The following is a 225,464-nucleotide window of genomic DNA, read 5'->3' on the forward strand; positions in this document are numbered from 1 at the left end:
GAGATTACAGTTAAAGGAGGAGGGGCAGCAAACAGGTTAGTCAACAGGTGGGCTGGAGGAGACAACTGTTTTTAAAAGGCTTCCACACAAAAAAATACAAAAAAACTGCTGAAAGTCAGGGTGGGATGAAATAAGAAATAAACTTCTAGGTATTGCACAAAGCATAAAGACCCTAAATAATGATGATTTATGGCTCCTGTGTTTGGAAGCTGCAGCCAGAAGCTCCACCTCCTCCACCGCCACCTTTTATGTGAATTGCAGCGGGATGCGTGCGCGAATAGGAGGCGGCCGCTGCCCGCTGTGGATGAGGCTTCGAACGGTCACAACGTGCAACCGAGGAACCAACACGCTCTGCCACCGTGCCGGGACTTTCCTCTCAGTGTGTCTGTGCGTGTGCGAGTGTGCGTCAGCGGCGTCGTGTCCGTCTAGCATGTCTCCGCCGAGGACGCGCGGCTCAATGTGAATAAACCGGGGATCCGGCCGGATACTCGCAGAGGAGGTGAACGCACCTTGCGTCCCGCAGCCATGGGAGGTCAGATCACCAGACACACCATCTACGGTAAGTGTGTGTGTGTGTGTGTGTGTGTGTGTGTGTGTGTGAGACTTCAGTGGGTCTGTGTCGTGAATGAAATGAGTGGTTTTATTTTATAAGAGGCGCGCTCCTGCAGCCTCAAGCCTGCATGTGTGCATTGGATCTGTATAGGATGCTTAAAATAAATTTTAAAAAGCTGCTGTAGCCAAGTTTGAACACCTCCTGTAAGTCACGACTGTTTCAGAATAAAAGAGGATATGATCTTTATGTTATTTCAGAATGTGATAATAACCATTCCACAGGCTGATGGATGCAAGTTTCTCTCAGTCCTGTTGGAGGCTCCTTTCGGCCTGAAGCCTGTTTACAGTGTTGTCATTAAAAACAAAGTGAATCAAGCTGGTGGCTCACACCTTCACTTACTTCCCACCATCTGGCTCGTTATGTGTTGTTAGTGATCACACTGAACATGTTGGCAAACACTGTCACATCTTCTTCACATCAGCTGATCATGTATACAGGGATGGTAACAGGTGCATGTGACACTTTTATTCGTCCATTTTCACATTTCAGTATTTATTTGCCAACTAAATAATGAAACATTTGCTGTTTTCATTGTAAATACAAAGAATTGTTACAAAGCAAAACACTTAAGAAGTATTCATTCGCTTTCATTTGACAGTGTTACATAATCACTTGTCCTTTAGTTACATTCACTGTATTGTAAATAGAATTAGCAGAATACAGATTCACTTTAAGATTATCACATGTGTGTTGACTAAGTGTGTTTAACTCATAAATTCTGTATATTTATAAAAAAAAATCTTTAGTTTCATATAAGATTAAAAGTTTCCATTGCAAAAGCTTATTTATTTAACATTATCGTAAAGCTGCAGCACTTGATTTAAAACAGTTTTGATAATAATTGAATTGTTTCATTTTTCTGGTTCCAACAGGTCAATTGTAAATATATTTTGATCTATATTGGTTTATATTACTATAACTGTTTGGCTGTTGGTTGAACAAAACAAGCAACATTAAGACATCACATTTCCTCTGACGTTTTACGGACAGAAGATTAATCGATTAATGAAGTATAATAAACACAGAATGAATCAATAATGGCAGTATTCATTAGTTCCAGTCCTGATTCACAATAAACTCGCCCATTTCATTTTGGCCTTCAGTGACTTTGAAAGACGTTCACTGATTATGATCATATCGTTTGGCTTTAAACAGACACATATGTTACTGTACTGTAAGTTAATTGCTATTCAGAACATGACCAGGCAACAGTAAACATTCCTCATTTCCCAGATGGACACATGGACACTGGCCAATCCACATAGTCCAATTCTTTTTCCAATTTCACTGTAAAGGACCACAGGTGCTGGCAGGGCCGCTGCTAGAAATTCTTGGCCTTGTGACAAGAGTCCAATCAGGGCCCCGAAAAATGTAAATATCTATAATCCCTGTCATGTGTCAGGGACCCTGTCCAGCTCAAGGGCTCATGAATCATTCAGCGCTCACCTCTCCACATTTGGCAAACCTGCCTGATTGTACTATTGACGTTTAGTGCTTGACCTCAGCCAAGAGGCTGGACCATTTTCTTCTTTAAATGGTGATTAGTTTAACGTGTTGAGTGTTTTAAAGGGTTTTAATGATTATCCCAGCGTTGAGATTAACAGGGACCACTAGCTCTTGTTTACTCGCTCATCAAAATGAGTATTTTAGTTTTGGTTTCTGTTATGACCCCAGTAAGAAATAAAAAAACACCTCCGAAACAAATGGATGACTTATTATTAAAGATCACTAGAGCTGCAACAGTTACTTAATTGATCAGCTAATCTGGAACAAATTTTACAAATTATGTGGTTCCAGCTCCACAAGTGGGGTTTTATCTTTTGAGAGTGAATTGAATATCATCAGACAACACAAAAAACACATTTACACATTAAGACGTCACTTTGGGCTTTAGGAAACCATGACTAGCATTTAAAACTGTTTCCTACGAAAAAACAACCAAATGATTGATGAATTGAAAATGATTGTTAGTTGCAGCCTTAAATTTTAAACAGTACAAACACTGTACTGTACTGTAAATGCACAACAGGCTTTTGTGGCTAATATGTGTTAGATAAGGAAGTCTGTGTTTCAAGTCAATTTAATACTGTCACCTGAATTCAAACATCAAGTTGATTTTGAAACAGTTTTTCTATAAAAAAGACTGGTACATGATAATATTTATGGATAATTGGTTTGAATGTTTGTTTGTTTGTAAGAAACATTATACAGAAACTACTGGACAGATTTGTTCATCACTGAGTGGAAGGATGCAGTGTAAGTTAGGGAAGACCCCATTAAATGTTGGTGTGGATCTGGCGTCCTTTAACATTGTGAGATAAGGCGTTTTCAACACTTTCGCTATTTTCCCAAAGAATAATTCATGGATCTTGATAGAAACAATCTGGTACAATTCAGTGCAGGTTGATTGGATATAAGGGGACTTTTACAAGACTTTTGTATTGGTTTTAGATTAGGTATTAGGTATAGATATAGGAGAATCACTTTTGCTTACCTCATTTTTAAACCAGACATGCTATGACATAGTTGCAATAGATTAAAACAAACACCCGCCCTCTGCCTCCTTTAGGCTGCTGCCTGCGTCACCTTGATAGTAATGTCACAGCACATTAGGGCCTCTGTTCAGGGGATTACAATCAAAGGAGTCCAGGAGGCCAGGTGACGCTGGCCAGGGCCTCTCTGGCTCCGCTCTGTTTGTCCTCTCAAGTTAGTGACAGCGAAGTCCCATTGTGTGCGGTGGCGCATTAAGCAACATTATCCTTCCTTAAATTGCTCATCTGACGTTTGTCAAGGCACCCCTCTTTTATCATGACAGGGCTCTGGTCACTGTTTACCAGTCTCCTCCGCCAGGTTGCACGACTTTTTAAACACTTCTCAACAGCCACTGCATCATCGGCACTTTTGGCTCTCACCAACCTGTCGCTTCCAGTAAATCAAACGTGGTATTTTTATTTATCCATTTATTTACTTATTTGACTTTAATTCATGGTTTGTACAGTCCAGCTCCTCTGCGTGCTCTTAACACTTTTAAACCAAACTCTCCTGGGATGTGAAATTGAAGCTGCCCCTGAAAAAAAGACCAGAGAATCTAAATTCACAGCAGCCGAAGTTAGATTAGTTTTGTCAGAATAGGAGAAAATATCTGAAACTCCAGTTGGACTGAGAAGCGGGGGTGTTGCTGCAGTTGCCCTCAGAGGCCTGCGAGGTGTTTCTTCTGTTCTAAGACCTCACAGGAAATACTCTGTTCAGTCTCTCGTTGAGCACAATACAGTCCTATTCTGTTTTCCTGAAGACATCATGTCTGACATGACATCATGGATGCAGTATGGTCGAAGGATTTGTTATGACTTCATTTAAGACCACTGTTTTGCGCCGAGCACAATTCAGCATTGTTCTGCAGCGACAAGAGCATGAGAAGATCCGAACAATTACACTGTGCTGAGCCCAGAACACTTGGCAGGGCCGCTCTGATTGTGATTAAACGGAGAGACTGTGCAGGAATACGTGATGCACGGTGGAGAGTATTTCTAGTTTAAAGCAATTCTACAATTTGTATGTCTTCAACCACAGCTCACAAAAACAAACAATGATGACATATAACAGACCTAGTGTCAGAGGTCATGTGATCAGTCATCGCCAATCCAGTCCTAATTGATTTGTCTCCAGGGTACTTTACCCCTCCAAGGTCAGTCAGTGGCCAGCGGGAGAAGCTTTCTCTCAGCGAAGGCTCCTGCAGTCGACATTTCTCACAGGCGAACACAAGCAGCTCCCACACAGTTTTCCAAATTTAGGTGTGAAAATACAAGCAGTTCTCAAGGAGAAGAAGGAAGTGTTGATTAGGCCTCGATGATTTATTTAGCACTGAGTTTTGGCTCGATTTTATTTTACTTTAGATATCATTGTGGAGAGGACTAAAGCAGTGTAACAGAAAAATCAGCTATATTTCATAAGAACATGATGTCTGTGAGAAAGTGCCTCCCTCGCTTCAACAAAGTGACCTTGGCTTTGCGCTGAAGAGAAACAAAGAGTGGGAGAGTTGGTCATAATGAGAGGGAGGGATTATGACATCAGGCTCATGATGACTTGACTGGATGTCTTCATGAGTTTATAACCCAACATGAGAGATTTGATGCAAAAAAGAAAACATGTTTGACCTTATTACTTATTATCGTGAGTAACGATTCACGTGGTCGCAAATGTAAATACTCATAAAGATGGATGCGCCTCCACCTCCTCCATTTATATACAAATTAAGCTAAAATATCCTGGATATGGATATTGTCATCTAGTGTTGATGTCATCATTTGTACTCTGTGCTGTAGCGATCGGGGGATGGAGCTATTGTATCGAGGTCCTGGCGATAAACCTGCTTGACCAATCGCGAGTCAGTCTCATCTGTCAATCATGATATTTTCCGATTTTACAGCATCAAATAACTAATAGAAACCAAACTTACCAGAAATATTACATCACATCAGTGTGACAAGAACTAGATATTTGACTTGTACTTTGAGTCTTTAGTTTGATCCATGTCCCATCCACTAACGTGGAGCAGCCAGGGTTTATGACCTATACTGCAGCCAGCCACCAGGGGGCAATCAAGATAGTGTGGCTTCACTTTGGGGGAGCTGTCTTGTCGTCCATCTTTATAGACAGTCCATGAGTCAGATGTCGGTCTGCTCTTATTTTGGCACATCCTCATACCGACAAAGTAATTATGAATCTAATTAAATCTAATTTACGTGCAATGACTTTGTATATATGGCAGGTGGTGGGTATCATACAGATACAAAATATGATTGACATGTCCTCATTACAGCCAAGCAACATGTAGCAGCCTCAGTATAATAGTTGCTTTGTTTGCACCTTTCATGAATCTTTTCCTTCCTTTGTTCGCCTCCTGCTTACTTTCCTTCCTTCTACACACTACGTGTTCCAGGACAGAAAGAAAGAAACCTCACAAGAAGCACACACCAGTCGAAAATTGGCCAGATGTAGAATAACAAAAAGCAATGGGTGTTACTGGAAATGGTCCTTTTCTGAAATTAGAGCATTTTGTAAGAACTTTTCACAGCTGTATTGTTCACTGTATTTACACAACCAAGGGAGCAATTCTGTCCTCATGGGCTTTTTTTCCATCCAAGGACATTTTTGCATGTAATTTACCTTTATGTTGTCACAGTAGGTGTGTGATTGTAACTGTCTTACCTAATACGCAAACATGAATTAATTATAATGCATTTTTGCCTAATTAGATGTTACGTGAGCAGATAAGATATGTGAGGGAAGATGAGAATGTGACATAATATTGGACTGTTATGTAAAACAATGCCTATGGCCGTGCAGACCATCTAATCTTTTAATCTAAATCATAAAGTATTTTTTGCTCCCCACTGTGTAGACCAAACTAAGCAGCCACTTGTCCTTCCCTACACAGATTCTCTGAACGCACCGTTTCCCGCAACATCCCACCGGTGCCACTACAAGCCGAAGCGCTGCCTGCCTATACAGCCATGTGGAGGCTTGTCCTCCACCCCTCTGCTCTTTCACCCCAGCACCAAGGGCTCGCAGATCATCATGGACATGTCCCAGAGGACGGTCAAGAGACAGGCCAGCTTCTGTAACGCCATTACGTTCAGCAACAGGCCCATCGCTGTGTACGAGCAAGTACGACTGAAGGTAAACACGACCCTGCTGTGTGTTTACGAGTGTTTTGACAGAGACCTTTTTATTTCTTCAATAATGTGTTTTTTTCCCAAAGTTAAACACCACCAGTTTGAGTTTTACTTTAAGACTGTCACGGACAATGCACTTTTCTAGTCTTGATGACCACTCAAAGCGCTTTATAGTACATTTACTTTATAGTTTATTGCCCTTCACACACACATTCATACAGTGCATCTATGGGCAGCACTTTTTCTATGAGGGGCAATTCAGGGTTCAGTATCTTGACCAAGGACACTTCGGTATGCAGATGGGGAAGACTGGGATCGAACCACCGACCTTCTGGTTAGAGGACAACCGCTCTATCCCCTCAGAAAAACCTGCAATGGATACACATATTATTATTATTGCAGCCATATATTATTGGCTGGTTTGACTAAAGTACCAAATAGCCAAACTAGAATTTACTCAGTAGAGCGCAGACCTCCGCTAAGGCCCAACAGTCCCCAAATGAAACCACATTTAAATTCACTAGATCCAGATTTTTATTTGCTTTTTTTTATTCACTTCAGAAAATGAAAAATGAACAATTTAACCTTGTTTTATTTTTTACATAAATCAGGGACGTGTCTCATAAGTCAAAATTGGCAACAGGTAACCCCCCACCCCCCACCCTCAAAGGATACGTGGTATTGAGGAGGGATGGATGGATGGATGGATGAACTAATCTAAGCAAACTTCATACTTTATACAAGTACTATATCTGCAAGTAATAGTTTGTAAACTATTACTTGCACATATAGTACTATGCTGCCACCAGTTTTGCTCCATGACCAACATCAGTCATCCTGTTGGCTTCCACTTCTTCATTAAAAACAATACAGTGCAAAGATGTCTTCTATACTAATAAGATACTGCAGCATCAACATTAGTCCATGCTGCACTTTGCATTATCAGCACAGTAGAGTGGTGAGACACAAGCTGTGACACTCTCTCTTTCATTTTTCTCTGTGTGTTTTAGTTTTTCTTCTCATTCCCTCCGTCTCTCTCTTCATCCCCCGTCTTTGCTCCCCTGTTTTCATTTTCTCTCTTTTCTCTCTCTCGCTGCTCTTGTGTGGGCCAAAGCGGCAGCAGCTTAGAACAAGTTTCCACTTCACTTATCTGCCCATCTATGTCTTGAAAGTGAGAGAGCAGGGCAAGCATTGCCATGTGAGGAATACTGTTATCTTGCAAAGTAAGTACAGGGGCGAAATAAGACAAAAATCGTTTGCAGGTGAAAAACATACCGAGGTATCTGGTTTTAGTTTGCTTAGCACAAATGTTGTTTTTAGCCAAGTTAGCGGCTTGCTGGTAGTGTGGATGTGCATATCTCAGCAACTATTGGATTGCACTGAAATCATTTCTCCTTCAGGATTCTTTCATAACTTTGGTGAATCCTCAATGTATCATCAGGTCAAACATTTTAGACCAAATACATCTTCACGAATTGGTGACATTTCAGTCAGCCTCAGTTGGAAATGAGGTTTAGTGAATTAGCAAATGTTATCATACTAACACACTAATTCCCAAAACATCACAGAGCTGTTATAACGTGGCTGTAATCTCGAAACTTGTACTTATAGTTCACACAATAAAAAGAAAATACAGACTGATCATCATCACTGATTAGAAATATGTTCTCTCCAGATCACCAAAAAGCAGTGCTGCTGGAGCGGCGCCCTGCGTCTTGGCTTTACGTGCAAAGACCCGTCGCGGATCAACCCAGACACCTTGCCCAAGTACGCTTGCCCCGACCTGGTCTCCCAGAGCGGCTTCTGGGCCAAGGCTCTGCCCGAGGAGCTCTCCAATGAGGGACACGTCATCTCCTTCTGGGTGGACAAGAAGGGCCGTGTGTTTTACCGGATCAACGACTCCAGCCCCATGCTGTTCTTCAGCGGCGTGCACGTCTCCGAACCCCTGTGGGCTCTCATAGACATCTACGGTCTCACGAGAGGGGTCCAGCTGCTAGGTGAGTAATATGTTCAGAACTAGAATGTCACTCAGGAAAGCGCATTCCTCTGCCAAGGCACCACAGCCCCCTCAAATTCAATCAAGCCACACCAGGTTCTGGTTAGGTTTAGCTTGTTAAATAACTATTTTTCTGAAGGTGACTTGGAAGAAATATGTATCCAGGTTTTTGGGGGTCAACCTTTCTAAAGGCACTATCCCCGATGTGCAGAAACTCAAAAATATAAGACCCCTAAATATGTCCGATTTCTTAATCAAGATCTCTGAGAAATTAACCAAAGAAAATCTGGAAGATTTTTAGATCACTTGTCATCCCTGGAAATCATGTGCATCTGATGTTCTCTCCACTGTGAGCAGTTACAGGGCATGTTTGAACAGCGGCCCTGCTTTTTCCCACACCCACCAAATAGCTCAGTGGAAAAAGATGGTGGGAGATTAAGTAGATTGAACAGTTACCACGGTCGTCTGTATCAGAGAAATCTCCCAAAAGGGTGGAAATTTTCAGAATGTCTGAAATCCATTCAAAGAAGTTCTCCGCGCTGTTGAAAGGGCCATTACATGAAAGAAATTAGGAGCAAACAGGTCCTCCACAATCGCTAACAGCAGTTTTTCACCACGATGAAAAATCTGGAGAACGTTTGGGTTGCAAATCGAGATGCATTTATGAAACGCATCATGTGTTGCAAACGGCTGTCTCCAATTTCTGAAAACAATACCAAAATATGCAAAAGAGATAAATAGGGATCCTTGTGGATGCCTCAGGACCTATTTATAACCATTTCCAAGAACTGCGCTGCCTCTCTCCAAAAGAATAGAGGCTGTCAGCGCCGTTAATAAAAATAGAAGAGGCCACCATATTGTGTAGATAGTGCCATTTAACCTCATTTATTGTGGTGTGTTTGACAACGAGAGGCGCGCTATCTCGTGCTGGGCTGTTTGGTATCTAGCGCCAGAGTGCGACTATCTGGGGTTCGCTGGCCTCGTGGTGCCGAGCAGCACACAGCTCATGTCGAAGAACAAGAGGAGTGTGTTGGACATCCCAAGGGGGGCAGGGGGGGTGCAGACAAGAAAAGGGATGATGTCAGGTAATGACATGTCCTGGGTGTTTTTTTTCCAGGACAATCAATCCAGTGGAATGTCTCACTCTTTGAATCCAAGTCTGAATATGTGACATGTGTGCAATGAGAACGAGAGTCCTGCTCACCAAAACTATATTGTGCAATTTTCTTTTTCAACTTTAGAACTAAAAACAACTTTCTCTGCTATTTGTAGTTCTTCTTCTTCGTAATCTTTGCCTGTGAATGAGGCCGGCAGCCCCTAAATCCCAGCGTTTCCACTCTGGTTTTCCCACATCGATCACCTTCATCCCCACATTGATGGTTTAAACCGAAAAGCCTCGGCCCCTCAGTCGGCTGAAGGATCACTTGGCTATCAGCTTTCCTCTATAGCCCAAGAGCGTCCTTACTCAAGAGCATGGTATATATCAAAGGGCCGGTATTGTCTCAGAAGTTGGCTGCAGTTCAGCAGACACTTAGTCTTTGAAATATGGGCGGACACATCAAAGTGTGGTTTTGCAGACTGGCACATGTGCCTGTTTTCCTTTAGCAGAAGGGCAGATTTTGATTCTTAATGATGCTTACACAAGGCTCGGAAAATTAATGCTACACCAGCTGATAAATTGAGCCAAATTTCACCTGTTGTGGGCTTGTTATCACACAATCTGTCCAGGTGGGAATTACAGATCTGCTGCAGTGGTTGTTTTTTTTTCACAAGACAAATGGAGCATGGAGCCGTGAATGAGCTCTCCGGAGTGGAGAGAATGGCTTGTTTTGGTGACTTTGATTTGGCCTTTGTGATAAATGTGCGCACGTGTACGCCAAAAATACAAGAGAAAATTGGTTGTGATGACTGATGGCTGATTGTGAAGCCTGTTGACTTAAGTAATATGCATTGCAGAGGCTGCGAGATAATGTTTTTCTCCATTGGTTTTTACAGAAGAAGATCACTTTACCTGTCACCAAGGACACAAATCAGCTTGTATAACAGATGTAAACGTCTTCTGTGGGCCGGAAGAAAGATTTTTAAGACTGTTCTATCGACTCTTGTGAGAAAGTAAAGTAGAAGTTGACGTTCACTTTATTTCAACACACTTTTATTCCCTGGTAACATCGTCGGGGTTGGACCGACTGCAGTAAAGGCTTCCTAACAAACTTGATATATGAGGTTTAAATTTGTGACCATTTACTGGGATGGGAGGGTGTAATGAAAGATTGAGGTTGTGTCCGCAATGACTTATTCACTTTTCCCTACTCACTGTTTTAGAAGTTCTATGTAGAGGACTATATAGTAATGAGTTTTATTGAGTTGAATTTGGGAAGTATAGGATCCAGCATTTCTACAGTCTGACAGATTCTACATGTGAATCTGCAGAATTGGTGACAAGGGACAAGATTTGGGGGGAAGGAAGCTTGACCAACCATGTTTGAGGAGGCTTTGGTGGCCCACATGTGAATAGTGGAGTCCAAAGGAGGCGGAGCACATCAAGTGAAATGCATCGTCTATCTATCATCAGACAATAGCAAATGCTGTCTGAGGTTGGACCAATACGGGAATAACAGTCAGGATATCATAACTTCTGTGGCTCGATTTATAATTTTTTGTTTTTGTCTCTTGTCTCCCAACTTAATGAAAGTCGAGTAATTCCCTTCCCCTGTCTCTTATTGTTAGACTCATATAATGAGTACAATCTTTCTCTGCACAGCTTCCTTGCTTTTAATATTTCATAGATTAGTTATAAGAGTGTTCAAGCTCACATGACAGCACATCAGCGTAACTGTCAAAGTGTGTCTGCGAAACGCTAAAAGATATTTTGTTGTTAAAAAGGTAACTTTACTGAATCAAAGGAAGCCATCGTGATGCTTCCCTGTGTCCTTCTTGCTCTACCTTTTACACAGATGTCGATCTGGTGCTGTAACCACCTACGCTGCCATCTCAAAGGCAGAACATTGTTTCCCCCCTATTCCCTGTTCATAATTTTTAGATGGACTAAAGGCACAAAATTGGTGCCTTGAACAGTATAAAAGAAACTAGTGTTACAGGCACAGTGCGTCATTGCCATTCTGATAAAAATCTTTTTTGATTGCTTTGCGTGAACAATTTTTCTGTGGTCTCATTTTCTCGGGTGAATGTTTCTTTATGAACTCAAAGCCTCTTAAAATTCATTGATGTTTCATTACCTAAACAAGTTTTTTTCCCCAAACTGTAGAGTTTTTGAAGAGTTTTATTTCTTTCTTCATTCATTTCAATGACCTACCATGAAAGCCATCCATTTTAGTAGTGCCACAGTCCAGTTTGTTGTTGTTGTTTTTTTTAGCCTGTGGATAATCCTCATCAAACGCATGCTCCACAGGATTCTCATACCTTTGTGTGTCTGTTTTATCTTTTACTACCTTGCATACTGCATTGAGGAATCATTATAGACACTATCCATCATCAGCATTTCACTTGTGCTGTCTCTCGCTGCAGCCTCCTGCAAACTGTTTTCCTGCTAACAGGTCTTATGCTGATGTTTAAGGATCTTTTCATGAGCGATGTTGTTTCCTCTCTTAGCTTCTGTCAGGGTAGCGCAGTTCAGTAGCTCGCCGCCCATGCAAGGAGTCAAAGGTGAGCCTGAGATCAGTGAGACTGCTTGAAAGCTGAGATGGTGTTGCGTAAGCGAGGAAGCTAAATTAATCTTCTAAAATCAAACTGAGCCTCAGGGGTTGTCCAGAACCAACAAGGCTGCCTATGCAATTTAAGAAAGATCTGTTACATCACCACACTTGTCCTACCCGCGTGGCTATCAATAAAGACTGAAGTACCCTGCTTGGGTTTTGTACAGAACGGACTGTGCTGCCCCACGCTGAGACGCATTAGCCCTTATAGGGACTGACAAAAGGTTTCCTCAAGTGTATAATATGTCTCAAGCAGCGTAACCGTGTTCAAAGCTCAATTCGTCTGCTGTATTTTCAAAAATGTCTCTATTTACTTTCTTATTTTTCTCCGAGCAGTATGATTAGAAATTTTGCTTCAGATACAATTTGCAGCAAAAACACAATTTCCCAAAAGCTTTATTTTAAAAATGGAAAGTTTGAAAGATACGGTCTTTTTTGTTGCTGTTAACTTTTTGAGTTTTATCAAGTTGTTTGTCGTACAAGTCCCAGAAATCAGGTCACAAATAATAAATAATAAAAAAGCAAATGTTTCCAGTTATGCTGTATCTCCCAGGAGCGATACATACACATGTGGGAATGGTATACCTTTCTGCAGTCAAAAAAACAACAACAAGTAATCGTGCTCCCTCTACACATGTATGGCTGCAGTCTTAACAGAATGTGTTTGTTTATGGGACAAATCCAGAGGGACCACACAGCCTCCACCGTTTTGTGCAGGTATGATGGATTCCTTCCAAGTTAGATAAGCGGAGCGAGTCAAAGGCATCCTTTGATGGATACAAGATGCTCTACTGGGGGTTTGTCTACTTGAGGTAGATGAGTCACTTAATCACTGACAGGACGCCAGTGATCCGTGAGACCGGCGTCAGCTAACATCATCTGCAACCTGTCTCTCTAGTCATTAGAGAAGAATCCAAAATGGCTCCCAGACCGCCAAGAGGCTGCATGCCTCTCAGGTGATTAAGAGGAGGGTGTTGACATCAATCATCTCCGCACACGGCATTGCGATGCATTAGGCCTGTGGAGCATCATGGTGGGGAAAACATCCCGCTGTACGCCTTTCATGCTCTGTAACGTTCTGAGAGACACATCGCTAACGTTTCCACCTCAGGGGACAGAGGGGACAGTTTTGAAAGACGCGGTGGGAGCTGATGTTTTTGAAAACTGTTTACATTGATGTGGCTTTTATATATTGACGTGGCTCTGTAGATAGCACTGTCACTTCTGGAGATCTACCTCAACACATGTGGGATGGATTTCAGTGAAAGTTGCAGACAGTCATGGTCTCGAGGGGGATGAAGTCTGATGACTTAAAGGGATCTCCTGGTTTTTCCTGTAGCGCCATCATGAGGTGGATACTTTTCTTTGTTTTTTAAAGGTCTTGTGGTTTTGTATGAAAAGTATTGTTGTCTATTTACATGAAAAACATTTACTAACCCTAATGCTTTGGTTTTTGACCATATCTTGTAAAACTAATATTATTCCCATCAGCCCCATTTGTTCTTTGTGTTTAGCGCTAATTAACAAATGATAGCATGCTAGCATAAAGTGAGATGGAAATCATAGCTCAAATATTCCAAAAAATAAACATTTGGGCTTGCAACTAGTGAATATTTCCATTATTATTTATTCTGACAATTAATTTGTCAATTAATGCATCATTATTATTTGTGAAATAGCTTGTTTCCCTGAATAGCTCTGCAAAACATTAAATATTAAGTTTACGGTGCTTAACTATGATGAAACTGGTGAAGATTTGGCAAATTGCAAATTGATTGAAATTATTAGCCTTATCTATCAAAATACATGTCCATTGTCTTGTGGTAAAGCTACTAATTATTCAATGATCTTACTGTTACTGTTCCTGTTCCCAACAACAGCCGAAAGAAAATCAGAGATGCAGCTTTTGTAAACTACGTTGTGGAACAGACATCAGATAAATATCAGAGAAGCTAGTTCAGTAAACGTCTTTAAAAGAAAATTTAAAACATTTCTTTTTACTTTACCCTATAACCTTTACCTTACTTATACTTACACTTTTATAATTGTTATCACTTCTTTTCTCTCTGTTTTTATGCATTTTCTTATCATTTTAGTTTTTATTTTCTTATAATCAGCATATTAGCATGCTGGCATTAGCTTTTAGCTTCAACCACTGCTGTCTCTTAGCACGGCTTCACAGAAAATGAATACCGACTTATTTCAGATTCAATGGTGTATATCTGCTATATTTTTTTAACTGTATTTCATAATCTGACTCTATTATACGCTCCTGTTCACACGTGAACTTCTTGTTACTTGAACTGAAACTCAAACTGTCAGCTATCAGTGTAAGATCACCGTACCTCTGACTCATACCTGTTTTGTCAGCAGATGAAGAGATAGCGTGGAAGTGCTGAAAAGCTTTGTACTGCACAAACATGCGGATTGTCTCAACCTAGCCGTGCAGTACTTTCCTTTCTTTGTGTCTATTTTGGTCCGCGTTCACCCAGCGCACCTCACGCTCGCTTGCCACAGATCTCACTTATTGTTTCACTTGTCAACATAGATTATGTGGAGTTTCACAGGGTTTTGATTTGTGGATAAAAAAGGTTTTAAATATAGAGAGGTCAGAGAGGTGCAGTGTGACACAAGTGGCCAGATATACAGCGAGGGGTCAGCCTGGTCACCGTGCAGGGGAAAACGTGTCAGTACCACACAGGGACGGACAGAATGTAGACTATGAACTGTTAAAAACAAGTTAATTCAGTTTTACACCATATATTTATTTGTATGTGCCGTCCCTCCCTAAATCCACAAAGCTCCACAACCAAACTCTTCTGGTAATTTAGATTGATGAAGACATGCGATAGGCCTGAAGGGTCTGATTACCCTGAAGTACTGCAAATGGATGTTGTACTAATATGTTAAACTTCTGGTCTTCCGCTTACAGCCAAATCTTCCAATAAGAATAAAGCATGGTAATAACAATATGGAAAGTCATCTGTCAAAAGTCAGTTTCCAGCCAAGAGCAGTGAGGGAGAATGGCAGAGAGAGATGCTAAACGTTTCACATATTATAAACATTCTGCGATTTCTCTCAGCAGAATTAACAGAAAATCGTGAATCTACAGCCTCAATCTCTTTCCTTCAACGTTCCCTCTCTGTGCTCTGGTCACAACAATAAATCAAATGAAAGGTTTTCCAAGAGGCTGAAGTTTTAAACCTGATTATAGTCACATTAAGATTTTGCTTTGGCCCCTGACCCAAGTTCTCCTCTTTTGGAAATTACTGAAGTCTGCAGCAAATTGTCAAGTTAAGAAGACCAGGGTGGAACATGTTGATACCTTTTTTGGGTAAAAAACCATCAGGCCTTACATGACTGTGGCCTAAGGCTGTCATAACCTTGTCCACTTCCTCTGAGCTTCATGCTCGTGAGTCTTTTCAGGACAATGTTGGCTGCTGTAGCTGTAACTGTGCTCCTCAGTATTCAGCCACAGTTCACAGGTCCTCTGTTGACATTTTAGTGCTAAGCTTAAACTTTGTTGTGTCTGTGTAGTACAGTCACATTAATTTAGTAAAAACGACACACTTAAGGAAACTTAAGGATCATTATGCATCATCAAACCTGATTTTTTTTAGGCTGGCTTTAGTGAAGCTACTCTACCATAATGCATTATGTAATATAAATGAATGATTTTACTGTACTGCTGCTGTACTGATCGAGGAAGGCAGTTAACACTGGTGATAACTCAGTACGATTGAAAGCTGTAATCAAGTAAAAACCTCATCTTTTCAGAAAGTCCTACTGTTTCATTTACTTTTCTCAAAGCTCTCTCCTCATTTGTTTTGTAGGAACTCGTATTGACCACAATAAGTTTGTTCTCCATTTCTAGTCTCTAAATCTCTATTTCTAAAGGCTTTTGAGCGATTTATCCAGACCTGTAAGACTTTATCTAAATTCCTCTCATATCTAAACTCCACCCACAGATTCTGTCTCCCACAGAAATATGTCAGATAACAGAAGATAAAGTGTTTTATTTTCTCTTTCACTTTGACTTTAAATCTGAAATGACGAGCTGTAAACACCAGGTCCGATATCCACTCTCCTTTTAGCTCCGGTTTTGGTTTCTACCAACTCCTGAAGGCCCTTCAGCTGCTAAATGCTCTGTTATGATCACAGGATTGAATAACTGTGTTTCTCGGCTGTTTGCTGCCGAGCAAGTAGCTCATACTACGTCTTTGGAGCTTTTTCACTGTAAACAGCTGCCTGCTGCGGCTGAAAATGACACTGATGAAAAGTGACTGGAAGCCATGAGTTAGAAGATGTTATAAAGCTCTGTAAGCTGAGGCAGAACTGCGGATGGGTGATAATTGTCTGTGGATTTGTCTCTACGAGCAACCCGTACACACATTCATTTGATCCATTGGTCATTTAAAAAAAAAGATTGTTGTCGTTTTAAGCAGCACACTCACTTTGCACAGAACAATTGGTTTTACTGCCATAACTAAACCAAAAACTAACCAGAATCCCCGTCCCTGCTGCCAAAGATAATTTGTCAAGCGCTAATCTGACTGTTAGAGTGTCTTGATTTTCCCTCGGATGCTAATTATAAGTGAAGTTCGGTCATTCTGCCAGACAGTTGGTTACAATGAAATGAGAGGCCTGGTATAAACTAAAAAATGTTGGAGGACTGTCCTTTGACCCATCCTCTGCCAGCATGTACACATCGGGATTAAGGTCTATTATATTTACGAGAGCTCTGTTTCAAGTGATCTCAGTGCTTGGAATTTATTTGATTTGTTGAACCAAAATAAATGCCGACCGGACCGACTGTAGTGCCTCAGCTGGGATTTAATCGGCCCAAATGGAATTGAACAGATTTGCGGAGAAATCAAAATAGAAGTCGTAATGGAGCCTGTCAGGCCTGGGCTGTGCAGGGGGGAAGCCTTCAGAGAGGCTAATCACTTTCAGATGAGCGGAGTCTCTTCCCAGTGAGGACGTGACTGTGTACTCCGTCCATTGCATGTGTGTTAGTGTGTAGTTTACACAGAGCCTCTCTTTGACCAAAACAACGAGCTGAATCCATAATTGCTGAAATGTGTTTGAGATCAGTATTACCGGCAAAACAGATGAGCAAGGCATTAAAACCCAAAATACTAATTTCACAGTATAACGTCCGCTATATGACTGCTAATATGACTTTATGGGAATGTTACTGATACCTTAATGTGTAAGCGGTATTGTAACATTTATTACAGTTACGTAGTGTAGCCGGTTCGTACAGTCAGGCCCCATCACAAGATAAATCTGAGGGGTCATGAGATGATTAATGGCAGAAGCAAACAAAGGTCTGATACATAAATCTGTTTTCTGTTTTTAGGCTTTTCTCAAATATCTGCTGTTATTTGTGAAATTTACCTCTTCCACTTAATTAGATGAAACCAGCCGTGCCGGCGAGTTCAGACAGAGACTCTCTTTGGTGGAAGTGCGAACAGCTCAGTCGTCAGACACTGTCTTGTGAGGGGTAAAAACACTTGAAAGGTTTTAACGATGGTTTTTTTAATCAACTTATCTAATGTTTTGAGTACAAAAATTAAAAGTCAAGCGTAACGATGAGTGTCATAGCTGTCCAAAAAGTCCAAGTGAATGAATAGACTGAAGCAAGATACACTTATGTAAACGTACTTAGTTACTTCTCAACCCTTTCGTCTTACGTTCATATTTTATTTATCTGTTTCCCCAATTACATTTTTCTGGGAACATAATCACCACCAGCTTTTACGGTCTTTTTTTTTCTAAATGAATGAAGCTTTACATTTATTAACGGCGACATAACCACCAGGAGGTGGTTGGCGTGGACTTTGTTTAAAGTTTTGGGTTGAATATTGTGGTTTTGGTTAAATGTAAACATGTTTTGAATGAAGTTCACTGTGAAAATTTTCTTTAGTAAACCAGACCACCATCATCCTATAACTTTAACCAGGCCCTGCCAACATAACCACAGAGAAGTTTAATAAAGCTGTAGTCACTACAAATGGATATTGTACCGTGAGGTTGGATATTTCAGTGGGAAAAATACGATGTTATTGAAGATTTTTCTGATGCGTTTAGTATCAACATATCAGTGACTTGCTGAATAAGTCATTTTCTCATTATATTAATAGAAAACATAGCCTGGCAGCAATTGCCTTTCTTTTAAAACATAATTGCTTTCCCTATTCAAACATGCACTTACACATACTTTTCTTTTACTGTTGATTTGTTTTGTATTTTTTAGTATTATCGTTGTTATTGTTGTTGCTTTTATTGTCCTAATTCAATGCTGTTATAGCTCATTGTAATATCATAAGAACTTGCCTTTCATTGGGACCCAGCACATGACTGCAGGATCATCATTAACAAAAGTACTTTATGTGACAGGTGACAAACATCCCTGTTTGTGCCAGTTATTTTATTTTTGCTTTGTTTTATTTTGCTGTTGTGGTTGTTTTTCTTTTTTCTCTTTTTTTAACCTCTGAACAGGAACAGGAAAGAGGGAGGGGCGATAGAAGAGGATTTATACGCACATGTGATTTTTTTGTTGTTTGTCATATGTTAATAATAATTAATTGAACATAATTGCAGTTGTAAATAACCTGAATTCCTAGAAGACAGAGTCACACCACTGCACTATGATCGTTTTAGCGTTAGGGTTTCTCTCCGGAGCGGGGGTGTGTGAACGTGTGTGCTGTTTTAATAGAAAAACTTTGAGGCTCAGAGGTTTTTTTTAACTGCGGTCGTAGACACACTGTGCCCTTGCGGCATCCCTGGTGCCTGGCGTCATCTTCACTGCAGCCATTTGTCACCTCAGCGTGTCCCACTTTATTTCTTTCCACGATCACGGTCCAAAACTCAGAAACATCCGGCACCGAACCAGAGACTCAACGTGATCTTTCAAATACTCCACCTATGTGTCTCCTGTTGCACATGCCATCTCAGACACTCACACTGTTGAGCTCCTCCTGTGTAATGATATCACAGCACACTCTCACCTTTTGGCCCCGGCAGCTTCACACTCATATACTGGTGCCATTATCTTGACCGGGATACCACTCCTTAAAAGCTCATCAATGCAGATTTCCCCTGGAGCCTTTTTTCTTCTTATGATAAGTGAAGGCTTATCCTTCTCCTTTTTGGGACACACACGCACACACACACACACACACACACACACGCACACACAGCCTACTTTCTCATGACAGATGACTTCACTCATTCTCGACAGAGCCCAGGATAGGCCTCCTATGCATATTTATGGAAAATCCCCAAACACACACATACACACACAGACACAATTGGTGCAGCTGACCTTGTATAGAGGTTGTAGCCTCGGTAAACCCCCAAAAGCTTCCTAATCCTGTTCCACCAGGCCCAGGGACAAACTGAACCCTCCCTGCCTATTCAGTACCATTGTCTGAGTGAGAGGTGTTCAAGACTAAAAAAGGTATTGGAGTCACAACTCTGAATTAAATTGAACAGCTTGGATCAAAATCTTAGTACATGCCGTCCTCTCTAAAAATGCAAGTGAAGACGAGGTGGAGCCCGGCTCCTTCTTTTTCACACGGCTTTTTAACCACAATACAACAGTTGTCAACATTAGTCACTCTGGCATCTGTCCATAGTGAAACAGGATGCCAGTTTTCAGTTGTATCCTGTACGTCCTCGTTTGCTCATATCTGGAACTGGTTTTTCAGGCTTACGAGCAGAACTTATCTCGGTTGCAACTTGTTTGAGAAGGTCAACCTCTAACAGCTCCACATGGATGTGTATGTTTTGGAAAGGGTGTGTTCATACTTCCACGAAGCCAAGAAATTCCTCCCTAATGTTCAGCCAGCTTGATTTCTGATTTTTTTTTTTATCCTCACAGCTACAGTGCTAACACTAACAAGCCAACGTGAAGCCATAGGAGGTCAGCCACTGACCCCGCTAAACAGTGTCAGTCTGGTATGTGTTCCTCTATTTAAATGGAGCTTTTCCCTCGAGATTGAATAGCTGGAACTGTTCAAAGACCACTTAATTTTACTAGGGCAGTCTCAGCCATGCAGTTAATCACATCTATATTGTTTACATGCCTGGGAAAAGGGATTCAGACTCTTTCCTTGGTATTTAAAAGCCTCAAGGACTTGAAGTTTGACATTTGAAAAGAGAACATAATCACTGCTATGTTCAGCGCTTGTGATTGAAAAACCACTGGAGCGCCGCCAAATGTTAAAACTATTAAAAAAATTCAATGGGTATTATACTTAATTTTCTAACATGATGTGGGACAAAAGACAAAGCTGCACATTGACATTGTCTCTGTGTGTGTGAGGGACATTTTAATGAGTGAAGAGGTTGGAAGGTTTAGCTTCTAAACAAAGAGTGTTTACACCCCTGCTCCGAAAAGAGAACAAGCTGATTATTATTTGCTGGTATGTGCAAGATCGTGTAACGTCAGGTCAGTGGCTTAAAACCTGCACAGTGACTTAGTTAAGTGGATATGATTAAATTATTTACAATATTGAAGTGCATCTTACTGCATTCTGTCACTGTTGGTTTAGGTTTGTATTCGTACAACTTAGAGTAACAGAATTTAACCCATCAACCACTTTTAGCGACTTCAACCACAGATCCTTGAAGTTTAAATACTGTTCAAACCAAAGACTGTTTAAAAACATGGACGCAGAAACTCCACTTCCGCCCACCGTCCAGAAATGAAGCCAAAATATCTTGGATACGAACAAGCACAATCGGAGCCAGAGTCTGCACAGTAGGAGTTGGGCAATGGAGCCGAGATATCGAGGTCCCACTGACAGACCAACCATGAGTCAGTCTCAGCTGTCAATCACATGTCATCTTGTTTCTATACCAGCAAATAACTAATTAAAACCAAACTTTGCAGGAAAATGAACAATTTGATCAGTGCGACTTCTTAAATGAGAAAAACATGACGAGTACTTTGACAATTTCATTTGGCTCATGTCCCATTTATTAAACTCAGATAGATGGGACGGGGTTTACAACCTATACTGCAGCCAGCCACCAGGGGGCGATTGAGATGCTTTGGCTTCACTTTTAGAGCGTTGTCTTGTCATCCATCTTTGGTTTAAACTTGAAATAGTTTTTCATATAGTCTTAATTGTTACCTGTGGTGTTGTGTAATAGCAGACTATATCTTTTAATCAAACTGTAATTTCCTTTTTTTTAATAAGCAGAACTAATACAGAAATACAGACGCACCTGTTGGTGCACCAGCCCCCTGTTTTCAGTGATATACAAACAGGTTGAATGGGACATGTCTCTGCTACGTGTGTGTGTGTTTGTTGTGTGAACAGTTCTTTACCCTTGTGCATGGAACCATGCCATGAATGCTGCAGACATGTCGTGAATGTTGGTGTGTTCACATAAACACGTAGTGAATTGTGTATTTCAAGCTGTGTTATCTCGGTGACTTGATGCTTTTCATTTTTGTCAGATGTTTTATGTGTGAAATTCTTCCCCAGACTCCTGCGAGACCAAACCCAGGAAGAGGTCATACATATTTATTCGGCTCGCTTCTTTGTCTTTCGTGGTTTTGTCTTCTTTATTTCATTTTTTCCCCCTTCACAATAAATAGAAATTTACTTGTAAAGTTGCAATTCTCCTCACAGCTTGTTTTGACTGCCGCGCCGCTCAGAAAACAGAAACTGTGAACCGCAGGAAGCCGTAATGGCAGCAAGGATAGAAATTATCTCCTGCATCCCAAAGTCGGCTAACTTTGCCTTGAAGATGATAAGGGTGCTAATAATAAGAGCCCTATACTTGGTTCTGAACACTCTTGACTGAGGAAGTAATTAAGTTCAAGCAGTTTATCAGCGGCTGGCCGGAGATGTGCTGTCTTTGTGTGATAAAGAGGAGCTCGTGAGGTATGCCCTTTCCCTCAAGTGTCCACACCACCCTATTTTTCATCCTTCCCTCCTCTGTCACACTCTCCAGCCACTTCCCATAGGGGAAGCCCAGAGCCCACGGAGGCTGAGAGCCACACAGCTCAGCCATGGTGTCACTCATCCCTCGGCCTGTCTCTCCTCGCTCTCTTCAAATGTCCAATTAGGCTAATTTTAGCCCCGCGTTAGAGAGCTGTGTTAAATTTGGCCGCGTGTCCCTAAGCGTGCCGCGATGCAGATCCATCTGTACCGACTGGGTGCATGGACACACGCTCTCTTACTGTTTTCCTTTTTTTTTTCACGATGATGTTCAGCCATGTGCTTTCTATTTTACAGTGGGCAGAATTAGCCTATAGGAAGAGCTATTTTTGAGGAGGGAGGGGGGGGGGGCGCTATCCAGCATGAGCCGACATTTGATCCACTTTTCAGAATGCCTTTCCTCTTCAACGATCGGAAAAAAAGCTGCATTTAGCATCCAGACACGTAACCGAAAATGTTGACAGCGCACGGAGGTAGAATACACAACATGAAGTCACTGCTGCTGAAACACTGTGTTATGTAAACACCTACGACTCGTGGCGGCTCATTACGGCTCTACACGGCACAAACACTGCACGCTGTGACTGGAGACTGGAGACTGGCTTCATGAAAGAGCCTTTTTATCGAATTTAATAGCCTGGATATGCCTCAATTTCCACACCTTATAGGTTCTTGACTTTAAAACTGAAAATGATAACGAGAAAAGAGAAAATACACAGCTGAGCTTTATCATCTCACAGCGGCTGCGTATGCATCTCTTACTTCCTCAGCGTTACACAAAGCTGTCACGTCCCTTTCCCCGTGACGTAGCCTCTGGCCTGCAGCTACACTATAGCCCCCACTTAAAGTCATGGTATGTCTCTTAACATATAAACTCTGACGTATTTCTTCGTATTGTTCAACTTCAGCCCTTAGTGAAGAGAGAGAGAGAGAGAGAGAGAGATAGAAATAGCATGAGAATGAGTATGTTATAAAACTGAGCCAGAGGCCTCCATTTGTTTACAGTGACAGGTATGATGAATGAACAGCGTACAGGCAGGGAATATAAAACAAACCAGTGTTGTACATGGGAATACACGGAATGATAACTGAGTACATGGTTTAAATTGGGTTCTCTGGACTTTCAAGAGGTATACTGCATTGGCCATTTTCCATCTAAAGATATTTTATTCAAATAATAATCATAAGTGGACAAGAAAAAAAGACGTTGTTTGCTCAGTCAGAGTGAGATATTTATTTAAGAGGACAACAAACAGGCGGTTACATAACGTTCCTGTGTTTATTTTTTCCCGCAGACAGTGAGATGGTCCCTGTGGACTGCCTGCGTCCTCGCTCTTTTGCAGCCACCCACCAGGCCTCTATTCAGCGAAGCGGCGACGACCCTCACCTCTCCATCAGCCTGTGCGACCTGAGCCTGCAGCACCAGGAGATGCATCTGGAGGAAGACGATGAGGAAGACGACCGGCTGCAGCCCTTGAGCTCCGCCTCGTGCCACGTGCCCCAAAACTCTCAAAACTCACAGCAGTGCTCGCTGCTGCCCAGCCATTTGGACACTGATCTGCACTTCCACTCGGTGCACGGCATCCATGCTACCATGCTGGATAAGCACACTGTCGGGCGGCTGGATCACCGTGGCGATGAGAGGACCCTGGTGTTCACCAGCCGGCCGATGCGATGCTCAGAGACTGTGTTCGTGAAGGTTAAGGCGGGCGTCACGCGGTCGGCTTCTCTGTCTTATGGTGTGACGTCCTGCGACCCGGCCATCCTGAGGCCCAGCGACCTCCCATCAAACCCAGAATCCCTGGTGGACCGCAAGGAATTCTGGGCCGTGTGTCGGGTGGTGGTGCCCCTCCACAGTGGAGATATCCTGGGCTTTGTGGTGAACTCAGACGGGGAGGTCGTGATGAGCCACAACGGCGTCAGCGCCGGGATGCAGTTGTGTGTAGATAACTCCAGGCCCCTCTGGATGTTTTACGGCCTGCACGGCACCGTCACACAACTCAGGGTTTTAGGTACGTTCTTTTTTTTAAAACAGATTTTACGATGTTGTGTGTCAAACTAAAACCAGTTTTATAATCTCCAATAAAATGTGGAATGCAAAACAAAGTACAAAAGTACAAAGTTCTTAAATGTCCGAATTCAGAAATAAGGAGGCTTTTCACAAAAAGGGGCTGTGATCCTTTTCCTGTTATCCCCTCAGGCCAAACATTATCCTCACAAATGAGTGCTAACTTTCATTCATGTCCGGCACCTTTTCATTCGTCTTCAGATCAATGTGTGATCCTCCCCTTGTTCTTGGAAACAGGGACACAAAGTTGAAGGAAACCCACAACCAAGCCCGAGAAAAATAAGTCTTTAATCTGAGATGCCCTTGTAGTCAGGTGACACTGAGTTGCAATCCTTTTTTGAAATACTCAATACACTCAATACAAATTAGAAATTAAAGTTGTTTTATTATATTTTAGATTTAATTAGGTTGTTAATAAAATGTACCAACACAAACCTATAGTTTCGGATAAGCATCAGTATTCAGCGACACTTTTAATAGTAAGTGAAACATGTTGCACGGATCTCTACAGGATGTCTTTGGTAACTTTCCTTCCAGAGGGTAATGCAGTCCCTTATCCTTGAACGACCTTTGGAGGATTAATTCCCACTCAGCCGACTCATGAATTGGCTGCCTGCGCCGCTCTCTGACTTTTTATCAACTCATATATCTCATTCTTCCCCCACAGTTTGCAAATGAATGTTAACTTTGTGCCTCCGGTTGAACAGAGTTTCTGTCCGCGCGGTTTTCGATCCCGGCGGATTTCCAACCCTGCAACATTAACTGAAGGCACCCTGACGTTGATCACGTGCGGCGGTGAGGGTTCTTGCTCCTGCACGCACAGTCTATGTCTCAAAATTTAGCAGAAGAAGAGGATGAGATGGCGAACAGGTTCTGGAGCTGCTGGAAATGAAGGTTTAATGACGAGCAGTGGTTGTAGGCTGTTTATTTAGAAGGTGAAAATCAAAGCATGTTGCGTACTATGCAAGTGCTGCGGTGATGATCACAGGCTGAAATACAAACATGCTGAAAATATGCCTTTTTGCGATGTGTAGAGAAAACATTGGTTCTCTGGTTTTGTCCTGCAGCAAAGATCCTCAGATAATTTGATTGTTTAACTGTTGCGGACGTGTTATAAACACTCTCGAGTCTCTGATATCGCTCAGAGTCTTTAAACATTCGAGGTACATGCAGACATCTTCAGTGAAGAGGTGAATAAGCTCACCACATCACCGCATTTGGAGGTTTAAAATATTTAGCGTAACTCGATGGGTCTTAAGAGTCCTGCAATTGAAGGTTTTTTTTTTAATTCTCTATTTTTCAGAAGACAGAGCTGAAGCGTCACTTGACTGTGAGCAAGCAAACGCGAGTGCTTTTGATTTGTTTAACAGACACAGTTCATCCAAATGATGAGATATTTTTCTGACTCTGGTTAATACGATAATGATCCTGTCAGAGCAGGTTGTGGTTATTTCTCTTGTAAAATTCATAATGTGAGATGACATTTTCTAAAAAGGCTCCACAGATGATAAAAAATGTGTTTGTTTGTATTTTTTTTTTTTTCCTTGCAGTGCTCTCCTCCAATTCATTTCTTGATTGCGGTTCCTCCTCTCCTCTCTTTCATGTAGTCAGTCAGGGCTGAGGAGGTTATTTCTGTCTTGCGTGGGCTCCCAGCAGCCAGCATTATGTATCAGGAGGGGGCCCGTGATTGCTCCTCATGATGCCCTCCATATGCATTATTAAAATGTAATTGCATGGAGGTTTGAGATGCCCCGTTTTTTTTCCACCCACAGTCTGTTCCCTTTTACCCGTGGTCCCTCTCTTTCGTACATGCACCCCACCCCCCCCACCCACCCACACTTGATTCTTTGGGGTACGGCCGTTCTTTGAGTCATTACCCTCTCCAGCTGTGGGGAATGCATTTGTGACGTCTCTGCTCACCCACTCGCTGCAGCCTGTACACCATGAGTTGCCATGGAAACATTTAGCCACTGAGGCAAGTGACAGTTTGTCATGGCTGGGTGCTGTCGAGCCTGTGAAGTGGAGCAGATGGGAGTCTGCTACTCTCACATGGTCATTCTGTCTGTGTGATCTTAGAAGCACTGATTTTATAATTACATCTATAAGAGACTGAGAATCAATACTGGCAGACAGTAGTCATGTATGTCCACATTTCATCTGGGTTTACAATGTTTCTATAGTAACAATTCATTGTATGAATATGTGACAGGGATCGATTTTAGTGATAAACCCTCAGAGAATTATCCCCCAAATCTGCAGCTCCACAGCTCTATGGAGCATTAAAGCATCTTTCAGCTCTTGTTTTATGGTCTGAATCTTATGGTTAAATCATCCTGAACCAACAAAAGTGAAAGGGACTACAATAGGATTAATTAAATCATACCCTTGAACCCTGCACCAATCAGTCTGACAAAGTTTTGGATTAGCTAACCAAGTGGATAGAGTGATTGCTGATTGCTAAAGAGCAGAGACTTAAGCAGGACTCGCATGGAGGTTGGAGGGTTTAACAGAAGCGCTGCTCGTTCACTTTTAATGGAGTGGTGTCATGTGTGGCAGAACTGGATTGTGGTTCTGTTGCATCGCTCACATTTTAAAGCAACAGCGAAGGCAGCGGCCATGTGTAAACCAGACTGTAGATAAAGATGGACGACACGTCTCCACTTCTTCTCACCATCCAGAAATAAAATTGCCAACCCCACCAATAACGAGTCAGTCTCAGCTGTCAATCAAAACCAGTTTTTTATAGCATAAAATAACTAATTCAAACCCAAAATGCCAGAAATCAGCTTTGAGAAAACCTTTTTTGATGTACTGTGACTTTTTAGTTTTACACATGGCTCATCCACCAACAAGGAGGAGGTAGGGGTTATGACCTTTACAGCAGCAAACCACCAGGGGGCAATCAAGACCCTGTGGCTTCACTTGAGAACAGCACTCGTGTCGTCCATCTTCTATGATGGAGACAAAAAACAAATCTAATGGAGAGTTGATATCAGCCTTATCTTCACTAAGAGGACACAAACATGGTTTCAAATAACTGCTAATGTAGATCAGTAACATGTGCAAATAAGCAGTTAATAAGTCTGCCGTATCAACATAGAAGGTTGATGTCATTGTCCAGACGTGGATCAGCTGATGAAGGTTTTAAGTGACACAAACAGAAAATAAATCCGCCTGATGGGCGGTTGAGCCGAATTCTCTAGATTCTCTTTGATAAGCAAGTGTTGAAAGCTCCCACTCTACCACAAATAAGTCTCCTGTGCGGCCTGCATAGCTGAAGACGTTCACATGCTCACTCCTGGCAGCACAGGCAGCGGCAAATTCATAATACATGGGAAGATGAGAGGTACGCTTAATGAAAGGGAAACATGAATAGACATGAAGGTTATCCATTGTGCCTTATTAGAGGTGACCGAGACATTTGCTAACAGCCGGGCTGCCACATAGGTCACGTTAAGTAGGTAAAATAGGAATAAATTAATAGATGCCTCTGGCTCAGCAAAGTGGAACAATAATTAATCCCAGTACTAAACTTACATGGGAACAAATAATGGAAAGAATTTGATATGGATGACCAGACGTCCTGCGAGCATGCAGACGTCTGTTGACTACATCTGTTGATTCGTCAAACTGACTGGATAAAACGCTTCTATAGTTTGTTTATGTTCGCTGAAAGTGAGACTGCAGTGGTTGAGGTGGTCCAGAGAGAAGCCATCAGACTTTAGTGCAGTGGATCAGAGGAGTTATGCAACTTAACTGTAGACATCTTTGTTCCAACAACAGACGACACGAATGTCCATGTCAGTATTTCATTTTCTCACCATCTGTGGTCTACTCCACGCTCATCGCAGGGACGGTTTGGATAAGTCAATTGCGGGGTAGGACGTAACCTACCAATATAAGATAGTTTAACACATGGTAGGATGTTGCTGCCAAGTAAACGGACCAGCCTGACAGTGTGGAAGTATTTCTGTCATGGTCAGCTGAAGGACAATGTGTAAACAACAATGCGGTGGTGTGCCTGCCAGGCCGGGCTAGATCAGAATTTGTTTGTGGAATCAGGGTCAGTATTCTCGTCTGTGAGGAGAGAGACGAGCTGCCAATATTAGAACTGATGCCAGAGCCCGGTGGTTACGGGGTGCGGCTCGGGACGGATCAAACGGGACAGACGACAGATTCATCCATAGAAGCGTGTCGTACCCTACCCACAGGGATCGTGGGCTCATGAAGGAGGAAGGAGGCTGTTTGGTGTCCCTACGCCAACTCACAGGCTCCAATGCATAAGCCACAATACAACAGGGAAATCAACAACATAACTGTAAAATCAACAACATAACCGCAAAATCAACATAACTGCAAAAGCAACAACACAACTGTAAAATCCACACAACTGCAAAATCAATAACATAACTGCAAGAGCCACAACACAACTGCAAAATCAACAACACAACTGCAAAATCAACAACATACGCGCAAAAGCCATAACACAACTGCAATATCAACAACACAAATGCTACAGCGACAACACAACTGCAAAAACGTCAACACAACGTCAAAAGCCACAACACAAATGCAAAATCCTTTCGTTTGATCGTCAACGTCCACTGTCCCTCACTTCAGTTGCGATTGTGTTTCCGTTGTGTGGCCTTAACATTCGTGTTTTTGCGTTCATGTGTTCTGTTAATGCGCTTGTGGGAGACGTCTTGGCCGCCCTAGCCAAACACCCACACATACACAGAGGTCTCACAGCATTTGTTTGTTATTAGAACAGATGTTTATGTCTGTGTGATAGAGAGAAAAATATGCAAGAACATCCACTCTCTTCCATATTTTAATTTCTCGCTCTGACCAACCTCGCTGAATAATGGAAATGCTTTTTCGGTATGTTGATGAAACTTTGGTTTGAACCACAACGTCTCTTTCTGCACCTTCAGGCTCGTCTCTGCACCCAGACCTCCGAGGCATGTCCGTTCCCAGCTCCCCCTCCTGTACACCCAACACCCCCACAATGCTTTGCAGCGGCAACTCGGAGCCCAACCTCGACACGCCCTTCAACAACAACCTCAACGCAAGCCTCAACTCCAACTACCACGCACTCTTCTCTTCGTCCACAGGTTTGTTTATGTGGTTGAATTTGTTCCTTCCTCTTTTCAGCCTTTACCCGCAGGAGGATATCTACACCACAGTGGTGGGAGATTCACCAAATATTAATTTGGAAAGGATCTGGATCTATAAAATCCATGTCACGCTCTGTGAATTCAAGTATTTACAAATGCTCTGTCCCCGTCAGGATTTGTTTTGATTTTTTTTCTTCTGTTTGCCAATTTTTTTGTTTATGAAATTGATGGAAATGCAGACATGCAGGAGAGCAATAAAACAGCCAGCAGCACACAAACACTGGCTAAACAGCACAGAGACATCGACTGTCAATATGCAAGTCAGCACACGGAGCAAATATTTACCTTGGTGATATGAAGCAGTGATCACCGACATCGCCGCAGACAGTATGACAGGAAAAACTCCTGGAAGATAATGGCGGCAGAGTGAGCGAGGATCACAGCGGAGACTCAATTATTCCTCCGTAAAGTTTTCCTGACACTTGATTAGCAGAGAATAACAGTTGGCAGCGAATTGACAGCCTAAATAAAAGGTGCGTTGACGTGTTGCAGCGATCAGAAGGTGTCAGAGTGTGTTGTCCGCCTGAACTCCCTGGAAGCTTTCCTCCCATTTCTGTTTTGGCAGTTTTTTTATTTTGTTTTTCTCCCTCACACTCATTCACACCTCCCTGATGACTTTCTCTCTCCCGTCACCTCAGGTACAAGCCCGAGCTCTCCGTTCTCCAGCCACCCCGAGTCCCCGACCTTCCCACCCTGCCCGGGCTCGTGGAGCGACGAGTGCACCATCTGCTACGAGAACGTGGTGGACACGGTGCTCTACGCCTGCGGACACATGTGTCTCTGCTACGCCTGCGGCCTCAAACTCAAGAAGATGGCCAACGCGTGCTGCCCCATCTGTAGGAGGACGATCAAAGACATCATCAAGACCTACAGGAGCACGTAGGCGCGTGTGGCGTCTCCAGGTCCAGCTCACAGAGATTGTCAAAGCCATGTAAGACTTTGTAAAGACGGACACAGCACAAGTGAAAACCACGGTTATTTGTATGTGCAATCTGGCTCAGGTACTTTACAGCAGGACTTTAAACTCCATCATTTGGACTTTGTGTGTATGTTTTGTTTAACTCACATCATCAGGAAGCTCAGAGCGGCGGCTTCCTGTGAAGACACGCTCACGAGATTCCCCCCGAAACCGCCAAAAACTCAGCAGATCGGACAACGACCCACTATTGTCCAGCGACTCTGGGATTAGTGCGTCTGTAGAGGGAGAAAGCGCAATCTGGAGAGGCATCTGTCCTACTTACAGGCACGATAACCCTTCATTCTCTTGGCTACGGCATGGCTTCACTGCCGGCCAGTTTTCGAAGAAATAAAATTGTCCAGAGCTGCGGAAGAAAACGAGGAGAGTAAATCTGTGGCTCCTCCAGCTGCTCCTGCTCTGCTTGTCAGAAAGCATCGGGTCGAAAAGTGTTGTTTTACAGTGAGAATCAATTCTAAATGTGAGAGGAAATCAAGACAAGGTTGTTTTATCTGATTTCCAGAGTGATTCCAGTTACCAGTGACGAAGGGGCGGAAAGAAACAGAGAGATTTTGTCGGTGGCAATTTTTGAATGAGTAGAAAACGCTCTCCCGTCTGCAATAAAACACGATAGAGTGGCTCAACCTAAAGGGTTCAGAAGTCCTTAACTCTGTTCGGTAATAAGTGTTTTTTTTACAACCGCCCTTGCTTCTGTGGACTTGAGGAAGGGGGCCATTGTGCGAAGGGTAAAAAAAAAAGAAAAGTGTGAACGTTGTCACCATAGAAGGTCACACTTGCGGTGAGATGAGGACGTAAATCAGCGGGGGAGCGAGGTGGGAGAGAGGAGGTTGTAAGTTTGGGATGTGGACAGTGGACGGTGGAGGAAGAGGCACCTTCAGCTTCGTCTGCGTATCGTCTCGGTGCGAAGAAAGCTGCTCTCAGGCAAACCAGACGCATCCCAGGTTTTGAATGACGGCCTGTAAAACGTGGGACTTCCACCATCTCCGGCTGGATTCAAAAGATTCATTCATTATCACGAGATAAAGAAAAATACACTCAGTTTGCCGAATGTCTTTTTCTGTCTTCAGGCGACACTCTCCCCTTTCATTATGTACATTACGGCGTGAATATTTGCTTTCTGATGATGTGTCTCGGCGGCGACGAGGATGTAGCTTGTTATTGTGAGGATGTAATTTGCATATCAGTTCCTGAGTGCTGCTCTCCGACGACGAAAACAAAACTCCAAGGACGTTTTCACTCGACTAATCTCGTGCATTACGTCCTGCTTGAAACTGTCGAGAAATACAAGCCGTCTCCAGATGTTGCCCCGGCCTCGCTGAACCGTAACTCTGTTAAGTAGTGAGTGCTAATTGTTCTCGTTTTTTAATGACTTCAAGGGGTTTAAGCTTTGTCAAACTCGCCTCTTTAGTGGTGTTGTGCTCGCATTCGTGTCACGTGACGCTTTCTCGTTGTGCCTTGAGAAAGACGTTGGTCAGGAGGTTCCTCGTCGTCGTTCGTCTCACGGCCGCTCTGACGTGGTCGTGATGTCGCTGACGCGGAACCACAGAACTAATCGATACAAAGCTGTCGTGTTTTGACATTTAGGAAAACATTTCAGAGTGCGTAATATCAGCGTGTGAATTTATCCGCCGCTCAAGATGAAACGCTTAATTACCGCCTCGTCCCTGATGTCACCGCGTTGCATAATACTGGAATTTTGTTGTGCTTGAGACCCCCCCCCCCCCCTTCCACCAGCTTTTACATTTGCACCTGTTTTTGTTTGTTTCTTTCTGACCAAATATGACCTACCAGAAATACAATGTTGTGAAAGACTTTTGATAGACAAATGCTATTGATGAGTGTAATATTATAGCTGTACATTATGAGGTTTATTTATTTTGTCCATGCTACTATAAAGAACTGTCACTGTTTTGTTTTATATGTATGGCTATAGTGTCCGGAAATGTATGAATATTACATTGTTTGCATAGTCAAAGATTATAGAAAAACTTTATTCTCCTAAAAGACTCTGTGCTTGTGTCGGCTGATTTTCACTTGAAGGAACCGTTTTGAGAATAATTTGGGAAATTTGCTCATTTACTTTGTGGCGAGAGGGTTAAACGAGAAGATTAATACCAGATACATACTTGAGTACTTTACTTTATACTTATACTTACTGGAACACATATACTTCACTACATTTCAGAAGAAAACATTCATTTTTTCTCCATTATAGTTATCGGAGTTACTTTAAGTTAGACTTTACACACAAAATACAGCAAATGATTATATAATTCATTTAATTGATAAAATAATAATAAGGTTTCCATTAGAAATGTGTTAATCTGTGTTACAGCACTGAAATGCTGCTGACACATGAATGCAGTAGTTATCAGAGTACTTCCAGTTATGATACTTCAAGTAAAGTCATTTTATCGATAATACTTTTTACCTTACTAGGTAAATTGGTTGGTGTAGAACTTTTCCTTGTAATTGGGTATTTGGACATTGTGTGTAAGCTTTTCCTTAAAGAAGCTGTTATAGCCTAGTTGTATCAATAGCATTATATCAAATGAAAATTTGACATATGAAAGGTTATAGTACAACCTCAAAATACATTTTCTAGCCCTCTGTGTTATTGTTTTGTTTCCTCTCACCGCTCTGGTGTCGTTTTCTGGAAAATATCCCTGAAAATCCCTAAATATATTCCTCCAGCATCAAACGGGAGACAGACATGACAGGCTGGTACAGTGGAGCCTTCAGCAGCTAAACAGTATTGTATAAACCAGGTATTTCCCTCTGGGGTAAGTGGAGACCAAAGAAACCTTAAAGCAAGGTTATATTTAGACTGGAGAGGTGATGACGAAACTCCAAATCAATGATAATGTTGCTTCTTTCACTAATCAAGTTAAAGGTGATGAATTGTCAGTGTTGTGCTCACAAGCTTTGGCCAAAACCTCAGACCCTTTTTCATAGCAGCCATTTTGACCTGAGATAGTAGATGAACACGTTAATGAAGGTTCTGATCTATTTGGGTTCGTCATCACAAGCATGATTGGCTGAGAAGACGTCATATGTGAAAAGATGCACAAACACAGACGTGATCCATATTTTACCATCCAGATTACAACTGATAATACTAAGTGTCACAGAATGATCAAATTATCGTACATCGTGTATTATTGATCGCACAGAGGGCAAAATTATGGTTTAAGTAAGATTATTATCATACATCTGGCAACACTGAGGAGTTAACAACCAGCATGACTGTCCAACATAACACAACCCACCTACAAGAACCTCCAACTTTTACTGAAGTGAACTACAGTGAAGGTTTAAAACGAATGAGCTACTGCAATGTGTTTCCTGTGTGAATGCTACGCTGAGCTAACCACCCGCTAGTTAAAGCCACTTAGCAGATAGAACACAAGAGTGGTATTAATCCTCTAATCTAACTCTGCCAGAGAGAGAGTTCATTTCCCAAAGTGTGACACATTTGAATGATTATAATTCGCTGAAATATGGAATATTAGGAAGGAATAAAGTGTTTTAAATTGACATTTCTATCAGTTCGTCCATCTTGAGCATATTAACTTTCTATCTTGACTCTGTGTTGTGGTAAAGAAGCGTGACTCGTTACCCTATGGTCGTAATTCTTGTTTCAAATGTGACCAGTTATTTACAATCTAAACAAAACCCAAGCAGAAAGTGAGTGGTTGTGGGCATTGTGCACTTTGGACAAGAGAATCAGCTCAGTACCTTTGAATACCTGGACATGGGACTTCTATACTATGTTGAAAAATCATTCTTAAAGTTGTTTTTGAATGTATTAATTATGTTCAGTTTGGTTAATAAAGTTTAAGTCTGATTCCCTGGCTTTGAGGCTGTTATTATTTCTCATGAAAAAAAGAAATTCACACTTCATACACCTATCTCCTGTTCGCTCTGGCATTTGACTCGGATTGCAATAAAAAAATGAAGACTGACCATTTCCATTTTGCAGCTACAATCTTTATTATGGACTCTGGAGTCAATCCTGCCCATGAGATGGTAAATGGTCTGTATCTATATGGAGCTTTTCTAGTCTTGATGACCTCTCAAAGTGCTTCAGAGTACAGTTTTGTGCCATTCATCCATTCACACACAGATACATCTACGTGCAGCACTTTCTCTATCACATATCAATCATACACTGCCAGCACAGCCGTCAGGGGCAAATTGGGCTCATATTGCCCAAGGATACTTCGGCATGCGGAATAGGGGAGACAAGGCTGGAACCACGGACCCTCTGGTTAGTGGACGAGCCGCTTTACCCCCTAAGCCACAGAGCATTAAGTCCCAAAACGTACATTATGCAAAAGCCGGATGATGGATAAACCTCTTATCCAAGACAATTCAAATTGGACAACAGTTAAAGAAGAAAGAGGCAGTCATCGCTCTCGTGCTTTAGAACCCAACACCATCACTCTTCTCCGTAGTATACTTGACTAACATCCTGCCATATACTATATGAATAGCAAAGGCAAGGGCTTTTAGTAAACAGCTATAACTCAGAGAGAAACTGTTTACAGTAGTGGTATGTAGACCTGGCCTGAGTGAACATCATCTGTTATTTACTACCCCGCGGGCCTGGCTCTAATGCAGCTCTGTTTTATGCTGCTCTCCAATAGGCACGAATACAGCCCGCGACGTCCGGACATGAAACAGACAGCGGTGGATGCCGTTCATGGCCAAGTGTTCTCAGAGGTGTTGGAGAAACACACGTCCAGGGTCGGTGAAAGTGACATGAATACAGTACATCTCGCTGGTGCCTGTGTACGCGCAGACTTTCCACTCAGACCTCTCAGTGAACCTGGCTGCCGGCCTTCCCAGGGCCTCGGAGGCTCGGCAGACTTCGTGGGAGCCGCGCTGTGGTATCTCTTCTCAGGGGCCGTTTGGTCAAACACACGCATCTTCTATTAACGCATCGAATTTGTATTCCACAAAAGCGTGACGCTATCGATTCTGAATTTCAACCAGACATCAGACCGTCTGTGTTGGGATTCCTTCCTTCTGTTGTTGTTAAGGCTTTAAGCTCTTGTTGTTCAGAGTGAAGTCAAATCTTTTTTCCTCAGAGTCGAGGGAAAGACTGAGCGGAGACGTATGATAAAAGGTGCAACTTTTGCTCTAAGATGTCAATTGAGCGACTTCATGTCCAAACTATTTAATTGCAGTGTTGATGAAGACAGAGGTGAAGGCTGCCATCTGCATTGAGGTGCTTAGTGCTGCTGCCCTCCAGTGGCCGAGAGCTGCAACAACAACACCTCACACAACACAGAAAAACCAGACGAAACCACATCCACATTTCACTGTACTATACTATACTAGACTATAATATGATATACTATACTATAATGTACTATACTATAGTATAATATCTTTAAACAATGCACATAAAACATTCAAACTTTAAATCACAAACTAAAGTTTCTAAGGTCGAGAATGAACACTGCATTTTTGACTTTTGATAAAAAAACCTCAATATCTAGACCTCTAACACTCTTAAGTGTCTTTATCTCACCTGCACTCCTTGCATCTCTTTTCCCTTCTTTCTAACATCTATGATTTGTCAACTGCAAGCTCAAATAAACACGACATAAACACAGCTCACTCTACATTTAGGAACAACAGGCGAGCAAGTGAAGACACAATCACACCCAGTCAGCAGCATAACAAGCCAGATGAGCTACAGGAACTCAAAGCTTAGTTTCAAACCAGTGAGTCTAGTATGAGTGTGGAGATCCTGAGGAAACAAATCAGGCAGTGAGACGGAGGTATTTCAGCCATAAACAGCGTTTCAGATTAAATTTACATTGGCTGAAAATCGTATTATATTTCCGGCACCAAATCCGATATATTATCCATCTTCACTGTCTGACAGAGGGAAACGGCCTCAGTGTTTTGACTTGGTGTTTTTCTGGTTAAAGCGGATGGTGACAATATTATATTACAACTCCACGCTGGAAACTCAAAGTTTTGCTTTGCCACTTGATGCTAAATGAAGCAGCTCAGCAGCCGCAGACTGAAAGCCATCGAAACCAAAGTCAAATGTCCAGGTTCTCCTGAAGCAGAAGCTGCCAGGTTTCACTTGCACCACTAACTGGCTCAGTGCTACGGGTAAGAAATGAAGAAATGAAGATATAAAAGGGATGTCGGGGAACCAAGTGTAATCTAAGTTATTTACATAACAGCATCCAGCTGCTCTTACACTCCAGTTGAATTGTAGATGCCCAGCTGTGTGTTCATATCGAATATAATAGAAATTATTGTGGATTTGTGTAAAGAACGCAGAATGCAGCAGTATTAAGAGTTCACATTGTATAAAGGGACAAGATAATGTAACCTGTATTTTACAGAGTCAAACAATATTGACCAATAATTCCATACTTACCTTTTGTGTGCATGTAAATAAATTGCATTCACATATTTAAATGTGTTAATTTGTAAAGGGGAAAAAAATTCTCACAAATTCAACTTAGTGAATGTGTAATAAAGTTTTGCAGTTGTATAATTTGCACATGCGTAACTTTATCTGTAATTAAAATGTTTGCAGGAATATTTTAATTTTCAAATCTGAGAAACCTTCCAATCATATCTGGAACATGAGAATACTGTAAACAAAATGGTCCAAATCATGTACTTGATTACTTGTATTCCAGTACTTTTACAATAGTCTGGGGACGAGCTAAACTAAACTATATCAAACAAAAACCATACATAGTGTAATTTAAATTGAAAACATAGAATAAATACATATAATGTGGGTAAACAGTAATCACAAGAAAGACATTTTAAAGAAGAAAGTACTAATAATTGTTCAAAAGTGCATTTATTAAATTCTTTCTTTTGGCACTTCAGTTATCACTGGTCACACAGTTAACATAAAACAAAAGTGAGCACCGCCAGAGTTATGTCAAATTTACTGCCCAGCAGAAATTCAAAATGTTATTTCAGATTAATAGAGCAGTTCTGAGAAATGTTTAAACTGTTGTGATTTTTTTTAAATCAGTAAAAATACAATAAAATAGAATAAGTAATAATACAATATTTAGGTAATGAATAAATATGATTTTCAAGGGTGTGAGGGGAAAGTTCAATTTTGGATAAAAATGTGTATAAAAAAGACATTTTAAGGATACAAAGTTTCAAGGGAGATTTGAGGGATTTTTTTCCAATTTAAGAAAAAAGGCTGTGAAAATCGGAGATGCTCACGAAATGTTTCATTAGGACAATATTAAACAATTAAATGGATAAAATATTTCACATAAAGGTGACATACAGTATAAAGCGATATAAAAAAAACATGCAAACAGACAGCACCAAAATGAGACTAAGCAGCTTTGGCAACAACTGAGATTTTCTGTAAAGGAAGGAGGAGAAAAACGTTTTATCTCAACAGCTCAAGGCATCGTCAGTATAATGAATCATTTCAAACATGCAATAAGCTTTAAATGCTTAAAAGGTTTTTAAAAAATACATTATAAACGTACAGAGAAAGAGCTTCAAGGAGTGGACACAAAATGGCATCTTATTTCAAGTTAAAGTTAAACCGCTGAAGAATAGCACGTAATCGCTCTTCGGTTTTCTGTTGTTCTCTTCGTCTGTGTCGCCAAGTCCCATTATACTGCCGCTGATGCAACGTCTCAGGCATCTGTATCACGTCGACTCATTTTAAGTCACAATTTGATCTGGCTGCTCATTTTGGCAAAAGTACCGGGTAAGATCTCCATCCTTACTTAACGCCCTTTTCACAAAATAAATGCATCTCTCTGAGTAGTCTTTACATGAATGTTAAGAGTTCAGCCAGCTCCACAATGAGCGCTAGCGCTTTTTCTCGAGGTAATTTGAGGGAACCCATCCTTTCCTTGGTCGGCCATTGTCCAGAATCTTGCAGTACCACCATCCATTGGGGTTCCTATCCAGGACCTCCAGACTCGTCCCCTCGGGAAAGCCCATGGTCTCCTCGTCGCCATGGTAATCTGCTATGGAGACATACACCTCTCTGAGGTTATTGTGGATGATGTGGGGCTTGGGCCTCACCGTGGATACAGGGAGGGCATTCTTCGGAGCGCTAAGGCCGAGGGATTCAGAGCTACCGGTAGCAGATCTGTTCCTGATGGGTAATGCTATGTTGTTTGGCCCCAAGCTGCGTGGGACAGTGCCAAAGGAGGCGTTGCGTCGCACCGTGGGGCTGGCACGAGGGTGGTCCGTGGAGTTGAGGGACTCGTTTCTCCTGAGGGAGCCAGAAGGGCTGGGCCCATCCCTGATCGGGGCCGATATGAAGACAGACTGAGGTCTGACAACCTGCTGCTGTTTGGTGTTGTTCTGCTTTCGTGAACCAAACAGGCCGGTGGGTTTGGAGAGGCCACCCGGCGGCTTGGAGGGGATGGGAGGGGTGACCTTCTTCAGGTTCTGGTTGATGTTGTTCAACGCCTGCACCCTCTGTTCATTCTTCTCCAGGCTGTTGGACTTGCTGAGGCTTCCAGGTTTAGTCGGGGTGCCATCAGATTCAGACCCCACAGTGTCATCTTGCTGCCTGACGGGCTCCAGGAAGTAAGTTGGAGCCCAGCCCTCTGCATCTCCCCAGCGGATATACCACCAGCCACTCTCCTGCTTCTCCACCACTTCCACCTCGACTCCAGCGGGGAAACTGACCTCAGTCTCCTGGAGTTTCTCGTAGGGATCTGTGGTGCGGTACAGGCTGCAGCCTTCCAGGTCTGAGTCTCCGCGGCTGCCTTTAGAGTAGATGGAGGAGAGATCGGATGTGCTCTGAGAAGAGAAGGAGTCCTCAGAAGAGATGACCGAAGCCGTCTCAGAGTCCTCCCCCTTAGTTTTGGTGCCGTTCTTCAGCTGCCCTGTTGGCCGCAGCTGTCTTCTCAAGGTGCTGATGTCCATCTTTTCAGCACTGGAGGCCTTGGTTAGATGTGGTTTAGGCCTCACCACTGGCTTCAGTTTAGTGGAGGATTTGGTGGGAGAGGATGGCTTGCTGTCCTCTTGGTCTTTCTTAGGTCTGGACAGATCTGGGGTGGATTCAGTGGAGGCAGATTTTGGACTGGATGCCTCCTCAGCCTTGGTCGAAAATGGACTCCCATTCAAGTCGATCTTGAGCCTGTTCTTTGCAAGTCTCCATCCACCTGAAATCGGGTTTGCCGTCTTGCCAGTTTCTGAAAAGACACTTGTCTTGGAGGAATTTGAGTCTTTGCTGCACTGGCGCTCCGGGGTGTCTCTGAAAGCTCGGAAGCCTTCGTTCTCGTAGATGCACTCCTCCTCTCCGTCTGCCTCTGCCTCGCGGCCGTCTTCAAATGACTCCCCCATCTTGAAGGAGGCGCTGTGCAGCGATGAAGCAGGAGAAGGTTTGGAGGAGAGATGGGATCCCTTATCAGAGGAAGTGTCCTCATTCTTTGCATCCACCAAGGAACCCTCTCCTCTCAAAAACTCAAACTCAGACTCCAGGTCCAGATCACCGATGGCGGGAACATCATACTCTGGCTCTTCATACACGGGCCTCCCAGGAGACGAGGGCGACTCTGGAGCTTCAGACCCGGGGCTGCTGGGAGGTGCGGTCTCTGCTGAGTCTTGTTTTTTGACAGGCGGAGCTGGGGGTGGTACTTTAGGGCGGCACAGGGTGCTCGTCCTGCGATTCAGATTGGGCTTCTTGCGTTTATCAATGTAGGAGCAGGGAGCCCAGCCCTCCTTCTCTCCTATCTGGACGTACCACCAGCCACCAGAGTTCTTCTCAATGACCTAAAATGCAAGTTCAAGAAGGAGTTCAGTCTTTTTATGAAGAGGTTTTCAAACATTGTCATGATTGTTTTAGATTTTATCTTGAAGAAGGCAGAGTTGTTACTCAGCTATGATGAATACTACATGTGCTGCAGCAACAGATATATGTCTGGTACCTCAGTTTAAGATTGTCTTGTTACTAAAGTTTACATTTACATAAGAGCGCTTACATCTGCTTTCTGTCCTCCGTTGAAAGTGATACCATCAGATATACAGGACTGAAAATCTGCAATGGTGTAATACTCTGCTTCAACTGTAGGAGGCTCTGGTGGGGAGGGCAACTGAAATCCCTGGGAAGAAATGAAATGGACAACGTTAGAATTACTGTTAAATAGTTAGTTGTTGGTTTTGAGGTGGTCAAACTTTGCTAATTTAAATTCCTATAAATTACTGCTCACTTTCAAATATAACGAAATTCATAATTATACTAGAATGGCACGAAGAAGGGTTAGAGAATACAACCACCAAGGCCCAACAGTCCCCTTGTAAAACTACATTTAAATTCACAAAATTATGGATTATGCTTTTATTGGATGTAGTCCAAATATTACACACTTATAAATATAACTTTCATAAAAATACCTGTTTTTTTATCATCAAGATCCATGAATTATTCTCTGAGAAATCAACAAAAATGTTAAAGAAAGTGAAGATAAAACCCTGCATCTGACCCCTGACCACCAACATTTATGGGTTAATCCTTGGGTCACACCCCACCCCTCCACAAAAAATATCATGGAAATCAGTTGAGTAGTTTTTGGCCTCCTTGGCTCAGGTAATAAATGGTAAAATATTAAACTCTCTCACCAGGGTTGCATCTCTTCGAGGAGGAGGTTTTTGCCGGAGAACTGGGGAACCTGTGAAACAAACACAGAAAGGAATAAGAATAGACATTTATTAGGTGATTTCATTTCCTCAGTTTAGAAATGAGATTTAAAAATTTGAATTGTGATTTACAGTTACAGATTGACAAAGTTATGACAGAAACTGAAATATTGACGGTGGCACGACTGACCGATTTCCACCCGCTGAGGGGCAATGCGAGCTATCGCTGGTGAAGCAGGCTCTGCTTTACTTGTTCCTTCCTGGAGGGAACTAACTGGGCTGGATTCAGCACAAGGCATTGGCAAGCTGATCTCCTTCCTGGCCACCTGGGGGCTCTCTGGGACACCTTCAGTCTGCACGTCCTTCTCTCCGGGGGGTTTCTTGTTAAGCAGGTTACTGATCTCCATGATGTTTCCAATTATCTCCACCGGGCCTGTGACGGTCTTCTTGCGGGGAGAGAAGTCATCCTTCGCCTTCTTCAGGTAAGAAGCCGGAGCCCAGCCCTCTTTGTCCTTGTACCTGAGGATGAAGAGAAACAAGACAACTGATCAAAAATACAGTTTTTGTAATGAAATGAGTAAATACAACATTATCTGGAGCAAAGTGTTCAGAGTCTTACCTGATAAACCACCAGCCTTCCAGGTTCTTCTGAATCACCTCCACAATCACTCCTTTCTCAAAAGCTATTTCATCCTTGCCTTCGCTGGAATAGGGCTGCACTGTTAAGTACTTCTCTTCTGCCAAAGCCAGAGCAGAGAATGACAACACATCTTAGAACATGAAGGCTGTAAAGTCTCTTCAAACAAGACAATCACTGGAAGGAAAAAGAAAAGGAGAAGGAAATGTATATCCTATAAATCTTTGCTACGTTTATATGACCACACTGCAGCAAAGAGAGATAAAGGTTAACAGAGCAGAGGTGTATCTTTTCTCTAATACAAACTGGAACTGTTCTGCTGTCTGGCAGTTCGCTCAGCTGCCAGATGTGCGAGTAGATGTGCTCAGCGTGTGAAACTGCTCTTTGGCTCCGGACATTTGTCTGTAATTTTATTTTGTGAAACTGAGAGAACGCAGCAAATAATAACAGTTATTTAGAAACTAAATATTTGGCCGTCTTACCAGATCGCATTTTGGCACAGTGATACAGTGGTTAGCATTGTCCCCTCGGTGGTGATCTGTCCAGGGTGAATATTTTTGGCAATAAAATAATCACTTGTAATTTTAGCATCATTATCATGGGACCACTGTGAGACTTGTGTGCTATTAATAAGGTAGGAGAAATTACCCTACACAAATACTGCAAACAGGATAGGTTCACATTTCTGTCTTTCTTAAAATAATACTCTCATGACCACATGTGTCCTTTCCATACTGGCCACAAAGAGATCCCCTCCTTAAGCACTGGAGGACAAAACTAATTCCCCATGTCCGACTTCTAAGCAAAAATATATTTCAATTTTCAGCCAAAGCTTGTACAGAGTTTCAGTGATGCGAGCTGAACAAATCAAACGGGCGTCTTCTAACATTATAGTATTTTTAGTATGAAATTCCCTCCACCACAGCTCAGGAAACAGTCTGTGGAAACACAAAGAGGAAATTTGGACCGGGAGAAGGAGAGAGGGAGAGAGGGAGAGAGGAAGAGAGAGAGAGAGAGAGAGAGAGAGAGAGAGAGAGAGAGAGAGAGAGAGAGAGAGACTAAGTTTTGAGGAGACCCACTTGACTCGTCTGCCTCAGACTCCTTTAAACTGCAGAATGAAACTCGTGAAATGTGGATTTTGTCCCCCAACACTAACAATGAAAACAGGATCTATTTTGTGGCCACAACAACCAAGAGGAACAAGTAAAAAAAAAACATAATGCTTTAATTTGGCATGTGAGTTTTGTTTTGACAGACACAATGTTATTCTTTACAGGTTGGGACAATCTTCAGAGGGAGTAGAAGTCTGGACAAACCAAACAAAGAGTTTCCATCAACTTCTTTTTGTTTTTGACTGTCGGGGAGGAGCATAAAACTGATGACTGAGTAAATACACTGAACAAGTGGAGTTCTGGTCGACAACTCCACAAATCCTGCAAGCACATCAGTTTGCACATTCTTGTACCAAAATAAACATGAACTGCAACCAGCAGCTTGCAATTTCTATGTGCATTGTATTTTGTGTTGAGCTTAAAAGGCCAAAAAGGTGGCAAAACTTTCAGAGTTAAGTTGAGAACCTGGATGGAGCAGAGTGAGCAACGTGAGCCTCACAGCCTAGAGCGGGAGCGTGAGGGGACTGAACTTTGGGAACAACCATGACTCCTTTCGGTCGTCACTCATCAGTGTCATTTGCAAATGTCTCACGTGTTCAGAATATAACAAACCAGGTTCACCACAGTCTAATCCGTCATCACTCAAATGTCATATTTATAATCAGCTCTGATCGTCCTGGTTTGCATTGCTCACCTTTCTTCAGGTTTTCTGTATGGTCTTAAAAAATAATTTAATCTAAATTTTAGGCCTTAAATACGTTAAAATATTAGTATGAAACTAAAAACAACTTTCAGAATCCAGTATTCTCTGCTGTGTCTCTGCCTGTAGTTTGAAAGATAATGTCATGTTTCGAGGGTCATTCTCATTCTCGGCTACTAATTCTGGGACTCATATCTGCCTTCATATCTGTCGCACTTGACACGCGTCTTTAATTTCATTCATTATGGTCTGAAAAAGTGTTACATTTAACACATCTCTACGATGCACTACTGATTAGTGCCATTATATCAAACACTCTGTCATCATTGAATTACTTGTATTCACAAAAGGCTCTTCACCGAGGCGAGCTCCAGCACACGGTGCGAGCAAGTGTCCTAAAAACGTCCTTGGCCTTGTGACAGCCAGCAGCTAACTCAGCACATAATGGAGAGCAGAGGCTCCATGCTGATTTATTCAATCCCATGAGGCCAAGAGGCTGAGCAAAGACCCCATTTCCTGTCATTATGGCAATTCCTGTCTAAACACAGACGGCACAAGTAAAAGAGGAGTGTTCAAAAAGTAGAGGACGTAGAAGGACAAACATGAAAAGGCGCTGCACTGTGCGCTGCCCTCTGAGCTGCCGCACCGGAATCAACATTCTGGTGACACATTATTCCATTTTCCTTTTCTCCACCCACTTCCCAGCTTGTGCGGGAGCTGAATGGGTGGGGGGTAGTGATTCACTTTACTTGCAGGAACTACAGTAGGTTTCACGGGTAGAAAGAATATTTCTGTGCTCTTTATTTTCCTTCTGCCCGCTTCTTCCGGCCTCTTTGTGTCGAGGCTGGTCGAATGTTTTCCTCTCACCAACCTCCTTCAAACAACATCCAGCGGTGCGACAAAAGGGAAACTCTGAATCAGATGTTATGTTAACCACAACATGCATCGCCTGCATCGGTGTTATAAATTATTTCTGTGGAGTCAGCAAAACTCTCTCTCCTTCTTTTTTTTTTCTTTTTTTAAACGCAAAGCAGAATTTCTGTCCTGGGGTGGAAACAACTCTCGCTCCACTCCAGAGAGCAGCATCCACTGCCAAGCGCAAAGTTTGGGCTGAACTCAATAGCCTATCCTCACTCCTCTGTCAGCCATCCAAATGCATCTCCAGTGAAAATAACATTGGCCTTAGTGGGAAGAACATGTGCAGGTCTGTGATAGAGAACGTGATTCTCTCGCTAACTGCGTGATTAATACCACTCTTTGTTTATCTCGATGATGTTTGCGATCCACACGACAGCAGGATAAATCTGTGTTTTTGCCACACTTTGTTAAAGCATACACTCATTAGCAAATTACGTACACACTTCATTTGCTCATAAAAAAGTAAAACATGGCTCTGAAATGCAGCATCAGGCATTCCACAGTCTATTACGCAACTACTTTCAGATGAGCTGGTAGTATATTCCTGAGAAGATTGGTTTTGGCACACGGTCCTTAATTATAATGAAAACACTTATTCTGTTATTCTGTGGTATAATTTGAGTTTAGCATCGATGATTGCTGCATATAAAGCTGATTTCACCTTTGCTTTCAAAGCTCATTTCATATTAACATCAGTGGGTTAGTTGTGGAAGGCTGTGGCTCATGATGAATGCATTTAATGGAAGACAACACAGGACACAAGGCTGAGCAAATATGTGCACGTGGAGCGGGACGAGGGGAGCGATGACAAAAAAGGGGGAAGAGGGAGGTGCAGACGCAGCGTTTGTCTCAGTTCACCTCGGCTCTGCTGCCTGCTGATGACACCCCCCAGCGTCCATCTCCGGTCCAGCCTCTTCAGATGAGCCTTATGTCGCTTAGTAACTGACAGACACACACACATGGCGACCAGACACCGACAGACAAACAAACAAACACGGGAGACATGAGCAGCGAGCACAAATGTTACACAAAAAACACACAGCACACAAATGACATGGGCTCTGACCATTATTAGCTACATGGAGAGACATAAAAACAAGACCACAAAGCAAAACATGGTGGACAGTTAGAGTGCATGGATGAATGGATGGGGAGGGGTTGTTACAGAGGAAGTGTTAAACCAAGACATCTTCTCTGTGGCTTGTAATTAGGATGCTGTTAGCGTGGCTTTCTCATCCTGTCGTGTTAGAGCATCTGGGACACACATTGCTGCAGGAATGCCAGCCAATTAATGGAGCAGCTGAGGGTGCCGCTGGTTGGTTGGAGTCGTGCGCCTTAAGAAGGTCTGCATGTGGCTGCTCACATATTTAGATGTATAAGGGTTATTAGGGATCTGTTTCCAAACAGTCACATCTGAAGCCATCTGAGCTTTCACCCGAATCTTGTTTTTTGGTGTTGCGAAAGAAAACTAACATGAATTTCGACTCTAGTTTTCCAGCAACTTTCTTTGTTTCTGTGACAATGTGGTGGCACAGGCTGCAGAAGACCACAGGACTGACAAAGAGATCTTTTACGAGATTCATGCCATTCCCATGACTGGCTAGTCACATAAACACTAATTACACTGACAGATTGTCCTCCGAAAACCCCCTGGCAGCAAACTGCAGCCACCTCTGACTGAGCAGAGAGGAGTGCTCCGTGCAGACGTTTGCATTTACTATAGGTATGTGTGCCTATTTGTGTTCGTGGGTACCCATTGAAATGTTTTGTTAAACGTGTATTCTGTTGATCCAAACTCGGAGTAGAAGTCATTTTAGCATACTGCACATATTGCAAAAAACAGTTTGGTCTCTCTCCCTCCATAGAACACATACAACACCGAGGGGATCCATGTTCCCATTGTTATAGCGTACAACAACTGTGCAGCAAAAATATGTTTTGGCCCGGGTGCCGGAAAATCTTGATGTTTGTTTGGAAGTGTGATACACAACTTAATTATTCCCGGGCCTCCAGTTTTGTTGGATTTTCTCTAACAAAATGCTGCATATAAATAAAACAGCGTAGCTGCAGTGGCTGCTCTCCCCGTCAAAATCGGAGTATCTGACACTAATTGAGCTTTATTGCCCGGAGATTAAAATGCTTTCTCCAGCGATATTACGGAATCAGACGGCTTGAGTTGCTCTTAAATGGTTTGATAACGACGTCTGACAGCACTGTCGAGGTGATTGTGAGATTTGGACGCGGATTTCAGCTTCACATGTCGGCATTTATAATCTGGCAAAGCAAACTCTACATGGGTGTGTTTCTTATCAGGGTTTTGGATCCGTCTCTGACTCCAGTAAGTTAACAAAACGTTTACGCTACAGTCCGCTGTTCTCAGGTTTTCTGCAGGTTCTTACATAATCCAACAATCTGAATTTTAGGATTAGAAATTATGATAAATTTACGTTGATGTTACCTTAAATTTTCTTTTAAACTTGATTTTGGGAAACATTGCTGCATTGATATTGCAAAACCAACCTGGAACCAACAACCACTATAACACCCAGCTAATGTGTTGCAATGTGGTGCTTGGACCAACATGGTGTCTCCTCTCCTTTTGTTAACATTACTTTCATCTAATAGAGAAGTTCTAACTTGGGTAAATTAAAGTGCAATGAGATCTGACTTGAGAACAAATTTGAAGCGTCACAAAAGTCCGGCCCCGGCGTGACCCACTCTCCACTAACAATGTCAGCTTCTGCAACTCCAGAAGTGTAACAGAACTTAAATTGAAATAATAATGCTGTTAAAAAGGTCTTAAAAAGTCTTAAATTTAACTTGTTGAAACCTGCAGAAACCGTAGAACTGAAATATTTCAGCAATTAATGCTGAAAAGCAAAATATACAACATAATTCGTTAACGCTAACTATAATATAAAGAGTACAACTCCTGAATTATTCTCGTGATTCATTCCTTAATGCCGATGGGAACACACGTCTCTTTCATGAGCTCACTCCACGGAGGTCATTTCACTTCATGTTGCTCTGGATCTGTACTGCACAGTGCATTACTGTACAGCTCATCACTCTGGCTGTGGTCTGGTCGCTCCTCCTTGCTGTTTGACCAGCCCTGAATCTCCACTCTGTTCGGCCATGCTTATGATGGCAGGCAGACAGAGAGAGGTGTTCACGCCGGCCTGGCGTCAGACGTTAGCGTAGGCCGGCCGCGGTGGAGCAGGGGGGGGGGCGAGTTTGCTCCATTTTGACACAGATCAGAGACGAGAGGATTGAGGGCAAAGGTGGCGTCTGTGTGTGGACATTTGACAGTTTGTTTGCTTGTGTTTCTGTGTGTGGTTGTGTTTGAGAGTGTGGGCGGGGCTGGTGGTCACAGGGACTTAGCAGTGACTTACCTTCTCCAGCTTTAGAGGCGCCGAGCTCCAAGTCATCCCGTGTGCCACTGTGGGAGTTGAGATAGGTGGCAGGGACCCAACCCTGCTCCTCTGCGGTGCTGACAAACCACCAACCTGTGGGAACATGGAGAGGATGAAGACTACCGGCAATAATATGTAGATAAAATAAAATACATTCAGGTGCTTCATATACAGGATGTTTAACAAACACATCATACAATAAGAGTTGTTTTTGAATAAATAAGAAAAAAATACAACGCAAACACAAGGACATGTAAAAGATCGATATATGTACAATGTAAACAAAATAGTAAAACAGTATTGCACATACATGATAATTATATTTGCACAGATGCATTACCAAGATACTGTAGGTATGGCTTAAAGTGTGTATGTGAAGAGTATTCATAATACTATTAAAACTACTACTACCACTATCACTACTTATACTAATAAACTTTATTTATATAGCACCTTTTAAAACGCAATTAAAGATCTGAAGTCTAGAATATTTGCTTAAGAATTTTAATCTGTGACAAATTTCCTGCAACAAAAAACAAATGCACAAAATAAAACTCTTAAAAACCACATCTGATCTGCATCTTTGTTTTAATCATTAAGTCTTGATTTGATAAAAGATCTCAAACCACAGGGGATGAGATAAACGTCAGGAACTTGACTGTGTTGTCAAGAGAATCTATAACCACAGTGAGATCTAAGAACTTGGGAGGGAAACACTGCCTGGCTGCAGCTCCACTCATGAGAGGGTCTTGATCAACCTGCGTTTTATCAGGGTCAGTGATGAGTTCAGTGGGCAGGACAGTGCTGAACTCCTGTTAAGAGCCAGAGCAGTGATTTTGCAGCCAATTTGAGTGCATTCCTGTGGGAATGACAACATTTCTTTCACATCTGCTTTATGATAAATGCCTCTGCTGGAGAGAAGCACCGACTCAGCAATGTTTTACTTGAAATTCTGATCCAGCTTCATGACAAATGGAACGACCATGACATTTTAAATGTGCAGGGAAAAAAGTCCCCCCCCAAGTTTGTGAGGCCGTGTCAGCTCTCGGCAGGAGACCTAAATGACAAAGCTGGCACAGACACGGTGCTATGGTGCACGTGTGGCCACACTTAGGCTATTTGTTGTGGTAACGGGGATTAAATATGGCTGACAGCTGTCTGAGTAGCCCATAAAGAGGAGTGTTCCATCACAGCTGGTCCAAACCTCAAGTGTACATTTTCCTACAGAAATACTGTGTTATGAGGTAGTTTATTTGAACACAATTAATAAAAAGAAGCAGAATATGAAATGTTAGACGGGAACAGAAAAAGAAAATTGTGTTTCTTAAGTAATGATGTGGTAAAGCATGAGGTAAATTTATAGGATGATAATATGGAAATTACAACTTATTACTACTTACATATATTTGGCAAGTGCGATTCATCTGCATGTAGTATATAAATAATACATATATAAATATACGTATTTATGTATGTATGTGTTGGAAATGCCTTGATATATATATAACAGATAACGAATAACAGCACAGTCATAGGCTGGAAAATTCATGGATAAGAATATGGTAAAAGTTCTTCCCATGCATAAACTCGAAATATGTGTATTAATTTATAAAGTACTGAAAATAAATATATATCTGACTATATATGTTTACATATATGTTTCTGGAAAGAATTTACATAATACTTTTGTTTGACCCCAGGAGGAGGAGCTGATGCCTGATATTAACTAATAAGGATTTTGCAATTAAAAGGCCTTTACAGAATATAAGAAGACAAAGATGACTGTTTAATCTGTCTTAATGACTTCTTTCTTTCTGTTAAACTGAATCTGTTTCATGTAGAGAGATTATTTTGTTAAGTCAGAGACCATTTGAAATTTCACCCAGGCTGGATCGTGACATCTTCCCAGCTAAACAGAGCGGAGATCCTTGTTGTGCCAAAACTGAACAATGCTTTAACCTGCCGTTATATTTAAAGAGGTCCTGATTTCACTATAATTTATTGACGTCTGCGAGCACGCCCGTAGGATTTGGTATCAGAACACTTTTCTCAGCCTGTTTCACGCTGTAATTAAGGTTACAAAAAAATGTTGTAATGTTGGCAGCCCCCAAAAACGTTCCTGAATCAAATTGATACCCGGTCTTTCCATGAAATTTAGCTGGAATCTCGAAGAACCAGAGACATGATGAGAGCCAAAATGCTCGACTCAGAGAAAGAGAAAACATTTCCAGGACTTTTTACTTACAAGTGCTATATCTGTGATTCATGTAGGGGATGCTATATTTAATTGATAAAGCTGCTAAGCCAAAATAAAGTCATCAGCTGAACAGCGGGGTTATTTTTCACAGTGAGGGCGTGTGCAGGCTGTTAGTGTCTGGCTCTGAGCATCTTGTTGGCTCAGACTCAGAGATGAAACAAACCATGTAATGTGCTCAGTCTTTGCACCGACGCCGCGGCTTGAACAAAAGCCTGTGTAAATCAGACAGAGCTCCGAAACACAAAAAATGTAGCCTTGTGCTTGTTAATTACACCGACATCCTGATTCTAAACAACCAAATTCTACAAAAACTTGCCATACTTCATTTGGTCGTTTGAATCTGATGTGTTATGTCACATGACCATCAATCTCCGTCAACGGTACCTGAATTTAAATTGAACATTACAGAGAGAGGTCAGCTGGGCAGGAGTTAAAAGACCTGTGTCAACTCACTGACGGGAAAAAAAAAACCTTACATCTGCAAACTGACATTTTCACACATGCTAGCTGAGTGGGGAGAAATGTCATTTTCACCTCGGTAAACTGACACTTGTAGAAGTGTAAGCAAATATAAGAATAAGGTGTAGGAATGTGATTTAATTGAGTGCACTTGGCTGCGAGTCTACATATACATACGCAGCAAAGACGAGCTGTCCCTCCAACAGGCCTGAGTAAATATATGCTGTTAGTAGTGGCTGGGCCTGACCCGCCTGGATTTTTCAACCATCGTCCCATATGGCAGGTGCTTAGGCTGAGTTCACTGAACCTCAGAAGAAGCAATAAAAAACATAACGCACACATTTGTAAGTGTTGATTTCCTGGTCACTGCAGGTTTCTAACAGAACGGTTGTAATTACCTCGTGTGAAGTATACTGGAGAAAAATAACACGTCTGAATGAGAGCCTGCTTCATGTATTTCATCTCATGCATTAACTCAGCGTGATTAAATATTGCACAAAACCAGCTCCTTAGTCCATATGAAAAAAAGGGTGTCAAAAAATACAAAAATCACAAAACCTCTGGAGGTTAAGTTAATAAAATGTGTGAACTTGTATCAATACAAGCTTTCACATCAGTGACAGAATTTCCCTGAGCGACATGGCGGCTTTTACTTTTCCAGAGCTAGAAACATTTTTTCCACGGTTTCGCTTCTGACACCCATCTACCCAATCACAATCGAATCAGTTGGCGAGAGGGTCACATCTTGAAGCAGTAGAAGAAGAACATCTTCCTCTTCAATACAGTCTGATATAAAATGTATATTTGTTGATTTATTTCATATATTTGTTTAAAACCATTGTTCACAGTTATGTTAGTCTTGCAAACAATAAGCTACGATGAAGCAAACGGTGACCCAACTCCTATCGAAGAAAATGTATGAACCGAGCTGGGACTGTTTACAAACACCTTGACCTTAGTCAAATGAAAAACTATGATCTTGGTGCCAGATGCTTCAGCTTTTCTTCGAACTATCCGGCAGACATCCTGAAATACTGTACGTCCTGAAACGGCTGTGAAACAGTTTAAGCTCCTGAACCAGTGAAAATCAACAAGTTCACCAAGTAAAAGCACAAGATCAGTCACTTGATGTCAATTTAAACCTTCTTTTCCAGAGGGATGAATATTTTATCATTATAATTTGTTCGCTATACTGAATCGCGCTTAATGTGAAGTCAGGTATGTTGAAATTTGATATTTTGTGCCGTTTATTTGAGTCGCTGTTTAAGTGCAAAGGCCTTAAGACTTGAGATTTCCACCCATTACTGTCAGATATGGTAATTTGTTCTGTATAATATTTCTCAACTTAATTTTTACAGGATTATCAATTGTACATTCATCATGATGACACAGACCTTCAGCTTAAGTGATTACAAAAGTAACAGCTGTTTCGTGAGTCTCCTCACATAATGCCTAACATTTCTCTGAAATCCTGTTGATAAGTCTGCATTGTCTTCTGAAATTTAGTAAAACTTCATTTTACCACTGTGTGACCCCGAGGGCTTCACCCCTGTGGTGTTGGGTTTTAAAATCTCTAGTCAGACATAATGAAATTCAACAGTGATGCTCCTGCGGCGCGAGTGAATCAAGTTGTGGATTCAGCCGCATAATGGAAATAAGATTAGAGCAGGAACATGTTCTCTCCTCCTTCGTTTCCGGAAGGCAGGAATTATCTGTGCAGATGTGGGAGGAACAAAGGTGAAGGGAAATAGACTTTATGTCTTGAAATATTTGTACCAGTACACGTGTGTCTGTGCATTTGATTCATTTTGTTCCACCGGCTTGTCTTGGTTCCCACAGCGGCGATCATAGACATACATTACAAAGCTGCACCTGTACATTACCAGCACCTGTGTGTCATCTGTCATTGTTTTTTTTTTATCTTGGAAAGCTGCTGTTGACTTTAACCACAAAGAGGCAAAGGACAACTAAACATTAAGAAAGAAAATAATCATAGCTAGTTACTGGATTTGAGCAAAGTCAAGCTTTGTGTCTCCTTAGCAGTGATTGCATAAGGCAAGAACCAAACCCCCGACCCTCTATAGTGGACATCTCAACCTCATGCCTTGGAAAGCAAGAAGCAAAACACTCCGTCTTTAAAACACTGTTGTAATGTGCTACAATAATCATGAAAAACTGGAGGTTTTAAGCTGAGCAGAGGGCAAGTAAATGTATGTCTCTGTGGCCCGACTCGGTCAAATCAGGTCAAATGTCTGTTTTCTTTCAATTCCATAATTTGAAATGGGAAGACAATGACGTCAGCTTAATTTAGATGACAGAAAACATACAGATCCAGATTTAAGCAAAAGTTTGACATGGAAAATGCACTTATTCACTTTCTGTCCATTACATTTAAGGCTACGGCCAACAGCCAGTTAACTTAGCTTAAAACGAAGACTGGAAACAGGAGGAAGCAGCGGGTCTGCTCCGTCAAACGGTCATAAAATATGCCAAAAAAACCTCAAGACCACTTTTTGAGCAATGCATTTAGAAAACCAAGATCTTGCTTGGTTAATGAAGAAAAATCAATGTGGGTAATGCAACCTGAGCGCTTTGCAGCCGCGTGGAAATGCGAGATGGAAACAAAGCTACTGTGATAGATATTCCTGCACAGAGACGATGAGATATGTAAACAGATTCCCACTCCAGACTTTTATGGAGCTCCACTCAAAATGTACATTTGCAAATACAGTGGATGCACATAAGATGAGAGCGAGCAGCATTTCTGAGCTGTTTGTCTCTCATACAGTTTCTACCATCTGGAAACTCTATCAGCTTTAAGAGCCGCTCTTCACTTTACTGTAATCAACAGCAGATTCTCAGCTGCAACAAGAAACTAGATTTATGCCTTTTCGGGTCGCTCAAATAGTGACTGTATAACCTATGAAATAAAACCTCAATCTATACATACAGTCAACCAGGTCTGATTCCCAGGCAAAGGCAATGTTGACAGTGTAACGTTAATTTTATCGTTCATTTATCATCCAGACAAACTCTTAAACTGTGCTGAAATTCAAAAGCAACTTTGTTTTGGGGCTGTGGAGTCACTATGTAACACTCACACAAGATTTCTACATATCCAGCGTAAATATGAGAACCACAGATTCAGCAGCACGAGGAGGCTTTTTTTTCCCGGGCCTGAATTGACGAGGAATGCGGTGGCTCAGCACTACTTCAGACATTTGACACCACTGTTGAGCAGAGCTGGAGAGAACCCCATTCATTTCTAGCTCCTGTATTTATTAACTGTAGATCGGGAATCAAAGCACAAAGGGGGAACGTATCCAGCCCAATACACACTCTTCCAGTTTTCCCCAAAAAAAAAAAAAAAAATGGAGGTTTCAATTTACCTGGGTGGCTCTGGTACGAGGGGGGAGGAGGCGTAAAAACGACACAAAACGACTTTCAAGAGCGAATGTTGACCTAAGGATCGACCTTGACTCCCTCCCAGCCTCTGAAAGGATCCCCTCATGGGCTGAACGCAGCTACAGCCCACAGCTTGTGCGCTCTCTATAGGCTCCACTGATTTGGAGACACAGCAGTCCTTGAGTGTCTGAAAAGCCCACACCTTAAAACCCTGCTTTGACTCAATGGTCAATTCTTGAGCGAGGGTGGGGGGGGGGGCACCTTTTTGGCTCCACAGGCTGATCTCTGTTCACTATTATTACAACTGTTTGTGCCGGTTAATACTGTTCCTGATCACATTCTTCATTTTCTCTGCCTGTATCAGCAAGATGGAGGAATATAAAGAAGGTTGAGAGGTCGGAGAAGTAGCACCATCCGAGTTTCCATCTCTAAAAATACAGGATAAGGTTGATTTCTCGAGACGGTCATTAGTACTTCCTATCTTAAGCTGAAAAACTGTGGAGGACGGGGCTGTGAATGGATAATGTGTCCTCCATCTGTTCCGAGACATTTAACACTTGGCAACTTTTCTGTATCATGGCGTTAGTGGTTCATCGACAAGAATTTTAGGGTTTTTCCTCTTTTACATAAGGAAACGTGTTCTTGCTGAAACTGCACTAATCAGAACTGTAGCTTTGAGAACTAGAAGCTCAACCCTGACCTTGTCTTCAAACCTATTTATTGCATATCAGAGGAACACAAATTGCATCAGCCAATATGTGTCATGTTGTCACATTTGAAGGAACTGCTGATGCTAAAATATGCAAAGAAACTGCAGTTTTCTCATCAACTAATCGAGTATTATGGCCACACACCTTTCAGTCAGGGTGCTTTTATTTAGGTACAGATGAACGTCAGCTGTCATTATAACACACTAGTGCCTGTTTGGAATGGGCTGTTTGCTTGGTCTGTGGTAATACTGGTTGCAGCTTTTTTTCTGAAACTGTAAAAGTGACTTGCGGTGATTGAGCAGCAGAGAGTTAAGACCTGCAGCTGGACTCAGTCTGCAGAAGCCCACACCACAGCTGCCGCACAAAGAGCTGTTCACCTGTTCCTTCAAAGTTTGGTGAAGCACGACTCAGTGTGCAGAACCCCCGGGCTGGAGAATTAACTGCCATTGCTGTTGCATCATAACAACGTCACTTACTTTGATGGGTTTTAGCCGCCTCCAGCTGTTCTTTTAGCAAAGGATTCATCCTGCAGAGAAACCAGATTTCATGGAAATCCAGGGCTAAAACAAAAATAGACCAATACTGCCATCCTAAGAGCTATGCGTCTAACATAGATTAAAACTACTGAAATAAGTACAAGACATAAACTGACTCTAGTAGTTATCTTGATATTTTCCATTTCAGAAATATGTCCTTGTATAATTTTGGAGTTTGATAGAGTATCAGTAAGTCTGTGCTCTTGAGCTAAGCTCCTCTCTCTGAACAGTGGGCTCCTGCTGAGACCCTGAGATCATCTTGATTCCAGCTTGAAGATGGAGAGCAGAGACATTATTGTATTGGTGCAGTTTATTTCCACGTTAAGGTAAAGCAGACATCCTGTACATCCATCATGCCATGCTGAGGGCCAGACCTGCTTATTCTGCCAGGATTTTACTCCAGCAGCGTGCACGGGCTCTCAGCCAGGAAGTCGAAACATCACCTGCAGGATGCCCCTGTTAGCCTCCAGCTTCTCTTTGGCTCAGATTTGTCTAATTTAAATCATTCGCGTTCGTGTGACAAAAAGGGTAGCTTTATACAGATTAGATTACCGTCTTGGAAGGTGACCATTAGGTCTCTTCCCTGCTTAAATAAGCTGTTTGGAGCAGTAGAGATGCTGGACACCGGTGGTGCCAGGGGGTCTTGGGGTATCCGGAGGGACTGAAGGATGTGAGCTGGCGTCTCCAAAACAAGACAGAACCCGGTGTTCATTTGGCACATTGTAAGTCACAGAGCCTGATCTGGACTTGGAATTGAGACAAGTTAGACCCTGACTGGTCCATAGAGAGATCTTCTACACAGGACTGGGCACATGTCTAACGTTGCCCTTGAGGTGCAGACAAAGCGGCTACAGGAAGGCTGCAAAATATTTTTTCCCTTTCTTTTACACGACTCCGTGAAAGGGCAAAGTTTAAACCACTGAATACAAAGCATTTGAACTGACCATCACTGCTGCTAGCTTAGCTTTGGCTAACATCTCAGTGATATAGTGTAAACTGAGGAGGCATCCTGGAGGATCCATTAAGCCATTATAATGAACCAACCTCTCTGAACCACTAACTTTGGCAGGAAATGGCTTTTTCCATTTTCTGCCTGCGTTTCTTTCTGCTCTACTCTCTGCTCCTGAGCCAGCGTCCCCCCCTGGCAAACTCTAATAAAATAGACAAATAAAATAGCTAAAGAGGGAGTAAGGACAGAATTATTAATTAGAAAACTAATTCTGATAACGGCATCATTTGGGACAATACTAAATTTTAACGACTATTTTCATATTGCTCCTTCACATGAATGCCTTTCATTTGCTTCCATGGCTCTTGGCAAATAGTAACTTGGGAAACTGCTGCAGCAAAACATCAGGCAGTCACTGGTCTGCCCTGGTGATTTCCAACATATTACACCCACCAAACCAGCAATCAATTTAAACTACTGCACCAACGGAAACAAAGGACATAACACAAACTGTATCGTCAAGCCGGGATAACGGAAAATACTGCCTTGGCTCAGGGCAGCAGGCTGGAAAAGTGGAGAAAGCTGAGCTCACTTATAGGGTCTGACCTAGATTCACTGCTCTGTCAAAAGCAGTGAATATATCTATCAATTATCTAATACAAGGAAAGGAAACGTCGATAACTGTACTGGGCACCACACAGTCTATGGCACAGTAGCTGTAACAGCAGGAATTCTGCTGAAGGTCAAAGGTGAATGGTAAAAATAATAATTATCCAAATCTGCAGTTTTCCCATTTCTCTATGTTAACTCATATTCGCACCTTATGCAAAAAAAACCCTCCTAAACATATACAATCCTGATACAAAAATAGACGTCAATATGATTTTCCACTCAAAGCATCCAAAAACTCTGCAGGGGGACACACGCTGGTTTAATTGGCCATGGCTTTAAAGGAAAATGTCTAAATACAGTTTGAGGCTAAATAAAATCCATAAAACTTTTTCTTGTTTTTAAATCATAACAAAGGTAACAGACGGTTTATAGCACTGCTAACTCTGTGTGTTCACCACTTAGCTCCATAATGCACACATCAATCTGTCAGAGACCGTTAAAGAGTTTGCACTTATTCTGCAAGGGAATGGATGCTGAATCAAGTGAACTCTGAAAATCTTCCCAGCACACACCTGGTCCTGTTAGTGTTGGCAAAGGAATGTGGTGTGATGTCGACCGGCCAAATGGAGCAGCTTTCGCCGACTTCCATTGCAGGAGGTGTTAAGATTTCAGTTAACTGCGAGCTGCGCTGCTGGAAACAGTTTCCACAGCAAGATGTAGGGGCGGTGGTATTTACTTCAGATCTCTGAGAACTTGTCCGTTGGTGTATAATAAAACTGTCAAATCGTCTCAGGGTGTGTTTTAAGACGCCCAGAGTCGACTGTTCTGCTTTCTAGAAATTCATTTCAAATCGTCTGACTGAATGAACTGAGAACAACAAAACAGCTAGAGAAAAAGATGAAACATAATAACTTGGGAATCAAGCTGCAGTTATACCACGGAAGCCTGGAAATCATAAATCTCATTCTGCATGGGTCATCAACATGCGGACCAACCATTAGAACTTTGCACAGTGGTGAGCTGAGATGCAAAAGGGAAGGGGGACTCTACTTGAAAGCACAGGACCATGCAGCTTTGAGTTCATGGAGGAAAGCTCTCATATAAGAGCCCCGGTAAAAGGACTTCAAGGTGTTGGGATATCCGCCTCGCTGCGGCTCCCCATTGGGTTGAAATCCTACCAGTGCAGGGAGTGAAAACAAATACATGAACCCAAAGGCAGGACACGAGACACTTCAAAGCGATCCGGGTCTACGCATGGACCCTCTTCCTTGAGGCCAGTGTGGCGTGGCGTTTCACTCACGCCCATCGTGAAACCCAAGTCCACTTGCCTTCCTGGTCTCAGTTTCCCTGTCCTCCCTCTGAAGAAACACATGAGTCCCATTACTGTTTTACTGTCTCAGCACACCATTAAAGGTGAAAGTCAGGCCCTTTAAACCAGGCCTACACCTCTGCAGTCGCTGTTGTGCCATGATAAATTCCCTTTGAAATAGAAGTCATACAGGCAGGTGCTCAGACCCATGGGAGTCTGTGATAGTAGATGGTCTTTGTATATTTAACACAGACACATGATTTAATACTAGTGATAATAATGACCAAGCTACAGCACTATCAGCTTTTCTGGGGTTCTTGTATCATAAAATCAACAAAACTATCAAACCACTTCATTTTACTGCATTAAAAAGTTATGCATTTGATTTTTTAGTTGTTTTCTATACACTTGTTTCCATTTACAGTAGATTAAAGAAGCTTTACAGCACATTCCTAGAAAGTCATTAAGTTATGCTTGATGTCATCCTCCCACTGACTCATTACATATTCAGTATTGTCAAACTGAATCACATATACCTTACCACGCGCTCTAGGCCCTATCGGCTCAGCCTTTCCAGAGGTTAAACAGCTGACTAAGGCTGCCATTTTTAAATCTGGCATGTCTTGCCGGCTTTCCATTAAATTGAGGTGGAATAATTAATACGAGTCTGGAAGACATTCCTCCTGCTAGAGGCAACATTCTGGCCTCTAGCCTAAACCAACACTGGGAAAAAACAGGGCTGACTGCAGGCCAAAGCGAGCCTCCAGATGGGGATAAGCAGCCGCTAGCAAGCTGCGGACAAAGAAGGTGGGAGGGTTGAGATAGGGAGCAGGGCAGAATGTTTGAGGAAGTGTGGACTGGATCGTGAAAGTGTATCTGCTTGTGTCTGACGTACACACACACAAAACGCATGCCGCGTGTCCCTGCTTAACATGTCATTGTCGTGCATGTGTTTTTATTACTCACCGCTCTCACTCTTTTCAATGACATCGACCACCTCCCCCGCTTGAAGGCCGATTTCTGCCGGCTCTTGTTTCTCGTAATTGGCCACCACCACGTACTGTTCCAGGAGCATGGGGTCCGAAGCATCCAGACCTGGGGTTGATGGGAAAAAACATGCCGTCAGCCAGCTGCCAGCCATAGGCGCACGAGAACGGCTGCTGGGCACACGTTGTGCCATAGGCCACTTTGTCTGTAGAGCTCAGCCAATCACAATATTCACAGGGTTCAGTGCATCTTCCTGAGAGTCTAGCCATAGAGCTGCATCCCCCTCCAGCCCAACATCCAGGGCAATGGAGACACTGAAAGTGTAGAAAAAGAATCCCCCTCCAAAATGTGAACGATCAAACAGTCAGCTGCAGAGAATCCATTCTGTATCACTGAAGGGGCCTCATCCTGAATGTCCAACAAAGCTGAGACCGGGTCAGTAGATGCACGTAGACACATTCACAAAGTAGTAAGACAAGCAGCGAAGAGAAAGTAGAAGGAACAGTAGAAGTGATAGAAAAGTGAGCTAAAGCCAGCTGAGGACAGGACATTAGAGTAGGAGAAAGAAATGGTTTCCCTTGGAAAATAAACCATCTGCTAAAAAGCCTCCTTCTCCTCAGTTGGGGCTGGAGGAAGAGTAGGGGGTTGTGTACACCAATCATAGGAGTTGGGACTAGAGGCCTTAAATAGAACCAGATGAAGGGGCTGGAGCTTTGCTCAGAGGGATGGCCCTCTGTCTCCATGAAACACTAGAGCCCTGACTACAGCGTGTGGCCCAGCCAATGGAAACCTTCCTTTCTCTACTCCACTCAGTTAACCATATAAGCACCGGCAGTGACTTAGTTTTTCACAGTTTGTGCCTGTATCAGAAAATTGATCATATCCAATTAAGTTTGGATCAAAAACTTACGAGAATGACTTCTTAAAGAAGAAAAACGTGTTTTCATTTGTGACAATATAAAAAGAACATTTCACTGCCTGATACGATACAAACACCCACAACATGTTTCCCCTCCACATGAGCATATGATGAAGCCTTAATCATTGAAAATCCTGAACACAAGCATAGCTGTGTCAACTAAAGCAGATCTAACAAGCGTCATATGGAATGCAGACTCCTCCCCGGCTGACATCCAGCTCACAGATTAGCAAGAGCTTCTGATGACCGCTGAGGTCAAAGCTCCGTACACAAAGTACAAGGTACGTTCACGCACCAAGATTACATCTGTAAACCTTGTTTCATTGAATCCATCATACCCTTTAACAACGACTTGGTTCAAGTCCCTCAATAACATCAACAGTTAAACACTGTTATAAGAATGAGCAGCAAAATAGTTGAACTGGAGCAGGAACCATTAATCAGCATTTACAACAGAGTAACGCAAATAGCCTCCAACACCAAACACTCACATTCAGGACTAAGAGAGCCAAGTCAAGCTTTGTGCCCACATCCATCTGATGTATTAATGGTTGATCTATTTATTTTAACACCATTAATTGTTTATTCAGTAATTTTAAAGTTATAAGCTGCATTTAACACTGTTGATTTCTCTCTGTACGTTGTATGTGGAATGCTGTATGTTGTTGCAATATAAGCGTATACTACACACGGATACTTTTACACAAATGAAGTTTCTAAAGGATAAATAAAGTTCCTTTAATTTGAAATGAATTAATTGTGTTGCTGATGTACAAAGGACTTTCATCATGTTTTTGAAAAAGAGAAATATCCCCAAACAACAGCAATCACATCCTCTGTTCTTGTCTGTTTTTAATAACTGCCATCACTTACTGGAAAGAGGAAATCTGTTTTATACTGACTTTGGAAAATAAGAACAATTCAGTCCAGCGGATGGAAGGTTTGGGACTTAGATAAGGAATGATTAAGACAACTTGGATTAAGCTGCAGACCTGGCGTCATGGCTCCAGACTTGGAGATTAACGGGTCTATAAATCAGGATAATATTTTTTCATTTTAATTCGGGGACTAAAGCTTGAAACGTCATTGAGATAATAACTTATGAATTAAGAACCATTGGTATCTGAAATGCTATGACTGGCAGAGGGACTGACACTGGATTACTGTGGTCGGGTCGTGGTTTATGATGCTTTACGTTATTTGTGCAATATGTTTGGGGGAAACCACAAAGTTGGGTGCAGAGACACTGGTAAGAGCATATCTGAATTCTGGGTATATTCTGGGCCTTCTTGTTCTTTAATATGACAGCAATTAACTGCACTAACAGCAGACAGAGATATATTTCTCTTGACACTGCTTTGAAAATGTGTGGTTGAGTGGTTTGTTTTAACTTACAGATCAATTAACTTTGATTAATAATAATTTGGCATCAAAAAGGACAAGAAGAAAAACTAAAATATAGATTAGCTCTTACAGTACTATCACAGATAGGGACCAATAACCATAATATAGTTAACCAATAATAAAATAGTATCTAAAATGTGTTTTTAAGTCCGTACTTTTACTTTTATTACAGTTTGAAAGTTTTTATGTCGGTTTTACACCATACTCTGTTTTAAAAGTCACCAGATATCACACATTTAAAAGGCAGCACAGATTACTAAGGTGTAGGACAAAGTCAGTGAATCAGAATGGGTGTAAATTAAGTACCCAGTCATCACCTATGGTCTTGGCTTGTCCAGACTTACAGATTAATAGTATTTTGTGCATTACCTAAGCACAACTTAAATGAGATACTCATAAGATTTTCATGATCAATAAATTGTCCTCTATTCAACAAATCATCCTGCATAATAAACCACAACCAACATAAACCCAGTGGATATATGTTGTACCTTTGTTTACTTAATGCTGAATTTGAACCTGCAATAAAATAATGACCTGACAGGAGCCAAATTACAAATAAATACTATATCTTGGACGTTGTGTAACCCCCACAAGAAAACTTAAGAAAACCACAAACTTGCCAGCAATACAATTTCAACACAGATGAACATAAAACTAAAGTCAGGTCATGATCTCATAAAACCAGAATCTATGTCAAATGATGTTTCTGAAACACACGGTTAACTACACTACAGCAAGCGAACAGTAAATCCGAGACCCGAGGTGAGTGAGTAAAGACTTTGTCAGCAAAGTCAATAGGCCTGAAAAACTGAAGCTAATATTTCAGCCTCGTTCAGGAAATGAAATGTTTTGCAACAGCAGGAGGAGCGAGCCAGAACAAGGGGAACGTGTGAGAAAAATGAGGTGAAGCAGCCTGGGACGGGATAGGTCTAATTTCAGATATGATATGTGTAAAGACAGCTGAGTATAAAACGAGCTGTATAAATCAGTGTGGTCAAATCAAGGTTCAAATGAATCAATCCTGAGAAGTTACGTACTTCGATCAATTACACATACACACACACCATCTGTTAGGGCTGTGGAGTGTATCTGACAAACCTGGTTAAGAGTGTGTGTTTATATATGTATTAGAGCATGTCTGTGTGTGTGCCACATAGATCTGATGTATTTCTGAGCTTTAAAATTACATATCTTTTTTGGGCTGCGATCAAATAGCCCTATCAGCCAGTCTCTGTGTTTACATCTGTCCTTGCTCAGATTTATACATGTGCTTCCTGCTCCCACCCTTTCAGTCCCAGGCGTCCAAACTTCATCCAGCCCCCACCCCCATCCTGACTCAGTCGTCATCAGCTCCTTCCAAAGATGACAGTTGGGAACTTTGCAATAATTCATCCCTGAGAGGAGGAAACTATAGGGAGTGCATCGTCTACCCGTTTCTACCGAGGAATTTCTCTTCACGAGAGACTTTTCAGGATCAGCCGTTTTGGTTGATAGCATAGTTGGCACGGGCCTCTGCATCTTGGTGCCATATTCCGAACCCTTGGGTGACTTTACGAGCGCAGAACTGGGTTGAGAAGAGTAAAATTTGGCAAAGTGCATCGCCTTTGTATGTCTCATCAGCAGCAGATGTGAAGTTGGATAAGAAAGGGACACAGGACTGCTGTTCAATGTAGTACAGATGTACTCATGTCATTGAATCAGTATGTAGCCCTGAGGGACAATGGGCAGACCACAAACAAATCGTGCAAAAACGATCCCCCGAATCAACTTACAAGTGAGCGACAGCCTTCACAAAGCTGTTAAAAACTGTTGGATGTCTTCATCATCTTCACTTGATCATTATCTTCACTTAATCATCATCTTCACTTGATCTGTTCCTTTCAGGATTCCAGGTCCAGATAAAAGTGGGAATATCACAGACATTGAGAGACAAGGTACAACAAAGCTCATCTTATATAGATTTTCAAAGTTTCTTTGCAAACAAAGTTGAGTTTACTCCAGGTCACTGTTTCTAACTGAAAAGAATTGTGGGCCTCCTTCCTCGTAAAACATTTGCAGAGCCAAAGTTTGGAGGATTTCTTAATCTTCATTGTTTACATCTATGTTTGCTTTCAAGAAGTCTTCCCTCGCTGCAGTACTTGAAATATCACCACCAACAACTGTCAATCAATGGAATTCATTAACCTATTAGTGGACTTTTTAATCATCTATTCTGCGTTTGAGAAGGAAAGAAACTCCACAGGGAAACTCAGGAGCTCCCGTTGTACTGGATGTTGAAGTTACGAGGGGATTAAAGTCACAAAATCAAATAAAATCCATTATCTTTACAGCTTATCCTTTGAGGGTCGGTTGCCTGGAGCCAATCCCGGCTGATATTGGGCAAGAGGCGGAGAACACCCTGGACAGGTCGCCAGCATATCGCAGGATACAGAGACAAACAACCATTCACACTCACAATCCCACCTACAGGTAATTTAGAGTCTCTAATGGGAGGAAGCCGGAGTAACTGGAGACATGGGGAGAACACTAACTCCACACAGACAGGCCTTGAACGGTGGGCAGGTTTGAACCTAGAACCTGCAGAGCCACTGAATCACCAATATCAAAAAACTCAATCAAACCAATCCTGCATTTCATCAAGATTTCCAGTAGAAACTACGATTTCTAGATCAGATTCTGACCTGGTTATGTAACAGTGGAGCATTGCTTTACTCATGCAAGGCTACTTTAGGGATTGCAGAAGTTCAAAGTTAGAGATGTGGTGTCAAAATATGACAAATTACATTAACTGCTGACAAACTGAAGAGGTGCCTTTGTAATCATGGATGAACAGCGGGTGAATCTTAAATGAAAGTTGTTTATCACATTAGTAGCAAAAAACAACCGTCTTCGGAGTTAAGACTCAGGTAACGTAGCTGATGTTCTATGCTACATGTTAAAGCTGTACCCATGACATGAGGAAGAATGATCACTTTTACCAATGTCCTTTAAAAATAGGAACATACAACATTTGAAATAAACCTGGTGTAACCCACATAATGAATCTTTCAGGTCCTGTGAGGCTCATTGTGCACGAGTCTAGAAGGATTCTGAGCTGTTCATTGAGAAATAAGCTACTGCCACAGTGTCTCCTTGTGATTTGGATGTGCTCAGTTGCCCTAATGATTTCCAGTTTAAAATCTTATCCATCTGCAAACACAAACAAACACACAAACCTCTTGACCCGCCCACCGTCTAAACCCGTGAGCAAATTAACCCTTATTCCTCCTGACCAGCATGCACAGCACACACATGCACATACCCACATACAGTGTGTAAACACTCACACAGGCACAGCTTCAGGCACACATGTACACCCTACAGGCCCCCAGAGACCTGCCGCTGAAACGAAGACAGCAAGTCTGCACATATAAACACTGCACTCCCTCGGTCCGTGTGCAACATTGAAATGGTTTCCACTTGCCACGTAAACCTCCTCTCCTCTCCAGCTGCTTTTCACATGCACTACACCCCCGAGTGCTCCCTTTCTTTTCCTCTCCTACTCCATTTCTAACTGTCCTCTGCTCATCTCACTCTCTGTTTGAGTTCAGATAATCACAAACGCTTGGAAGTCGATCTGAAGCTCCCAAACCTCAACATCCAAAGAATTTAATCATCATAGTGTCCTGTCAAAAGATGATTCCAGTTCCACTCACCTGACTGTGATTCAGCAGACTTCATTATATGTTCAAGTGAAGATAGTATGTTGTTCTTTGAACCTTATATTGACAATAGCTTTGCTATGATGCAGAGTCAATTATGTAGAATGCTTCAATCTCACACTGCAGCTCTCGACAAGTGGGACCATAAAAGAAATATGGGGCAGAATCTTACTAGAAACATATGAGAGATGAAATTTCCAAGTAAAAAACTGACTTTTCACTGGTTTTCATCATCTAATATAAGTCCCACAAAAAAGACAAATCACCAATGAAGTGCACTACAGACAAGTTAGAAAGAGACAAATAAGGAAAAACAATCATGAAAGAGATAGCGAGGAAGAAACGATCACCATGAAGACAAAGAGCAACAGTGAGCAATCATCTCTGAGTGCCTAGAAGATGTTCCTCTGATTTATTCTGCCTGCCAGGTAAGAGTTCCTACTCGAACCTCTAATCACTCGCAGTTTTGTGGTGGAGGGCCACATTCTCCTGTTTAGAGCAGGGGCTCAGTAAACTCATATGTGAGACCCACACCATGTAATTATGGAAACCATGAGCTGCAGCTACAGCACAAATTCACCACAGACTCGCTGCACTTTATCTGCTGTCCTGCTTTAAAGGAGAGAGATCAATCTTTCTGCTGCTGACCACTAACGTCCAGCATGAGTAGGAAATCACGTATGGAGGGATTTTACAGTGTGTGACTCTGATTAGTAAATTATCACAAGCACCAGTTGTTAAGTGTGTTATTAACGTTTCCACTGGTAGACTTGAGGGATTTATTGTAAGTAAAATTACGACATAACTGATATATTTTATATCAAACTAAACCATTGAAACTATGCAAACAACAGACACTATATGACAAACTTTCCAGGCAGCCAATAGGAATATAACTGAAGGCCAATCTAATATCTTGCACAGACTGAATGTAGGTTACTCGCTACACACACACACACACACACACATACACATACACACACACAGCTGAAATAAGACAATTTTTCCATTTCACTATGCAGCTGGAATCCCCTGTTACGTAAAGCCTCGATACCATGGAACACATAATGAAATTAGGTTGGGGTCTTATTTCGTTTTGGTGACAACTGTGCCGCAGCTTTTCCTCTGAGTGGATCGCCCGCAGAAAATTAACTCACAGGTCACCGACTAAGACTTTCATTGCCCCGCTATGTCATACGCAACTATAGCAGAGTGCAAGACGGATGGCCACAGCGAGTTTGCATCTGATTGCAGGACTAATGTGTAATTAAGAAAAGGGTATTCTGAGACTGCATGCATTCAAGTGCACACACACACACACATACAATACACAACACTTGAACAGCTGTTCACTAATCCCCTCTCATACTCTTCCTGCTGCCTCCTACGCCTGTATCCCCATGCTCAGCTGAGTCACCCAGTCTTTTTTGACTTCAATACTCTCCCTCACACACACAAAAAACATAAATCCAACAGCCAACCCTGGAAGTGTAAATACAGAACCAATAGAGGCGAACAGCAGGTGCCCTCTCCCACCCAGCACTGTATTTTTCACCATTTCCTCAGAATGCAGAAGTGTAAGGTCGCCATTTTTATTTGAAGAACACTAGAGCAGCGCCCGTCATGCTGGAGCTTCGCAGTCGAAACTGCATTTCCTCGAGTCCGCAGCAACACACCTGCCAAGTCTGAAGTCCACCGGACGCAGTTGTCGACAAAATCAAAGACAAACTGACAAACAGACTGAGATTCTTCGATTTCTGGATGGATGTGTTCTTACAGAAATGCACCACCCATTTAGCATCACGCTCCTTCAACATTGGCAGGCTCAGAATGGACAGTTTTAAAAGAAGAGTAGAAATCAATGCAGCAGAATAGCATAACTAAAAACTGTCTTCATTATTGATAAATCTGGCAATTACTTTCTCATTTAATCAATTAATTGCTTAGTTCCGGGTGACTTATTCAAATTGCTTGTTTTGTCTGACCATTCAATTCAAAACTCGAGTACAACAAAGACACAATACAGATGGATGGAGCGCAGAATACTGGACACAGATTCCACTGGCTATAGGATAAAAAGATTTCAGATTCTTACCTGATTTACGTTTCCCAGAACTTCCACAGTCTCTGCAAAAGAAGCAACACCAGAGAAGCATGGTCAGTGTGAGTGGACCCGAGGTCAGAGCATTTATATGACTTGATCAATCTGTGGTTACAGCTGAATCTGTGTCTGGGACTCTCCAAATGCTGCTGGCACACAAGTACCAGCCAAACCCTCGCTGAGAATGCACGCAGAACTTGACCCACTACCAGAGGGAGGGAGACAGGGTGGGATACATACTGCACGGGTGTGTGGAGGACCACAGTAACTGTGTCAAGGACAGAAACAGCAAATCATCAGATGTTTTAGCAAATACACAGCCATGGTAGACGTGGTGTATATGAGGGTGATGATGCAGCTGCCTCTGGTTAACAGAACAGCATTTATGTACTTTACAACAGTATCATATCCCATTCATGACCCCATTCATGTTTAGATGTGAAAGCGTCTTTCAAAGCCCAGACTGTAACAAAACACCGAGCGGACGAGCGTCAGTGTCAATGAACGCGCTCTGTGCACGTGTACTGTCCATGTCTGTGTGCTCTGTGCTGCAGCTGAACACACAGACGTGTATGTGTAATAAGAGGAAATATAGGTTTAGTCATTAAAAATATACACAATTTATAGAAAGCAAATTGAATGGCACAGAAAATTAGCACTGGTGCTGGGTCTATTCAGCCAGAGGAAATACACTGCAATCAGTTTGAAAGAAATTAGTAACAAAGAAGGAAACATAACAAATGACATATGTAGGATTATTACATTTAAATCCATAATTCAGTGTTGTCAGATCAATTTTTGTTCTCGTGCTTCATTTTGCTGTAATGCAGTTACATAAATGATGATTACTTTATCCAGTTGAAATTAGTTTTACCTCCGCCAAGGAAGTTATGTTATGCGGGCCGATCCGCACAAATGGGCAGAGCTAGAGGATTTGTTTTTTAACATTGTGAGAGTGTTTGTTTTCATCATTTTCACTGGTTTCTCTGAGAGTAATTCGTGGATCTTGATGAACAAGATCAGAGTGTATGAAATTTGGTGAAGCTTGACTGGATTTAAGGGGACTGTTGGGCCTTGGCAGAGTTAAACGCTCTACTGAACGCCATTCTAGCTTGTTTACTTGCTAGGAGCATTACGCAAAAAATATTAAAGTGATGTCCACAAAACTTAGTGGGAGGATGGGACATGGACCAAGAAAGAACTTGTTAAATGTTGGTGCAGATATGGCTAAAGGGACGGATCCAGGAACTGTTTAATCGTTTTTTTAATATTATGAGATGCATGAATCTTAATAGGTATATTCAGATTATTGATATGAATGTCTGGTGTTTGATTGAACCTATCAAAGAGTCATGCACTCTATAGTGCTATAATAGTTATACATTGGAAACATTTCCCAACAAGGCAAAACATCTAAGTCTCTGTATTTGTACATCTAGTTTTTAACTTGGTGCACATTTGAAGAAGCTCTGGCTGAATACTTGTGATGGAGCACACTGAGGATAAACTAAGGATTGATGAAGATGAGATCAGACACCTGGCTCTCTGGAGAGGTCGGCCTGCAGGACTGAAGCAGTGGCCAGTTATGGATATGAGTAGATGTTTGGATAAACCCCCTCCAACATTTGCGTCCTGTTCAATGACTCTCTGTGCTTCATTGATTCCAGCTAAACAAGAAAAGTTTAATTTTGTATATTTCGCAATTTCAGTCTCTGGAGTTGATTATTTGACTCTGTGCTACAGAGAAGCCATCTCGGGTTTTGCTTTTAGAGGACAATAACAAATCAAACAAATAAAGTCAGAGTATAGTACTTTAGTTTCTGCTGAGTGCAATGAAAAGATTACTCGTGTTCAAGCTAAGCAACAGTTTTTGCTTAATAAAAACATTTTTCCCATAACTGTATCCCTCTGTTACTTAAGATAAAGTCATTTTTGGCTCAAGGCTTCCACGTTTCCAGATGCATGAACAGATCAGTTATGAGACATTTCCAATCAATCGCATAATAGCTTACAGCTCAGTTCAGCTTCATTAAAAACATAAATTACATACATATTTAACTTTGAACAAATCCAACCATGAAAACACTATTAAGCTGGATTGTGTCAAAGCAGATGCAATGTTTATATTGGATCTTCAGCGTTCATACTGTGGGAAAATCATTTCAAGCCCGCTGCAATATGAATTTTATAATTTTCTATATAATGGGCTGAAAACACAAAAATGTTAAACATTCATGCCAAGCCAACATAAACATGGTTATGGTTTAATAAAAGCGAAGCAAATGATGCTCATCACTTGAGACAACTTTAAACTCACAACAGAGGGATGTCGTGGATATTAAAAATCAAAACAACACACACATCATTGCACAAGTGGATATAGTTGAGGATAAGGATAGAAAAGTGAGCAAGATGAGTGGTGGAAGCATCGTTTCCCCCAGGTAATGTCAAATCTAGTGGGGCAGAGATGAAACTGAGGGAAGCTCTCTGCAGAGTTGGGGAGAAATGATGGGGATAAAATAGATGCTTGACCTGCCCTGTTCGCTTATGACCCATAGCACAGAGCTGGAATAAAAATTCCTCCCGGGAGGAGACACAACTCTGGCTCTGTGCACTTTGTGATTGAAGAGAAGAGGGGGAAGTAAGAGGAGCAGAAACCCAGCTGAATGTTTAATAATTTGCATCTTTGTTTTCAGGGGTAAATTGTAACAGGAGTGAGTCACATAAGTTATGAGATTTATTATCAACACTGTTCTGGTATTCTGATGTAGCTAAACCTACACATGTGCGCACACTGGGCTGAACACATCATTGAAAGTCAGAGTCCATCTTAACCTCTAGTTGAGAATAACCATCTGTTAACACATAACTGCAGCTTACTCTTTGTAGGTGGGCCTATTAGAGGAGGAATTTGTGAGATATTAGTTCTTTGCTCACATTTCTTTTTCAGTCAGGATGGGAGTGTCTGCCCTGCCCCACGTATACATTACACAGACGCTCCAGCCTGACCTCAGATTAACCTCCGCAGGAGTAACCTCCAGCTCAGGGGTCAATGGGTCGACGTCATTGAGCAGGAAATCATTATGATAGAGCAGAGGGCAGCTGGCTTGCACTCAGAGAAGCTGCAGTGTTTGTGGGGATATTCTTCAGAAAAGTAATGATTCAGATCTTTCTCACGAATATTGGTACAAATAAGCTTTTAAGTTTACTCAGTCACTATTTTCTGACGACAGCCTTTTAGTGTAAAATTCTTCTTTTTACTCTTTGGAAGCATTTTAGTGAATGAAAGTTGCCCAGAAACAGATCAGAACTACAAAGCTGCCTTAAATGGTCAGTTATGCAAATAAATAAACCACACAAACATGTACCCCTCCATGAACAGGTCGTATTCATCAAGCAATTCACAATAAATTTTAGCATAAGAATACAAAAATGTTCTAGTTGCAAGATGCCAAATGGCCTTGAATTGATTTCTTGATTGCACAGGAAGTGCAGTCACTTCACTGATACGTTCAGGTAGATTTTCCTCTGTGGATAAAGGTCTTGATTATTGATTTTTGCGTATCTAAGTCAGTATACAGAATACTTCCTGCTAGGACTCTCAAGTGTAATTTAGAGCTTATGTCTGTTATATTACAGCATGTGAATCAACCCTCCAGCCAACCTTCAGAGAGATGACACATTAAAGTACAAATGCATCAAAGAGATGAACCATATGAGAAGAGGCCCATCAACTTGTCAACAAGATATGACGTGAATAAATAAAAAACGAGCTGGTTTGGTTCAACCTGGGATTCAGCAGCAGTAAAATAGTGTTTAGAATGCAGATGATGGATGCAAAGGACAAATTTCCCCACGGGCATTAATAAAGAGCGTATTTATTAGCGCTCTAAAAATGGAGTACAAACCAAAGTCACATCGTAGTTGGGGCAGTAAAAGACACATTTCAGTGGACAAGCAAATTTAGTGGCATCTCACCATGAAGTTTTAGATTGAAAAACACTGAATACCGCTCCCCTAACCCCTTCCTTTGCAAGCGTGTGGAGATCCTATCATTACCTATAATGCACTTGTCTCTATAGCCAATAGTTTCTCTGCTGAAACCTTGAAAAGAGGAAATCTTTAGTTGAATTCATTGTTCCACAGCGAAAAAGATTTAAAACAACTCATTGCAGCATGGTAATGAAATTGAATATTTGTACAATTTCAGTTCATAACAAAAAGATCAGGGATGTGACATTACTCAATTTTGCTATAGATGAGATCGACAATTGAGTGATCACAAGAAAATATATTTCCTATCCTTTACTAAAGAGCTTCCCACACAGCAACATAGCACATTATCTGTCTGCACCTCCTTCATTGATGTAACATGAAACTATACGGCCAGAGCTATTGCATGACTCCCTCTTGTGATGGAGCAAAATCACATGCATTTTTTAGTCGGTGCAGTGACACCTCTGGACCATTAGATGGCAGTAACAGATGAGGGCTTGGCAAACACATTGCTGATGTTAACAGTGACTGAAACTAAATATGAACTATTCTTCATCTAAGAGAAAATGTTGTTTTTCATGTGATTTGTCTCATAACGTATCACTGTAACAGAGATATGTTGGAGTAATAGCGACAAGTTTAACAGTTTTTACAGCCTGTATTCAACAGAACATTTTTAATATCATCAGAGCAGGAAAAACAGGCTCTTATTCTCAATGCTCTTTTTGAATTATCCTTCCTAATTGCGCTCTAAATCTGATTACATTTTGTTTTAGTTGTTTTCCCAGTCCATTTTAAACACTTGACATTTAAATGATGAATGTTTCTTCACCATACCTCACACAGTGTCATCTCATGGCATCACGGGATTACCTCCTCTGTCTTCTTGCGAGCTTGTGACACACAATAACACCATAAAAGTCATTTTTGAAATGGTCCAGATCACCCAGTAGTGAGCTGAGCACTTGGGTGGCACAGCTCTCAGACATCAACGTCTCAATTTAAGCTGTGCTGGACTGTCTGCGAGGCCCGGAGGAGGATCACACTTGAAGTGGATTAGCATGTGTGGGGTTTGGGGGGGTTAGAGGTGGTGGTCGTGGTGGTTGTGGGGAGACCACTCAAGAGGTTTACTTCACCACATTTGTCTCCTCGAGTTGGGAAGTGCACAAAACAACATGCGACAAGGTCAAATTTATATCTTAGCTCGAAAAATACGATCCGAGACATATTTCAGTGAACGTGAGGCAAAGGAGAGAACGGCATTTAAAACAAAAAGTAATTTAGCAGCCGCTCTGTAATTACTCCCACACTGACTTTGAACTGAGTATGACAGATGACTAGCCTGAGAGCCTCATCTGCTCCGAGACTTGAACCCAGCCGCACTCATGACACGATCATGACACCACTGATCCTCAGGCATTTGTTCTGGGATCAGGTGTCACCCCCTTGAAAACATTATTAATAAAACTCAGTCCCCCTCTCAGCCAGGACCAATCAATCATCTCTGAGACACAGCAAAGCCTGCGGATCAAGATGGGTCAACCCGGGTTGAGAGGGGTCTGTCCCGATTGCTGAATCACACAAACAGTCTGCTGCTGTATTCACTACCCACCAGAGGGCAATGTTTGGTATCTAACAGCTCATGTAGATACTATTGTGCTATTGCTCAGCTTATGATTTACTAAAGATAATAGCTACTCACTCTGGTGGAGGGTTGAGGTCGTCAGATGTGGTCTCAAAGAACGTCAGGACCTCCTCACTTTGGGAAAGGTTGGAGGGAAGCTTCATCAGAGCCTGTGGTAGAGGAGGCGGTATAGTGTTGAAACAAAAAACAGGTGTTTAAAAGCTTAAATGGCATGGAGTGTTCAGTTTATAACACTTATAACTATACTGTCATTGTACAGTCAGTAAACAGGAGAAGCACACAGGCGGAGATATCGAGGGCGTGGAAGGGAAGGAAGAGGGCTCTGAGCTGAGAGAGAGGGTTTAAACAAAGGAAAACACACCGAGGTGATGAATTGGAACAACCTGCACAGATATTTAAGAAATGAGATACTTCAGCCCACTTAAATACACCGTTATAGGAACAATATTGAAAATAAATCTACTTTTGTTGTCTTTAAGCTTCTTGCCTTCACGGCAAATCTCGTTCAGTTCCTCTAAATGAAAACTGCTGCCACACTTGGCAACGCACCTGACCCACATTCCCGTCTCTGACCTCGTGAACGTAAGAGGGCCAGCGAGCCGCCTGCCTTCACTGCTAACACGTTAACTCAGCTGATTCATTCTTCTTGATTCTGTCCTACTCCTCTGTGCCCCCATTTCCCTCGTTTCCTTTATAGGCTGCCTATTTACATTGGTGACAGGAAATGACCAGCACAGATAGAGCAGTTGCTTTCCTGTCGAGGCTGGTGGAGGAGATAAATGCTGAGGCTTGCCTTGAAAATACAGCAGCCAATGTTCAGGGAGTAGAGCATGAGGTGTTGGAGCTTGGACACAAAAGGAGATGATGAGACAGAGTCTTACTTTGCAGTAATTATCCAGGTGCTTCAGTCTTTTGACGGCCACATCTCTGATGTGACTTCGGCGAAACAAGACTTTACCTGAAGGAAAACAGGGCACTGTCACACATACAGTACACATCCAAAAAATATTATATAATAAAATGTCAGATCATCAAACAGAAGAAAAGATGTCTGATATTTATGAATAAACTTTATTAATATTCATGCATTAACAAAGACACCAGCATGTCCGGCACAATCCTCACTATTCCCATCAGACAGTACTGATGGTGGGACATAAATGTCAATGTGTGAATAACTCAGTTTGGATGAATGGTAGCATCAATGTGTCACTGATAAAGAGAGATCATGATTAACATGTTAAAAGGCAAACGTGTAAATTATTCATTAGTGTATTAGTAGCTGGTCATGGTTCTGTAGAAAGAACATGTTTTCCCTTCTTTTGACATCATGATGTCAGATACAAAAAAAGAAAGTAGAATAAAATAAATGATAAATGAATAAATGCTTCAAAGATTAATTTCTTAATGATACAAGATTGATTGTAAAAACGTCCTATAAATTAATGAGCATGATTCCTCACTTTCCATCTCTGACCGTCAATATCAGTGTCTAAAGGCACGAAAGCCACACTGCCAGTAAAATGGTGCAGATATTAAAGCAGCACAGCTTATCTAACAAAGGCTCTGTTCACTGCCCTCCTCTGCTCTGGCTCACACAGACTTTACCAGAATAGGCAAGTCCTTCTCTGCTTCCCTCCTACCTACATGGCAAACCACAAATTGATTCGGCCTGGATGGAGTCCAGTCTAATACAAGAATGCAAAGCAGTAGGTTTCCTAACAATCATCTGTTGTCCTCTTATGAATAAATCTAAAATTGATGTGACACTATGTCAAAGTTGCTGTGTGTGTATCACCTGGCAAAAAGGGAATAATCCTCTTTTTGGGGTCCTTCTGTCCTCCCTCGATCGGGAACTTGTCGAGGATTCGCATCTGCAAGAGTGAGGGAGAAAGTAAAGAGAGACGGAAGCATGAATCGTGCAGCAAAAGTATAAAACATAAACGTATAAACAATCTCTGTCTTCTCACTGCTTCTCTCTGCCACATTTTAGCTACCACAAGTTTATCAATCAAAAGTTGAAAGTGGGGGAATCATAGATGAGAATAGAAACAAAAGGAAAAGGTCGCAAACTCTCCAGGAACAGTTGACCTCCTTGTTACAGTACATGATCTCAACACAGGGTGTAATTACATCTCGCCTGAAAAGCTTCTGTGTCGTGACACTGCCAACGGTTTCACTTTGATCGCTGAGGAGAGGAGACGAGGTTACATCACCCGCACTTATCTGAGTTCCACTTGAGGATCTTAGGAGGCCATCAGAGGAGATAATGAAGACTTTGATGTTAACATGTGATACGTGCCCATTAACAGGAATGATCCATTCAGAGATACAGAGCAGATAACTGGACAGAGATCATGGAAATAAAGTGTGCTCTGTCAAGTCTTTAATGATGACAGCAGAATTTCCTGTAAAAACCTGTATTGCAAATGTGTTAAATATGTGTCTGTATTAAATCATGGACGAGAGATTCTAGTTTCCTCTTTGAATAAATCATGGCAATAGCATAATTGCACGCGCACACACACACACACACACACACACACACACACACACACACACACACACACACACACACACACACACACACACACACACACACACACACACACACACACACACACACACACACACACACACACACACACACACACGATTCAGTCCTGCCTCGTTCCAGATGTGCTCCACTAACAGTGCAAGTTAAAGCGCACTCGACTGGGAGGAGGCCCGGGAAACTAGTCTTGGTCTCGCCTGAGCCAAAAAGAACCAGGTGGACAAACAGAAAGGAGCTCGGAGGGTAATGTTGGATCCACACTGTCTGGGCCTTTAGGAGTTGTTTGTAGAAACTCTCCAGTAAGAGGCGGTTGGGTTTCTCTTCTTGTGGTTTCTTTCTTTTCGGCACTCATTTTGCTGCCTTTGCGAAACCTCTATGTTTGCCTCGGGGCACGGCGTTCCCCCTCCTCCGAAATACAGACAGCAAACGGGAAAACATGTCTTTTTAAGGGAACAGCCGTCTTTGTTGTGTTTTAGGGTCAGAGTAAAAGGGCTGAGTGTTAAGAAAAGCACTGGTTAACCCACACCTGCACATTAACATGTCATGGTAAGATCTGATCTAAGAGTTTAACGCTGCTAAAACTCAATATAAACCAGACAGTTTTTTCTTTAGAACCCGACGGCAATGATACAATTTCACAACAAAGACTGTAATTTCCAAACATCTCAGTTGTTGCAACATCATGTTTGCGACTTCAGCCTTTGTCTGACACACTAATTGCCCACTAATCATGTTATCAGGCTCCCAGTTGAACGAGCTACTCCCTGTAAGACGTGAGCGTTCACTCATCGCCTTCAGAAACCGCCGCGGCTGAAGATGGTGACATCACCACCAGGGACCTGCCTGGATACTCTCACGGCTTCCGCGGGACAGGTGTGGAGGCCGTTACTATAGCAACAGCACAAAACTTGGGCCAAACATCGCTCATATTTCATACACCTTAAAATTCGGATGGCTTCAGGGACCAGAGATGCTGTGTTTTCTCTGTGCTGCTCGCTTTAATTCTGCACAGGATACTTCAGCGTATTGAGCTGCAGCGTCAGCCAACTGTTCCCACTGGGAAAATGAACATGTCGGCGTGGCAACAGGTGCTATGATGTCATCACATTTCCCATGCCTCTTTCCACACACTCTTGATAATGAGTGTAGTGAAATAAATGCCAGAGAAAGAGAGAACACTCAGCCCTCGGTCACCAAACACATCTTTATTTAGCATTGTGACATTGTGGACATGAATTATGGTGACGGGCGAACCCAAACAGCTCCTGAAAAACTGTAATGACAATAATCTGGAGCATTTAAACTTGATTGCACTCGCAGGAGTGTGGAGGGAGGAACAGACAATGAGGACACTGCACTGTGCAACGGACAAAGAAACTGCTTGCAGAAGAATCTCATGCCGGGGGGAGTTTTGGAGGAATGTTTGAGTGGGAAAACAATCTGACTCCATCTCTGGGTTGTGTTTCACATCGACTTGACAGTTGTTTACTGCAGAGAGATTATGGTGAAACAGACCATTTTGTTTTGAGTAACAGGCAGAGAATCACATTTTATTGTACAAGTCGTTTTCAAAAGGTTCATGTCATCATTTTACAGAAAACATGTATAAGAACTCACATGTGTGTCACATTAAGTCTTCATATCTGCAGCCCATGGGCTAATTTGATCTTAGTCTCCTGATTCAGTGTCAGTTAGGGATGAAAACAATGAGAACTGAGACTTTGGGGTTTGAATTTAGAAGAAACAAGATTAGCAGACTTCTGTAGCCTGCTCCTCATCTCAAAAAGGACGTAGGCATCTTGGGCCTGCATTAGCCTCTTGCTACCACAACCCACTCGAAGAAATTTCAGTGGTTGAGTTGCATCATATATTATGTAGGCTAGGCATCATGCTTTTACAAGTGAAGACAAGTCAGATTTAGAGTGTTAAAATATGTATGGTATTGATAAAAAGACAAGGAGTACAATTACAAGAGAAAAGACTGTGTGGAAAATAAAAACATGTTAAAAGACATATAGAAGATAAGTAAATATGACATAGATTAAGTAAAACAATGACAGGCATCACAGATTCATAAAACAGACTCCAGCTGGATTTAAAAAGATTAAAAGGCAGCACTTTAAATCATATTAAAGATTATTGATGGTGAGACCTGATGCAGAAAGTGAGACTGTCAGAGCTCAGGGGAGAAGAATGCTTGGAATTAAATAGATGATATTTCTGGTTCTGTATTAGTTTAAATCAGACAACTATTAGTCAATTCATCAATGAAACTATCCCCAAAAAATATATATGATAGTAAATTAAATATTGGGGTTTAGAGTGTTAAAAAATTTAATGTCACACTGTGCAAGATATGTGATTGGCATTGTTTTTACTGTGTTCTCATGTTTGATGGAGAAAATAATTATCACATTAATAAATATCGAAACTAATCGTTTGCTGCTGTGTTCATACATGTTTTGAGAACAGTGAAAATATTGTTGCAGTGGTGTAATTCATAAATCGATTACTCTTTATTGTAATTAAAACCTTCAGTGTATTCTCATCCAGTTGGTTTGTCTTCCTTAATACGCCAGCAGAGCAGCCCTTGATCAACAACAGTTTTTTTGAGAAACATAACCTAGTTAAAGTTCCATGTTATATTAGGAATGTAGGCCAGACAAATTATAATGTGGACAGGGTAGAGCTGAACTTACTCCGACTCCCCGATCCAAACATAATGACAGCTACAGATTTTTAGGCAACTTTGTGTCCAGAAGGAAACCAGCCAGATTGCGCACTCCACAATCTCCTGAGGAATGCTCTGGCCCATGTGCTCTGGTCCGCTGTGGCTAAAGGGTGCAGAGGGGGGGGTTGCTGACTTCCATCTGTCTGTCGGTAAACTCCGTATGAGACAGTGACCAATTCTGCTCACGTCGATTGTGTGCGGGTCAGAAACATTTCCCTTCGACACCAGAAACAGCGTTTGGTGGATTTCAGGCTCAGCAGTTGTCAACATGAAAACAATTGTCTCTGAACCAAGGAATCAATGTACTTAACTCTGCACATGCATTACAAAGAGCACACCTTCACTTCAAGTCAGCAGGAGAGACTAAGAGAGAAAGGAAACAGATAAAGAGGAGAAGGGAATCCCGATAATTTATGATAATGGCTTCCCAGTGGAGCTGTTAAGAGTTTTGTTTCGTGCACTGGAGAGGTTTAAATCATTACTGATGAGTGCCCTCCTCGACGTCCATTTGGCAACGAATATGGCTGCTTCACCTTAAAAAGACAAGACCAGACAAAGCTGCCAGTTTTTGACGAGGAGTTTTTATATGACCAGTTGTACGGCGCCGTCTGACGCTCGACATAACCCGAGCGACTGGCCACTGCTTAGAAGGCGTTTCTTGTTCTGCGACCTTACTTAACTTTCCATTCTGAATTAATTTTTATCAGATGAGATCATGGTCACATTTGTCAGGCCAAGGGTGTAAAATGCTTCTCTTTTTCTTTCCTCCGCCAGTGCCGAGTGAACATAAAACACGCAATTGTGCTGCGAAGACATTGAGCTATGCTGAGTGTGGAAAAAGATTGTAGGTGTCAGTTCGCAGACACACAAACACAAGCTCAGTTTGCGCCTGATGAAAAGTCAAATGTTTTCATTTTCATTTTACTCCACATTATTGAAAGCATAAGGAGATCTGTAGTCCCAATGGAAAGCATCCTCCTGTCATTCTTTAAATTCAAGGGCCCAAAAGTGTTCATTATCCCAACCCCCCCAACCCTTTCCTGACCACAACTTTCTCTTTATTTCCATTAGTGCATTCTGGGATTGGTGCTAACGTTACGGAAACTACATCCTCCTTCTACGTATATTGATTTCCACAAAAAATATTTTTAAGCACCTGATCACATCATCTAGAAGCGAGACAATACGTTTGTGTTTTTTTTTAACCAGATCTCATCTATATGGCTACGTTCACCTATATGTTCATATAAGGAGAAATAACACGCCCATTCTGTATAGACAGCTGTGGGCTGTTGTTCTCTGTGGATTAGCATGGCCAGACAAACACACCCCGGCAGTGGGGATCTGTGGACAAGACTAATGTTTACAGAGACAGGAGAGGAGCTCTGTTTCCATCAAATAGACCAGGGCAGACTTTTCCTGGCTATTAGCAAGAGACCAGAGAACAAAGGGTTTCCTCTACTGCCTTCAACAGGGCCGGCCCACCACAGCCGCGGCACTGTAAAGTGCAGTCTGGCAGGGAGCGCAATCAGAGCAGAGTTGAAGACAGTACAAGGGAATGCTTGATAAGGTATGCACTGATTTAAGTTTAAACCCTCACACTGGTGTTCAGGTTGTTTAGTTTGACTAGGTTTGTTATCTTCCTTAAAAATAACCTGTGTTATGGACAATTCAGCTCTGTGAGATTGAATTTTAATCTTGAGTCACTGACATAAATGCTAAACTTTCACTAAAGGCTACAGGATCCCTCACAAAACCCTGTGGCATATCCATGCGGCATTCTGCATGCTCGCTGAGGTCATGTTTTTTTCCTGCGTCCCTGACTGGATTTCCCCCGCTTCCCTTTTTCCGAGCGAGCTCCTGGAGGCTTAAATGAGACCTTTCACTAAGCCGCCTTCCAGCAGACGAGCAAAAGGTCAAACTGACCTTTCAGATTAACAGTTTAATATGAAGATTCATGTTAAGCCCATTCTTAACACACTATTTAAAGCTTTACTGCCTTTTGAGCAACTTCTAATAAATCAAAGCGATAAGAGCACGTGTGGTTGTGTTGCTTGTGCACTGTACCTGTAGTTCAAAGAATTTGCTGTATCTCCTGTAGATGACATGGGAAGTGGTGTCGGAGTAAGTGACATTGATGAGGTACACCTAGGAAGAGAAGCACAAACAAGAGAGGCTCATTAGGAACAATGTCACTTTGTCAAAAGATAACACCGCTTTAGGTCGACCTGTCCTAATGACACAAAGTGCATTCCCTCCTGACTTAACTTCAACAGGTCACCGAGGGTCAAATAAACTCATTAAGATCTTGAGTCTACGTCACACATTGGAAAACAATCAGATGGTCAATAGGAGGTTCAATAGATTTCAAGTATGTGGTCATTTATTAAAAGTATACATAATGGATTGTATTTGTTTTGAGTGCAGCTGATACAATGTGGGTGGTTCAAATATATAATTTAATTCTACAGGTTTAATAACAAGAAGCTGTGGTGCTGTCATTTGACATGATGCATTTCACACCTTTGCATTTTTCTTTTACAACGTCCACCGGAGTCGGTGGAAACAAATGACGCTCCCGTTCCAGCACTTCTATCTATCACCATGAATAATGACAGGGAAGAAGTGTTTACCCATACAGGAGCTGAGATGGGAATATCTTTACCTTGGCAGACATCAGTCATTTATAGAACAAAACGCTGCTGCCAGATGTTTTCCCAAAATAAATCCTTTATTCACCACGGCAATAAAGGGCCCACACAACAATCGTGAACGCCCCGAGGTTCAGAAACAGATGGCTGCACCTCATGCATTTCCATCTCGGTGCATGGCACAAGAGTGTTTACAAAAGCCGTATTTACACATATGGTGGCAATCTGCAAGGACATCAGTTACTTGTTTGAAATGCAGTCCTCATTCAGCGCACAGTTCATTACGAGAGTGTGCACCGAGGCAGAACCAGTCCTACGGCAGCTTGCTAATTAGGTGCAGGCAGCACGACCAAATTCTGTGGATTCAGGCAACAGCATGGCTTAAAGCGAGGGTGTGTGAGGTCAAGAGACATCCCAGACGAACCATGAGCCACGTTTATATGTTCTAATGTGACAGTACAACCTATGCTGCAACAACCAACTTCAAATGAAGCTAATATTTCAGTAACACTTATGGCAACAGCATACATTTATTGTGATGGTTGGAACCAGTTGGAAACTCATGAACTCACTGCAATAAAAGCTAAATAATTACACTTTTTACGACGGATTAAAAAAAAAAAGTAAACATCACAGATGAGTGAACATATATGAGAGTGTGTGGGGCCCATCTGTGTGAAATTACCATTTGTGATCATATACAGCTGACGGGCACATTTTTACTCTAAATGCTAAACTTTGTATTTGACAGCGAGTAAACTGCACAAACCCTCTCTTTTGAAACTATCCCCCCTTATAATGTATGTAAACAGGGACTAGTTGCCATGCACTCTTTGCCTCCAGTGCCAGGAGTCCCCGGGAGGAAGTCACACTTTGACATTGGGTACAAAAGACAAAGGGCTGCTTCTTTCCTCTCTGAAACCGGATAAGCATTTTCAGTTGCTTAGCTCATAGATAATGAGATTTTATTTTTTTCCTTCTCGTCCTTCTTCTTCTTCCCTTGAGGGGACTTCCCAGTCAACCGTCACCTCCGGCTTCCGTCCCGAGGGAAAGTCTGAGCCCTGCGTTTACTGGCCTCTGGGAGCCTCCCCTCTAGCAGGAGATGGATGATGCAATTGATCCCAACTCTCAGGTTAATTAATCCAATTGTACCTGATGGACTGATTGATTTTTTGCAGTTCCGCTGAGGCATGTCTCGTGGCTCATGGGGTCTGATTAGTCAGGTCACTAAGATAATGCCAAGACCAGACTGTGCAGTCACACGCCTACAGCCATGTTAGCAGCTGGACTCTGTGAGGCTGTACTCACTGGCACAGCGATGCTTTGTGCTAATGGCTAACATAAGAATGACAACATGCTCACAATGGCAATCCTCAAATGTGGATGGCTCGTCAAAAATGACATATCCAGCTTTAAACTGTCATGGTCCCCAGATGAATCCTGTTGACTGAATTGATCCCCTGATTTTCCAGTTTTCCATGATATATCTAAACAACATTTTAATGTACACATGTACAGGCTTTGAAAGCAATAGTATAATAATCCTATTACCTAAAATGTTAAACTATTGCTTTAACTATATTCACAATCTTTCAGTTAGAGTGGCTGAGATCATAAAGGAAATAGTGTGAATGTCAGCAACTCACAATCCAAGAAAAAAGGATCTGACAATCTTGTTTGAATTCAGTGAACATTTCACATACTTGCTGTCAGTTACACAATGGACACTGGTTGATTATACTACTACAGTGAACCAATATTAATTACATTATGACAGAGGTATTTTTTGCAAATGCTTTTTTGTTTTAGCTCTGTTTTATTCTTGGCAAGTTTAAGAATTTCTGACCAAGGCCTCATGTGGTCAGGGAAATGAGGTCTGTCATCAGCAAGCAGGACAAGGGAAGTGAGACATTGTTATCAGAACACTGCAAAACCCAGCAGGCCTGACACCTACCAATGGTCCGTGTTTGTATCTGTTAAACATGACAACAATCTTACCATTTCGATTTTTAATCTTTTTTTTTTTTTTTAATTAGATTTTTGAGCAATGTTAATTGCGGAGTTATCATCCAGATCATTAAAAATACCAAGCTCCCTCACAACTCGTCTGACTATGACGTGTTGATGAGAGAATTGTTTTGTTTCTTTCACGACAGAGAAAAATCTTCAACTGTCTTGCTGTTGGGAGCGTTTTTTGTGGTTGTTTATCTCTGTCAGGATTTTATTGACCACAAAAACATGCGCCTCCGAAAAGATGTGAGAAAGCCAAACAAAGCCACTCGCATGTATGTCGACAACATCTGCCAGCTGCCAACATCTCAGGCAACACTTTTTCTACTTCAGTCACTGTTGTCATTTCCCCATGCTACTGGACCTCCCTGACGAAATGTGTCTGGGCAGACAAATCTACAGACATCTTCCATCTGCTTGTCATTTAAAGTTCCCCCTGTGCCTCCACAGAGAGAGGTCGTAAAAAATGCAAACTAAAGTGAGATGGATTTAAACTACCTTCATCTTTGGATGCTGGTTTAGAGAAAGAAAGTCAAAACAAACTCCCTAAAACTAGAGCAACAAGATGATGACATTATCCAACGGGAGAACGTCATCATCTTCAAAGAATTATTTTTCAACCCCACCTTGAAATAGATAGTCTTCCTCCAATGGATGATAATAAACTGTGTGCATGCTTGTTTCCTGAATCAAGCCCCTCTTTACTGGCCACCTGATCACATATGCTACACCCAACTGATGGTCTGGGAGCAAGTATTATATTGAGTTCCTGGGGCCTCCTACTGTCTGTCTATACAGCTTTGTTCATATATAACATATCCCAGCCCATTGCTATTGTTCCCATTGATGATGTTTGCATGTGTCCACTCTGGTCAAAGCAAAACTCGTGCCTGGTTCTCATATGGGTGTAAAGAAACCAGGATGGTACATTCCCTGCAGCAAATTAGATAAGTATGACCCATGCTATTTTAAAAGAACTGCTACAGAGTTTCCTTCCAGCTAATATCTCCGAACTGTAACTAACAGGTGATAAAAAAAGGTTTTGACCAATTGAGACTATGACCTTCTTTGTGCAAGAAAAAGTTGTTTTATGCAACTCTTCAATTTCAATTTCTTTTTTACTTTCATGTACTTGTGTGTGTGTGTGTGTGTGTGGGGGGGGGGGGGTGACCATACTCGGTTACCTACAACATGTTAGTTTCTGAACAGGATTGATGATCACAGATAGCATCAGTGTAAGGAGGAGACTTTTTCCATAATGCTGACACGTGGATTGTGGGATAGTACATGTTGCGTTCTACATTTTTACATAACTGTTTTAAGGCTTGGTGTTGTGCCCGGGGCTAAATACTGATCTGCAGAACTTTCTGACCACAGACTGAAGCACATAGTCTCAACAAAAATTTTAAGTCAAACTGAAATTATTTTTTTCCCCTGGTACAGCATACACATCTCCTGGGTTGTCCTGTAACCGCGTTTTAACGTTTACCTGCAATTATCACTTTGGTCTGTTTAGATGAGGTTATGCCACATACTCCTTTACGTCACTGGATTGTAAGCTACAGCCTGAGTTTGTTTACTTCTTCTCTCTTTCCCCTGACAGGGCTCTAGCTGCTGAGACATTTCTGAGATTTCCCCAAACACACTTCCTTCCTTTTTCTTAATTAGAAAAAAACTGTTTCTAAACAATAACAATATTTGTGACTGCAAGGGGGGGGGGGGGGGGGGGGGGGGGGGGGGGGGGGGGGGGGGGGGGGGGGGGGGGGGGGGGGGGGGGGGGGGGGGGGGGGGGGGGGGGGGGGGGGGGGGGGGGGGGGGGGGGGGGGGGGGGGATGATTAAATATGAATTTAGGTGCAGCTGTCAGTGATCTGTGGAGCTTGTGCTTATGCTTAGTGCGAACACGATATGCTGAGCTAACGATGGTGAGGCGTGGTAAACACAATTGGTAAACACATTGGTAAACATCAAACTGCTAAACATTAGCATGTTAGCATTGTCATTATTAGCAATGTTAGCATTTAGCAACAACAAAAACAGCCTCTTTAAAGCAGAAGCTCAAACAAGTAGAGCTGTAGACTCCACTGAACATGCTAACTTGCTGATGTTCAGCAGGTGTGATATTTACCTGTGTGTTTACCATAATTGTTATCTTAGCTTAGCATTTGAGCATGCTAACATGTGCCAATGCGCACAAATCACAGCAGAGCATGGTGGATAAGTTTTTGGCTCTCCTGTAGTAGCCTATTAGGGGAAATCTAACACAAATTTAACTTTTGAACTTCAGATGTCTAGTTACATATACAATGTCATCAATCTATCCACAATTTACTCAAAGACATGAACTTGTGGTGCACCTATAGTTATTGCAAATAAAAATAAAAGCTTCAGGTGGTATATTATGATGCATTCAGAGTTTTGTTCAAGCTTCCATTGACAGACAAGTTCAAGCCATGTTTGTGATGAGCCATGTACACAACTTTCATGCTCTGCTGAAGAATATCATGCATAAACTCATGTTTCGATTAATTGACTGTGATCATCGGCCTGAGACGACACTACTCATCTTATTTTAGGAAACAATGGACCTATGAGTGTGAAATAAAGCCAAACTGTGGTATATATTTTGTATAAATTACATTTTAACATGTTTTTATTTTAATAAACATGATTTTATCTATTGTATTTAAAGGACGCATTTCTTGTATGAAAGCTGCTATACAAATAAAGTTTATTATTATTATTAACTGTAATGTTTAGCTCAATCTTAAATCCCTGGAGTCAACAGGGGTTCATCCTCTGGGCACCAAGACTTTCATGGCAAACACATGCAACAGTGTACACACACTTCCATAGAGCTGTTAGCATGGCAGCAATTTCAGTGTAGGTGGTAAATATACAATGTGGAGCCTACATTTGTAAGTAAGTAAGTAAGTAAGTAAGAAAGTGAGTAAGAAAGTAAAAAGTAAGTGAGTAAGAAAGTAAAAAGTAGATCGAAAATCGTAGATAAGTGAGTAAATAAAGAAAAGAAAAGTTCCACAGCCATGATCTGAGAGAGACAGAATAAAAAAAAGGACAACTTACATAATGTTTGGACGGGTTCCTTCTCTTCTGCACATCCACAACATTAACGTCAAGGACCGTGCGGAGCTGCATCTTGACCGAACACGATTTGCACCGAGAAAAACTACAACAAACGAAGAAGTTCACCCATGAAAACGACGCGAGGAGTCAGAAACCATGAGGGAGCAGTTCCCCGTGAGGACATCCAGGAGAGAGGCGAGGCCGGTGGAAGTGGAGGCTCCTCGGACTGTCGGTGTCAGGCGGTGTGGGCGCTTCTGAGCTCCTGATGGAACATGGCAACGCAGTCACCCTGGCGCTGAGTGGCACCTCCCCTCCCTCTGGGCTGGACCCTCAGCCCCGGTGCAGTACGGAAACGGAGCCGGGGCATGTGGGCGCGTACACGGGGCGGTCCCGCCTCAGCTGGCCGGACACCACAGCCCAGGAGCCCCCTGAAGAAGTGAAGTCACACCGGGAGTCTCTCACGTGTGGGAACTGAACCAAAGTCACACAATAAAAGCTCAGAGGGTTGAGAACACATTTTAGACAGAAGACATGTTGACTGCTCGGTTTGTTTCTTCATAGAAAGCAGATGGAAAAGAGAGTGGTGTTGCGTTCAAGTGTTCCCCCTGCTGCCCACAATGGGCTGTACCAAACTAAATAGATTTATTTATTAATCAACACTTAGCTATTTTCATGAAAACTGTTTGTATGAATATTGGCAAGTATATCTATAAAAAAAAATAACAGCTGCATATAAAGATAAAGTTTGTCTATGTAGTTAAAACTTTAAAGGAGCTTTAGAATTTCCCACAGCACCTAAACTCGCATGGAGCTGATTTCAACATGTGGTGAATGGCTTTGCCCCCTCCTAGTGGGCGAGCATGGAATAACATTTAATTTATCTTCCCACACGGGGGCGCTGATAACAAAATTCGTTTAAAAAATATGGCTTAATAGTGAATATTATGATTTGTTATGTGCTCTAGAGCAGAGTGGAGCAAAGTAACTTTAGTAGTAGTTTTGGCCACTTTATACTACTTTACTAGACTACTAATATTGTACTATATATGACAGCTATAGTTTCTAGTTTAAAAAAAAAGAAAAAGTAGTCCATTACAAGTAAAAATCATGCATTGAAAATGTGGATCATACAATGAGGAAGTTGTATTTTTACAGAAAAACATGTGTAATTACACTTGTCTTAGTGCATTAGTGCACTGTTACAACCGATATTACAGCATAACATTAGTGTTGTTATGTTTCAGCTCTACTTGTATATACTGTTGGGCAGTTTAAATCTATAACAAAGAATCATATTTTACAAGCTCTTCATGCTCTTTATCCAAACTCTTTATCCACAATGTAAAAATAAAAATGGTTTTTAAGTAGAAGTATTTATTTGTGAAAGTATTTATTCACAATAGGAGGAAGTTGTTCATCGAGAGAATTTTCAATCATAGGAGTGATTCCACCACTGATGACTGCTGGATTACTGTGAATCATCTTATTGGGCACCACCTGACGTCTTCTCACACAGTGTGGGTCTACATGGGGTTAAAATGTGAAACTTGTATAATTTTTTCCTCCTCATGACGACAAGTAGCATGCGTACTAGAGGCAAGGGGCTGAGCCAGAGAGCAGAGCCCATCATGAGGCGGCGAGAGGAGATCCAGGAAACAGATCCGTTAAACAACCCAGTCAAGCTCGCCACTGACAGACCAGCCCGAAGAGGAAATAGAAACATTAAGTGACCAAAGTAAAAGCATCCCATATCTCTTACTTAAAATAGCATTTGAATCATATAATGATAATATATATTAATAACAATATCAATAATAATAATCATACATTTTATGATAATTGGCTCAGCCCTAGTTGTGACATTTACGACTGTGTTGTCATCGTCGCGTTCGTGATGATGTGGCTTTGCAGTTGGCTATTTTTTTGTTGTGTTGTCACTTTTATAGTCGTATTGTGGCGTTTGTGCTTGTGTAAGACGTCTCGGCACTTCAGGTTTCAATTATATTTCAGCTATAACTTATTCAGCAGTAACTTATTCACACACACTCCATACATACACAAAGTTGTTACCACATTTGCAACGAATGTCACACTGTACTTTTGAATGTATATAGTTTTAGTATTGTGTTGTATTTGACTTTTTTTTAAATAGTAAGCTCTTTCTACCTTACTTTTATTTTAATTTAATTGTTTCTTCTGGTTTCTTCTAGTCCAACACTTTTCATTGTACTGTTGACCCTGTGTTAACTCAAAGTCAAAGTTAACTTTATTGTCAATTCTGACATATGTCCCTGGTGTAAACATATAAGTAGACAGAACATATAAGTACGCAACATAATAAGTACTCAAAATGTAGTACACAGTACGACATAGTATGCAGTCATAAGGCAAACGGTGGATAAGATGAGAGTAGTGCAAACAGATGACAAATAAAACTTGAGCTGGGGCTAGAGTCCCCCCCTGCCCCTGCCCCCTGGATCCACCCCTGGATCCAGTGTTACAGGAAACCGCCATCATCAGTGAGCGGTTTTTTATTTTGAAGGTGTTTTTTAACGGAAGTCCTTGCAGCCATGTTAGCTAGCTTGTCACCGCTTCGCTAACTTCTGTGTGTTCAGCCAACCGAGGCGCGAGGTGTGTTCTCGGTCTTCTCGGTAACGTTAAACGATACAAACATGTCGTGTGGTCTGTGATGCTACTGTAAATATTTACCGTTTCATTTGCTATCAGCGGGTTTGATCGGAAACAGGAGCTAACTCTTCACCTCCCCCTCCTCCTCCTGCTGCTCCTCCTGGCTGTGAAACGCCGCTAGCTGCGATGTGATTGTGCGGAGCGGCCGTCGAGGGAAGTTATAATTGACATTATCGCAGCTGAATGGACACAACACCCGCTCGTCCGGCTTCGTTTAACGCGTGAATGCGGCTCTTCTCCACAGTTGAGCCCCGCGTCGGGAGGAAGAAGAACCGCTAGACTCGTTTTGTCTTCCCGTGGCGGCGGAAATAACCGAAGAAGAAGAAGAAGAACAAGTAGAAGACACATCCCCACACAGACACAAACATGTCCTTCTTCAATTTTCGGAAGATATTCAAGTTGGGGCCCGACAGGAAGAAGAAGCAGTACGAGCATGTCCACAGGGACGTGAACCCGGAGGACATCTGGGAGATGATCGGGGAGCTGGGGGACGGAGCGTTTGGGAAAGTGTACAAGGTAATAACACTGTTTCACATCCGTCCTTAAGGGGGTTCGAAGACAAGCAAGCGTCCATTGTGTGTCACGTTGATGCAGATGAGAGGATGCGACGTTAAAAATGACAGCACCCCTCCTCCTCCTCCTCCTCCAGGCCACATCCTTAGACTTAGGGTGTTTTTCATCTGAGCAGTTCACTCACACTGTTCTGTACACTGCACCTTCACTTACCAGGAAATACAAAACAAACCAGAACCTGCAGGATCTGCTGGTGTCACCTCAACTCACACACGTATAACCTCATCTCCCTCCTTTTATTTTGGAGGGCTAAGGTCCAGGCCTCTTTATATACAGTCTATGGTCCAGGCCCTGTTTATAAATATGACTTTGCCATGTCATTGAGTGGCACTTGGCTGCAGGCAAAGTGGTGAAGGTGTGGTCCTACTGCCACAGAATAAACATGGCCTCACAAATGTCAGACTGGATTGTTTTTTTTGTTTATTTTTCAATCTGAGTCTGCTGTGAGAAACCAGAGGCCACACAGACAAAAACCAGCAGGTAGCCTTACAAAAACAAACGTGTCACTCCCACATGTGCAGAATTGTTAAGGTGAGAGCTGCACATGTGCGTCTGCAGATTTTAGTAGTTAATTCTTTTATTTACACACTGACTGACACAAACTGTACATTATATATTAGGACCATGGCTAAAAATATCACCATTACTCTTCATATCACTCAGTTTCTATGATCATCACGATTAATGTCACATTATTGTTTCTCCTGAGTTTAAAGACACATTTTTTGCTCCTGAGTGAAGGTTCTGGTTCAATAGTTTTCTCTATGGCCAGAGAATGAAACACGTGATAAATAGCAAACCATTTAACAAATCCCAGGTAGAACATTAAAACCATTTATGTATTAACTTCCTCACCATGCTTGCACAATGCATAAGTAATATATATATATTTAATATTTACTACATGGCTATTGATGAAAACGCATTCTAATCGTTATTGTTATTGTTTTATTGCCAGACCCTTTTTTGTATATTGTGGCCACAATAGCCACAATATCATTAAATAACTTAAAATGAATGCTACCTTTTGTGGAGATTCAGTTTTTGTCGAGTTAGATGAACAGCCAGAGTTGCAGAGATATTTCCTCCCTCTGAGACTGTAGTTTTCAGTGTAGTATTGCATTATCCCACAAAGTATTGATGTTTTTGTGTCCGACACCTGTAATCTCTGTCAACTCTCCAGGTTATCTTTGTGTGGTTTGTTTTACATTGTGAACTGGTCAGCAATATAAGAAACACTTAGCTGTTTTCAAATGTGATTTCCCTGAAATTCTTTGAAAGACTTCCCCCTCTGTTTGTTGTCACTTCCTGAATTGTTATGGTCAAATAATGGAGCTCACAGGCAAAACAAAAGAAATCAGTCACAAGTTCCCAAGGCCTATGAGCTGATTAGCTAACTGTGATGAAAGCACAGGGGCCTTTCATGCCCTGTCAGACTAGATTTATTGATGAAAATCTCACAATGTTCCTACACATAAAGGGTGAGGAGAAGTTGGGGTCAGGTCACATTAGCCGCAACGCAGACGACGCATTTCATCAGTTATTTCACAGGCTTCTGACGGTTGCCTCATTTGGGTGGGGTGACAAAGATCAACAGCAAAGTGTGAATCAGCTTTTTGTGGGAGTGAATAAGAGGAAGTCCAGACCTCACGTACAATTCAGACTGTCTTTTAATTTGTTAGAAACCCCTGACATAATTATTTTTACACAGCCAGCCACTTCACAAAGTTATACTCATGTATCTGTGTTAAACAGGGTTTCTGCAGGGCCTTAAAAAGTCCAACAAAGTGTAAAATTCAGTCATCTGAATGTTTGGCGGCACAAAGTCTGATATACGTTAAAATTTACATACCATGTCTTAAATACGTTAGGGTCTTAAACGTTAATTTAAGGCTACTTCATCACGCCTTTTAAATTTCTTTTAGCAACATGCATGGGTTTTTAAGTTTTTTTTATGTGTTGTAGTTCTTTCTCAATGATACCAATTGAAGCATGCTGTAATAATACAACACACAACATAGAACTGATGACTGAGTCTTTTAAAAGCCCGCTTCACTTTATCCTCAGCTATGGGGAAGTGGTAGTAAATCTATGACTCCAATATTACATCATATCTGTCGTAATTGAGACAGGTTTTAAATTTCATTCTTTATGGTCTTGAAAAGGTCTTAAAAAGGTATTAAATTTAACTGATACCCTGTTATAATATGAGAGACACAAGGTGAGTCCCCCTTCTAGGTGGTTGTGTGAGATTTATCATGTAACAATTTATTCCATATCAAATAGGTCAAATTATTTGCCAGATCTAAAAGATTATCGAACCCCATGCATGTGGCCTCGGTTATTTATAAGGAACAAATAGTTGTGTTTCTCGTTTTTACATTGTTACGACGCCTATGAACTGATTTCATATTTTAAAACAGACCAGTATTTACAACAAGTGTAAAATATCATGTACATAAGGACAAAGGCCAGACACACCACGACAGACGAATAATCGCCTCACTTTCCATCATGACGCTTATACTGAATCTGTATATGTGTCAGCGGTGGCTCATGTTAGACGAGTGTAGTCAGTACAAAGGGAAAGAGGCGGAGAGTGAGTCAGGTCAGAACTGTGTAAATATAGGGTCTGACACACTCTGTAGCAGCAGTTGCTCCCAACACGCCCTCCCGTTTCTTTTTCCTTAACTCCCTGACATTGTGTCTGTATCCATAAACATTAAACCACCTAAAAATACATTATTCTCAGCTACTTGTTTGAAGGGGGTGTGTGTTTTTTTCTTCTATATTAGTGTTTATTTGACTGCAGCCTAATCAAGAAAAAAGATTTTGAGGCATTTTTACCGATACGGTCACACATAAGCCAATCAAATGTGATTTAATGTACAAAAACTGCCACTGTGACTTCATACCGTATGCTGCAGCAGGTGTTTCAAAGGGAAAGGAAATAACTACAGGTTAGAAAAGGAAGTGGAGGAAGTCGGAAAGTTTCAGAATGTTGCTTGCTTTTTTTTTTTTCTTACAGCCATTTTCCTTTTCAATATACAACTTTATGTTATCATGACTTTCTCTATAAAATGTATTTATAGAGATGTAATCCCCAGGAGATTGCTTTCAGTTAAACAAGCCATAAAGTCCTCCACTGTTTATTGCTCTAGCTCCTAAAGCGCTTTGTCCTAAATAAAGTCGTTAACATTGATGGGTGTTCTACCACAGTAGCCACCTGACCGTGGCAGCAATTGACCAACATACTCATTCGAAACAATCCCCCTTTTATTCTGTTTCTTTTACAAATTTTATGTTGCAAGAATACACAATATTCCTAGTATGTAACTTTCCATTTTTCTTATTGTTCATGCTGTGTTCAGGCTCAGAATAAGCACAATGGGACCCTCGCTGCTGCCAAGGTGATTGACACCAAGACGGAGGATGAACTGGAGGATTACATGGTGGAGATCGAAATTCTGGCCTCTTGCGACCACCATCACATCGTCAAACTGCTGGATGCCTTTTATTTTGAAGGCAAACTTTGGGTAAGCAAGCCAGTGCCTGACTGACAGAACTGTCTTTTTTTTTTTTTTTTCTCGTGTGTTGATGTTGACTTGAAGCCAAGGAGACACAGAGGCGGAGAACAAGTCATGCAGGGAGACACAGAGGCAGCGAACAAGTCATGCAAGGAGACACACTAATTCATCACCATTTGTTATGCCGTCTCTTGAAGAACCCTCACATCATTTACACGTCACGATTTAAGGACAGTCATACTGCATTTTTATTTCCTGTAGCCAAAGATTGAAGCTTTTAAAACCAGTCATGTGACACAATTAGAGGCTAGGTTGAGGGTAAGTGTGCTCGACTGCAGGATTTCCTTGTCAGGAAAATACATTTAATACATTTAATATATTTTCTTATTTTAAATAATGGACTGGTTAATCACTATGGTTGGATCCCATGACTTCCAGTAGAATCCCGCCATTTTTGACCCAAATCGTAACAGTGATTATAGTGGAGTAAAATTCTCCGCACCCATTTTAAAAACAACTCCTGTGTCTGCCTCCTTATCCCCATGAGCAGAGACTTCAGTCACAGTGCAGATTTAATACATGGTCAGTAGATTTCACTCTCTGTGCAGTAAGAGGCCCCAGAGCAATTAGGTCCAGGTAGGTGGTGTCATGTGACTGTCCCCTGTGGACTGTCCACATCTATGAGAAGATAATGGAGTGGGTTCGGTGGCTGGAGAAAGTGCCTGTGAATAATTCAGAGCTGCATGCCGGTTGCCCCTCCGTCCACAATCTTTAAGCAGCTGATTAATGTGTAACTGCCTCTGCTTTGCATGTGTTTGGCATTGAGTTAATGTATAATATATTCCTTTTTTCTACTACTGATAAATCAAAGAAAATACTTTGCTCAAACTAATGGGATTTGTTTTTGTAGTAGTGATGTTCAATTCAGCAAATTGGAATTTGTGCAACACCTGTCAGAGGCACAGGAATGTAAATGACTTGCGAGATTCCCACAACACAATGATGATTATACAGAACGGGAAGAACCACTTGGTTCCTCCTCGTTGTTTCCGTCTTCTGACTAGAGGGTGTTGCTTGGTTGTAGCTTTGATTTATTTTTTTCTATCATCTGATACCATGAGCTGCCAAGTTACGTGCTGGCAAAGCTAATGAAGATGAAGTGGTTGTCGGTTACATTACATCAGCTGATCAAAGAGAGAGAGCTGGGGTCAGGTGCTGGGCAGTTTTACATTTCAATAACAGTATTAAAGAACAGTGTTATGTTCGTCTAATGCACGTGGCTTCAAATAGTAAACTCAGATGTGCTTTGTGAACTGATAGTCTTTATATTATTATACAGCTATACTGAAGCAAACGTTTAAAATGGTATATTGTACAAAGTTTTACTCAAATGTATGAGGATCGATGACTTACTTCCCCAGAATATTTCCTCTCACATGTTCCTTTCATGCAAATAATGTGGTTTAGATACACTGAGAGTAGATAGAACAGTTGTTTGTGAAAGGAATCGACCTCTTCTTCTCTCCCATAACGAATTTGTCTGCACAGTAAATTATATTTTAGCTTAAGGTTATGTTTTGTAAATATACAGTGTACAAACAAGGACATGATATTTTATCAGAATGTATGATGAAATATCCTGGATGTTTTGTGTAGTCAAGCAAACAAAACATTTACCCACCAAAGAATATGAATTTATAAGAAAGCGCAAGGAGAGGATCAAACCTCTAAATATAAAGGATTGTCCTGAAATGGAAAACACAAGACGTGCCTTTAGAGCAGGGGTCACTAACAGGCGGACCGCGGTCCGAGTCCAGACCCAGAAGCCGTCCCGTACGGACCCGGACCTACAGCCAAAACAGAAGGTTATGATTTAAAACCTGACGGGGCGCTTCTATTTGTAACCGGCACAGCTTTTGTAGTCTTTACGGTAGTGGTTTAGCGGATGAGGAAACGCACAGACCAATTGCATGTGAGTTAAGCCATCCCATGTGATACTACTCAGCCAATCAAGTCTGTGCATTCCAGGCGGTAAACATTGCGACTCTACAGTGCAGACAGATGAGAGAGTCAGAGGCAAGTTACTCATGAAAAGACGGTAGAAAGAAAAAGAAAGATAGAGAAACAGGTAGAGAAAACAAAGGGAGAGATACAGACGACTGAGCCGGAGAAAGTTGAGAAACAGGAGTGAGACGGAGAAAGGGAGAGAAACAGACGAACAAACTGTTCAATTGTTAAGATGTGTTGAGATTTATTATCTGTAAAATTGGTTGAGACTTTTGAGTCAAGATGTGAAACAGAAAAAGGGAAATTCAAGCTTTTGCTCCCTTTATTTTATTTTTCTGAAGTTAAGCCCTTTATTTGAACATGCACAATTGTCACATTTGATTTATTTTCTGTTATTTTGAAATGCAGCCCTACTTTTATTTAGTTAATGAGAGAACATTATACATATCTGCAATCATACATATATGTTCAGTTCTTTGTTACGTGACAATAAATATTGTCAAAAAGGTTTTGAATCGTACTGAATTCATTTGATTTGACAGTCAGGTATTTAGTACATGCAGATGTTGATACAACTACTAGGCTACTTAAATATATATCACACTAAATAGTTAGACATTATGATCTTCCGGACCTTTGCTTCAAGAAATTTTCTCTAACTGGACCTCTTTAAATTTTAGTTGAATACCCCTGCTTTAGAGGAAGCTCAGAATAGATATTTTAGTGTCTGATTGATTGGTTTCTTAGAATGGCCCCACAACGAAATCAATAACATATAACAGGGATGCTGATGTCTGTGCTAAAGGTCATGTTATTTACATACTCTGGATAACAGTTCCTCCTTCATTGCATCGCAGAATGCATTACTAATTTGTCCAATTTGTTCTGCTTTAAAATTGCAGATCCTGATTGAGTTCTGTGCGGGCGGCGCAGTGGATGCCATCATGCTGGGTAAGTCCCTCATTCATTAAAGGAAACAGAAACGCACTATAAAGTTCTGGAGCCTTTTCTTTGCTCCATCCCTGAGTGCCAACTCTTTTTGTTCCACCCTGAAACCTCTGCTGGATTTTCTTTCCCTCTCCTCACTTGGAGAGGCCGGTCCAACTGTGTAATTATTATAGCTCGGTTTTCAAGGAGTGGTTGCTCCACTTCTAACGCCAGCACACTCTCTTATTTTCTTATTTTGATTGAAGAAACACCTCACAACCTTTTCTTACTCGTGAATTACAACAACAAAGATGATGCCAGTCAATTCACTGCTCCGTTGGATGTTGTTTCTGCTCTGTGGTCTGACTCACCTAAAACAAATGTCTTTTGCCAGGATCTTCCAGTCATACATGCTGGCTGGTATAAGGGTGGAGATTTGTCCTCCAGTTGCTATTGGATACCGTTAAGCCATCATATTTAATGTTAATACATTCTAATGACCAAGCCTGTGTTTCTTAAAGGCATAAAAAACTACAATAACAATATATGATCTGGAAAAATATGTGACTAAAGAATTATCTGTGTGCATGTTTTTCCACAGAACTGGAGAGGCCCCTGACAGAGCCTCAGATCCGTGTGGTGTGTCGACAGACCTTAGAGGCCCTGGTTTACCTCCATGAGAACAAGGTCATCCACAGAGATTTGAAAGCTGGGAACATTCTCCTCTCCTTGGATGGAGAAGTGAAACTGGGTAAATATATACATTTTCACTGCTGTGATTGCCATAGTAATACCTATCTACTAATTCCAGAAAATCTCTGCCTGTCTTTGACTCTTATATCTCGACAACCTTTCATCTTATCGGCTTTGCACTTGCCATGTGTATTGTTAAGTCGGGTTTGATGCGATATTGACAAGTTCAATACTAAGAAACATTGAATAAACAGGCGACCAGCACTCTGTAGCAGTGACGGCTGGAACTCATCAATGTAAGTGACGTTGTTGCAGCTTCAGGGTTCTGCGGACTGAGTCCTGCAGCCAGTCTTTACTCACAATTACAGCAGGTCACTTTTACAGTTTCAGAAAAAAAGCCACAACCATTATTACCACTGGCCAAGTGAACAGCCCATTACAAACAGGCATCTTTAGAACGGGCACTGTACTAGTTTTAACAAATGTGAAGGATTATTCAAGAAGATAAGTGCACTTGTGTTACAGCTAAGCACATGTACTTTGGAATACTCAAGAGGTGATTCATTGGTGGTTCCTCTCTCAGATATATGTCCCCTCTGAACCTCCCAGCAGGGCCAACACTAATAGATCTTAAAAAAAAGATAATTAGTAAAGTCTATTGTGGATCCCTTGGCCATCAGCGCTGTTGTAACCAGCTGAGCTACATGACTTTGGGGACGATGACAAGTGCACAGCACTGTGTTTACGTTCAGTAATGAGTCATTCATGCTGCGTGACATTTACCGTGGAATTTCGAAAATGAAGTAAAGTGTTTTTTTTGTCGACCCGAAGGAGAGAGGCGTATTTTTTATACAAAACTAATGCACTGGAGTTGGTGAAGCACTGAATTAGTTACATAATATTCAAGAAGTAGAAGTGTTCATGTTGCTGCTGTTGCATCCAGAGCTGCTGGTTCCCCGATGATTCATGTTCTGTAGGCAGGAGGGTCACGACAGAGCCGGGCAAACAATAATTATCAAGCTGTCACCAGGGAGGTAATGATAGATCTCTCTTTCCTCCTAATGCGTACATGCTGTAAGTGATGGGAGAAGCAGGCTGAGATAGTTGCACAGATAACAGCAGTGCTGGCAGTGATAATGGACTTATGCCCAGTTGTAGGGTTCATATTTGAAATCTGAAGCCAGTTTAATTTAGAAAAAGGATTCTGGTTTGCTCTAGTAGAAAATGTCTGCAATGTTTTTTTTTTATACAATTCCCTCTTCCAGTGAATTCATAGTTTCATTATAGAGTTAAATTTTATATTCTGATGAAAATAATCAAAATGTCTTCTTTCAGCTGACTTTGGGGTTTCTGCTAAAAATACCAAGACGTTACAGAGAAGAGATTCTTTCATCGGCACTCCTTACTGGTGAGTCACGCAGCCCAAAGACATGAGGACACTGCATGTCCAACAGATAATTGCCTTAAGTGTGTCCAACAGTTTTGGGTGATGATTTTTTCGGCAGTGACACAAAAGCGTCATTGACCTCAGCCTTAAATACCGAGCACGGCTTCCTGTCCTTCAAATTCCAGACCAATATACACACGCATGCTATGTTACTGCATTTTCTCCCTTGAAAAGTTAAGAGAATTGACCTAAAGGAATCAGAAAAATATCAAATATCATGTCTGAAAGCGAACATTCACTTGCAGCCCAAATGTTAGTTACAAACCCTCTGACTTCTCATTTTGCAGGATGGCTCCCGAGGTAGTTATGTGCGAAACGTCCAAGGACCGTCCGTACGACTACAAGGCCGATATCTGGTCCCTCGGGGTGACCCTGATAGAGCTGGCACAGATCGAGCCGCCCAACCACGAGATGAATCCCATGAGAGTGCTGCTGAAAATAGCCAAGGCCGAGCCGCCCACACTTATGCATCCCTCTCGCTGGTGAGATGGTGTGCTGGTGATAACTAGACAGGTGGAACGGGAATGTTTCCGGATTGGAGATAAGCAAATGTTGACTGTTTAATGTGTTAAAGTGTGGCGAATTGTTAATGCTTAACCGGCCACAGAGGAGAACTGTATTAATCTGACTCCACAGAGCAGGGCCAGGGGAGACAACTCTGTTCCGTGGCCAACCAACTGATTCTTTTTTTTTGTATTCTTGAAAGGTCATCACAATTCAACGACTTTTTGCGGAAAGCACTTGATAAGAATGTGGACAGTAGGTGGGGCCCAATACAGCTTCTACAGGTGAGCGGCTTTCCTCCATTTACAGCCCACTGTTATCTCCGAGTAAGCAACCATCTACACTGCTGGCCACTGGCTGGAGGCATTATGTTATGATAACCATCTGTCTGTCCATTTGTACTATACTGTACATACATCCATCCGTTCCATTATTTTTAAACGCCTCGAGGTCCTAATGGCTACTTGGACTCTGAGCTGAAGTCAGATTTTGGTGGTGAAAGGTCCATGTCGCTGTGACCTCGCATCCAACTCATTCTCATCAGCGTGATATCTCAAAAAACGCCTTTAGGGAATTTATTCAAATTTGGCACCAAAGATCACTGCTCAACCTGATTGGATTTATGGTGGTCAAAGGTCAAGGTCACTGACCTCACGTCCGTTCTATTCTGATTTATCAGTAGTGCCCAGAGGGAATTAAATTCCATCTGGTACAAACATCTTTTTGGACTCAAAGATTAAGTGATAAGTGTCACATTATTTCATAGCCTCGGTTGGTAGAGACATAAACCATGAGGCCGTAATTCTAGTTTTCTGTTTAGAGGTTTGTGCTTGTATTTGATTCATCCTGTCAGTTTGAGAAAGTTTCTAATTCATTTCGATGTCTTGTCTCCATCTGTAGCATCCCTTTGTCAGCAGTGTAACCAATTGCAAACCTCTCAGAGAACTCATAGCCGAGGCCAAAGCTGAAGTCACAGAGGAGATCGAGGACAGCAAAGAGGAGGAGGAGGAGGAAGAGTCTGATACACCTCAGGTACATACTTTTATTAGTGTAGTGTATGTACTATATATACAGTAGCAAACATAATGGTATCTAACCAAATGTTTTTTTTCAAATGATGTATTAGCTCTAAACTCCCTCGTTGATATCTTTGTAACAGACAGCACTGTGACCTTTTCTATCATTGATGCCATTTTCATTTTCCTGTTTTCCTTACTTTTGACTCAGACTGTTCCTGGGCACAAGCGCGCCCCCTCAGATGTCAGCGTGGCCAGCTCAGAGGAGGACAAAGCTGCACAAACTCCCTCCACTCTGGAATCTGTCACAGAAAAGACGGAGGTCGAGCCTGCTGCGGACAGGACCAGTGATAAGCTCTCAGATGAAGGACTTGGAACAAGTGAGGTTGACAAGAATGAGGAGGAGAAACTCAATGAGGTGTCTGATGCCAGTAATGAAGACCTGGCCTCGCCGACAGTAGAGCCCACCAAGGACTTTGTCTCTCAAGATCTTACAGAGGATAAACCAGTAGATGAACAAGGTGAAGTGATTCCCGAGGAGCCTGTAGTAGCAGAGCCTGAAGACAACTTAGATAGCCTAGACCTATACACAGATGGTCAGACAACAGAGGAAGAAGAGAAGGAGACACAAGAGGAGAAAGCGAAGGATGAACCAACTCAACAAACAGAAGAAGAAATTAAGCCTGAGGATGTGAAAGAACAAGAAAAAAAAGAAAAACAAGAAGCAGGTACAGACGAATTTACAAAATCCCAAGAGCAACCTGAAGATTCACGAGAGAAACCAGAACCTTTTACAGATGTTGTAGCACAGGCAGGAGAAGAAAACAAAGAACAAAGTGTGGAGACACCTCAACACAAAGTGACAGGAGAAGACACAGTTGATGTCACAGATGCAAATGTAGACAAAGAGAATATAGAATCAAATCTAAAGGAAACAAATGTAAATGGAGAAACAGAGTCAAAGTCAACAGTGGATCCCTCCATTGACATTTTGTTAGAGAAGCAGACCAAAGAAAATCAGCCTGGAGAAAAGCCTGAGAATGAGGCCCCTGAGGAAGCAGAGCAGCCTGAACAAGATAATCAGACTAGAGAGAAGGTTGAACTGGAGAAAGAGGCGACAACTGAATCCACAAATGGAGTGAGCGATGAAGTCAAAGAAGCCTCTGAAGAACCAGAACCATTGGAACCATCTAAAGACATCGCCATGAAGGAGGATGAGGAGAAAACTAACCGTGCTGATGAGAGCACTTCTCAAGATACCGTTTCTGTCCCAGAGAGCGAAACCGACTCTGAAACCAAGACAGAGCAAGGAAGTCCTGCTGTGATCAAGCCAGATGTGGAGAAGGACTCTGACTCTGGAAGCAGCTCCGCTGCTGATACTAACAGCCTTGACCTCAATCTGTCTATCTCCAGCTTCTTGTCCAAGAGCAAAGAAGGGGGCTCTATTTCTATGCAGGTAACATAACATTTGCCTCAATTATAACCTCAATTGTTAAAATATAAACATTATTTTAATAACTTCTGCACCCAAAACATTCCTGTTTCATTTGTAGGAGTCAAGACGTCAGAAGAAGACTATGAAGAAAACACGTAAATTCATGGTGGATGGTGTGGAGGTCAGTGTGACGACATCAAAGATAGTGACAGATAGCGACGCCAAGAGTGAGGAGATGAGGTTCCTGAGGTACGTCTGTCTGCAATCTGCTCACCATACTATTGGTCTAAATATGGGACATGACCTGTTTAACATGCCTCCTTAAATAGATGTGTTGTATTTCACTGCTCCCACATCTTTTACAAAAGCCAGATTATCTCCTGTGATGAATGCTGTATGTTATATGTTACCTTTTAAAGACATGAAACATGCTGTTTCAACTGTTTGTACAAGTGCGTAAGTATTTAGTGTGGAGTTCATGACCTGAAGATCAGTAATGCTTAGAGTTGTATAGCAGAGCAGAGCAGAATAGTCAACGCAGGAGAAGAAGCTATTGTTGTAATTAATCTTTTGTTACATATTAAAAACCCCATTTCAGATAAGGGAAAATAAAAGTTTTGAATGGAAATAATCTTATTTCATCAGTAACAAACTGAGACGAGAAAATATGATGTCACCTTGACTACACTGTTGCTGTGGTTTCCTCAGGCGGCAAGAGTTGCGAGAGCTGCGCCTCCTGCAGAAAGAGGAGCAGCGGGCCCAGCAGCTGCTGAGCAACAAGCTGCAGCAGCAGAGAGAGCACATCTACCGGCGCTTTGAACAGGAAACTACTGTGAGTCACTCTGTTCATACCACAGTAGTGTGAGGTGGTTTTTTTTTAGTGCACCAACTAGTAAGAAACAAGCTGCTTCTTCTCAAAGTTGATCTAAACATAACTGAGAATCTTACATTAAAACACTTGTCCATCTCTAAAACAAATCTATATATATTTATTTACAGTAAATTAAAATCCTTAAACAAAGTTTTGGCTGTTGATCTGTGTTAATCTTGTGCTATTATAGATACAGTCCTCTCATCAGGCTGATGCCAGTGTCTATTGATTCTGTCTGTGCAGGCTAAGAAGCGTCAATATGACCAAGAAGTGGAAAATCTTGAGAAAAAGCAGAAGCAGACGATTGAACGCCTGGAACAGGATCACACCAGCCGACTGCGAGATGAAGCCAAGCGAATCAAAACGGATCAAGACAAGGAACTCTCCAAGTTCCAAAACATGCTGAAGAACCGCAAGAAGGAGGTATGGTCGTGCCTGCCTGTGTCTGTGTGGAGGTGCCGTTAATGATCAGCTCTTAACTGAGGGATCTCGGGGTGATAAGCACTTGCATGCCATAGATACAAGCTGTTCAATAGTGCATGTGTTTAATAACTTACTTACTTTGGCTTTGTCATATTAGTCCTATGGGAGCGGGTTGCTTTGCTGCTCTGCCTGTTACTGTATGTGTCCAAATGATGGCAACAGACAGACAGACTATGCTATCGTTCCTCTCGCTGGCACTAGCTCTGTGTTGTTGTATCTATTATTCATCTGCCCAGAGGCTTCTGCTCTCCTCTGTTGAAATGCTGTGCTGCAAATGTATTTGTTATTTTTAGAGAATTATCTCAGGCTGAACCTTATCATGATGGCGGGCTGGGCTTGTTACACCTGCAGGTCTTTTTTAGTCTCTTCTGCCTCTTTCTCTGCTTAGAATATGGAGGACTGTAACTGCCAAAATTAAAAATAAATAAATAATCTAATTAAAGTCTCAATAAATAAATAAATGCCAGTTTAAACAATGAAATGCCTAAGTAAATGAAAAATAAATATAGTTTTGTGATGAAAAAGGCTATTTAGATATATCTACATTTTATTTTAATTATTTACTTCTAAACATTGTATTTATATCTTTGTTTTGTTATGTATTAATTTCATTTACCTTTTATATTTCTATTTTCATTTATTTATTTTTGCATTTCTAAATTAATTCATTTATTTATATATATATATATATATATATATATATATATATATAGTTTTTTTACATTGATTTGGTAATTTATTTACTTCTTTATTTATTTTTATAGTATTGATCCTCCCAGTTTGCAGCATAAGTGCTTTGTAGGATGTGTTGGGTGCGCTTGCAGTTTGTGGGTTTCGCGTTACTTGGCTCTTTTTCGGCAGTTGTGCCGTTTGGCATCTGTTGTGCATTATGTGAACCTGGTGCTGGTTGTGCAGCTCGCAGTTTGCTTTCCCAGAATATATTTCCTCAGTGTATTGAAATATATGATGTTTTTGCCGGTTGGCTTCATGTGATCGCTTCTGCTTTTAGCTTCGTTGTTGTTAAGCTGCAAAAATATGAGCTGTTGCCTTTCACTGATAACATGTTTAGTTTTTCCAATGTTGTATTTTTGTTGTCACTGTATTTGTTAACTAACCATGTTTCCTGTATGAGTGTGTGAGGAGGCTTTGGACAATAATCTTTGAAGATTTTTCTAAGTGGTGTTGGGCTCATTTGGGAAAAATACAATAATCCTTACATCAGAGTAACTGATACGGAAAAGTCTTTAATAGAGCTGCACAATTAATCGATGAATAAATCAACATTTTGATTATCTGTTATTGAAAGCAACATTTCCAAATTGACCTTGTTTCAGCTTCTGCGTATCTTTGACTTGTGTGTTTTTTATTTTTGAGTTTCAGAATGTTGATAACAAAACACACAATTTGAAGATGCCACCCTGAGCTGTAAGAATATAATCTACAGATTAATAACAATAAAGATCATTCCTAGTTGCAGCCTTAGTCATGGATAAGTATGGAGACTTGAAGCATGTACGTTTAATATTAGGTCTTATTTGCATTCAGTTATAACTTGAGAGCCTGGCAAGGGTCCAAATGTAAGCACTGTGAAATAATCAGAGATCGTAGTTGTCAGACGATTCCAACTCAGTTACTCTGTTTTTTGAATTACAAGAGTCAGAAATGATCCTGATGACTTTGGGACTTAATCAAACGCAAAGTAATACATGGGAGCTGTTTATGAGACTAACATCTTCTGCCTCGTACTCGTCAAATCTTTCTCCTGACTTCCTCTTAAAATGATTCCAACTTGAGCAGTTCAAACTGACACTTCTGATGTGCTCTGAATAACTACTAATCAAACGAGTGAAAACTTCACTCGCAGGAAGTTGGATTTCAGCATGCTGACTTGAAATCAGTTGGTCGGGTGGATACAGAATCTCTCCTCTCAAATCGGGCCGTGCATGTCCTCTACTCTTGTTGGCCAAGCTTTGTTAGATTTTCATTATATACATGCAGCATCTACCAGTTTCGGCATTCACACTGTAGGTCAAACAGGAAGTTGGCGAGTCTCCCAAACACTTGAGAAAAGAGCTCATGAAACGCTTAAAGGAGGATCTATCGCTCCTCAAGACTGCCGAGGTAAACCATCACCTGCTGTGTCTTACTCTGAAGGAGTAAGAGATTACTTCTCCTCTCTCTTTCCTCTGTTTCCTCTCTCCTTATATATCTCCATTCATGTGAGGTATATACACATCTATACAAACAAAGGGAATCGCTGTGTCTGTGATCACTCCTTACTTCCTCTTATCAGTTTAATAAATAACAATACATTTTAGATAATGTTTAGCAATATGACAGTACATGCAAATCATAGGACTATAGACATTTGTCAATCTTTCAAGGTTGAACTACTTTTAACCCCTTTATATATGTGGTGTTGTTGAGCCATGATGGGCATTTAAATCAATGGGCTCAATTACTTTGTGGTTATATTACATACAAAGCCAGTAGATGAGTGTTTGTATTTGAGCAGAGCATTAATCAGCTGTTAATTTGTTTTTTAAGTGATATTTTAATTATAAGTGATAACAATTCACTGATTTTATGTTCAGAAATATGAAAATGTACTGATTTTCCCAGTCCTGATAATAAAGAGAATATATCTGGGTTTTGAACTGTTGCTCAAACAAAACATTTGAATGTCACATTCGGGAATTTGTAACGAGTATTTTTCAATAATTTATAGATTTGTAGATCAAGCAATAAATGTATAATTTAAGAAACTAATCAGCAGAACCTTCAGTTATGAAAGTCATGGTTAGATTTAGTATTTAGAGAATGTATACTTCTGTTTACTTTACATTCTTCAGTGCAGTTCTTTGCACCTGAGATTACTACGTGTATGTGGAAATTACAGTTACACGTTAGTGACGATGCCGAGCGCAGACATTATCTGCTGCTGAGTGTTCATCGTCTAATAGTGAATTAATCAGCGAAGGGGCGATTGCAGACACAGCTTTCGTTTCCTCAGTCGACATTTGTGCTGAAAGCTTTTTCCTGACTTTGCCTGTGCATCTTTTATGGATTACGTGAACGTCACGCAGACAGAAGTTGACTCTCGTGAGCCAGCAGCATGGAAAGTAACAAAGAGAATGCTCCTCTTCTTATGGGAAGAGTATTCATAACTAATTAACTGACTTCCTCCTAACATTTACGCAGAGCTGCGCTGTTCGCCTTAAACTCACCGATAGTCCCAAAATGGAAAGGGCCATGTCTTACATAACTTAGGAAGAATCAGTGTGTGTGTGTGTGTGTGTGTGTGTGTGTGAGATCCTCAGCCTGCTGCTGTGTGCTGTTGTCTGTCCCTGATCAGGGCGAGTGCGCTGTTTGCTCTCCTCCGCAGGCAGTGGCCCAGGTTATGATACAGTCTTTTCAGTTGTCCTCATGCGCACTCTTCAACGCTCAGATGCAGGATGTAAGTCTCCCCCCTCTACCCCCACCCCCCCCACCCCCAACTCCTGCCCTATTTCTCTCCGTCGCTCGCCCATACTTAGATGTGTGCAAAGTAACGTGACAGGCTAGATTGTGATGGTGCAGTTTAACTTTAGGAGTGACACATGTAAGCATGGGCGGTGTTTTGTTTTCGTTTTGTTTTTGCGTGTTGTCATCACTGTGTTTGTGCAGTGGTTCTCTCTTCTTATCCTGCCCCGTATCTTTTTTCTCCTCCACCAATCCACAAATGTTCTACATCTAGTTTGTGTATTTTATATGGCTTTATTTATATTTGCTTCCAACTAGATTGGAGTCTGGGAGTAAACAAGCACAGTGCTCCGTCCCAGTGGGGGTGTAGTTGTTGATCACCGACTGTCGAGATCCATGTTTGTCTCTGACTGCCAAGGTCCAAATGTTGACTAGCTGCCTCACAAGATGGATGTAAAAGTCGTGGGTTTTGTGTATAATTTGGTTTCAGTATCAGATTTACTCATTTATTTTATTTTGGATTTAGTTGTAAAATAATAAGGTTCCATAGATTTTCTACTGATTAAGTGATCATAGTTCATAGTTGAGTAAAATTTAACTAAAACTTAATTATAAATAACTATAAACAAAAAGAAAACACAAATTCAACCAAATTAATAGAATTTGAATTAAGAACATATTTTTTTACATGCAATAAACATAAACGCACATCTTTTCTGCATTGTTTATTCTGTGAAATAAAAGATTTCATCCCTGTGCACGTTGGCCAACAAACGGTCATATCAGCGCATTTTAAGAAGTCAACTGATAATTAAGTTATAACAGACTGGTTCCCTGGACGATGTTATTGTCAATGTAGATGTCGTCTTACGTAAAACTGTGAATCTGAATCTCAACTGAACTGAACTCTTTCTCTCTCTCTCTGTTTCTCTCACTCTCTTCACCTCCATTGTGGATCAGTGCCATCCATGATCTCTTGAGTGTCTTCTCTCCTGATTCAAGTTGATGATGTGACATCTTAGTTGCTCTGTGTCGTGCTGAACTTGACGTGGATGACTTGAATAGTTAATATAATGTTATATCAGACTTGATGTTTTATTCAGCTCTCTCTGTCTCTCTCTGTCTCTCTCTGTCTCTCGGCTGTCCCTCTGTGTTCATAACCATGGCTTCCTCTGACTGTTTCTCACCGCTCTCCCTCTTCTCTCAGGAGCAGGAGTTCCTACAGAAGCAGCAGCAGGACCTGGATGGAGCTCTGAAGAAAATCATCCAGCAGCATAAACTGGAGATCGCCACTATTGAGAGAGACTGCCTCAACCACAAGCAGCAGCTGATGAGAGGTACGAGCTGGAGAAAACGACACTAAAGATATATGACAGCTTACGGTTTTAACCAGTCCCTCTTGATTCAACTACAACTTTAACTTTCTATTTATTTTAGTGTAACATGAAACTAATATTGTTTCAACTTGTTCGAGACGTGCGATTCACAATAAATGAAAGATTGGGGAATGAATCAACTGATTGAAAAACATGATGACATTTCTGTTTCTGATTTCCTCAGCTGAAGGAATCACATCAACAGACTGTTATCAACCCGTCTAAATTAGATTATGGCTCAATTATAAGGAAAAGGCATCATGATTCGGATCATCTCTCAAGCAGCAACACAGCTCAAACATCGAAACCAGTTTCTAGTCTCACCTTAAACAAACATGAAACCAACAGCTGCGTGAAATTTCGAAAAGTGATCATTTTTAACTCTTGATTTACTCTCAGTTTGTACAGAGAAGGTATGCGAGCTGCACCTTATCTTCTCACCAGCATTGTGTAAAACTGACCTTGACATGGAGGAAAATGAGCAAACACATGCTCTGAGAACATGTTACAGCTTGTCTCACTCGCTCAGTGTCGCCTGTCTCTGTTTGCTTCCGTCACTCTACTCGTTACCGGCTTACATGCATGTGCGTGTACGACAACTCACACTTACGTGGCCTCACGCGACGTTTCGCTGTGTCTTGTAGCTCGAGAGGCAGCCATGTGGGAGCTGGAGGAGCGCCACCTGCAGGAGAAGCACCAGCAGCTGAAGCAGCAGCTGAAAGACCAGTACTTCCTGCAAAGACACCAGCTGCTGAAGAGGCATGAGAAAGTGAGAGCCCAGAGAGGAATCTGCGTGGATGAAATGTGTGGTGTTGCTGAAACGACCCAGCTGAACTCAAAACTGTGTGTGTGTGTGTGTGTGTGTGTGTGTGTGTGTGTGTGTGTGTGTGTGTGTGTGTGTGTGTGTGTGTGTGTGTGTGTGTGTGTGTGTGTGTGTGTATTCTGCAGGAAATGGAGCAAATGCACCGCTACAATCAGCGGCTGATAGAGGAGATGAAGAACAAACAGAATCAGGAGAGGGTTCGTCTGCCCAAGATCCAGCGCAGCGAGGCCAAGACCCGCATGGCCATGTTCAAGAAGAGTCTCCGCATCACTGCCACGGCATCTGTCACCCCGGAGCAGGAGAGGGAGCGAATAAAACAGGTAGTGACACTGACTGGAGCCCTGCTGTCACATTTGAGGAGAAGTGACTCAACAGGCACAATCTTTTTTTAGCAACACTATGTCACATAGAGTCACACCTGGGATCTGTCCAATGCAAACACAATACTCCTGATTATCTCAACCATTAACGTCACCAGTCCTCTGGCTCCATTATCCTTTGTTTGTTCTGATAAAACCAGAGCCCAGTCTTTAGGCAGGAAGGTAAAAATAGGGCATTGCCTGTCACTTTGTAATGTACGTTGAAATCAGAGATAAGAGAAAGTTAGATTTTTGTGGTAGATGTTTGAAATGAAACAATCCCTGCAGCACAAGCAGACCACTTTTCAAAATCTGACCTCTCTGCCACAAAAAAGACAGATGATTTGATATTTTTGTTTGGTGCAGCGTTTTACACTCTTTTGTTTGTCGGTTTCCTCCAGTTTGGATCGCAGGAAGAAAAGAGGCAGAAGAACGAGAGACTCAATCAACACCAGAAACACGAGAACCAGATGAGAGACCTGCAGCTGCAGTGTGACTCAAACATCAGGGAGCTGCAGCAGCTACAGGTGGAGCTACAACACACACACACACACACACACACACACACACACACACACACACACACACACACACACACAGATACACATACACATGTTTCTTTAAGTTTACCTGGTTTGTAGCACATTTTATAGGATTTAACAGCAGAACATACCAGGTTTTAATGTCGAGATTATAAAATATCACTGCTGATTTAAAAAATTGAAGATTAGATATATTAAAAGCACAGCCATAGGTTTTCCATTGCAGACAAAGGAGGAGGAATACAGTAGATGTTAATCCAGCTCATAAATGTTTAATTTTTAAATTTCCTTTCAGAATGAGAAATGCCACCTCCTGATTGAACATGAGACCCAGAAGCTGAAGGAGCTGGATGAGGAGCACAGCCAGGAGATCAAGGAGTGGAGAGAGAAGCTCAGACCCAGGAAGAAGGTAGATTTATATTCTGAACAATTTATCTCTCGTGCAGATCGTCTCTGCAGTCGGGTTGTTTTCAGGATTCAGCTGCTGCAGCTTTCTTTTCTTCATGCAACGTTCATCGTGGTTGACTCAGCTGTTTGTATCTGCTGCCCCCTGCAGGCGTTGGAGGAGGAGTTCACACGAAAGCTCCAGGAGCAGGAGGTCTTCTTCAAGATGAGCGGTGAATCTGAATGCCTTAACCCCACCACCCAGAGCCGAGTGTCCAAGTTCTACCCCATCCCGAACCTGCACAACGCCGGTTTATAGCCTCACGTCCGTCCATGCTGCACAAACAGACTCAACCACGCTCACAGACGCTGCCTGGTGGTGGAGCGGCGTCGTTCCTCTGACCGTTGAGTGATCCAAAAAATGAAAATGTCTTCACCTCCCTGATTCCAGCAAAGAGTGAGCACACTTGTTGAGAAAGTGTCCGAGGGATAATATGCACTTTTTTGAGCATGTTGAAAGTGTTAGCAGTCTGCAGTTGGTAGCTAAGCCCAATCATGCTTATGAGAACATTGTAAGCACAGCCTGCTACAGTATGAATGATCTCCAGTGCCTCATGTATTCTGTTTTCTGCATTCAGACACTCCTCTGTTGTGTTTTTCTTCAGCTTACAGTAAATACAGTGCCCCCCCCTCGAATGTGTTGCACTTAAATAACTTTTTGTCATTTCCACCCATGATCGCAAAATACATTTTCGTTTTCATCATTTCCCATGAGCTGCTGAATATTCCGACTCTGAGATCCTGTCTTGCTGCGTGGAAGGTGGAGCTGGTTCGCAGCGAGGTGTTCTGTGTCTTCTAACTCGTGCAGTGTCTGTTGTTGCCATGAGAGAAAAAATTCTCGCCACGTTGGGATCATAAGTCTGTGAGTTACAATGAAAAACGATTGTACTGTGTCGTAAACGAGTGAAACGTTACATGTCTGTACCTACATACGAAGTCAAACTTACAGTCTTGAGGCGAATGAACAAAACAATCGCACATAATTTCACGTCAGTGCTGTTCTCCAAAACACACGTCTCCCCTGTTTGGTTAAACACAGCGGTGGCATGTGTTTCTTCCTGGAGAGAGAGAAAATCCCTTTTTTTTATATATATATAATATATAAGTATAAAATAAATCACTCGACCCTCCGGGAGTCTTTTCAAGCAGTGTTGTGAAGTTTAAACACATGTGGAAACTAAAGGAATGTAAAGCCGTTGATTTGCACTGTTTTGCCACGAGAGCTAAAGAAAAAAAATATATGCAGTTGAATCTGTCAATTGAATTTTGACAGCGAGTCACCTTCGTCTCACCAAAGCCGATTCAAAGTTTTTTTTTAAATACATAATTTTACCTTATTTTTCAAATGTTCCCTGAGTATTTTATGTTCACATCCAGTTTCCTGAAGACACATTCTCCGATGTATTGAAGCTGTAATCACTCATTATGCTGAGATCGGTGTTGTGTGAGAGTTAAGATGCTGTATCTGTTACTGTATGAATTTCAGTGTGTGAGGAGACATCCTTCGCTGTATTTTATGAGCGAAGTATTGACGGTTCACGAAAAGAGAAACGTTTTTTTTTCGAGATAAAGGTGATTATTTTGTTTTGCCACTGCACATCGTCAATGCACGTTGTAATTTCTGTACGCTGACACCCATTGTTTTGTCGTGAATGCTGGATTTGTATTGGGGTTATTGGAGACTGTGTTTTGTGAATTACACCGTACGCCCCCATAGATTTCAGATATTTTTTTATTTTGTTAAGTTGCAGCATTTTAATCTGTCGTTACGTTGTCATTCTTCCACCATGGATATTCTTGGTATATACATTTTGTTATGTCAAATCAAATGTATTTAAAATGTTCTCACAAATGGGACATGGTTTTTTTTCGTTGCTGTAAATAAAATATGGACTGTTTATCTGCCATCGTACTTTCTTGAAACATCCTTTGAGACCAATTTTAGTCATACACATACCAAGACTCACGAATCCAAAAAATAGATTTATTGGTACGCCTTTCAAATATATTGATCAAATGTCAATAAGTTCAATCATGTAAAACACAATCTGGTAACATTTTTATAATTTAATATCTTCAACAGTAACAGGTAACAAGAAAATATATCAATTTCAGTGTGGTCTAGTACAAAAATCTTTCATTTATAAGTGATTACGAGTCCCTGTCTTTCAACCATGTGAAAAATGTGATTTAATAACAAAAACCTTTTAAGTGCGTCGACCCAACCCCACCTGTGCTCCGCAAACCGCCCTCGCTCTAACAGGGGCCGTGTTCGCCTCTGATGATGGCGTATTGCTTCATAAACTTAAAAAAAATGCATGTTGTTTTGTGATATGTGTATGTGGTGAACGAATGGACGACTTCCAGTGGTCTTAAAGACTGAAGGTTGGTTTGACATACGTGGTTAATATTGCAATGGTTTGCTTTGATACAACATGAAACACTTAAAACAGAATATAATCCTCAATACAATATAATCCTCAACAGATACAATAAAAAATAAGTACAACACAAGCAGTGGAAAATGTTCAAACTAAAAATATCAGCGATTTGCTTCCTATCACTTAAAAATACATCCTCTCTTTGACAAAGCTGCCCCAAATGTTTGCATACAAGCTTCTAACTCAGCGAAGTAAACATTATACACCCACATGTAAAAGTGAAAAATGAAGCCTGTCTTATAGAAACACTGACCGGCAGCTGAACCCTTTACCTCTGCTGAAGTTTTAAAAGAGACGGATGCTTTCTTTGGCCACTTTTATTTTCTCAAACTGTCCTGTGACATTTCTACAGATGGCAAGAATAAGGAGCATTTTTTTTTAGCTTTTTGACTACTTGCATTGCTACTGCTGCTGAATGCCTAAAATAAAAAAAAGTGAAGTAAAATGGAAATGAAATCGGACATGATCCAGTGGTTTGTTAACCCTTCAGCCACTCTTTGACAGACGAGGACGCAGCTGGCGACGACGCCGCACTTTATTGACTGAGGAGAATGTGAGAAAACAGTGTAGTGATGAGTTGTATTGTATGTGACATTAGTTTTTATGCAATGATTTGACGATATTTACCTGTGTCCCTCTTCTGCACTTTGTGTGGAACCTGGATCGTGTACGACCCTGGTAATCCTGCTAGACCTGGCTGTCCAGGATCACCTGTAAAACACAGTCTCATTCAGTCTCGTTCTGCCTCTGACAGTCGCTCCACTAAAATATTACTCTGATGAAAACATACCCTTCTCTCCTTTGGGTCCTGGGTATCCTCTGTCTCCCTGTTGTCCAATGCTTCCTGGAGGACCGGGGATGGTGCCGTGGGCTGCAGGAGAGCAAACGCACAGATTCAGTCGTAATGAAGCAACATTTTCTGGCTTCACTTGCTCAAGTCTGGATTGTTTTCAGCTGCTTTAAGATCTAACCAGATACAGTATGTGGAAAATCATAACTCTGAGTCCTCACCTCTGAAGAATTCCATGAGGTCAGCTGTGACGTTACCGTAGGACCCGATGACGCGGCTGTAACCAGGTGGTCCGGCGGGGCCAGGTGGACCCGGAGGGCCTTGAATCGCTCTCACGTTCGTCCTGGACGGGCCCTCGACCAGGTACTCCTTCAACAGGCCTTGACCTGCGGAAGGTTGTTAGAAAACAGCACATTTGTCACAGAAATATTTAGAGGTTTTCAAAGTCCAACACAGAAGAAAAGTCTGAAAACTCCTGAACCTGCCTGAAAATCATCATATTTTTAAGTTTTCTTCAGGATCAAATGAATCCAGTTGTAGTTTTTATACATCATTGTTACATCACAAAGAGGAACTGTTAATAGCTAATGAGCACAATTTGTAGTCCACAGCATATCTCAATGACGCCATAGCAACAGTCTCTACGGCAATATAAACACAACCAAGACAAATACAAATCATTAGAGTGGAATAATTAAAAAAAGCCATTAATACATATGTTTTTCACGTTGTGCTATAAATAATTATTCCAAATAAAAACTGTATGTGTTGCAGCTGTAACTGACTCACTCCTGATGTAGTCAGTAACTCTCACAGCAACGTTGGAGTAGTCCAGTGTCTGGTCAGTGCGGAAGCGGCTGTCACCCTGAGCGTAGCTCTGGCTCTGCACGTAGCTTTGGCTGTAACCCTGCTCTCCGCGTTCTCCTTGAGGTCCCCTTGGACCTGGAGGTCCTGTGGCCCCCGGAGTTCCGGTGATGAAACGACGAACATTGTCAGCTGGGGGGAAAAAAAGTTAACTTGTGATATGTGGACAGATATGCATGCTGGTGTTTTATGTATCCAGTGGACATGGGATTTATGCTTCAACACAGCAGAGGCAGCGTTATGAAGGTTCAAGTGGGTCACATGTCTTGTCTGTGCCGGATCTTACAGGTCAGATACTCCTGAACTTCAGCGCGGATGCTCTCCCGAGGGAAGTTTCCAGTGTAGGAAACCGAGCCAGAGTGACTGCCTGGTGGACCCTGTGGACCAGGTGGGCCAGGAGAACCAGGAAGACCTCTGAACCCAGAACCTGAGAGGGATTACAGTCAAAGTTATTGTCAAGTTAAGTCATTGTAAGGGTAGAGGTTGTGTCACTTCACTGTGACATCACTGTTCCTCTCTCACATAGAGGAATTAGTGTTGAAGTCATTTATGTAGCATCTACTGGTTTACATTTGTTCGCAGACTTAATTTGAAGAATTTGTGGATAGAGGATCGTGTCAGGTTCAAATGCAGATGGAGTGTGAAATAAATCAGCGTTATCCTTTAATGGTTAGAGATCAAAGTGATTTGAACATTACCTGAATAAGGACGTTGACAGAATAGAACATATGTGTAATTTCATTTACCTCCACAGAGAAGGTGATGTTTTCATCCCTGTCCATTGGTTTGTTTGTTGGTTGAGAATTACGCAAAAACTCGACGGGACATGTGTCAAGAAAGAACCCATTCAATTTTGATATGGACATTTAAATCAGTTTCTCTAGATTGTGAGATTTTTGTACAATTTAACTGATTTCCATGAAAATAATTCATGAATCTTGGTGGAAACATCCGACATGTTCAAGAGACGGATATTTATGAGGTTGTGCAATTTAGTGCAGATCCAAATAAAAGGTTTCTTTAAAAAGTAACATTTTAACTCATTGATTGAATGTTGTAATGTCATATTGTGCAGGTATTGTCACTGATATTTGTCTCGCAATTTTTTTGAGGACCACCAACCTAAAAGTGCTCTCACTTGTCTGCTCCTCGCTGCCTGCGAATATTTACAGGTTTGTTTTCAGTTTTCTTTTGCTGCACTACACACGTCTCTGAAAGTTTTATTTCCCTCCTGTTGGCGACTTGAACTAATTAGAAATGCAGGAAAAAAAACCTGCCTTTGGTTTTATGTTTGCAGGAAATTGAAGTTTGTTTTGATATAAACGGTATAAATGTTTAATCGTGTTTTCAGAATCATATATTATGTATTCTCTCAGGGAGGCAGTTACGCTGAGATTTAACTTCTATTTGACCTCTTCTACATATGATTACTGCTGTTATTTCATTTTAAGATAATATACATAATACAAGTGTTTATAAATACATTGGAATCATTTTTACTTTTTGAACTATATGAAACTGTAGATTGTGCAGTTTAAGAAGGATAAAGTTTCTGTAATTTGTTTCAGAGGCTGATAAATAAAATGGTGTAAACACTATGTTGTCATGATTATTGGTTTTCTTTGTTTTCAGATTTAACGTTACAGTCACATTGAATTTCTGCATTGATCTTGTTGTTGTCGTTTTTCATATTGACATCAATGATTTTTCATTGTTCCGTCACAGCAGATAAACAAATCTCTATCTGTTTATACATCATCCTGTGTGTCAGACTCACCCTGCAGGTAGCGCTGAATGTCCTCCATGCTGTAGCCATGACCTCCCGCCCCAAACACGGTGGCGGTGGAGACTCCTGAGGGCCCCTGAGGGCCGGGAGGGCCAGATCGCCCTTGGACACCTGGAGGTCCAGGAGGACCTTGTTGTACGGCAGAGCTGATCCATGAGCGGAACTCTGAGTCTGGGAAGGTGGATGAGGACACGGTGAAGATGGTGAGTGAACAGTTAACAGTTTATCTTCACTCCACAGGTGAAACAAGGTCAGTCTTACTTTTCATCAGTGCAGAATAGTCGACTGTCAAGGTATTAAAGCCAGATGATCCTCCACTAGAAGGCCCAGCAGGTCCAGGTAAGCCAGGTGGCCCAGGTGGACCTCGAGCAATCCCTCTGTCTGAGAATGAAAGTAGAGGCAATTTAGTTGTTTGATCGAGCCCAGGCACCAGCTCCAGGGTTGTAGTTTTCTGTTCGGGCCAGCTGTGCTCACCGTTCATGATGTTGAAGACGTACATGGCGACCTGCTCAGCACTGTAACTGCCTGAAAGTCCACCTGACGCCCCTGATGCCCCTGGTGGTCCTGGTGGTCCCTGTGGTCCTGGTGGTCCTGACAAATATCTCCTCACTTCGTTCCCTAGACAGATCAAAGCAGAGACATAGTTTAGTCTGGTGCATCTTCTGAAAAAACAAGTTCTCACGTGTTTTTGTCTTCATAGTGAAATGAAATTATGTTATAGAATAAGATGGCAAATGAACACAGGGGTCCAAAAGTGTGAGACCACTTTCCATGAGGCCGAACATGTGTTGTACTTACTCTGAAGCATGATAATGAGATCACCAACCGATAAGACTCGAGAGCCAGATCCAGGAGGACCAGGTGGTCCTGGAGGACCCTGAACTCCGATGCTGAGGCCAGAGCCAGACCCTGAAATTTTATACAACACATTATCATAATTAAGCATCACGAGCATGTTCTCCATTTAGTGATATGAATTCTGGTGGAAAAGCACAGGCTTACTTTGAATGTATGCAATAATACGAGCTGAGATGTCGTCCATTGAGCCAGAGAAGGTTCCAGGGATTCCTGGAGGCCCAGGTGGACCTGGAGGTCCAGGGATACTGGACTGCCGGCTTCTACCTGCATGCAACAAATACATTTTTGTCAATAATCTGTTCCGTGTCCTGACAGCCTGTGACCTGGTGACCTCACTTCAGAACAACTCTTACTCAGATAGTCAGTGATGTACTGGCGCATCTCAGTAGAAGAGGAGAAGGAGCCCGTCTGGCCTTGAGGACCAGGAGGACCTGGAGGACCAGGAGGGCCTGAAGTGACTGAGATGGAGCCTGAGGAGAAAACGCAATAGTAAGGACCTTTCTAGAGGAGCAGAGATGTCCAACGTTAAAGCCACTGTAAATGATTGTAAGAGAAATCTGGATAATATCATGGTTTTCTCTACCTCTTGAAGAACCCGGAATTCCAGGAGCTCCAGTGTCACCTTGGTAATCATAAGCAACGATAAAAGCATTTTAGGAGGATGAAATATTCATTCTGAAATACAGATAGTAAAACACTGACAGCATTCACAGATTCTAATGTGATGTTAGGTTTACCTTTGAATCCTTGCTGTCCTGGATGTCCAGGAGGCCCTGGTGGACCTGGTGGTCCAGAGATCCCACTTCCTCCAGCATAAGTCGACACTGTAAAGACAAAATAAATACAGTGACCGTATATCACACTGTGCATTCTCCATGAATACCCTCAGCACTTAATATAAAATGTATTTGATTATTTATGGTCAGTGTTAAACGTAAAAGGGGCCGACCTCTGTCGGAGCTTCCTGGTCTTCCTGGAGTACCGGCCACACCTTGCTGTCCTTGTTCACCTGAGGCACAAATTATCAATTACATTTAATGATGCTGGAAAGGTCTGCTCACTGTGCACTGTTACATTACAGCAGTTAGTGCAACAAATACAGACGTAGTAAGTAAATGATGTAAATATGAATGACACAAACCTTGAAAGCCCCTTGGTCCTTGAGAACCTATAATAATAATAGAGAGGTCACGATGAAGTGCGAATAGAACTAAAGAAGTGGAGTTGGTTTTAAATAAATTAAAAAGAGGCTCAGACCACCTCATAAAATCTGATCACCTGATGATCCTTTAGGTCCAGGATGCCCAGGTGGTCCTGGTGGCCCAGTGTAATATGTCCCTGTAAGAAGAGCAGGGTTGAATCAGTGGTGTTACTTAGCGTGTAACCCATATCATGACAGAGCAAAGGTTTTAGATTATGGATCATACCAGAGCTGGACGAATGGCCTGAGTCTCCTCTGTCTCCTTTAGGTCCTTGTCTTCCATAACCTAAAAAGTATAAAAAAAAGGTTAAAGTTCTTCTCCTGGTTTTAATTAGACCACTGAAAAGATATCTTTGATTCCTTTAAAATCCTGTAAAAATGAATGGCTACACTAAGGATTAGAAGAATCACTTCAACTTGTAAATACTAACCTGTCGGACCCGGAGGCCCAGGTGGTCCCGGAGGTCCTTGTCTCGAATCTCCTGATGAAAACATTTTTTAAAACAGTCAGTGACATACTTTTTATCTTAGCAGGAGACACTGAAGGAGCAGAATGAGGTCATTCTCAAAATTAATAAAGATGGTCTCTTGCTAATGTTGTGACATGTTGCGTCTTATTTACCTGCACGTCCAGGTGGCCCAGGAGGACCTGGTGGCCCTGGTAGGCTAGAAGATCTTGAGGCTCCACTTTCTCCAAACTGACCTAAACCGGAAAACAAACACGTCTACTTTAAACCAATGGACTTTACTCTGATCTGTAGAAATGGACAAACCAGGGTAAAAGTGTAGCAATGTCTTCATGCGTGTACAACTTGAACCTTTGCTTATTAGCTGCCATTGTACAAGAAATAAAATAAATGCTGAATGTGAATTTGCACCATTTTTTCTAAAGTTTCGAACATTTTCTTTTGTCCACCATGTTTCTTTTGTGTGAACTCCACACCTCAGCTAGTTTTGTGCCAAAATGTTTGCAGAATTTACACAATGTTCTTTTGACTTGAGGAGGCATTCACGTGAATTTTCCCCATGAAGAAGCTGTTTTTCCTGATTGTTCTGACACCACATGAATATAATATAAGACAGTTTTGTGCGATAGATGGGTTTAGACACCTGTCTGAAGTCTGAATATTAGTTAGATCGAGGCCACTGGCTATAGCATAAATGTTAAACCGATTTTATTGCTTATAAATGCAACTTTTCATTTGCAAGATCAAGATTGTGTTCTTTTATTCTCTGTTAAATTGTATATACTATATTGCTTTAGATGCAGATGATGTTATATGACAGGTGCAGCAGGTTATTTCTCACCTCTAAAAATACTATATATCTATAGTAATATATAAACAATAGTACTCACTGTCAGCTCTGGTTGAACTTATAGTTTCGGTCCTTCTCACAGTTGATCCTTGTTCTCCCTGGTCTCCCTTATATCCTCTGTCACCTTTAGGACCTGTGAGAACAAACCAAATGCAGCATTGATTAGACATGGTTTACATTCTGAGGGCTGAATATCCCACTACAAGAGAATCAAAGTGCGATGACCTACCAGACTGGCCAGGCAGACCAGCAGGGCCAATTGGACCTGAGGACAGAGGTCAACATGACAGATACATCATTCAATCATTAAAAATGCATACAGTTAGGGCATTATGCAGAATGCCAGGGACATCATTAAGCTACTTTCTGTGCTGTTGAGGGTCAGACCTGATAATCCAGGAGATCCTGCAGGGCCGGGGGGACCAGAAGGCCCAGGTGGTCCTGGGATGCCGATAGAAGCGGAACCAGCTGAGAAGTAAAGCGATGGTCAGATATGTACAAACAAAAGTCCAATCAATGAAACATTAAACTACATTAAAATATTTATCACATTCTGTTACCTGCATTGATGATTCTGCCTGGTTGACCAGTTTCACCTAAAAACAAACAAACACATGCTACATAAGATCCAGAGTTTGATAATCAACAGCACCAACACAGTGTCCTTTAGAAAGCTGCAGAAGACCCTCGAGGCCGAGGCAGGAGTCGTACCTTTGGTTCCAGGTTGTCCTGGGTTTCCTGGTATCCCTAAAAGCAAGATGAAATTACATTTTAGTGTGAGCGCATTAAAAGCTAATATACACTACAATGTCTCATGTGTTAATAGTCATACCTGGTGGTCCTTGAAGCCCAGGTACTCCTACAGGGGTGGGGGGTGTATTACAAAAGTATGTCATCATATTATCCACTGATGATAATGTTTTATATATTCAAAGATCATGTTTCATAGGAGCGACGTCATGTTCACTTTACCTGGAAGTCCAGCGTCTCCGGGAGGCCCAGCAAGACCCCTGAGTCCAGGGGGGCCGGCAGGTCCTTGGTCACCTGAGGGCCGAAAAGAAAACATGATTTATTAATGATTTTAGGATTATTATTATTATTATTATTATTATTATTATTATTATTGTTGTTATTAGTAGTAGTAGTATGTTTGGAAGAAAATATTTTTTTAGCTGGACATCCCTTCATTTTTTGTGTTGTGTAATTATTGTGTTCAATAGTAGTCAATAGTAAAGTTAATAATAGTCATTTACCTCTTGATCCTTTTGCACCATCTTGTCCAGACTGACCTGTTCATAAAAAGATGAAAATAAATAACATTGTTATATACTGTATAATGTGTGTTGCTTTATGAGCAGAAACCTCTCTTCTGCCCCCCTATGGAGGATCTAGTTATTGCCACTTAGAAATCTGTTGATTTCCTATAACATTCACCGTTACAGAAAAAGGATAAAGATAAGTGAGGTATAAAGTTTATCAAGTGTTTAAAGTGTAGAATTAAACTACCAAATGATTATTTTAAGAAAGAAGAGGAAAAAATTTGAGATACTCTGTGAATAAATACATTATCTGAGGTTGGAGGTCTGGTAACTTACCCATTGACCCTTTGGATCCTTTCTCTCCAGCTGGTCCGTGCATTCCTGATAAACCGGGGTCACCTGAGGAGCGACAGAGCAGAATTAGAAAACTCATATTGCTGTTCGATGTACGTAACATACCAACAAATACAGTTTAATGGACAAAGACCGATTTCACTGACCTTGCATGCCTCTGACACCTTTCTCACCAGTTTCACCTGAAATAAACATTTAATTAAAAACACTGACCACACAAGACAAGTCACATGAAAACACGATGAAGTTACAACAAACCTTTAAGTCCTTGAAATCCAGCGAGCCCTCTGTCACCTGCAGAGCGACAGGAGAGACTGTGAGTGACCTTGAAATCAATTAACGGTGAATTTCACTGTGTTTAACTAACGTGACCCACCTTTAGGACCCGGTGGTCCAGCCTCGCCACGGAAACCCTGAGCACCAGGTTCACCTGTAAAAAACAGATCATGTAAAATGTAAGAGATGACGTCATGGTAACGCTAATAGTGTTTTATAGCTGGTGCTGTTACATTCAATTAAATAATGTTCAACTCAGGAGTCACTGTATTAAATGATATGAATGATAACAGGGAGAAACTGACCTGGTGATCCGGATGCACCTGGAGCAAAGATAAATCATTTTTAGACAACAACAAAAAAACTGTATAACATCAATTATATTGCAATATTATAAAAGCCTTATAAATAATATAATTATTATTATTAAATCCTTAATAATGATATTGAAAAATATAGTACTCATGTGGAATTAGCACTGGAATTACAGTCTATTACAGTCCATTAAAGACAGGAGAGACACAGCATATGTGCACTTATACAAAAGTAAAATCATAACTAAAACTATTTAACTCAGCTGAATGTTTTCATGTCTTAATCCTTTGTTTAAATTGTTTTGATTTAAATTTTGTTTTTTGGAAATGGATGGAATGAGGCTGCAACTAGACTGAGTGACTACGCTGCCACCTGGTGTTGGAGCACAGACTCTGCCAAGGAAGATCTGTTTTCATTGCCGTCTGTCTGCCTGTCTGCCTGTCTGCCTGTCTGCCTGTCTGTCTGCCTGCCTGTCTGTCTGTCTGTCTGTCTGTCTGTTTGTCTGTCTGTCTGTCTGCCTGTCTGTCTGCCTGTCTGTCTGTCTGTCTGTCTGTCTGCAGGATTACTGAAAAACTACTGAACTGATTTCCATAGAATTTTGATGAGGGGCGGGGCCTGGCTGAAGGTCCAGATAAACAGGCGGATTCAGGACTTCTTTCTTCACTTGGTATGCAGTAGGTATGAACTCTCCTCTCAGACAACTAGATGTTTGTGTTTGTCATTTATTTGAACATGAGAACAAAAGGGAACAGGGTTTATGTTGAGTGATCTCACCTTTTGGTCCAGCAGTCCCAACCCCAGAATCTCCAGGAGCCCCTGAATAAACCAAACACATCAGATCATGTAGCGACTCATTGTTACTAATAAATTAGCTGCTGTTAATATCACTAATGAGTGTAAAAACTGAATCTGAACCGTATCTTTGTCACCTTTCGTTCCAAAGCCTGGAGGTCCCGCCTCACCTCTGGGGCCAGCTTGGCCCTCACGACCCCTGAGACCCGGTGGCCCCTCCAGTCCGTGGTCACCTGATCAGAGGTTTTACATACAGACACTCACTCAATCAAAAAATGTTAAACAGGGAACTTGTAGCATGTAGTTTGACCTGAAGAGATCAGTGTACCTGAGATTCCTTTCTGTCCTTTAGGACCCTCAGGGCCTGCGTGTCCCAACGCACCTGGAGGACCTGAGGTCAAAGGTCACACTGAGTAAAACAGCATCATGACATCGCACAATAATCAACCAAAATGTAAAATACTGGTAATGTTCGTCATCTTTCCTCACCTGGAGTTCCAGGGTAACCAGAATCACCTGTGACAAGTGAAATATTTAAATAAGATGAGATCATGAAAATAACAGAACATAAAATATTTCTTGCATTAAATGTTTTCACAATAACAATGAAAATTAATGAATAGAAATAAAGCACAAGGGAAATAAGTTAAAGAAATAAATTATATTTTAATTTCACCTTTAGGTCCAGGAAGCCCTCGCTCTCCCTGCCCTGAAGATGCCAGAAAAGCTGAAAAGGAAAACAATTGTTCAGTGAACAGGCATCTAGTGTGAGAGTGTGTGTGCACATGCTTTGTGTGTGTCAGTGTATTCATAAAATATCTCTGTGTCGTACCTCTGAATGTCTGTGATTGCATTTCAGCTCTGAGCATCTGCTGGATCATCAGCTGAAGAGAGGCACCGTCAATGTGTCCTCCACTCACACCAGTACCAAGCCCACCACTGAAGCTGGTGCCTGTGCTGCCGGAGCTGCCACTGAAGCTGGTGCCTGTGCTGCTGGAGCTGCCACTGGAGCTGGTGCCGCTACCTCCAGCACTTCCACCACTGGCCCCACCAGCAACACCAGCACCACTGACACTACCGCTACCACTGCCAGCACGGGCACCACTGGTAGCACTGCCGGCACTGGCCCCACCAGTACTGGCCCCACCGGCACTTCCGGCACCACCATAGCCTCCCCCGTTGATACTGATATCATTGACACCTTCACCTCCAGTGCCGGCAGCACCAGTGGCAATTCCAATTCGTGTTCTGGTGCCTGAGCCTCCACCTCCAGCGCCCAGGTGTACTGTGCCGTCAGTGTTACTGTCACCTCCGCCTGCACCGAGCGCTAAGGTGTTGATGGAATTGGAAGAGCCTGACAGCTTACTGGTACGTCCTGAGAAGACAGACGACTCCAGGGAAGACACTCGATTCTTCAGCTTCCTCACGTCCTCAGCTGAGAAGAGGAAGTCAACAGTTGTTAAGACAGACAATACAGACAAGGAGCACACACTCGTTCTCAATCTGAAACATGACAAACTAATACAGTGTCTTCCACAGATTAAATTATAACTTTTCTATTCTTCTTTTTTACTGTAAATGTGATTATTATTTTTTATCTTTCACGTAAAGCATCTTGTGTAGATTAGGTAGATGTTAGTTTACAGACTTGCAACAAACAGACTGAAATAAATAATGAATTAATCAATTAGTCGACTGACAACTACTGAAATTACTTTGATTTGAAGTGGTTGTTCGGTTATGTTTTTTATAGCATATAAAAGTATAAGTATGCAACACAATCAGCACATAAAAAAAAATATGTGCATGTACAAAAATGTTTTGTGGCTGTAGAAATAGTTTATGTATTTGTAATTTGTAAATTAAAAAATTAAAATGTTTATAGGACTATGTTAAACAGTGAGGTTTCACAACGTCTGAGACACGAGACCCTGAAGTTACAGCTACAAACCTCAAGCTGCTGTATTTACTGTGAATGATCTGCAGTCAACTGACTTTACTGTCACTCAGGAACTGATTTAAAATATAAAATCAGAGGTTGTCAGGTTGTAAATGTTATTTCAGGCTCTTTTTGTCATATTTATTCAGGAGTAAATCCACATCCACAACTCTCCTGCTGCAAGAAAACAAAATGAAGTCTCTGATGTCATGCGGCAAAACTTTCTGGAGCTGCTCCAGTGGCAATAAATGCCAGACCGACTTCATGGCAGCGGGACAGTACCCAGAGGTCCAATCTCCAGGGAGAGGAGAAGGTTTCCTCCCCTCACAGCTCTTAGCAGCACAGTGAAATAATACTCACCAGCCTGTAAAAGCTGAAACACACATTTTATTGCTTCAAATCAAATGGTCACTCCCAGTCTCTACATTGCAGAGCAGCTCCAGAGAGAATCTCATGACTCGTGTTAAATCTCATAATGTTGCATCAAGTGAAACTCACCCAGCGCGATGAGGCCGAAGAGAAGTCCCAGCAGGAGGAGGGAGAGGAGGAGAAGGCCCAGCAGCCATTTCCACCAGGAGCAGCAAGCGTCGGAGCAGCAGCAGAATCCACCACCGCCGAAGATGCCGCTGTCCTTGTGGATCTCTGGAGACAAAATCCTCACATTCAAACTCTAAAATATCCATAATCATGTACATATTAACATACATGCAATGAGAAATACCTGCATAGGTGGCTTTGTCTTTCATTACAACTCCAGAGGATCCATCTGAGGAAGAGACAAATAAACATCCACGTTAGTTAAGTACGTTATTCCTTGTTGTTAGAGATGTTTTTGATGACCTGCACTCACAGTTGGACATCTCAGTCTTCATTGGAGCCGCCTCACCGTAGCTGGAAATAAACTTCTCTTTCTTTATTGAATCTCCCGATAGTGACCCTGTAAATATAGAAATACAACTTTTTTTTCACATTTGTTGTGATTGAGGAGGAAAACTGAAAATCCAGCCTTGGTTCACAAACTTAGGTCATGTAAATGTTAAGAAACCCCTGTTAACTTCTTGTTATTCCAGAAGGGGGCAGTGAAGATCTGACTCACCTCCTCCGACATGAACGCTGCTGCTGCTGGTGAACTGCTTCCCGCTGTCTTTAGCCAGAATGAACCCCTCTGCGTCCCTCTTGGCTGAAACGTTCTCTTTATCAGAGACCATGAACTTGCTCCTATTCGTTTCATCAGTTTGGGATCGAGTGACTGAAAACGACAACAAAAAAAGATGTGAATCATTATCATTTTTATAATTTGAGAATTATTTTGACCATGGTAACTTTTGTTTTTCAGATTAAAGAGGATTTCTGTTGTGGACTTTACCTGTAGAGACTCCAGAGCTGACGAATCCGCTCCCAGTTGACACATTCTTCTGAACGCCATAACCTGTAACACACAAACACAGATAAAGAGTCTTGTAAGGAAGGAAGATGCTACTTGCACAAAAATGTACAAAAAATATTTGACAATGTCAGAATATTGTGGAAAGTGTCAGAAAACAGGCTCCCATACCTCCAACGTTAGCGCTGACGTTGGCTGCGTTGGTGGTGAGCACGGTGCTGATGGCGGGTGCCAGATTGTTCTGAAAGCCGTAAACTGAAAACAGAGATACACAATCGACTTTATATAGACTTTAATAACAAGCAAACATAAGAGAGAAATATGATGCACTTGGAAGGTTTATATTTCAAAACAAGTCAAAACAAATAAAAGAGAAAAATAAACAAAAACAAAATAAATCTCACATTGGACATAGACACCAAAATAAAATTAACTATAGAAATGGTTTGAAGTTTGAATTGAAGAATGATAAACCCTTTAAAAGTGAATATATCTTAGTCACAGATTCAGAACAGTAATAATTGTGATTTTAAATTGTTTGTTTTGTCAAAAAAATTCACACAAAATCCCAAAATATTCAATCTTCAATAAAAATCATATAATCATCTTGTTTTAGAAGCTGGGAGAGTTTAGTTATGCAGAACTGTAAAACATGAGCACAATGAACTTTTTTGCTCGATTTCAACAACATATAGGTTTGAAAATGAGACAAGGATATAGATCTTAATGCGTGATGACATTCATAATAACCCTCAGTGTAAGACAAATTGTCTGTTTTGTTATTTTTCTTAAAAACACATCCTCCCCGTGTACAGAACATATTTGTCTAAATTTCGATGAGGTCGTCATAGTCTGCTTTATTAAAGAAGAGATATCTTGTTTTTATTTTCATTCCTCCATTACAAACAAGAACATTTCTCCTGCAGGTAACAGGTGGTGTTCACTGGACGCTGGTCTCACCTGACAGGGACGAGGGCGAGGTGGGGCCGAGCGGCGAGATTCCTCCAGACCTGTTGTTGGTGCCGACCTGGTACGAGTTGCTGCTGGTGTTGCCAGTGACCACCATGGCGGTGGGGGAGGGGAGTGTGGCGGTGGACCAGGAGAAAGATGGAAGTACAGCGTCCAGCATGTCATATTCACCTGATCTCATGCTGCCGCCGTACTGACCTGACCTCACACTGGTGTCGTACTGGCTCATTTTTACACCACTATCATACTGTCCTGATTTCAGGGAATCATACTGGACTGATTTCCCACCAGTGTCGTACTGTCCTGATTTCAGAGTGACATCATAATGGCCTGATTTTACAGCAGAATCAAACTGTCCTGATTTCACACCGGTGTCATAATGGCTTGATAACAGAGTGGCATCGTACTGGCCCGATTTTACACCAGTATCATACTGCCCAGATGCCAGACTTGTATTATACAGGCCTGAAGCATCAATGGTGTTGAATGCACCGGATCTCACACCAGAGCCATATGCAGAGCTCACTGCAGGAGAGAAAAAACACAAAGACAGAAATCAAGAAAAGTTCTTATTATATCTTATTTTCGTATGTTTTTCATTAAATTCTGATCAAATTACAATTTCATTCTTTGGTTTATGTATGTTAGATGTAATTTTATTTTATTTTATACTTTCGACTTTGTTCACCTGTTTTATTTACGTATTGCTATTTATTTACTTTTACACTTAAAATATTTATACTTAAAATAGTATTACATTTGATATTGCCCTCATTTGTGTTGAGGAATTTCTGTCCATCCTCACACATTACTGTATATGCCACTATATATTATGTATGTTGTATATTACACATTATATCTGTAGGCTTAACTATCCAAAAGGATGTGAACACTATACATGTAACATAGAGAGTGACAGCAATTCTAGCCAATCATGGATGTGCTGTTAGAATGGATGATGCAAGTAGAGATAGACTTGCGGGGTGACTATTGCTCGTGTTACTCTGTTGGCGTTTGTGTATTGTTTCACCTTCTGGTTTCCTTGATGCATCAAGTCTACATTCAAATCTTCTGCATAAGACATCAGCTGCTGCCTGAGTTCTCCTTTCACCAGCTTCCAGAAAACTTCCAGAACAATTTGTGACTCGCTCTGAGGTTTCTAATTTGTTTTCCCTTTTATGTTATGGGATTTATGAATCCTCGCTCTGGTCAAAGGCTAAAGGCAGATGATGTTGCACCTTGTACAGATGTATAAAGTCCTATGAGGCAAACTGTGATTTGTGAATATGGTCTATAGAAAATGATTGATTGATTGATTGGTTGATTGATTGATTGGTTGATTGGTTGATTGGTTGATTGATTGACTTTCAAATATAAAACATCTTTTCAATGTGTTGTCCAGAAGTACCAAGGAGATACTGGGTGTCAGACAAAATATAGAAGAGGAGTCTTCCAGGATTCTGGAAATATTCCATCTAAGCCTTGTATGACATTAGCAAAATGTCACCAAGGAGCTTATATGTCATGGGAGGTACATAGCGGGGCCATGTTAAACCATAAATCTCCAGGACATCTCAGGGACATCTCTGGAGACATTTTGTCTGTGCATGTGGAGTATGCGCTTGTGTGTGATTCTATACCCGACTGCGTGGCCACAGAGACGGTCTTGGCTTCCGCGCTGGCCTTTTTAGGGACAGGCAGAGTGGTGGAGGCAGTTGACGAGCGAGTGGGGCTGACGCTGTTGGCGCGTCCCTTCAGCAGCTTCTTCACGTCCTCCAGTTCCGTCCCTGCAGAGCCACAGACGCACCAACAACACTCAGCAGATGTAATGCAGGGATAGCTCTGAGAAATTCATTGTAGTGTATGAGTTTAGTCTGAAAGTATCTCAGTACTGTAGTTTAATAAAAGTTTGATGTACTTCTAAGATCATGCTACTTCTACTCAACAATAATTAATAAAATATTCTATTTTATTAAATCTTTATTAAAACAAACACACAGGCCAAATAAGTGTACTAGAGTAAAGTGTAATGCAAGGTATAAGTACATCAATTATACTAAACGGAGTATTTAAATAAAAGTACTTGATTGCATTGCATGGCTTGTTTTTATGTTGCTATTTTAACTTCAGCAACAGAACTAAATTTTTGTTCCACCTCTGCTGAAAGCAAAGAAAAGGCAACAGGGCAGAACTAGACCCAGCAGCTGCGGTGGGGTGAAAGTGGCACAGAATGACTAACTGCTGTAAAGATGTGGATCAAATAACAGCACTTTTACATTTTAATCAGCAGGGGGAGCGATCAGCGTCTATAAAAGTCTGTCCCTCCACTGTTTTGCCTCAAATGGGACCAGTGACTCATGTGTGCCATTGTTGGCACCACAGACCTGCTCCTCAACGTCTTCCCCAAATAAACACTATTCAAACAAACCAATGAGCCGTACACTTTAAACCCCACCCGCTTCTCTCTCACTGATGTGCAGTGTATCTTCTGTCTGCAGCTGCACATGTGTAACTACTTGAAATTTCATGAACATCAGCAGGTACAGTAAGTGAGTGGAAGACAAAGAATGTCCCACATGTGATCTACTGAATACTTGGCCAAAGTATTTGACAGTAACACAATTCAGCTGAATAAAAATATTGCTCTACAGTGACCCCGCAATAAAGAATCCGAGCGGTTCTTTGCACGGACACTCTGGAATAAAGATGCTTTGTTGCTTTCTGAGGAATTGCGTAACCGACAGCGAGTGAGTCCAAGGGGTCTTACATCTGCCGGCGGTGGGAGAGGCACTTTGTAATCTGGCTCTGATCGCGCTCTCTGGTAAAAAAAAAGAAAATCACAATGGAAGAAAGGAATCCAGATTTATTCAAATGAAAGTCAGGACAATTAAAAGTCACGTGATGCAGAAACTATTACTGAATACCTCTGCTTTCGCTCCTCCCTCTTGCACTGCTGGAGCCTGAGAAGAAAAAAATGGGAAGAATACATGTAAACACAGAGACATCTTGGAGATAAAGCTGGAAAAACATTGAGCGACAAGGAAGTGTTCAATCCCATACAGCTGTCACTCTCACTTACAGTAGTTCCCATAGTCTTTACGAGTAAATTCTGGGGAGGAATTTGCACTGGAACTTCCTAGAAGACAAAAACACAATCGTTTAGCAGAAATACAAACAGCTCCCTTGTGCCGCAGTTTCCTTCATTTTGTAAATGTTCTGTATCAGACGCTGCCGATGCCAACTGTGCACCGCCTGTGTTATTAACAGGATCTCACCGTCATAACCTCCCGAGCGGCTGCTTATGATCGTCCTCTCTCGGAAACCTGGCGACAGGCCTCCTGATGAGCCAGCGGCATGCGCTCTCCTGCCACCCCCAGACGAGCTGGACCTGACCTTTGACACCGAGCCCACGAGGAAGCCTCCCCCGCTTCCTGCTCCTCCTCCTCCTCCTCCTCCTCCTCCTCCTCCGCTTCCGTACCCATCTCCATCCAAGAAACCCCCCAGTCCTCCATCGCCTCCCCCTGAGGAGTCTCCCCCCAGGTAAACTCCTGAGGAGGAGCTGTAGCTGTTGGTGTTCACACCTACAGAGGCTGCAGGGACGATACAGACCGATTCATTTACAATTAACTTCTCCACAGCAGGAAGGCACAAACAGCAACAGGCCTCAGCCACAAAGAAGTCACCTTAAAAGTAACTGAGTACTTATACTCAAGTGCAAAGTTGAGGAATAGTAACATTAACACTAACATTTGGTGATTAAGATCAGATCCTTTACTTAAGTAAAAGTACAAATACCCAAATGTAAAAATACTTCATTCCAAATAAAAGTCTTGTGTCAAAAGGTGTACGAAAGGTGAAGTAGATTAACTTGAGTAAGAGTACTTGAACCATGTGGTGATTGTTAAAACTGATGCATGTGTGAGCAGTATTTTACAGATGTAGACTCTCCATGTGGAGCTGGTTTTAAATACTTTATAGCGTTTTTTTAAGTGTAGTCCTGTGGTTCCCAAACTCTGAGTCTGTCCTCAACAGAAGGTCACAGGATAAATCTGAGGGGCCATTTTCAAAGTTTGGAATTTTCTCTCATCCTCGTTTTCTTTTGCTAATCTTTGTTTTGTTACTTTGTGTAAGCAGCCTTTAACCACAGATAAACAAAAGAAAATGGATGAATCAATTTAATATTCTACTATTCTAAATCGGGCTAAAACTTCTGCTGATTATTTTCTTGCTCACTTCATTGACTGCATTCATCATAAATGTCTAAAAAAAGCAGTGAGAAATGTCCATCACAGTTACCCACGGTTCAAAGCAACATTTGATCAGATGTTTTATTTTTACAGCCCAAACCTGAAAATGATTCAGTAACTGTGATTTAAAACCGGAAAAAACTGTCATATTTGACGAGCTTAAACCATTAAAATGTTTGGAAGCTTTTGAATGAAAAATGACTTAAATGAGTAATCATTTTAGCGGTCCTTGACTTTTTTTTCTACAGCGCATAATGTTTTAAAAGTTCTTTATTTTGCGTGTTCAATCTAAATTTGTAAAGAAACCTGTAACAGATAAATGTAGATAGAATTAAATTGCCATAAAATGGAAGTAGCAGAGTAGCACAAATTTATACTTGTAAAAAGTACAAGTATTTAGTTACATTCCAATTCTGTAAAGTAAATATTTACTAAAGTGGCTCCACCTCGGGCAGCTACAACAGTAAAATACTTCTTGCATCAGTAATATCAGTGTTATTCTACATTACAGTCTGACACCCACATTTCTGTATTGAACACTTTTAACATTTAAAGCTTTTGAATATATGGTTCAAAATATATACTTCTACTTTAGTAACAATGATTAACTTGACAGTTTTTAAAAAGTTCAAAGCTTTACCCAAAAGCCAAAGTTAGTTTTAGCTTTTTGTTCTAGTGGGCGTTGTACGTTTGTTTTAAGACAAATGCAGGACTTCCTAATTTTGGTCTTTGGTTGGAAATGTGCTCTCACATGAGGAGAAATAAGTTCCACTGCTGTTCTGGGTTAAGACATTCTTCTCCAAGCCCAGCCCACCAGCACTGCTGGACATATTCCTGTGATTTGATCCGCCGGTTCCCTCTAGCAACGAGAAGACACACAGCAAAACAAGAGAAGCAGTTACTCATCGGGAACTTCCTCCAGAGACGCTCGGCTATAATTATTGTCTTATGCCTTTAAGTTTACTGACAGTAATTAAAGTGAGTAGGACTGAAAGGAAGAGACACTCACTTGGAGGGAGGGAAGTCAGTCTCCTAGTGGTGGTTATAGTTTCTGTCACAACTGATGAAAAGAGAGAAAATTATTAGTCTGTACACACACGGCACGTTAACTCTGATTCCTACATATCATTTAAATGTCCACATGTTAATCCTGATTGGCAGGTGCTGAGTGGAGTGTTGAGTGACACGCAGGGTGATGACTTTTACACTTCCAGAGCGGAATTTATGTGACTAAGAGATAATGCTTTATATAGCAGCTAAAAGCCACTACTGAGAACGCCACTATCAGGTTACTGATCTTTCTTCTACAGGACTAACGTTTGTCTCCTTAGCTTCTCCGGTTACATATTTAAAACTGATTTACATTATAGCCACACCCTTAAGGATTAATACTATCATCATTTAAATAACGATAAAGCATTAAAGTATGCCGATGATTTATTAGAGAGTGAACACTTTCAACTTTTTCTAAGTCGCTGTGTTTAGCCTTTAAACGCTCACAAATAAAAAACGTAAACAAAAGTACATAAAGATTTAAGGTGTTTAAGTATAATGTAGCTGAAAGATGATACGTCTTTAGTGGTGCATCATGGACTCCACCTGTTGGCAGCCATAAGTGAAGGCTGTGTAAAGATGATGAATGAGGACAGTAAAATAGCTGTAATTAGGTGAAACGTGGCTATTTTTAATCAGACATGAGTGAGCAACTACTTGTTTGTTAGATGTTGTGTCTGTTTACATGCGTGGAATAAATAAATAAAGAGCAAAAAAATTAAACGGAGCTTCCGAAGTGATTTTAATTGTTGACAAACACTGTAGAAGTAATAAACACAAATAAATGTCCCTACAAAGGTAAACAACTGCAAGATAAAGTGCTTTAAACCATTTTATATATATTTGAACTGATTATAAATGTAAAGTTGAACGGCTTCAAGCAAAGAGTTACTTCTAATAAGCTTTTACTTTGTACATTGTACGTTTACATTGTACAGATTACTTTCTATTTTTCATGTTACCTTGTGTTCATATTGTATATTCACTTACTTCCTTATTTATTACTCTTATTGAGTGTCTACTTTCACTTCCCCCTTGGCTGCTGTCACACTGTTAGTCAATGTTTTAAATGACAACTAGATTATTTATTAAATTGTGCCCCTATAAACAAGATTTTATGGAAATGTTTTTTACATTTCTGAAAGCTGAGTCCATGTGGGTTTGTTTATTCTGTTTCATATTCAAGTTAACAGACTAAACAGAGAGATACATTCGGGTTTATTTGGATGAAGTAACACATTCTTGTCAAAATAAAGCCAAACCTTATAAATCACACTAAATTAAATGCAGAGTACATTCAAAATAAATATCGACTAAATCATCAAATCAATCAACTACATTTAATATGTGAATCTTTTCTGGGGTGTCACAGTTTAGATTTTTACTTTGACGTCACACTTACTGGAACTTCCCAGAGCTTTCAGTCAAACCCAGAGGCAGATGGAGTTTGATCAGTTGTCATGGAGATAGTTTGGTTATTGTCATGAACTTAAAAGTTACATATATATGGTATTTCAAACATTATCATAGCAGCCTCTTCTCTAAGTAAAGACACGGTGTTGTACTGTAAACACACCTGCCCACCATGGTGCTGTAAACCAGGGAACACAGTGGCTGCACCTTTACATCAAGGCTCTAACCCTTTAATAAAGTGTGGCTATGCAAACAATGCTCGCCATGCTACATAGCAGCTTATTGCTCTGCATGCCAGTTCGAGAGATAGCTGCAAGATTGACAGCCGCCCTGAAATGAGATTTAACGCCGTGCGTTTACCAACTGAAGTGTCTGACATGGAAGATCTGACAGTGACGGGGGCACAGACCAAGCGTCAGACACATGAGATGTTGTTGTTGTTGTTGTTGTTGTTGGCTCTATTGTACACAGTTTAGCTTTTTTAGTTGTGTTCACTGGGCTTCGTGACATACACCGATTTTACAGACAACACCTTGCTGAGATCTCGAAGGGAGGTGGGAGGTGTTTCTGAGGTTGAAATTGTCTGAGTCCGAGATGATGTGCGACACCTAGTGGTAATAGATATCATATATAAAAGCTAAACGACATCCAAACCCTCTCCATGAACGCTCTGGAAAAGTTTCAGCCAGTGAATCTTACTATTTCTGAGATCAATAGGACCTTAAAGCTCAAATAGTTTTTTAGGTCTATGGAAATACTCTGAAAAGAGAATTTTGGCATTTGTGTTGTGGATTACTTTAATAGGGAAAAACAATTTAACAGGGGAAAACAGCCTGAATACTCTCATTTATAGCATTAAAGTGATTCAGAATCTACTACATGAAAGATCCATGTAAACCCCTTTGTAGCTTTGTTTTGAAAAGAGCGGTATATAGATTAAGTTTACGGTCATTACCATTATTACTAACATAATGTACGTAGCTAGTTGAACATTGCAAAATACAGAAGGGGAAATGACTGAAATGAAAGGTCATTTCAGGTCATTCATCATGGAATAGAGGCAGATAATTAAGATTTATTTAAACTTTATTTAAAGATTTGTTCTGCAGCCTGTTGAGTTTTCCTGGATTCAGTTATAGATAATATAAATTCCATTTCAATTTCATTCTGCCTCCTCACTCCTGTCCTCCTCGTCCTCCTCCTTCCTTTTAGGGACTTCTGTTTGCTTCGGGGCCGAGGCTGAACACTAACAGTCATCAGTATTCACACTTTTACTGCCGTGACTTTTAGAAGAGAGACTGAGCAGACAAATCAATGCGTAAAAGGCATCTGAAAACCCACTTGTGTTTTGACCCTCCAACTTTGTTTACTGTTTCCGAACCACATGATCTCGTCTCTGTCTCTTGTTTTCTCTCTCTCTCTCTCTCGCCTCTTTGCTATAAAACCACGGGTGTGAAAAGTGCTACACTAATTTCTTTTAGTAAAAAACAAGAGGTGACCATGAGGACAGAACGGCTGATTACATGTTTGTCTTGGTTCGCGTCAAACACATAATCAGACATTCCTTGACCTCTCCATCCTGTGTTGGGCCGAGATGAGCTGTCCTTATATTCAGCTATGATGACTGCAGGAGGAAAAACCCAGAGGATGACTTACTCCCTGAGAAATGGTGCAGCCATGCCGTAATGTTAGTGACAGTAAAGACCCCGAAAGAAGAGAGACAGAAGCGTCACCCAAGAGAATGATGCAGGAAGCTAAAAGTGTTTTGGAGTCTTTAGGCTCAGATTTCCTCTCCACCAGTTGGTCATTAAATAAGAAATAACAGTTTTATATCTCTTAGATCTGAGGAAATGAGATGTTGTTTTTAGAAAAGATTCGGCAGAGATTTTCAAATGTATTTTTAACACGAAGTAAATTAAAAATAATTTCCATTGTATTCATGTTACTGTTGACATTTGACCTAATAAAACCCAAAGTATCTGCATTCATCTACAGGTTCGAGTGTTTTTTTTTTCTGAATTGTGTGAATCGGCCCTTTTACTGCGTTTTTAGTTTTTGTTTTTTAACGATCGCTTTGTTTATTGTTTTCAAAACCTTATAAACAAAAGGAGAAGTCTCACCCCTTTCTCCTGACAAGTCTCCTGAGTAGTCCATCTGTCCCGTTAACTCGTCCATCCCATCTTATCTGGTGAGATGATAAACCATGATGATAAACCATGATAAACATTGGCCACGGTCATCCATACTTACTGAGCAAACTGTAGTCAAAGGCCTGTTTATCCTTTGACGAGTAACTGTGGTTAAATGGCATTTTAACAAACATCTGATGGGAGAAGGGCAAAAAAAAAAAAAGTCCAGCATGTTGCCAAGAACGAGTTGGGTTTATGACCAGAATGCTTTTCGTCGAATGTTTACTGCATCAGTTTGAGGTTTTATAACTCTGAAGACGGAAAAACAGCATCACACCAGTCTCATGACTTTATAAAATCACAATCTAATACTGTAGTAGATCCAGAATTCCCTCAGAACAACTTTAAATGATTTTAATAAAGACATCTGCAGGAGTCACCTTAAAAAACATTCCAGACAAGTGAATAGTCAACGCCACAAGAAAGGCCCCAGCGGGTATAAAAAAGCATCATTTACAGATTTCAATAGACTTTGTATTTACTTTGGAGTCTTTTGAAGAGCAAACTAACAAAAGGACAAAAGAAGCCATTGGATCAGTGCACAGCTCTGAAAGACCTTCCTATCGCCACACCCATGCCGTGGACATTTAACCGAATGTGGCTCATCTACAGAAAACATATACACACTTTCATTGTGAAATTTGACATTAAGAAAAGCAGAGACACTCCCAAATATGACATTTCCCCCTCATTCCTCAAATCCTCTGGTGCTGAAATCACATTTTTCAGCCAGTGAAGTGCAACAATCTAAGTTTCTCTAAGTTTATTTGCATTTCTCAGTAAATCCAAAGCTTTACTAAAGCTCGCACAAAGCTCTGTAACTGATCTTAGCAGCAAAGATAGACTAAAAGGACCCTCTCACTAAAATCTGCATGGGGCCATCTCCTGCAGTATATTTAGAGGGATGCAAATAGCCCAGCAGAGAAACCTGTAAAACTATCCAAGTGTCTATAGATACCAGCGGAAGAAAAATGATCCCAAAAAACCCCCTGCTGGGTTTTACAGACAGGCAGATATGTCACCTACTTGCGGCTTGTAATTTATAGCCCGCAGTAAACTGGACTTTGCGCAATTCCATCCATTAAAATACATCTGCATGCGCAAAAAAAGGAAGTTGCCAGCCCATCACCAAACTCCAAAGGAGTGCAGTTGTTAGTGACAGAGGCGCAAAGAGCCATGTGGGAAGGAAACAATCCAGCGAACACAAGTTTAAACACAATTAAACAGATAAAAGAGTTTCCAGGTCCCGGGGATCCATACCTGAAGCCAGCTCCAACAACAAACACCCAAATCCTGATCCCTCTCCCAGAGACAAGAGCGACTGATCCGGTCCACGGGAGGAGGAAGAATAATAATAATGCGTTTTGAAGAGTTGAACTTGATGCGTGCTGGTGGTGGAGGAGGAGGTGGTGGGTTGTTCTTAAAGTCCTCCGTCCTTTTGTGTCTTGACTTTCCCAGGGCAAGTCAAAACACAGATTTGGGATTTGGACACCGGTCCCTGCACCGCGCCCCTCAGCGCTGGAGCTTTGGCAGGCTGGTTGTTAATATGCATTTAAATAAAACAACGCCTGAAGGAACCAATTATGTTGTCAGAGACAGATAGTCGACTGCGGAGAGGTGAACTCCTCCTCCTCCTCTTCCTCCTCCTCCTGTTGGTGCTGCCTCACCACTTTTCTAAACTGGCAAAGTTTTGGAAGGAGGTGTACTTTTTTGGGGTGGTGGGAGTTTTTCCTTTTGTTGTTTTTCTTTTTTTCTTTTCAGATTGAAGTGTGGGAGTGGAACCATTTCAGGGTCTGCTGGGCTATTGTGAGCAGTAAATCCCTCTCACTGCTGCAGCTGGAACACATCTGGAGCCCATATTGGAAGTAGAAGCGGAACATTTAGAATGTATGGTTCCAGCCACTTATTACATAACCAAACAGTATTTTTACCACACATGCAGAGTCTTTCAGAGACAAAAGAGCAGGGAACTCTCAGTAACTGACTCTAATCCTGCAGTTTGTTTGTGCAGCTCTTGAAGGATGTGTTTATTCAGATTAGGGAATCATCCAGATGATTATCTCTGGAAGAAGCAGCATCAGTCTGCACCACAAGCACATGAACTCCCATTTGAGGGAATACACGAGCTGTTTTTAACTGGGTGACCATAATATAACTTTCCTATCCATTCATTTTACATTTATGCAATTTTGAGCCAAATTAGATGCTTTATTCTTCCACTGGCAGCCACAAGCACCAGTAGGAGCCCTCGCCCGCCACACCCTGCGTCGACATCCACCCACCCTGCATGACTCACAGCGAGCATGACTCCAATCTGCTGCAGCGATGGAAACAAATGGCCCCAAGGATAGTGTATAGAGAGAAGGAGCCGCTCACTCACATCTATGTGCGAGGTTAAATAATGCCAAGTCTAACAGAAAAGGAGGCCTGGTTTTAAAACTCCAGACTCAAGAAGGAAAAGTAGTGGAAAAGGAGTGAACAAGACTGTGTAGCCATTTTGGATAAATCACACTCGTGTTTGTGTTGAGGAGAAGAGCTTTACAGATAAGGGCTCATTATTTCTCTGGGGGAAGGTTTCAAAAGTGACCAAATGAGGTGGGCAGCGAGTTTATACACAGCAAAGACCTTAATCATAGGTTTCTTAAGATCATGAGACATTGACAATGAGTCAATGTGAAAGTGAATCTTAGCAGGAGAGAGTTGTACAGGAACCATCAGTTTATAGGCCTAAGAACATAATTCACATAAGAACTGATGGAATAAACAGATAATGTCGGGCTTCGGCGGAGGACATTCTTGATTATAGTTAACCGGGGTCTCAACTGATTTTAATATCATTTTATTTTAACTTCTTCCACAAAAACACAAAAAAATCTATTTTCTATGCTGAGCTTCCCAATGTTTTTATTCACTTTACAAAACTGCAAACATATCCTCAGATTTTCAGTTTTCTTGTTGACTGAACGTAAATTTAGAAGTTTTGTTCATTTCAAATTAAACGATTTTATTTTCAGATGACTTTGGAACTCATAAACATGAGTTCTTCTAAGTTGAGGATGTTTAATTGAAAAGAGAATGTGTTGATTGGTGTGATTTCTGAAAGGAATGCAAGTTTTACTTCATTTTTAGCAGTAATATTATTTATTACTTCACTCTTTGACGCCAAAAGAAAAAGCGTCTCTCACTCAGGGGGATATTACAGTAACACAGCAGTTAGTGGGCTACAGTTCAAATTGCTATTTCGAAAGCATCATATGTTTTTCAGTTATAGTTCTTTTTCACAGAGAACATTTAAATAGGTCAAATGGGAAAAGCACAGATGTAAATCATAGAATTGCACATCAAAATTTCCAAAACAGAAAATACAGTAATAATCAAAGGCAGCTCTACATTATTAAGTAATTTTGTGGCTGTGTCTTGTCGACGGGCCCCGTGTTTAACTCTTGTCTGCAGATCTTTATCACGCTGCCATCTAGAAATCATGTTGTGTAAGAAGATAAGGAAACCTTCGCGGATGAGACACTGGCACAGCATGAAAGGGAAAGTCTCCGACAACAACAGCAACACGTAGAATCACCTGTGAATCAAAAACAATCAACTAACCTTATATACAAAACATTATAACCCATGAAAAGAAGTGACCTGACTGCAGTCAATCACTTCTTCACTATAGATAGGAGACAATCCAAGAAGCTGATGTCAAGGATCCGTTGTGTTTGATACAATCTCTTCCTTACAACATATTCCTCGACTTACCGTGTTACATTAATGGGTACGACAGTGTCTTTAGAGCCCTGAGGCCTGTATGTGCGGCCACCATTCACACCTGATAAAAGCTGGCACCCACTGTCAGTCTCACATTCCCTCTCTAGATTCTATAAACCTGAACCACCATCACAGTCATTTCATGTCAACTATTCACAGGTTTAAAAACACCTCCTGACTCAGACTCAGTAATTATCTCCAAACCTCAGACCTGAAAGATTCATCCATATAAAATGTTTTAAAAAATAGAGAGAGAAATCTTAGTTCCCCAGGGTATGAAATATCAGACAACTCCTGACATTCAAGCCTGGGCAGGATCACGGTTTTGATGCACACCTTTTTCCTCGTGGCAAAAAAAAAGAAGACACAATTAAATAAATTCTGGATATCAGCACAAGTCTGAAAACAAGCCTGAACTTACAATGAACAGGGAGTCTTAAAACAAATCCTTTAATAGAGATGAATCAACCGATGAGTAAAGCTGAATCACAAATATGACTGGAGGCTTTTAACAGAGGTAACCAGGGAGCACTCGGTCAACACTGGACCCATGTGTCCACGAGATCACAGAGAAATCCCCTCTACGCTTCATTTGAGGTCTTTATTTGGTGAAACAGTGCAGCTGGATCAGTGTTTCTCATTTTAACCTCACGGGAACAATCCACCTCTATTCTCCAAAAAATCTTTTATTTATGTATTTGTTTTAATTTACTAAATCATTGTTATTATTCCTCTCGGGTGTATTGTACAAAAGCATATTGCTGCCAAGCCAGAAAAAGAAGAAAAAAAACGGGTCAGTATCACGTTATTGTGTAAAATGTATTGCATTATACCATGATAACTTAGTTTTAAAATAAAAATGTTCATGTTAAATCATAAAATCTATACTTAAAATGATGTATTGAAGTACTAAGTACAGTATCTGCGGTGCAAAATGATATAATAAGTTCAGAAAAATTGTTTTGTTCTATTTTAATAATGTATTTTTTTGTGTAGCTTCATCAAAACAGGAAGTAAAATCTTCCTGGAGTCTGGTGAGAGTGATTTATTGAAAACATGTAGTTTTTGCTGTAACCTATTTAGCTTCAACAACTACAGCTCCCATGATCCTCTTCGGTGGCGCGTCATTGAATTCTGTCCAATCGTTGACTTTGGAGGTAAAAATACGGAAAAACAGAAAAGTCTCGCATCGCTGACACAGTTTTGTATTTTCTGTTTTGAGATAAATCGGATGGTTTCTCCCGGATGAAAGCGACTGCGTTCATTAGTTCTGGTAGTTTAGTTTGTTTGCAGGTGTTTGTTGAGGAGTTTTGTGACTCACGTGCTTTGATAACACTCAGTTTACTCGGTTACCGTCACGGTGCTGTTGCTGTAATCTGAATGAGACGATCGATTCCCCCGATGGAGATCACACCGAGAGCAGCAGCTAAAGTGAAATCAGTGTATCTGTCACCGTGTGATTCAGTGGAGTCAAGTCCCGGTGAAGACAAACAGGAGAAGGTGAGTGAAGTGTCTCATGTACCTGGACTGTAACTGTAAACAACAACCTTAAAGCCTCTGATCTCAGTTTCCTCCAAAGGCCTCAGAAGGATTTAAAAAGTCAAGTAAAGTTTATACAGTCAGAGGCTCATGTCCCCTGAACTCCAGCCCTGTGTTTGTTTTAGGCCTGTTCAGTTATCATAGGTAAAGTTAATTGATTATTATACTGATCATTATTAATATATAATCATTTAGCACTGACATAAATATCAACTGATGCCCATATTTGATAACTAAGCTGTCAGCTGGAGCCAATCCCAGCTGACATTGGGCAAGACTTAGGGTACAACCAGGACAGGTCGCTAGCGTACAACAGGGCCAACATACTGGGACAAACAACCATTCAGTAATTAACCACACTCTTATGACGTTGGACTGTGGGAAGAGAAAACTCACACAAACACTTGTGGAAATTTCCAAGTCCACAATCTGGTTTGGCTCTGCCCCTCAACGCAAAAAGGCCCAGAGCAGCCAGGGATTCCAACCGGAAACCTGCTCGCTGTTAGGGCGATATTGCCAACCACTACACCACTGTGCCACCCTTTTATGAAACATGAAAGTAGGCACCCTTTGTGTGTGATGGTAGAAAACATCACATAGATCATTATCATCTGGTAATGCATCATCTGCTCTTTCATTCACTCATTATCCCTCCAGCCTCATCAAAAGCTGAGTTCCTCTCTGAGGGAGAGGCTGAAGAGATCGAGGCGCTCCTTCACCTCGCCCTCCTCCGTGGCCAAACGACTTTGTGTTGATGATGACTCGGAGGAGGGCGGCCGACATGTTTCGGCAGATTCCCAGAAGACCGTTAATAATCCTCCACTCATCACCGTGCGCAATGTTGATGTAAACAGAAAGGACACGAGATCAGGGAGTGAAAGGTTTTCTGGACCCATTCCCGAACCAGGGCATGCTCCTTCTAAAGACTTAGCGCAGCAACGAGACCAACTCAGGAAGGAGGTTAAAGACAAGATGGAGACCCTGCGCAGACTCAAGCTGGTTAAAATGTACCGAAGCAAGGTAACAGCCTGGGCTCCTCCAAGCATGAACACAAGGGCATTTATTATGTTAACTAGACTAAAACAGTGATTTAATTTGTTTGTCTCTCTTCCTAGAATGATTTAACGCAGCTCCAGACCTTGATCGACAAGTGGCGAAGTTGTGCTCAGGATGCTCTCTGTAAGCTCCAGCCGGACGTCCTGATCGAGGGACAGAAGGGCAGCCTGTCTCAGCTTATTGACCTCTTTGGTCTGGAGGACGGCATTCTGCACTTTGACCGCACATCGGAGGACTTCACTTTCTAATCATTTCTTCTGAAGCACGCGCACAAGAAAATATTTATATCATCCGTGTACAAAAACACGCCAGCTGAAGGATCACATTTCAAATATGCTTTGTTAATTTATTGCTTTGTTCGTTGCTGCTACAATTGTATTCACAAGTTGAGTTGTAGATTTTCATGTTTTCAGTTTACTTGTGAAGAGAAGTGTGAATAAAACCCTCAGTTATGTGTGAAAGAGAAGGTTTTGCTCAGTTGTGTTTCAGTTGATCCAGTGAAGGAAAGCTCCTCATCCTCAGACGCTCAAGTTCTGACTCGAGAAAAACCAGATCTTCCATCTGGGCTCTGGTGAAATCCTTCAATTTCTTCTGCTGAGCGATCACCCGGAAGCTGTCCTCTGTTGTGGCTGCCAGATTCTCCTCAGAATCTAAACACCAAACAAGCCAGTCAATAGTCAGGGGACGGTCTAAAAACTCCTTTTGCTACGTGCTTAATTAGATGTGAAATTACTGTTTTATTACCTGCTGAATCATGGATGTGTCTCCTCTCCGCCACAATCACCCGCATTCCAGGGTGCTGCTGCTCTAAGATTTTGTTCCTCTGTGCTTTCTTCGCTGCCTGCTTGTTGAGATGCTCAATCTCTTTCATGCGTTTCTGCACATTGTGTTGATGAGTCTGGGAAAAGAGTAAATAGGAATTTTAACTTAGAGAGCACAAAAAAGAGGTGATTGAAGAGATCACGTCGTTAACTTTCTCTGTTACCATTTCCTGGAAATCGATTGTTTTCGCCAGGGTGGAAACTTGCTTGGACACGAGACCTTCTCGATCTGTCTCGTTGAGATACTGAAAGAAAAAAGAATAACTGACATTTATGAAACTCAAATTGAAAAGAGCACAAAGGAGCCGCAGGCTACTCTTAACTCTTTTTCAAAAAAATATCCCGCAAGAGACAAATCTAAAAAATGTGCAGGATCATTCAGGATATGTTTATATTCAAAGTTTCAGGGGCCTGAACAATGACAGGAAGCTGCGTGCCCAACACAGCAGACACTACCTGAACCCTTCCCAGAGGAAGCTGGCATGCAGGCCTGGAAACATATTGTGTGTGCCATGCCCATGGATTTGCCCAAAATAAGAGGATGGATGACTCATTTGTTTTTTTATGTATTTCTTCATTATTATTCTTCATTATTATCCACCAGTCAGTTCTTGAATATGTCTGAATCAAGAAGTGTTTTTTCATGCGTATCACTTGGTTAAACGGCTGCAACCAGGAGCAAAATATTTTCCCGTCCACTTCTCTGCTGTGTATTTCATTTAACTGCCTCCTCGCTCCTTAGATCTACATTCTCAGTAAGGTGAAGTAGACCAGCTTTCCTGTTTTCCTAGAATTTTTTATAATTTGATAAACACGCCTTAAGTTTTAAGAGGATAAAGAAAGCAAGGAATGTCCTGTTTGTATTTTTAAACACGTCTCTATTGGGTTCTAAGTTTTAAAAGACAAAAAAAAGGTAGGGCGTGGTGCTTGTATGAATAGGGTGTATGTCAGATAACAAAAGATCCACCATCTGAACTCGGGGATGGTAACAATTTTCGGCTTGCAAAACATCTTGTGCTGCCAAAACCAAAATATCTGCCTTGATATCACCAACTGAGGTTTGGCAAACATTCATGATACTTCACCTCACACGCAGAGGTTTTAATTCCCATTTCAAGCAGATGCGTCACGTTTTCATGACTTGACATATGAATGTATAAAATAATGTACAGGGTCAAATCTTTTTTACTACTAGCATTATTGGAACTGACTGGTGTTTGTTTCCGTCTTGAGGAAAAGCCAGTATTTGATTGAGAGGAACTACAAAAGGCAGTAAGAGGATGTTTTAGGATCCTGGTTACACTCACATCCCGTTGCTCCTCAGAGAGACGCAGCGTCTGAATGTCCCTCGCCTTGGTGTTGAGGTCCTCTATCTGCGCCCTTATCATCTTGTGCTCCCACTCCAGCTGCATGGTGCCTTTACGGAAGTCTTTACACTCAACCATGGAGGCAATCTTCTGCTCTCCAAGCATCTGATCACATAGATTATCCCCATTAGACACACAGATATTTTCACAAGCAATGTATTAGACCACCACTTAAATTTAGCTCATTCTGGCACCTTTCATTAAACAGATAATTATTGATTAGTAATTTAACCTGTGTATTTTTGTCATATCAATCATAATAATATACAGTACATCCTGGTTTAGTAGTAAATGCAGACCCTGATGGTTTTGTTGAGCTCCTCCACCACACTCCTGTGGAGGAGTATGAAGTCAGAGTCCTCAGCTGTCACATCTGCAGTGGACACGTGACCCTGTTTGAGGACGACCTGGACCATGATGTTGATCTGGGCATGGTTCTTCTCCTTATAAAGACTACAAGATCATAAGCAGGACAACAAAAAACTCAGATGGATCGTTCATTCAAAGAAAAATATATAAAGACTAATGGCATCTACTTTTAACTGACAAATGAAAACGATTTTTTTTCCAATCACAACTGCTTTTAATCTGAACAACAACATCATCATCATACCTTTCACGTTCGTCTGAGAGATTTTTAATTTCCTGTTCAGCAGCCTCATTCTCATCTCTCCTCTTCTGTAAGAACGCCTGCATCTCAGCAAGAGCCAAAGCTTTTACTTTTACCTGCGGAAGATGTTTCAACCAGTGAATAAAAATACATACAATTGTTTGGTACAGTTTCCCTAAATCTGTTGAACAGCAGGGCTGTACCAAACATCCCAGTGGTGGTTCACTTTGAAAACAATATATTATGCATAATGCATATTAGTAGTGTGAAATGGCTCTGAATCTGTGTTGCACAATATTTCCAGTCTCTAACCTGTCTGTGTCCTTATTTTACCTTTTGCTCGCTCTCTGTTTTTGTTCTGCGGACAAGACAGAATCTCTCCCAGATTGATGGGTTCAAGCCCTCAGGTTTATTTTCCGGAGCATCCAGCTCTTCCATGGCCTTCAGCATTTTGCCAAGCGCATCGGGAGCCTGAGAGCCGCACAGACGCTGATCTCTGAACGGGTTGGGGTTGTTGTCGGTCTGAGTCCTCAACTTTTGAACCCTGAAGCATGAAATAGTTTGAGAACAGTGCAGCTCTGTGTGCTGGATTTCGACATATGAAACAGTGTCAGCACAGTAAAAAATAATCACAAACCTGGGTCTGCGTTTGAAGAGCTTATACAAATGATCAACAATTTGCGCAGGTACATCACAGAACTCCTTCCTGAATTCTTTATCGAGAATCTTGGGAGACATGGTTTACATTATAACATTATGTGCACAGACATTTAAGGCCAAAATGCTCTCAGTGCTTTAGCCGCTGGCTTACTTTGTCCTCAGCTACGACGGTGTCATAGGTCTCGTGAAACAATTCTACATCTTCTTCACGTAACTTCACCTCCTCCTCAAGCTCTTCCTGTCAGGAGAAAAGCATGTCAATAAGATGAGAGTAGCGTGTTCAGGGAAACGGTGGCTGGCAGTACTGAAACCTGAGACAGGTTAAGAGATTGAGGTTAATGAGGACAGGTTAGCTCTTGCAAAGCATGCCTGAGCTATGGGGAAGATATTACACTGGAGTTTGGAAGAAGACCACAGAGCTTCACTCTGGTATCTCACAAATAACAGACTCTGAAGCTGGCAGTCATACATTCCTGCATCGCTACTGTGAAAGAGCTTTCTGACCTTGTGCGCCAGCAGTTTTTCAAGTTTGAGCATGAGCTCCAGCTCTCGATTTCTCATCTCCTCTTCTAGGAGTACTGCACAGACAAGCTGGGCGATCTGAAGCTTTCCCTATAGAAATCATCAAGAAAAAACATTAAACAGGATGTTTTAAAGATGTCACATATAGAGGGTATCATATAGCATAATCTCAAGGAGGAAACCATGATGAGAACAGAGGGCCCTTTAACCTAAGAAAAAATAATCAACAAACACTGATGACCAGTCTGCATGTGTGTGCGTTTGTGTGTTCACCTGATAAACAGCCATTTCGAATTTTATTTTCTTCTCAAACTGCTTTGTCAAAGTTTCATCAAACTTCTTGGTTGCGTCCCTGGTGGCTGCCTGAAGTCTTTTCATTTCAGTTTCCATTAACTGCAATTACAGCATCAACAGCTGATTTATATTTATCACTGATCAGAAGTGAACAAAAGAAAGCTGTGAATGCATTTGCTGTGATACCTTTCTGTATTTCTCTTTCCTTCTCACTCAGATTCTTTGGTTTTCTTTTCATACTGTTTGTAGACTTTTTTCTCCTCCTCAGTCCACTGAATTTCAGGTTTGGTCAAAACAAGCTCAGGCGGAGGTACTTCCTGTGGAGTAAAATCAAAAGAAACTATGTGCCCTTCAAGTTGATTTGTCTAATTCAAGTGACAATGCCTAGAGAAGAATTCAGGAAAAAAAAGAGATGATTCACACTTTTTGTGCGAGTAGTAATTAGCTTATTTCAGCTGCAATGAGATGTAGGATTACGTGTAGAGCATAGGAAATGACTGCAGGAGGAAAGGGGGGGTTTTCCACTGCTCTTCTTTGTCTTTCTCTCCCAGACATTCAAACTGTTTTTGTCACTTGTTTATTCCAGCCAAAAGCTAAAAATTATTCAGTTTACTATCACATATGACAAAATAAATAATCAAATCTTCACAATTGACCCAGAAAACGTAACAATGACTATAGCGATTAATCGCTTATCAAAAAATGTGTTCGTTTTCTGTAAACAAACAAATTGATTAATTGACGAATCAATTTTCATTTGGGCATTCATCTATTTTTGCAGATAGATTTATGGCCACTAATTTATTAAAACTGGACTTAACCTTTCAGGGTTGCATTAACATTTAAACCGACGACACAGTAGCAAAGGTTATCTGCAAGTCCATGTGTTTAAAATTGTGAATTTCCGATTGATTCTCCATTGATTGATAAAACAAGTTAGTCGATAATATTTCATCAGTGTGTCTGCCATATTTTATATTATTTTGTATGCAATAATACGTCTGGGATCAAAAATATTTGAACACACCATTCTCAAGATGTCCTCTTTCTTCACTTCAAGTGCTCCATCCATCATGTTATCAAGAGCCCGATCTCTGCAATCATCCTCCTGCAATAGACGGGAAAAATATGTATCAATAGGAAAGAACTCAACAACTTACTGTGAATCGTCTAATAATCATAATTTAATTTCTTTAAGACAAAGTACTCGTAAATGTACTCTTACTGCTGATAAGAATATTGTTAGATGCGGTAATCATATATAGAAGTATCTGAAGAATTTGTAAATAACGACAAACAGGAGGTGAAAAACAAAAACACATTTATCGGGGCAGCATACCTTGGAAGCTAAACGTCTTTGCTCTTCCAGCTTCTTCCTTTCCTCCTCCTTCCTCTGCTCTGGGGTGAGGCACTTTTCTGATTTTATCTGGAGTGGGACAAAGATTCTAATCACTCTGGTAAACTGTGAAAAATCATCTCCTACGATGCTAAACACTTACTATCTCACATCAGAGTAAACAAATATTGCAGTGTTTGTTGAACTTTGTCAACTGTTTAGATGTTTTCGTGGGGGGTCAGTTACCTCAGTGTCGTCCACAGTGAGCAGCCTCTCTGGCCACTCGCTGACGGTCAGGCTGGGCTCCCACAGCTGCTGCTGGATGTCCAGCTCCAGCAGGATCGCACTGATGAGTTTGTTCCTTTCCCTCACACGGTTCAGCTCCTGCACCTTCTGCCTGTGCAAGCCCTCAAACTCAGTGTTGAAAGCCATCTTGATGCCATAAATCACATCCTGCATTTAGGGTTGAGTGAAATTAAAAAGAAATTAGTATTTATATAATCATGATTATATTCTGACTGAACAGACTTTCTTTATTTCTCCTTTTCGCTTTTGTGTGTGTTTTGGAAAAGCATTGCATTATACAAAAGCTTTATAATCCCACTGGTCTTATGATTCAACAGTTTTTGGAAGAGGTTCCCACCTGTAGCAGAACAATCTGGTTGATCCTCTGTTCTGTGTTATTCAGGCTGAACTGATCGTAGATGTGAGGGTTTGAATATCCAAACTGAGTGGAGAAACTTCCTGAAACAGCAGCTTTCTCAGCTGTGTTGTCTTCCTCTCCCTGCTCTTCTTCCTTCAAGATGGATGTATTGGAACTTTTCTTTAAGAGGTGCAGAAACAGACAACTTCATATGAGAGGGTTGAGATAAATGTTGAGGATTGAATAAGTGGTTTCAAGATTATAAACTTTATCCTAGGAATATTGCAGTGAGGAGAACAACCAAAACACTCGCTGTTGGCCACACAGTCGTAAATCTAGAGACACTTCAGCAGTGGTGGACTGGCATGTGTTCAAGCATTTTAAAAAGTCACAACAGCGAAAGGTCAAAGGAAGGACGGTGATTTAAAGCATCCAATTATTTTCCATCAGTTAACTCCTTTTGAGCAGAGTTTGCACAGAAAATGTACTTCCATAGCGTAAAGAACCAGCTCACTGAAGAGGTTGCATTGTTCGCAACTTTAACAAAATGTTTATGCTGTGACTATGCACGCTGCGTTCTGCTTCAAATTAAGATTCACATAAAATCTAATCCTCTGTAACTCATCACATGTGCTTCTCTTTGCAGCGTTAATCAGAATTGAAACCACAGACTGTTCAGGCCTTGAGAGCTTTGCTTACAGTGCAGGCAGCCATTTCAATCTTCCTGATGTTCTCAACCTTGCGAAGTTCCTTCACCTCTTTCTCAGTTCGCTCCTTCAGAGGATAATTCTTCACCTCACGTTCAGAGTGAAACGCCTGTGGTGGACAACCAGAAGGTATTTAGAAATAGTTATATATATATATACAGATCATGATGTACATGATGTTAAGTTGGATATAACTGATCCTGATCTTACCTTAATGGCCCGTTCCTTGACCTTCACTGAATCCCAACACTCTTTCTTCAGGACATCACGGAGGTAGCATTTCTCCAAAATCTCCCACTCTATTTCTTTTCTCACCTACGATGTGATTGCAATAAGATTCACCACCATCTTCACCACGCAGAGAAGTTAAAGATTACCTGGATTAATGTGAGTAAAGTGTGTGTGTTTTACCCTCGTAACCTCCTGCTCCACCACGGCCGCTTGATGTCTCTGATCCTCAAGATCCAGGTTAAACTCTTTTTGTGCCAGACGCTCGTTAGCTGGGAGGGTCTCATTTTCACACAGCATCTCCTGGATCTGACAGTTGCAATAGAAACTTGTTTTGTAGTTCTACGCCTACCTTCAATTTACCTTAACTACACTGCTAAAAATAGAACTACAAATGTAACTTGTTTGTATGTAGTTTTTTTTACGAGGGACACACTGTGTGATTATGTGCTCGAAACCAATAAAACTAGAAACTACAATGCCACTCAATAGAGCACACACCTCCGCCAAGGTCCAACAGTCCCTTTGAATTCAATCAAGCTGCACCAAACTCCACATACTCATAGATATTAGTCCTCTTAGCATGTCTGATAGATTTTTATCAAGGTCTCTGCATTATTAATGATGAAAAACTCCCTAAAGCGCAATGTTAAAGAAAGGGTTCCTCGATCCGCCCCCTTGATCGAATCTGCCCCCAAAAGTTAATGGGCTCTTTCTTTGGCCAAAACCCTCCTTTCAATAAAATCTGTTCTGTAGGTTTTAAGTAATCTTGCTAACAGACAGACAAACAGATAAACAACAGCAACGATGAAAAGATAAACTCATTGGCGGAGGTAATTAAAGGGTTTGGTAAGTAGGGTAGGTCAAATGTTCTTTTTGATCATTTGAGATCCCACTAGATTAGCGTGGCTTCATGTATTTGTTCCTATACATATTTTTTTAAATGAAGGAGTATATTTATTAAAGTATCTATTACCAGCACTTCCTATTCCGCCTTCAGAGTGTTTTGGCTTTAAGATATTTGAAGCTGTGTGTACTCAGCAGCTATATGTAATTACAGGGATTACTATTACTGAACAGAAAAGCACTTAATTATTAAGAATTTAATTATACAGTATTTGTGCTAACATGCACCGTGGGATGTTGTTCTGTCACTTACAGCGCCGCGTAACTCCCTCATGGTTTTCCTCAGGTTTTCTTTTTTCTCAGAATATTTCTCATTTTCTTCTTCCATCACCTGTTCAATATAAACAGAGTGAAAAACAGTGAGAGATCTTAGCTGAACTACACTAAAGCAACAAACCAGTTAGTGTTAACCCTTTGATACACAACATGGGTCGAAAAAAACGGATTGATATGCTTTTGATTTTCTTTATCCAGAGTGTTAGTATGGCTGGTCGCAATCATTTCAGACTTACGGCTGACATGTTCATAAAGATGCTGTATGAAGAACAGGATGAGGAAAATGAGGAGGCAATTCTTGGTCTTGATTCTGAGTCTGAAATCTCTGACTTTGTTCCGCAGGATCAAGCTGGAGTTTTGGGTGTTTCTTGAAATCCAGCTCTCCTAAATGAAGAAGGCTCCTTTGATGATATAGGAGAATCATCTTCCTTGTCATCAAAGGAGCCTTCTTCATTTAGCGGAGCTGGATTCCAAGACACACGGGAGAAGTAAACAAAGAAGTAAGAATAAGCTATAAAATAATATAGCAATAATATAGCAAAGAAACACCCAGCCATGCATGAAATAAGACAGGAGATGAATACGGGTAATTTTTGACCCATGTTGTGCATTAGAAGGGTTTTGCATGGCTTGTGTTTTAAAGGGTTAAAATGGCCTTATGTGAACCTCAGATTCAACATCTTCTCAGGTTACAGCAAGTGCACCAACCAATGACTCACAAACAAACAGTAATAATAATGTTAAAATTTACACCATAAAGATTTAATGATACGCCATCCAACACTTCATCACTCAACATGAACCTGTGAGTCAGATTAGAAAGTATGGTGTCAAATAAAAATCAGGCTGGAAGGTGCCTCTGCCTTTATCCCACGTGTGGTTGCAGAGGAGGCGTGAAACCCACAACTCAAAGACCGCCACACCTTCGATATCAATTCATTGTTATCAAGAAGCTTTGTCAGGCGACAAAGTGCCAAACATTTATTTTTTACAAAGCTTATCTGCTTTATAGGACTTGACTACTAATTGGTTGATTTTCTCACATTGCAGGAGACGATAAATCAAGCTGTTGCCTGCCAAAGGCAACACAGCTGCATTTTGAACACAGGTGCAATGGGGACTTTCACAATCCTCCGCCCGAGACGCAGGAGAGACATATCTAAACATAGTGAACATTACCCACGGAGCACACCACCACAAATATTACAGCATGTTAGTCACTGACCGCCTGTCGTCTGCCTTCCAGCCAGGTGGGGTGTGAAGGTGGAGCAGACAGGAGGACGTTAGAACTCTCATCCTGCTCCGACACATCCACGGTCTCTGCTCCACTGCTGACCTACACAATGTAAACACATAAAACACACATAAAAAACAAATGGTGGCAATATATTTGCGTTAACACTAATTAAAGTGTTGATCTTGTTCAGCTACGTATGTGGCCTTCGTTAAAAGCTGAAACAGCTGAGAAACAAACTGTTTCACATTCATCATTATATTCTTCAAATCCACTGGGATGTGTCCCACTTTTAACACATGTAACAATATAGCAAGTTGTCAATCATCAAGTCTGTAATACAATAGCTTTGTTAAATGAGAAGTTTTCGTGATCATTTAGGAGATTGCAGTATGTGTGGTGGTGATTGAACTGACAAGTATTTCTAATTGTTTTTCCTTTATATTTATAGCAATAAGAACAATTCATTTTACAATAACCACTCAATATAATTACAATATTGAAAATTGAAAGTGGGATTTATTGTTTTAGACTGCATTGGACTTGGATAGGTGTACCTGTAACACCGAGTGTGTTTTCTGCTGTTGTAGTGTGCTGTTTGTTTTGTAGCCACAGAAGCAAAGCAGTTAGTTTGGTGTTATGTAGAACAACTTTACAACCAAAACAAACCGGATTATAGCAGGATTGATTATTGTTTACCTCACTCTCCTTTGGTTTTTCAGAGCCCAGACAGGATTCCTGTCTCCATGCAGGCAAGTCAACAAGGACAGGGTTCTCTGTGTTGAATATATTCTTTAAGAAACGAGCCGTGGCCTGGCTATACTGAGCAGATTTCTTCACCCCAGCTTCCCCAGCTTTAATCCTGCTTAGAAAAACACAAGATAATCATTGATGAGAGAGCAGATATTTGTTATGGAGCTCTAATGATTACCAGTTGATCCAGAAATCCATTCATGTCATGTTGTAAACACATGATGTGCTATTTCAAATGAAAATTAAGTTAGTTATATAATTACTTGTTTCCTTCTGTGTTGTGGTGAAAATATTTTCAGATCTTGAGATCTAAAATAAGACAAAGCTCTGGAAAATGTCAAATAAATCAGTTTTTAGTGTGAGATGCATAACATATTTTCTGGGAAAACTGTAATATAACTATGAATAAATCAAAGTGTAGAAAAAAGCTTAGAGCAAAAGAAGAATATTATTAAAAGGATGCTGTTGGGAATATTCTAAACATTTTAATTATCATCCACATATCTCAAGAAAACCAACTGTGTGTTAGTCCGTCTTTATAATTTCTGACTTCCCTGTGACACTCAGCCCATTTGTTCTCACTAAAGACATAAATCTTTAAACAGGAGGTCACAACTATATTGTGTAATTTAAAAATAAGGATATATTGGTTCCTAAAGCAGCTGTGCATGGTCACAGACATTACTCAAACAGAAATAAACAAAGCATTTGCTGGGGGCAACACCAGGATGATAAAGCATTGACTCAAAATGAAGTTCTGTGCTTCTGTTGTTTATAATAGAGGAAATGTCTCCCAGTGAAACGATGTGACTCACTGATGTGTTTTTAACAGTTTTAGACAACAATGGACAGTGTGACACAGAGTCACGAGCTATATCAGACTTTTTGGATGATTGGTTTTTTTCAATGGTGAGATTTGTTTGGCATTAAGAAAAGAAAACACCAGACTTCCCATACTATCAACAGTTTAAGCAGCTTATGGTTAAGACGTACAGTAAAGTAAACCAACATTAGAAGTAAAAACATGGATGAAAGAGAAAAAATGATTTTTTTTTACTTCAAAACAAAAGCATGCAGGAGCAAGCAGATGTGGAATGTTAGTGGGATGGGATTCAGTGGACGGGTTGTTCTCTGAAATTTATTGGACCTTTGTTTTCCTGCAGATTCTGATCATAATCCCGCTGGAACCTCCAGTTCAGCTGTATTTATTTACCATCAGCACGGCCGTCGGTGTGAGAGGAAAAGTTCTGTTTAATGTAAACAACATAAAATTGAGGGAGAGTGACCACTACTGTGAGCAACAGTTCCCTCTGCTGTTCACAGTGTTATGCAAGCACGACAGGACCGCTCGCTGCTTTACCTGACATTGGTGCACACGAGAGAGCCGTCTTTGCAGCCAGCGGTGAGGAGTGTCAGGCCGTCTGCAGAGAAGGTCACACTCCGGACTCCAGCGAGACGACATGGATGACACTGGAGCTCCATGTATCGATCCTGTAAGTGCAGCAACCGCATCGTAATAAAACACACCACAGACAGTGGAAATATGATTTAACTGTTTACAATAATAAGCTCCTACCATGGAAGCAGTTTCTCTAATACACAGAAGGCCGTCTTGACCTACAGACGCCAGCCATAACTGATGAGGAGACAGAGCGAGAGAGGCGGGGCCCAGCGGATGACCCTTCACCTCCAGCTCTGGTTGTAGCACCTGTGGACTGGAGGGACCATGTGTGTCCTGAGAAGAAGAATCAGGGATTAATAGATTTGTATTTGTAGTCTTAACAGATTAGGAACACATAACCTAATTTAGGATACTATATATTTGAAAAATGTATTTAATAATTTTCAGGGCTACTTCATTTGTACCAGTAGGTAGATTTGGTTTGCATTCTAAGTAAGAGGCATCCATTTTACAGACAGCACAGACGGGACATGATATAATGTAACAATAAAACATTATAAATACTAAAATAGAATAAGAAAAACATAAAGAGCTCCGGGCTCCACTAATCAGGACTTAAAATACTTAATAAATATCAGGAAAAAAAACCTAGACCTAACAACCAAATAGAATAAACATGACAAGAAAAGCTCAGTATAAATATATAAATAAACAATGCTTCTACTGCATCTGTGGCATGTTACTGGTTCATCTGTGTGATGGCTGCTGCAAAACAGCTATTTTTATATCGCTTTGTTCTGCACCTCGGGACTTTAAACCTCCATCCGGAGGGAAGAAGCTGAAATTCATTGTGTGCAAGTCATCATTTAAAATTGTGTTTGCTATCCACTCTAACTCTCATCAACGATATTTTGCTGTAAATGTGCCAAAGATATTTTAGTGGAATGATGACAGAGCTCATCAGTTACTGGTGTATTAAGCGCCAGCGAACCTGGGGGAACTGAAACCGCTGAAGAGTTTTCTTCCTGTGGCAGTAAGCAAAGATCTCGCTGACTCCCAGGACACAGGACTCAAGTGGATGAGTCACTTCATAAGTGGACACTTTGAGGACGTGAGGAGACAGACAACCATGTCGGTCTACACAGTCAGGGCCTGCAGGTCAAGAGAGAAGCACCAGAAATGTAAAAACAAGCCAATATAATAAGTGAAGTGAATATAAAATAAGTGAAAGTGTCTTTTCTGTATCTAACATGCGAATAGCACTTTATAACACAGTAGTCATGTTTTTCAGTTTTGTAAACTGTGTGGCACACTCAACTGCTGCCACGCCCTAGAATCTACGGCCTAGACTTTCATCTTTGCACTTTCCTCTTGAGACTTCTCGCTCTCATGGTCTCTCTTGTTCAACTTCAGCTGCTGTATAAACAAAGGGTGTGTTTTGGTAAGCTCCTGAGTCATTGTGCTTTCTTTTCAACAGCATTTATGACAACTCTTCTAAACATTTAGATAAAAATGTCCTGTTGAAGTACAATTAATTAGTTATCCCTCTGAATATGGCTGCTTCTTTGGAAGCAGGACTCTGTCAAAGCATCTCCTTAGAAGAAATGATGAGATTTACAGCCTTAAAACAACAGAGGGCCAGTGGATGTCCAGTGAGCTCACAGATTTATTTAACTTACGTAACTCTGATATAAAAGTAGCCACAGGCCATTAATACACTATTACAATTTCCACTAGCCAACACATTCCTGGAAATTGGTTTAATACCATTAATCCCCTTGTAAACCTCCTCTCACCTACAGCAGATGATTCATCAGCTGCTGGCTGCAAAATAAATTCCTCTCCTTTGTACAGTGTTTCGACATTCACCCAGGTCTGCAGTGGGCCTCTCTTACATCTGTCCGAATTCATTTAACTGTGTCAACACGTGACCAAGTGAATAATGCGTTACATATGAGGGATGTGTCAAAAAGGCAAGATGAGGGGTCTTGCCTCTTCCATCCCCAACAAACTAGGAATGAGAGTCACAGGCCCTCATCTGTTCTCAATTATCAGGCACTCAACCAGTGCAAATGTAACAGTAGTAAAAGTAGTGAATAGGTCTAGAAAATCAGCGGGGTACCTGTAAGGTCTTTTGCAGGCAGGGAGAGAAGTGTGAGCAGACTACTGTCATGATTGTTTCCTTCCTGTCGAGTGCACAGTGCAAGAACTTTCACCTGTTCACCATCCCTGACGCACTGAGTGGAAAGTGACAAAATGGGACCAGGAACAACTAGAAAAGAAAACAAATATGAAACAGATGCAGATGAAATTGAGCTGCTCTCTTTCAATATCTAAAAAGACATGGTTCCTGTCAAGGTAAAGTATTACAGTAATAGGTCAGTCATTTCATATCAATTCTGAGCTGAAATTGCCTTTAATATTTACATGTACAGTGTGTTGTTATGTATTGCAGAGCAGTAACACGTCTAATCAATTAAGAAGTGTTGAAAAAGACCTTCTACCTGTGTATCCTATGATTGAAAACTTCTTTGATGGCTTTGCATCTATTACATAGATATGTGAATCTGAAGCTCCAGTTAGAAGGTAGTGCCCCTCCTGATCGAAACTGTTGAAGTGCACACACACCCACACACACACACACACACAGTATATTTGCACACAAAAAGAAAGCCTGTAACCACTGGGTGACATTTTCATTTGCTTTCCTGACCAAAACTGGTATCTTCTCTGGGTCGAGGTAACTCCTGCCTCTACTTTATAGATGTATGATAAGATCCTTTTACACAAGGACAGTCTTAAACTGAACCTCTGTGGTCACAGGGATGGAAGATACTTACACTAGGTGATCCACGGGAGAGTGGTAGAGCTGAACCTGGTGCACCAGGCGAGGCTCCTGCTCCCTGTTCAGGTCAACAAAGAGGATGTTTCCTGACGTTGTTCCTACAGCTGCGTATTGTGCAATAGGACAGCAGGCCACACTTGTCACCTGAACAAACACAGATCAAAGGTTTACATCTGTATATGTCTTTTACAAGTCTTTTTCACATGATGTGTACTTGTGAATGTTCATATGTTGTGACCCTGACCTCAGCTTGAAGAGTAAGGGAACCGAGGCACACGCCATCTACGGTCCACAGCTGCAGCTCTCCAGAATCCCTCACTGACTGCGACAAGCAGTGAAAACACAATCATCACCGCTGACTCACTCACCATAATTATATGTGTCATCACAAGACTATAGATCACAAGAACACAAATGTTTTACCACACAAAGGTTCTTGGCGTGCGACCAAGCTGCTGCCACAAAGTTTCCGCTGAGGACGTCCAGGACCTTCACAAACTTGTCTGACCGGATCGAATTCAACACGTAGATCTGCCCCTGAAGAATAACAATCCTCAATTTAGTTTTTTAATATATATTTTGTCTTAAGTAACTATTGAAATGTGTTAACACTACAGTTTATCTGAGTACTTACTGTATTAGAAGATAGAAGTAATGTTTCATAGTTAGGGGAGTAGATTGCGGCTGTGGCAGTTTCTTCTATCTGCCATGTTTGTGTGATGTCAATCTGAGTCCCTTTGATTTGCATACATTGCACCACACCGTCCTGTGGAACATAAGCATTTCAAAAATACTTTTATAAAAGGATGAACTGTGAATTTCTGATGCCTGAACTTGCAAATCATATCACTGGTTGGGCACAGAAATAAATTTGCTTGAACTTATTGTATATTGTATATGCACAGACTCGTACCTTCCCTACAGCGACCACCCCATTCTTGTTAAGGGTTAAATCTTGAAAGCTGCTCTGTCTGAGATCAGCGAGTTCCGGGACAACATCCGGAGCTGACAACACAGATCAGATGTCAAATGACTTTTCTGTTGCCAAATGAAATTAGGTAATACTTACATGGGAAAGTAGAAATACTCCCAGTGACATTTTTTTATATTTACCAAGAATAAGTCTGAGATTCCCACTTTGTGTGTTTGCTTACTTGTGGGGTTGAAGAGAACAGAGACAGAGAGGTTCTCTGGGTTAACAAGGAACAGATATCCCTCAGCACAGCCCACAAAGAGATCTGATGTGGCTGTCCAGCAGATGGCAGTAGGAGTCAGTCTGGCTCCAGAGGTGAGTTTTGTCTGCGTAAACACACATGTGGTGTTGGTAACCGTTTGTCTTTATTCATGTGCCAGAGAGAAAACCTTTTTTTCCCAACTGCAACACCAAAACAAACATACTCATTGGTGAAAGTGTATTTTGTAGCCAGTACTGGTATTTAAGGGACACTGGGATAATACTGTACCACAATGTTTTCTGCCTTGTTGCCCTCGAGCCTTGAGATGGTTGATGGAGGAATCTTTTGGCCAAAGTGGGGAGGTTTGACAGTATAAGTTTGACAGTTTGATCTCTCAGCCAAGGATCCATCAGTTGCAGGAAGCTGTACCACACTGTAGCACAACAAATATGACATATGCATGTAGTACTGCTTCACACAGTATTATCTAGTCGCAGCATGTTATCAGTTTTTCATTAAATATACAGAAATATCCATATATCAATTTGGATTTTAACCACATACAATATAAACTGCAATGTTTGCTTTACCATGGTTTTAGTACATGGAGGCTGGCACTCTTCTCAATATTCCACACGGTGATGGATGCAGTGCCCAAAGCACAAAGCTGAAGCCAATTCATTGGGTTGAACACCAGAGAAATTACATCTTTCCCGGCTTGTGGTTGTGTGCAGATTGGCTCTGCAGTTTCCCAGTTCCTGAATCACACAGTCATGATTAAAGTAACAGATCAACTCCATGTGAATACACATAACTAAAAAAAGATGTGGCACAGACAATGGGTAGTGGACTGGTTTCAGTGGCTCACCACACTGTAATGGTGTGGTCTGGAAGAGAGGAACAACAGCCCAAATAAGGGCCACCATCACTTAATGCCAGAGATGTGTAGTCCAGTTGTGCCGTTCCTAGAGAAAGAATCAAAATTCAGTGGAAATAAATATATGTATGATGCATGCAAGCAAAAAAGAATGATTCAATTCATATGGGGAAAAATTACCGTAAAAAAAAAACATCTGCCACTTGTAAATATTATGGCAACTGCACAGATTTAGCTTCTGATATGAGTGAGCAGATCAATCCCCTCAGAATCAATCCAATATAATCAACAAGGTCCTGTTTTGAGTCTCTATTCTAGTGTTTGATAACATTTTAGGCACATGAACACTCTAAGTGCTGTGATATTTGCAACTCTGCTGTGGTTATGTGCATGACTGCAGTGATAATCTCTCAAGTTCAGAGAAATCACATCCTGAACATTTGTTTTTTATTATTAAAATAGTATTGTGTAGGAATATATATTAAACATATTGGTGATTGTGGTCCTGAGTGATTTCAGCTATCATTGGACAATTGAAACACATGTGCTTTAATGAACAGTTTACCTGATCACCTGTGAGTAAAAGTGCATCTTACCTTTAAGTTCATTCTTCATGTGAAGCTCAGGGAACACGTGCACAAATATAGATGGGGACAACCTTTGCTCAGAAAAGGCAAAAATCCCACTGGTGCCTCTGGCTGTGAATGCACCGATGCCTCTGCCGGGGCCCTGGAGCAAACTTTTTGATTTAGTCTCAAGGTTGAGGAAACAGATGTGATTCCCACATGTGTAACACACAGTGTCATTGTCCACAAAGTGGACGGTGCTGTTTGTGAATCCTTGAATCCACCTGGAGGGAGCAGCACAAAACAAATGTAAGCTAGGTGGCTAACTGCTGTGGAAACACTAAAAACATGTTGTACTCACATTGTTTGTAAGTAAAAATAAACAGTATTGTATTTTACATGTTACCTACCTGACTTCTAAACTTCCAATGGCGACCATTTTAACACAATAGTAAAACTACAGCTTCTTGTCACCAGCTCAACTAGCAGACAAACAAGCTGCGTAACCCTGGCAACCAGGATACTGCGCTGTCATGCTGAGTGGCGGACTTTGCGGACCTGCCCATACCGGAAGTAGATAACAAAATGAAATATTAGCCACAAGGAGCTAAATCGCTGCTGTCTCCTCCGTTCACAGACTGTATCCGTCCGCACAAAGACCGAGACCTTCCCCTCACTGACACCCACCACCCCCTGGAGCTCAAACATGTCCACTGAGAAGTGTTTTGCTAAAGGTAAGACGAACAGCTGTTAGCCGGTGAACTAAGGAGTCCTCTGAAGCCTGCTACCCGCTAAACTGAGCAATCAGTTCGACCTGTCCTGATATATTCATGTGTTTAACTATATTTTACTTTGACCCATCATAAATCACTCTAAGTCACTCTTTGGTTATATTTTCAAGTATTATTTTGAAGTAACTACTATTTAAACTTGAGTAAATGTAGTAGTACTTGATGTACTGGTTGTGTTGTATCACAGACTGAGTAAAGGAGTTTACAGTGACTCACTGTGGATCTTTACAGAAACTACACATCGCTCATTTTATATAAATAACTCGATCTCTCCTGTGTGATTGTAAAAGACAGACATTATATAGTTTAGTTTAACTGTTTCATTTTGGTGGAAGAAGTAAGCCACTGAGATGCTTAAGTTTAAAGTTCACAGTAGTATCGTCAGGAAAATTTACTTTTAATATACCTTTCTTATAGTATATTATAGGGTTGTTGTTATTTATGGACTGTCATGAATACATCATCTTAATAATGCAGCTGGTTGGTGTATAAGTGAAATGTTTCATACTTTGTAAATCATCAATTTGATATGTAGAATATTAATCTAAAGAGAAACTTGAATTTAATTGAAACTGATAGCTGCAGATTATACAGTACAAGATTTGTGTCTGACATTGTGTAAAGATTTAGAACAAAACTCATAAAATGGAAACACTTAAGGGTTACTTTAAACATAAAGTGAAAATATTCCCCTAGTTTGTAATTTATTGAAATTATTATAATTTGTTCTTGCCTTTCAGGAAGCGCTGCACCCGGTCCAGTCCCTAAAGGAAGCATCCGGCTTTTCAACATGAGATTCTGCCCGTTTGCCCAGAGAACTAAATTAGTGCTGAATGCCAAAGGAATCAAGTAAAGAAACATTCTATTATTTTTACAGAGTACAGAATTACTACAGAAACATGAAGTTCCTGATCTCTGACCTTTTTTGTGTGTTTTAGACATGAGACCATCAACATCAACCTGAAAGATAAACCTGACTGGTTCCTTGAGAAGAATCCTCTGGGCCTGGTCCCAACACTGGAGACACCTGCTGGTGAGGTGATATACGAGTCTCCGATCACCTGTGATTACCTGGATGAAGTTTACCCCGAGAAGAAGCTGCTTCCCTCCTCTCCTTTAGGTAAAGCTCAGCAGAAGATGATGCTGGAGCATTTTTCCAAGGTATTATTAAAAAAACAACCCTGCATCTACCTCTTTTCGGGGGGGGAACAGATCTATAGTTTCCATCAGCTAATAATCCTTTTAATGCCACTGCTCCCTACAGGTTATACCCTTCTTGTTCAAGATCCCAGCAGGGAGGAATAATGGCGAGGATGTCTCGGGACTGGAAGCTGAACTGAAAGAGAAGTTTACCAAATTTAATAAGGTAGGTTGCTCTTGTTTCACTATGTATTCACTGGGCTTGTGTTGTCCTGAGTGTGAGGTCAACTGAAATACCAATACATTTCTTAATGAGTGTTCAAACATGATGAGTTAAGGGAGAAGTATCCTTCTTTAATGACTACACCCTTATAGTGTTGCTGATTAATAGAATGCTTATTCTTCAGGACCTGGTTGAGAGGAAGACCAAGTTCTTTGGCGGCGACTCCGTCACAATGATCGACTACATGATGTGGCCATTCTTTGAGAGGCTGGAGATCTTTCAATTACAGCAGTAAGTAAAAACATCTGAGGACGAGTAAAATAAATACATTTTATTTATAAAAGCATTTAAAGACACTTGTGAGTGGAGCAAAAGTACACACAGAGGGGAATGTAGAAAAGTGAGACATGAAAGTCAAGTCTTCTTTGTCATCTTTACTTCCTGACATGTTTCATCAAGTGTGAGTTAAGTTCACGTGTTGTGGTTCTTTAATTAAGTGAATGGTTTGATTCCCTTTGTCTTTTAGCTGCCTTGATGACGCACCTGAGCTGAAGAAGTGGACGGAGTGCATGTCGGAGGACGCAGCTGTCCGAGCCACCAGGCACAGTGTGGACACCTACAAGGGCTTCTACAAGACTTACATGGAGGGGAACCCCAACTACGACTATGGCCTTTAAAAAAAAAAAGCACTGACCAGAACCATTAAACCGTCCATTTACATTCATGTTTATTATTGTGGAGTCATGTGTGACTTTGTGATCAGAAACATGGTGAGTTTTCAGGGATAAATTTGTTCTGTTTTTAAAAATCAAATCACTATAATGGGAATGAGGTGCAGTCATTGTATGACTCCAGATGTTTTCAATGACCAATCTCACTATGTGGCACTTTTTTTCCTAATAAATTGATCAATGAAATGAATGAGTTTGTGTTACAATAAACAAAAAACATGTTTTCCCGACATGCGTGTTCCTGACATGCGTGTTCCCTTTTAATAAACCCAGGCTCCATCACGCTTTGACATTGACATAGTGGAACAGGCAAATCAAGTTTTTCTTTACATTAAGCAAAAGCAAATATTATTAGCTGCCTTAAGATTTAAAAACGCTGCTGTAATATTTGGTAAATTAATTCCATTTAGCTCGGCACAATATTTGAGGTATTTCTGTTAAAACTGTTACGTTTCCAAAAGGATTTTTCCTCGAGAATGACTTTTTTTCTGATATTTTTTTTTTTTTTAAAAGAGGCAGAGAAAGAAATACGGAGAGTATACAAAAGCAGGCCCACAACTTGATAAACACTAGGTGTAGGACTGAAGTGATGAAAACCAGAAGAGAAGAAATGTCCACACACCATTTGATGCTTCCACAAACTTCATTTAATTTGACCTCCACCCGAGGTAGGAACCTACCTAGGATGTAATTTAAAGTTTGTGGGAGCATCAACAGAGTCCAGACGTTTCTCGTCTTCTGGCAGAGAAAGATTCACACCTCAAACCTCTTGTGGGTATACTTGTAAAAATTATAATTTTTAGGTTTAACAACAGTCCTACTGAATTATCTTTTAAAAGATTACAGTATATTAGACTGTTTTATATGCAGCACAACCCACTGCATATATATACTGTATATGTTTTAGTTTTGTGCTGTATTCTCAATACACTGGTTAATGTCAAGTGCAATTAAAGCAGCTCAGCCACAACTTCAAATAATTGTTGTGTGTTCACCTTCTATTCGAAAGATCACCTTTGGTTACACAGAGTGATATTTAAAGACCCGCTTAGAAATAATTCAGTCTCCGAACGTGACCAAAGCTCACAAACTGTCCTCGAGTTTGTGGTGTACACCTCTGTTTGATAACTGAGGAGTGTATTCTTGTATGAGCGCAGGTGCATTTCTCAACATCTCCTGAAAATGTCTGACTGTTGCAGCGTACAGCTCCGTCTGCAGCACCAAAGACCTAAACAGATTGATGGGCTGCGCTTTTTGAATAACCTCAGGAAGCTGGACGTCTGCCGGCACTCTACGGTTCCCGATGAGAACGTGGTGAAGTCTCTTCTCCTGCAGGCTCCTCTGCAAGAGTCCGAGCACGTCCCGAAGCCTGTGCTCCACGCTAACCATGCCCCACGCAGAGGGCCTCTTACTCAGCAACAAGTGCAACAGGGCGGTCTTCAAGTGGTAGTTCGTGAGGGCGCTCTTCCCCGTGAGGCCCGTCTGCTTTCTGTGCAGGAACGTGACGATCTGAAGACAGTGTAAGTGACAGGAATTTTTTGGAAGGCGTTTGGTGAAAAGTTTCAGCAAGTTCCTCTCGTACACAGCGAAAGAGAGGGGCCAGAGCGGGTCGGGAGAACTGTCGCAATCTGACGGAAAGTGGGAGACAAAATAAGCATCCGAATCCCCAAACTGTACCACAGGTATGATGTTCAGGACGATGACCTTCCCTGAACGAAATCGGATCTTCAGAGCACCGGCGGCGTCCAAGTTGCGAAAAGTGACCTCGAAGTCATATTTGTGAGAGATGCGTCCCCAGGCTTTGGTGACAGAGATCTGAAACCACTTCATGACCTGATCTTTGGCTAAGAAAGGCGTGTTCCTGGAGCACAGCAGCTCATCAGGAGTGCGGTGCACCTTGATGGCTTCGTTCTTGCCGTGCAGCAGGCAGAGCATGTCCTCTCCGAGGTTAGCTGAGCCACAGAGGCAGCCATCCTCGCCCTCGCCAAACCTGCTCACCTTTATCTTGCCACAGCCCTGCATGTCTGGAGGCATGTCACTGCTGGGGCTGCACCACAGATTGAACTGGAAGGAGTATGGGTCTGGTGGCGAGAAAGGCACTATTAGGTCGCAGGTTAGAGGCTTGCACACCTTCCAAGACTCGAACATGCTCCCAATCCCAACAAAGTCCCAGACTTCCATGTCTGCCTCTCTGTCGCACACACTCCTGAGCGATTCCAGTAAATCGTCGGCAAAACCCTCGACAAACTCCCTCACCCTCCAGTTTTCATGGGCTGAACTGTAGGTGCATTTGTCACAGAAGTTTCTCAGGATATCTTTATCCAGCACCATTGTCCTGGGGGTGATGGCTCCACTCTCTGAAAATATGTCCTCATCCTCAGACGGACGGATTTCCATGTCAGCAAGATCCCCCCTGCACATCTCAATAGTGAAGAAGATGATGAATGACACGGTGCTCCAGAAGTACCAACTGTAGCCTCCCTCTGCGCTGGTCTCCTCCTGCTGGGATTCCTGCTGTGAGAGCTCTCTCTCCAGCCTGGCCTGCTCCATTTCCAGCCTCTGCTCGTGCTCCTGCATGCGAGCCATCAACTCCTTGTCCTGCTCTGGGAGCGTAGTGTTCTCATGAGGGAAGAGCAACGGGTGGTTCAATATGGCGGCGGCTACCACCACGCACACTCGTGCAATGGCCCCCTGCATTTTCAGCTAGTTTCAAACGTGCATATTCAGGCACCCTGCAGACGTCCGTGCAGCTGCAGCTCTAGATCCTAAAACATAAACAAACAGGGGTTTCAGTCAAAAGACAAGTGGATTTAAGAGGATAATGAGCTTTGGTGTGCTGAATAAAACATATGTAAATCATGGTGCAGCTAATTTTGTAAGGTACTCCACCCATCAGGGGGAAGCACAGACTGGTTCTCTAAATATAGAGGCGGGGGGCTGAGTGACGCACTCGTTCAGCGTCAGACTGTGGAACATGGGAGGAAGGAAGATGAGCTCTTTAGAGGAGCATCGCCCTTTAGTGTAGTTACATTGTCCCTGTTAAGATTCATATATGAACCTTCCTTACAGGAAAACATCTAGATAAAGTTTGTTCACTAAGAAACTCATCTTCTCACCAAAACAATGTGGAAAGCACTCACAGTGACATTATTATCTTCTTTCCTGTGTCGTTACAGAAGAGGAAATTACATAAGGTTAGTGCTCACGCTCTTGTTCTTCTTTTAGTAGAATTGAAAGTGCTTGTAAGATGCTCTGGCGAGGGTGGAGTGAATGACCTAACAAAGTTTAACATAACAGTATGGAATCATGTACTTAAAATGGGAGTTCCTCAGGCAAATAAGAGGATAATGTAATATTGTGAGATGATGATGTGTCTGAGCTGAGCTTTAAAATGATCAGCAGAGCAGTACTGGGCCGTCAGTATGTGAGGCACCGGGGCCTGGGGGGAACTTCCCATGACTTTCTCACTGGGATGCTTTCCAACAGTCACATGGCTCCGTCCATCCAAACAAACATCAGACCAGACGATGGGCCTGTGCTGTGGCTCGTTTTAAAATCATTAAAGATCTGTTTTGTTACTGAACATGAAGAACGTCCAACATAATCTCAGCCTGAATCCGTGACAACTCAAGTTCCTCAAACAGATTTCAGTCAAATTAGTTTAATAGTAATAAAAGCAAAGCAATCACGTCACAGGTTTTACTGCTACAGCCGAAATTGGACGATTATGACAACTTGCCGATGATGTTAACTGAATCCACAATGAGAAACTTCTTTGATTATTGATCAGATTTTATCTCAATGTGATCATTTGATGCTTTGTTAGTCATACATGACAACAGTGTGAGTATCTGTGGGTTTTAGGACAGCTGCTTGAATAAAACAAGGATCACCCGCAGATGTTGCCGACCACCGGCGGATGTTAAGGACATATCATTAGTTATGTACCTTAGCATCATCGGGTGTTTCTGCCTTTTAATCAAAACACCTCACCCTCCACTAAGACAGGCCCCCCACAGGCTGATCAATATGAAATGTTGACCATTACCTTTTTTTTTTTTTATTGCAGAAAAGATGTGATTTCAAAAGATATATATTTATGCTTATTTTCTTAATTCAAGTTCTTTGGTATTTGGTTGTTTTTGTGTGTTTTTTTTTTATAGTTATTTATAATAAAGTTTATGGTCATAAACTATCAAGCCCCAAGTTATCATAAGGGTTTGATAACAACATATGTATCTCTGTTATTGGACCTTTTCTACCCCTGATATCAGAATCAGCTTTATCGCTCAAAAATCCAAATTTTCTGGCTCTAGATATGATACTTGGAAACGGAAAATGATCATTAGTTGCAGTCCTATTTTATAATCTAAATATAATGTGTACAAACATCTGATTGTTCAGAGTAACTCCGGCTGTCAAGTGTCTGTGTTTCCACTAAAATGACAGAGTAAAGGGAGTTTGAAGGCCTCGAAGTATTCTGATATAACTGTAAAGTAAATGGGTGTAGACTGCTCCATCACGCTCACAGTCACTGGGTGTAACGGAATAAATGAGCAGAGTGTGTGTGTGTGTGTGTGTGTGTGTGTGTGTGTGTGTGGTGATGGACTCATCTGAGCCACATAGTGACCAGCACTCATCACAGAAACGTGGTAGTAAACAAACTATATTCCAGACGCATGAGTCACTTCAGTCTGACAAATTCTTCTCTACATGACGATGAGGTGCGAAGCTTAAAAAGCAGGAAAACAATCTAAACTGTCCCTGAACATGAGAACACGTGACCAGCAGCAGCATCACATCCTTTCAGGCGACATATTTGCACGTTTAGCTGCTTGGACTCGCTCCTCATCCGGGTACAAGTCAGCAGAAGTAAACCTATGAGATGTAAAGTGTTTTAAAAAGTTTGTTAAGCTTACCTGTTCTCTATGTTGAGTTCATGATGATGAACTTCGGGTGTAGAAGCAGCTTCATCAGCATCAAACTCGTGTGAACAGCGAGGGAAACGCTACACAACTTTTCTGTTACACACACATTTCCTGACTGTGAGCTCCACCCATAGAAACACACACCGCCCAGCTTCCTCTGCCCCAACCAAACATGGAGTCTGTGCAGGGCTGCACTTGCATGAGGGATTTGTACAGGAAACTGTCAAAGTGTCACCGGTAATTACAATAGAATGCTATGACAAAACAATATGTATTTCTACAAGGGTGCAAGGTAATGAGACTGTAGTGGTGACGCGTCAGAACTTGCTTGAGAAATATCAAGTTTTAAAGATGACTCTGATACAGTTTAAAGCTAATAGAAACTGTGATGCTAATTCGACATACTTGATTTGTAATGAAATTATAATATTGAAAAAATGAATAAAGTCCTTTATTTGAAAAAAATAAAGGCGTTGTAAAATAAAGTCTCAATTTGTCATAAGGGTTTGATAACATTTTAGGAATCTTTGCTAAATTTGTTTTGAATATATATCAATCAACCAATAAATTGATGTTGCTTCACTTGTATCAGGATCAAGTTCATTAATCTCTGTTGTAATCAATGGGTTTCCTATCCTAACAATAAGCTATACATGGTTACACTATTACTAATGGGATCTTTAGCAGCTGCAGTCCTTGTGGAAAACAAATACTTTCCTGCTTGACCAAAGCTCGTCCAAAAGGAGGATAGGACACACATTTAGCACAGCCTGAGCACAACTTCTTTCATGGAACAGTTGGTAAAAACCACAACAATCACAACTTTGACTGGTAAAGAAAATCTGTTTCCTATAAACATAAGACGACCAAAACGAAACCAGTCACACTTTGACGACACGAAAGGAAGAGACCAAAGCACATTTGACATTAAATCCATATTTATTCCAGTTTATTGCACAATAATAATGTAACACATTCATCACACACAAAGGGCATGTACAGCATTCATATATTCAGCAGGCGTGATTCAGTGCATTTCGGGTCATTACATCTAAAATTTTGAAGGTTATTTTTACTTCCACTCTATTATTTGACCTGAGAAGCAGATAATAATGATTTTGTTTTAACTGTAACACCATTGTACATCCTAGACATCTGACAAAAACCCAAACTTAATTCTGCATTTATAAAGCTTGGGTCTGCTCATTTACTCTTTTCCAAAAAACACTAAAATGGTAAAACCAGTATTTACAGCTCAGCTCAATCATGTAAACATCTCAACACAATAATAATTTGCTCAATAGATGGCACTGAATATATTCAAAAAGTGCTTCCAATATTTATATTCCAACAGGAGCATCTGATGGAGCCGTGCTGTCACTTCGTAATATCTTCTCCACCCTCTCTGCTTTTTCCTTTTTACGACTTTTTCGTAGGAGTGTTGTCAATTGTTTTGCCCCACCCTTTCCCTCCCTCTCCACCCATTTCAATAGTAGTTGGAGGGTCTGCTCCTCAGAATCCGTGGGGTCGACCCGTTTACAAGAATCAATTTCAACTTTTGTCATCCCACTGCGCATTGCCACATCCTGCATATCCTTCCATCCAAGAACGTCTGCAATGTCGGGCACGTGGTGTAATTGGAGATCTGAAATAATTACAAGTACAAGACAGTGGATTAAGAAAGTAGGGATGTCACGATACCCCCAAAAAATTGTTGTCGACACACATACGCTCCCTTATTAAAAATATTTGAACATAAAAAAAACAACAGTGGCTATGTAGCCTTAAGGTAATAAATAAATATAAAAGACCATTAACATTACAAAACAGAACAGTGGCATGTAGGAAAGTTTTGAGATTTCAGTTATTAGGTATAGATCAATGACTGTAAGAACATCTTTAAAGAAAAGGGTGTCACCTTCCTGTGTCATGTAACTACATCAGTTTATTAAAAAACACAACAAGGAAACTTGCCGCAAAATGGTAAAAAAAAAGGTTGATAAGAAAATCGACAGATAACAGAATCCATACCACATCAACACATAATAAACTCAATAATTACATGAAAGTCAATTCCATCTGATTATGGATTATTCATATATTTAATCTAACATGCTCAAATCATAGAACAATTGCAATTAAAGCTCTAATGCTTGTCAATTAAGAACCAGTTTTTCTTACCATTAAGAGGCTGCAGCTCCTGAGAAGACAAAGATTTCATATTAATACAATATTTCCCACTCCAGCCTGATAAAAAACAAATAGCTTTGCTTACACAAGCTTGACAAATAAACTAAATGTCACACCACAATAACACTGTCACAGAGGAAGCACAAGGACACACTCAGGGTTTCAGACGACTAACCTTCACATCCTATAGAAAGGGGCAGCTAGGCCAACATTAGAGGAGACACAGGGAAGAGTTTATCATACATGTATGTATGACATGTATGTGTGTGAAGAAAGAGGTGAGGTAAAAAATAACTCACCACGTCGGTTGCATTGCCGTTTGTTTGGGATGACGGCTGATGTGGTGAATCTTGTAAGAGAAATAATCAGAAAACAAGACTTTAAATGTGAACTGAACCTTCAATAATATTTCTATACTTTGCTATTTCACTGAGGCACACATGGTCACATTTTTTCTGTTTGCGGTTGTGAAGTAGTGGAAATACTCACGTAATTTTCTCCTTCTGCGATACCAGAGTGCACCTCCAATTAATATAGCACAAATCACTAAGATTGCGAAAACTATTCCAGATATTTTTCCACCATTTACCCCTGAAAATTAAACATAAGATTACATTTTCAAATCAAACTAAATTATATCATAATTTGTTTTGTATAACACAAATTGAAGCCATCGTGATATAATGCAAATGGTGTAGTGATAAACCAAAACATACCTTCAGTTATGGCATTGCAGACTGTGTTGTTTGTGGCTGTACAGGCAACTCCGACACCCTCAGAGCCACATCTTCAACCAAAAGAAAAAACAAGTATGAGTGACAACAGGAAACGTGACAGGACAAATTAACAGAAGCGCAAGCAGGACTGGCTTTATCATTTATTTTCAAAGTGAAGAAGGTTACCGACAGTATTAGAGCAGAACTCACTCTTTGCAAGGGTGGCAGACTTTGCACGTTTCTGGTCCACTGCTGCAATAATGATCTTTTTTACATCGGCATTTAGCGTTATTGGCTCGGGTGCAGTTTTCAGCCACCTCTAGATTCGCTGAAATGATAGTTCAAATACACAACAGGCATTAGAGAGGGAACACTGAGATGTATTGTGTTAGTTGTCTGTCCACATGTCTACAATGACATTAAGCATAATCTTACATATTGTCATTGTATTAGGTTTACTAATATTGATGTGGATATAGTACTGAATTCTCATAGACAAACTGAAATGCTGCTCTTGATTTTTTTTTTTTCAGTCAAAGTTCAGCCTGATGACTTTACAGTGTTTTTTTTCTTTTCCTTGAGCGCAAAGGCATTTCATTTATGATACAAAACAAATAAAAGCAGAAAATCTTGAATTTGACACACTGGATGCAGGGAATGTTTGACATATTTGCTTAATCATTTACTAAAACATTTACTTAGCTATCAAAACAAAAAATCTAACTTGCTAAACACTTAAATTCTCATTGTGACAACACTTCAAACCTTTGCTACAGGTGGAGATGACTTTCATGCAAATGTTAATTATATTGTAGATGAATCAAATCGCGTAAATTGTCTCACTACATAAGACCAAACATAGAAAATAACATTAAATAATTTATACTTATGGAGCTAATATAGATTACTAGAGGATTTTGTGTAGTAATGACTTTGCTTTTCCTAGTGTGACAAATCAAAATGCCTGCTAGCCTTGTTTTGTTGGACACATTATGAAATTTAAAGAAACTGTGGTGTATTGTTGAGTCGGTACCATTGGGGTGTTCACAGGATGTGCAGGGTTCACAGGACTCCTGGGCAGTGGCATGACTGCTGTACGTCCCAGACTCACAGGACTCGCATTGTCCATGATTTTGATTGGCAAGGCAGTGAGTCTTCAGCCGCAGGCCTGCAGTAGGGGCACATATGAGCCAGAGACAGAGGGAAATGTTGTGGTTAGTTTGGGGGAGCTGATGATACCCACACCCACATACAATATAACAAAGCACAATAAAAGCTGAAATTGTAAGTGCATACTTTTGTTGCATCAGTTTTGTTTTATTTCAGTTTATATTAGGCATATATAGTTCATATTTTTGCACAATTAATATATATATGACCCCCACTGTTGGTCAACTTTCACTGTCAGTCAGCAAGTTATGAGTGACATTATGAAAAACTTGCCAACTTTGCCTTTAATTCTCTCAAATACCTCCTTAATTTAAAAGAGGCAGCTCAACTTGCTGTGTTTCATCCAGTGAATTTCAGATGTCATATAACCACTGACACTCACCAACTCCACACAGACAGCAGGTCCTCCCTTCATGCTCGTAGGTGCCATGTGCACACGCCTGCCTCCTGCTGCGGAACAGTCCTTTAACTACACGCACAGAGAGCTTATCTTCGGTTTGGGGCGAGGCTGAAGAAAACTCCCTGGCGATTACAGGAAAAGACAACAGAAAACGAAAGTGAAAGTTAGCAAAGTAATCTCCCAGTGGAAAGAACCCGGGGAGTCGCCCTTTAACGGATCTGGGACAATTAACCAGACACACATTCACTAAACCAACCAGCTAATATTCATCTGTAATGTGTTTACTGTCATAGAAGTAAAATAACATCGCGTGAAAACACTCGCAGATAAAGTAAATCTAACTTTGATGTGACTTGACAGCGCAGAGTTTCGAGGTCAGCAAGTACTCGTCGTTTTGACGTGGCGAGCCGGGCAGCGGCTGGGCTCATTAGCACCCCCTTGAGGCCGGAGGACCGCCGCTGGGTGAGGGTTGCAGAGAACAGTGTTGTAGCGGGGGATTTACACTTAACGACCGCAAGGCTAGCTTGTTTAGCTCGTTTACCTTTAGCTTCACGTCAAAGTGTCTGCGATGGAAACCTTCACGAATGAGGCTAAAAGAGGAAATATTCGGTATCTCCACACTTTAAAAAAAGTCGTTTATCGTGCGTGCTAACTTACTTCCTTAGCTCACAGTGTGATGTGACCTCGGGTGTTGTGGTGAAGCCTGCTCTCCACCATAACCTGTATATTAAAACCCACACTGTCCCCAGACCAGCCGCACATTGTATGTTTAACCTCAACAACAACAAAAAACCCCGAGTGGCATGTCTTCACGTCACAGTTCATCAAATTAGCTTCGAATCAATCAAACCTCTGATTTAAAACGTGTTCAGCTGAGTTGAACACAACTCCAGGCAGCTGCGGTGAACCTGTGGATTATTAAACTGTACTTACAGTGACACATGAGAGAAGATCAACGCGCAGGTGAAAAGCCACAGAGGGAACTTGTTAGAATCGGACGCCATCACGTCTTTCCTTCTTGAGCCGTGTGCCTGCGCCTCTCTACCGAGGCGGGGATTTCTACAGGAACTGTTACTTTCAGTTTCATCACCAGCAGACAAAAGGATCTGCACATGTTGTAACATGTCTAACTTAACATGTTGACTATAGATACAATACTTTTTGTTTGTGTGTATTTGTCCTTTACTGGAATATGAGGACAGTGGACTATTTTGGAACAGAAACATAACACATGTGGTTAAAAGCAGAAACATTTAGGTCATAACACCACCCCCTGCACACTGTACCTCTTACAAAGGAAATAACCACAGACCAAAACTTCTGTATTTTTCATATTCTATTTTAAAGTTAAGCTAACAGTTAATATTCCTGTTTTAACCCAACATGGGTATAGCACTGAAGCCCAAACATTTATACTTTTTGTCCTAAAAGTATCCTAGGATATATTATTGATTATTATTATTATTCATAATTATATTATTCATAATCGTTTTGTGCGTGAAAGGTTGTGAAATATCAAAAATGAATGTCAGTCACAGCAGAGTCTTCAATTGTCTAACTATGGTGGAGCAACAGTCAGAAACTCAAAAATATTCCATTGTCAGTTATATATAGTGAACAAGTGTAAAGCTCAAACCAATGAACAATAGCTTGAAAATTCCTGAAAGGATAAATTAACAATCAGACTCGTTTTGATCATTGTAATGTTGATGAACTATGTTGTCCGTACCTCTGCGTCATCAGTGGTAACTACAATGTTACTTTAATCCATATATCTTGCTTTGTGAAAAGAAGAACTGCTCTTGTGCCACTAGGAGGTGTCATTGTTCTTTGTTTGCTATATAGCTTCTGGAACTATGGAGGGTTTTACTCCTGCGGATGTGGGTTTATCAATGTAATGTAATACAATCAGATACAGATACAGTCTGTCAGATATGATCAAACCAAAGGTTTTAAAGAATTCACCACAGGCTGTTTTTGAACACCAATTACAATTATATCCAGCAACAGTTAAACGTGCTTGGATTATTTATACTTGTGAAACATGTTAACAGCACCCATACCTTTTTGTTTACTGACAGTTGTAAGGTGCAAGTGGGAAAGTGAAGTTTCAGACACGCAGTCTTCTTTGCCATATTGATTAAACCAGTTACTGACGCACGTCTATCTTTTTTACCTAAACAGGAAACCGACCAAATAAATGTGTATGTGTATGTAGATTGAATGTACACAACCATAATACTGCATCAATCACTATAATTTTAAACATAGTCTTTGATTTACAAAGTTCTGGTGGAATGAATTGGTTAAGCTTTGAAAATTGATATACAAGTCATTTATGAAGCAGGAAATCCTTTCTCTCTGTGCCAATGCAGTAACTTAAGAAATTACTGCCTCACCCCACCCAAACAAAAAACACCATATTAGTTTGATCTCTGCCAAGTGTAGTTAACAGCAAATTTATCTTTGAACAAAAGTGAAGAAAAAAACTATTTGGCTGGGGAATAAAAACTCAACTTGAAGGAGAACTCCTGTGGGATTTTGTTGTTTTTGCAAGTGTATAAAATTTTAGCCCTTTGTAGTACCAATGAGTCCCAGTGTCGGATTTGTACCAGTCTGCTGCCTGCTCATGTGGCCCACTTATAGAACAAAATGAACACACACACACACACACACACACACACACACACACACACACACACACACACACACACACACACACACACACACACACACACACACACACACACACACACACACACACACAGATATACACACAGAGGTGTAAGCAGTGTTGCTTTAGGAAATGCAATATCAGTTTTTTTAGTCAGTTTGCCACTTTGCTCCAGACCGAAACATCTCAACAACTATTGAATAGATGACCATGACATTTTGTAAGATGGAGGACACATCTCCACTTTTTGCACTATCCAGAAATTAATGCTGCCATCTTGCACATTTGGAGCCAGAGTCTGGGCAGTTGCGATCAGGGTTGAAGCCACGTTAGTGAGGTTCCGCAAATCCATGCACTCAACCAATTCATGATTGACAGTCTCAGCTGTCAATCATGAAGTTTCCCTCAATTTTATAGCATCAAATAACGAATTAAAACCAAACTAACTAAAAATGAACACTTATACAAACATCAGTGTGATAAGAACGACCTAAAATGACAGAAACCATCCTTGACGTGTACTTGACATTTTAGTTTGGCTCATGTCATCCACTAACATGCAGGAGGTGGGATTTATGATCTATACTGCAGCCAGCCACCAGGTGGCGATCGAAACGCTTTGGCTTCACTTTTGGGAAGCTGTCATGTCGTCCATCTTTATATAAAGTCTATGTAGGAATACACTATACATACTATTTACAGGCAATACACGATAGATATAATGAACAGAGTAGTAGGATATGTAGGTAGATCGGTCGGTTGATAGACAGACAGACAGACACACAGACAGATACTGGTATACAGGACTCTGTAGCGCCTGCCAGAGAGGAGCATTTGAAAATGGTTTGTGATTTTAGAGTGAAATGTTCCCATAACTGCTGCACTGATTTCCATTAAATTTGCTGCAGACACTGATGTTCCCCCCTCAGGAGGAACTGTCATCACTTCAGTGATGGTTTTTCATCTCGTGCCATCATCAGGTCAAAGTTGTGTTTTTTTTCTGCATTTATGAACAAATACCGTATGTGCAAAACTATCAACATTTCCACCACACTCAGCTGCATGTTGTGTGTTATGCTTGTTTTAAGTTTCAGCATGCTGACACGCCACACTAAGAACATTGTAAACATTACACCTGCTAAACATCAGCTTGTTAGCATGCACGCGGTAGCTTTTAGCTCAAAGCACTGTGGCTAAGTATAGCTTCACAGAGCTGCTAGTGTATCTAAAAACTTCTAGTGTTTCCATTCATTCTCAGAGTTGAGACTCTTAATATAGACTCTATAGTCAAATCTGAAAAATTCTGTGAAGCCAGGTCTGGATCAATGACTAATAAATAAAACATTTTTTTGTTGCATTTGGTTTTTGTTTGGTCCTGCACGTTATTCTTTTATCAAAGCCAAATGTCGAACAGATGATACTCTTCACAAAATGGGTCACTACATATTAAAAGAGAAAAAACTCTCCTATAGATGTCGTACAATTCAAATGTAAACCTGATGGCAGCCTCCCTCAGCTTTAATGGTAAATAAGTGGATGAGTTGGACCGGGTCTTCTTGCCACATCCACATGTATGTTAAAGCCTCCTTCTCTTTTCATTTTTGGCTAATGCTTCATGTAATAATAGCATAACAAATCAATTGGCCATGACACCACCACTCTCCTCTATTCTGCTATATAGCAACAGGACCAATTTAAACTGCATTCTGCGGTATAGACTGTATATAAAGGTTGATGTGGCTGCCAAATTTACACCTGGCCAGGGACCACAGATCAAAATTAACCTCTTGGCTAACTCTGTAATGTTTACAATGTCATTATCAATATGCACTTCACTCCCCAAAAGTGAGGCCAAAGTTTCTCGATTTCCCCCTGGTGGCTGGCTGCAGTATAGGTCATGAACCCAGTCTCCTCCATTTTCGCAGATGAGGACACAGGCAGTTTTTTTTTCCTGAGGAACGACAAAGATTTCGTTCAGGTAGTTCTAATCACACCTAGTTCATTTTTCCAGTAAGTTTTGTTTTGCCTAGACAGTCGTGACTGACTTGTGATTGCTCAAGCGCTTGTATCAGGTGGACCTTGACACCGCAACTCCACACCCCGTTCATGGCAGTGCAAACTCTGGCTCCGAATAACGTCATCAGTACAAGATGGCAACGTTCGTATCCAGGTTATTTTGGCTTTATTTCTAGGTAGTGGGAGGAAGTTGTCTATCTTTATATACCATCTACGTGCAGCAGTGAAGAACCCTCGGACCTTTGAGCACATTTGAGGAGCTGGCAGGACAGTGGTTGATGCAGTTGTATACATTTTGTCAAGCATCGGACATTGCACAATTGAATAAGATGTTATTTCCTGCCTTAAGTGCCTATATGATACACATGAGGGCGGACATGATGTATTGCACATTTTCAATCACTTCCTGTATCCAGTTTGTCGCGTTACAGGACGTGCAACCAAAGTGAAGTAAAGACCAGACTGTGAAAATTTCAATAGCTGTAGAAGCACCACCAGAGGAGTGCAGCACGTAGATTTCAGCTCTGTGGAAAGGCATTATCAGCCTCGGCCAATGTGTTCTGCCTCCCATCGCCCCCCGGGTCATATGCAAAATAAAACAGAGTAATAGCTCCACTGTGATGGAGGGGTGGAAAAATAAAAAAGAATAAGACAATGTTTCTGTTGTTAGGAGGAAGCTGCTGGAAGGAGCCGTGTTGCAGAGTCTCCCCGGGGACACGGAAGAAGAGTCGGGGGGGGGGGAGCAGCAGGTAACAGCTCTTCCCTTTGGGTGGAAGCAGCAGCTAAAAGAAAGAGAGGAGACCTCAGTGGTTGTCTGTATGTTCATTAATGCTGTGTGTTTCAAAGACTTAGTTAACAACAGTCACAATGCACTGTGTCTTTTTCTGGAAATTGGGTCACAACAGTGTTAAAAACAAAACTCAAAATAACAAGCAAAGCAACATTTCTTTACCAGAAATATTATTGCAAGCGCGTCAGTGTCACATTTTGCATCAACGGAAACATTTCACCTTGACTACATTGTGCATTTGCTAATTTAAAATGTCATGCATGTTGTGGAAGAGCACTTCCTTTTTCATATTTACTTCCTTAAGTTTAAGCTTCTTCTTTAACTTGAGCTGTAGCACTTCTTTCATAGAGCCAAAGCTTTTAGGCCATCAGGTAGTAATCATAATCCATGAATGCACAGAGTGAATGTGAAAACTACATTTCCAAAGGGATCAGCTTTGCTCTTTCAATTCAGAGGAGCTATAGTGTGTGACTTCGACATTTAGACGCAACAACCTTGACAGTTTTCACTTTTTCCATCTTGAAGGGAATCTTTTTTTAAACGTTCACCTTAAAAAGAGATTCACAACTTTGGTCTTCAGCGCTTATATTCTGAAGTTCAAACCGCAGTGTTGGTTGATGATAATTCAGGCAGGGATGTGTTTTTCATTCTCGATGTCTTTAATGCATTAAGAAAGAAAAAGGAAAAAACGTTTTGAGAGGCAAAAACATCTGCTGCTAACTGGTTGTGTGCCTGCGTCACGTAGAGGAGAAACTGGGACTTGGGAGGGGGAGTGGCACAAACCTGATGCTTCTTCACACACAGAACAGGAAGAGAGTCATGCTGCTCTTCAACTACAGGAAATAACCTCTGTGCTGATGACGCAGGTCTCAGGGGAAAGCTCAGCAAGTTCTGTAGATCTGACGCATACTGTACAATCTGTAACTGCAGGAACAGCCCGGGCTCTGCAAGGCTGTGCAACATGTTGAAGCACAGACACACAATCACACGCTCAGTGACACTCTTCTTTTAAGGCACTTTTGTACTATATATATTAAAAAGTAAAGATTGTGTTCATCACTAAATTGTCAAAAACAAGTAGAACATTTCCCTGTCCCCTTCTCCCTCTGCACCAGCTTACACACATGCACACAAACTCGATGAAAAGACCTTCAATCTGTAAAGCTGCCACTAGACGATATGTTTGTGCAGAGAGATTTCCCCCCCGCAACACGTCCAGCGGTCTGCCTAATTAGAGCTGAGTGTATCTGTGGGCAGGGGAGTCTGCGTCTGCACATGGAAGGGGGATTTGGCCGAGAGCATTCATTCACCGGACTGTCTGGTGGGCAAGACAATGGAGAGAAGTACAGATTGGATGTCTTGTTCCAATCTGTGCCGAGCTCTTTTCTCCAGCGCAGAGAAAAGACAAGAATAATGCTGGTTGAATATCCCACGGAGATGGATTTATAAGGACCATTGGTATTGGAAAAATCCGGTTAGGGACTTAATCAAAACGGAGCGGCAGCAGGGGGAGACGGAAACTGAGCCTGTAGGCCGAACTGATTCCAGCCCTGCCTGTCCCGTCCTTTACCTGTCCTCCCCGTCCTCTCCAAGCGGGTCCGCTCCTGTCATTAGTCCTTCATCAGAACCTTTATAGGAAAGGACGTCCTCCTGCTCTATCCTCAAGGACAACCCGTCTCGGATTTCTCATTTAGAATGTGAACGTTTTATTTATCTGTTGTCTTCATAGTAATTGTATATGTGATCTACAAAAGAAATTACCAACCAGGGATACGCATGTAAATATGTATATGGTTTGCATGTATGTATGTGTATACATATATATTCATACATACACATATGTGGAACATATACGTTTGCATTTTTTATTATTAAAACATTTTTTGCATCCGGAACTGCATCAGGATTTATATGAAAAGACAATGACAGACTATGACAGATGCATCACATGCATTTCTCTTCAAGTGCAATAATTCATAAAGTGAATTAGTGAAAAGGTTCAACATGGTTTCTCTTAATGGGGAGAAATCCTTTCAAATCCTCAAGTCAAACGAGTTATTTATTTCTCTGAGAATGTGGCAACATTTTACATGAAACTCTTCTCTTTCACCCACACAGAACATACACATAAATGTGTAATCAGACACACAACTCGCACTGCATGAACACACATCAGCTATCACCTCCCACCCACCAGCCTGGAATACATCAACCTTTTCATCTTGCGTCAACTTTATGCACTTAGCTCACATGCCTACAGACACATGTCACACTGGACGTTATGAGCTGATGGTAACTGCACATGGATTCATACAGGAAAAAAAGTAAGCGGCTGTGAAGATCTTCAGAGAGAGAATTGAGGCAGTGGATAGACATTTGGGTAAAGAGGACCAAGCTGCAGGAAGTGGGAACCATTGACCCTCCCTTGTGGGCAAATTTACAATCTGTACCTGAAATCAGTAGAGGAAGAAAACAGAGAAAGTTCGCTCCAGTAGGAAATGTTTGAGCGTCTATAAATAGAAGGCCCGCGTTTGAAATGATTATGAAAGGCATGCAGTCATTTATTATTCAGCTCATATTGCTCCATGTTTATCATATAGATTGAGTAAAAGAAACTCGTAAACTTGACACATGTGTTTGGAATCCAGATTAATTTTTTGACATCTGCAGAGTTAAAACCGTAGTTGGATTACACTGTTTGTTTATGAAGGTAAAAAGACGTGTGAAGTCTTTCAGGTGAAAAAAACCCCCTCAGATTTACAATTGGTGGGTTTTAGTGCAGCATGAAATGTTGAAATAATTCAAATTTGCACAATGTGCTGCAGCATCAGCACGAAACTAAATAGAGGGACAAAGAGCAGAAGCTTTAAACTAGTATATTAAGTACAGTATTCAACAACAACAAAAATGCTGTGTCCCTGTAAAGCATAAATCAGCTTAGCTCCTCAAATGCAGTTCCAAGCCATCTAATTGTCTTTGATCAGCACCTATAAGCCATCTGCTTTGTGCACAGTTTGACTATCCTCAGACAAAGGGGATTTGGAAACGCCTCTCAAACACTCTGTGTACCATCATTGAAGATGTTTAACACAACCAACAGTGGCAAAGGGAGGTTAGGTTCAAGTGCGAGGCATTAAGCAAAACAAACAGCACATAGTGGGCATGAAGAGAAGAAGACTTTTGCATTGAAGAGGTGCACGGGGCCTCATTCATAATTCAGAGGCGTCGCAGCGATATGAGAGAAGAGGACGCATCTGTCTGCATTACGCCAGCGTTGCCTCTGCGTTGCATCACCCTCCCGGGTGGTTCGTTTTCGAGAGTTTAATACGCTGCCTATCAGTTGCGCTCTGGCTGTGGTCTAATTTCAGCCTCAGATAAGAGCCCTTATTTGTCACCCAGCTCCTTTGCCTTGTCACACAGCCTAGAAGTGCTTTCTCAGTGTGGAACATTTGAAGAAGCACAGACTGGAGCTGTCTATATGCTACATGTGACTGTTCAGTGTGCAGCATCACAATAAAGGATATTATGAACCCTCAGTGCTAACTGGAAACCCATCCCCCACACACACGTATAGCTGTCTCCCCACACAAAGAGAGGCGCATGTGCCTTATTACACACACACACACAGCTGGCTGCTGGTCTGTCTGACCTAGTTTATTTCTGTAGGCTGCTCTAATGGAGGGAGCGTGCGTGGTGTATTATCTGACTGCATCTGATTTGCATTTCTGCCCTGTCACTGGCAGATGGCACCAGAGGTCGAGAGCAGAGCTTTTTGGAGGGCCCTCTCTCTCTCTCTCTCTCTCTCTCTCTCTCTCTCTCTCTCTCTCTCTCTCTCTCTCTCTATCTCACACACACACACACACACACACACACACACACACACACACTCGCATAGAAGCTTCACACTCATCACATAAATACATACATTTGACTTACTAAACAGCAAGTGAACTTTATATCACCTAAAATGCATGTATGTATTTTGTCCGTAATAAAGACATGCAGCTGTGTGCTCACACACACACACATACTGTGCTTGTAGTACAGTGCTTGCGTGCATGCTTGCAGAGGGGTGGAGAGCCTGGTGTCCTGAACTGTACTGAACCCTGAACCGAGGGTGTAAACCAAACCCTCTGCTCTTGCACTATTCATGCTTAATAGGAAGGAAGTGATGAATCACACTCACTTATTTGTGGTAGTGGTGAGTGTTCAAGTACAGATAGTACAGGGCCTCTCACTCTCTTTCTCTCTCTCTCTCTTTCTCTCTCTCTCTCTCTCTCTCTCTCTCTCTCTCTCTCTCTCTCTCTCGCTGACGGTCACACACATGCACACACTCTAGAAATCACAGAGGAAGTGAACAGACATGAAACCTCAGCACTTTGTGTAATTTTCTATCTGATGGAAGCCATTCTGTCACAGCTGAAATCATCCGGGAGGTTGACGGTGGGTTTTATTGTGACACACAAGCAGCTGGTTTTTTACGTCTCCTCCACCTTGGTACATGTTAAGGCGTCACGGAGATGAGAGCTGATATTGTGCTCCTTCTCTCTCTCTGCATGTTGTGTTTTATTAAATCTAATCAGATCTGGCTTCGTATGTCACAGGATAAGTACATGGCGGCTTTGAGGTATATGTCCTCTTGTTCTGGGTGTTATCTGACTTGCACTGGAGCACACGCAGAAACATCAACCCACCCAACTGGGAGTGGCAGTCTCACGGGTGCTATACGAACAACTGTGTCTCCTACTGTAAAAAGCATGTGAATGCTCGAAAATGTATTCGTGCAGTTTTTAACATCTTGGTCATGTCATTTGCGAGCTATATAACAGATGTAAAAAAAAAAATGAAGCTTTTCACTAACATTAGTTGGGTTGTGCACGGTGGAAGTTTCAGGTATCTGAGCACAGAGCAGACAGTATTTGATCACACATGCACGTGCACACACAAGCCATCAGTTTTTATTTGGAGACAGGAAACATCAGGGCGTGCGCACTCTCTTTCTCTTGTTCTGTCTTCACCTCATTTTCTCTCACTTCTACACACACACACACAACCGTTATTAAAGGGTGTGGGGACATTTTCCATGCGGTTTGAGTGGTTTAGCTTTGCAATTGTAAAAATGTGAAAAAAATCTGCCAGACCTGCTCAACATAAAAACAGAAATGGCTGAAGTCAGTGAGTGAGAGGAGGTAGAGACCAATTAGTGTGAGGCTCATTGAAGTGCTGGGTAAAAACTGTCCAGAAAGAAAAAAAACACGCCAGAGAATAACTTTTCCAAGAGTCTGACTTGTATATGATGATATTGTTAACATTTTATTCTCCCAGTTCAAATTAAAGGGCTAAGTTCAAACAGAATGCTGCTTGTGCTTTAAAATTCCCCCCGTCCTTCTCTCTCTGTCTTTCACTTTCACAATTTTCTTTGACACGGCCATCCCTTCTCTGACTCATCCTTCAGGTCTCGAGTGTATTGTGGCGAACCACTATCGAATTCGCTCCGCTTTTACATATCCTTCTTCTCCCTTACTGGCTTTCTCCCCGCTCTCCATCTCCGTTTGTCGCTTTTTTTTAAAGCAAAGGTTAAGTTCTGGTTCAGTGTAGATAGCTTTTAATAATGCATATTTACGATTAAACATGAATGAGCTACCCCACTAAAAAATATTGTAAATTATACAGGGTATGTCAATCGTGTGAGTGGAAACAGTTCAATATTTGGACAGATGTGAAAGAAATACTCAACCCAGTTTAGAATTTATCGCGTTTCTTCATTCACTGAGGCCTTCGGAGGTTTTTATAAGCGATGGAGAAGACTAGTCATTAACTCAGAGGGAGCTAATTGTGCGGTTGGCGCTCCAGTTTAAAAGAGACGGAGGAAAAATCTGTGTGCGTTGCCTCACCCCCCTTTAATACAGATTATACACGAGTCAGCAGAGTTGCAGGAGTTTGGCATCTAGTGAACTTTTCTCTGTCATCCTCTGAATGACAGTCTAATTCATTTGTGCATTTCTGCCCTTTATTCTTGCTGTAACTCTTGACAGCATCCTCACTTTGGGCAGCACAAGTGTGACAGTGTAAGGCACGAGCCTCTTTGTGTGCTGTCTCTTCACACCAGCAGTTGTGTCACTTTTTTTTTTTTTTACCTCAAAACCTGTTAGCTACGCAACAGTTTGGGGTTTGCGTGTCTTGCTTAATAACCTGAAATGGATGAAAGTGGAACCAGCATAAGTCTGAGTGTTTATCTGTTATTGTTTGCGGCTGCAAGCGTGTGCTATGTGTGTGCGTGTCTACATGTATGTGTTTTTCAGATGCTGTGTGTGGGTAAAGTCAATGAGCATGCCATGAATGCGGGTAAATGCTCGTTGTGTGTTCCCATTCGATGGCCGCTCGCTATCAGTGTTTGTTTGGGGTTAAAAGCCCCTGTCTCTGAGGGTGTTAGCGGGGGTCATCTAAACCGGATCTGCAGCAGAATCGCTTAAGAGGCACAAGCATAATCTGTAGCTGGCTTTGTGCTCCCAGATTAAAGTGATGATGTTTTAAACCTTTCTCACGGCCACAATATGCCTTTGCTTCCCTCGTTGCTACTCAGTATGTGTGTGACAGCAGATCCACACAGCCGAGTTCAAGAAAAGGACACCTTCCTCGCTATTTATGAAACTGAGAGCTTTAGCACATTATCTGAGACGACGCATGCATGTTCTATTCATCTATTAATTTGCTATCAGCGTGGTGTAGCTATAGCCTATCTCCTCCAGTGTTTGAGGGGAAACAGCTGCTAATCCTAATCCCCCCATGTCCCCCCACGGGATTCTGTCAAATCACAGGCCCTTTAAAAAGCTCTGGCTGGCTGGTTCCAGGGCTGGTTGAGTGGCTGGCTGACTGGCAGCCTTGAAATGAGAGGACGGACCACGCTTACCCACTCCCGTGACTGACATCTACTATAGGCTCCCAGAAAGTATGTCACTTGTTTGTACAAGTGTGTATGTACACACACCAGAAATTTCCATTGCACACTGCTTCTCCAGAGGAATCATCTGTAAAAATAGCTTCACCCATAAACATTTACAGATGAGAAGTTTATGTCAGAGGGTTTAAATAAATGTATACTGGAAAAACTGAGCTTTTGGTTTTACACACCCAGCCCAAAATGTTTGTTGCTGTCAAAGACATTCTGATAAACAGCTTTAGTGTTCTCATTCCAAAGAAAACTGACATAAGCTGTTTTCAGACATGGATTCTGGAAAATGTCCGAAAAATTTGCGCTGGACATTTTCCAGTTTGTCTTTCCCACAAGATGAACGCAGCAGGAGATTGTCTGGGTTTCACGTTCCGTCACATGTCACAAAGGTCAGGAACTAGCTCACTCGTTTACTCACTATTTTCTTGCTGTATTCTCACATGGGCTCACTTAGACATTTTACTAAGGGGCTGGCAGGAAAACGTTTAAAAAACGTCCAGAGCAACTGACTTGGACATTTGGGTTCTCACATACAGCCTCTACGGAAAATTACAGGGAAATGTCTGAACCTCACAGCTTGTCTGAATGTAGCTATAGTGTCTTCACAACTATAAGTCCGGTGTGTTTGGTTATTGTTTTTACCACCAACAGCCTGGCTCTGTTAAACAGTAAAAAATATCAGTATCTTGTTGTCACTATGTGGTTTCCAGGAAAGAGTCTGAGTCTGTGAAATAGCAACGTATCATTTTTTACTCTTGGACTTTTGTACAGATTAATAAATATGTTAGTAATCTTTAGGGATGAGGGAAACCTTTGGACAAAGCCGGGTTAACTATTCCCCCTGTCTCCGGTCTTTATGCTAAACTAAGCTAACTGTCTGTAGCTTCATACTTACCGTAAAAACGTGAGGGGGATGTCGATTTTCTTATCTAACTTTCCCGCGACAAAGAGTTTCTGGCCTGAATGAAAACAGTAAAAAGACTTATCAGGTCTGTCTTTGCTCCGCTTTGCATCATATCTGGGTAAAGTGAAAGCTATCCTCCCAAAGCTCTCCAAGAGTTGGTTTTTAATCTCATGAACTATAAAACCCAGAAGCAGCGCCCTTTCTAACTTTCACTTTCGAGCACCAACCCTAATATTGGTCTTGTCCATCAGCCTTTCGCACATCAGTCATTACAGATAATGACTATCAGCTGGGAGAGACAGAGCGGAGGGATGTGGAGACTGAGTATCAGCCGACACGCTTGCAGCTCACCTCCCTCCCTTGTTCTTGGTCTGGGATGAGATGGGGATGAGGAGTTCGCGGGTAACTATCAGTTATCAGCGTGAGGATTAGGGACTGTCATCAGCAGCCATATGCCTCATATTACCCTCCTGATGACACTCGATGGAGAGAGGAAAGAGAGCGAGGAGGAGGAGGAGGAGGCTCGGGGGAAGGATTACACCCGCTCTAAGATTTCAGTGTAGAAGTCAGGTAGAGAACAGAGCCTGTCAAGCTAAAGTCTTTTAAACGTATAGAGTCTGGCGTATGAAGAAACTCAAGTTCACACTGATATACATAAAGCCCTGCAGCAGAAGCACTTCTCACTATTGGGTTCCTGCCACAGAAAGCCACACTCAACACAATGCAAGTTCCTGTTGTAGAGATATGTGTGTGCATGCATGTAAGCTGTGCTGGCTGGATATATATGTAGAGCCATACGGTAAAGCCAATATGCCGCCTTCCATGTTTGGTGCCTCTGGCTATGCATGTTGACTATTATTCAGTACAATGGACACATATGTGCTCTTCATTGATCACACAGAGAATAAGTACCCACGTACGTCTATGTGTGTAGGGGGGGGGGGCTTGTTTTACTATATCTGCCTGGTCCAAAAACTTGGAGATCACTATTCTTGTGGGGTCTGACAGCTTTGTGGGAAGCAAAATGATGGACATAACAAGTTTGAATGGTAGTTTCAGGGTTAAGACTTGAATTTAGGGTTAGGGTTAGACATTTGGTTATTAGGGTTAGGGTTAGGGAAAACATAATGTGAATAAATGTTCCCAACAAATATAGGTCAAGAACATGGAGCTCACTATACTTACGGGGTCTGACAGCTTTGTAGGAACCAAAATGAAGGATATAACAAGTTCAAATGGCTGTTTTAGGGTTAAGACTTGGTTTTAAGGTTAGGGTTGTGGTTAGACATTCAGTCTTTAGGTTTAGACATTCAGTCATTACAGTTAGGGCTAGACATTTAGTTAAAATGGTTGGGGTGAGACATTTGCTTATCAGGGTTAGACATTCAGTCATTAGGGTTAGACATTTGGTTGGGAGGGTTAGGGTTAGACATTCAGGAATTAGGGTTAGACATTCGGTAATTAGGGTTAGGGTTAGATATCCAGTTGGGAGGGTAAGGGTTAGACATCAAGGCCTCATTTTAATTACAGTTCTCAACATAGAGGTGTATAGGGATTGTCTGTGGGGTCTGAAAACCGGAAGTTCACTATACTTGTGGGGTCTGAGAGCTTTGTAGGAACCAAAATGATGGACATAACAAGTTCAAATGGCTGTTTTGGGGTTAAGACTTGGTTTTAAGGTTAGGGTTAGGTTATGCATCATGTCAATGGCGGGTCTCAACAAACATAGGTGTCCCTGGGATTGTGTAGGGTTAGAATGTGTGTATGTGTGTGTGTGTGTGTGTGTGTGTGTGTGTGTGTTGAGAAAGGGGGAGGGGTACGGAGCGACAGCAATACAGTAAGTGTTTCCATGTGTTTGTCTTATTCATGAAGACACACATAAACACACACATTCAGACTGACAAGCATGCTGGCATATCCATGTCAACAAAACCACACACACACACACACACACACACACACACACACACACACACACACAAACGCAGCTCGTGTGACTCATTAGGTGACTCAAGTCCTGACTGTAAAAATAACATCTGAAAACATTTACCGTTATATTCATTAACAGTTGTTCCAACTCATGACGAGAAGCGCTTTCATGGATTTCCATCAGATGCACCTTGCCAGATAAACTAACTGTGTTGCTGCTCCAAACATACAATGCATGCAGACCTGCATATTATCTCCTTCATCTTCCTTCTCCTTCTACTTCTTCTTCTTCCTAATTCCACTTCCTCATTCACCATAGTTCCTGTGTGCTATCGTCGGCCTATTTTGCTGCATTCAAACAAAAAAGAGAAACCGTTCACAGCAGCAGAGAAGAATGATTTAATTTGATGGTCTGACACTAATAAAAGCTAAAATGTTTCACAAGGATAAAGGAGTGATGATATTCAACACCTAACGTATTCTGGTACTTTCATAGGCTGCTGTTTTTGACCAGTTAGGTATTCTTGAAGTTTGACCTTTCATCACAACAGCAGAGATCATGTAAGATTAATAATGTGCTCATTAGAGCAACACTGTTGGTCTCAGTCTCCTTCAAAGGAAAGCTAGATGGGATTTCATCTTTAATGTACTGGTGTAAATCTGCAAGAAATTAAAGGTTTCTACAACTCTGGACATTGATGGTTTTCGTGTTCCACTGCCACTGAACCCTACTCAAAGTGACTTATGTTGTGTTTATCGTATTCACAGTCATGTGCGTTGTGCGCATAAAACGCTTGCGTGACATCTCATAACCAAAATACTTCCACATAAGCATCATTACACCGGCATGCTCCAAGACTGATTGAGCGTTGTTTGCTAGTTTTCCTCATCAGCCGCCACAGCGGACCACCATGAAGAGCAGAGGAGAGGCAGAGAGGCACTTAGCATGTAAAAAGACCATATGTGTGAGCACGAGTGTGGGCACACAGAAACGATATGCCTGTGGTCCTGCTTGGGCTTATGTGAGTCTGTGGGAGGCAGAGTATGACTTTGTTCATACTGTAGTATATTTGTGTGAGCACCATGGTCTATATGTGTGGGTGTGTGCACTTTTTCCACAGGCTGTCACTTGTGCTGCTGCTGCTGAGTCTATGGTAAGTTACAGTTTCTGTGTGATACTGTGTGTGTGCGTGCATGTGTGTGTTTCTGTGTGTGTGTTTAAGCTTTTGTTTAATTTCTACTTCCTGTTTTATTCTTGGCCTAATCCAAACGCAACACAGCTGTGCAGTCAGCCAGAGAAAGAGGGCTTGGGGGATGGGTTGCCAGGTCCTGGTGAGTGCAGCCATGCTCTACAACTGCTACCAACAGATGGAAGGGAAATGGGGTTACCAGCTTGGGCTTATCCTCTCTTTTTAGGCCAGACGGACCCCCTCCCCTCCCCTCCCCACACCAACACCACCACCACACACACACACACACTCATCCACCCCCTCATTTGGTCATAATACTGGCCTTAAAATCTCTATATTTTGGTGTTAGCTTTTTTTTCTTTTCACTGTAGTTTTGATGCACGGTCTATGGAAGAAGAAAAAAGTTATGGGTGATACATCTTCATAAGTAAGGCACCAAGTCAGAATTGTGACGCACCATCACATAACTTTGACTTGAGTGAATTGTTTGACATACTGTACAATCTCATAGTTCTCATTTAGGATCTTGTGTTTTTGAATGAGCGAGTTGTAACAATTCTGTATCCTTGACTGTCATAACTTATCCTTTTTGGTCAGTAATCTTGACTCACTATCTCATAATTTTGATGTTTTGTGTCTTAACTTTACACCAAATGTGTCTCGTATCCAGATCGTCTCCAGCCGTCCGTCTGTCTGGCCATCCGCTCGTCTGTCCCATTCTTGTCAACACCTTGAGGGAATACCTTTAAATTCGATACAAACATTCAGTTGGACTCAAGGATGAACTGATTTGAATTTGGTGGTCAAAGGGCAAGGTCACTGAGACCTCACAAAACCCTTCTTTGCTTTGTGAGCGATTCAAAAGAATCCTTAGACTCACAGATTTTGGTGGTGAAATGTCAAGGTTACTGAGGCCTCGTGTAACATGTTTTTGCTGGTGGAGACATACAACAGCAGGGCAGGAATTCTAGTGTTTCCTTGCTTTTTCGATTGGTCTCATTTTTACTCCATCCACTCGTGTCTTGAAATTCGTCCCTAGTTGAGGCCTCTCGACAAGACAGTTCTGTTTGTTTACGAGCTGATGGCTGCGAGCTCATTTAGTCATTGTATGTGGATCGACAACACAATTACATTTACACTTGTGTTCACTGGGGTCACAGTGAGTCCTTGACCTTCCCCACAGGCAGTTTGGCCAATCAGATCACAAGGAGTCCTCAGTGCGTCTTGGATACAGTTACATCTGTACCTTAATGTGGTCAAGTGCAGTCAGATTGCAGCACTGTCATCCAAAGCACATTTTAACCCCACGTGTAAATGGGGTAGTTATAACTAACTTGTAACACATTTTCATATTAATGTACAATCCATCTTTCTACCTCTTAATTTTAACTATCATGACGATTTCGTAACTTTGACCTGCTGTCTCAGTTTGACTGATTATATTAATCTAACTTTGATTTACTGTCTCAAACAGCTTTTCTCATAATTTGGATTCATTTATAATAAAAGACAGATTTTCCATAACTTTGACATATTAATTCACGAGTTTTACAATAAAGAAATTTTGACTTTCAATCTCATGATTTTTACTTATTTTGTTTATTTTTGTCTTGACAGAAATGGGTTTCCATACTGGATTGACCAACATGAGAAGTGGACCAACTGGTTTCTATTCATACCATAAAGAAACCCCGTCATTTTGTATCTTTATCTGGCTGGACGTATAATATATGACCCACATAATGGTTCATGCAAGAGACGTTACTCCTGATCGTCTAAGAGATATGTTGATGCAGGAAAACCAGACATACTTTGAGAGGAGCTGTTGCACAAAACATACAAATGAAGCTGTATATTGATTAGATTAATATTTCAGATGCTGCCTCTGCTGCTGTGTGTTTGTGTATGTGATGAGGAGGGCAATCAGAGGCGCAGACGTGGACTCTCCAGCTCGAGCTCCACTAAAGTCGGCCCTCTTCCCTCTCTTCAGTCTCGCCTGCCTGTGGAGAGCTGAGGCATCTCTCTCTGGTCTTTCTCAACCCAGCACAGCACATTCATTATTAATCGAGCAGAGTCTCTCCCTCCTTCTCGGCTCAGCCAATTACACGTCGGGCCCCTGCCGACTGCGGCCTGTCTCATTTGACGCTGCACTGCTTGGCTTTGATGTCTCTATCAACACGAAAAAGCCGGGGACCGAGTCTTAATAGAGCAGAGGGGGATTATGTGACTGCCTGCCTCTGGGGGTAGAACCTTTTTTTAAACATATATGTTTAATTCATACTTTTATTTCATTATCAGGAGACTTTGGGCCCTGCTTTAGCCAGGCTCTTGTCACTCGGTGCTCTGCTATCACAGTGACATGGTCGTTAATCCTTTTACTCTTTCATTTGGGGGAGATGCACAAGCCTGCGAGCGGAGCAGGCTCGACTGCCCGGGGGCCTCACGCTCCTCCCTCCTGGGCTGGTAGTCTTTCCTTCCTCTGCTCGTTTCATGTGAAGAACGCCTTGATTAACCAGCACCAGCCTCTCTGCATGCTATGCTGATGGTTTGGTATGAGGTCAGGCTGCTTTTGGCTCCAATGTTAATGTTGTCAGGGTTCAGAGGTCAGCTTGCTTTGAAACCAATTGAGGGAATGGAAAAGTACAGTTCCTTGGCAGAAATATCAAAACAGAAGTTCTACATCTCATCTTTGAAGATCGGTACTTATGTGAACTTCAGTTACCAGTCGAGTTTGAATGAAAGCAAACTATTCACCCTCCAGCAGTGTGCTTGATAATCAACATCGATTCTCAAACGCTCAGCTCGCTGGTGGACTCCGTTACATCTTTTCTCTTAAGTGGGCTCTTCGCCCTCAGTTGAACTTTTAATAATAATCCTTCCATCACTTCCCTACTTCAGGTCCCACCTGCTATTTGCAGCGCTGACCTTTAAAGCAGGAAGTTACTGTTAACACAGCTCCAGCAGCTGTGACGACAACCTGCTTTACAGCATTTTTCTCATCAAGAGCGACGCTTGTGCACATTCACCAGCACACCCCACCTCAAGTTTAGATTATAGGGTCTGGAACCTAAAAGTTATGACTTCAGCTGACAGCTACTGTGTCAAGTTAAAGACTCCGCCGGCCTCGCCGCTCGACAACGACCGCATATTACACAATTCATTTTCATTCTACATGATTTTCATTAACCGCGAACAGTGAGGGGAGAGTATTACATAAAACCTCTGATGTAATTTTCTGAGCATGACTCAAAGCACTGGGGAACCCCACGCAGCAGAAGACATATCTCAGAGCTGGTTTCTTTAAGAAAAAGACAACATTGCATACATTTATTAGGGATGGACGCCAATTCCAATACATGCAAATCACCACTGTCCTTTAAATGTAGTGTCGACATTATTGCAAACACTTGTCTCCCTGCTGTTTTGTGTATTATATTTTTATTATCTTAGGATAAAAAAAACATTAACAATTACATGGGATGCCTTGTTCTGCATAATTTAACGTATACACAGTGGGAACAGGAATGGCAATGCTTTAGACATCATCACAGCCTCTTCATAACCCCACCCACCCCCAACCCACTGCCCGCATGCAGTTTGCACTGCACAAAGGCCAAAAGTCACGTGAGACAGCCTGCAAAGAGCACAAGAAGCATTCACAGTAAAGGAGGAGAGGAAGGAGGAGAGGATGGAGGGGAGGGAGAGTAAAAGATGAGAGGAGAAGGAGGGAGGAGGAGAAGAGAGGGAGTGAAACAAAGTGACTGCAGCACTGGCCTTGGTTTAGACAGGAGAAGGAGCAGCATAGTCCTAGTATATCATTTTAACTTCTCCCACACTTCAACTCCCGTCTCCTGATTGTGGTACTCTTTCCATTGTCTTTGACACAAAAAAAGTTTGTTTATATATGCATGTATATATGTATATACATATACGTATGTATATATATATAAACACTTTTTTTTTTTTATAGCTACAGCACCTTTTCCCATGGGGCAACAGTGTCAATACCTCGCACATGGTACATGGCCGTGCCAAAGAAAAAAAGAAAAATAAAAAAACAATATATTGGTCAGGATATTTATCTTTTTTTCCCTAAAATTGGCATTTGACATGATGATATTCTATTGCCGTCTGGGGGAGGGAAGGGACAAAGGTTCTTCTTTTGAGTTTATATTCAAGTTTTCTCCTTTTTTTCTGGTGTATAATTTCTTCTTTTCCTGTTTAAAAAGAGTTCACACTTTTGTGATTTGCGTTGTGCTGCTCTTCATCAAAAGGTTTCATTTTCCGGATCCGAGTCAGTGGTGTCAGAGTATCGATAATGGTCTGGCTCATTGTCGCTAACGTCCGGGGTGACGGATGTTGAAGTGCTTGCCTCAGGATTCGAAGGCTCCTCCACGGCTTTCGTAAAATACAACTTCACCTGAAATTGGGAATTAGAAAGACATCCGACTTCAGTCTGTGCAATCAAAATAATCATAAACAAGTCTCATCATTGGCTCTTCCCATTATTATCTAAAACCCTACTGCTGTCACTACTTACCTTGAAGTTTGGCGAGAAGTAGCGGTTAGCTTTGTCTTTGTTGGCCTTGTCCAAGTCGTTCTTAGTGAGCGTCAGGATGAGGTAGTCCCTGTCGCTGTCCCTGCAGCTGTCCCTGCTCTCAGCGCGCTGCGTCTGCATCTGTAGCTGTGGTTGCGGCTGCCCCTGCTGGCTCTCCGCGTTGTTCACTGCCCCGTTTTCCATCTTGTCCACGCTCTCCTCTGGTCCAGGGATGAAGAAAGTGTTCACCCAGAAGTGAAACATTTTGTCCTGGAGGACAGAAAATTTATGTTTTGGATTAAATTTGAGACTGGGCTCTGATTTTTCTCATTGTTAGTAAAAATCCATTTTCTTAAGACTTTCCAAGTTCCATATAATATCAGTTTTTTCTGAAGATGGGAGAAACCGCTCACATAACACCCAGATCATTCCTGAGGCTTTAGCCACTGTCATTTTCTGCAAACATCTGTCAAAATAGTGCATTGGGATTATTTGTAGCTGCCAATTAATACACATTTGTTTCGTTAGTGAACATTTACGCCAGCAGGATGGCGACTGTGGGATCAATAAGTGGGACACTGCAGCTCATTTATGTGTTTTTAATAATTTCTCAACAAAACAGGAAGCTAAAGTAAAAAAACTTCATATTTGGTTTTGGTCTTTTTCGTGGGAAAACAAAAAAATTGGGAGAAAATGTTTAATTACATGTCAGCTTATAGTTATTTGACACAGTCGACATCATCAAGATCAGCAGCAAAAATACATCTGTATTGATTAACAGAAACTCGTCAGCGACAAGGACAAAGCCACAGAAACACAACGTACCTTCTTCATCATCTTATTTTGTTTATGGAAGAACTCCACTTTGATGTCTCCACAAACCGGCAGCGGCTGGGGGAATTCGAAAAACATGTGCTTGTCCTCGCGCCGTGTGTGAGCGGGATGCGACGTGTGAATCTTCACTTTCAGCTGGTACACCACAAACTGGGGATCTGCGTTGAAAAAAACGAGTTGATGTTGCACAGGTAGAGGAAGGAAGAGAGGGGTGTGGGGGGGGGGGGGTGTCAAGGTTATGAGATTTGTGAGAAGAGACAGAAAACACAAGATGTGGAGAGAATGACGAGAGGAGGGAGTGGATCAAGAGAGCGAGAGAGGATACAAGTGTTATTACATGAGTTTGCAAAGCACACCCCACCACAGACAACCCACCACCCCCCAGTTGAATACATGCAAAAAAAAAAAAGGTAACAAAACTTTATATTAATATTAAAGAAAGGGAATGTTACAAAATTCAACACCCAGAGAGACCCAGAACCAGAGACACAGGACCCTATTCTGAGACAGCCACAGTTTGGTCTTGGACCAGCGCGACACGCTGCATAGAGATTTTAATCCTTCCTTCTTCCTGTCAGGGGTGGGGGTGATGTTGGAGATGACTTCATATGCCTGTGGGCTAGTCCCATCCTGCTCGGCAACATGTCTACCTCAGACTGCTCCTGCCTGCTGGATCTCTGGGGCCATATAAAAGCAAATGAGTGAAATGATAATAATGGATAAAAGGCTCATTTACCCCAGTGCCAATTCCCTTTCTTGAAGCCCTGAGGGGTCGGCTCGCTCCTGTTTTTAACGGTACTGTCCCCTTAGAGAGAGAGAAGGAGATTATCACAAAAGAGAGCCTGGCTGGCCTGTCAGGGGCTTGACAGCACAACAGGCACAAACACAAAGAGATCTACACAAATATTTGCATCTACACAGCTTCTCTTAAAAAGAACATCATACAGTACATGGCTTTGAAAGTGGAGGTGTGCACGTCTTGTGTTTGACACCGGACATGATGCGTCGTGAGATTCACAAAAGGGGAAGGAAGAAAGGGGGAACTTGAAATCGCTGAAAATCTCAAACGAAAAAACAATTGGATTCGACAAACAGAAAAGTTGTGATGCTGGATTATTTTGTAACACAATTATCAAACTAGCGTCTCCTCTTTTATTGGTGCAGTGCCCTAAAACCTGAGGCTAGAAAAAAGGTTGGTGTGTGTGTGTGTGTGAAGACGTCAAACTCAGAATAGGGCCTTTTTTAAAAAAGGGGAGTAAGGAGGAAAGAGAAGGATCGATACGGTGAGAGCTGCTCAGCACAGTCAGGTGTTAGGGTGAGAGAGAGCCACGGAAATGAAGGAAGAGGAGGTGTGTTTTTCTTCTTTTTCTGACCGTCAGTTGAAAAGGAACAAGTTCAGATACCAAAAAAAGCACAACACTGTGTGACTCAGACACATTTGAGCACAAAAAACAACCTGGGCTGTTTGAATTCTTTGCCTCTGAAGACCAAAACAGACACTATTACACCACTAAAACTGTTTTCTGTGCAGAGTAAACTACACAGCACTGACATGTTGAGAGAATTTGGACATGGACGCTGAAAAGGAGTCATTAGACATTTACACCCAATGTGTCACAGACGCGTCAGTGGTATTTTAGCACTTGTGGAAAAGCTTTAGTCAGTTCTGATGTTGATTGTTTTGTTTCAGCACACTTTTCAAATAAAGCACAGCCCGACTGCTTCGTGTCTGTGTCACTCAGCCACTGTTTGCTTACGCACCATTTTACAATAATGTCATAACACTCCAGCTCCAAGCAAACATGCAGTGATATGTAAATACTCATGAGCGAAAGCAACTCGTTAACACTGCGCTATTGTATGTAAAGTAAAAATGTATTAATAAATCACTGACTTAAACACTTTATTCCTGTCATGACTTTATAATTACTTCCTGGTTGTGTGAGTGGGCAGTTTACTGGACCTGTGCAGAGGTTTCAGTGATAGACTGTTTAAACTGTGATTAACCTGTCAAAACTGTGCACAGAAACAAAACTGAACAAATTCCGCTAAAACAATTTAAAGAATGCTGACTAAAATGCAGACTAGCTCAACTTTGCAGGAGTTCGGAGGTTTATTTGAGAGTTAAAAAAAAGGCCAAAGAAAAAAAAAAAACACCAGCCTATGACCCGAAAAAAATTTATAACACACAGATGAGAGATTTCATTTAGTAGAATTATTTGTAAGTAGCAACAACTTAATCTGCAAGAAGCTGCTTTTTTAGTCAACAGGTCCAAAATTAGTGCAGCAGATTCGGCCGCATTTTAAAATCCTGTGAGGTCGACTCAGCTCTACCACAGGTGACCTACTCTCTGCTAAATCTGCAGCGTGGGTGAGCCCTACAACGCACAACACACATCCAAGGTTCTCGTTCCATATGAACAGCGGCGTGCGGGCCTACACACTAGTTTGGAGTGAAAGTTGAACATGTGTGACTCACTGCAGGTGCCCCCGCTGAACATGGGGAGAGTCTCAAACACCATTTTGTGGAAGAGGAGCGCCACCGGCTTGTACTCTAGCTGGTTCTTCAGTAGGTAGCTGTAGTAGTAGACGTAGCGGCGCTGGCTCGGGATCGTGACTCCCTGCAACAACAAAGACAAAACTTTAGAGAGCCGGAAATGACGTCACCTTTGAGTGTTCAAGTGTTTGCATCTTAACCTGAAAGATAAATTTCTGTTTTTTTTTTTATTCTTTAAAGCCAGCAATTTCCTGCTTTTCTGCTTCACAACACAACAAACTGAATATATAACGATTTCGGGTTACCAACACATTAAAGATTTTCACAATTTTCTGGCACTAAACTGTCAGATGAACTGATAAAGAGCTGCTGTGACGTTTGGTTCTCAGATGAACATCCTACCTTCTTGTCCCTTGTCCTGACTTCACCGTAAAAGTCAAGCGCTTCTTGGGCCTCCAGGAATTTGCCGCGATGGAGGAGATAGGCGCAGATCATGACTCCTGTTCGGCCCTTCCCGGCCTTACAGTGGATGGCCGCCACGTGATTGTCATCCTCACTGAGCCACTGGTCCAGGTCTTCACAAAACGGCTTAATTAGCTCCAGCTGAGGAGGGTTGTGGTCTTCGAAGGGGTACTGTGCAACTGATGCGTGACGGGATGCAGGCCCACGCAAAGTTGTAACGGGAGAGGGAAGGAAAGATTGTGGACAAGAACACAGCGGCAGAGAAGAGATGGGGGAGAAGACACAAAGAGTTGGGAAAATCTCACAAAATATTCACTGTGTTTTACCAGGCTTTTTTTATTATTAAAATAAAAAAAACATCTACAGAACATGTGAAGCAGCCTACCTCTGCAGTTAAATTTGGCAGCATCGTAGTGTCTTTCTGCACAGCTGAAATGGGAAGAACAAAATCCAGTTAGCGGTCGAACAGAGGAAGTTAGCTAGTAAACAATGAACCGTTCAGGTACGAACAACATGTGCAACACTTACAGGTTGTAGATTTTGTAATGGTTTTTATGCTTTGAATCCAAAAACCTGAAGAATCATAAAAAGAGAGAATATTTTTAGTAAATCAATAAATAAGGTTGCAAACGAGGAGCAAAAATGAATGAACACAAGTAATAAAACGTCTCTTCTCTTTTCTCTTCTTTCTATAATCACATATTAGAAGCAGAAGCAGCTCAACTCACCGTACTACATCGTCTATATTGTTTCTGTACACGCCTTCGAGTCTCTCCGCTGGAAAGCCCATAGCAATGATGTTTGGGTAGATATCTGTTCAGGCAGGGGGGTTAAGGAAATGTACATAGTGCATGCTTTCACACAAAGGAAGGTGCCATTACTGGTGGGCCCAGCAGCACATGTTGTGTTTAACGGTAAATTCCTAGAGCTAGCACTTTAAAATTAAACATACTTATTCTCAGAGTTAGAGCACAATTACAAGAATGCAGAGAAGAGCAGCAGAGCACGAAAAAGTTTCAGCGAATGTCAACGAGGGTGTTGTAGTCATGGACAGACAGGAGGTGTGCTGGTCTGTGTGTGTGTTGTGACAGATGGCCTTGACAGTGAGAAGCAGGCAGAGAGGATGGGAGTAACAGCGCTCCTGCTCGAGCCAGGCCCACATGTGTGTGCACGAGGAGACTCTCCGCTCCCTGACCTGCATGTATTTTTAGAGACCAAAGTTATATTGGGATGATCGCAAATGTTCGGCTTATCTCGCTTTCGAGCTCAGCCGGACCAATTTGAATATCTGGGAGATCGACTGCATGCGACATGAAGACGCGTGGGGAGGGCAACAAAAAACCAGTTGCATCAAGCAAGAATCCTTTGTGTCATGACTCGCAGGCTGCAGGTGCAACAGACGGTAGCGGTTGTGCATCTGTAAGAGTCATCGGCGGACGACACACATGTGGAACCACACGCACCAGATTCCAGCACGATTTTAACTCCTGGCTGCACCGCCCAGCTCGCACTTCACCTCTTGTGCGTTTACAGTCGCCTTACATCATCCAGACCTGGCTCCACAATTCAGAGCAGGAAAATGATGGAAAATGTCGCAGCCAATTACATGGTGACACACATTCAATCTTAAAGGCACACATCAGTGTCGCGTGGCAGAAAAAAGCAAAAAAAACGAATAATCGAGTTGGCATGCATGTCTTTGAGGCTTGGCTGCAACGCCTACCTGTAACTGAAGTCTGCTTGTCGCCATAAGCTGCAGGATTTCACACTTTAACCGCCGACTAAAGGGTGACCTTTTCTTACACTACTTGTGCGGCGGTGTCAAAAAATAGAAAAGCTGAATGTTTCAAATTGGATGTGTCTGGTTCATTTTGAGCAGACCCTATTTTTTCCCCAGAGTCAAATCTCTTTTTAACTGGTCAGAAAAATTTGCCACACGGGTCTGACGACTCTGGTGAGAAAGTGGGGCTAGCTGCGCGCAGTGTTGCACGTGTAAGAGCGCACAAGAACGACCCTTTGTCATAGTGCACACACACAGTTTATCATTCAATCAGTGGACCTGCTGGGAGCGAGTGGCCGAGGTCAACTGTACGGACACACGTACAAAGATTACTGCAATTTCCAACATTTTCGATACACGTCGTGCAGCTGAGGCATGAATTCAACAGCAAGTCTACGATATTATTTGCATACAGCCAAGCTAGCATCCCTGTAGTCCACAACACTGTAGCCTATCTGTTCTCACTGTGCCATAATCCCTTCCATTAATGCCTCAAAGACCTAATTAAGAGCCAAATAAAGGTTTTCTGTGCCATTTAATGGGCTTCTCCAACCCTCGGACCTACTGGCAATGCAATCCCAGTCAGACTATTCTAAGTGTTTTTAAAAAGCTCCAGAGCTCCCAGGAGAACCTCAGCCCAGAGCATGGGGGGGCTTGGTCTCTGCAGCTGGGAGGAAACACACATGCGGGACCCCCGACGGAAGCTCCAAGTAGGAGGGAGGGAGGGAGGGGGGGGGAAGAGAAGAAAAAAAAAGAAGAAAATCTGCCATTTCAGGCACGCCTTTTCTTTAAAGCCAGCCCTGCCTCAGCTCTATGCATACGCCAAATCCACGACTGAGAACGAGAGAGAGAGAGAGAGAGAGAGAGAGAGGGGGGAAAAGGGAGAGTGGGAACCGACGAGCGCCGACTGAGGAGGGGGTGGGGAGGACAGGAAAGGAGGAGAGCAGAGGAAAGGGGGCAAGCAGGGAGGGAGGGAGAATTAGAGTGGGAGTAGTGAAGAAAAAGAGAAAAGGAGAGGTGGTGGGTTGAGAGGGAGAGAGAGCACTCAGACCGGCAACGCTGATACAAGATCACTGGCAACTCTATTTTAAGGGCAATTCCCAGAACTGTGATACTGCATTACATAACAGCAGAGAGCCCATATTGTTTTTAGACACCATGCCAAAATCAAAAAAAAATGATAAAAGCCATCGTTGGAAAGGGCCCACATCTGAACGAGACCAGACTTCAAGCCCCGAAGACAGGCGGCACTTGTGAGTGGCGTGACCCCCCCTCACACCTGCACACCACAGAGTCCCGCCACTTAAAGATGTTACATGTGAAGCGTCGCCACATTACAACACGGAGCGAAAAAGCGTCTGATCAAACGTTGTGATGAACGCGCTCCAGCATCTGCAGTCGCACTTACATCACAGTTCTTCCTGAATCCCCTTCAAAACGTCTCCATCTCTTGCAGTGGTATTGAATCAAAGTAATTCACTCAGCCGTACATTTCTATTCTTTGAGAAAAGGGGGGAAAAAAATGATGCTGCCCAGCTGTGTTATCATCAATGCCACAACGCTGACAATAACCAGAGCTAATTCTGTCCATAAATACACAGACCTTTTTCATTTCTCTACATGCTGTGTGGAACCAGATAGGGCTGCAACTTACAATCACTTTCTTTTTGCATGAATATCACATGTACTTCCTTGATTAGTTCTACGATCGTTTGGTGTAAAGTGTTAAAAGTGCTGAAAAAATATCCATCACAATTTTCCGAGCCCGATTTCAAATGTCTGACGAATATGCCGAGACACTAAAGACGCTAATTTACTCTCAAAGTCTAAAACGGCTATTATTCAAATATTTAAGAGCCACAACCAGTGAATGTTTGCTTAAAAAAAACGACGATCAACTGCTAAGTGTTGCAGATTTACTTTATGTCGTTCAAATCGACTTCTTTGTTCACCTCCAACACCAGAAATGTTCAACTCGGGTCTCAAAAGGCTAGAAAAGGCGGTTTTGACGTTCTCCTGCAAAGTCAAGTGCACGTCAACCGCAACCATGACCCCCTCTCTGCACTGTCACTAATCAGGGTTTGTACTCACGTTGGTCATGGTCAACCTCAACATCAGCTGCTAATCTAGTTTATCTGGAGGCGAACAAATTCAAGCACCAACTTTTAGTAGCAGAGATACAGCGCCGGGTAACCAGGTCAACAATCACCAGTGGTAACAGATGAGAAATGAGTCCTGAAATGGGGCCTGGAATAAACACTTGAATCTGGAAATGATTATAGTTTCAAAATGGGAAAGGAAAATATATTAAAATTAGATTTTCCCTATCCATCAATTAATATTCACCCATAGAAGCCCCAGGTGAGGGGAGGTACAGAGACCAGGTCACACCATCAATACACCAGAGACCTGCCATACGAAACAGTGATATCATGCAGACTAACAGTGTATAATAGGTAGATGTGTGTACATTAAAATCCATTACAACACTGGAGAAGATCTACCTGCCTTCAAACACCAACTGGTTCTTAATGGAACTAACTCCTTTCACAAGACCAAACCTGGTCCATCCCTGGACTAAGTGCTGTCCCTTCAACACACCTCTGCCCAGTTGGACGTGCTTCTCCAGCTGTAACCAGCCTGTGACATTTATGCGCGCTGCTTTGACAGATCCACCATCTTTCAAACATGCTGGGTGACAGCAAAGCTGCGCTGTCTGACCAACTAGCCACCGAGCTAAGTAGCAGCTAACTCCCCTCACATCTCCGCCTCAGCTACTACTCATCGGTGCCGCCGGTTCGGGGGACCGGTCGGTGTCCGGGCCGCTGTGAAAAAGAGCAGCACAGGGAAGGATACATGTTAAGTCCAGGTCGAACCCATCCTCTTGATATCTCCTTTTGTTCCGGCTGACCATTTCTTTTATAATCGCAGCCATTGTAGCGGGTGACAGGAGTCTTTAAGGGGTGAATGATGAAAACGGGTTTTTCTGGTAACGGCTGTGGGCTCGTGTTTGTCGCAGTCTAGTCTGTGGATCTTTGCAGGTCCTCGCAGAAGACGATGCTAGCCCGCAGAGCTAGCGGGGGCTGTGGGTCGGATTAGACAGGCTTCCTCTGGATCATAAAGACGGGCCTCGCTCTGCTCCTCCGTGCAGGCCCGACTTTCCCGATCCTGCGATTCGTCTTGCAAACGCCCCCGAGTCAAATACATGCAGGTGTCCTCGGATCCAGCTCCGGGTGTCGGACACGATCCAGGCCGATGGCTCAGTCGCAGCAGCCGCCGCGTTCGACAGCGAGATCGAGGACTCACCGGGTCCCGAAACACGTATCCAGACGGTGCTAGCTCGCTAGCCCAGCAGCTAGCTAGCACAGCTAGCTAGCAACAATAGCTAATGCTGCCTCCTTCGATCCAAAAAGCCCCCTAACGATTCAACATTGTCATCGACTGATTGCCAAGAACACATCTGAACATAAAGTGACAGGCTCCACCTTGAATGTATGCGGGGTAAACAAAGCTCAGGAGTCGGCGGAGGTTGGTTTGACAGCTCGGTCCCGGGGAATCATCTTCTTTTCTCGCTCCTCTCGCTCCAGCTGAACTCTCAGGCTCCCATCATGGCCTCCACCGAGGGAAAAAAAGAAGGTAGAGCAGGCTGGGATTTTAGAAAAAAATATCCCTCCGCCCTCAGCGTGTAGTCCCGCGTCTGAATTAAAAACCAGCGAACCCAGTATCAACCAGTAACGCGTCAACAATTCCCATCAGATGCCGAACAACCGCCGCTCACGCGTGTGGTCGGTTCGACCCGGAAGAGAGCGACAGTGGAGTTACTTCGCGCTGCTCGCGGAAGGATAAAATGAGTCCGCCCGCGACGCTCCCTTCTGTCAAAGTGATCACGTGTGGCTGTAATAAGGGAAGTTTCCAACATAATGTCACTTTTCGCGGTTTAAACTGTCAGATCAGCCCGTGACTAATATAAGTAATACTAATAATGATTCTATGTCCCTGTTACCTGTCAGCACATGGTACTTCATACTGTGTATAGAGGAAAATGTCTATGTAATGTACAAACCTTAACTAAAGTCAACCCTGAATTACACTGATTATTGTATAGCCATTTCTATTACGTCATTGATCCGGACTTATACTATAAAACCAACATGTACATACTCAAATTAAATAGATGTCTATAGATCTGTAACATGTTATGAAATAATAATGGCAATTTATTAACACACAAAAATAAAAAAATGTCAATGATGAGGATGGAACCAAGAACTTTCTGGGTTTTACAGGGTTTTTATGTTAAAGCTGCAAAAATCACTTAATCAGTTAATTGCCCAACAGAAAATCAATTAGCGTGCACTTACTTAATTGTTCAAGTTTTTATTGTAGGTGCCAAATGTGTATTAGTTCCATCTGCTTACTGGTTTTCTTATTCTTTGAAACTTGGAGCAATGTGAGGACGTCACTTTGGATTCTGGGAAATTGTGTCGTGAGTTTTCCCCTGTTTCCTGACAAACAGAATCAGGGAAGTTATTAATCACTAAATAAACTAAAGGTTTATGAGCTTGACTGAATTCACACCAAACGTCAAAACACATGACTATGCTCGGTGTTCTTGTGACCTAGTATTGTAACAGCCAACCACAGAATGAGAAGGATTCACATCCACGAGCTTCACTTCTGCAATGCAGAATTGTTCAGAACACAATTTCACGAGATGTGTATCAGCTGAAACTGAGGAGGCCTGAATCAACTATGTCCATGCAACATGACAGCTGTGCAAACCATTTTATATATAAATTGTGATAGCTCATGATCATATTAAATAGGCCTTGCCCACCAGCCCTCATACCAGTACAGCTGTGACTTGTGTGCTTATATAGGTTGTGGCCTGCATCATATTTTGAGGTGTTACAATAGGTTTCTACTATAGCCAAGAATATTTGGCCTGTAGGTCACAAGAGATTTACACCTGTAGACATCTCCGTCATTTCTCAGCGACGTGACGTGCTGGATGTACAGTAGTTTGAGATTTTACTGAGTTTGCAGTTCAGCAGATTTAAATGGGGTTACCTGGAACATCGCAGATTAAATGATCTGATCCCACGTAAGGCTAATTAGGAATCTGCTTCTTACAGGGGAGACTGGTTCTCCACATGGAAGCGCACTCACCTCATGGCAACGTAAGCCCTTAAAGCTTAATGACTGGCAAAATTAATCAGTCCGTCAAGTTCACTCAACCACCTCTTAAGTGTAATTTGAAAGCGCCTCGGGATCGGCTTAATCTCTTATAAAAGATCGAGCTGGTAAAGCTCAGAGTCAGAGTACAGAGTCTGTGTTTTCCAATGTAAAACAAAGGCAAAGATGATTTTACACAAATTTAGAGAACATCACTGTTGATTGCAGCTGGTTGAAGCACATTTTCCATTTAACTCAACATCTGGACTGTTTTCAGACAACTGGACAACCTTGGAGTCGGAACTCATCATGTCAGGTGCAGTTATTAATCTTACCCCCTATTCAAGAAACACAAAGTGACTGTGCCCTTTTTACATTCATATACTTTGTCTGCAGCTTTTTTTGGGTGTATTTTCCATTACCAGTTCTAGCCACCAGATGGCCGCATTGTACTATTGCCTTTGCGAACGCCCAGTGACACATTGCCCAGTCGACTTCAGCCTTTAACCTTAAATTGATAACACCCACTTTGTACAGACAGAAGTTAATAATGTGAGGTATGTTGCACAACCAGTAGCACACAAAAAAATATCTGAACAGATCTGACAGACAAAAAAAACATTCCTGCTTCAGCATACAGTACAAAGTCGTTTTCTTTATTACTGCATTTTTATAAACTTATTTAAATTTCCTTAATCAGATCTTTCTTACATGAATGCACAAGCCCACTTCATAACATCACACAAATCTCAAGAGGCGTTTCAAACAAGTCCTCACTTATAATGTGGACATTTGAGAGAAAGGCACTTTCACATTATAAAAACATCAATGTCGTGTTTCACAACAATAGGAAACCTTAACCTGATGAATTGATTAACATCCATACACGTAAAATATACAGGCACCGTAGGTAATGTTGAAATCGCAGGTGACTTCCATTGAGCTAATAGCTTGACAGACCATGACATAACATGATGTAAACGAGTGAAATCTACATATCAAGGTTATTCAGATTTAAATATTAAAAAAATGATTTCCATGTATTGGGATGTGCTTCTAAACTTCAAAAAAAGAAAAAGTTGACTAATTATTTAAAATACATAGTTTTAAGTTAATATGCATATTTTAAACATACAATGGGATTATCGATCACATAGTTTTATAGAAATGTAAAAATGTAGTGCTTTAACTGAACACCCACTCCAGTCAGAATTACTCATTATTCATATAAATCTACATTTATCACTCTAAATATAAGAAGGATACAAGAATAATCTAAAACACCCCTAAGACGAAGGATAAAATGCGTACCTATCTCCTTTAAAAAACTAACTGTATGGGTTTATTGTATACTACTACTGACTGGGGATCTGAACCTTGTGGGGATTACTTGTCCTTTTGAAGAGAGGTGTAGTAATCCACCAACACCTTCCAGGCCTTGGGGGCCATGAAGCCTTCGGGCGGGTTCTCTCCGCTGCGAGCCAAGTTCCTCATCTTGGTTCCAGAGATGAACTCAAACTCAGAGTGTCTAAGAGACGAGGATGAAGAGAGGGAGTCAGAGAGTGACGGTATGAGAAGCATTGTGGTAACTTAAGATATTACAATGTTTACACAATTCACAGTATTGATGAGGCTGAAGAGGAAATATCAAAGGAGGGATTTATACTACAGTCTGCTAGGACAGGATGTGGAGTCTTAGATGGTTCGCAGTTTCATGGAATTCATGTGTTGGTTGAAAACGTTGGTGTGTAGGAGGATGTTATGCGATGCTGTATCAGAATTTCACAGGAAGTCAAATAAAGTGGTGACGTGTTCTAATTTAAGAAAATGACTCAGTGAAGTAAAGTAGCAGCGCTTATGATCTACTGCACTTTGTCCTTTTTAATTTTTGCGCAGAGGACTAAAACACATTCAAGCTTCCACATTGACATGTCACTCACCGCTCTTTGTCGTAAAAGTCCATAGCTTTCTTGGTCTTGTTGTAGGCGGCTACCCTGAAGGGGATGATCTCCACAGAGGTGAGGCCCGGGGCCATGGTGAGGACCTTGCTTCCATGGGTGGGTTCATATAGGTCCTGTTTAGTCTCTGGGTGAGGCATGCCTGCAGGGTCTCGGCCGACAATGTAAAAGTTTGCCCCTGCGATCATTCTGGATCTACAGTGCCACTGCACCTGTTGAGAAATTGGAAGACATTCAGTTTAATATTCAGTCTCATACCTCTGAAACTGTGTGCTACTGCAACACAGCCTCTCACCTCTGTGGGTCCAGCATACATCATAGGTGAGGGGAAGATGGCAACAATGGTGTTTGCTGGGTCCAGAACTCCCTCCCCCAACACAGCAGCATGCTGCTTCATGCGCCACTCCAGAGGCACGTCATCATCTTTGGTCCAGCCGCCCAGCGGGTGCAGTAAGAGGACTGGGTTCTTGTATCCTCGCTCGAGCAGACGCCGCTTGGTGTCCTGCATCAGAAGGGCGTGACCATTGTGGACGGGGTTACGCAGCTGGAATGCAAATATGGCATCTGCGGAGAACAACATGCAGGAGCACAAAATAAGGTTCACATAAAAACTCATAATGGCAGCAGAGTTACAGTATTTGAACATGACATGATTGGTGCATTGTAATACGTGTCACAGCAAACATGCTCATCATGCCTTTTACATAACTCCAATGGACTTTGTTTCATAAATGTGGCATCAATTACTTCCGATCAGAGTCCAGCTGTTACAGGAAATCAGCCACTCTACTTTATCAGTAAAAGTTTACGTTTTTGAACCATTTTTGAACCATTTAGTTCCTTAGTAGAAACTAATACACGTGTGTCTGAGACACAGGTTCGGGAAGATGGAAAGTATCGAGCGATGGATATTGTTGGTTCTGGACTTTTCATACGGAGGTGAATCTGTTCAGTGCTCATCACAACATGCTTGCACCGGCAACACAGAATACTGCAAAACAAAAACAACCAAAATACACATTGCACTGTGCGGATCCATAAATGACACAATCTTGATCACAGCATTCACGTCAAAGTCAAAGGGTGAGTGAGACTTTATGGTTCAGTGCTCCTCAATCAGATACTGTTCTGTGTCTCCACTGACCATGAATCACAAACAGCAGCATGCAGCTTTAAATTTACCATTTTATATTTTCATCTGGTCCTTTTGTCAAGTTCTTCTGAAAGAGAAATGGTTAACTGCTCAAAATGTTGCTCTCATGTTATGGTTTATTTATGTTTTCCCCTCGCTGTGATGTTTAAATTATGTGTCTCATCTTTAGCGACTTACAACAAATTCTATGTCATTTTGTTCTTTAATCAATATCATCACGTAGTTTTGTGAGTAATACAATTTCTAACCTGCTTTCATGTCTTTGAACCTCTGCTTGAGCTCCTGTGGAGTAAGTCGGTACTGGTCGAGTCCATCGTTCCATTTGATTCGCTCCATCACCTCCAGGTTGCCGCCCACCAGCCAATCACCTCCCTCCATAACCATCTGCACAAGATGATCAACAGGGAACATTACATTTTTTTACTGACTCAAATATTAACCTATAATTACAATTAGTTTTGTTAGAGTTCAATATTGACAAAAGTAAACAATGATATAGGTGCTCAGATCCTGCAGCGAGCTGCGTAATCATGTGGCAGACACTGATATTAAAACTGTGTGCGTCATAGACATGTGATGTCTTATTACCTTAATGTACGGGTGCTGTGGACAAGTGGTGCCCCACTGTCTGGCACAGCGTTCCTCCTTGCGATGTATGTAGAACTCTGGGTTCCTGAGAATAGCCACTCGCAGGCCCTGGTACTCCAGAGCGACTGCCGCACAGCCGTCCAGCTCCTGCTTGACCTCGGTGCTGACGGGCAGCACGATGGGAACGGACAAGTTGATGGTCCCACCTGAGACAGAAGAGGATGCAGAGATAGAATAGAAAAGGCAATTTAGTTTGAAGAATATCTCTACAAATATTGAGTCAACTGGGAACCCTGAATATCGCATTAAATAAAATAGCAGAAAGATTCACGTAATGGATAAGCTGTTCACACATGTAATGGTAAAGGAAATATATATACAACTGAAATATGAAATTAAAAAAAAAAGAGATTTGACAGTTAACTACAAAAATAATTGAAAATAAAAAAGCTAAATACACACTTCGCACATTGACACACAATGTACTGTAATGGAAGCTTTTAACTGTATTTCTTAACACAACACATTTCACATATTCACACAAGTCTAATATTTGCTTTAGGGACATTAACACAAAGCAGTTTGCAGAAATTGTTTGTTTTTCTAATTGCTGTGAGAAGTCTTTATTTGAATGAATGTATGTTCGTCTATATATAATCCTGTGGGATGAAACATTCAATAAACACACTAATCACTCATCCTTTCATCTTTTCTGGATGATATCAAGGTAACCTGCAGGCAGTTTATAGAAAGAGTAAATGTTTAGTCGTCTCTTACCATCCAATAGGCTTCCAAAGTGTAAGACCTGGAGGAACTCTCTCTCTCTCATGAAGCCTTTCAGAGGACTGGCCCAGCCCTCGGCCAAAACCTGCACCCACTGCAGATCCAGCTGTGGACAAAGAATAAAAACAGGAAGAGGATACTGAAATTACTTGAACAACATTTAAAAAGTATTTTATAAGAGGTGTTAAATGGGCATCTCGCTCTAAACTTTGGGAGACAACAAAACTTCTTTTGGTGGAAATCTTCATTCACCTCCAGGGAACTGGCCTGCAGAGTGATTTGAGTAGACGCTCATGTGAGTGTGTGTGTCTGCTGTATGGATGGCAGGCTTTTATTTCTTTATGAGTGCCCAGGGAAGTCAGAGCAGTTCATTAGAACACAGGGTCCAAACGGGGGGGGAGTGTTTATGGTCTCATCATGAGCCATGTTCAGTATTGACCCCCGTGTCCATTTGCAGTGTGATAAAAAAGAAGCCTACATGCTGGAGTGGTGTGTTACCTTGGTGATGCTGATGGTGGGGAGCGTGTTTGCATCAGCCACAGCAAGATTCAGCTTGTTCTCCGTAACAAAGAGTTCATTCACGTCCTCCATGATCTCGTTCGGTACAATGCTCTATGTACAGGGAGAAAAGGGAACATTAATCTGATTATTCATTTCTTTATTCATCTTTTGGTCTATGAAAGGTGGAGAAAAATAGTGATAAACAGGTCATCACAATTTCTCAGAGCCCGAAATGACACGTTCAAATTGCTTATGTACTGTATGTCATCAGGAAATTTGTTGGATCTCTGCATAAAAAAACTGACTCAAATGATTGATTATCAAAAATGGTAGCAGAAATAGTTTGGATATATTCAAATATAAGAATAAGTGAATCCCTAAATGGTCACACGTTAGCATGTGGAACTGTGATATTAATACATTTTCATCCATGAGGTTATTCATCATATGATATAAATTATCTGGTCAATACAAGCTTTAGATTGTCTCTCTATTATCAGCAGATGTCTACCATATGTTTACTGTAGTTATTTTGTACAAATTCCCACAGACAGGCAGGGACAGATACTATATAAACAGAGCAATTAAGTTGCACGTTTGACTTGTTCTGTAGCCTATTTATCCTCAGGCTGTCAGACCCAAGCGCTTGATGAGTGGCACTCAAAGTTAGAATGAAACTTTACGAAAACCTTAATGCCAAAGGCTGCACTCGGTTTTGTATCACTGCATCAGATTAGCTAGTTTCCTGTAATTCAGTGGCAACAAATCTTAATCTGTCACTATTTAAAGATGAGAAAGCTTAAATGTGCCTTGAACAGTTTGAGGCTCTTATGGACATTTGAATGGTTTGGGTCTATTTTGTTAGTTTTTTGTTTTATTTTTCACTATTTAACCGATGATGACAGAACATAGAGTAAGGTCAGAGGTAGATTATCTAAATCCACCAAATATTTGTGTTCTATTGCAGTATTCATAATACCCAAGGTTGAGGGCACTCTGACTCTTAAGGGACATATAGTAAAGACACAACAATGGTTTTGGCGAGACAAGCCAAGGTTTAGATATATTTGTCCAATAAAGCAGCTCCACATGAAGACTAGTGGTATGTGGCCACTGTGACTTGGTGAAATCAAATGCTCATTTTGCAAGGACAGCTCAGATATGGTGATGAACTTTCTGCACTGCTCATCAGCCTTTATTCCTTTCCCCAGATTTCCCTCAAAGACATTAATAATCCCTGTTGCCTTCCTTCCACAAACTGAACTCCTTACACTTGTTTTACAGAACAAACTGACAGAAACCGACAGTTTGCCTCTGGGCCATAGTTAAACCAGAAGAAAAAAAAACATTCCCATCTTCAAAGCTGGAGGTTACAAAAGGCTGAATTCATACAAAACCCCAGAGTTGACACAGCAATGTTTATTTCAAATGTAACCTTAAGCTTATGTGCTTAGTAAACATTTACTTTATCAGCAAAGCAAAGCTTGGCAGCACAAGGCTTCTTTTCGTCCTTCAAATGTATTTGTAGAGCCGGAATATCGCTGTATTATTGTCAAGAAGAGTAATTAAAATTGATTGACTTTTTGTCGTTTGGTTGTAACACAATTATAGAAAGTGACCCCAGTGATATATAATTAATAATATCAATTAAACACTGTGTCTGTATCTGTGCAACAGAATACGTAAACATTTTTGTGTAAACAGCAACTTTATTTCAATAACATATGTTTAGATTTGGAGTGTATGCCTTCACCCATTGAGCACTTTATTAGGAACACCTTTACACCTGCTCACTCACTCAATTTTCAAACAGCAAACCATGTGGCAGTAGTGTGATGCATGACATGATGCAGAAACAGGTCAGGAGATCAGTTAATGTTCACATCAAATATTAGAATGTGTGGAAAAGAAAACGAGATCTCAGTGACACGTTATGATTGACAGCTGAGCCCGACTCGTGATTGGTCTATCTATATCATATATGATGTCATCAGTGCAAGATGGCAGCTGTCGCATCAGGGATATTATAGCTTCATTTTTGTACAGTGGGAGGAAGCAGAGACGCGTCAACCATCTTTGTCTACAGTCATTGGGCGGGAGAGCAGACTGGCAGCTTGAATGTTGTTGTCATGCCAACAGTGAGCAGATTCTCAGAGGAAAGTTTCCAACATTTTGTGGAATCTGAGCCACAAAGAGATGAGGACGTCTGCCCAGCGTTACTTACGCCCTCCTAGTAAAGTGCTTAGTGAGCGCGTGTGGTAGTTCCTTTCCCCGGCTGATTCATTCTTTCTGCTGCAATGATCCACCATCACCACTCTGAGTCATTTGAAGTGAGTAACTAAACATCATCTCACTGTTCCCAGGAAGTTATCTGAGTCTGGTTATTTCAGAGAAACTTCTCACATATGTTGTGAAAGTCTTTGAGTCTGGACTGGAAGACCTATGATTGACAACAGACAAAAAGATCTTGTGCACATTTAGAATCTACAATCACTGTTAGGTTTTAGAAAGCCAGCCACCACAGCTCTACCCTTGACGACACGGAACTTGCCTTGTGTCAAGCAGCATTAAGCAGCCTTAGATGGGGATGTATTACTCTGAGTGCCAACGCCTAGTAGCTATTTGCATTTGATATTGACAGAACTTGTAATGGATCCTTTGCACACATGTGAAACCTGTGTCTTTCACAGAAGACAGAATAATTAATTATCTTGAGAGGTTACTTGTTTGTGACAGTAAGTGCAGCACAGCAAGTCCTTCTGTTATTTACAAATGTGGACACATTTTGCTGGTGTTTTTGACCGTCTTGTCTTGTCACACCCACCTGGTCCCTGAGCAGCTCCAACACATGGCGGAGGCACTCGTTCACTGAGAGCTCTCCGGTTTTCAATACGAGCTCTGGTGCCTCAGGCCGCTCATAACCTGAATCGATCCCAGTGAAGCCTAACAACACATGTAAAACCATGGAAAGAACTATCAATGACAAATCCATGCTCATTTGTATCAAACACAGCATAAACCAACTTATTATTTGCTTTGAGTGCCAGCATGTTAAAAACTGGGAGAACGTTTACACAAGCGACAATCACACAAACCTTTAATTTCTCCAGCACGAGCCTTCTTGTAGAGTCCTTTCACATCCCTGCTCTCGCACACCTCAAGGGAAGCGTGGATGAACACCTCGAAAAAGGGAAGCCCGGCGCTCGCATGGACCTTCCGCGCCTCAGCACGATCCTGTGGATGAGAAAATAGATCATATATTTCAATTAAATACAACGTCAAGTGTTTCCTTTGAGACTGCTGATACTTTGGAAATCGTGTATGCACCACCACATGACGGTAACTCTTGAGGTTTTCTGACCTTGGCAAAAGGAGAGATGAAACTGGTGATGCAAACGAGCCCAGCGTCAGCAAATAGTTTGGCCACCTCGGCCACGCGGCGGATGTTTTCCTCGCGGTCTTCAGGGGAGAAGCCCAGATTTTTGTTCAGGCCATGGCGAATGTTGTCTCCGTCCAGCGAGTAGCAGGGGATAGCGTGCGATACGAGATACTCTTCCAGGGCAAAGCTGATGGTGGTCTTCCCGGCACCAGACAAACCTAGTGGGGAAATGCAATAAAGACATATAAGTGTGACGGTTTTGCAGTGTGTTTTAAATAACACACATCAGATCAAATATTATTCAGCGTATGGTTCCCGAGTGGCAGAGGAATGTCCTCAGGACCAGTGGGTGGATCTCATTTAAGACTATGGAGATTTACCTGTGAGCCAGATGGTGCAGCCTCTGAAGCCTCCCCTGGTGCCCACAACCTGCCCTCTCTTGCTCCGAGTGACATGGTGGGCCTGGTACACCACGTTGGTGGACCTGTTGAGGTCCTGAAACAGAAGAACAAGGCTCAAACAGAGGCAAACCCGAAAGTCTCTGGGTAATTACAAATAATACAGATAGCTTGACGGAGAAAACAGGCCAACAGTAATTGAGGTGCTGCAATAAATAATGTCACTGTGCTTATTTTGTTGTGCCTAGTACGTAGAGTGAAGCCAGAGGAAGATTATCTAAACCCACCACTTTTCTCTATACAGAAGTATTTGTAGGACCCAAGGCTGCGTTAGGAAGTCAGATAAAAAGCAAATATTTACAAGAGGGCACACTTATGACACTGAGAGATATGGGAAGACACAACAATGGTTTTGGCGAGATGAGCCAAGGTTACATTTGATATATTTGTCCAATAGCTGAGCTCCACCTAAAGACTGATGACAAGTGGCCACTGTGGCTGAGATGCATCTGGTATTGAGAATACATACTTCTGCTTATTAAGACATCATCCATCTACAGAAAAAAAACTTCATTCCTTCATCCTGCAAGATTTCGCTCTCAGACGAGACTCAATGCTGCTTCATGCAAACTACCACATATGACTTGGAGCTCAGTTAAGCATGGCAGGACTATGGTGACTGTGTGGAGCAGGGCTGTGGATGAATGGGGCTGTATTGACTTCCACAGGGGAGGGGTAGAGAAGGGCGGCATGGCCGGGATGGAGGGAGGGAGACGACTGACTGCACAATGTGTCTAGTGTGCTGCCTGCAGCCCAGCGATGATGTGGCAGTGCTCCTCGTGCCCACAGGTTCGACCTCCACACCCACTCTCCCTTTTTCCCCTCCATCCATCTAGTGGCTTCATTAAAGAAAAATATTTTGCACATTCGATGTAATTTCAGTAAAACTCCATGACCTTGACACATCACACATAAAGGTGTGTTTCAGTCCAGGAAGTGGGAAAATCACACTTTAACTTTATGTCTTACGACCTAGAGGAGGAGGAGGGGGTCAATAAGATTGCAGGGATTATAGAAAAAGTAATAATCCCATCGATGAGTTGGAACAAATGTGTGACAGTCACAGACACAGAAGGTTGTAGATACACATACTTCTGCCCTGCCTCTGATATTCATGTACCTTATACACACAGTCAGTAAATATTGAAAAAATACTCTGATGAACATAATAATCCAATGTCACACAGCTCATTGTTTGTGGAAATACACTCCTACACAACTTTGCTGTAGACAAACAGCTCTTTTCTTCCAAACACAGAAGACACCTTCAACAAACCTACACCCCCCCCCCCCCCCCCCCCCCTTTCCTTTAAACTATCCCATATTTAAGTTTCTACTGTCTTTTACAATCGTCTGCCCAGTTTAAAAGCACTTTTAGCTGAATTCCTGCGTAAGAAATGTGCTATACACTCATGTTACTAATCTGGAGGACCTTGTGAAACAGGTAAAACCGGTAAAACCGGTAAAACAGGTAAAACCATGAGGATGAATCGTCCTGAAACTTCTCAAGTCAATCGTGGAGTTTGGGTCAAAGCAACACGAAGACTTTTGGGAACCAAACAATCCAAACAGTAAATAGTGTGGATTCAATTACAGTTGATTGAATGGCTGCGACTAAAGTTTATTCCCAGCATCAATTAGTCTATTGTTGTCTGAACTAATCAAGTGACAAGTTTACTTACGCATTTGGATTCATCGTGGAGCAATGGACAGTGCAGAAACGTATAAAGGGTATTTTATACGATTCAATTTTAAAAAGTGAGGGTTAGTAGTTTTGCACAGCTTGAATGGAGCTTTTTTTTAGAAAACAGACAAATTCTCGTTTGTCTTCTCCCACTTGAATTCCAACATTCCTGTGCAGCATCACCTCATCTCACAGCCCCCCCCCCCCGTGTTGACGTGTTTACAGACTTCAGAAGTAAGAACCCGGTCGAACACAGACAGATTTATTCACAGGACACTGATGTGACAACCCGACATTCAAACACCATCCGTGCCGCTGCACTTGTGACACTTCGCCCTCCACGTCTCGTCCCCAGATTCACTCACCGTGCGAAGCTTCTTCACTCCGGACATTTCGCGTTGTTGACTCCGCCGACGGACTCCTGAACACCGGGGGGCTTCACGCACTCACACGGGCCTTGACGCGGAGGCTGGAGGGGGTAGCTGCTGCTGCTGGTGTCTGCCGGCACCGGGTCGAACCTCCAAACACTTTTTGGGAGCTATTCGGAGTAGGACCGAGGGGTTTAAATAGCGACTTCCAAGACACGTAGCATTCCGCTGGGCCGGCCTCCCTCCTCCTCCTCTTCTCCTCCTCCTCTTCTCCTCCTCCTCCGACCTCCAGGAATCTGCATATCGTGCCGGATACGAACCAATACCCTAACGACTCCACGGGGGCCGAGCACCTCCTCGGGACTGGGTCGGAGGTTGAGTGGAAAGTCCCCCTTTTTACCGCACGGTGATAAATGGACACACGGGAACCCGGGAGCACTTCCCCCGAGCAGCGGGAGTTGTAGCTCCGGTCCCTCGCCGCAGGTCAGTGTCACCGGACCGTTAGAAACACATCAGCTAGCGTCAAGTCCCCGCCGTTCAGCTAAGTGTCAGGTTAGCTCCATGAAGTTAGCTTTAAAGTGGCTAAAGGGCAGCAGTGGTTTTATATCAACACTATAATTAGCTTTAATCAGCCCTTTCCCATGTAGTATATAGTTAACAAGTTTAAAATACCTCCGGAGTTTTGGTTCATATTCTATGAATAATGTCCAAACCATGTTCACACAGACCCCAGCTGATAAAACACTATCTCTCTACACAGATCATCTCCACAAAGGGTTACACTTACTGATATTTTACCAGTTTTGAATGGTTTTCATGGTAGCTTTATGGGTGGTTGGTAAATCATTAACTTTATGTGGTAGATCTATACATCTAGATAAATAATATCTAGATGTCAGATTTACCTTTAGCCTCAGCTCACCCTCAAGTTTGCCCTTGATGACACTAAGGCGCACACATACACCCAAACACCTGCTGACATCTACTGTTAGTTGGTAACTTACATTGTGCAGAAGACCTTCAAACATACAAGGGATATATACCATACTGTCCTATATTCTAAAATGTAGATATATATTATCTATCTACATGTAGATAAACAATATATATGAATAGATACACAATATCTACATGTCAACATCTACTTTCAGGCGTCAAACCCTGCAGCATAACGGTCAATTTCTCTGGGCGTGGTAAATTCTTTCCTCCAGCCAGCTACTCTCTTGCACACCTTAGGCCAGTCTAATAATCCCTGCCGGCTGTAGAAAGAGCTGCTCCGCTTTTCGCCTATTTCAACCCAGTGTTTGCCTGTGTTCCGAGTCAAACGTCCCCTCGGGTGTGTGTCTTAACCACATTTGCTCACTGGAGTTAGGTCTATGTGACAGCCCATCATTTAGACTGATATGACACTAGGTAATTACAAGGACCCAACCCGCCAAATATGTTTTACCACAAAGGTGTAATGAGTTGTATTGTTCTGTTCAGGAAATGCTTTGGGTGCTTCTTTAGGAACAAGAAAATAGCACAGTGATGAATACAGATTTAGATAATTTAGAAACATATCAAATATGTTCACTGCAAAAATACAACTTTAATTTCTGCTCCAAGTTGTGCAACTATGGAAAGAACACTTGCAAAAATGACCCGTACTGCAATTGTAATACTGCATCAGAAATTATAGTCCGAGGCTGGCATCATGGGGTCAGTCAGTCATCCAATCTGCTTTTTGGATTGAAAAATACTTCTTTGGCCAAAAGTGATATGTTCATGATTTGCATCCAGCCTAAAATAGACACAATTTTCATACCACTTGCAGATAAAACACAATCAAGCCTATACAATGCTTTCTTTTACAGGTTTCATCCAGTCAGCCTAAAGTTCAGCAGGAGGCTTGAACAGCTGACACTCGGTCTCAAAGTCACAGCCTTGGAGCAGTTCTCTGTAGTTCGCTTTGACATCTTGATAGAGCGGCATGGAGGCCTGCTGCTCTGCCAAACCAGGGAAGGTCACAGGCTTCTCGTTGAGCAGCGGCTGCAGTCTCAAGTCGCCTCCGCCACAGTCGTACAGCACCAGCAGTAAGTTAGCTGCGTATGGCAACATGTGGCTGGTGCGGAAAGAGCGTTGGGACTGAGTGGCGTAGTTGGTAGATGTCAGGGCTTCACTGTCCTTGAAGAAGCCCAGCAGGGTGATCAGTGGAAGGAGGGTCTCGGCATGACCGACCTGCACTGTCACTGCTTCAGTCACCTGCTGGCCAGACCTGACATAAAACACAGACAACATCAGTCTCAGGTCTAACGCAGAATGGGCTCTGTTTGAGAAATGTCAATAATTGTTTAAGCAAAGTATCCAGTCGTTAAGTCAGAAAAACAATTACACAAGACTCAGATCAACCTGAAACCAAACACTAGGCATTGTAGATATTGGGTCTATTTGCACCAACTTTAATCATGATGGTTGAAGATGTTTAAGTGAAAACACAAAACAATCTCTGGCTCCTGCTTCTTGAATAGAGGAACATTTAGATTTTTGGTTTTCTAATCATCAAAAAGTAAACATCTTTAGACAAAACAAGACATCTGACTGCTGATGAATGCATGACCCTGAGCCCATGGAACCTGATGTGCATTACTCACATTCCTCTTTAGTCTGGGTTAGGGTTAGTTATATTTTGCCTCGCCCTCAGGTTAACCTTCATGTCCAGATAAGCTTAGGTACTGAAGGCGCTGGCCAGTTCTTGGCCCCAGTGATGGACACAGGCCCATTAGCATATGATGGATTTAAAAAACGTATAATTACGACTGCAAATACACATTATTTTCATCACGGATTAATCTTTATTTTCTCTGTAGTCTATGAAATGTCAGACAGTATTGAAAAAATGTTCATGACATGGTTCCCAGAGTTGAAGGTAAGATCTCCAAAGCCATTTTCAGACCCCAGTAACTCCAGAAAAAGAAGAGTTTGATTATACATACTACATTCTCACATGGGCTCCCTTGGGCATTCTCTGCACATTTTACTAGGGGAGCAGGAAAAGTGTTAACACAACTAATTGTTTCACCACTTGAAGCGATAAACACACCGTCGACTGGAAGCTGCACAACTCCTGCTTTGAGATAAGTGTCTTTCCCGAGGATCACACGGGCGAAAACATTGCGAGTGGTTTAAGGGAGTTTTCCTAGCTCGTGGAAGAGGACAAACAGTGTGTGACAACAGACAGCAGTGCCAATGTTGTCAAAGCCAACACTCACAATAACTGGAATAGACTGTCGTGATTTGCCCATCGTCTGTACATTGCTATTGGATGGAAAATTCCCTTAATTTAGTTTGCACTAATAAATGCTGCTGCCTGCAAGCTGCAGTCACAGATAAAGAGTTCAGTATTTTGTTTTTCTATATCATCCTAAATATCAATATTGCAAATTTCCTTGAAATACCGTGAAATTATTTTCTAGGCTATATCGCCCACCACTACTCCCTCCTGACAAAATTTCAGAAAATGTAATAACTTAAGTACAGATCTGAAAGCAGCACAAGTGTCTTGTTTTGTCCAAGTGACAACACAAATGTATTCCATTTACAACAACAGCACATCCTCATGTTGGAGAGAATGGAACCAGAGTAGGTTTGGGTGTTTTTTCTTGATTGAATTACAAAATTATTGGTGATTACTTTAATGTTGATCAATTCATAATTTCAGCTAATGCATTGTAGGTTTAGGTCAAACAAACACAACCATTTATTTTTCATGAAGGAGAGAAGTGAAGTTTTACTCACTGGTTCTCATTGGCAGCTTTGTCCAGTCGACTGAATACATCATGGAAGAGAATGCAGCTCGACTTCCTGTTAATATCATAACCATAGCTTCTTTTCCAGAATTGCTTCAGATCATTTGTATACTCCATAACCTGTTGAAGCAGAGAGGATAAATTGGTGCTAGTGTGGGTGTGAAGGGGGTTTTATATAAAGACTAATATGTCAGTCTGTCCTTGTGTAAGGATTTCATGTCACCTGAGTGCTCGGTCAGGTAGTAACACAAGACACAAAACTCTCTTTGTGATGTGTATCATGCCAAATTGTTTCCCCGGTGAATGGATACCGGAGCAAAGCAGATAATGCGTTATCTAATACAAGTGTCTAGAACAGCTAGCAGGTAATACAGGATTCTTTAGTTAACTTAGTAGAAAAGCTGATATAAATCTGTATGGGAAAAACAGAGAAGTCAAGTTATAGCCCCATTTCAACCTCAGCTACTTTAAATTCAGGTTTACCAAAATACAAAAAGTTAAATATATTCAACGTTTTGACTCTACTACGGTGTCTCTGGTGGCATTGCTCCTCACATGCAATGTCAAATATACAAGGATTAAATAAGTGAGAGGGCCCGTACCTGTGCATCGACCTCATCAAAGAGCCGACACCAGGGGGAGTTCACGGTCTTGATGGCAAACTCGTAAGCACACACATAAAAGGCAGCTTCAGCCATGTCTGCAGGAGAAAGGTTACAATAAATGTTAATAATTAGTGAGATAGGACAGGCCAGGCACCCTTTAAAAAAAACATAAGAGAAAGCACTGGGAGATTATCTATTCCCTCCTGAAACCTAAAAATATAATAACTACTTTGTATTGAACTGAACAGAGACTGAATTTCAGTTAATTACTAACTTGGTGCGGGAGCTTTGATAGTTTTATATTAGAAAACAGCTCCATCTACTGTGCAGATACCCACTGTGAAATATGACCAATGAGATGCTCTGCATATGATGGAATACTATTTATTGCTAATGCGCTATTAGACAGGTCACTTGATTGAGGAACTGAAGTGTAAATTCTTTGGGAGGTTCCTCAAGTTCCTCAAGTTCTACATATTACCATTTTCTTTTTTAGTTATAGTTATTCATAATAGATTGTATGGCTAATCTGTTAAATATCAAGCCTCAATTATCTGTCTTTGTCATTAGGGTTTAATAACAACATTTAAGGAGTCATTGCCACTTTTTAAAAATATTTATCACCAGGTATATTGGAAATGTTTTACTCCCTTGTATCAGCATCTAAAACCCCAAAGTCCCCTCTTGGTCTGACTCTCATAAAGATACAACACCAGGGATGGGTTGGCATGAATCAGGATTAATCTTTGATTTTTGATATTTGTCAATTTGTTTAGGAAACTACAACACTAATCTACAGAATCAGATATGCCCTGCATTATTATGTCATTTTGTGCCCCTGTCTAATACAGAAGCACTGTGTCTAACTCTAGTTAAACCACCTTTTTAATTATACTTCATTCATTTAATTGTTGATCACATAAACCTCTGTTTCTTCAAATTACCACAACATGCAGACAACCATATACCAGTGTAGGGCACAGGTGAGGAAACTCATCTTTCATATCACTGAATTTGATTGGAACCTGAGAGAGACAGGGGGCCAAACAGTACAATACTTTACTGATGTGATTGGTGTTTTGCTAAATTAAGGATAAGGGTAACCTCCTCCATTACTGACCGGCTGTGACAGTATTGTAAGGGACACCCAGTCGGTCTGCAATCTTCTGCTCGACCCTCCTCATCTCTGGTCCCTGCTTGAACTTGTCCAACTCTATCAGAGCTGTGGGGTTGTTATCAACCTCGTCCAAAAACCTGGTGCACTTGTCAAAAAACCTCATCAGCGCATCGTTCACTGCATGGTCAAACTCCTGATCTGGGTAGAGACAAAAGATGAGACAGGTTATTGCAAACACATCTCAGTGGTAAACAGTGATGGTCGTCGCCCTTTGATCTTACCTTTGATATCCCACAGCTGTGTCAGTCCTGCCTTGAAGGACAAGGTGCTGTTGACACATCTGTGCTTTGAGCTGGTGATGAACTGGATGAATCCACCTCGAAGCTTCTCCTCTGAAACCAGTGAGGGGAAGAGCTTTGACAGCCTGACGGCCAGGTGCTTGTGATCGCTCATCCCTTTCTGGACGAGCCTGCCGTCCATGTCCTCGGTGTACCACATCGTCCACTGGCTCTTGATCTCACGCAGCCAGCTCTCTTCGCCGGAGGCTCTGCTCTTGACGAGCTCGTACAGCTTCTGCATCTTCTTGACGTTTTTGGCCGTCGGGTACCTGGTGCCGTGGCGGATTATGGCCGTCAGATGAATCTCGCGACATTGTGCAAATGGAGGCTGAAGCACAGATCTGTTGACAGCGAGTATGTCCTCGATGAGATGCGGGTTCACTTCCTCATACCTCCCTTTGGTGCTGAAATATTTGGCGATCGCGGGGATTCTTGGATCATCCTCTGGAGTCACATCGTTACGAAAACAGCAGGAGAAGCTAGATATGGTGATGAGATGAACAACAATGAGTTCCCATGGAGAGATCGGCATGATGCAGCCGGATGACCGGGGATGTCTGTGTGCGGAACCGAAACCGATCACGTGGGACTGCCCAACCAATCAGTGCAGAGGATTGTAGAAGCAGCAAATAACTTTCGCTGGGGTGACATAACAATCTGATGGACTCTGAACATTGACCAGGGCTGAATCATCAAAGTGGGGAACTGGCCAAAAGACTCATGCTTGCGCCAAATCATCATGATCAATACATTAAAGGCCTGACATGAACTGTCAGAAAACCTCATGGAGGGTTGTATTATTCCATCATAGGGGCACCATGAGGCCACAGCCAACAATGGGATATTATGAAACTGCCATTCATTGTGTTAATGGCCTCAGGAAGAATTTCCTTTGCCCTGCAAAAGTGATATTTTCAAATGAACAGTAATAACCGATTAAAGGCTTATTATATAATTTAGAGCCTTCCAACTGGTTTGCTATATAAAAATAAAACATCTCGGAAAACAAGTAACAACAGGACTTTTAATCTTTAGAAAATCTTGATTCAATGTGATCAATGTGAAAGGTTGATTTTAAAAGAGTAATAAATCCATCCAGTCAGCCTAAAGTTCCGCAGGAGGCTTGAACAGCTGACACTCTGCCTCGAAGTCACAGCCTTGGAGCAGTTCTCTGTAGTTCGCTTTGACGTCTTGATAGAGCGGCATGGAGGCCTGCTGCTCCGCCAAACCAGGGAAGGTCACAGGCTTCTCGTTGAGCAGCGGCTGCAGTCTCAAGTCGCCTCCGCCACAGTCGTACAGCACCAGCAGTAAGTTAGCTGCGTATGGCAACATGTGGCTGGTGCGGAAAGAGCGTTGGGACTGAGTGGCGTAGTTGGTAGATGTCAGGGCTTCACTGTCCTTGAAGAAGCCCAGCAGGGTGAGCAGTGGTAGGAGAGTGTCTGCATGACCGACCTGCACTGTCACTGCTTCAGTCACCTTCTGGCCAGACCTGACACATACAGGGGGTCAGAATTTATTGTAAATTAAGGCCATAACAAAACAAAATTAAAACTTGAACATGCATCTGTGATCAGAATTACATAAAATTCCAGATACAAGCTATGAGAAAATTGTATCTGACCTGAACTTAAACATTTTAGTTTGGTCCATGCCCCACCCACTAACATGGAGGAGGCTTTATATAGGCTTTATAACCTATATAGCGCCCAGCCACCAAAGGGGCGATGGAGATGCTTTGGCTTCACGTTTGGGGATGTGTAATGTCATCACATATTTTATACGTCTGTAGGACACAAACTAAGATGGTCGGACCAAACAGATAAAACCAGTGATTCCAATGAAGGGTTTCGTCAAGATCTTCAGCTTGTAAAACCTACATTCCATCTTTTAAATATCACTTACTCGTTAGCGCTGGCTGCATGGTTCAGTCGGCGAAACACATCGTGGAAGAGAATGCAGCTCGACTTTCTGTTAATATCATAACCATGGCCTCTTTTCCAGAATTCCCTCAGGTCACTTGCATACTCCATAACCTATTAGAGCACAGTTCAAAGTTAGCCTGTATGTTGATGGGCTTTATACTTTTGTTTTACGTGAGGTAGCATTTCAGGCTGCCTGAGCTTTAGGTCAGCCTGTAACAGGAGACACAAAACACTAATTCTTATGAGAATAAGGTCACCTTCCTTCTTTAGAAACAAACAGTGGGATATGGAGATGATTTGGGGCTATTTGTTGCTTTGTGTTGTTTCTGTACTTTCATGTGCCCCAGGTTGACCTAAATCAGATCAGCTAAAGTGCCTCTCTGGTTATCTTAAGTGCTGCTTTGTCATGACTCGATGACAAAACAACCTAATTCTAAATATAACCCTCACACTAACCCTGCGGATGATAGGGATGCTGCTTCTTTTCACCCCGTCTCTGTTTCTTCTTTTCCCTCTGTAAAGTCCTCAGGACCTTTTTGTGGAAAATCTAAACAATATTTGCTTAAATAGAAAAACATCCTGTTGTGCACTTGGTGACAAAAAGCTCTATAAATAAACGGACCCCTCGCAGTGGAATCGAACATGCATTTGTTTCCAAAGCATTTTTGTATTTCTAAATTCAGGGCTGTTTCAGAAATGTTGAATACAGGTGCAAATTTAAATGAAATGGCCGAATTCCATTTAGCTGCTTCAGATTCAGGTTAATGTTGACAGGGACATTTGAATGGAACAGAGTCATTGTTAACCTCAATTGTAAAACCTGCACTTTTTCTCTGACAAAAACCTGTGAAAAGTCAGATTATTCAGGTAAACATACCATTCATCCTTATTGGGATAAACATCAACGAATAATCCTTTTCAAACACAAATATTCCCTAAATGTATACTCCACTGATGCTTGTTTACCTTTGCGTCTTCCTCATCAAAGAGCTGACACCACGGGGAGTTCACCTCCTTGATGGCAAATTCATAAGCACACAAGTAAAATGCAGCTTCAGCCATATCTGCAGGAGAGAGGTTGGTATAACATGTTAAATGGTGAATTTACAGAGGAACTGCTGCCATTTTAATAATCTGAGATACCAGAAAAGTCACAGTGCAGTTTCCAACATTAAGCACTTTATTGCTCAAAAAGTATTTTATCTCAGTCCTAAAACTGGAGCACTGAGGTAGACATTAGTTGCTTAATAATTGTGACCTTTAATCTATTTAAATAACTTACATAACAAGATTCAAGATAAACTGGTAAACGACTGAGACTTAACTACATCCAAATATGAAAACAGCTCCATCTAGTGTCAGAAATGATCACTGGGATGTTCTTCACACTGTCTTTCACATCACAACCACCATTACTTTACATTTCTTAAATTAGATGTAAAAAGGCTGATTTAATTACTATTTCATGAAGGGAAATTAGCCCTTGGTCAGAAACCGTATAGTCTTGATCAGACATTCAAGAATCCCGGGACAACTGAGCATACGGATCCTTTTGATAAAGGCTAAATGTGTAGAGCACATGCACGTAACACCGTGCATGTTAAACTCTTGAGAGGTAATTCTAACAGTGAGATAGGACCGTGTGTGATGAGACTGTACGGGGCGTTGAGTCGGTCAGCAATCTTCTCCTGGACCCTCCTCATCTCTGGTCCCTGCTTGAACTTGTTCACCTCTGCCACAGCTGACGAGTTGTTATCAACTTCCTGCACGAACCTGGTGCACTTGTCAAAAAACCTCATCAGAGAATCGTTCTCTTCATGGTCAAACTCCTGATCTGGGAAAAAAAAAAGATTGTGCTGAAAAGGCGGCTAAGTCATAAATCCATACAACAACATCACCATCATCATTTTTTCATGGCCATACCTTTGATATCCCACAGCTGTGTCAGTCCTGCCTTGAAGGACAAGGTGCTGTTGACACATCTGTGCTTTGAGCTGGTGATGAACTGGATGAATCCACCTCGAAGCTTCTCCTCTGAAACCAGTGAGGGGAAGAGCTTTGACAGCCTGACGGCCAGATGCTTGTGATCGCTCACACCTTTCTGGACGAGCCTGCCGTCCATGTCCTCGGTGTACCACATCGTCCACTGGCTCTTGATCTCACGCAGCCAGCTCTCTTCGCCTGAAGCATTGTGCAGGACGATGTTGTAGAGCTGCTGAATCTCCTTGATGCTTTTGGTCGTCGGGTATCTTGTGCCGTGTCTTATTATGGCCAACAGGTAGATTTCACGACAGTGTGCAGACGGAGGTTGTAACATAGATCTGTTGATTGCGAGTTTGTCCTCTCTGAGATACTTGTTCACTTCCTCATACCTCCCTTTTGTGTTGAAATATTTGGCGATGGCCGGTATTTTTGGATCATCTTCAAGTGACACGTAGGTTAGCAAACAGCACAAGATGGTAAAGAGATAAAAGCCAGCGGATTTCCAAAGAAAAGCCAGCATGATGCACCAAAGACGAGGCTTCAAAAGCAGCTGCTTCCAAAGCTAAAACATCTGTGCGTCAGTGTGAGCAGAGTCCAGTTTGTTTAACCCAGTTACCTCAGCTCACCCTAGAATGTAAACATGTTGACTGACAACCTCAAAAGACAAAAAAAAAAAAAAGTGTTCACAGAAGTCAGTTATTTAATCAGTTAAACAAATGTGTGGTTAATATACTGTATTTAAATATGTTACTGTGGCACCGTGAAGCTGTTTAATATGAAGACACGCAGTGGTCGTTGGGAAGCCACATGTTTAATCTAGTCTTCGTCACAACTTTCTGGTTTGAAAACACTGATGTAGAGACACAATCACTCATCAACACAGCCACAGAGGTTTTCACTAACTGCTTTCACATCCAAGTAGCGATGATAAAACAACAGGTGTTCATGCCAGTGAGAGAAGCAGAGAAGATGCACAAGGATTTGGATGTTGTATTGAAACACATTTGTCCTTATTTATGTCTGTGCTTCTGCTTTGTATGTTTCAGTGTCTACAAAATGCAGTGCAGTGTTGTTTGTGGTTAATATTTCTATTATTCATACTACTATTATCCATATTACACTCCACACTGAACTACTAACTTTCCACTTGTTGTATACTGACAAGTAAAAAGTATTTTACAGGATGTTCATTCTATCACAACAGGCTATTGTGTCAATGTGCATTTCGTCATTTTACTTCTGTTGATGTCAAGATGATGAGAAACATATGCAAACCCCCATCGGCAGATGGTGATGTCATGTAAAACTAAATTCCGATTGCAGGCAGAGTTCTCTCAGTCTCTGAAAACCACTTATTCTCAATTAAATCTAATTACATACATAAATCTATGCATCAATCCAGCGCACTGATCTGTCTTTGTGTCTGCAAAGTTTCATCATCTGACTCTAATGCTAATGCTTCTCAGCTGCATTTACACATATTTTCTGTGTTGATTGCAGAGCTGGTTCAAAGCTGGATAACGGTCACATCTAACAGTTACATTAAATGGTACATTTTTGGTTGTGGATTTTATTTAAAAAATCATGACCAGTATTTTTCTATTTGTTATCAGAGCCTGGAACAAGAATGTCTGTGTTACTGTGTTAGCTGGAGAATAATCTGTGCTGTGAGGGTCACGTGCTTTACGCAGATAAGAAGCTATTTCAGATTACAGCCTAAGAGATGAATGAAATGGATCCATTGTTGATCCTTGAAGGAGCCACATATCAGTTCAGGATGGAAAGTTACCGACAGAGACAGTGAATGCTCTGTCAGACCAAACGGAAGAAAATGTACTCAGTGGGTATTCAAGATAGGCCACGACTAATGATCCTATCTCATCAAAGAGTATGAGCTGATCAGTGGCAGAGACAGCATGAATGAAGAGTAGAATTATGAATTACGCATGAGTTGATCATGTGTTATTACATAGAAGCGAAGTTGTTTAAATTAATGTCTTTAAGCAAATTGTGAAACTTTACATTTAATCCATTTAGTGAAGGTTGTCTTTTACATTTATCAAGACCTATCTGATGCAATTCACATTGGTGCATGTGGTGGAAAATCTGCTACAATGCTAACGAGTGCTGACTTTTCTATATGATGAGTTTATTCAAGAAATGAGGAAAAGGTTTTCTTCAGAATGGCTCTTACTGCTTCACCCAGATGTGCAGCTGCGGAAGAATCCAGGGATGTAAAAGCCCTGAGTGAACAGACAAGAACCTCTGTATACACACAAGAGAGCATGTGAAGGGATGGACACACAACTGAGGTGGATCGAGCAACACATCTTCCAGAGAGTCAACAAATGTGAAAACTGATAATTACATTAAAAACTAATATTTTATGGGATTCTGGTCCATTCTGATATTGCAAAACACAATTGTATGAATACTGCAAAACTAAATACTGCTGTCATTACTGCTCTCCTTCATCTCTGTCAGACATTTTCTTCTGTATAAATACTTTAAATAGTGATAAACCTCCCCATTTATGTTTTCTCATGAATTTGATAAATATTGTTATTTTGTGGATGTACTCTGCTACACACATCCAATGTTTTTTTTCCCTCTTTTAAAAGGGTTTATCTTAGATTTCTTTAGAGTGTAGAGAATGTCGCACATTGTAAATCACTTTGAGGCAAATTTTGATTCGTGAATATGGGCTATGCAAATACAATTTGATAGATTGATTTATACCTATTACATTACCCATCATTTATCTTTTTTCTCCAGTTGGCTGTCTCTGAAGATTGTCAGTCATCCTGGTCATAGTGTCTTCAGAATTCGTACAGGTGGACATAGGCAACTGGACTTGCTTGTGTTTCTTGAAAGAGAAAAAAATCACATCATATAAATTTGTAAATTCCTGAAACTCTTTAACTCTTTAACAGCCTTTCTGCAGAAAACCTTTCTCCCCTTTGTTGAATAAACGTCTTATATAGAAAAGCCAGTACT

The 225,464-nt window shown here is 41.6% G+C and overlaps 13 protein-coding genes across 21 annotated transcripts; 4 read left to right on the forward strand and 9 right to left on the reverse strand.

Moving 5' to 3' along the window:
• Positions 1–256: 256 nt before the first annotated feature.
• On the forward strand, positions 257–32,375 carry LOC117775691 (E3 ubiquitin-protein ligase NEURL1-like). Its single transcript, XM_034609051.1, has 6 exons — positions 257–559; positions 6,051–6,292; positions 7,964–8,285; positions 23,255–23,971; positions 28,962–29,141; positions 29,843–32,375. Exons 1-6 carry the CDS (start codon positions 526–528, stop codon positions 30,085–30,087), a joined length of 1,740 nt encoding a protein of 579 aa, XP_034464942.1. The 5' UTR covers positions 257–525; the 3' UTR covers positions 30,088–32,375.
• A 4,636-nt stretch (positions 32,376–37,011) lies between these two features.
• On the reverse strand, positions 37,012–86,076 carry LOC117775690 (SH3 and PX domain-containing protein 2A-like). Of its 2 annotated transcripts, XM_034609049.1 has the most exons (14): positions 85,608–86,076; positions 79,932–80,012; positions 74,378–74,453; positions 73,461–73,537; positions 72,637–72,728; positions 66,933–66,964; positions 58,790–58,918; positions 47,566–47,679; positions 45,032–45,115; positions 41,426–41,543; positions 40,997–41,325; positions 40,789–40,838; positions 40,152–40,271; positions 37,012–39,942 (listed from the first exon to the last, which is right to left on the reverse strand). In XM_034609049.1, exons 1-14 carry the CDS (start codon positions 85,677–85,679, stop codon positions 38,020–38,022), a joined length of 3,297 nt encoding a protein of 1,098 aa, XP_034464940.1. In that variant the 5' UTR covers positions 85,680–86,076; the 3' UTR covers positions 37,012–38,019. The 2 variants fall into 2 exon arrangements, with proteins under 2 accessions (XP_034464940.1, XP_034464941.1); XM_034609050.1 differs by lacking the exon at positions 45,032–45,115.
• Positions 86,077–88,186: 2,110 nt separating this feature from the next.
• slka (STE20-like kinase a) lies at positions 88,187–109,754 on the forward strand. Of its 6 annotated transcripts, none has more exons than XM_034609042.1 (19): positions 88,187–88,811; positions 92,240–92,404; positions 95,305–95,353; positions 95,931–96,080; positions 97,358–97,430; positions 97,757–97,951; positions 98,176–98,257; positions 98,874–99,005; positions 99,201–100,445; positions 100,543–100,673; positions 101,133–101,256; positions 101,539–101,718; positions 103,807–103,899; positions 106,448–106,577; positions 107,261–107,458; positions 107,539–107,759; positions 108,200–108,325; positions 108,636–108,749; positions 108,897–109,754. In XM_034609042.1, the coding sequence occupies exons 1-19, from the start codon at positions 88,662–88,664 to the stop codon at positions 109,041–109,043; spliced, it is 3,705 nt and encodes a 1,234-aa protein (XP_034464933.1). In that variant the 5' UTR covers positions 88,187–88,661; the 3' UTR covers positions 109,044–109,754. The 6 variants fall into 6 exon arrangements, with proteins under 6 accessions (XP_034464933.1, XP_034464935.1, XP_034464936.1 ...); XM_034609044.1 differs by lacking the exon at positions 103,807–103,899 and adding an exon at positions 105,164–105,235; XM_034609046.1 differs by having other exon boundaries at positions 88,188–88,811; positions 107,261–107,385; positions 107,565–107,759.
• Positions 109,755–110,831: 1,077 nt separating this feature from the next.
• LOC117775688 (collagen alpha-1(XVII) chain-like) lies at positions 110,832–135,893 on the reverse strand. Of its 2 annotated transcripts, none has more exons than XM_034609041.1 (55): positions 135,492–135,893; positions 134,163–134,227; positions 130,586–130,636; positions 130,328–130,435; positions 128,605–128,919; positions 128,409–128,465; positions 128,254–128,289; positions 128,097–128,147; positions 126,970–127,116; positions 125,321–125,854; positions 124,532–124,615; positions 124,343–124,405; positions 124,073–124,225; positions 123,827–123,913; positions 123,698–123,742; positions 123,475–123,618; positions 121,870–122,472; positions 121,714–121,764; positions 121,527–121,553; positions 121,366–121,428; positions 121,175–121,270; positions 121,020–121,061; positions 120,236–120,253; positions 120,031–120,084; positions 119,913–119,948; positions 119,801–119,836; positions 119,637–119,699; positions 119,295–119,330; positions 119,014–119,085; positions 118,874–118,900; positions 118,753–118,788; positions 118,602–118,637; positions 118,429–118,509; positions 118,271–118,306; positions 118,082–118,174; positions 117,347–117,427; positions 117,156–117,206; positions 116,951–117,010; positions 116,802–116,861; positions 116,665–116,691; positions 116,473–116,532; positions 116,261–116,347; positions 116,107–116,145; positions 115,877–115,993; positions 115,668–115,787; positions 115,464–115,574; positions 115,140–115,283; positions 114,927–115,046; positions 114,657–114,836; positions 113,166–113,306; positions 112,805–113,011; positions 112,237–112,401; positions 112,016–112,096; positions 111,853–111,936; positions 110,832–111,767 (listed from the first exon to the last, which is right to left on the reverse strand). In XM_034609041.1, exons 2-55 carry the CDS (start codon positions 134,215–134,217, stop codon positions 111,712–111,714), a joined length of 5,427 nt encoding a protein of 1,808 aa, XP_034464932.1. In that variant the 5' UTR covers positions 134,218–134,227; positions 135,492–135,893; the 3' UTR covers positions 110,832–111,711. The 2 variants fall into 2 exon arrangements, with proteins under 2 accessions (XP_034464932.1, XP_034464931.1); XM_034609040.1 differs by having other exon boundaries at positions 116,261–116,348; positions 116,480–116,532; positions 121,166–121,270.
• Positions 135,894–138,779: 2,886 nt separating this feature from the next.
• Positions 138,780–141,052, forward strand: sfr1 (SWI5-dependent homologous recombination repair protein 1). 2 transcript variants are annotated; one of them, XM_034608430.1, is made up of 4 exons: positions 138,780–139,262; positions 139,356–139,496; positions 140,193–140,555; positions 140,651–141,052. In XM_034608430.1, exons 2-4 carry the CDS (start codon positions 139,377–139,379, stop codon positions 140,837–140,839), a joined length of 672 nt encoding a protein of 223 aa, XP_034464321.1. In that variant the 5' UTR covers positions 138,780–139,262; positions 139,356–139,376; the 3' UTR covers positions 140,840–141,052. The 2 variants fall into 2 exon arrangements, with proteins under 2 accessions (XP_034464321.1, XP_034464320.1); XM_034608429.1 differs by having other exon boundaries at positions 138,783–139,496.
• cfap43 (cilia and flagella associated protein 43) lies at positions 141,040–158,351 on the reverse strand. Its single transcript, XM_034608424.1, is given in 39 exon segments — positions 141,040–141,241; positions 141,336–141,489; positions 141,577–141,657; positions 142,720–142,884; positions 143,079–143,232; positions 143,393–143,505; positions 143,723–143,933; positions 144,027–144,115; positions 144,201–144,287; positions 144,554–144,661; positions 144,845–144,964; positions 145,052–145,075; positions 145,078–145,182; positions 145,893–145,973; positions 146,205–146,291; positions 146,448–146,654; positions 146,845–147,024; positions 147,544–147,660; positions 147,762–147,866; positions 147,963–148,088; positions 148,939–149,016; positions 150,187–150,297; positions 150,895–151,060; positions 152,309–152,439; positions 152,525–152,683; positions 153,342–153,502; positions 154,473–154,622; positions 154,855–154,958; positions 155,191–155,339; positions 155,440–155,517; positions 155,619–155,732; positions 155,830–155,961; positions 156,109–156,200; positions 156,350–156,494; positions 156,659–156,803; positions 156,961–157,128; positions 157,239–157,335; positions 157,844–158,097; positions 158,224–158,351. Coding segments are annotated over 39 exon segments (4,953 nt in total). The 5' UTR covers positions 158,253–158,351; the 3' UTR covers positions 141,040–141,065.
• A 31-nt stretch (positions 158,352–158,382) lies between these two features.
• On the forward strand, positions 158,383–160,882 carry LOC117775349 (glutathione S-transferase omega-1-like). The gene is made up of 6 exons (XM_034608428.1): positions 158,383–158,547; positions 159,345–159,453; positions 159,543–159,765; positions 159,869–159,970; positions 160,152–160,258; positions 160,494–160,882. The coding sequence occupies exons 1-6, from the start codon at positions 158,520–158,522 to the stop codon at positions 160,642–160,644; spliced, it is 720 nt and encodes a 239-aa protein (XP_034464319.1). The 5' UTR covers positions 158,383–158,519; the 3' UTR covers positions 160,645–160,882.
• Positions 160,883–161,206: 324 nt separating this feature from the next.
• Positions 161,207–165,809, reverse strand: itprip (inositol 1,4,5-trisphosphate receptor interacting protein). The gene is made up of 2 exons (XM_034608425.1): positions 165,618–165,809; positions 161,207–163,463 (listed from the first exon to the last, which is right to left on the reverse strand). The coding sequence occupies exon 2, from the start codon at positions 163,393–163,395 to the stop codon at positions 161,782–161,784; it is 1,614 nt and encodes a 537-aa protein (XP_034464316.1). The 5' UTR covers positions 163,396–163,463; positions 165,618–165,809; the 3' UTR covers positions 161,207–161,781.
• Positions 165,810–166,739: 930 nt separating this feature from the next.
• fas (Fas cell surface death receptor) lies at positions 166,740–171,155 on the reverse strand. The gene is made up of 9 exons (XM_034608427.1): positions 171,036–171,155; positions 170,085–170,224; positions 169,566–169,700; positions 168,743–168,860; positions 168,533–168,603; positions 168,306–168,407; positions 168,116–168,165; positions 167,808–167,826; positions 166,740–167,271 (listed from the first exon to the last, which is right to left on the reverse strand). Exons 1-9 carry the CDS (start codon positions 171,104–171,106, stop codon positions 166,967–166,969), a joined length of 1,011 nt encoding a protein of 336 aa, XP_034464318.1. The 5' UTR covers positions 171,107–171,155; the 3' UTR covers positions 166,740–166,966.
• A 19,589-nt stretch (positions 171,156–190,744) lies between these two features.
• On the reverse strand, positions 190,745–200,467 carry LOC117775205 (phosphatidylinositol 3,4,5-trisphosphate 3-phosphatase and dual-specificity protein phosphatase PTEN). Its single transcript, XM_034608133.1, has 9 exons — positions 199,524–200,467; positions 195,616–195,700; positions 195,416–195,460; positions 195,273–195,316; positions 194,828–195,066; positions 194,408–194,549; positions 191,920–192,086; positions 191,098–191,364; positions 190,745–190,977 (listed from the first exon to the last, which is right to left on the reverse strand). Exons 1-9 carry the CDS (start codon positions 199,600–199,602, stop codon positions 190,825–190,827), a joined length of 1,221 nt encoding a protein of 406 aa, XP_034464024.1. The 5' UTR covers positions 199,603–200,467; the 3' UTR covers positions 190,745–190,824.
• Positions 200,468–202,470: 2,003 nt separating this feature from the next.
• On the reverse strand, positions 202,471–212,969 carry LOC117775204 (bifunctional 3'-phosphoadenosine 5'-phosphosulfate synthase 2-like). Its single transcript, XM_034608132.1, has 12 exons — positions 212,712–212,969; positions 210,585–210,699; positions 210,187–210,422; positions 209,921–210,059; positions 209,650–209,768; positions 206,823–206,936; positions 206,319–206,430; positions 205,542–205,747; positions 205,202–205,337; positions 204,096–204,364; positions 203,783–204,012; positions 202,471–203,370 (listed from the first exon to the last, which is right to left on the reverse strand). Exons 1-12 carry the CDS (start codon positions 212,736–212,738, stop codon positions 203,229–203,231), a joined length of 1,845 nt encoding a protein of 614 aa, XP_034464023.1. The 5' UTR covers positions 212,739–212,969; the 3' UTR covers positions 202,471–203,228.
• A 1,280-nt stretch (positions 212,970–214,249) lies between these two features.
• On the reverse strand, positions 214,250–219,132 carry LOC117775612 (multiple inositol polyphosphate phosphatase 1-like). The gene is made up of 5 exons (XM_034608939.1): positions 218,506–219,132; positions 218,228–218,422; positions 217,105–217,202; positions 216,492–216,622; positions 214,250–214,971 (listed from the first exon to the last, which is right to left on the reverse strand). Exons 1-5 carry the CDS (start codon positions 219,092–219,094, stop codon positions 214,587–214,589), a joined length of 1,398 nt encoding a protein of 465 aa, XP_034464830.1. The 5' UTR covers positions 219,095–219,132; the 3' UTR covers positions 214,250–214,586.
• A 440-nt stretch (positions 219,133–219,572) lies between these two features.
• On the reverse strand, positions 219,573–223,061 carry LOC117775613 (multiple inositol polyphosphate phosphatase 1-like). The gene is made up of 5 exons (XM_034608940.1): positions 222,408–223,061; positions 222,124–222,318; positions 221,451–221,548; positions 220,465–220,595; positions 219,573–220,051 (listed from the first exon to the last, which is right to left on the reverse strand). Exons 1-5 carry the CDS (start codon positions 222,985–222,987, stop codon positions 219,667–219,669), a joined length of 1,389 nt encoding a protein of 462 aa, XP_034464831.1. The 5' UTR covers positions 222,988–223,061; the 3' UTR covers positions 219,573–219,666.
• Between the last annotated feature and the right edge of the window lie 2,403 nt (positions 223,062–225,464).

This window comes from Hippoglossus hippoglossus, chromosome 15 (assembly GCF_009819705.1).
Source record: "Hippoglossus hippoglossus isolate fHipHip1 chromosome 15, fHipHip1.pri, whole genome shotgun sequence".
In the NCBI taxonomy this organism is placed as follows: Eukaryota; Metazoa; Chordata; class Actinopteri; order Pleuronectiformes; family Pleuronectidae; genus Hippoglossus; species Hippoglossus hippoglossus.

Excerpts from the sequence above, each read along its gene's own strand:
- LOC117775204 (XM_034608132.1), bottom strand. The coding sequence starts at position 212,738 with ATGTCCGGAGTGAAGAAGCTTCGCACG. Across the intron at positions 209,769-209,920 it reads TCGTGCTGGAGAAATTAAAG|GCTTCACTGGGATCGATTCA; the intron begins GTTTGTGTGATT and ends ATGTGTTGTTAG. Across the intron at positions 203,371-203,782 it reads GACTTTTACGACAAAGAGCG|ACACTCTGAGTTTGAGTTCA; the intron begins GTGAGTGACATG and ends CTCGTCTCTTAG.
- sfr1 (XM_034608430.1), top strand. The coding sequence starts at position 139,377 with ATGAGACGATCGATTCCCCCGATGGAGATCACACCGAGAGCAGCAGCT. Across the intron at positions 139,497-140,192 it reads GTGAAGACAAACAGGAGAAG|CCTCATCAAAAGCTGAGTTC; the intron begins GTGAGTGAAGTG and ends TTATCCCTCCAG. Across the intron at positions 140,556-140,650 it reads TTAAAATGTACCGAAGCAAG|AATGATTTAACGCAGCTCCA; the intron begins GTAACAGCCTGG and ends CTCTCTTCCTAG.
- LOC117775690 (XM_034609049.1), bottom strand. The coding sequence starts at position 85,679 with ATGCAGCTCCGCACGGTCCTTGACGTTAATGTTGTGGATGTGCAGAAG. Across the intron at positions 66,965-72,636 it reads GACCTCAACCCTCCACCAGA|AGACTGTGGAAGTTCTGGGA; the intron begins GTGAGTAGCTAT and ends CTTCTTTTGCAG. Across the intron at positions 58,919-66,932 it reads TTCTGGGAAACGTAAATCAG|GTCTGGATGCTTCGGACCCC; the intron begins GTAAGAATCTGA and ends CATCAACCCCAG.
- LOC117775613 (XM_034608940.1), bottom strand. The coding sequence starts at position 222,987 with ATGCTGGCTTTTCTTTGGAAATCCGCTGGCTTTTATCTCTTTACCATC. Across the intron at positions 222,319-222,407 it reads ACAGCTGTGGGATATCAAAG|ATCAGGAGTTTGACCATGAA; the intron begins GTATGGCCATGA and ends TTTTTTTCCCAG. Across the intron at positions 221,549-222,123 it reads GTACAGTCTCATCACACACG|ATATGGCTGAAGCTGCATTT; the intron begins GTCCTATCTCAC and ends TCTCTCCTGCAG.
- LOC117775349 (XM_034608428.1), top strand. The coding sequence starts at position 158,520 with ATGTCCACTGAGAAGTGTTTTGCTAAAG. Across the intron at positions 159,766-159,868 it reads TGCTGGAGCATTTTTCCAAG|GTTATACCCTTCTTGTTCAA; the intron begins GTATTATTAAAA and ends TGCTCCCTACAG. Across the intron at positions 160,259-160,493 it reads GAGATCTTTCAATTACAGCA|CTGCCTTGATGACGCACCTG; the intron begins GTAAGTAAAAAC and ends TTTGTCTTTTAG.
- itprip (XM_034608425.1), bottom strand. The coding sequence starts at position 163,395 with ATGCAGGGGGCCATTGCACGAGTGTGCGTGGTGGTAGCCGCCGCCATA.
- fas (XM_034608427.1), bottom strand. The coding sequence starts at position 171,106 with ATGGCGTCCGATTCTAACAAGTTCCCTCTGTGGCTTTTCACCTGCGCG. Across the intron at positions 170,225-171,035 it reads ATCTTCTCTCATGTGTCACT|GGAGTTTTCTTCAGCCTCGC; the intron begins GTAAGTACAGTT and ends TGTAATCGCCAG. Across the intron at positions 169,701-170,084 it reads CTGCTGTCTGTGTGGAGTTG|GCCTGCGGCTGAAGACTCAC; the intron begins GTGAGTGTCAGT and ends CCCCTACTGCAG.
- LOC117775612 (XM_034608939.1), bottom strand. The coding sequence starts at position 219,094 with ATGCCGATCTCTCCATGGGAACTCATTGTTGTTCATCTCATCACCATA. Across the intron at positions 218,423-218,505 it reads ACAGCTGTGGGATATCAAAG|ATCAGGAGTTTGACCATGCA; the intron begins GTAAGATCAAAG and ends GTCTCTACCCAG. Across the intron at positions 217,203-218,227 it reads TTACAATACTGTCACAGCCG|ACATGGCTGAAGCTGCCTTT; the intron begins GTCAGTAATGGA and ends TTTCTCCTGCAG.
- LOC117775205 (XM_034608133.1), bottom strand. The coding sequence starts at position 199,602 with ATGGCTGCGATTATAAAAGAAATGGTCAGCCGGAACAAAAGGAGATAT. Across the intron at positions 195,317-195,415 it reads CATTACAAAATCTACAACCT|CTGTGCAGAAAGACACTACG; the intron begins GTAAGTGTTGCA and ends TTCCCATTTCAG. Across the intron at positions 192,087-194,407 it reads GTTCAGCGGGGGCACCTGCA|ATCCCCAGTTTGTGGTGTAC; the intron begins GTGAGTCACACA and ends TTTTCAACGCAG.
- LOC117775688 (XM_034609040.1), bottom strand. The coding sequence starts at position 134,217 with ATGGACGAGTTAACGGGACAGATGGACTACTCAGGAGACTTGTCAGGA. Across the intron at positions 121,554-121,713 it reads AGGGCTTCCTGGACCTAAAG|GTGATTCTGGTTACCCTGGA; the intron begins GTGAAATTAAAA and ends CACTTGTCACAG. Across the intron at positions 115,994-116,106 it reads AATTCCGGGTTCTTCAAGAG|GCTCCATCTCAGTCACTTCA; the intron begins GTAGAGAAAACC and ends TTTTCTCCTCAG.
- slka (XM_034609042.1), top strand. The coding sequence starts at position 88,662 with ATGTCCTTCTTCAATTTTCGGAAGATATTCAAGTTGGGGCCCGACAGG. Across the intron at positions 95,354-95,930 it reads AGTGGATGCCATCATGCTGG|AACTGGAGAGGCCCCTGACA; the intron begins GTAAGTCCCTCA and ends GTTTTTCCACAG. Across the intron at positions 96,081-97,357 it reads GGATGGAGAAGTGAAACTGG|CTGACTTTGGGGTTTCTGCT; the intron begins GTAAATATATAC and ends GTCTTCTTTCAG.
- LOC117775691 (XM_034609051.1), top strand. The coding sequence starts at position 526 with ATGGGAGGTCAGATCACCAGACACACCATCTACG. Across the intron at positions 8,286-23,254 it reads GAGAGGGGTCCAGCTGCTAG|ACAGTGAGATGGTCCCTGTG; the intron begins GTGAGTAATATG and ends TTTTTCCCGCAG. Across the intron at positions 23,972-28,961 it reads CACACAACTCAGGGTTTTAG|GCTCGTCTCTGCACCCAGAC; the intron begins GTACGTTCTTTT and ends CTGCACCTTCAG.